Raw genomic sequence first — 280,948 nt, 5'->3', positions numbered from 1 at the left:
TAATCCATAGACTTTAGAAGAAAAGAGATGTGTCCAAAAATTAGTGTATACCTATTTGTGTATAATTACACTAGTCTACAAATTTTTCTTTTTTTTTATAACCAAGGTGAAACGTATAAATTTTTGCAGATTATCTATAACATAATCGAAATCTAGAACACAGGACTGCTCTAGCACGTCTAGTTTTGGAGAAAAACCAATCTGAAGATGCTTAAAAACGCTTTTTTAACGATATTTAAAGCCATTTTTCTACAGACACTATTTTTTTTCGTATTTTCTAACTAAAGAATCATTTAGTACCTACTGCTCTTCTCAATTCAAATCTAGTTTACTTTACATCAGTACGAGTCGTGATATATTTTTTCAGCTACGACGTACGATTTTCCTTACATTACTAATTTACATTTTAGTATGGACAAAACACACCGTAAATGTAAAATGGTATATCTTGAGAAAGAAAACTCGTAGTGATGTAAAGTAAGCTGGATTTGAATTGAGAAGAGCAGTACTAAATGATTCTTTAGTTAGAAAATAGGAAAAAAAATAGTGTCTGTAGAAAAATGGCTTTAAATATCGTTAAAAAAACGTTTTTAGGCATCTTCAGATTGGTTTTTCTCCAAAACTAGACGTGCTAGAGCAGTTCTGTGTTCTAGATTTCGATTCTGTGATAGATAATCTGCAAGAATTTATATGTTTCACCTTTGTTGCGAAAATGCTGTTGACAAGTGTTATTTATGTATGAATGAAATCAGTGCATGCAACTTCGAAGAAATTCAGGTTTCCGCTACGCGAACGTTTGGTCATTAACTAGTTTTCATATAAAGCGCTTACATAGAGGGCTGTAGATTTTTACATACGTTGTTTTGAATTTGTTTATAGGTATTTGTTTAAAAAACAGATTTAGAAAAAGTCGAGGGGTTTGAAAGATAAAAATATAAACGTAAAGTACACTTATTAGGTCTTAGTTCTTAAAGTATGCAGTTTGGGGTCTAGATTTTCACGTTTGCACAAACCTTGTATGTGTCTGCAACATGTTGCCAAGTATCAATGATGTTCCGTTAGTAATTAAAAAGTTATAGGATAATTTACCATGAATAGATCACTGTTTACAAAGCAGTCGAATATCACGACGTTCTAAATGAATTGCATGGTAAAATGTACGCCAATAATTTGTTTAATCATTCAACTATTCACTTGCAAAATTTCATGTCATTAAATTCAGAAATTAAAGAAAGATAATTATAATACTGACGAAGCATCGAAAACCTACATAATCCGACCAAGTTCGGATAGCTATAAAATAGCGGGAACTTGAATTTCTCCGAAGTTTATGCATGCACTGATTTCATTCATACATAAATAATTATACACAAATATACACTAATTTTTGGACACATCTCTTTTCTTCTAAAGTCTATGGATTAAAAAAAGTTCCGCCAGGACAACGTTCGCCCAGCGGAATCAGTTTTTGGTGAATTTCTCCACAATGGCTGCATACACAAATTTTTATTTACCATACTTACACAATTATAGAACGTCTTACACTAATTATCTGCATAATTAAAATCTTTAAATTCAATAACATTCCGCTGCGCGGACGCACACTGGGGCCCGATTCTCCTAATTTTACTTAAGCGACATACGATTCACGTTCGACTCGATTCGACTGAGATCCAATCCCGACTCGATTACGATTGAAGCGTATGTGGCATTCCGCTATTTTTTCTTTGAAATAAACGTTTTTATCCTTTTCTGTCAGTCAATAATGAATCATTTTGTCTGCAAATGATTTAGGTACGATTGCAAAATGATTGTACAGCAAACTACCTTATAGACCAAAATAGCAGACCAGGGGCCCGATTCTCCTAAGTTAATAATGTCAAAATTGAATAGAAATCGAATCGCAATATGATCGCAATAGCAGTTTTAACCATATCGGGCATTCTGCTACTAATATAAGACCAATCGCATTCCAACGATATTCGATTGGTTTGCGATTGGTCTGCTGTTTTGGTGATTTTGGTCTAAACGTTAGTTTGTTCTACAATCATATTGCAATCGTAAATCATTTGCAGACAAAATGATTCATTATTGAATGACAGAAAAGGATAAGAACGTTTATTTCAAAGAAAAAATAGCGGAATGCCACATGCGCTTCAATCGTAATCGAGTCGTGATTGGATCGCAGTCGAATGTGAATCGAATGCCGCTTAAGTAAAATTAGGAGAATCGGGCCCCAGTCGCACACCAATCAAATGTCAATCGAATACGATTAGTCTTTTATTAGTAGCAGAATGCCCGATATGGTTAAAACTGCTATTGCGATCATATTGCGATTCGATTTCTATTCAATTTTGACATTCTTAACTTAGGAGAATCGGGCCCCAGGGCGTAGGTAACCTAGAAAATATTTTTACATATGACGCGGCAGCTCACCCTGTGATATTGTGTAGTAAATACTACCTTAATCACAATCGCTCGGCCATTTCATCGCTGGTAGACTATTGTCTAGGTTATGGGTTGAGGCCTTAAGCTAGACAAAAAAAAATCGTTTCAATTCATCACGTAAGATGGATTAGAATACATTTTTTGTACTGCTGTAGATTATAAGTGTAAGTAATTTTAAATAAAAGAATTTTAAAAACATTGATGTTTAAATCGTATACTATACTATCGTATGTACTAGGTTCAATGTTGAAGTCGTGCTGGCATAGTGGGTAAAGCACCAACCTCACAGTTGTGTCAGGCAAGTTATAATGCAACTTTTCTAAGGCTGTATGTGACTGTGTTTCGGAGGGCACGTTAAACTGTAGGTCCCGGCTGTCTTAGCAAGGGGTATCGGGTTGCCCGGGTAAGTGGGTTAAGGTGGTCAGAAAGGCAGTCGCTTTTTGTAAAGCACTGCTGCACTCAGCTGCACCCGGTAAGACTGAGCCGAGCATAACATACTTGGGAAAGGGCTCGAGATCGAGAGATGATGATGATGTACTAGGAAATGATAAGATTTTAGTTGAGTATTTTAATTAATTTTATTGATGCATCCACAATAAGCTTAGAATTAATTTAAAAAACATGCATGAATCAACACTGGGAAAGTTACAAGTCTGAAAAAGCTCTCCAATAACCATTAAACAACAACATTTCAAATGAACTTAACTTTAAACTTAAAAATAGCTGTAAAAAGTGGTCTTTGTTCAAACCCTGCTATAAGTAAATTTTCAAAGTCATTTTAGGTATTTATATATATTTTTTTTACTTTTTCTTATTTAGGTATAAACTTAACAAATACAATTTTCAAAAGAATAACTTCATGCATTCTGTAAATATTTCTAAACTTAACACTAAACGTATTTATACAGGGTGGCCCATCCATAGGCGTCCAAAAGAAAAATTTAGAAGCTCTAGGCTATGGGGTATCCGAATCACCCCCATGTATGTTCAGCGATTTTTTGTACTTTAGGAGCTAGAATTATTTTTTTTTCCGTAATTTTCATTTCAACATTGTTTTTTCTATTATATCTTTTTTTTTATAACGTTTACAGATGTTTTTTTTTTTGTGTAATTAATCATCATGATAGTAGGCCCCCCCTTCTAAACATTCTAGAACTTACATAAAATTTTATCTGAAGTTCAAAATAAGAAACCTGCTTAGAAACCTCTGGCACCCCTTATTAATTTTTTTTAAGCATTTTTGGCTACTGAACTCCAACAGTAATTTTGAACTTCAGATAAAATTTTATGCAAGTTCTAGAATGTTTAGCCAAACTGCTTTTTTTCAGCAGCAGTTATCATGATGATTAATTACACAAAAAAACAATCTGTAAACGTTAGGAAAAAAAGGTAAAATAGAAAAAACAATGTTGAAATGAATATTAGGGAAAAAAAAATAATTCTAGCTCCTAAAGTACAAAAAATCGCTGAACATACATGGGGGTGATTCGGATACCCCATAGCATAGAACTAAATTTTTCTTTTGGACGCCTATGGATGGGCCACCCTGTATATGGCATCAAAACTATATTGCTCTAAACAAGACATTAGGAACAGTGTTCTATAACATTCAAACATATACTTTGACTTTGACTTCAATTCTGATTAAAAATATGTTACAGCAAGAGATATTATTCTAGATATAAATTCTGGTTCCTCGCCTGGTACAATGTTTTGCCTAGCTTGTTCTTGCTTGCATGCATCTAAACGTTATATGTCACGAAATTAAAAACGATTTAAAACTCGACGCAAACATTACTATTAGCGCTGAATAAAAAGTTGTAGGTATATTGTTTGATGTATCTTAATAACATGCAACAACGTAAACGCATTGGTTAAGACTAGAAAGTAACTTAATACTATTGTTACACACAAACTATATACTTGTTTGATATTTTTCTATTTTTATTTCGTGTTTACAATAACATACAACTTTTAAATACATTAGCCAGCCTAATAAGGTATTTTTATTTGTAAGCAAATATGTTCACAGTTTATTTATGTATAACGATTTATAATTGTATGACCATAAACTTTGTTTTAAACAAAAATCATTATAAAAAAATATAATAAGTGCTTATTGATGTTACTACCTAAAACAATATATGAAAAAAATATATAATCTTACAGCATTCATCACAATAATTTGCCGTCCGTAAATATTTAACTCGAAAATATATATTAATATTTTATTTACCATGCATTTCCTTTTCATTGTTGTTAATTAACGGGATTTGAATACTTCATGATTCCTGTTCATAGGTTACTTACCGTCAGTTGCACAAAGCTCCATTAAAGTTAGAGCTTCATTAACCTCCCCACTCAGAGACATTTAATGATTACTTAAGTCACTCCTTAGTGACGGAATGTCATACAAATGCTTCACTAAGGAATGGCTTAAGTAACCATTAAATGTCTCTAAAGTGGCAGTAACCTCCCCATTACTGCCACTTTTATGTAGTTGACAAAGAAAAAAGCCGCAATAGATTTAAAGAAGCTTTAACTTTATTGGAGCTTTGTACAATTGACGGTTAGCATTAAATAGCAACAATGATTTACAAATAATCCGTGATTCCTAATTAATAAATACAAAAATTTAAAAAAACAAAAAACAAAATTGAATGTAATGAAATTGCATGCAAATGATATTTAAATCTAACAAAAATAGATACAAATATGATATTTAATTTTCTTTAGGTAAACCCCTGTGATTGTGACTGCACTTGACACACACTTGTGGGACTAAGTTTAAATGAGGACACTTATCTACTGAATCCGGTCCATATAGTGCTACAGGCGATGTAACTTACATCGTTACATCGTTGCGGGATTCTGCGAAAGGCCTTGCGCAGGCGCCGGCCGGCCGGCAGCTGGCTCTGCAGGGGCGCCGGCTGCATCTGCTGCTGCTGAAGCGGAGCCTGCAAGTTTACGCCATACTATAAGCATACCGTAGACATCATACTTTTCAAATTAATCTGGTTGAAATTGTATTTGGCACTCTAATGCAGTCAGACGTGTTTATAGTTAATTATTGAACGGTTTCAGACTAAATTATAATAATTATTTACCTGCTGTCTAAATCCAAAAATGCTAGTCGACTGGGGTGTATCAAAGTTGAATTCAGGCGCCGCCGGTTGCGTCAAGGAGGGCGCCTCACAAGAAGGTATGGATGGGTTCGACACGGTAGTGGCGGCAGGCGGCTTAAACAGGGGTAACGTTGGGGCACTGGTAGTCGTCTCAGTAGTGGATTGTGTTTGCTGCGTTAACAAGTTCAGCTTGGGAGCATTTACAACAAATGAGAAGGTTGGTTTTGGCTTCTCTGCATCGGGCACAACCCGTGAAGGCACCGAATTGACCGCATCAGCTGCTAGCGGGTTGAGTGAGTTTACAGCAGGTGGTAAGGTCCTGTTTTCATTGTCTGTGACTAGAGAATTTAAGTCAACTGATGGAACTTTTTGCGCATTTTCTCCAAAATAGAAAACAATTCCGACAGGTACAGACATCAAGAAAGATGCGGGGTCCTTGGAGTCTGTATCTGTAGGAATTGCTTTCGGTATAACGAATGTTAAATTAATTTTAGCCTCAGTTAACTGGCCTTTGGAATCATCAGCTTTTGTATCCACCTGTTTAGTGGGTAAAGTAAATGTGAATGTTGGGGTCTCAGCTAATACATTGTTTGTTCCAGATTGTTGTTTGGCGTTAGATTCTATCGTTGTATTAACTTCTTCTTCTTTTTGTGCGATGGTAGCCTCTGGATCCTCTACTTTTGGCGTTTCATTTTTGCTTTCTTTTGCTGCTCCACAGCATGCGCATTTATCTTTATCACTCTCATCGTTGACTAAACAGCTGGAACATTCCCATTTATTTGACTTTGGAGATTGAATAAACGTTTTGGATTTATCGTCACTAGATCCGAAGAACGACGACGTCTTACTGTACGTCACATTAGCGGGATTGTTTTGTTTGACGCCGAGCCGGGCCGCGCCACAGAGCGCACATTTGTCTACAGTACTCTTATTAGAGATCCAGCAATCTTCGCATTTCCAATCAGCATCCGTTTCTGAGATGTCTGTCAAAGACACAGTGCAATTGTTGGCTTCAGGTTGAATTTTAACCCAGCCGTCAGAACATTGCACGTCTTTTGACACAGTAGTATTTTCGGGAGTTTTAAAGGTGTATTTCGAAGGTGTCTCCTCCAGACACTCTTGAAGTGGGTCACTCGACACTATTTCAGGATTGGAATATTTGAATAGATCGACTGTAGTTTTAGGCGTAGACGTGTCCCGTAGTTTTAAGGCCGGGGTACTGAAAGACGACATAGGTAAGTTGTCCTCATCTAATTGAAGGCTGCCCGTGGGCAGTTCCACTGGAGTCGGTGCATCAACCTCTTCTATGGTAGTCATTTCGTTGGGTTGCTCTTTCTCTGGCTCTTTCCTAAAAATAAACATGACAATTAAAATATCTCTAAAAGTTGAGTGATGAATTAACTAAAACTTTTCACCAGAGTTCCACCAACTTTTCCACGCTTACAATCTGACTCGATTCGGATATAGAAAATATAGAAATAGTGCTGTCACCAAACTGGATCAGAAGCAGATATTTTGATTCAACAAAACCAACAAAAAATTAATCCTAAAATAGACATTTACAGAAACCTTTTTTTTGGGAGAAATCATTTAATGTCTCCATCCCACTATGGGTGAGTAGCGTGAGAGAGTGTCTCAGACTCTCGCTGACTAAAACCCATCATGTTCTTTCATAAGCCTTTTGTACAATCCCGCAGCCCCGATAACTACAGAAACCTAACAATCACTTCAGTGGTTTTGGTCAGTCCAAAATAAAAGAATATGTAAGTCCAGTAAGAAGAACCCAGCAAGAAGTGGACCAATAAATATGTTCAAATTACAATAAAAGAAACTTTATTAACATGCTTATAAATATTATTATGTAAATATTATTATTATGCTTCACTTGTAACTATGTATGTAAGAAAATCTTGGAATCTTAATTTGACTCACTTCCTGGTCTTCGATTAAGATGAAATTTGCCACACGCTCTGACTTTTAGTTTTTTAAACTATTATTTAATGTTATAATAACTCAAATCAGTCTGAAAACTTCCAAATTAGTTCTACTGCCACCCAAATCTCAGCAAACCAGGCAAACAATGTACATGAGAACACATCACCCTTCAGCTTCATCCGGATACAGAGGATAGCCCCGTAATCTGGGCCGCGACCCAGGGGCGAGTTTCTTGCGGAGTCGGCGCAGGAACGGCAACTCAGCCGCGCATGGCTTGGGTTTCTTCGACGGCCCATTCTCGGTATCTCCTGCAGGACGCTTTTGTCTGGTGCGGGAGGACCCTGCAACGTAACCTGAAAATAAAAGTAATTCCGAGTTAAACAGTTATTCCATTTACACTATTTGGTGAACAGAACGTTTCCTGGCCTCATGTTGTTTATAATGATACTGCCAGTGCTGCTTCATTGTGAAACCCGCGATGCTAGAGGTTAACTAATGTAGATCAGCGATACGTTAAATTCGTACGCGTGTCCTTTTGTTCTGGATATGCTGTTATCTGATCTGTTTGCTTACACAACACTGAGTCAATGACTACAATAAAATGAACAGGATTCATTACTCAGTTTCTTTTTACAGACCATAAAGCCAGGAAATAAGTACTACGCCATATGTAAGTTTAGTTTGCTACTTATGTGTATGTAGAATATTATTCTTATTATAGTTCTCATTGTGCAGTGGGCGAAAATAATTATGTGTGGGGATTAATGTAAAGGAAGCTTACCACTGCTGCTTGGGCGAGGTAACGCATTATAATTGGCGTACGCACTGAAACAAAGTTAAATTTTAATTTACAGAACTAAAACTATTTATCACATTAGTTATTATGTACAACCTACATCAATCATATATTTTGCTTTTCAGTGTTTTTGGGAGTCTGTTTTATTTCTTTGTAAAAAAAAATCTGAAATCGATTAAAAACCTGCAAAATTGACACATCACAAGACAAACATCTAACTAGGTACCAGCTTGTAAAAATAGTTATTTGTTATACAAGAGTGCAAAGTAGCTTTTTAACCGCGGGCTCAATTTTGATGACCGAGCAAGCCAAGGATTCTAAAATTGAAACACGAGCGTAGCGAGTGTTCAATAATTAGAATCCTGAGCGACAGCGAGGGAATCAAAAGAGCACAAGGTGAAAAATCTTTGCACTCGAGTGCAACACGTAACTTTTCATCCCACCTCATCGAGGAAATATCTATTCTAAACTCAAAAAAAGAAAATGGCACGCACGTCACACATGGCAAATTAAAAATATGTACCTGTTATTGATGCAAAAACTCAGTTTAAAAATGTAATGGGGTTTAAAATCGACCTCAAAACAATAAAAAATAGTAATTTAATCCCACTTCATCGAGGAAGTTACTAAATGCAAAAAAAAAACAAAATGGCGCGTACATATGAGTATCAAATTAAAAAGAAGTACCTATTAAAGTTCATTTATTTGAAAACTCAGTTTAAAAATGAAACGAGGTTAAAAATCTATGTAAAAACAATAATAAAAGTTACTTTATTAATTGAATAATTATTTTAAGCAGTATTTTATTTGTTTAATATGTATTTGTTTGAAAAGTCTTATCAAGATTGTCACCGATGTTCTAAATTCAAATAACTTTGCCGCTCTAGAGGATAAAAACGGCTTTTGCGCTTAGATATCAAAGGGTAAAACTACTCTTTCCGAGATGGTGGGATGAAAAAAATATGAAAGTTCTAGAACAAGAAAATTAAAACTCCCCATTATTAGCTTTGACGGCTACTTACTTGATGACCTTCTTGCCTTTCTTGTTTCCTGTCATGTTCGTCATCTGTTGTCCAGTCCAGCACCAGCCCTGCTGAGACGCCGCGCCGATAATAAAAAATACATAAAATTTGTAGACATTCTTGACTCTTGAATGGTAATTTTTTTTTTTAAGTTTGACTTAAGCAGAATAATGTCTAATTATAGGGTCACAACAAAACCACAGAAATGAGAAATAATCACTAATAAGATGCATCTCTTCGTAAAGTAACTATAATTTTTATTTGCTACCTAAACTAATAGATAGGTAATTTAATAACGGTAACCGTAGTCCGTCCGTCCGTCACCAGGCTGTATCTCATGAACCGTGATACTTAGAGATTTGAAATTTTTACAGATGATGTATTTCTGTTGCCGCTATAACAACAAACGTGATTTTTTTGCTCATTTTTGCTCGATATCCATAAATATATATAGAATATTAGTTTGGATGGTACGGAACCCTACGTGCGCGAGTCCGACTCGCACTTGGCCGGTTTTTTAGCCCAGAGTAAGTACTTTGGCATGCAATTATCTTTTTTTGAAGAGAGGGTAGCGCGAAATATGGTAAGTGCAATACTGTGACCTAATAGTTAAATTTGCCATGAAGACTACAATATAATTAATGGGTCACATTTGTTACTTAATAAATATGCTCATTAACCAACTATTAAAACTATAATTATAAGGGGCAGGCCAATATTCAGGATTTTTTTTTTTTTCTTATTAGGTATAAGAATATTACGATGTTGATAAATTGCAACCCCAAAACAAAACGAGTACAATCAGACGACATAACTCGACACCAAACAAAAAGCTCGAATTATAAAAATTGTTAAGATTAATAAAATGTATAAAATCCAAAACACTACGTGGAATCAGGGGAAAACATGTGCATTTAAGCACGAGGTGAGTGCAACGTGCCTTGCATGAAGAAGACTTTCAAACAAATCAGGGTGTCTCACCGTTTTCTTTACAATTATATTAGGGAGATTAGGCACCATACAAGTTTGCAATTGGATTACAAAGCTAACATAAAACTAGGTGCAAAAACCGTGAAAAAATAAGCTGCTAAGTTTTTATCGGAGTACCTACCTACTTAATAAAAATTTGTAACGGCCGAGTAATATAATTCATTTGCCTTGAATGCCGTATCTTAATCATGTTGGAATTAATTCTATTAGTAGATTTGTTAATGTTAAAACTTTTAAAAAACTTTTAACCCAGTACTCACGAATATCGGTTGAGGTTGAGGCACTGGAGTTACTTTACTCCGGAATCCTCCAAGCAGCAGCACAGCTAAACTAATAGTGTATCATCTTATGGATGCACCGATGCGATCTACGGCTGAATGGCGAGGTGTCTATGGTCGCTCGTTTCTGCTGCCCTCTATGTAGGTAACCACTGCACTGGCAGCTCCCAATATATTTTTAACCATCGATATATTTATATAATTATGTACTACATACTAGATAGAACGTTCCCTCGAACGAACCTTCTAATAGTATTATATTGTATCAGTATTTATATATTTCATATAAATATGATATGTAAAGTGTACATAAAATACTTGTGTAGTAAGTTGGTTCTAGTAAATTCATTAATACTATGTATTTAGTTGCAGGCTCAATATCTACCACCAGAAAAGCTGAATTTATTCTTTACTTTAATTTATATATTTTTTTTGTTTTATTTCATATATTTTCGTATTGTGTCACTCTCTCACGCGAGTCTTTGGCTCTTTGGTCTTTGGCCGGCAGATTGCCATATTAAAAAAAAATATTTTTGTGGAAAAATATGTCTACGGTTAGAATGAAACTGTTTTAAACTATTTTCTTATGAATACACACATCGCGCATTTATTCCTTGTTTTTAGACAAATGTCTTAGGTACCTGCGGGTATATTTTTACTTTCCGGAAATCAAAACATCTATGCCGTTAACATGTTTTTAATGTAAAATAAAAATATATAATTACATAAGTTGTTTACCTGCGTTCTTTAATTATCTATCCATATAAAAACACCGAAATGTGGCTGTTTATGGTATGTTATTTCCATAGATATAATATTACTAAACAAGATTGCGCACGCTCAAAATATATATTTACGAAAATGAACTCTATTCTAACGCAATAAGGTACTAAATTGGTTGCATAATACACAGAGGCAAATCCGAGCCGAGAGGGATAGTTCGAACGGAGGCTGTTTGTCTCTTTCTAACACCTTGCCAGCATAAAAAAATGTTGTGATCAAAAGTTTTGTCTTCCCAAAAACAATTGAATCACATATATTTTTATCTTATTTTAACAATTGTAAGTCAACAAATTAATAACAATCGCATTAATTTATTCGTATTTATTATTAAAACATAAACAACATAAATTTTTATTTTGCTTTTTTTTATTTTCTAGCGGTAACCCTGAACATTCTTGGCGCGTAATCAGCATTTAAAATTTTGTTTATATTTTTTTGTATTAAATCAATTTAAACTTTTAAAATGGTGAAAAAGTGTTGCGTTTCTACTTGCAAAAGTGAATCCTATGGTGGTTGCAATATATCGTTCCACAGGTTAGCTAATAATAACATTTTCGTAAACCCAACAACTAGGGTGCCCATGAATTCTTGTAACGAGTCAAAATATGGGTGATGGATTTTAAAACTGTTGTACTATTGTTATAGCTCCCAAAAAATGAAGAAAGGCGACATAAATGGCTCAGCAGTCTATATATGAAGTAGAAATACAAAAAAAAAACAGTCTTCACTTCGAATCTTCCTGCTTTTATACTGCTAATTTCCGCTAATTATTAAAAGCCTTTATTAGTATCTTAAGGTCACAAACTGCGTAAGTTAAAACTTCAATACTAATCTGTGTTTAATAATCTTAGCAAATTCGGATTTGTCTCAAATAGCTTAATCTCATAGTCACCCTATTAGAAAGGGACAGACAGCCTCCGTACTAACTGTTTCACTCGGCTCGTTTTTTGGGTTTATATGCGCAGTCCTGTTTACTAATATTATGTCTATGGTTATTTCACGGTAAATGATAAAACGATAAAACTGACAAATGTTGGGATTTTTTTTCTATGGTCGTCAGCACTCGCAATAGTGCTATCTCATTTGTCTATAGTTTTCTCTGTCTACGAGTCGACGGACGGTTACTTTCCGACTCTTCAGCAGTTTTCTGCTAATTTTGGCGCGTTTATAAGTTTTTGTCAATAGCTTAATTCAGTCCAAAACAAAGATAACATGTGTCTCCTGGAATTGTGTGAAAAATACTTCCAAACCACTAATCTATACGAAGTTTTACAAATTCCCGAAACTGCCTCCGACAAAGAAGGTAGGTAGCACTTCAAAATTTGAACAAATATTTTATTTAGCTACTTATTTATTTTTACAAAGAAAGTAAGTCTTTGGTCAGTGGGTCGTCTTTTTTCATTATTATTAAAATTTAAGCCGAAACAACCACAAGATAAATCTTTTTAGCAAGTACCCTCCAGTAAAATAATAATAATTTTACTTATATTACTGCCTTTTAAATCCAAAACTGCTTTTGCCCCTGACCCCGTTGTCAATTTCACAAATGTGAAAATACTCAACATCTGTAAACAATTTTTTTTTTTAATTTCAGTGAAGAAAGCATACCATAAGTTATCACTAAAAATACATCCCGATAAAGTTGAAGAAGGTGAAAGACTGGAAGCAACTGAGAAATTTAAAGTGTTGAGAAGTATTTATGAGATCCTCATGGATCAAAAGAGGAGATCCATTTATGATGCAACCAAATCTGTAAATAATGATAACTTTCATGTCATCATTGATGATGGTTGGGATTGGGACGTGTACTGGCCATGGCTATTTATTATGTCTTTTTTACAAATTTAACTGATGATGAGATGGAGTATCTTGGTAAGAAAGAGTTCACCATAATCTGAAAATATAGGGTGGCTAGTAATTAATGACCAGTACTTGAACATGTGATTCTATCTAAATATATTTATATTGATAAAACTAATGAGAATTAAAATAATTTTCTTTTGGGAAAGTTGCTTGTAATCATGGGTAGAATGACATGTTCAAGTGTCAGTCACCCAACATTAATCAATTATAGTTACCGGCACGGATATTGAGCTCTCAGAGGAAGAGTGGGGAGCGCTTTGCGCACCGTACTCATAAGGCAATAAACCAATAAATCGCTTATGGTGGTGGTGGTGTTGGTGGTGCGCAGGTGAAGGTCAGGGCTCAATATCCATGCCGATATCTGTAACATGTTTCACATGATGAAACAAAGGTTTTGATATTTAATAATATGTGTAATTTTATTTACAGGATCAGATATAGAAAAACAAGATATCAATAAAGCTTATTTAGCCGGCCTGGGTGACATGAACTACATAGTTATTATAGTTATTATATTATATATATTAAGTTTGTAAGAACTGACCAAGAACCAAGAATAAGAGAGATAGTAAACGTAAGTGCAATTAATAATGTGCATGTTTTGTGCTTAGTTTTAACTAAAATACTAAATCAATTCAAATTTTGTTTTTAGTAACTGATTAAGACTGATGAAGTGCCAGATGACATATTTGTTCACGAGCCAGCCAGTTGACGTATAACAAGGGAGAATAAGGAGGCTTTACTATCTGAAGAACTGTAAATAGAACTAGGACTTGGCTCACATTTTTATTCTATTTACTTTGTTTGAAAAATTCACATCAACAAAAGTAAAAGGAGGAAATTAAAGAAATAAAAATTGTTACTTGATCTCATTGTTGTTTAATATGTGTATGTTGATTATCATATAGATTATAGTATCCTCCTTGTACTTCTGTGACTTGCTTCCTCTATTGTGTAACACAATTATTGTGTGTTTCATAGGTACGTGTTTGTTGATTAAAAAATTATGTAATTTTTTTCTACCTCTCTTGTTATGAGTTTTTGTATAAAGATAGGTTGTTGTTGCCACACTTTTTATATTAAAAAGTTAATACCTAGTTTATGTTTAGGTAAAATAACAGATTCTTCTGTTTTCGTTTTTTTTTTGTAATTTATATCCAGGTTGTGCTCAGTTAATCTTCTAAGAGTCTAAATAAATACATTATATTGTACATAAAGAATTTTTATTCATGGACAGGGTTCATTCCAACCTTACCTCTCACAATCTTTCTGAAGCTTCGACTCGAAGTTACCTAGGTATAGCAGTCGCTCACTCTTTTTATCTCATACACAAGGTACTGAAGCTACTTTCATATCACATCATAAATATAATATCTATTTCAGCCGGTTTTTGCCATTTAAGTACCTGGTGCTAGTTATTGGCGGCTTCACGCATGCGCAGTAGTTTTGGAATATCGTGCGAAAACAGCAGCCAACTTCAGACAAGCCAAGTTGCTTGACAGCACTGTAAAGATTTGTTTATTTTTGGCTACTATTTACAATGAGGGATTTTCTTTTTCATTATTTTCCTAGCCGATGACTATATGGAGCCGACCTAGGTAGGTACGTGCATGCAAGGAACGGAACGTCAAAACTTATCAACGCTTGGTCTTGCTTGCTTGGGTATGTTAGTAGAGCTTTTTTTTTTATTTGTGTAAAGTGCGTTTTTTGCTTGTCCCCCGGATTTGACCTAATTTCATTGTTAAACCCATTAACTATTTGAGTTTTTAAAGATACTGGACCAAAGAATATACATTTAATTTTAATTTATTATATTAGTTTCTGTTCCAATTATTCATTATTTTGTTTTAACAGCATTTAAATAAACAGGAGTAGGCTTTTTTTGCTTGTCCCCAGCTGAATTCGTATGATTGGATCAAGAATATTTCGCGATTTTTCTACGGACGATATACTTTTTTTAAGGGGTTTAGTTTCTAAATGTCATCATTTAATAATATTCATCAATTCATTTGTAATATTTTGGCTTATTTACATAAAAAAACGTATAAAACTACGATGATGAAATTTTGATCCATCCTGAACATTCAGTATTGTGACCGCATTTTATAGTACTTTAAGCCACAATTTTTGGGTCCTAATACTTTGAAACAGGCACTACTTAGACATACTACTGGTTTTTACTTTACTTTACTATTAAAGTCAAGAGGATTTTGAGGAACGTAGACGTTTCGTTGCTGGCTCCATACAAGAACGGAATTTATGTTCAGATTTGTGTTTGAATTTTACTACAGCGTAACCAAATATTAGGATTGCTGTTTATTTCTAGAAACCGCCATTTCTTTAAGTTACTGTTTAAAATGACATCAAATGGAAAAGAACTACAAATAATTATTTATAATTTTTTTTTAATCGGCAAGTATGAAAATGTGACTTCCGTTTTGTGACCAAATCTATGGTCACATACGGGCTGAGCTCAAAGTCACAACATGACTGATCCTATAAAATTAAGTTTACATGGAAACAGTGATGTTGTTTCAGAAATTCAGAATAATAGTTTTCTGTGGGGATCAATTTTATTTTATTCATGTTTACAATCTTTAGGTATGTAAACGAGGTACAATATTTTTTTGTTATTATTTGTTCCATTATTGAAAAGATATAGTATTTCTTGATTATTATTAAATGTTGATCTGGAATATTACATAATTATAATAATAGCGTCCATGTAGATGAAGCTTTATACTTTTCAGACGTTCAGTTGCGTGACTGTCCCTGTTTTCTATTTGAAACAAAAAAATATTTAAAATTCTTTATAAAATACTGTTTTGTTCTGTTTTCGCTCGATGGACAGGAATTTAATTTTGATTCATAACTAGGGATCACTGCAGAAATATATTTTTATTATAGCTTAATATTTTAAAAAATAATATCCGATGTGCATCAAAAGTCACATAATTGAAATTGAAGTTTGATTTTTGTTATAAAACGTTCAAAGAATTGTCGTGTATTGTGTTTTTTCCTTTTGACAAGATTGTTTTCTTTAATTAGTAATAAAAATATTAATAATATTTTGTGTAGTTTTTTGTCAATATCATACTCAATAGAGTCACATTCTGGAAGTGATCACGTAGCTTTTTCCATTATGTATTCGGATATTTATTATTCTAGCTATATTTTTGGCGTTCCGACTTAATTTTCGTTAATTTCAATCTATACACTATTTAAAAATAAAAAAAAGTTGCCATAAATTAGACTTTTTAAAAAAAACTAAGTTTTATACATGTTGACACAAATAAAAAAAAAGCTCAGTAGCAGAATCGGGCCCCTGTACCTACACAACTACCTACAAGTTTCAATGTAACATCATTACAAAATAAGTTAAGCTTTTAAAAAACACAGGTAAGATTCACAAATTCATTTAATTATCATAAAAATAAATTAAAAAATGTCTTCAATGTAACAAATTATTCAATAAACGATCACACTGAGCACACAATATTGAGTTGAGAGATCCCACGATATCGAAATATGTAATTGTGTACGTTTTGGCTCACATTGATGGAAAATGAGTCGAGTGTTGAGAAAAAGACAGAAGGATGGTAATTTAAATTCAAATATGTTCCCATGAAATATTTCCATATAACAAAAAGTGCATAGTTTACACATTTGTGTTAGGAAACTCGCAAAAACTTGATCGAATATTTGTTTTTCATCGACTGCACTAAAAATAGATAGGTATAACCTATTCAAAAGTTTATTTTTTCTTGAGTTTCTTGGGAGCGGCTGCAGGGGCCCCACCAGTCTTGAAGTATAAGCTGTAGAACACTCCAGAAGCTACCACGAGGATTGTAGAAAGCACGGTGATGTATTCAGCGCGGTTTCTGAAAAGTAAAAATGCATTTAAAAGGAAACCGTTAACGGGTCATGTCAAACGAAGAGGACTACTCTTACACGAACTAATGCATTCTTCGCTCGGTTTTTGTCGTTCGGAATACGAGCATAAAAATCCTTTAGGTCACTGCATTTACATTTAAATGTAGTTATACCTAACTCACTGCATAGGAGTTACACAAGGTCAATTTCAAGTCTCCGGGTTGCTCCTGAATAGTACTGAAAAATCTCTATATGTACACCTATCTTGTCTACTGAGAAATTAGACTGGCATAAAAAATATTATTGGCAAGTAAGTACTTACTCAAATGGTGTTCCGCACACGACGTACCAGGTGGCTCCATTTTTGGGCAATTCCTTGACGCAATGGAAATCGAAATAGTCCTCATTGTAGTCCGTTGGGCAGAAATATTTACGTTTCTCCAGCACCTGGTAGGGGAACACATTTTCATGTTAATTGTACCTACCTATTAAAGTAAGTCAATTATTTTAACTTTATAAAGAACATTTTTTTTGTAATTCGAAAAATTCTGTCACAATTTGAAACTAACTATCCCATAGCATTAGCTATATTTTATCCGAGTGAAACCGCAGGGAAACAACTAGTGATAATAAGTAAGTAGGTACACCACAGATGACTGTAACATCTTGTCTTTCTGCAAAAGCTTATCAGATTAGTAACAGGTGTCCGTTATACTTATTATCTAATAATCTACTCTAATTAAATCTTAGGTAATTCTTATCGCGTTACACGATAACTATACATATTTGAACGATAGTATAATTCTTATTACTTAGGTACCTAAGTATTTTAAAACTATGAAGAAAGGTAAGCTGCACTAACCCATTGTATGTCGAAACGCGGATATACAAAAGACAATTGATTGTCTATTGCTTTGTATTACAGGGACTTGCAAGCAGTTAAGAGTAATGTAGTAGTAGCAATGGTGCCTTGCGTAAATTTTAACTTGCAGCAAATTAGACTCACCTGTCCGAACGGTGTGGTGAGCGTAGCTACTTCATTGCACGGCCCCACTGGCTCATGCAGTCCTAGCGACCACTCCTGCTCAGGGTTGAAGAATATCGTGAAGCTCAAGTACAGCAGGTAATGTACCGCCAGCTGCAGGATCAGCACGTAGTCGATTGCTGTTAACCTTGAAACGAAGAAATTGCAAGTGAAAACACAGTGAATAAGTAAGAATGAACTGAAATTATTACACAAACAATACAACCTATCAGCTCGAGTAAGAGACTTTCGAAAATAGTCACTGCTAGATTGAAACAAAGACTAGTGTTTTTTTCAACCAAACTAATAAATAAATAGGCCGTTTATCGAACGAGAGGTGGTTTAAAATCCATCCATAAGCAAGAAAAAGTGTTTTGCTTACTTTTTGGAAGTCTTCTCCCTGTCAGTCAAGAGTCCAGCAAGCACAATGACGGCGAAGATAGCGAACAGCAGGAAGAAGGTGACTTCGGAGTGGATCTTGAACACGTCATGTAGGGGGTGGTAGATAGGGATGAACAGGAGCACTCCGCCCGGCATGCCCAGCAGCGACGAGATCAGCAGCGCCTTCCATTCGGACTTCTTGCTGTGAGACAACGTAAACATTATTAGCATTTGTATTAGCACTACCTTCTCTGTTCCTCCTCCCCTCCTGTCCACTTACATATAGGTAAGCACAGGTGAAAGAAACACCTCTGAAATTTTTTACCTGTTCAAAGTCAAAGGGGGACAGGCTATATTTTTGACTGCAAGTCTTATTTGGGTCAGGCCAGAGTGTGCGCGGCAGCACGTTCACAGGCCTCCAAAAGTCCAACAAACTATAACTTACTCAGCAGAATCCCACTGCGCAACCTTCGGAGCGAACCAAGATCTGCTCGCGATGAAGAAGTAGTAGAAACTCGCAGCAAATGCAGCGTGGAAGTAGTAGGAGTTCCATGGCACCCAGTAGTGGCGGTCATATATGTTGGGGTCTGTGTCATGCCACGTCCAGTGGACGAACTTCACGGCTGTAATGTCGTAGGGGATGTCCACTAGGACCGTCACTAGACCCACCGCGAACGGCTCCGCGTATTTAGGGAGATTCAATCTGGAGACTGCGTAGACGGCATGGTATATGAAAGCGGGGTCTGGAAGATAGGAAGGTAAAAATTAGGTACTCATTCTTCACCATGATGTTTTTAATGTCTGCAATTGTTGTAATATCTTATGGTTTAGTTTATAAAACTGGAAAAAAATATATAAATGGATAAAATGGCTGGGCCACGGTAATTATACTCACATAAAAGGATAATATGAAGAGGCAATCTTCCTCCCAGGAAGATGATAGGTGTCTGGGAGTGCCAGAAGTTGTCGTATTCCGGTAGAGCAAAGTGCCAGAAATTGTCTGTGAAGACTCCGTGGAGGATCGTGCCCAACCAGAGGTACGGCCATCTGCCACCCTTGCTGAAAGCTAGTATTTTTATTTTATTAATAACTACGACACCAAACAATGGTAACAAAGATTTCATGTCTAGTAGAAACAACCTTTAAAAAAGGGGTACACTTCTGGTTATACCTAGTTACCTACTACACAAATAGCCACGTACATTACTACTAGGTACTATGTGCTAATAAAGGAGCGTTTGCAGCGTAAAAGTTTATTACGCCCTTCCATATAGATCTTTGAAATGGAGTGTCCACAGTTTGAAGTTTAGACCCACTCTGCGCAGTTTATAGCGTAACTGCTAGCCATACCGTCTTACGGCCGTTCTCAATATTCTATCTATCTGTAGACACAGTTAAAATATCTGTTGATTTGTTAGGATATTGGGAACAGCGTATAGGGACAACGTGTGCTAGCTTTAAAAATAATAATAAAAAATATGTAATGAGTGCCGCAGTCACTAGCAAGCCAACGACGTGTTGCGGTAGGTATATATTAACATTTAAAACAAATAAAGATACCATAAAAAGGCAGTGATTATACTTCGTCACGTTAACATGTCTAAATGCCTACATGTTAAAATACCTACTTGTAGTACAAAAACTTCAACTTTTATAATCATCGGCAAGGATATTGAGCCCTGACCTTCACCTGCGCAGAAGTGATTTATTGGTTTATTGCCTTAAGTGTACCTACAGGGCGCAAAGCGATCCCCACTCTTCCGCCGAGAGCTCATTATCCGTGCCGATAACTATACTAAAGATTGAAATTATATAAAAATCGCATAGGCAAATTAAACTTCACGGATGTTTGTATAAAAATTAATAATAAAATGTAGACATACCGTGCCACAGTGTGACTAGTCCAGCTATAGTGTAAACCGCCTGCGAAAGGATGTATGTGGGTTGCGCTGCCCACAGTTGCTTCAAATCATTCGTTTGCACCAACCATTGCAACCACTGTCAATAGAGGTTCACAGTTAGTTATTTTTGGAGCGTTTAAGAGGCTGAATGCACCCAAAACACTCTTTCTCAGAAAGAGAGAGAAGCCTGTTGACGCGACGTTCGTAACATAGGTGGTACATAATATTTATAAATTAATAGCTTTAAAAGAGTTGAGTAATCTAAAATAAAAATTAAACATATGGGCTCGTTAATGTTACAAATTTTATCAATGTAGGTACGTTGATAAGTAATACAGATATTTTTGTTGGAAGATCATTTTAAGAGGTAAGTTTAAAAAATGTTTGTATCGAGAAAACATTTCGAGTTCTGTCTTGAAATTAACAGGGTTCTCAGAAATATGTTCAAGATTAATATAATATCGAACCCATAACCCTCATACTCGAGAGGTTGGTTCTTTACCCACTAGGCCGCCACGACTTATCACTACTTCTATCGTGACATATAAAAAGCCCTTTTATGATTTGTTTACCTTTTGGCTCATGGCTCCGTGAATAATGTATAGATACTTAGTTATGTATAAATTTAAAAAAATATCTGATAATTACTGGCCAGCTGTTAAAATCAGAGACTAAAAACTCAACAATGTTAGTATAACCTTGTAAGTATTAAATCTCTGATCTCATTTAAAGAATTCGCATAGCAAATAATAATCGCTTAACAATTACAAAAGTCGATATTACTCTAAAATGTTTGCAAATAAAATTAAAAAAAAATTACCGTATCGTATCCGCCGGCTGTCGCCATGTCGATAGGAGCGCGTGCGCTGCTCGCGAATTTGGTCGACTCAATGATTAAACCCTACGGCTTAACTTTTGAGGCACGATCCAATGCGTTTGGATAGTTCGATATCATTTATCGCCTAGCAGTGTTATCGAGTTATCAGATTTAATACATATAAGTGATTAAGCTGTTTTATAATACACAATTTTGTTAGTAAAAAACTCCTAACTACAGTGTGTTCAGACACAAAATAAATTTATTTTGTGTTTCAGGTTTAGTTTGTTATGTAAGGAATTTCAATAGTAAGTATGTTATGCCACATAAAATGCTACGTAAATTTTAAAATATTTAATTTTAACACCTATATTAGAACTTTGTTTATGGCCACACATATACCTACATTTCTGTTTGGATCAAAAGGTAGAAAAAATATCACGCGTCATAGCAGCTATGAATAATTTACACAATTAAACTGATTAATTAAAACAAATGAAAAAACTTATACAATATATCTTGGTTATCGATTTGTTCTATCGACACTCGCCATCTCTCGCATGTTATCTATATCGGGTAGCACGCTACGTGTCTACAAATGTGCCAACACGGGTGCCACATGGATTTGTGTACATTTCGTGGAGCCGGCTTGTAACACCTGTGCATAGAAACATTATAGTTCCACTCACGGTGTTCCACTATAAAATCTGTATAATCTATTGATAAAAAGCATGAAGAGCGATATATATTACCATGATTTTACCTATGTATGTTATATTTATATATTTTTTTTTTTTCATTTCTTAGCTTCCACGACAAAATGGCAAATTAAGGCAAGATATAATTGATGATTCATAGATTGGTAGGGAGGTAAATATAGTCAGAACATAATAGGTGTCGGGTCTACCTGAACCTAGCCTTTGGTATTCTCGGCCCTAAGTCAACCCGCATGCATGTAGGTATACCTACCAGGGGCCGATCCTGCTAATGTAATAATGTGAAAATTGGATAGCGGATAATATTATCGGGCGGAATGCCACATACGATTCAATCGTGATTGAATCTTAGTCAGATAGCAATCGTATGTCGCTTAAATAAAATTAGCAGAATTGTGCCCCAGGTACATATCAAGTACCTACATAAAGATAATACAGAAAATAATGGGAGTAAAGACAAAATAGAGGGATATATTTATCAAGAAAAGATGATTTAGGTATCCTATATCTTCTCCTTGTAAAATTACAAAAGCGGAAGAAGTAATTGGCTGAAATCGTGCATTGCTCTTACTAAAGCAAGTTGTGTTGATTTTACTAAAGTACAAAAATTTTAATCGGTGCGATTGACCTATTGGTGCGATTGACCTATTGCTACGAACACCGGCTCCGTTGACCGTGAACTTGTGACAACAATATGCAGTCCCATTTCTATAAACAACTCATATTTTTACTAGACTATAATTAACGTAGCGTAGAAAATAATACATAATATACTTCTGTTAAATACTAAAACAAAAAATTTGTATTGAAATGAATTATGGATCATTTTTCATCAAAATATTTAAACCACATCTAAACGCATATTTTAGCATAACCTGTGTTACTTTTGACAGTGTCGATTTAACTGTCACCGTCTGTCAATTTCAAATGACATAAAATTCTATTCAAAATCTATGGAGACTGGATTTTATTGGATATTTAATATTTAGATTTCATGTAATTTTCCTACTATTTATTGTTTACTTAATAAACTGTAAATATAATAAGATGTCCATGATGATTAGGAACTTGTGCAGAGGGTCACGTTTTATTATGTCTAATTCTCACACCAAATGTCCTAATATTTCAATAAAAACCACGATACGATTGAATACATCTGTTGCAAATGCTCTGAAAACGTACAGAGTTAAACCTAAAAAGGAGCCTGGAGAGGTTTTCAAGTGGATATTATTGGTTCGTACTCAGTTTTTTAAATTACATATTAACCATTTTTCATCATAAGGTTCCTTTTTGCTTGTGTAGCTCTATTAATATACTCTACAGTAGCATGTACTCGTTAAAAATCATTGAGCAACTTGTAGTTTGTTTATTTAATTTTATTATTTAAAATATAGTTTTCAGATGGCAAAAACGTGATGCTAATTGCAGTTGTCTAATTTCAGATGATTCCGGTGAGCTCCTTTGGTTTGGGATGCTGGCAGGTCTACAGGTTGAATTGGAAACTGGAGCTGATCGACATCATGCAATCTAAAACAAGCGCAACACCTAGGCCCATGCCTAGCGAGTTAGTATTTCATGTATTATGTAATTATTTTGTATGGTGTTGTTTGTATGGTATGGGCATGTGATGCAGAGGAAAGAGTCATATTGTGAGAATGAGGGGAAGAGGACAACCGAAGAAACGATGGATGGATTGTGTGAAAGTGGATATGATCAGAAAGAATGTTACTCGCAAGATGACTACAGATAAAAGAGTGTGGAAGGATAAAGCACGCTGCGCTAACCCCAAATTAAATTGGGATAAGGGCTGATGATGCTGATGTATCTCTCTTGACTAAATATAAAAATAAAACAGGTTTTCAAATTAGTGTTGGCCATTTTTCAGGGCCATGGAAATAATTTATTTGTTTGATTTCAATCTAATAAAACAGTTCAGCAATTTACACATTCAAGAGTAGTTCACAAAAAAGTCTGTAAATATACTTATTACTGGGTGTTCTGAGCACTCATTGTCTAAGATGTTTAACTGAAGGAACTTAAAGTGTGTTTTGAATGCTTGCTGCCAACTACAACTACCGACCGCATATAATAACCGCACATAATCTTCTGATTTGTACGTATTTACATGAATAGTTTTGGGTCAAAGCAGCAGTCACCCTTAGATATCAGTGGTTTTATGCAGTCACAGCATGTACGGTAGTTACAGTTGGTAGCTAGCATTCATAATGTACCTTGATTTTGAGAAAGATTGTTGAAGCTTATGGTAGATTAATCTGTGTAGATGTGTCTTAGCCATAATCTCCTTGATAGAAATAAGGTTAATCTTCTTATGCCTGGTCTGACTGTTAACATTCTTTATAACAGCTTTTCAGATCTTGAAAAGATGGAGTACACGCCAGTAAAGGTAAAAGGAAAGTTTCTTCATGACAGAGAAATACTCATTGGGCCAAGAGCATTGATAGAGCAAGACTCACCAATACCCAGGACTGGGTCCCTAGTGTCTGATCCAAAAAGAAATCAAGGATGGCTTGTGATAACTCCATTTATGTTGTCCGATACTAAGTAAGTTTCTTATTGTTTTGTACCTAATGTAAGCCTAAGATGTAATGTAAATTGGTAACTGCCCAACAGCTAAGATGCTGGCCTGGCAATGAAGAGGTCTGATTATTAGTCATTGCACTATTAAATCCCTACAACCACAAACAAACTTAGTTGGAGGTTTTAACAATATAGTAATGTAGTCTTAATATTGCTGGTCTATTATAAGACTAACCCAATCTGCATTCTCAAATTTGTCATGTTCTGTATTATCTGCCTAGCTCCAGCTCCCAGCCTAATTGCGAGCGATTGCCTATCTAACCCTTTCAACCCGGCAAGTCCCTAAGTAAGACTGGTTGTCAGACTTACTAGCTTCTGACTACCCATAACAACTGCCAAAGATGTTTAAATGACAGCCGGACCTACAGTTTTACAATGTATGTTCTGTATTAAAAGATGCTATAATTTTATAACAGGGAAATAATCCTGATCAACCGTGGCTGGATTCATCAAAGTCTGCGACCCAAAGAGAAACGCAAGCCCTCAATGATAGATGGGGAAGTGGAGCTCGTTGGTGTGGTCAGATTGACCGAAAAACGGGCACCGTTCATGCCTAAGAACACACCAGAAAAGGGCTCATGGTTCTCCAGGTAAATTGTACAAATAAATACCTTTATTATGGCAATCTACAAACATACATAGTTACGTATTAACATAGAAATCTTGAAATCCTTTTAATCAATGCAGATACATAGGAAACTCATGGAAGTTAATTGACACAAATATTAGGAAACAAATTCTTTTATTAAATGAGTCCAGAGGGAACTACTTGTCTTAACTTGATACAAAACTGATTCCCATTTTGTGTATTGTGTATTTATCTGCTTACTTTTATCTTAATAGGTTTATTAATTGCCAAGTTTCCTGCTGAGCAATGCCTTTTTAAAGCATTTAATAGATTTGTCATACTTATTAATATAATAGTATATGATTAAATAAGGTTAATTTTGTTTTGTTTTCCAGAGATCTAGAGCAGATGAGCAGCTATCTCGGCTGTGCTCCCGTCTGGCTGGACGCTCGAGGCATTCCCGACCCCCCCGAAGGATGGCCAATCCCCAACCAAACTAGAGTGACTCTCAGAAATGAACATCTTTCTTACATTGTAACTTGGTATTCCCTATCAATACTAACAGCAATCATGTGGCACCGTTATTTTGTTAAGAAGTTGCCTTTAATGTAAATAAGATGTTTATGTCATAGGTGCCATCTATACGATCAATTAAATTGAACAATATAACGATAAAAAAAATTGTGCAAAAAAAATGTTAGTCGCTCAAATTCTTTACGGAATTTTCAATATTATCCCTCCAATAAGTTGGCACAGTTCATAATATTGTGCAATTCAATTGATCGTCTAGCTACCGTGCAGTAAATTGCATTTTTTAAGAATAATTAAAACTGTATTTAAATCTGTGTACATATAAAGTAATCATAAGGATTTTACGGTAGATTGTTTTTAAATAAATATTGTAGTAAGAAGTTTGAGTTTTATTATTATATATCTATGTGTTTATTTTTATATCTCAAAGGGTATTTCTGAAAAAGGGGAATGTATTTTGTTTGTAAGTTTTTTTTTTAAAATTGTGTACTATTTTTGTTTCCCAAACAAAGTAAAATATTATTTTCAGTCGAACATCGACATTCAGTTTGAGAATTCGTATACCAACTACGTACGAAACATTTGAGATGGTTTTACAATTTTATTGTGCATAGTGAAAGTCATCATCTGCGTAGCCTTTTCCCAGCTATTTTAGGTTCGGCTTAGTAAGTCCCCGAAATAAATGTCAACTGATGTTAGTGACTATACAATTAAGATCACTAATTGCAGGCAAGATCCTCTGACATACTCTCAGCATGACTCACTGATTACCCACCTAAAGTACCAAGCGCCAGGAGTGTGTCACGGAGGGTTTATGTCAAAGGAGTTTGGGAGTCTATGTCCATTCTTGTCCATTCGAACGTTGAGGTTGTAGTTTTATTCTCAAATGTTTTTCCATAGATATAGAATGTACCTATGTAAGCGCAGGGCGCGAACCTATTTTAAATCTATGGTTTTATAACATTACATTTTATAATATTATACTAGCTGTTTTTAGCCCCCGACGCAAAAACGACACGGGGTGTTATCTTCACCTTACTCAGGAACAGTGTGCTTAGGCACCAGTGAAATAATTTTTCAAATCGGTTCAGTAGTTGCGGAGTCGTTTAACTTACAAACAAACAATTTCTCGACATTTTATACCAAAACCTATTACAGAGTGCTTAGTGCGAGTTTTCGTGAATTTTTTTACGGACTCACATGAGAGCGCGTATACTAAGATTTGTATGCAGTGTTGCCAACTTAGTGGATTTTCCACTAATACTGGTGGTTTAAGTCCCCTATTTAGTGGCGAAATGTTGAAAGTACTGCGGGTCAAGTAGCGAAATGTAAGTTTTGTGGTACAACTTTAAGGAGTTACTATGGAGATTTGAAGTCTCACGGAATGTCAAAAAAGCATCTACAAAACAAAAAGGTGAACGACTACTATATAATTATATTAAGTACTCATTCATTGGTCAAATGCGTAACTAAACAATTTGTGAAACTACTACGCCGATTATAATTTGTGAAGGATTCGGATCGGGTCGGATGAATTGCTAAACAGATGTAATGCTTTGTCTGTTTTAATTTTCTATCGTTGCCGAGTTACATCTTTGGATGATTAAATTGTTTTAGGTTACAATAAAATATAAACAATATTTTTTTAGTGGTGAATTTGGTGATTTTAAGTGTGGGATAAATTTTTGTTAGTGGTTTTCTGGTGGTTTTAAAAGTTGACTCTGGTGGTAAGCTTCTACAACTGTTGGCAACACTGTTTGTATGGAACAAAAACAGGTTCCAATTTTTGACACTAGGTGGAGCTGTTTTTGTTCCATACAAATCTTAGTATACGCGCTCTCATGTGAGTCCGTAAAAAAATTCACGAAAACTCGCACTAAGCACTCAGTTCGTAATAAAGATTTTGAAAAAACGCGGCTTACGGCTATCAGACGAACTAATGCCAACCGCCATCTTAAAATATCACAATAACGTTATAATCGAAAATGTTACCAGTTAACAGATATCTACCGGAAATCTGGTGCCTTTGCATAATTTAGTGATAAATTTTATTTCGGATATTTTATTACTATTCGCATAAACATTATCAATGTGAAAGTATTTTTTGTGGCACTACCTGGATAATTGAGCATCAAGCCGGGTCACTACAAAAAAGTCCATAAGCAAAGTGTTAGAAACCACATGAAATAGACAGTGCCTTGATAAAACAAAAATCTGTGAGGTGGTAAGATGTAATGAAAGAGACTTTTTTCAATAAACCGCTTAATTCTTTATATTAGATGAAACGATAGTTACTTGTAGGTTACAGCATATTATCAATACTTGGTTAGACTTAAGCCTCCTTTATTATGGTTCCTAAAATTACATTTGTTTACTTATAATAATATTACATTTAATTATTTAGTACATTTTTCGAACTGCATTGGATCGAAATCTCTAAATTGGCAACATTGACGGCGTAACTAACTACAAAATACAAAATAGCGCGGGCCCAACCCAACCCTGCCCAGCCCTAGCGCCCGCCGCGACCCGCGCAGCCCGCAATACCGCCGCCCGGCCCCGCGCAGTCAGCGACACAAGTTAAGCAGTGGGGAACGCGCGTTTCGCTAACTTGCATTGCAGTGAATTATAATTAAAAATCTTTAGCGTTGCTCTTTTGTGTTAATTAAAGTGCGCGCGATAACTTATTAGAGACGGGTTCAAAGCATTTTGCCTGCAAAATGGCCACAGAAGTAATAAATAACGTTCCTGAGAATACCGAGAAAGAAAAGGAAGCGAAGGAGGACGCGCCGGTAGACAATGGACAAACTAAAGAAGATCCACCGGCAGAAAAAGTTGAAGAAAAAGCTGAGGAGAAGAAAGTAGAACCGGCTCCACCTAAGATCACGGTGCACAAAGCTAACTTCGAGAAAGACATCGTTTATTTGTATCAGTTCTCGCGGACTCCTTTGTTGCCGTCGACGTCGCCCTACTGCTTGAAAGTTGAAACATGGCTTCGTTTGGCCGGCATCAAATACGAGGTAAGAGCATTTACTGCATTTATTTTAAGTTGCTAGCGTGTTTTTAATTCATAATTTTTAGATTCATTTATATTTTCTGTCATAAATCTTCCATTCGCTCCGCTGTTGTCATTATTTTGAAAGTTCATGGTGTTCATATTCATTTGTGCTAAATTAAACAACTGAATGTGAAACCACCAACAATTTTTGATGAAAATAATTACGGCGAATTGGCTTTGCGATTCTTAATTTAAAATCGTTCAATCGTAGGGAATAATTGGTCAAAATTAAGGATAAGTTATTATTCATAAAAAATACCACGCTTTGGTACGGATGGAGTTACGCTATGTTACAATAGTAATTAATTATTTTTTGATATATCCTGGTTCGGTATAGACCTCCATGATTGCATTACCAGACGTCCGTCCCTAGCCCCCGCATCACGCCTGCGCAGTGCATTCATGACGCCGACTTGTCGAACCCACGGACGACGCCTCGGCGCGTGCGTCGACCATATTTCGCGCAAAACAACTAATTAACCAAATAACTTTTATTTTCACACTTACACCAATTAGACAATTTATAATTATGTATTTTATTGTTTGCAAGATAATTACTTAATTATTATTGTTTCTTATGGCGACGATTTTATTTATGTTAATGTAGTATGCTTTTCAGTTAGCTGTTATTTTCTATTTCTACTGGTTTTTCAATCTCCTATGATTTACTATGTCATTAAGTATGTCAGAATTTCAACGATTGCTAAAGATGTTCTAATGACAGCCGGGACCCACCAATTTATCGCGCCTTCCGAAACACGGAAGGACTCTTCATGAAAAGATGGTCACCCATCCATGGACCGATCGCGCCAAATGTTAAGTAGGTATCATCTTTCTTACTATTTCCAATTTAATTTCAAAAACTTTCCATAAACGGATTTAAATACACCAATGATAAGTATGAGGTTTTTCTTTGCGTCAAATGAACATGATCTTGAGTTTCGAATAACCGTCGCTTACGTACTTCAGCCGGGAACAGTAATTGGATATTTTTATTTGCGTTATTGAAATTTGTATCAAGGGGCGGTATCTCGACATAGTGTTTAGGAACGGAGTCGTATACCTACTTCAGGACCACCAGAATCTGCCAGGGCTGCGGGATAGTCCTATAGAGTTACCGCGGCCCTGGATTTTAGTTAGTAAGAGCCTGACACTCAACAGATAATCGTCAGAATACCTGAGTCTTCCGATCTTACTGTACTCGGTGGATATGTTGAGTCCGCAGTTGGCTTCAACAGAATAGTCGTATAGTTTACTGCTATGGCAACAAATCTAACTGATTCTGGCGGACCTGAAACTTACCGATTAGTCGTCAGCTCACATTGGTACTGAACTTCGTTTCTTGAGATAGGAGTTTTGTTCAATATTGCCGGACTATACTTGGCTAGCTTCTAGCAGAATATACGGTTAGCTCATTATTTCTCCTCACTAAACCATTCGCACTTTCGAAAACGCACATCGGCATAGATAATCCAAAAAAGGTCAATCGTCGGGTGTTTACGTACGGAAATCATATCATAGACAATTCGTATCCTCCTTTCTTGATTTCGCTGTTCAATAAAACTGGCCCTAATTCTTACGGCTATTGCTAACGGTGATTACCAAGCCTGGATAGGAACGGAAACGTTGGGTGTTCCGGTACGATATTCCATACGAATGATTGTTCACTATCAAATATTACCACTAAGCTTTAGACATAGAGTTTGAGTTTCCTAAATCCAACTCATAAACGCCTTAGAGTGAAAACTTCGTAAGTACAAAAGACGTATCTTCCTAGAGAGTAATGAGGTAAAGAGCAAAAATTTATTTCCGAGGTTTTCACTCGACGTTAGACAGAATAACAGTTCACTATCAATTTGATCTCGTTTCGCAAGCCTTCTTATAATATGCTATGTTAATTAATACCGACTTGGTTTTCGCAAAAGACAATAAACTGTTACGAACTGAGAAGGAAAACAAACAAATATTGACAACAATATATTCTTAGGTAACTAAGCATAGAACATCTCTTTTAGGGAAAAATAGAATAATAATTGTAACACAATATAAATTAATACGTTGGTTTATAACTAGCAACTGTGGTTTCACTTGTGTCCCGAGCTACTAGGGGATAGTGTAGTTTCCCAACAGTGAAAGAATTGTATAAATGGTCCAGTAATTTTGGGCATTAAAAAACAAACAAACAGAACATGTTTCCTCTTTATTATATTAGTACAGATTAAATAAATATGTACAGTATTTTAGTAAAATTTTCTGAGTACACCGATCAAATACGTTGGATGTAATAATAATAGACACGTTATAATCATCCATGTGTGGTGTAGTCTCGTTAGCCAGAGGGAGGGTGTAGGACGTGCTGTATCCGCCCGCGGCCATTGCCCTATAGTATTAACCTTGTTCATACATACTTACATTAACATACCATATACACTACTGAACAATAAAACTCGATAATATGTCACAGCCACGCCACAAAACATTCGCATAATTAACTAAATCGACTTTCATTTTAGGCTCGTCACTTATAGGCTCTTATAGGCACTTTTAATAATTCGCGTCACTAATTTGGTTGTAAATGTTATTAATACGGTAAAAATATACTGTTATCAGGACACGGCCTTGATATCAAAAACTTAATGTATTAGAAAGCAGTTGCTTGTTAACGAACTGTTTAAATACAATATTATTAGAATGATATATCTAATAAATAAGTTAATTGAATATAATAAGTATTCAAATATGTTAAATACAGCACAGGACTAACCTGCTTCGTAAAACTATTACAAAATTGTAAAATTAATTAGTGTGACAAATCGGTATGAGGACAGGACGTGAATAAGGTAACCATAGCGTTATTGGTGTCCAAGTGACACGGGAGCTTACGTTTTATGACAATACAGAGATATTTTAGTACGCATTATTGCTTTTCAAGATGGAGGAGGGAGAGCATTTAACGAGTCACCAGACTTCTGGAGCGTTCAAATACGCCAAGATACCCAGGCAGACATAATTAATTGTGTTCCAAGATGTCTTTTAATATGTTGAGGTCAAGATAAAAAGAGAAGCTCGTTTAATGTATGTATTTAATTGGCTAAGGCGAGTCGACTCACGAACCAATGGTTCCGTACTTTTTGCTTTAACTTTTAATAGAAACCGTAGACTTCGATGATTAATGCTTAATCAAATAATAATTGGTGCTGCTTGAATGCATCCTTTGTTAAGGTACATGGTATTCTCTGCGATTAGTCACTCAGACTCTCATATTGAAACTGAGAAAACAGATTTATCAATATTCTAACTTTACAAAAAAAAAAAAACGGCCGACTATCAGAGACTCTTGTGCATTGAAAAACCGGGACACAAATAAATAAACCTACAAAGATTCAGTCGAAATCAAAACAAAGACAGACAATAACTTCTCTGAAATGCGGGACCCTAACAAAAAAAAAAAACAACAGGCCCGCTGAACATGTGTTCTCACTACGAAGATCTGTAAGTACTTTGACAACATGATGCGCACTGAATGTACCACGGGCTCGCCACTCGCCCAAGTAGGCACAAGATAGAGTAGATAACACAACTTGTAGGTAAGTAACGCATGATCACTGCGGACTAGGGTCATTCAACTCCAAAGCTCCGATGGGCGGCGATTCAACAAATAGAGACCCACAGTTACACATTAATTTTCAAGATAGACGATAGTGAAATATTTGTTTAATATCACAACGTGTTCTTTAAGTTACAAAGAAATAATAAGTATACCTATTTTCTCACGTATCATGTTTTATTTGTAACCGACGATTTCATTTTACATGGTGCGTAATTGTAAACTTTGCTTGCGATTGTTTAAGCTTACACCCGATTTGTAATACTCAGGAAAATTGAAATTATACAATACCTAAATAATAAAATCTCGAATCGCATTTAATCTTTAATCAGCTCTATAGAACATGGTCTTAACAGAATCACTTAACGTCATAAAAAAAATATTTAAATAATCTTTAACTATCCTTCAAACTGCAAGTTCAAAATAAAGTTTTGCGTTTATACCAGTTTTCGCGATGTTGCCAAAATTGGGGGTATACTAGTTTGATAAATCGGATCATTTATGTATTCAAACTGTTCTCCCTTCGCTGTAAAACATTGCGTGTTGTTCTCTTAGCATGTACATAGTGCACCTATATTAAATAAATGCATAATAATTCAAAATAAACAGCTTGTTTGTATGTCAGTCTCGACTCTTGATGGGTGACTTATGTTCGAAGAATTCAAGTCTGCTGCGTCGTTAACGTAAGGTCACAATTACTAAGTATATACAATACTATGTATTGGCATCGGGGCAACTTCCATATTAATTGTTTGATAAACAGATTTTACAAAATGGTTATACATGAAGACCGTAAACATCCTTATTTAACGAACGCTTTGTTTAACTTTAAACTAGTTTACATCAGTTCTGTCCTTTTCATGTTTATCTTTTCCAGCTTATCTAGGTTTGAGTAGATATCGATGAGCTTTTGTTTCCGAATTCCAAATACGCACATCATTGCGGAGCTTTTCAAACTTTCTTTCGGCTATTTATATAATAGTCCGTGTGCTCTGGCACTGTTTTAAAACAATTACAAATAATAAGAAGGTCCTTGTGACCAGTTCTTTTCTTTTTGTGACCAGTCATAGCACGACTATGTCGTTCATTCATATTCTTATCATTCTTCGTTTTGGTACACAGCTTCGTCATGTTGGTTTTAGAAAATTTTTAATTTCATAAGAGACATTTGACTTGTGTCAATTATGAACTACTATTTTTCCAATGTCCAGAGAGGTTAATTTAAGGACGTGAGTAGGTAATTGCATTTAGGAAAACGCTTTGAAAACGCCGAGTCTGCCAGTGCCAACAAGCACTTAAAACAAACATGTGTTAATTAATGCGACATACTTTCATTCGAGCGCTATAGTTCTACGCGAAGAAAGTTCCTATTCCTAGCGAGAGCGAAGAGTTGGCTATAGGTTTATTCTTAGTATATATTTTGAGGGAAACATTCGCTATAAGGCTCTCTGAAAAAGTTTGACGACGAAGTTTGCGGAACTCGTTCGTCTATGTAAACTTTTTTTTGTGTTTGCGAACGAAAAAAAATTATATACTTTCTAGTAACTAATAATGGTGGAGGGGTGGAAGTTCTTTTTTTAAACAAAGTAGTACCTACAACTTGTCAGTACTTACTTAAAGCTGGTATATGCACATAGATAATTAAACGTGGAATAGTGCGTTGTATTGTGTGTAATCGATTTCGCTTGTGAGGCATCGGCAACAATGCGTTTATTATTCCCGCTGAGCGTCGTGTTTCATGTTACGTATTTGGTGGAGGAATGCGGCCCGAGGCTCGAGCCCTAGCCGCGACGCACGACGGAAGTGCGCCTTGCTTAATACTACTTTGCAAAGCTGTCTGATTCGTATTCGAAACAGATAGGCTCTATATTAGTAGTACTAACTAGCACCTGCACCGTTATAGTCCGACCTTCATTAAGCGTTATCGCAACGCTCCCCACAAGGAACACAGCAGTACCATATTTTTCACTGTGACCTAATTAATGAAAGTAGACACGTAACTCATAATAATTAGTTTGACTATTGTAATCTTTATTATTTGAAACGCGTTCCTAATGCAACATTAATTTTACGGGTTTGGGATACTGTTACCCGTTTTATGCGTCCAGTTAATTGTAGATTTTTGGAGCTCTTTTCCAGGCTGAAATAAGGCTTCTTTAAAGTTATTAACGATTTAATTCGTTCCATATGTTTTTCTCTAGTTATTTTGTCCTCCGTGGTTTTTCTACATCGGACACAAATTCAAAACAATTGACACGTATTATTTAATTGCAGATGTTGTAAAACCGAAAACTTTGTCTAGAACACTATGATTCAAATTCGATTTGAGTAAGTCAAATCGGTAACACATGTATGTTGCAATGTGATCGAGAAACCGCAGCAGCGAGTTAGCCAGTGAGCTATGAAATCGTGCTGCCACGGTATGTCGGCTGCACTTTCTCAAGTTCCGGCCAACACTACTTGAGACTATTATCATGAGAAGCTAGTCACTTACTGCCGACATCATAATGCCCAGGTCTTCACGTTCGTTTCTTAATAAGTCGGTCGTTTGCTAATATAACATATGAACTGGTTAACTGAATCATGTACAAAGCGATTGTCTTACTATTGTATCTGCAACGCGGACGGAATTGGTTAATTTTTAACAACCAAATATAACAAGGAAGTTGAAGAACAATTTGACACATTTCAAAACTTTCTTTACTGTATCCATGCCATGTTGTTGACTCCTAGCTAGTGATACAGTAGAAATAAGCCAATTTTCCACTGTCATGACCGTGCTTACACCATGAATAAAGGATGGTGGCTAACGGACCATGACTTGTAAACATTTCACTGCTGCACAGGAACTGACCTAATATAAAAATGACGAGCGGTAATTATCAGGTGTGTGTCACGTTCATGGCTCAAAACTACCTCTACTGTGGAATCTTGTTTTCATTTTAAAGTCTAGGTGTATATGCAATCAATGGAAGCAGGTGAGCCGGTTATAAAGTTGTTTATATCTTACGTACAACTAGTGTGACGTTTCATAGGAGCCTGCAAAGGCCCATTTTGAAATTAACTTTGGACTTTGAGATTAGCTTGCCACAGGCTTGTCATCTTGCCACTCTGTATTTGAGAATTACAAGAAAAGTTTTGCAATTTTATTCATATACAATTTACAATTCTGAATCGATAAAATAATGGTTATCTTTTGTGTGGCGTACAGGATAAGGTCTTAGTGGTTTTGGTTAGTTAAGATTAAGATAAACTGATTTTTATTCTTTTAATATCGGGGTGTTCAGGGGACGATGTTATTCCGAGACGTTCGTTTGATAAAGTAATTCTACCACGAATTCAACAACTGCTAGAAACCGTGATACAATGCATCAACGTTCACCCCAATTCAATATGGGACCCTACGATGATAATTACATTCATTAAAAAGTCGTGGTGGCCTAGTGGGCAAAGAACCAACCTCTCGAGTATGAGGGCGCGGGTTCGATTCCAGGTCAGGCAAGTACCAATGCAACTTTTCTAGGTTTGTATGTACTTTCTAAGTATATCTTAGACACCAATGACTGTGTTTCGGATGGCACGTTAAACTGTAGGTCCCGGCTGTCATTGAACATCCTTGGCAGTCGTTACGGGTAGTCAGAAGCCAGTAAGTCTGACACCAGTCTAACCAAGGGGTATTGGGTTGCCCGGTAAACTGGGTTGAGGAGGTCAGGCAGGGCAGTCGCTCCTTGTACTCAGCTACATCCGGTTAGACTGGAAGCCGACCCCAACATAGTTTGGGAAAAAAGGCTCGGAGGATGATGATGATAATTACATTCTGAAGTGTGAGTCAGTCATGAAGCTGAAAGTTCATCTATGTAGAAACATCTGTCATAGCAATCGGAGAGCCGCAAATAACAGCGACGCACACATACCTATTGACGCGCGCTTAGATAACAGGAAAAATATATATGAATGAAATATACGATGAACTGTTCATGCTGATGACTACGGAACAGTACCTGCGTGCACCCACGCGGACACCAGTCCTTGTACAGGAAAACGCCTCTTAGTCACCCCTTAGTGCATACCTAAGTAAACAATTGATGAGTAACGGTAGACGGTTTTATGTTAACCTTTTTTTGATGCGTAGGTTGGCATCTAAAAATTGTTTGCCAATGTCAGAGCATAAAGTGGAAGTCTGCTGGACTTTTGTTATTTACATAATCTACCTCTGGCCTGAAGAATTCTATATAACTATTCATCTAGTTCTTTAGATGGCAACACGAAATGAGAGGGGCAATAAATGTTCGTCATAATTCAAATCTTATTTGAATAAGGGTCGTATTGCTTGTACAGGGTGGCGCAAAATTAATCACCCCATTGAATTTGGAAGTAACTATATATTTTTTGTAAATGATTGTAAAACTCAGCTTTCTCATTTATAAAGCAGATACAAAATAAGGCATTAATTGATATTAAAAGCTTTTATTGTTTTGCTCAAGAACGCGATATTATAATATAGTTTTGGTAATTGTTACTGGTGGCGGTGCGAAACCACTCAGCTTAGCCTTTTTAGAATTTCTGGATTTTTCTTGTAGTCATAAACCAAGCCAATAAGCTTGAGACTCTTGAAGTTTACAAAGAAAGATTACCATGAGAAATACAGGAACCGTGCACTGGAATCTCTGGAAAGACTGTTCCAATTCATTCCAATTAATGGAAATAAAATTAGACATCTTTACATAATCCAAAAACTTTTAATTAATTACAAAAATAAAGCTAAATAACATTAGGTGAGCAATTTTGCGCCGCCTTGGTATTTACTGTACAAACGACTCGACGTAGATCACCATAAATAAGTTACGGGAGTGTCAGATTAGCCCGACGGACATTGTTACCATACGCATACACCGATACATGACCACTACCCCCATTTCCACTATCACATTTCATTCCTCGATGAGAACTCATTCATAAGCAGCATGCACTCGCAAACAGCATTTCTTAAACTTGTTGGTATTCGCAAAGTCATTTATAATGTCGGGACACCTTTTTCACACACGGTCGGTTAGTCCCATGGTAAGTTATTTATTAACTTGTGTTATGGGTGCTAACACAACTGATAAACTACATATAGCTACATATATACATATTTATAAATACATATCATAACACCACGGCCAACAAGCATGCTCATCACACAAATGTCGACCGAACCGGGAATCGAACCCGGGACCTCAGGTTCGGCGGTCCGGCATGATGACCATTGCGCCATCGAGGTCGTCAAATTTATATTTATGGCTATGTTATGCTACTACCACTTACATGTTATAAAAATGTTTTATTAAGCTTTACGAGTACAGCCGGTGTACCAGTATAATGAGTCAAGAACAGTATTTCTGAAGGTGAGCTAGTTAAAATATATTCCAGTCGGACTATAGGCCTTCGCAAGGTTGTTAAACCCTTATCACGTCCGCAGTAAAATATCTCCGTCTCTTTAGTACATGCTTGCTGCATTTGAGTCGCAAATGACTACACATGCAATATATGTCACTAGTAAGATACGAAGCTCTTTGAATTGCAACGTCATAAAACATAATTATTGAATTCCTCAAATAACTGTTTTCATAGTTATTTGAGCATGATATGTAGATGATACATGTAGTAACAACATCGCGTCTCAAGCTAGTACTTGCTTACGTCAATCAATAAACTGAACACTGAAATTGTAGTACAATGGCTGGATCGTTCCCCGAACGATACTGTTTAAGTAACGGTAGCATTGGTAGCACATTGTGCGGTGCGCCGATGTTTACACTTAACACACGATACTTAACAGTAGCGTACATTGTTAAAATTAGCCGTAATTCAATGAACGTTATTTGTTCTATCTAGCTGCTAGTTCACATATTTAGACAATCTGTGTTAAATAGCAGAATCATCGCTTTGAATACCTTTGTTGAGGGCCAACCCTCTCTCGCCGACCCAAGTTGAGAACAATCAAGACTTTTTTAACTTGATAATCGAAACATCCAAGATAGTTAAGTACCGGAGGCACTGCCGAAGGATTTTTAAAAGAAACCAAGGAGTCTTGACGACAGTTTTATTCAGACTAAAATAAATCTAATACAATGTTCCTAAGTCCTTTTCTCTACGGATGGCCGTCGCCGGGCGCTAGCTACCGCGAATGCTGTATCAGCGTAGGAAGCCCATGGCGGCTACGGCTAACAAGATGTTATAATGTTTGGGACAGATACTGCATGCATAACTAGATAGGTCTTGTGATTATTACATATTTAGGACAATACGCGTAACTTATTTCAAAAGATTGTTTAAAAAATGTTATTTTCAACTCCTGAGATGTTTTGTAAGCGTCATCGCGCCATTGTCATCTATAACTAAGAAATGTATCTGAAGCTTATCTTATAACAGTACGTATTAATTTCTTCACCCATATCTTATTTAGAGATTAACAGTGCCCAAATAGGAGTGAGTCTTGGTCTGTTGAAATTGTCATGATTAGGTGAGGGAACGCCTAGACGCGGGGGTCGGCAACCGCGAGGGCTTCGACCTGAATCTGATGGCGAGAGCGCCTGCGCGACCCCGCCCGGCAACACGCGGCCCGGCTGGCCATCGACCAACCCCGGGCCCCGCGCCCCGGCCCCCGCGGGGTGCGCCTGCCGCCCGGCCCGGAGCCACGAGCCCTCTACTCCAACTATACTTTAATACTCACTATTTATCTGTGTATGCCAACACACAAAAAATGCCCTGCCTCTAAGTATACACTGATAACGACCCCCGACAGACAGCTTATTTGTTACTTTAATAAACTAAGCTCATTATCCTCTACATTGTAGCCATTCGAACAATGTCTTTCTCTGTACGAATTTTGTAAGAATTATTTTCAGCTTATCATATTTTTATCGCCTGGAGTAGATAAACTTTTACTGTTTGCAATATGAACACTCTGTGTCAACATTTTATTTAACAATACACATAATTTTTCACATTATACATTTTTGTACATTTATACAACACTTTCTCTTTTGTATTATAAGTAAACAAAGCTCACGCAAACATGTAACAAAATTGCAGTTTTGTCCAATAATTTTCTTGTTGCTTGGCGAATGATAATGGCGAATACTGGCAATGCATATTTTATTTTATTGTTGATGACAAGTGACAACTATGTAAAACCTAAATGACACATGTAAGAATACAGCCAGGACTCACGTGTACAAAAATATATAAAAAAATAATTATTATATCGATGAGTCTATAATGTTGTCTCCATTTACTGATGGCCGCTCTTTGTTAAAAGAAGGATATCTAAATATGGCCTGGCCTCAATAAAATCAATAATTTACATTTTGCTCGTAACGTACAGAGGCATGTCATAAATTATTACACATGTCATTATTATCGAGGACAATTTCATCCATACGAGACCCTTATATGCATATACATATTATGAATAATAGTTGGCTCTTGATGTAGAAGATTTAATTCATCTATAATGATATATGGTATGATAGGACGTGATTGATAATAATAACTGATAATGATGGCCGGGGCTCAAAGTGATGAGAGGCGCGACGGGCGGGGCCGCTGCCGGCCGGTGAACCTCGCCAGTCGAAATCAATACAGCTGCTCTCCCCGCTGTCGGCGGCCCGCGCGAAGTCTGGAGCCCGTTGTCATGGATACCGTGCCAGATAAACCAAACGGTTACACCCCGCCGCTCTCACCCCCGCCCTCGCCCCGCCACACCCGCGCCGCCCGGCCCTGTCCCACCGAGCCCTATACATATTTAACTCTCTGTGGTTACAACTAACAATCCCAAACTTTTTTTGACTTTATACCACGTGGGATGAAGTACAAAAGACATCATGAGAAATCTTACAAATTATAAACTTTAACAATTTGAACAACATTGTTCGAATAGCAACGTGACCGCTCTTTGTGTGAAGAAACTTTACTCCCCTGATTAAAATATTATTAGAACCCGGCAAAGTAAGGGTCAAGTTGGAAACCTCATGAATTAAGAGTTTATGGTAAATAACAGCCGCACGGGTCGATCGAACACAAAGTTAAGCAACGCTTGGCGCGGTCGATCCGTGGATGGGTGACCTATCATGGTGAGTTCCTCCATGATTCGAAAGGCACGAAAATTGATGGGTCCCGGCTATCATTTGCACATCTTTGACAATCGTTACTGCTAGCCAGAAGCCAGAAAGTACTAAGAAAGAGTAACTGGGTTGAGGGGGGTCAGAAGGGCACTCAATTGCATCCAGTTAAATGGACTGAAAGTCGACCACATCATTGTTGGAATAGGAGGGATTGTGATGAATCTAGAGTAGTTATTTCATTGCTCTAAAATTGTTTTGATGGTGACAAAGATGTGATAAGAAGGGTCTTTACGTAGAAGCGCGGTAGAAGGCTTAACATAGGATTTAACGCAACGCCATAATTTACTGTTTGCCCGAATGAAGATGTTATCATAATTTATTGCCGTTTCTGCATAATTTTGGTAGATCGGATCTATATATGCTGGATCGTTTGATTACCATACCATTGGGTGGAAGTAAATATCTTTATATATATAAATGTATTATGTACATATTTATTTATTTATTTAACAATTTATGTACACAGTGAACATATAAAAGAAATAGACATAGCATAGAAATAGTACAAAGGTACTGCTTATTTCTAAATCGAAATCTCTTTCAGCAGACCCGTAGTAGGAGAGTTAGAATAAAGAGAAGTAGATAGACTGTGTAAAAGGACATAGTAAAGATATATAAATTACACACATATATATATAAAGCAAAAGATAATACATACATACAAAAATACATATTTTATAAAATGACTCTATGAAGAAGAGGAGGACAAATAGTAGCTTTTGAGTTTCTGTTATAATACATAATTAAGATTTGTCCAGATTCACACCACGAGTTTCGTCCCACACAGAACTATTGTTTAGACCCACATTTTATTACTTTTCGAAATAATAAAAGCGAATTATAAATTAATTTTACTCTTGTTTAGCCCCATATTTTGTTTATGACTCCTCTGTTGTTATGAAACATTCCATAGTATCAAAGAAAGTTATCTTCTTGTGTGCTTAAATCTTTAAAACTACGCAACGGACTTTGATGCGGGTTCTTAATACATTGATTAAAGAGGAAGGTTTCAGGGATATATTTTTTAAAATTTTAGCATTTCATCCGTGCGAAGCAATATATAAAATGTTATTTATAGAAAAGTAGCGACCGGGCGGGTCATGTTACAGTGTATAGACGAGCATAAAAATCATTACAAATGTTTTGACTTATGTTGCTTTTCGCAAGGTTTTATTCATGTTACTTTATAACATAGGCTTTACAATTTACATTCAAAAGTCGTAGGGTTTAATAATTTTTTTGGTGTCTACCGATGCAAATTTAGTTCTGCTGGTACTTAGGAACTGCTGCGCAGCTAAACAGCTAGTTGTAAAATCTGAAACAATATAGGTATATGAAGAAAGCATTTCATAAGAATAATATAATGCTGGCTTGCCTTCCAAAAATCCGGGACTCTCCGGGTCATTTTGACTGGTGGAGACAAAATAATAAATTAATAGTAAAAAAAAAAACACTAGAAAAGACGCCTGTATAGTAAAAATAATTACAAGACTTTAGCAAGTCCGAATACAGCTGTGATACGGTATTATCATGAAGTTCCAGTTCACATCTTCCGGCTCCATCATCAGATCAGTTCGACGTTGCCATATTATTGTATTGTAGTATCAGAACTACATACAGCTGCCAAATTTCATAGTTAGTTGAACATCAGGAAAATAAGTTAATAAAAGCTTACATAGGAAATTAATTTATCAGCATGAGTCTTTGAACATGTGTGCTGAATATTTTTTATTACTACGTATTAAAGACTTGGAATGAACAGTCATATCAGAAAATCATTGAAAAACTTAAATAAAACAAACTCCACAAAGCTACTGACGGTGGGCAGATGGTAGGAGAGCCTGAATTAGTGAAGACCTCGCTCCTTTATGCCTCTTTGAGCTGCCGTTTTCTTTCTGATGCTACCAAAATAAAATTAAAAAGAGACCTGAAACCGTATAAAATAAACTTTTTTTAAAGACCGTTAGGGTCCGTTCAGACAGACCGACTCGGAGAGGAGAGCAAATTCTTAACACGTTGAAAATCGAGTACTTAGTATTTGAAGTAAGGTTTATTTTTGCATGTGCACTGGTTTTGTCATTAGGAATGCTCGTAGGCGCTCGGTAATAAGAGGAGCCGACCGGAGCCGACCGGCTCCGATGGCGTACTTTTTCTCGGTCTTGCAGACATATGGCTCCGATTGCATCTCACGCAGCCGATCGGAGCCGATTCCGGTCTGTGTGAAAAGAAAAATGCGCGCCGATGCTCTCCGAGCCGGTCTGTCTGAACGTACCCTTACGGCCCTTTCACACGGCAGTCCAGTTTTTTGCAGGATACCGTTTTTTGCAGGATCCCGTTTGATCGCAAAAGATATTATATGCTAGTGTTCACACGAGCAAACCGCATGCAGGATCCTGCAAATTGCTGTTCCCGTCGTAATATCTTTTGCGATCAAACGGGATCCTGCAAAAAACGGTATCCTGCAAAAAACTGGACTGCCGTGTGAAAGGGCCGTTAGGCCGCGTTTCCATTGACGCGGAGCGGGGCGGAGAGGAGCTTAGCAGTGCACAAATTGACCAATGACTATGCTTGAAATCTCCGCTCCGCTTCAATGGAAACAGTACGAGCGGGGTGGAGCAGAGCTGAGCGAATATTCATACATCGAGGTGGTGCAGTGCGGAGGACAGCGAGCATTGGGGTGCAGAGCGGAGGACAGCGGGGCGGTACGGAGCGGTGCGGAGCGGGGCGGTGCGTGACTCGCGTGCAGTGTGTCAGTTGTCTTCGTTACGTCACTAGGTGCATTCAAAATCTTCATCGCTCTTCTCCGCCCAGCTGCGCTCCTCTCCGCCCCTCTCCGCCCAGCTCCGCTTCAGTGGAAACACTGACCACTTTTCACCGCTCTTCTCCGCCCCTCTCCGCCCAGCTCCGCGTCAATGGAAACGCGGCCTCAGAATACCCGCTGCACTCAAACAGTCGGCCGACAGTTGGCATACAGACGTTGATATGATAGGTAGACAGCGCCTACGTCAAAAGTACTACTTTGTATTTCACTGACAACTTGCAAATTTATTTTTGCAAGGCGCAAAAACTCATTTTTTTAAATTTTATTAATTAACTAACATCTGCCAGCGACTTCGTCCGTGTTAGATTTGGACGTGCAAAAAGAGGACGAAATAATAACCAGCCTATCCAATTATCTAAATCTATGCGTACATACTACCTAAATAGCAATAAAATGTAAACAATTAATAATTTGAAACTTAAACAAATATTTTTAAACATTGTCAAAATAACTAATACTTGCCTATTTTATAAAATAACAACAAAAGATGGTAATTTTAAGTTTGATGAAGATATGTCTCTATAGTCGTCAGTAAAATTATTGTCGGTCAATAAGGTTGAACACTCTGAACGTCTTAGTTCAAGTTCGTTGCTCAAAAATGATCCTTATAGCATGACTCCATATCCACGCGTGATGGCTTATTACTGTATTTCGTGTATAATTTTGGTGTTCCTTTACCGATTTATATGATTCTTTCTTTATTGAATAAGTACGAAATAATGTTAACTTTTTTTAATTAGTGTCAGTGAGAGTATTATATACGTAATAATAGACAAATATAAATAGAAAGCTTCGAACTGATAAGCTATCGAGAGTTACAAGTGTTATTGTGAGCCAACCATAAAAGTTAGACATATGCTGCCATGGTATATGTATGTTTTACATAATTTTAAGGAGAACATTTCCGTCATACATGTTTTCGGTGTAGCTTTAACCATAACGGCTGCACACGCGACGAAAGCTTAAAAAATGGAGTAACTTCTCCCGTTTTCCCAACATTTCCCTTCACTGCTCTGCTCCTATTGATCGTAGCGTGATGAAAAGTATCCTATAACCTGCCCAGGAGTATGAAGAAAAATTAATTGTACCAAGCTTCGTCAAAATCCGTCAAGTATTTTTTGTTTCCATAACGAACATACAGCCAGGCAGACAAAAATTTTACTGATTACATTTTTGGCATCAGTATCGATCACCCCCTAATAATTATTTTGGAAATATATTCAACGTACAGAATTGACCCATCTACAGATTTATTATAAGTATAGATTAATAAGGTAGCAACTCTGGGTGAAAAAAAAAAACTCAATACTTTTGCGCCTTTTCTTCGCACTGAATATCTTCAAGTAGCAATTCGTAGCAACTAATGGTAGCTGGTAGCAATTAGGTTGCAACTCTCTATATGTATTTCGAGAGGATCGGTGAAGAGTGACAGCTAACTACACTTTCATACATATATCTTGACATCTTAAAATAAATACCTGATCTTTGTACACTTAAATTTTTATGAATCCTAACAGTGGTCGCTCATGTGTTTTTATTCAGATGACGGCTACTTACGTACTTTTACATTCCTCCCAAAACAACGAATAAAATAATATAAGATGTGGCGTTCTCGGATCTTTTTTCGAGAGTTTATCAGAACCAGATATAATTTGTTGAATAGACGAAAATAGTTAAGGAAAACGGCATGAACAAATCGAAGTCCCCCTCCCCTCCGCGTGCTTAGTTCGCACTTGACCGATTTTCTCATATAACAGGAATATTGGTTATTAAAAATAGATAGCAATATCCGGTTTCAACAAGTTTTCTATTAAATGCTTTCCTACCTTAACTGTTTATTGACTAGCTTGGTCTTATAATAAAATATTTGCGAATAAAAGTACCGTTTTCTTTCATAGTGACTTGTGGCAAGATTAATTCATTTTTCTCTGCCTTATTCATTATGTAAGTTTCAGTTAGTTATTGTATTGTACACGTATGAGTTATGGTTGTGGCACGGGAATCTTTTGTCATGTGATAAGTAAAGTAAAACTGATGATTTTGATGAATTTTGCAAGCGTATAGAATCACACGCATCATATCGCAACGTATCTTAACAGGTGCAATATGAGCGCGTATATTTTCAAACAATGCCGCGAGTACCGTGGTTGTAAAATATTTAAATCATCAGAAATTGACACTGAACATAAATATGTGTGTTCAGATTTAAAGATCTTCAGCTCTTGGGCTTACGTGGTTATCGTTTACGTTTTCTGTTATATCAATTTCCCTTGAGTCGTAACTTAATATATAAAATATTGATTTTTTTTTTTAATTTTGAATAATGAATATATGTTGCCGTCGGGTTACCAGCCGTATTAGAACCAAACGGCTTGGCGCGCGACGACGGTAAGAGACCAGACGGCATGTCGTTATTCCCTTGGAAGATGGGTAGGCCTTTAGTATGGGACGCAACCTGTGTCGATACTCCTGCGCCATCACACCTTCCAAGTTCTGCGTGCTGTGCTGCTGCTGTCGCTGCGGCTGCGGAGAACCTCAAGCGGCGGAAATATAGTGGCCTTGTCGGAAACTATATTTTCGAACCGTTTGGGGTTGAAACCCTCGGGTCATGGGGTCCGAATGCCCACATTCTATTTAAAGATCTCTCTAGGCGGCTGGTTGACGCTTCTCGTGACCAGAAGGCTAGCTGTTACCTCGGACAAAGAAACAGCATGGCGATCCAGCGAGGTAATGCTGCCAGCCTCTTGGGCACGCTCCCAGTTGACAGCGATGGGGACGAATCTTTTCACGCTTTTTAGTTTTTTGTTTTACTAGGATAGTTTTTGATATTTATTGTAAATATGTATTGTAAATATCTATATATAATAATTAGGTATTTTTGTTGAATTTTGTTACTGTCATTATTTTTATAAGCGAACACTATAGCTGAGTTGTTAATGAGCATTGCATCTAGTGCGAATTTTTAATATTTTCAAATCATAAAATGCGACTGCATTTCTCTTTACACAATCTAAAATTACCACACTCGCTAAGACACAATTTGATAATGCTTATAAACGACTATATATTTTCTTTACAGAATGTGGATCACAAAGCCAAATTTCGATCCAAGAAGGGCCAATTGCCTTTTGTGGAGCTGAATGGAGAAGAGATCGCAGACAGTACCTTCATTATCAAGCAGCTGTCAGAAAAGTTCAATAAAGACCTCGATGCCGGTGAGTAAACTATGAATAAATATCATCTTAAATACAGAATCCATCTACGAACGATAGATCATCATAATCAAGTATAAGTTCACCATCATTGATATAAGGTGTTGTAGTATAAAGCATTTGTTCTTTGTTTGGTCCCCAATATACATATGTTTTCAACAAACTTTAAAGTTTTCTCTATGTAGTATATATAGGTAATTAGGTTGTTACGTGCGTCATCGATGGAGGCTGGCCGGGGCTCGCAGCTCAGTATTGATGTTTATTATATTCAGCGGAGGCTAACAGGAATTCCGGCCGGGCTGAGTCCTAGTTCCCTAGATATTCTGTGCCGTCGCGCATGTGCATAGAGGCTAGCTGTCCTGCTTGATATGACCTGATTGTTATTCTAGCTCTGACGCCGGAGCAACGTGTCGTGGCTCATGCTATGATCTCTATGGTGGAGAACCATCTGTCTTGGGTCGTTCTATGGTGGCGCGCTAAGTATCCTGAGAGTGTCATCAAGGGGTATCAAGTGAATCTTCAGAACGCGCTCAACACTCGGCTTCCCAACCCGATACTGAACTTCTGCTACAAGCTGACGGCTGCCCGAAAGGTATCTACGCTTACTTATCACTTTATTGTGTTTGTCTGTAAACAAAGAATGTTACGCATCGTGTCTTGATAATTCGCTAATAGATAAGTTTGAATTTTAAAAAATTGATTTACAATTTTTGAGGAGATTTTACGTGTAAATAGGTCACATCATTATTAGAACATTGAGATGTAACGTTTGATTGATTAATTAAATCAAATGATTAGCAGAGTCTTTGTTACCACTAACTAAACCTGGTTGACCTCAACATACAAAGGTTGACCCAATTAGCAAAGGATGCTCAAGGACGATCCTTGAAAGTGCAGCAACATATCCCATTCTTTGTTTTTCCTTCAAGTAGAAGAAAGCAACAGTTTTCTCATTTTTCGGTCATTGTGCGAAATAGGTCAAAGGTCACTTACTGCAGCCAATGTTTCAAGCCTTTAACGCAAACCAGTTGCTTCGTTATTACCAAAATAGTATCTTGGTATGTTTGACGTTGTGCGGATCTTTGTCTTGAGAGAGAGGGCCGCCTTTTACCTGTCTTGGCAATTTACAATAAAAGGGGTCGTCTTATTAGTGGATTTGTAGGTGCAGGAGGTAATTCAGGTTCTAGAACTATACGTAGTCTCTATCGATCGCTGGCCCCTGGGCAAGTAGACAAAGCCCCAATAGACAAAGGGACCTAAGTGAAGGGTTAGGGCATACCTTTATATGTGGTGAGAGTACTAATAAGCCTTATTGGTTTTTTGCTAGTTACATATTGTCAGAAGCCACATCTCTTAGAACAAAGAGATGTGACCTCATTTCTGTTCAGGATCTCACAACATATCAATCGTAGGTTTAAGCTTAAGTTTTAGGCGGCTAATAGGTTTGCTTAATTTATCAGGGTCTAACGTTACGCCATTCATTTTTTTCAATACTGGCCTTTGTTTAAAAGTTTATGACCTATTTCGGCCATACTAACGATCATTACTGATACACTTGAATTCATATTTCTATAACTATTAATATTCGAAAATTATGCGATGGAAGAGATAAATTAGTTTACATATTATACATATATTTACAATACATTGTACCCAGTAGTAAATTAAAGCTTCTTCTTCCTTTACTGGACAGTAAAGACGACAAGTGCAAGTATTGTCAATTTAATGCTACGAGCAGTTTAGTTTCTGATCTAAATAAATCCCGTACTATATGACTATATACTATATACTATATCAAATCTTCCTTTGTTACCCTGGAGACTGATGAAAAAGGTCTTTGTACGTTGATGAATGAAATCTTGATAATCTGCCGGCGGTGAAACTCTATAAGGGCTAAAACAAACGATTGTACTTGAACATAACTTGAACCATAATTAAATTTTTCTTTAAAAAGATCTGACGTCAGCGCTTTTTAATAACGCAGTGCATTTTATTAAAAGAAGCTCTTTGATAGTAAAAAGTCCTTTGACTAGTTTTCTGCACTTTTTATAGCTTCGTTTTGCCTTGTACTTTGTTACTTTCTTTTTCGATCTAACTTTTAATATTACATATTTCTTTATTTTCGGGCTGATTCTCGTAGTTTCACCCGTGCCTCGTGGAAAGTACTTCCTGTCCCTGGATAGAATATAGATACATAGAAGAATATACATAGATAAACCAAATAACCTGGGATAATAGTATACTGCTTCTCAGCCTGGAAATAAAATAAATCGATTCAGTAGTTTAAGAGCTTTTAGAGTACAAACGAATAAATATTTATAATGAATATTTTGTATATTACTTTCAGGGCATGAAAAAAGCCAAGGCTCATGGCATTGGAGTGCACTCCCAGGAAGAGATTCTTGAGTTTGGTAAAAATGATCTGCGGGTTCTTTCGGATCTTCTGTCAGATAGACCTTTCTTTTTCGGAGATGAGCCGACTCTTGTAAGTATACTCTACCTACATACATACATACATAGATTTATGTCCATAATGAAAAAAAAAAGTCTAAGTAACTGAAACAATTATGACAATTATGACCAGTGCCATCTGTTGGGCCTGCAAACCAACACAAATTCATCAAACTACAGATGGCATTTTGCAACGTCACAGTAGTTAACATCATCTCTTCCCAACTATGTTGGGGTTGGCTTCCACTCTAACCGGGTGCAGCTAAGTACCAGTGTTTTACAAGATGCGACAGCCTATCTGAACTCCTAAACCTAGTTACCCGGGCAACCCAATACCCCTCGGTAAGACTGGTGACAGACTTACCTGCTTCTGACTACCCGTAACGACTGCCGAGAATTTAATGGCAGCCGGGTCCTACATTAACTAGTAAACATATATTAATAAATATTTTTAAATGTGAATAGTGAAGGGTGGGCATTTTAGGGGCTGTCTTATGTAAATCCTTGACGTTCAAAAATGCCGTTTAGCAGCCAAGTTTGTATAAACGATTTTTGATTTTGATTCATCTAGCTGGACGTGGTTACGTTCGCCAACCTCGCACAAGTCCACTTCATCGACAAAGAAGTGCAGCACCCATTGCGAGATGCCATGAGCGAGATGTTCCCCAACCTGGTGGGACTGGTGTCCCGCATCAAGGAGCGCGCCTACAACGACTGGGATGATATCTGCTCCACCCTGGATCTGAACGCGCATCTCCCGAAGCCGGTCAAGGAGGTGAAGGAGACGAAGGAGGGCACCGGCCCGGCTGAGAAGCAGCCCCTGCCCGATGAGCCGGAGAAGGGAAAGGTACGTTTCAATACTTTTTTTTCTAACCTACGACTTAACTATCTGTTTCTACATTTCACCAGGCCTCTGTCACTCTCGGTACTTGCGCGCGATAAATGCCTACCGCTCGCTGGGTTACCGGTAGCCCCACGCGGCACAGGGCGCACAACAGTCACACGCGCCGCGCGCGCTCCAATATTATTATTTTTATTTCGTGGCATGTTATGCTGTTGGTTTTTATTAGGTTTTTTAAGCTACCTCACAAACTGATGGATTATTTTGAGTTGTGTTGGTTTATATGCGACTATTGTAATATTTAGAAACATTTTATATGTATGAACTTATCTAGTAATTCTATTTTTTTTAAAATAAATTATTACTTATCTACTTTATGATTTTAACAACAGAGATCATTAGGTACTTATTTTACTTTAGATACCTACTTAGTTATATGAACTGTATTGTGAGTTTTGTAGCTCAAAACACATCTCGAGTGTAAGTAGGTATAGTTCTGGTCTAACTTAATGACGACTCGGAACATTACGCGTGTCGCTACGCAGAAACCAATTTTAGGTATGTATCAACACTCGACGGAGTTGTACCATATGGGGTATGGCATTTGTGCTCGAAAAATAGTTGAAAACCGCCTTTGATTTTGACGAAAGCTTTACTTAAGTACTTACCTATGCTTACGTATTAGGTAATATTTAGTAATATGTACCCATCCTCCATTTTAGTAGGCAATACAATAGTTAACTAAAGAAAAATATTCTTGATATTACTTTTTATTTAAAAACTCAGTTTTAAAAAAGGCTATTTTAAAATAAGCGTAACTTTGTTTTCCTACTTAAATATTAAAAAATTGTAAGAAGCAACCCTAAGCACGGCCACGGCACGGTTGCGGTCACTGAATAACAATCAAGCGCTCGAGCTTTTAAGGTTCATTTTATAACGCAGCTAGGAATTTGTAGGTAGTTGTGGAACTTGTAGGTGCTTATAACAGTAGGTATGGACTTTTTTGTATGGAGTGATTTATCTGTTACGTAGTAACTACATATTATATAATCTGTGATTTCACATCAGAGGAAGTGGATTAGCTGAGATGTGTCCCCAGAGGTACCATTCTCAACTCTTGTCGGCTTTCTTGGATAAGGATAAAAAGTTATGACTTGGAACATAGTCCAATTTCGTTGACAACATGACCATCATTTTTTTTGTAAAGTAATTTTTAAGTTGAAAATTGGACGTGATTATAGTTAACAATTGTCTTGAGAGAAATTAATGTTTATTTTGGCCGCGAATTTGGGCCTAAATACTACAAAAATGATGTTTTTTGAGGTGAAACTTGTTTCCTAATCAAATAATAGTCTATTGGTCATGTTTTCCGTTCTGATTGAGTTCTTATCATTACAGGGAGATGAAAAAGAGAAGGAATTAGAAAAGGAGGCCGACGAGAAGGGCAAGGAGAAGGACAACGAGAAGGAGAAGTAAACGAACACCCAGTGTACGGCGCTGCAACTCATATACCGTAATAATTAACAAGTTGAATTATACTCTTAAGAGTCAGACTCGTAGATTCTGTATATTGTAAGTGTGTAAATCCATTTGTCTTTCCCGTTACTTTCAGTTTAGGCGCGCAGATGCGTCCCCATCGTAATATTATTGTGGTCTCCATTCTTATATATTATAAAGAATTCACTTATTGTGTCGAATATGTAATCGTTCCGTTTCTACCTATATTTACGAATGTAGTTTGTGTAGTCAATGCTCTAAGTGTTTAAAATAATTCATTAAATGTTTGGATTCAAATCAATATTGGAATAAGTACTGCAGTTAGGAACTTACAGAATTAAGCAAACATGTAATCAAACGGTTTATAAAATATTGTCATTACTTGGAGCTAGTCCAAGGTCATCGCCTCGTCGTCTCAGGTACGGTATGATTGGAGCCGGCGTCAGCAGTCTGTTCAACAAAAGTACTGTGTCCGAAGTTCTCGTAAAAGATTAGGGGGAGAAGTATAGTGCCAAGTTGTTTCAACATTCATTACGTTATTTTAATAATGATGAACTATTATGTTGTTACCATGAATTCGCAGCAAAAGTAAAACAGGGTCTTCGCACCCACAAAATTTGAAATCTGGGCTTCAGGCCAAAGCTCTCTTTCGTGAAGCGTCGTATATTCGAGATGTAATCACAAATCTCATTCCTCATTAATATTTTGGCGTCTGTCCTGTACAACCTTATATCATTTACTCTACTTTGTAAGTCTAGAATATTTGATACCAAAAATTGGCTGATTTATATAAATTGGTATGAATACATTTCTTGAAAACATAGCTCTTCAATTCTATAGAATGAGCTTATGTGTATGATTAGACTGTTTTGAGATTCTTGTACTTTATTGGTTTATACAAATAAAAATTTACAATTTACAAATTTTTGATAATCGAAAAACCTGGAAGACTGTTTTTCATGTAATTAATAATTCATAGTCCATAAAGTTTTGATATTGTATTAATTGTTAAGATTTAGAAAGAAATGTACTCAAAATTTATAGGATTTATGATGAATTGCATTATGATTATTCAGTCGATGTCTATGGCAGTCTTCGTCAAGATACGATAAAGGCGCACAATGTACTAATAGTACTCAACTAGGCACAAGTCATCGTTCACCATCTCTCACGACTGACGAGAAAGGACCACTCGTGGTCTATATTATATTAACCTCGTGGTATCTTGGCGTTTGTTACACACTTATGACACTTCTTTCTCGTTAGTAAGCACATTTTTGACATTATATTATATTTTTTTTATTATAAACATTATGTTTTGTTATCAAATACTCAGTTAAGACTGTTATTCATTTTTTTTCGTTGGTTTGGTTCAAGCCACTACGACTGAATAATTAAATGATTGAAAAATTCTTTATTTTCAGAAATGTTTGTAATCTAGGGTGGACTTGAGGCGTTAGGCACTGAAACAGGCTTAAAGCTAATTACTAGATTTAAATAATTAAAGTACATTCCAGTTTCAGACTACATTGACACGACTTGTATTGATCAACATCTCAGTACGCGATGAGTCGAATGGTTAATTTTAACTTGTAATATTAATAAATGGTTTTCGCATCGTGGCTTGATAGTAGAACGTCGATTTTAGTCGGTTTGTAGACAAGCACAGGGTTACCTGTACTTCTAGTTCCATCTTTACATCTCGATTTGATGTTAGGGTTAATTCGTAAGATAGGTTTTGAAATTGCTACATGTTAATGTCATATAAATGGTAATTAAATAGATTAATAGTTATTACACGTAATCAATATTACGTTAGCGTAAGAGGAGTCGCTGTTGCCGAAAAGGCCCGCTCCGCTAATAATAATAGAGAGAAAAAAAAAAACACAAAAAAGACAAAAAAAAACTTTTTGTTTCCGAATTTGTTTGTATTATGAATACTTAATTTGAATTACCGGGGTAAGGTTGACGTTTTTTGGTCCCTCCCGCAACTGCTGACCACCACTGCCATTAGGAAACGAAGTAAGGAATTAGGGAGTAAGAGTAGAGTAGAGAGTGATGTACTACACCAGCCGTCGCGTGCATTCGACGTAGTTCGCGGCAAACCAGCCAGCGAGGTGCTGTGTGGCCGCGTTCCATCAACTCATTGTGTAGATATAATGTTATAATGTTTTTTAATAATAAGGCTGAAGTTTTATCCGACCATCTCGAAAGCCTGTTTCAGTGCGATGCGATGTGAGACGGAGCTGGCTTGCGCTGTTGAACTCGAACCTCGGTATCGAGGCTCGTCCTGTCTGCGTAGTTACGGAACTTCTGAGGGTAAATTCAAAATGACAATGTTTGCAAACATAGCGATAGGAATAATAGTTTAAGTATCACCGTAATATTATTATCATAATCTCATTGTAATGTGTTTAATGGGCGAGACAATAAAGAATGCAAGGATTTGGTTTACAACGGTTACGTTAGCAAAGTTAAGTAGCTCACAGAGATGGATCCGCAGACTAATATACGTTGAAGTATTCATAAGGATGCTCACTTTATTGTCTCTTCATAGAATATAATATGTATTCGATATTATAATCGTCATTACATTATTATTCATACTCATATTAAAATATTGTTGTAAGTTAGTAACAAATTAATCGTAATTACTCTGATATATAATTTTAAGTATTTCAGGTATATATGTTTATACTATTAAGAAGTTTAGGAGACCTTAAGTAAAAGATTGATTTGTATTATCTATAGTTACGTTTTTCTGTAATGAAAATTCATTCACTTATTATAGTATTTGTGGTTTTCAATTATTGTGTCAATATTTAAACTTAAGTATAAAGTAGATAGAATGGTTCGCCATAAGAGAAACAACTGAGCTTCGACGCGACAGTCGACACAATACTTTAAGGATTTCAAATGTAATACCTATTTGATCGCCATTAAATGTATATCTACAACTCAGATACTGCAAAGTGACCCGGTGTGACATTATCTATTTCATATCGAGTTATGGAGCAGGTGAATTTTATTATTTCTCTCCTAAAAATATCCTTTATCCAAAGTTACCTATTCTAGATTCCTGCGCAATTTATTTATTATTGATGACTGACTGAAAATTATTTTCACATGGTCCTGATTCTGAGTTTATGGAGTTAGGTACAGTAGGTGTAGTGTGGCTACTAGGCCGATAGATATTTTGCTTACCTTAGGTACCTACCATCATTATACCTAAAGGTCTTACCATTATTTGCTGTCCCTTCAGATAATATTATAGGTAGTAGGTAATTATACTTGTGCCAGCTGTTATACCCGCTTCCTGAATCAGGGAAAAACCTTATGGAGTTTCTTGCCGGTTCTTCTCCATGAGACCAACTCTTTGGGACCGTGCATCTAACTTTGATGTTTCGAAAGAGCTTTTATAGGCCTATTTGAAATAAAAAAATTTGAGTTTTTAGTGAGTTTGACCTGGAGCACTATTTTTCTCACACGAGGATTAAAAATAGCCCGGTACCCCATTAAGCTAAGTTAAAAATGTCAAAATTGGAATAGAAATTGAATCGCAATAGCAGTTTTAACCTTAGCGGCATTCTGTAAAATATAAGACCAATCGTTTTCCAATGACATTCGGTTGGTTTGCCATTTGGTCTAAATGATAGTTTGCTCTACAATTATGTTGCAATCGTAAATCATTTGCAGGCTGTATGATTCTTTATTATATCAAAGAAATGGATATAAACGCTTATTTAAAAGAAAAAATCCGGGATTCAAGTGGAACGATAAGGTAGGTTTACGTTTCCCTAGTAGTAATGTTTTTACTTTTCGGTTCTACGCCCGCAACCCGAATATCGAGATGCTTGTTAGGTCTTGAACACAGCCCAGGGGCGGCGGGAGTATGTACTGCATGGACCCTGGATCCGCCCTTGAAGAGAAGTTCACAATTCTATGAAACGAGATTTCTTTTTAGTTAAATGTAGTAGTTGCAAAATATTATTGCCTAAAGGCGTGAATCACGAACACACAATCAAACCCTTTCAACTTTCACATGTATATATGAATCAGTATGCTATAGAAAATGAAAGCTTTTTCTTAAATCTTTCAATATCTATTGAAAAACTATATTTTCGGCGGTCAGTGGCGCCCTCTAGTGAATGTAGCAGCAATTAATTCTATCGGAGCTTTTCCCTAGTTGAGTAGACTGGCTGAGGAGGTGGAGGAGGTGGTGGCTTACTGAAATGGTCTCTGAAATCTGCAGCTCACACTAGATGGCGCCACATGCCCGTTAAACTGAGCGTACAAAAGTTGAAGCAAAGCAAAATAAAATAGGTAAGTCAGTACAAAATAAAATAGATTCAGTAATTAAAATTGTTGCTATTAATGAAATCCCACTACACTGTGTGTCCATATGAGCCGGTGGCCTAATGGGTAAAGCACCAACCTCTCATATATGAGTGTGTGGGTTTGATTGATTCCGTCAGGCAAGTATCAATGCAACTTTTCTAAGTTTGTAGGTATGTACTTTCTAAGTATACCTTAGACACCAATGGCTGATAAAAAGGTGAAGGAAAACATCTCGAGGAAACCTGGACTATACATATAGTCTGAAATCACCAACCCGCATTGAGCAAGCGTGGTGATTAACGTTCAATCCTTCCTCCGTGTGAGAGGAGGCCTGTGCCCAGCAGTGGGACAATAAAAAGACTAACAAAAATACAGTAAAATCGGTGTCCGTTACCCAGGCCAGATGTTGTCGACAATGGTCATTTGAATCTTATAGATAATTCGTTTTGTGGCTTCTGTAATTGTTGCGCACATATATAAATTTGTTGCGCTTATACTTAGTTTTTTAATTATTTCACAAAAACATTTCCTGCTGGCGTAACGTTACGCCAGCCAGACCTTTTTCTTTCTAATGGGAATATTTAAAAAAATTATTACCTATAAAATTAGTTGTCTAGATAAAGTAAATGTTGTGTGCGTTCGCGCAGCGGAATGTTGTTGAATTTAAAGATTTTAATTATGCAGATAATTAGTGTAAGACGTCCTATAATTGTGTATGGTAAATAAAAATTTGTGTATGCAGCCATTGTGAAGAAATTCACCAAAACCAGATTCCGCTGGGCGAACGTTGGCGAACGCTGTCCTGGTGGAACTTTTTTTAATCCATAGACTTTAGAAGAAAAGAGATGTGTCCGAAAATTAGTGTGTATAATTGATTATGTATGAATGAAATCAGTGCATGCATAAACTTCGGAGAAATTCAAGTTTCCGCTACGCGAACGTTTGGCCATTAGCTAGTTTTCATATAAAGCGCTTACATAGAGAGCTGTAGATTTTTACATACGTTGTTTTGAATTTGTTTATATTTGTTTAAAAAACAGATTTAGAAAAAGTCGTAGGGTTTAAAAGATAAAAATATAAACGTAAAATACACTTATTAGGTCTTAGTTCTTAAAGTATGCAGTTTGGGGTCTAGATTTTCACGTTTACACAAACCTTGTAAGTGTCTCCAACATGTTGCCAAGTATCAATGATGTTCCGTTAGTAATTAAAAAGTTATACGATATTTTACCATGAATAGATCACTGTTTACAAAGCAGTCGAATATCACGACGTTCTAAAGGAATTGCATGGTAAAATGTATGCCAATAATTAGTTTAATTATTCAACTATTCACTTGCAAAATTTCATGTCATTAAATTCAGTAATTAAAGAAAGACAATTATAATACTGACGGAGCATCGAAAACCTACATAATCCGACCAAGTTCGGATAGCTACAAAAAAGCGGCCGTGCCATATGTCTAAGAAACGTTCTTAACTTGGAAGGTTAGTATATTTATTAATATGGTACAGTTGCGTACACAAGCGTTAGGAAAAAAATAAAACAATTGCATTTCTTGAATGAAAAATATTTTTTTAATAATAACGCCACTATGGCAGTGGACAGAGGACTCACCCCGCTGTCGTTGGCAAATGATAACTGGCGCAAACCTGTCGTACTAACTACCCACGATCGCAGGGAGGTATGGCAGAGCAAACAGCTACACGGACGCTTCTTCGGGGCTCTTCATGGCCCCGATGTAGACTTCAAAGCGTCCGTATCTTGGCTACGCTTCGGTTACTTGTTTGGAGAAACCGAAGGGTTTGTATGTGCAATTATGGACGAAGTTATCCTTACGAATAACTACCGGAGATATATCGTGAAAGACGGGACGGTTGACATATGTCGGGCATGTCACCATCCGGGTGAGTCTATCAGACATATTATATCTGGTTGTTCTCGTTTGGCTAATGGTGAATATGTGCACAGACATAACCAAGTGGCCAAGATCATCCACCAGCAGCTTATATATATATATTATACGACTTTTTCTAAATCTGTTTTTTAAACAAATATAAACAAATTCAAAACAACGTATGTAAAAATCTACAGCTCTCTATGTAAGCGCTTTATATGAAAACTAGCTGATGGCCAAACGTTCGCGTAGCGGAAACTTGAATTTCTCCGAAGTTTATGCATGCACTGATTTCATTCATACATAATCAATTATACACACTAATTTTCGGACACATCTCTTTTCTTCTAAAGTCTATGGATTAAAAAAAGTTCCGCCAGGACAACGTTCGCCAACGTTCGCCCAGCGGAATCTGGTTTTGGTGAATTTCTTCACAATGGCTGCATACACAAATTTTTATTTACCATACACAATTATAGGACGTCTTACACTAATTATCTGCATAATTAAAATCTTTAAATTCAACAACATTCCGCTGCGCGAACGCACACGTAAATGTTGTGCCATATTTTGTATTTGTTCTTTCTTCGGTTGCGAAGTTATTCGAGATTTTGATGGGGTAACGTTTTTGGTTTTGCTAGATCTTTGAAATGGTTTAGCGGATTCTTATCACTTACTCACACACTATTATTATTAAACCAGTCGCCAGTCGGCTTTTTGTTTTCGTAGTGAGAAAATATGTATCATTTGTTTGTTTTGTTAATGTAAATATATAGTTGTACATTTCAAAGTTTATTCCTCCTACATACAAATAAGAGGACGGAGCAGTGGCGAGGCGTCCTTATAAGCCGATTCCCATCGGCTTCCCTTTCGAATTTCAAGAAAGAAGCATAGGTATAAGTTATAATATAGGTATAGGTATAATTAATATAATCATTTAAACCACACAATATAAATATGTAGGTATAACAAAACGCCTACCACCGTAAAAAAAATTGTCTATAAATTACTTGAAACATTTTGCTCCTACTAAATAAGCCGCGGCTTCCTCCTCCATACAAAACTACGCTTGCGTGACGTCATCCACGCCGCGCCGCGCGATGTTCGCAAAATAAGGGCGAGCGGTAAGCCGGCTCACGGAGCGGCTTCCGCCAATCAAAACTCGCGAGTGAACGAGAAAGAACGCGTCAAGAGTAGAGTAGCTATATCTGTCTACGCGCGAGTGACAGCGCTTTCTCAAATATGTAAACAAACAAATCAGACAAATTCACTCTCATTGTTCTTATTTTGTTTTAGATAATAACATTAACAATTTGTTCTTTGTATTACTTAATTGAATTTATTAGTGTGTGTATCATTTGGAAATAACATAGTTCGTGTGTGTGTTTTAGTTACATTATGTCAACATAGATGGCGTTGTGCATTTTTATGCAAATCCTGAATCGCGGTGTTAAGATTCTCCGCGATTTAATGACCCTAGTTGGGAATTTATTTATTTTTATGAATTCACCAAGTATATAATTTTGATTAAATAGTTGGCAGTATCATTACTCCCTACTAATTCCCGCGATCGCACTGTGTGACCTGGTACTCAGTACAAGTACAGTACTACAGTGTGTGTACCTAGTGAAAATAGAGATATCTACGTTAAAATGATGTATTTTGATACGTAGACAGTTGGCATCAGGTTTCTTTTTAATGTACCTATAGCATTTATCGCATTAGACTGTTTTCCGATCCGACAGATTGTTTACTTTAGGAAGGAACTTATTTTTCAAGGTTAAGTTTTGAGAATAAAAACGTGTTATAAAACTCGGGTACGCCGCTCGGGTGAATTACCTACCAATATTACGTCTATATTAAAATTACTAACGTCCTGACGGATAAATACCTACGATAAATATCAATGGCTAACAGGCCGTTGTAAATTAAATACTTAAAATGTATTGTTTCTAGTGCCAAGTTTTCTCAGATTCTAGTACCTAGTTAATATACCTAACTAAAGATAATAAAGTTTTATAGATATTAATAATCTGCCGAATTCCTCGAGAAAACATGTTCAAACTATCAGTCTCTCAGTCAGTGCTAAAAGGTGGACTGAGAAATTACCTCCATTACCTCTCCCCCCCCCCATCCCTGAGTACTCCCCCCCCAGTTTTTTTTTTTGCTGCGGCTTCCCTATTTCATTAAACCACCCTTCGCCACTGGGACGGAGTATGTTATATGATTCCACTCCATCGCTTCCTAATTAATATTAGGTTGGTTAGGAGCACCACTTCTTCCGATCTTGGATTCTAATTAGTCACATATATAGGAATTCTGAGTTTAGTCAAGTGGGAGTAGGTAGTAAAAACAAACTACATATTTAAGGAAACGATTAAGGAAGGTTTAGCCTAAACTAGAGCAACTCGATACCCATGGTACTAGTGGTTGTCAGACTCTCTGGCTTTCCTACTACCCGTAATGATCGACTAAAGATGTTTACAATTAAGGGACAACCGTGAACCACCAATTTAATATGGCTTTCAAAATGGTTTAATTATATATATATCACTAACTAGCCGTTTCTCCGCGGTTTTACCCACGCCCGTGAGAACAACTGCCCGTTCCAAGAGAGAAAATATAGCTTAAGTTACATTTTTCAAATCGGCTCAGTAGTTTCAGAGCCTTTACAAGGAGTACCAACAAACAAGAAATTGTTTTGTCTCTATTATATTAGTATATAATATATAAAGAATAACTGTTGTTTACATAACCTGATTGCACTCCACATGTGTAAAGCAAAAGCAAAATACGGTCGCTATTACCAACTGACTGGATGCAATTTAGTCTCAGAGCATTTAACCAAATGGAGAATCAATAACTGTGCCTTCCCCTTTGGCGAAGTTACGAGGCAGCCTGGCCTGCATATTGTGTTTCAAGCTTAAGTTTGTGTTTGTACATTTTCGTACGCGTAACGATCATTATTTGCCTGTCCCTTTCCAATCTAAGCTTTCAGTCTAACGAGATGCAGCTACCAGTGTTTTAACTGGACTGCCTTTCTGACCTGACCTCTCAGCCCAGGTACAAAGGCAACCCTGGTTATCAGATTTCTAGCTTCTGAATACCAGTAACGACGAGATCGGAAGTTCATGAGTGAGCTAAGCTCTCACTATTTGTTGCCTCGCCCCCGCATTTACATCGGCAGTGTTTTTTGCACGTCGGTTCTTGTTGTTTCGATGCTCTGAGAGTTTAGCCGTTGCGTTGCGGTCGAGGCCGCCGGCGTGCACCTGCGTCACCGTCATTACGTCATCGTGTCATCAACAAGCCGACAGAGCACATTGCGTTTCATTTGTATCGCGGTTATTGCTATGCGTCTCACTAGTGACTGGACGAGGTTAGGTTTGTTTATACATTGTTTTTGGACTTCCGACTTCCAAAAAAGCATCCTCGATTCGAATGTTTGACAAATTACGTGAAGAAAATAAAGATTTAAAGTTTTCAGTTTCATTTTACTTGATTGTTTTAAATAAAACTTATTATGAAGGTGACGAAAATAAGGATTTAATGTGTCCTTCACTGCGTATTTCATTGATCTGAATAGGACTTCTCAATTTTAGTCGGTTGATCGTCTTTTGTTCAAATAAGAATATGAGCAGTTTTGTAAAACATTTTGTTTTAAATTAGAAAATGCTTTACAGTGCCAATGTTTGTGAGGTTTTAGGCAATACACCTTCCTTGCAAAAATTAGGTAACTGGTTTACTGTGGAACTGACATTGGACATTACGTTTATTAAAAAAAAAACGACTTAGTTCAAAAAAATAACTTTGTTTGATACCAAATCCAAACATTATTTTTTTAAAAACCTGAGTTTAATTAAGACGACAACCATCACTTACAAAAGCTACCTTAAATCAAATTCCAAAACGTTCAAAAAGACAAGGCGTAGGTACACAGTTAAAACAAAATTAATGTAACTTTACGCAAATGCAGAAACGGCTCAATCGTTTTAAGTTGGGACAAATTAGTACCTAGCCGCGTTCGTCTTTAGCAACAACACTTAAGGATGATATTAAAATCCAAACAGTTTGGTGTTGGGGACGTTTGAGGGTGAAGGAGGGGGGGGGGATAGGGGGTAAGAGGTGAGCATCGTCTTATCGCAAGTGTTTCTCTGCGGAAACACCGCGACCACTCGGTCGCATTCGCGAAACCGTGGAGTTGTTATTTTAACATTGATATTATAATCAATGAATCATTAATTTTACACAATAGTAGGTATTAGGTATGCTTAGTGAGTAAATTGATTTGATACATAAGTAGGTACATTGATTATCTATACTAATATTATAAAGAGGAAAACTTTGTTTGTTTGTTTGTTTGTTTGGTTGTAATGGATAAACTCAAAAACTACTGGACCGATTTTAAATATTCTTTCACCATTAGAAAGCTATATTATCTGCGAGTAACATAGGCTATATTTTATCCCGGTGCGGGCAGTAGCTCCCACGGGACGCGGGTGAAACCGCGGGAAAACGGCTAGTGTTAAATATAAATACAGTCATTTTACTCTACTTTGGTCAATAAAAAAAACACGCCTTTGCAATGTCATTGCAAAAATATTTAATTGTTAGTAGCTAGGTAATTATACATACTTATTACTTCCCTGAAATAATTTCGGATTACCATCAAGCATTACTCATTTTGAAAACTACAAAAAAGACTAGTAAAACATCTCTTTTAACAGTCGTTTCAACATATTTCTCTGTCCAGGCTACTCACTTTTTAACAGCGTTAATAACGGTGGAATTAAGGCGCGAGAGGCCGCCGAGGACGATTTAATTAAACCTTAACGAAGATCCCTCACTAGCCTCCCAGGCTCCCAAGCTCCCAGGCTGGCAGGCTCCCAAGCCCCCACGATACCTGGCCGCTGTTTTATTTAATTTTTGAATCTGTTCTCTCTTATTTTTAAGTTGTAATGTCAACTGAACGAGGTTTGTTGTTTTTTGTTGTCGTTACGTGTCCTTTTTTTACTTTTTATTTTATATTTAGTTCTCAATGACGTAGATGGAATAATATGACGTTGTTGGTGCCCTCTTTTTTACATATCGCACGCCAAGATTTAAACTCAATAATTTAGTTTTTTTGACTTATGCATACCATCAAATTCCTTACACGAATACTCATCGACCAACTGATTTACTCTATGCGACTTGGACCACGCACAGGGATGGAGAAAACAGTTTACCATCTTTTCTGAAAAAAAAAGTACTTTTTGAGTTAACCCTCTCATTAGATATATGTGTGCGATATGTTTACACGTAAGTTTTCGTGCTAGACCCCAAATCCGAGTCATGTCGTCGGAATAGTAAAGTCAATTAGGCAAGGTACGCACGACCACTGTCGCTTGTCGCAGATAGCCATGATCCCGCGTGATTTACTGCCGGTCGCTAATGTGCATGAGGCCTTACCGCAGCCAAGATGTTACACCCTTTTCATAAGGACTTTAGATACCGCGGCCACGAATTAATATACAACAGTGGCTTTGTAAGGGATCCAAAGTTGGTTATTTGGTATTGTTTTAAAGGACATTGTTCCGGCTCCATACATGTTCTGCCTAAGAACCGTTCGAATGGAAAGTGACTTCTATAAACTCTTAAAATTATATGGAATCCTATGAAATAAGTTTTCACGAACGGACACTTCAGGAAACTAAAATAATTACGAAAAAAGTTAATATTTTGAGGTTATAAATAAAAAATAACCAAGCTTGCGTGAAATATCAGAGTAGTATTATCAAACTACACTATACAAAAAATCAACAATACTATGTACAGCTCTATATGTTCTCTTCTAGATCTAGGAAAAGACTACTCTACTAGATACTAGGAAAAGAGATAGTAAATAGTCAAGTTTAAGATAATTCTTTGACAATGATCATTTTATAAAGTTGCATTTTCTGTCTGTCCCTTTGAATGCTTTAGATCTTTAAAACTACGCAATGGATTTGGGTGCGATTTTTTTTAATAGATAGAGTAGGTCAAGAGGAAGGTTTACACCAAGGTTTTACATTGCCACCGTGCGAAGACGGGGCGTGTGACTAATTTTCATAAATGCTTAGAATTTTTATGAAAAACAACTACCTAAACGCTTTTGCTTTCAACGTTACGTTTCTTAATATATAGTGAATCCACTTTGGATTTGTGATAAAACGCATAAGTTTCCAAAATGGAAGAGTTCCATTCACCACAATTCATAAAATATCGATATTATTACGATGGAGAATTATTTATTTAAATGATTGTTACTACTTTTATATTAGACAGTTACCTAGCTATCTACATGCCATAAGGCGGGAATCGAACCCGCGGTCTATTACCAAGAAGGCACAGACCATACTAAAAATGTCATTACCACACAAAATAATTTAACAGTTAAAGTAAGGTTTACCAATAACAATGAAAGAGGTTTTCGAGGATGTGCAATAAAAACAATATTTATATTCAATTAAAGGTTTTTAATCATCAATATTTCTCAATAATATATCTAAGAACTGAGCTTTGGTATCTCGCCCAGCTTAAATACCAGATAATAGTCATTATGTGGGCACAACAGCCCACTGTTCTACGCCCAACGATACAATTGCAACAGTATGCCTGATGGTAGGAGCTTCTTACAAAGTACACAATTGCGTCCAACAGTGCATTGCATCTTATTATGCTCGACTGCTTCAGACCAACACGTCGATATAAGGTCATGAGCTTCAACCTGTAATAATAAATACAAAAAATCATTAGTAAATATCAAGTAACTTGCAATTGTGGCAATTGATTTGAAAACCGAGAAATTGTGTGCTTATGAAAACATAAGTAGGTAGTAACATTCTTATCAAAATTAGAAAAACACTTTCGTAGACCACTTACCATACGGGGAACAGTCCATTGTTGTATGCAACGAAGTATATCTTCGTTTTCTAATACCAAAGAACCTCCAGCAGATCCACAATTTATACAATATACTATATTCTGCATCCATTGTTGTAATTATAATATAACTAAATTCGATCACAGACAGAGCAATATCCGAAAATGCTAGTAAAATCCAGTTCTTTACACAAAGCCGAGTCTACCAAGTACGCAATCTAATCGGAGTCCGTAATCAAGCCAAAGTTGTTAGAATAAAACCATGAAACGCATAGAAAATCACAAAAGAAACGATAGTCGCAAAGCAATCAAACCAATCAAACTGACTTCTAGCAAACTGACTGAAGTACACCAGTGTTGCCAATTACGAAAACTATAATCCTACTCGAATGCCAAGCTAGAAATTCGCGATTCGCTCAAAACCATCTTAAAACATTATACAGAATACTAGCTTTTTTCTAGCTAGTCAGTTTAGGTATTTAAATGAATAAAGTGTTACCAACTAATTTTAATAACCGACTTCGGAAAGTAGGTTCTCAATTCGATCCGTATTTACCGAAATCCCGAAAACTTCCGAAACTGGCAGCACTGGCTGACGGAAACATTTTATAAGGCATCAATAATTGTGACCCTACTTTTTATTTGGAATTTATTTATTTGAAGTGTCCGTGGAATACTAAAATATGTTTCAAACAATATAAAAATAAATAAAAATTATAGTATAATTTATATTCACATCGGTTCTTAGGCCAAAATTGAACAATGTCCTTTCTTTGTTGAGTACTTGGATTTTATTGCTATTGATTTTGTTTGACCATTGTGCACTTGGAATGTTGTGTTGTGTATTGTCGGATAGTATGAAAAAAAGTGCCCAATTTGTTATTGGAACATATATCCCATCGACATAGCTCTTATCTGCGTCGGTAAAAAAATTGTAGCAAGCGGCTATAGTTGGACAGACAAAATTCTGTATTATGATGAAAACAAACAGAGCGTCTAAAAAATATTAACGTTTTCATTAAGGTGAGACTGTTCATTTGCAAAATGATAAATATGGCATAAATTATTTCATTTAATATTCAATTCGGTTCTTTCGCCGTGGCTTCAAATATTACGGGTAACGAGAAGCTACTTAGTCGTCGACACCCTTTTTTTCTGTTACGATACTGTTTGCTCACTGGCTCTTAATTTTGTGTTTAAATATGGGGGAGATACGTTCAAAAGAACACTCGACAAATCCTAGTCTAAGCGCTTGGCTTCACCTGAGCTCTCTGTTGATAGCAACCTTTTTAGTCATCATGTAGTGTGTACTTATAAAAACAGAATACGTACCTATGAACAACGTAGTGTAGCGTGCCGGCATTTTCACGATATTAAAGCTTGTCTCGAAATCCTTAAGTCTGCCGCGTCAAACAAGGATAGTTTCAGAAATTTATGAGCTGTTATATTATAATTTAGTGTCGCGAACCAGCAGTAAAATCGGGCTTAAAAGATCAGGGAGGTGGTGGCGAGCGGCGCCGCGGGGCGTCTCACACTCGACACGCACTTACAACGTTATAGTCGCCGAACAATATCTATTGTTTTTATTAGTCATTGAGAAAATTCGAAAACGTTTGGTCAATTTGATTTTTTGGAAATTAGCTTGTGGTTAAGACGTAAAGGTAAGAGATAAGAAACTTATAATGAAAATAAAAGAAAGGTTTAACCTAACCGCGAGCACCCTCGTTGGCGTTCGGCTTTGCCATTTTCCGCCGTCGGCCGGAGCGTCGCGACGCTGCGAATTTATGAAATTTAAAAAGTTTTCTCCGCCGCCGGGGAAAAAATGTGATTAAATATGTTTTGTTCAAGAGCAAGACATTAAAGCGATGTTAAGGGTGTGATAATGAGGGCGTTGATAAGCGTTTATTAGCCTGGCGGGCCGCGCCGGCGATCTCAATAATAGCGCGCCTGTAACGCTATCAGGGGGGAATTAAATCATTTTAACGTAGTTTGCGAGGAGAATCCTTAAGAAAAACTCGGTGATACGACGATTATTTGGCCTTTAAATTGCACTGTTTGTTGATACCCGCGGCGAGTCGCGGGAGTCGCCTTGTTTTTAAAAGTAATTACCACAGTTAGTAGGGTCGCGGGGGAAGGTGACAATTGTTTTGTCATTTTAGCAAAGTAATAAAGTTAGTGTAACAGAACAACATTTGTAGTATTATGTACGGTGTGCATATGGTTTAAACTGATTTACAACCAATTGATCTTTTGCGTATCGTTTCACACAAGATATCAAAACAACAAGCAAACATAGAAGAAGAAAAAATCGAATAAATAACATAACATACAAAACCCTTCAAACTTTTTGCCACAACAACTTGAATAGTAAGCTATCAGTAAAAGTAATGTTCATATTATAATGAGCAGTATTAGCAGAGATTACTGCGGCGTTTGCGCCGGGCGGTAACTTCGGCTAGGCGCAGGTGCGAGAAGGATTACCGTCGCGGTATTGATAGCCTTTCCACACCGAACGAGACATGATTTACACGACAACTGCACACAAGTACACATGTTCTTTACACACATATACATACAGGCATCATATGCTTCAAATGATGTCGGTTTTTTCCTGTAATCGATGTGGTTATGGTGATGCCGATTGTACTTATAATTTTAATTTGGTTGCTGTTCTTTAAAATGAACTTATTCTATATTAATATTACCAGCTTTATGGAAAACGAAAGGGCCCACTTATAATACATATTTAGAGTTAGCGCGCACTAGTTATTTTTTCAGCGTGACTTGATAAGAGTGACAAAATTGACACGCTGACAAAAGTCAACAGTTCGCGTGAACGCAAATGTTCACTTAATCAGCTAGAAAATAAACATCTTTCAGCATTTATTTTGGACACTATTGAAACTGAATAAGCCAGCCAGGTACTTAAACACAGACTTCCAGGTAGGTATAATACCCAAAAAGGGTTACACTACAGTTGAGACATTAGCATAAAACAAATATAAAAAAATATGCAACCACATCATAATCCAAAACATCAGCTTCAAAATGTCTGTAATTAAGCGAAGCTAAAGGATCTAAAATAACATAAATTATCTAAATATCAAAGGGTTATGCGTCGCCGTTTAATCACGCAAGCGTCATTGGTTGAACCGTAAAACATGTAGCAATTAGTTGAGTAAAATTGCAATTTGATTGGAGTAATTGCATCTCTTTGGAGGCAGCCTGCCACAGTTGTTATTAAGCGCTCCTAATTTAATATAATTTGCATAGGACGCGTTACCTTGCCTATATCGTGCGGTTTTTAATGATTTTTGGCGTTCTAAATATTCGTATTTTTTGGGTCATTTTTAGATCAAATTAATTGTATGTTAATGCACGTGTATGCATATTCGATTTCTATAAATATCAGAAGACTAACGAGTACGGTTACTTTTATGAAGGTGCTTGTAAAAGGGGTTGTTAGTTGGGCAAATTTATTAAGTAAAATGAGCGATGATCATCTAAAACCATTACAGCACATTACAAAAAATATTAGCATATTAATTGTGCGAAGTGTGGGGGCCCGGGACGCGGGACGCGGGGGGCCCGCACGCCCCTGTCACAGATACAAATCGCGCGGATTTACGCGCTCTCTAGCCCCACTGGAATTTATCTGACGCTCCTATTTACGTATCCTTTTATTTGTTTCGCTCCTATTAGTCCCGATAGAGAATTTTTATGTTTGCATGCTCCCGCCGCTCGCCCTCGTAAAGCGGCGACTTGTGAACGCTTTACAGCGACGATAATACAATTTTCGAGCTTGCGATCTACGTTTATCGGATTATATGGCAATAACTTAGCGCTGTTGACTCCAGTAAATATTTTCGTTTGCACCGCGCTTGAGCCTGACTAATTACGCCCGTTTGTTGTCCGTATACAGGTGCGCTGACACGCGTAATCCCACGACGCCGACCGACTCACTTCGACTGAACCTCTGAACCTTAGGACATAAGGATAAACTTTCCATAGGCCAAACTTTCTAGCCCTAAATCGAGTCTAAAACGAATTGGTAGCCATCCCATATATCAATACATTTTGGTGAATTCATTAAATAGCTCGTTGATCAGTATCGTATATTTACGTGGTGGGGAGGACGGCAATCCGGCGCGCAAACATTTAAATTAATGTTATAAAGAGCTGTGAAATACACGGATTCCGCGGATCCGGGGATTAGCGTAGCGCATAGCGGCTACAGCGTAGCACTCGCTACGAAGTTTTGTAGAAAGCGAATACAATTTGGAAAGCATGGTTGTACTCGTAGCAACTATATCAGTTTATAAATTTTCAACGGCACACAAAAGGTAAAGCTTATTCTCAGAATTTATTTTTTAGGTTCTATCATTTTCTATACTGAAATGAAACTTGCCGTTTTACATGTAATATCGCATTCACGTTAACATATCGAGGTATCACAATTAGTCAGGCAGAGCCTTTGGCCAATAAACGATCAGAATCGGCAAATTGCGTCCGTGCGATCATAAATCGAGCTGTGTCGGGTCGGCTTAGCGACGGTTAAGCCCCACCAGATAATGGGGTTAGCACGTCGACACGACTTAAAAGTGTTATTCCGAGTTACAAGCTCACACCTATTCCAAACGATTATCATAATAATGGATTCTGTGTTATATTGTTTATATAGTAATACGTGTTTTACTCAACAAACAAGGCATTCTAGTTGTCGTTATCTCTATTCTATGCAAATAAATGTTTCTTTCTTTCTAACAGGTTGAAGTCTTAGATTTCCTTCATACCGTTTTTTATTGAAATGCTCTTCTAGTCCACCGGAATGCAGCACGGTGCTATAGTAGTAGTGCACAGTTTTACCATTCTGCCTGCAGCAATCTACAAAATTAAAAACGTATTTTTAGCAGGATAGGAACTTAACAGTACCTTTTTCCCTTTACAGTAGAACTCATTTGTCTTCCTAGTCATTCTATATATCAAGGAGCTAATCGAGTGAACACAAAATGTGTTCGTCATATTCGTTTATTAATAGTCGCAAAGTTTTTGAGTGAGGAGTGATCGGACGAAGTGAACAGGTGGCGAGGCGTGTCACGTCCCTAGCGCGATATTGCACAACTTCGTCGGCAAATACGTGACCGCGGAAAAACCGCTGACACCCCTACAAATGTACATAAGTATGTACTTTAATTACTGTAGATGGAAAGTTTGATTTCTTTAGATTTACAGCCTTACTTATAAACGTGAATTAAATATAAGTAATACTTAAGGGCTGTTTAAGAAAATTCTTACTTATAAACGTTGCTTAAGCATGTCTTAACTAACATTTAATCACTACTTAAGACTTTAAGTAGTGATTAGTTAAAATGTTGCTTAGAAGGTGATTAGCGATTTTATAAGTAAGGGGGTTAATGTTAAAGAATCCGTCTTGAGTTAACATGGTGATTAACGCAATTTCTTTTTGTGTGAAAGAACTTGTGCGATGTTACAGAAGAATATATTATGGTGATGCAAAAAGTGCAAAAAAATGAAGATCAAAATAAGTAAGCATAAATATTTTAATTACATCAACACCTAAATTATACGGCGATAAATTCCACATCAAAAGGAAAAACATACATCATAACGGTCTCATATGTTCAGAGGGTCGAATAAAACATTCCAATCACGTTGGCTCGCTTGTTTTACAAACCGATACGACGCGGCTTCCGGTGACTTCGGATTATCGTCACGGGATTACAAACCCTAATGCTGAAGTTATAAAGTCGAAAGTGTTCTCGCTAAGTCGTGGCCAGTAGACATGACAATGCAATCAGCGGTGACCGGGCGGGATTTGTTTCATACATGATCGGATTTGCGGGACGAATAAGTTTCGACCCCACAAAATAACAAAGCGTTATTGCACGACGCGCCTTTTATAAGGCACTTTGCAAAATTCTTCCCTTTCATCTGAGATCGCTTTATGTAAAACTATAAACAAGACGTAAAGGTGTTTGTGTACTGTTGAAAAATAACGGCAAGATTTAACGTCTGTATAGGTACGTATGTGGGTATTGTGTGAGTGAAGTGTGTTCTCATCAAAAGCCGGACACGGATGAAAACGATGGGAAACCGCGATTTTAGAACAGGGTTTTTGATTGCTTGCGTTGTGGAGGCGTCGGCCGGCGGGGTGCGGGCTGCGGTGGGGGACGGGGGGAGGGGGAGTCGCTCTGCGGCGACAGATTAATGTCGTCGATCTAATATTCTGACAGGTGTGGTCGCGCCGCTCGCAAGCACTCGCCAGTTGTGCTGTAACCGCTGGTGGATGTGGCGTCTGGCTGCCGATCACCACACCGGAGACACAGATATCGACATGACAAATTACAAAAATATATATTCCCCTAGCTTGATTTATATATACTTGCCATGTGTCTACTTAATTAATTTATCGATATCGGTTTAGCAACTCTGAAGTTTAAGGTTGCAAAGCTCACCAGTATATTTTTCCAAGAATATATTCGCCCTGATGGCACATTGTAGGTCACACCAATCTTCCTCGTTTCACGTCTGCAATAAATAACATATATTCGTGAGCTATGACAGCTGCTACTAATCGTACCCCACGCTCTCCCTGCATTAGTGGGAACGCGGCGAACTAAAATTTTCTCTTGGCGAAACTTTCCAAACACCATTAAGTCAATCCGGTCGTTTTACAGATGTTCTGGTGATATTAAGCTCGGTGGAGGGAACCTCGCGACTTTTTGGGTCTGTATGATATTCTCTATGAACCGTACAGCCTACCTACAGAAGGATTGCAAACTCATTACGGTCTCATAAGATGACAGGATGATTAAAAAAAATCGTGAGGTAAAATATTTGTAATTGAAGGACATATAGAGAAAAAAGAATACCCAATTTGTTGCAACAATAATAGTATAGTGTGAGAGATAGTTCGAAAAGAAAGATCTATAATTATTTCATTGATATCAGATATCTAACGCAAAACCCATCAAACAAAGTATCAATTTAACCTGAAATGTTCAATACTTTATTGCTTTTAATGATAATTGTAGGTTCACGAGTTATTAATAGCTCGGCGTCGACTGATTTGCGGCGCACGATGAATAATTAACGATTTTGTTTTAATTAATAATTTGTGACCACCCCGCGTCCGATGTGGGACAAAAACTAATTTGCAAATGCTTGATTAATCCGACAGTCATCAGTCAACCATTTGTAATTATGACTGCAATACCTTAGTTTTGCTATGGGCTGTTATAATTTTTAGATCAAAAATCACGGATGTGTCATCAGATTTTTCAATAATTGTCATTATTATGTCTAACTAAAAGTGTGTAGACTAGTTGTAAATTGTAGAACGTTTTCTTTTTGTTACAACAACAACCTTAGCAATCGAAAAAAGCAACTTATTGACAGACTTTTCAAAAAGGAATAGATTCGCAATCAATAGTAATAGTTATTTGTTATACAAGAGTGCAAAGTTGCTTTTTAACCGCGGGCTCAATTTTGATGACCGAGCAAGCCAAGGATTTTAAAATTGAAACACGAGCGTAGCGAGTGTTTCAATAATTAGAATCCTGAGCGATAGCGAGGGAATCAAAAGAGCACAAGGTGAAAAATCTTTGCACTCGAGTGCAACACGTAACTTTTCATCCCACCTCATCGAGGAAATTACTAAATGCAAAAAAACAAAATGGCGCGCACATACGAGTATCAAATTAAAAAGACGTACCTATTAAAGTTAACATATTTGAAAACTCACTTTAAAAATGAAACGACGTTAAAAATCTGTGTAAAAACAATAATAAAAAATACTTAATTAATTGAATAATTATTTTAAGCAGTATTTTATTTATTTAATATGTATTTGTTTGAAAAGTCTTATCAAGATTGTCACAAATGGAGTATTGCACACGATGTTCTAAATTCAAATCACTTTGCCGCTCTAGAGGATAAAAACGACTTTTGCGCTCAGATATCAAAGGGTAAAACTACTCTTTCCGAGATGGTGGGATGAAAAAATAGTTTTTTTAATATCTGGAAAAAGAATTATGCAAATCGGTCGAGGCGTCGATGAAAATACGTAAAAAAAATTATAACAAAAAAACAAAGATCCCGATGAATTGTAATTTTGAATTTTAAATACATATGGTATATAATTCTTTGTTAAGTTTAGCACAGTATATTTTCACTTACGTTGGTAGATATGGTAGGTTCCCGCACGGGGAGGCATTTCAATTCTTCTCGCGGCGTGCTCGTCAACAACTCACTTATTTACGAGATCCGACCCTAACGACTTCAGCTGACGGTAAGAATACTCGCTTTTTACACCCAAAATATCAAAATGAATTTTCTTTTTTTTTCTCACAATTTTTTTTTGTTGTATTTTTTAATTTTTAACATTTCTCAAAAACTTTATATAGTTTTTAAAAACTAAAGACGCTTTCTAGTGTTAGTTTTGTTTACTAGGATAGTTTTTAATTTTTATTGTCAATATTTGTGTTTGTTGTGTAAATATATGCATGTAAATAAAAGTTAAAATTTAAATATATTTTGTGATTTTTGCGTGAAAGGGAAACACATTATTTACAACTATTACGTACTTATAGTAGGCTGACATAACATTAATTGGAAAATAACCTAAATAATTCTATGAAACTAAAAATCCAGTCACCAGTCACAAACAAAAAAATATTTGCCATGTCAGAAATAAGTTTTTAATTCTGTACCGTAGTACGTAGCTCGTAGCGGCTACGGCGTAACCGCGGCGGTCGCTCGTAGCACCAGCTGCGTTGAAATTGCTTACGCTCGATAATGGGCATTTCAATTTGCAGGGATTTGCAACTTGAGCTCCGAATAGACGTCACTATGATTTATTTATTTACAAATGCATTTATTTTTTTATCATAAATTTTTGTTTTTTATACTAGTAAAGTATCTTTCGTCATCCAGCCCAATGTTTACGTAAGAAGGGGACAAAAAACAGAATATGCAAACATCATATTAACTTGTACGATCCACACACAGGTTTTGTGTGAAACACTCTGATACGGATAATCCGTGCGCGACATAACAGAGATTGTATTACGGCAATAAGTCCGCCTTGGAGCCGGTTATACGGGCCCTTAATCCCGCTAAGATTTTTTTCACACGTCCCCCGCGAACCCGGCAGAATGGCTGCCGCGGGGAAAACTAATAAAGAAACCATTTCGTAGTCAGCTGAAGCTTGAAATGTATTTTTTATATAATTTACCGCGAACTGATTGTGCCACCGACACATCTGAAACCCTCTCTATTTTGTGTTTGAATAAATCTATACGTTTTCGTAAGTTCAGTTCGGTACAGTTAAATTTTACTGAGTTTGTAAGATTTATTTCTAATGAAGAAGTCTTTTAACTGAAATAATGGTCGAATTTCTGTTTCAGAAATTCTAATATAGTAGTAACTATAAGCATATTAATTTTTGACGCCACGTTACGATTAAATAAATTAATAGTAGTAAAAAAATAACAAAAATACAAACCCAGTCAAACCTCATTTGCGCAGACAATTTTAATACTGGCAACACAGTAATGAGCATAAACAATCCGTATCTATGACGTTGCGGGCACGCTGCGCGCGACAGTCGCCGACCGGCGGTCATGCACTAATTACCATCACGTGTCACGGCAAAACACGTCGTCACGCGCCGGACGGTGCCGGACGGCCGCCGGATGCCGTACGCTAGGTACGGACCCACCGAACCATCGATCAAACATTTTCGGGTTAGCTTTGCGATGCTCATTTATCAAACGTGACCCAAACCGACAAATATGACTTCTGCGAACTAATTTGAGTTGAATCTGTAAGAAGTTTAACTAGCTTGGATGTTTTGTAACGTATGTATTGCAGAACTGCTAATTTACAAATTAGGTTCAAATAGGTATAAAAAATTACCCTCGTATTTAAAAGAGAAACATTCCTACACGACGAAAAAATTACGTGAATTTTCAAAAATCCTTTCCTCTTCCAATTATCGTTTGAGATCGTCACAAATGGTTAGCTTGACAAAACTATTTAAAACTACCTAAATACTTAAATTGCTTGGTTAATTTATTGCGGTTAACATTACACCTCAAAAGATTGAAACTGTTATTATTTATTCATTATCTTCTGAGCCCTTTCCCAACTATGTTGGGGTCGGCTTCCAGTCTAACAGAATGCTGCTGAGTACCAGTGTTCACAAGGAGCGACTGCCTATCTGAACTCCTTAACCCAGCTATCCGGGCAGCCCAATACCCCTTGGTAAGGTAGTTATAACCTTACTGGTTTCTGACTACCGGGAACGACTGACAAGGATTTTCAATGACTGCCGCGACCTACAGTTTACCGTTAGTAACTATTAGTTAGTACTATAGTAGACAAAAATAAAAGAAAATAGTTTAAACTATCACACACGAACACAACACTAGTCAGTATCGGACATAGGGCGCGGTTTGGGGTGTCCACAACGCGCGCAGCAAAAACGTCGACAAAACGCAACCGACTGCCCGCTGCACTACTCGACCGCAAACTGTCGCACTTGTACAACACTATTTACATGCGGAATATTTGCGTGTGTTCCTTGTTTATTCGTAACTAGCCGAACGCCCTGGCTTTGCGTCACAAAAAATATTATTATTATTCTTTGTTGGGTAAATATGTGTATTTAACAAATCATCATCATCTCTCGAGCGTTTTCCCAACTATGTTATGGTCGGCTACCAGTCACAACAAATAGTATTTAACTATTTGTAATATGTATAATGTAATTATTTGCTAAGTAAATCTTGGAGACCAAGGACCGTGTTTCAAAGGGCAGGATAAACTGTAGGTCCCGGCTGTCATTGAACATCTTTGGCAGTCGTTACGAGTAGTCAGAAGCCGGTAAGTCTGACAACCAGTATTATCTAGGTAGGGGTTGCGCGGGTAACTGGGTTGAGGAGGACAGATAGGCAGACGAAATAGATAGGTAAAACACTGGTACTCAGCTGCAGCCAGTTAGAGTGGAAGGCGATCATAACATAGTTGGGAAAAGGCTAGGCCGATGATGATGAACAAGCAGGTAATGCATCCGTTTGGATGTTGTATGATCTCACCAGATATTTAAGAGCCATATCAAATTTTCAATTATGGCCCAGCAGATCCGGAGATTACAATCTACATAAACACGTACAAATTAATTGAGTCTCATTTTTGATAATTCATTTGAATTTGTATGTGACATATCCTAACTGACCCTACAATGGGTTTTATGTCATTAATTTCTCGACATCTAAATGATCTTACGCTCCGTATTGAATTTTGAGATTCAGGGCTTTTGAACAGTACTCGCTGGAAGTTACTGAAATTTCCGTTGAAATCTCCTCCTCTGAATGAGTGGAAAAGACAAACTTACCTAGAAAGAGGGAAGTGGATGGGAAAGAATCTGCCAACAATGGAGCACTCGATGTCGACCGGCCAGCGGGAAACTTCCTCCACACTTTCTGCAATAATGTCTTCCCTCGGGTCTAGGTCACACAGGCACTAGCGGACAACACTTCTTTCTAGGGGTTTATTCTAGTTTTTTTTTATCCACGCGACGGACCGCGGCCGACACGAATATTTTGACAGACAGAAGAAAAAAAAAACAAAAGCGAATCCCGTCATGGCAGGAAAAAAAATAAAGAAATGAGGAATGACCATGAAGTTTGTACAGCTTTTTCTTACAACTTTATTCGGAGTATGAATTGACCTCTTGTTAGTCGCTAATTATAAAAAAATAAACAAAAACAATTGTGTCTCGCGTATATTACATGCAAGGGCGGATCCAGCTTCGGTGCCAGGGGGGGGGTCACACAGTTGTGGTCAAGTCACAAAAAATATTATATTGTAGCGTATACTTCAATACTTCAATACTTCAATACTTTATTGCACTCCATAAGTTTCGTGATGGTGTTACATAATTATGTTGTTTTGTTACATTATGGACCCCGTCGGGCACGGCAACGTAGAAGAGAGGAGGAAGCTAGTTTTATAAATGTTATTATTGTACTATTTTATTTTTATATTAGACGGAATGTATGAGTTAAAATTTTTATTGCTTATTTCATTCTGGTTGTACTTATTTAAGTAATTTAGTTAGAGTGATGCTTATTTTATATATTATTTATTGTTTTTATTATACCTAAAGAGAATAGATGTGTTTATTATATTATAGTACTTGTATAGTTTTATATTAGGGGTTTTGAAATTATTATTATTTTATATATACATATATATCCAAATATATTGTTTATTTATTTATTTTAAGTTTTTATCATTCATGTACTCGTTAATATTATAGTATGCTTTATTTATGAGTATTTGTTTTAACTTTTTAATAAATAATATATTACTAGTTACTTTTTTTAGGGTTTCTGGAATCTTATTATATATTTTTATTGACATGACATATGGACTATTCGAATGTAGGGTCATGTTTGAAGTAGGTAACATTAATCTGTTTCTATGTCTTAGAGATCTGTTTGTATGCTTGTCTCCACGTTTGGTAAAGAAAGTAAGGTTGTTTCTCACAAATTTACATATTTCTAAAATGTATATACATGGTAAGGTAAGTATTTGGTGTTTTTTGAAATAGGGTTGGCAACTGTCCATTTGGTCTATGTTAGTTAGGATACGGATTAGTTTCTTTTGAAGAGTGAAAAGGGAAGGTGTGTCTGTGCTATTACCCCACAATATTATTCCGTAGCTAAGCCATGCGTATGCGTAGGCATAATAAGTGGTTAAAGCTGTATGAAAGTCGGTGGTCTTTTTGATTTCCCGGAGAGCGTAGGCGAATCTAGATAATTTTGATCGAATGTTTTTTACGTGCGTCTTCCAGTTTAAGTTTGTATCTATAGTTACTCCTAATAATGTGAATTCTTTGACATTTTCTATTTTTGTACCATTAGTTGTGAAGTTTATTTCTAAGGGAGATTTTTGATATGGATAGAACGTGATTAATTTAGTTTTCTCATAGTTGATTTCGAGATAATGATCTTTCATCCATTCTGCAATTTTATCGAAGATGTTTTGAAGCCGCTCATTTAAACCGACCGTGTTGTCGCATGCAGTTAGCAGTGATATATCATCCGCGAATAGTACACATGGTTCTTTTGTAATCTTCGGGAGGTCGTTGATATAGATTAAAAAAAGTAGGCATCCAATGACACTGCCTTGAGGTATTGATGCGTTTATGATTTTTTTATCAGATCTAATATTTATTATTTGTTTAAGGTCAGGATTGCAACTTTCTATTTCAACATATTGTTCCCTATTTTTTAAATATGATGTGAACCATTTGTGTGCTTTTCCACGAATCCCTATTTTATATAATTTATCCAGTAGAATGCTGAATTGGACTTTATCGTATGCTTTAGTCATGTCCAGGAGTATTCCGACCGCATATTGTTTTTTGTTTACTATATTAATGGCTTCCTGCATATATTTATAAACAGCAAGGGTTGTTGAGCGATGTTTACGGAAACCATTTTGGCTTTCATCTAAGATTTTGTATTTTTCGCAAAAATTGTATACGCGGTTGCACATGGTCTTTTCGAAAATTTTAGAAGCTGTGGGTAATAACGCTATAGGGCGGTAGTTATGCGGGTCTGTTTTAGAGTTTTTTTTATGTATCGGTTTAATTATGGCTTTTTTAAGTAGATCTGGGAATTTGCCTTCTTCGAAGGATTGATTGATTAATATACAGAAGGGTAATGTAAGTTCATCAGCACATTGTCTAATAAGGGAAGGTGGAAGTTCATCAGTACCGAAGCTTTGTTTATTTTTAAGGTTTCTTATGATATTATAGATTTCGCGGTAGTTTACTGGTTCCAGAAAGAAAGTATTTAGAGTTGATTGTAGTGTAGGCAAGTCTTGAGGTGTATTAATTGGATTATGAGCATTTTTTTCCCCAACCGACGCAAAAAAAATTGTTAAATTCATTTACTATTTGATTAGGGTCTGAAATTAGGGTGTTATTTATTTGAAGTTGAATGTTATGGTGTTCTTTACTAGATTTTTTATTAGTACGTTCGTGTATTATGCCCCACATAGTTTTTGTTTTGTTTTGCGACATTTTGAGTTTATGTATGTAGTGTAATTTTTTGGCTTTGTTTACGGTAAGTTTTAAAATTTTTTCATAGTTTCTATAATATTTATTTATAATTGGATTATTTATTTTTATAGTTAAGATTTTAAGTAGTCTCTTATTTTTGCATGAAAGCTTTATTCCTTTGGTTAGCCAGTATTTTTTACATATTTTTTTAAATTTTACTTTTTGCTTTGGTATGGTTTTATTAAGTATAGTTTGTAATATATTATTAAAGGCTTCGTAGTTTTGGTTTATATTGTTATTTTTAGTAATTATATCATTCCAATTTACTGTTGTTAGTTCTAGTTTAAATTTATTTATATTATTTGTATTATATATCCTCTTTTCGGTATACCAGTTCATTATTTTTTGTTGTTGTGGTATGTTAAATGTTAGTATAGTGCCGCAATGGTCTGAGAAACCCATTTCCTGTACATGTGTGTGTACATCTTTTGTGTTGAAATTAGTGAATATCAAATCTAGGCAAGTGGCTGTGGTTTGTGTTATGTGAGTAGGATCTTTTATGTGTTGTGTTAGTTTGTATTCAGACATAAGGTCCAGAAAGGTATTAGTTTTTAAGTTATTTTTAAGTATGTCTATATTTAGATCTCCTCCGATTATTAATTTTGATTTAGAGTGTTTTTTATTTAAATATGTTAGTATTTTGTTGAGTTGACAGAAAAATGTTTCTTCCTCTCTCCTATTCCAATATATTGTTACTATCAATAAATTTTCTTTTGGTAATTCAGTCGCACAAACTTCTACTATGTATTCTATTGACATGTCCGATATTTCTTTTCTTTCTATATGGTATAAGTTTTCTTCAAGGAGGATGCAGACGCCGCCTCCTCCTCGGCTCTGTCGGCAATAAGACGCTGCTACTTTATACCCGTTGAAGTGAATCATATTCAATTTTTCTTGAGACAACCATGTTTCGGTTAGGCATATTACTTGGTGCTTCGGATTTTCGTTTAAAAATGCTTCAATTATGTGTTGTTTGTTATGTAAACTGTATACTTCTTTTAACATTAAAAGTAGTAGTATAAATACAATAAGCGCGATCGTAGCGAGCTCGAAATTTTTACGAATGTTAAGAAAAGTGTTTTCATGTAGAAAATGGCCCGAGCAGAGTGAGCGCAATTTCTCGTATATATACTACATACACGTGTCAAACAAAAAAGCGCGAGCGAAGCGAGCGCGAAAATTTTTGTTCAGGTCGAGGACTAAGGTTAACAAAGTGTTTTTATGTAGAAAATGGTCCGAGCTGAGCGAACGCGATTTCTTGGACATAAACAGAGACCCGAAATTGAAAAAAGCGCGAGCAAAGCGAGCGCGAAAATTTTTTTTCAGTTCGAGAACTAAAAGTAGATGAAAACGCTTTCTTGCTGTATAACAAATATACAGCACAAATACAAGAAAGTGCGATCATAGCAAGCGCGAGAATTTTTTCAGGTTGAAGACTAAACGTTTGAAAAGTATTGTGTACAACAGTAAAACATTTTCTGTGAAAACTTCAATTGTCTTACTATTGGTAAGGGTTCATGAGATCAGGGCTGTCTCTCGCTCATGTAGCGCCTGGGTGCAATCATCACCCAAACGCCACCTATGTATCTATTGAAAGATTTTGAGTAGTACATATTGATCGACTACTTTACAAGGAATATAAATAAGAACGTTCGAACGAAAGTCACTTTTTTGGTAGGTAAAGGACTTTGTTGGCCTTAAGTTTTTTGAGCCTATGACACAAAAGCTCCTGATTAAGTAAACTGTAAAGCAACAAGTAGTCGCGAGCGCAGCGAGCGCGAACTTTTTTAAATTATTTGTTTGAAGACTCACAAATCAGACTGGGAATTACGTACAAATAAAAAGGAACCGTGATTAGAGCGAGCGCCATTTGTGTTCGTTGATTCGGTGCGTCAATAAAAATAATAAACAATCAGATATACAGTACAGACATATTCATTTACTCGCGAGCGTAGCGAGCTAGAATTTTTTCACTTAGTTGGAGGATGTTAAAAGTTAAAAATAATCAAAATGATCAATCCAACAAAGCGAAGGCGACTTTTTTGTCAGTATCATGATACAGTGTGGAACTGGTGTAATTTCATCGAAATTTCCTGGTGGTGGGGCGTCCCGCGGCCCCTGATATCGAGGCGCCCGGGTTATTCACACACCCTGCACCATAGGTTAAGACGGCAACCCGGACAGCGGATTCTTAGTAACACGGTCCCGTTTCCTCCTTTTGGGTACGGATAAAAAGTAAATAAAGAATAGAGAGCGAGCGTTGCGAGCACGAATTCTTCAGCAAAACTACTCTACCTGTAACTATGTAGGTATCTATACCTATTCACTCGGAATAAAAATTATCTTATACTTATAACAAAAACATAAAACATCGTGTTTAACCATTTCAATTATTGGTCCTCTTAGGTCCTGAAACTGGCCCAGGGGGAGGTCATGACCTTGTGACCTACCCCCTGGATCCGCCGTTGATTACATGCAACGGGTTAATAGTCTCCTAAACAAAATCGTCAAAACTTTGTTGTTCCTCAGTGATACTTAGCTTATTTTATTACAAAAAAACAAGCTACATTTTTAAAGGGTTGTATGCCTGATACAAGGTTTACGGAGAGACAGGGGTGGCGGCGCCGTCGCTTTGAAAACTCTCTCAATCGCATTACACTTGCACATACAAAGGTTCCCGGCGAAACTGTCTTTTTATGTCCCGATAACACTTGTGCGCTGGTAATTACAGTTGTAGCTTGTTTCAAAAACATTTCTATTTTATATTTTGTAGTTTTGATTCAGTTTTTAGCCTTTCGAAAACGTACTGTCGTTTTATTCGATGGTGCAAATGAACGTTGTTAAGAACATCATGTTTGTCACAGTTTTCGTTAGTAAAGTTTATGGTTATTTTTAGTAATTAAAAGTATGTATCATTTTCTACAATTATTCCTACACATTATGGAGCACATTATTTAAAACTCGCTTCTGCCAGCGGTTTCACCCGCAGCTCGTGGGAACCTCTGCACGAACCCGGATAAAAAGTATGCGTTGTGCCTTGATGCCTTCCTCGATAAATGGGCTATCTAACACCGAAAGAATTGTTCAAATCGGACCAGTAGTTCCTGAGACTAGCGCGTTCAAACAAACAAACAAACTCTTCAGCTTTATAATATTAGTATAGATTTCATGTCATTGCTTAAAATCATCTGAAATACATTTCAGTGCTCCGTTTAATTTTGCTCATAAACCCTGTGGAAATATAACAAAATCTCAGTATCAATTCGGTACCATTCCAAAATTCGTGTACAATCCAGTATGTTTACTTAACGTCTGTTCGTATTAATTCGGTACAATCTCCTGTCGGGCAGTCGGAACTGATTCAATTATGTCATTTTTGGAGTACAGCCGTTCACGCGAAAGATGGGGAAAAACGGAAAAATGTCGGCATTAGATCGTGTTGTTAAGTGAATGACTTTTCGCATGAGTAGCTGTCAAAGAGTACCCAGTGAGGCGCGACCGGGGCGAGTGACAAGCGAGGCGACGCTCGGTCACCAGTCGGGCCGACCGATAAAATGCTCAACATGTTATTCGTTTAATTCATTTGCGTTTTATACCCAACAACAATTTGTAGCGGAGAAATGTCGGATTGGGAAAACTGGTATGGAATATATAACTGTGCAAATGTTTTAGCGCTTAATGCTTGCAACAAATGATGAAAAGCGGCTTAAAATCTATGATCTGAACTTCCAAAAATAATACAGAGTCCAAAAGTTCAAGGAACAAGCTATATGCAAAACATACATGTTCTTTCCTCATTACATTGAATAGCTTTCAAATTATATCATAATGGGAATAGATCGCGAGTTGCGATGAGCCCGTTAGCCGAGCGCTCGTAACGCAAATCCTTCCTAAATTGCGTGGCGCGCACATGTCGCCGCCACGCCAGATATGTCGATATTTTAAAAGAACACGACCGTCGCACGTAAAAAAAAGATACGCGAGTTAGGACTTAGTATCCATTTGCTGAAATTGGCCTCGTTCAAGATAACAACAAGTTTCGCACCCTCCCAACTAAATGTGCAATTCATACGTGTGTAAATTTATGGCTGTACGTGGTATTATGCACCTTTTTGTGAAGGCAGTAAGATTTGAATTGCTGTGACTTGGTGTAGTTTTAAGCATATGTCATTGCGGATGCTAAGGTGGCTTTATCAGATCTCGTTGGACAACATGCGGTGAACATCAGTCGTAAGTTAAATGGTGTTTGAAAAGTTATTTAAACTCGCGAAAATTATAACTTACGTAGTATGTATTGAAAAATCCTTTTTTAAATAATAAATATGAAACTATCTCTTTCTTTCTGTATGTCCAGCATTGAGAACTTTTCTTCGGGTCGCGGGTGGAACCGTGGTTACAGCTTGTAAAATACAATATTAAACAGGTAAGCCCGTAAGTCAGGCAACTTCAGAAGGTAACACAGACGGATAGTTTAGCATACGTGATACGATTAGCAACGGTCCGTTGCACAAAGAAAACTGCCCGACTCTGTTCGAGCTATTGCATTCTTTACTTGCATATTAGACATAGAGTGCACACTGCAAACTTTTAGCCGGCTGATAGTTAGTTTGGGCTCGGAAATCATTATAAAGGTGGTAGTACGCTCATTACTAATATCAGGTATTACGCCGGTATCAGACCGAGACTTTGATTGGAATCAAGATTCTCTTATAAAAAATTTAACCACCGAGTCAAGTGTCGGTCAAGTTTTAATATATTTTGCCTAATGTAATATTCGGTTTTGAAGCAATTGTGAAATTAATGAGTAAAGACTCCGGAAGTGTGAGACATTTAAAAGTCCGATAAACTTTATAATGCAGAATATTACAATGTTTCGGTTGAATAGTACGAACAAACAAGGTTTTGGATTAAAGAAAATGTAGTAGCAATAGAAATGTAGTGAAACGCATATGTAGTGTAGACCTTTATAATTCAATAGAATGTGATGATATCTGAAAGGGAGGACAACATAACATAAAGAATGGAATATCGCAATAAACGAGTTAACAGGATATCTCGGGCGGGGTACGTTCATAACCCTCCTTCGAATACCGGGCCTTTTTGTATAACTGTCAGCTTGTCAAACTGTAACGCGCCCGAAATCCCCACATTTCCATACAGCCGTATTTTACGGCTCACCAGAGAAAATAAATAACAACGATAATATAAATATGAGAATTTTCCGAACCTTTAAGTTTGGAGGTATTTACATATCAGTTGCTGACGGAAAAATCCTTTAAGGAGTTAATAGTGCTCGGGGAGTGTTATGCATGCTGGCACTACTGACATGCTTTAACTTCATTTTTAATCAATATTTGTTCATTTATTGATCCTTATAAACCCGTTGAAAAAAAAAAGCTCAGAATACATTCTCACGCATGCTTGGCTAACCCTTTTGATGCTAGTAACATACTTCATTCATTAAAACCCTTTGAAATATACGTAAAGTCCTTAAAACCAAGATATCGCGTAGCTGCCCGGTTTTTTGCAAAAGAGTGTATAATATGTGAAATAAACTCTGTGTATCTGTATACATATGTGTGTGTATGTGTCTGGATTTCACGCTAAAACTACCGAATCTTTTAAATGGTTAAAGATACACAGGTCAGATAGAGCGTTAGAAAAGGCATGAGCTACTTTTTATCCCAGTGCAAAAAGTAGTTCTTTACTTGTATTGTTTACTCTGCAACTCGCCGTATTGCCGGCAACATATTGCCAGCAATATGTGTGATGCAACTTTATTTATAAACAAACTAGCATCCGCCCGCGGCTTCGCCCGCTTAGAGTTCGGTTATATAGCGTTTCCAAGAGAATTCTTCAAAAACCCGGGATAAAAGCTATCCTATGTTCTTTTTCAAGGTCAACTCTATCCCTGTACCAAATTTTATTAAAATCAGTTCAGTGGTTTAGACGTGAAAGCATAACAGACAGACAGACGGACAGAGTTACTTTCGTATTTATAATATTAGTAGGGATGTTTACTATGAATACGGGGCTTTAGGTAACCGCAAAGTCTAGTCTAGTCTTAGGTCTGTGGGGTGGCAACGGCTTTCGATCACGTGATGGATGCCGGCGTCGGGGCAATTACCGACCTCCACCGTTGACCCGTCAATGGCGTGTCACTATCATATATATCATACATGACAGTTACCAAGGAATTTACGGATGTTCCAACAAGGAGGGTCAAAAATATTTACCCACAGGTTTCTTAGACTTTTTACTAAGATTGTTTTTAATTTTTATTGTTAACTAGCAACCCACCCCGGATTTGAAATTTGGTACAGAGGTAGAGTTGACCTTGAGAAAGAACATAGGATAGTTTTGATCCCAGAATTTTTAAGAATTGTCTGGGAAACGCGATATACCCGAACTCTACGCGGGCGAAGCCGCGGGCGGAAGCTAGTACATGTATATAAACCTTTCTCTCCAATCACTCTACCCGCATGAAAATCGGTTGCGTAATTTTCAAGATTTAAGAATACAAAGGGACAGAAAAAAAACCGGCCAAGTGCGAGTCGGAATCGCACACTAAGGGTTCCGTTCCATTATTTAGAAAATGAGCAAAAAAATTACGTTTGTTGTATGGGGGCCCCCCAAAATATTTAGGGAAATTATAAGTCTAGCCACAAAATTATTTATTGAACACATGATTAAACTTCTAACTTTTAACCGACTTCCCAAAAAGGAGGAGGTTCTCAATTGGGCCGGTATGTTTTTTTTTTTTTCTATGTATGTACATCGATTGCTCCGAGGTTTATAGACCGATTTACGTGATTCTTTTTTTGTTCGACTCGGAATAGCTGCCAGTTGGTCCCATAGTCATCAGGTCAGGATCTGATGATGGAAACCCTGAGAAATCGAGGGCAACCTTCGAAAGTTGTAGGCATACATAGGGTAAAAACTTGACACTAAGGTGTACGCCTAAAAGCACTATTTAACAGTGAAGATTTGGAGCTGACCTGATGATGGAGACCAGAGAGGGTCGAGGGAACTCGACAACTGAATATGTAAACTACCTCGTGTTTGGGCTTAAATTATTTGTATTGACAAGACCTTTGCAACAGTGAAGGTTTGGAGCTGACCTGATGATGGAGACCAGAGAAAGTCGAGGGAACTCGACAACTGAATATGTAGAATATCTCGTATTTGGACTTATATTCTTTGTATTGATGAGAACTTTCCACTTATATGGATAGTGACAACTATTCGTATCGCTGAAAAGCTGTAAATAAAAAACTTTTTTACAAAAAAATTAAACCGACTTCCCAGACACTAAAAAGCAAAAAAAAAATCTTATTTTAGGTGCATCGGCCTAGAAGTCGGTGGCAAAATTAACTTAGTAACATCCATAGACACCGACTTCTAGGCCGATGCACCTAAAATTAGTTTTTTTTTTGCTTTTTAGTGTTTTGGGAAGTCGGTTTAATTTTTTTGTAAAAAAAAATTTTTATAACTAAGCAACGGGGAAATTACATAGCGTCTTTTTTACAACGCCAACTAAATATTCTATAGAAAGCTTCAAGTAAAGGTCATCAATTATTGTGACTTGTCCTTCTTATTTATAAGATTTAGAAGGCAACATACATTTTTGAGGACGCATAATGATATTAAAAAGAAGCCTGTTTAATTAGCACCCAAATATATTGATAATATATTATAATATATTGTATTCTAGTTTTCAGTATTTGTTGTTATAGCGGCAACAGAAATACATCCTCTGTAAAAATTTCAACTCTCTTACCTACTATCACGGTTCATGAGATACAGCCTGGTGACAGACGGACGGACGGACGGACGGACAGAGGAGCGAAAACTGTTAGATTTTTGAAATGGCTTGTTTTGTAAATGCTTTGATGATGAAGGGCCGTTCTCAATATTTAATTAATACGTTGATAGAATTCTGACATACCCCCTTATGCGCAGTAACATACCCCCAATGTCAAATTCTCATCTCTAGTATGGAAAAGAACAGATAGATACAATATTGAGAATAGTTTTTTGTTCGACTTTCCTATCCTGTATGTCTGTCTGTCTGCATGTCTGTCTGTTACGCTTTTACGTCTAAACCACTGAACTGATTTTCGTACAATTTGGTATAGAGATAGAGTTGATCTTGAGAAAGAACATAATTAGGATAGTTTTTGAAGAATTCTCTTGGAAACGCGATATAAGTAACCGAACTCTACGCGGGTGAACCCGCGGGCAGAAGCTAGTTTGGAATAATTTTGCGGAACACTGAATTTTAGGGAAACCTTGCTTAATTGGAAATCAGCTTGATGGTCAGTCTCACCGGTTACTGATATATAGGATTGGCCATTCTTGAGTTATAAGTGGTATAGCTAACACGACTTTCTTTAATATCAATAGTTTTTTTACGATATAAGACACACTATGGTAAGGCTTTTTTATAAAAGCTGTACTTTGTTATATAACGCGTTATAATTTGAGTTGTAGTTACATCTTTGGTTAATACGCTACGCTCGATAGCTTTATATGGTTTTAACGTTAACCCAGTCAAATGAGAAGGCGCGATCAATATAAGGGAATAGGAGTAGCAATATTTGAATGCAGATATCTCGGTTTTACGTTCATCGCGCGAGGGCGGGTCTTTCCACTGGGCGGAGTTTGGGAGAAAAATAATACCGCCTTTCTGACGCCACGCCCACCTCCATGCGACCATTTTACTTATTTTCCTTTTATTGTGTCTTTCGTATGAGCTTAGCCGGACACACACACACACATGCAGACGTTAACTACCAAGTGGCGGACTTCACAGCAACTTGAAATTTAACTCAACAGCATTTACATTTCAGCTAGCTGAATCAAACAGGACTAATGTACAATATGATGTTGGAGATTGCTCATCTAAGCTTCTGTGTATGTAAAAAATAATGTCACTATTCGTTGTAGTTTTATAACTCACTAGCCGTTTTCCCGCGGTTTCACCCGCGTCCCGTGGGAGCTACTGCCCGCACCGGGATAAAATATAGCCTATGTTACTCGCAGATACCTAATATAGCTTTCTAATGGTGAAAGAATATTTAAAATCGGTCCAGTAGTTTTTGAGTTTATCCATTATAACCAAACAAACAAACAAACAAAGTTTTCCTCTTTATAATACTCACTTTGCATCAAATGTTTAGGCTGTATTCGGTCTATTTAGTAGATGGTTTGTGTGAAGTTTTCACAAAATCGGTCGAGCGGTTCTTCATCCCATATAACCATTTTTGCGAACATAACGTAACCGTTTCGACACTTAGCGTCGACACTGATCTATCTCGAAACATAATCTCGTCGACGTTCCGTGTTAGCGCCGTCGCTGCAACTAAAAATGGGGAAGATCTCGACACAATAAACAAGTAACATTTGGTTTCTAATTTACGTCGCCGTGTCGTAACATTGTTACCATATTTTAACCAGAGTTAGCACTAATCATTCAATCATTCATTCGTTCGATCAATTTCGTTGGCTCGTGCGTGAGTGACACGACGAATACAAAATACAAGAAATCCCATAATGATGGTTTACTTACCTTGAGTTGATGAACTCAAGGTAAGTTAACAAAGTTTTAGTTTTCATTAATTAATATGGTTTATAATGCTCAAATCTTATTGGGAAAAAAAGTTTACTGTGTAATTTCTTTGAATATGTTGATATTTCCAACGCGCCACCGTAATATCATGTTTTCATAATTCTGGCGAAAGAAAAACTTTTGTTAAATAAAATAAAAATATAAAATTATGCACATCGAGTGCTTAAAAGCTTCCATTTAAATAGAATATCAAATATTTTAATCCTAATACAAATTATTTTAGCAAGATTTACTCATAAAATTGATAAATAATGAACTATGAAAAAACATTTTTGATGTTTGTTATGAAAAATATGCTCGTCGCAACTAGTCACAAAGTTACGATAATGTGTCGACACGTGTCGACATGTTACGGTAAATTGTTACAAAATTACTAGATTTTTAAGATGGTTTCTCTTAATATTTGGTTACAGTGTTTCCCAAAGTTTTTATCAAGTCAAAATGCCTTTTTTCATTGTTCTAACCAAAGGAGGCTCATCAGAATTAATATCGCTTGTGCCGAGTACTTGAGTTAAAGACGAAGACGTCTTGTTTTGGCCGAGAAAACGAAAAAACAGCGATTTGGAGCTCGAAAGTTGAAACTTTGGCACTAGGGACTATACCACTAAGCTCCTCCACTAAATTCCGTACTGTTTTCCTGTAAATGGCCTAGAAAATAATAAGTTTTAAGTTCAATAAAATGGGTATCCGTCAATGTGCCCTACCAACAATGCACATCATGAAAAAAATATTAGGTATTATAATAAAAAAAAACTTGTGTACGAGTACAATTAGGCACTTGAGATATTTTGGGACGTACTTATTTCTTTTACTCTTCTATAAAAAGTTGAAGTCCATCAGAATTTACGTAAGGTTTTTGGTTGTTTACTCATTTTAAATTTCATTAAATGGTTGATAATGGCAGAAAACATAGACAGTTTGAGAATAACTGGCTCTCGTCATGTTTTTATATATGCAAGTTATTGTTAAAGTGTTCTGGAACATCGACTACACATGTTACTACCCAGTTACCACACAATTGTGTCAACATTGCACACTGGTTACAAACCAAACGCAAAGTTTCTAAAATGTGTGGTTACAAATTAAGCTGTAAAGTATCGACACAGCGACCACACAAAGTTACTGAATCTAGTTTCCGTCACATTTTTACTGAACCGTTACAACTCATAAAAGCTAATCCCTACACAGTCACGTTGTGTCGTATCAGTTACGAAACTGTTGCGACTTGTTACATCTTTATCATATCTGCGACCAAAAATGGCTGTATGTATTACATTTAATACTTAGCAAAGCATACACCGTGCCGCTAGTGCAGTATAATATGGATCAACTGCTTATAATTTGACACTGCTAAACATGGCCGTTTCGTATATCGGAACTAATGTGCCTTTCGGATAAAACTTAAAACTGCTCTGAACTTACTGGTCACTCTCCCATTTATAGTCGGTGTTAGAATTTTTTTATTTTAAGTCAAGACTTAAAAAATATGCCTAACTCCGTAGACTTAAGAGAATGCGCACACTACAAACTGTTGGTCGGCCGATAGTTGCTTTGGGCTCATAAATCAGTAGATATTGAGCTGAATGGAAGAACACAAGTAACAACGATAAAATTTGTCCTGTATCAGACCGACTACTTACAATTTTGATAGGATTCAAGATTTTACAAAAAAAAAAAGTTATGTTCACTCCCATAACCACAAGTTAATTAATAACTTACTATGGGACTAACCGACCGTGTGCAAGAAGGTGTCCCGATATTCATAAAATATATTTACTAGCTTCCGTCCGCGGCTTCGCCCGCGTCGAGTTCGGTTATATCGCATTTCCAAGAGAACTCTTCAAAAATCCGGGATAAAAACTATCGTATGTTCTTTCTCAAGGTCAAGGCTATGTCTGTACCAAATTTTATTAAAATCAGTTCAGTGGTTTAGACGTGAAAGCGAACCAGGCAGTCAGAGTTACTTTCGCATTTATAATATTAGTAGGGATGTCACCATGAAACCAGGAAACACTTGTGTAGAATTAAGCCGTAAGAATGAGCCTGATGGTGGAGGAGGCAGTAGACGAACTCTTGGATCTGGAAGTCTTGGATGAAAAAAAGCAGCTTATCAAATCAAGCCAATTGAAATTAATCCCGATTTCAAGTTTCTTATAGCTGAAAGTGACTTTAAAAAGTTTTGTTCAGTGTCAATAAATAAATGTTTCTCATTCATTGTTCTTGAGAGGAACAAGAAGAACTTCACGGTACATGAGACGAAGTCTGAGTCACAAACTCAACTACGATCGCGCTATTCTCACCGACAGAACAAAATCTGACTGACTACAAAGTTGATACTTGTTTTCTTGTTCTTGTTGTTGTGTTGTTGAAGTGGCATTGTATATGCCTGATTGATATTTGAGAGGCCGGTACTTTAGCCGCGGGTGGAAGCTAATTTCCTTATTAGTTAGTGTGGTAAGCACTAACTAATAACTAGCTTCCGCCCGCGGCTTAACCCGCGTGGTGTATTGATAAAAAGTAGCTTATGTGTTAAGCCAAGGTATCACCTATCTACATACCAAATTTCAACCAAATCGGTAATACCGTTTTTGTGTGAAAGAATAACAAACATACATCCATATATTCTCTTGTGAGAATGTATGGATGTATGTTATCCGACTATCCTACTAATATAATATTATAAACTAATATAATATTGTAAATGTGAAAGTTTGTACTTTTATTTTTAATAAAGAATACTTTCCTCTTGATTGTACTAGTACCTATATAGAGTAAAGGTTCATTAAAATCATCATGGGTAATATATTATTTATTTTCAGCGTCCAACAAGTATTTGCATGACATACAGTTCTGCGCGGGCGTGGTGGTAGCTATCGAGTACATGGAGTACCTACCTGATGGATCCGCGCTCGATGGTCGGGCTGGCTTTACTCCTTCGCGCCAACCCATTCTTCATCAAGACTATCGCACAGCGTATGTTGCGGGTGCAGGAGTTTGGCTTAATTTAAATTCAAATTCATTTATTCAGTAAGATATCAAAGATCCACTGTGTTAGTTACAAAACAAATAGACTTAGCATTTTTAGCTTTAGTTAAAATTAATACTTTATAACTAACTAGCCGTTTTCCCGCGGTTTCACCCGCGTCCAATAGGAGTTACTGTCCACACCGGGATAAAATATAGCCTATGAGTAACATAGGCTATATTTCGCAGATAATATAGCTTTCTAATGGTGAAAGAATATTTAAAATCGGTCCAGTAGTTTTTGTATCCATTACAAACAAACAAACAATGTTTTCCTCTTTATAACATTAGTATAGATAAAGCCTGGTTCGCACCAGCGCACGTATGATCGGGCTGTCAACGCGGGCCGCAATTGAGTGCAGAATACTGTTTCGACGCCACGCAACCTCTGCACCATTGACGCCGATTTTTTTCGCCAAATTGCGTCAAAGTTGTCTGTGCGGGCATCGGCAAACATGCCCGATGCGCTGCAGAAGCGTGGCAATCTCAACAGTAGTCTGAACACATTATTATATTGGATACGCAGAGCCTACAAGGCTTTGAAGAAGGCCCTTTGAATACAATAAAACTTAGTAGGTAAGTAAAATCTCAGTTCGTCAAGGTATGTGTACTTACACGAGGTTATTGGAAGATCACCAAACAAACATTAATTGTCAAAAATTGGTTTATTTGAATCAAGATAAATATAGTCAATCTGATTACTAGATATTTTTCATCAACTCAGTTATATTTTCAGACGAAAATATTATCTAATATTTGATTTTATTAATATTAATATTACTGTGTTTTTGGAAGATTTTTTCTTTGTAAAGTAAAAATATTTTTATACACGGCAGATTTTTTAGTCCTAGTTTTTATTGACGAAAGAACTAAATACTTTGATTAGTATGGGAGAACTACTTTCTTCACCCGGCTCTACACTATCTGTCTACCAGATTTGATTTTAACCGGTTTAGTAGTTTTGCCGTGAAACTGCTACAGATAGAATTACTTTTACAATTATAATAATGGGTGAAATGTCTACTTCGGTAATTTAGAATTTGTATTTTTTTCATGTATCACAGCGATCCAGACTGAACGGGTTAGGGGGAAACTCGCCCCTGGGCTGCGGCCCAGATAACACGGACTAAAAACAGTTGGGAAAACTGGCCCTTATGTGCGGGCCAGATTACTATGATAAATAAGTGACGTAGGTAAATCGACCCAATGGAATCTGGTAATTGCGAATTTTTTCACAGATCAAAATAGCCAGGAGGCAAAAAGACTCAGTTTTTCATGATTTCCATCAAAAATATTATAGAAAAAAGGTTTAATAAAAGGAGAAAAGTAGTCAGTAAAGTCCAGAAATCAGAATTTTGGGTCTCGGCTCAAAGGGCTCGGTGCAATAACTGTTACTAATATAATTATAAAGATGAAGTTGTTTGAGGTAATCTGAGGTAATACTGGACTATTTTGGAAAATTCTTAACATGATCTGATAATGGAAATTGTCCTACTATTATATTGCGCGCTTTAAGATGCATATTTTCCCCTTCTATTATTATTTCTGTATAATGTGCCTAATTTTAAGTGTGTGTATGCGTCTATTGTTGCGCAATTAAATTTATTTTCTTTTTTTCTTATTTTCTTTCTTTCTTTCTACTATAGCTGCCCGGCAGCCACACACATTCACAATATTTCACCTTTCTTGTCTACATTGTAACATGTAGAATAAAACGCATGTATTTGAATTAACATTAAAGTCTTAGCAATGCATACTTACAATATTTTATAGTTGTTTGCACTTGCAATACGTGCAGGGGTTCTGATATTAAAGTGTGCGTTTGTTGTGGTGGATCCGCTTTGATCAGTCAGCCGAGCGATATGGATGCGTCGTAACCGCTCGCCGAGCACCCCGCGTTTAATATCAACGCCAATATAACTGATCAACTTTTGACAGTTATTACACGATGTTCATTGATTTCTACGATTAATTTAATATGAATCTGGGGTATGCTATGAGATATTTTAATTATAAGACTTTTTAATCGACTTCAAAAGGAGGAGGTTCATAAGTCGACTGTTGTTTTTCAGTTTTGTAAAATCGGTTTCGATTTTTATTAAACGACTTCCCAAAAATCTTTTTTTTTTATTATATTCACCGATTACTCGAAGACGCCTGGACTGATTTGTAAAATTATTGTTTGATAAGGTGTACCTTCCAGGTGATCCCATAATCCTCAGGTCAGGATATGATGATGGAAACTCGGAGAAATCGAGGGCAACTCACAATTCGAAAATAATAGGCATGCGTATTTTAACAACTTGACAATGAGGTGTACATTTGATTACACTATAAAACAGTAAAGGTCTGGAGCTGACCTGATGATGGAGACAAGAGAAGGTTGAAGGAACTCGACAACCGAATATGTAAACTACCCCGTGTTTGGGCTTATATTATTTGTATTGGCAAGACCTTTGCAACATTGAAGGTTTGGAGCTGAACTAATGATGGAGACCAGAAAAGATCGGGGGAACTCGAAAACTGAATATTTAAACTACCGCGTGTTCGGGCTTATACTATTCGTATTGACGAGAACTTTCCACTAATGCGGATAGTGACAACTATGCTAGTTATGTCACTGCCTCATAGTTAACTCATGAACCATAATGTTTGAACGTTTCATAATAACTTTAGAATAACAAATTAAACAAACAAACATTACTTTTTATAGGTAATCAATTTAAACAGCAGAGCTTTATCAAAACCCGCGACATTTCCAGTAGCTGCTATAAAGCAAGGTGGATCAAATTTAATTAAACAGTAATCGCGGTTTGCGGCGCCCTTGTAATCCGCAAAATGTTAACAAGTTATAAAAATTATGAATTAACATCGGGCCGTGAAGGGTCCGGCGCGGGGCGGAGGGTTCGCCACAATAGACGGTGCTCAAGGGTGCCCAATAAAAACTTGACAAATGGCGTTTCATAATCGTGTTGCATTCCAAGCTTCGTCACCGCAGCCCGGATTGTCCTCCCTCACGAAAATATGTCTCTTGTTCAGAGATTACCTCGTGTGGTGACAACGCTACTATATCATATCACATATCATGGCTTGTTATGACGTGCCCTTTGTGCTGGCCCCAAATCACGCAGGTAACGTATCCAGCCGAATGCTAATATTGTTTATTCAGTTGTGAAATCAATGGTGGTCGAAGGTAACCGCCGTGAGTGTTGTGGTGAGTGCCGTCGTGATCGCTGCGGCGATTAGACCGCCGACGTATCGTCGCATCGAGGGGCTGTAAGACCACTACGTGCCATAACGACCTCCTTACACGATCTTGATCTCAATTAACATTACCGCATGCTCTGTGCGGCTTATAGCCATCAGCCGAACTGTGATTATACATATATCCTAGTTACAGTGATGTGTGTACATGTATTTTATCGGAATATCTGGACAAAACTGTAATGCTATGCGATTTGCAAAAAAATCAAATTAATAGCATAAAAGCTCTGACGTGGATAAATCATACTTAAATATGACATATTTTAAAAAATAATGAATACCTACTGTAATGAAATAATTAAATGAATTGTAATAGACAGCGGTGTTGCTGAAAGATTTGTTTTATCACCGCTTCTTCTTTCCAGCTATAACACTAGGAAGCGGTATAGGGTGGGTAATTTGGGGGAGCTGTCGCAATATAAAAATATAAAGACGTTATTGTAATGGTGAAAACATAGAAATTAGTGGATACCTACTAGCAAATCGTAAGTACCGAAAAAAGTACCGAAAAAAGAACAATTATTTTCTTACTGACAAAGACTTCTTTCACGCAAGTGCAATCAAGTATAAAATAGTGTTTTTTTTAGGGTTCCGTACCTCGAAAGGAAAAAACGGAACCCTTATAGGATCACTTTGTTGTCCGTCTGTCTGTCTGTCTGTCTGTCAAGACCCTTTATCTTAAGAACGCGTGGACGTATCAAGCTGAAATTCACATGAAATACTCGGGTCTATTGCCCCTTTAGGCTGTGAAAATATCAAGCTTCTAAGCCAAGCCAATTAAAAGATACAACCGATTATGTCGATATTTTCAACAAATTCTCGACACTCGCAAAGGAATCAAAACCTACAAGGTACTTCCCGTAAACTCAGAATCTTGAAATTTGGCATGAAGCATTGTTATATAATGCAAATATAGGAAAAATTGCGAAAATATCATTTTTTTTTGTTATATAATATAATAAAAATATTTTAATAAAATGAAACTTACTACCTTATTTCTCACGAACGAATAAAGGTACCAAATTGAAATTTATACCAAATACCTAGGTCTATTGTCCCTTTAAGCAATGAAAAAATCAAACTTCTAAGTTAACGCGATCAAAAGATACAGCAGTTTTACCGACACCTTAGACGAATTTCCGTCACACGCTAGGGAATCAAAACCTACAAGGTACTTCCCGTGAACTCAGAATCTTAAAATTCGGCACGAAGCAACGTTATATAGTACAGATAAAGGAAAAATTGCGAAAATGATAAATTTGAAGTTACATAAAATATTAAATATTAAATATTAAAAATATTTTTCTAATAATTATAAACTTACTACCAACCCTTTTTCACATGAACGCGTAGAGATATTAAAGTTTTGAATAAAAAGTGAAATTCATATCAAACACTTCTTAAATATAATGGCCTCTAAACTGTGAAAAATTTTAAATCATTCAAAGGTCATTGGGCACCTTAGTATGAAAACCATACCCACGGCGGATACGAACGAAATATAGCACAGTATAATGATAAAGGCTCTGATTTACTATGGCATTAGTCGCATCAATGTGAACCATGGGAATCTAGAGAAAATCAGGTGTAAACATCAAATATTTTCCTCATTTTAATGGGGAATTTAAACGACCAAGTTTGACGGATTTGAGAAATCATTTCTTTGTAGTGAAAGAGTATACTCGCCGTTTATTTCCATTGTCACCAGGTCAGGATCTGATGATGGAAATCCTGAGAAATCGAGGGCAACTATCAGAAATTGTAGGCATGCATAGGATTAAAACTTGATTCTCAGATGTATGTCTGGTGATACTATCAAACAGTGAAGGTTTGGAGCTTATCTGATGATGGAGACGTGAGAAAGTCGAGAGAACTCGGTATGTTTTAGTTACGTCGTGTTTGGGCTTATATTATTCGTATTGACGAGAACTTTTCACAAAAGTTAAAAATAAAAACTTTTTACAAAAAAAAAAAACAACTTCTAAAACAACAAGAAAACTGTTTATATGCATCGGTCTAGATCTCGGTGGTTAAATAAATATAGATGCATCCTCTAGACACCGACTTCTAGACCGATGCACCTAACATCTTTTTAATTTCTTTCTTGCTTTTGTTTTCTTGTTGCTTTTTTATATGTTTGAAGTTGGATTTGTTTGTAAAATGCTACAAAATAAAATAATGCCGACTTTATAAAACAAAGAAAGGGACAGAATTACACTTTTGTCAAGGCTCTAGAAACGTAAAGCCAGCAGCCCCGAATCCTACTCTCTAGAAGTCGTTGTTACAATTCGACAGCTACAAGTCGTCAGGCGGTTTCGAAAAAAACCTGAAACTGGGGCTCTTTAGGTGATTAATCCCTCAAAAATAAAAGATCCCATTCCTGCAATGGCTGCTTTAACCCAAGTTAGTAGTGAATTCTCATCACCTAAAATAAAATAAGCTCCAACACAAGGTTACGTTATAAATTGTAAAGGAGTTCCCATAACTATATCTGATCTTAGCTGTCGATCCCACAATGGCAGTCAAACCTATCTTTGTGGAAAGTCTTCGCCAATACGAATAAAATAAGCCCAAACACGTGGTAGTTGCAACATACCGTTCGGGAGTTCCCTTGACTCTCTGTAGTCTCCATAATCAAATTAGCTCCAAACCTTCACTGTTTACCAGTACCCTCAAAAATACACTCACATGTCTGGTTATGACTCGATGTGTGCCTACAATATTCAAGAGTTGCCCTCGATTTCTCAGGGTTTCCAGATCCTCATCAGATCCTGGTCATCCGGATTGGCACCTTCCTTCTTTATGAAATGTCTTTAACAATAAAAACTAGCATTGCAACCTGTACAATCCTCTGAAACTGCTTGTCTTTTATATTTTTCAAACGATCCTGGACATTCGTCTCCATGGAATTTTAATAAAATATTTATATTCAAAGAAACGTCATACCATTCTCCACAATTTAAAACTACTTTGATTCATGTCCGCCACTTTTTACAAAGCGGGTCAGATATGCCCCGTGACCTTTAAGACAAAATTAGTTATTTTCAATCAGATTTCTGAATGATGACTATAAAATGTTGTATATGACTATAAAAGTTATTTTATTGAAGTTATTTTTCAATAAAATAACTTTTACAAGGTACTGGCCTACTATTTTAGTTATATTATAAAATAAACGATATTAACTATTTTGACTCTCACGAAATTACCATAACTATGATTGTTCTAAACTGAACGGTTGGCGCGAAACTCACTTTTGATCTATACAGCATTTGTACGGAACCCTCGGTGCGCGAGTCCGACTCGCACTTGGCCGGTTTATTTCAACTATGGTCAGTGACATGACGTTTTTATTTCAATTAAAACATTAGACACAACTCACTTACCTAATTTTCTGCCAAACTAAAAAGAAATGAAACTATTTTATTCAAGGAACATGCTTATTTTATTGATACTTCTAGTTAAGTATTATTTCATAATTAACAAAAAAAAAAAAAACAACGTTACCTTCATATCAAACTTTTTAACTAAATGAAATTAACTGTTTATTCATAATTAAAACTTACCTCCTTACATTCTTGGAAGTTTAATCTGGCATAAAGTAGCGAAAACTCGTAAAGTAAGTCTGGCCAACTATTATTGGGCTGTAGCTACTGAAGAATGCCGTAATAAGGGACGGTATTAGCTTCGGAAAATATTGTGCCGCGTCACAAGGAAGGGTGCACCGACAATATTATTAAAATAATTTCTCATTTTTATTGCCTCTCTTAAGCTACTGCAGTAATAAATGACAACGTTTTTATAACAATTATTATCGTTGTTCAAGTATGTTACGATATTTTGATTAGATTACCTGCTTACTTAGAGGTTTTATTGATTTTTGACATGGAGAGAAGTAGTTTTGGGGTTATGTCAACATAACAGAACAATATAATAGAATCCCAGTTAATTTGTTAGAACTAACAGACAGTTCTTTTAAAATCAAAATTAAGGATACTCTTATTAAAAAGGCTTATTATAATATTAATGATTATTTCACAGATGGAAGCTCTGACGTGGACAAAAAGTGTTTTTTTTTGTGAATATAATTTGAAACTACATTGAATTGTATAAGTTGAAATTTAATTATAATGAAATTGTAATAGACAGCTGTGTTGCTGGGAAGTTTGTTCTTCACCGCTTCTTCTTTCCAGCCATAACACTAGGAAGTGGTGAAAGGGGGCGTTTTGGGGGTGCTGTCCTTTTGCAAATTTGACGTGAAAAAGTCCTAAAAACTAGCCTACTTTCAATAAACGTTTTTGACTTTGACTTTATCATTAAAGTATCTATTTCTGAACTATTCATAACGAACTGTTGGTGGGTGAGACCGACTCAAACTAAACCATTATTTAGCCCTCAATAAACTAGATTCAATAGTATTTCCTTGAGTGATGTTTATTCATGAAATTCATCATCAACAATAGCTAAACTTCGCTGATTAAGAGTACTTATTAAACAATCGGCCGACCGTTGATCTCATGATTGGCAAACATTATTTTTTAGAAACTCTTGATTCCAGTCAAAGTTTTCAGTCGGTCTGACACCGGCTAAATACCTGTACTTGGTAATTTTATCTGCGTACTGCAATTCATCTTCATACTGATTATTGAGCCCAAAAAAGCTATCGGGCGACTAAAAGTTTGTAGTGTGCGCACGTAGTAAGTAACACCGAATGCTACGCAGTATGTCGTAGCACGTTTGCTACGAACACAGTTTTCGTAGCGGATATACGTAGCTTGCTAACCTGTATCAAATTTTGTGGATTTCTGTAGCAATAGAAAGATCTGAAGCTCAATAATGAAAAATTATCCCAGATTTTTCTCAATACGGATTACTGTTAATTTAGATTTAGCCTTACAGTTTTTTTAATTACATACTAGTCATTGAACATCCTTGGCAGTCGTTACGGGTAGTCAGAAGCCAATAAGTCTCACACTAGTCTAACCAAGGGGTATTAGGTTGCCCGGGTAACTGGGTTGAGGAGGTCAGATAGGGCAGTCGCTCCTTGTAAAGCACTGGTACTCAGCTACATCCTGTTAGACTGGAAGCCGACCCCAACAACGTTGGGAAAAAAAGCTCGGAAGATGATGATGATGACTAGCCAAGTATATATGATAACGACTTAGATATTTTTTGGCTAAAATAGAGATTTTTCTTTAGTAAGTACTTCTTATGTATGCTCCAATTTCAAAAATTGATTCTGACTCACTGACAACTTACTAATTTTATACAAGCAAGTACGAGGCACTATTTCATTAATCGCTTAGCGTACGTAGCGTACTAACGTACCTAGCCTTTTCCCAATTATGTTGGGGTTGGCTTCCAGTCTACCAGTGTTTTCTGTACCATTAAAAATAAAAATGGATACTGTAATACACTAAGCACATTGTTCCACGGTTTATCTCGTTTCAGTTAAAGTATAGATATGACTTGTGCGCAGTCGGATGGAAAAAGTAAAAAAGTCCAAATCCTCTTTTGGATCAATTTGTTTTCGCGTGTAATCCTGATTTTCAGCGGCTGGGTGTGGTCGCGGGTCCCGCCCACTACTTCTGTCTCAATTTTCCGTCACTCTCTTTTTCATTTGCCGTTTTTTTTTTAAATATAAATCTCTTTTACGTATTTAACATGGAGTTATATTCTGTATTTGTTCTGTAGTTGTAACTTATCTTCTGATGAGTATTAATTACGGCTAATTATATGACGTTAAGTACATTTTAATCTCGAAAGCAATACAAGCAAGCCTTAAGTTAGACTGGCGTATATGTTATATTATCTCACAGTTTGATATGAAATCGAGATTCTTTTTCCCTAATTAAGAGATACTTAAAACACATATCAATCAATGTGTTTTACAGTCATTACGATATAAAACTGAGTATTTACGACACAATTCAATTTGAAGATAAAGTTTTCATATAATATGGGATTCTTAGAATTTTCTAGATTGGAGGAAAATGTTGTTTTTTCGCGATTCTGGGTGTGGGGCGTGTCGCGAGTGACGCCCGCCCAGTGTCGTTGCTGGCAGCAGTCAGGCCGTCGCCGTCGCGCGCTTTGCACGTCTCGAAAGGACCGTTGCACCCGTTTAAGCTTTTTACGTACGTCCCGTGTAACCGCCGCGAATTCGGTAAGTCGATCTCATACATATTATTTTAAAAAACTAGGTGTTAGTTCTTTAAAAAGGATATTTTTAATTTCTGTTTTTTTTTTGTGTAATGTGATTTTTTCCCGGATTTTCATGAAAAGTGGTAGTTTTTGCAAGCTGACGGTTAGTAAATTTTATTTCAAGAATTCAATTTAAAAGTTATTTAAATTATTTTAAATTTTAGTGAGATTAATTTATTAGAAATTGCAGTTTTAATTTATTTTTCATTTATTTACTTATCCTTCCAATAATTAATTAGCCAAGTATTTTTTCGATGAAATTGATTTATTTATTGCTCATCTCAAATATTGAGATGTCGACAGTTTTTTTAAAATGGTTGCTGCACTTGGAATTTAGTAAAATATTTTTTTTACATTTTTTTATCATTTTTTTGTAATCCAAATTTGAAATAATACTTACCTCGGAACCAAGAACTAGAACTTTATCCACATAAATAGTATCTAGCTAGAGAGATAAGAATTGTAAAAAAAGTGTTCTAATACAATAACAGTAGAGTTTTCCATGTTCAATATAATAAAGAAAAAACAACAATTTATTTTATTATATAAGTAGAATATATTTTTTTATGTTCTTTAACCGGCTTTCAAGAAAAGATGACGTTTTTAGATTTATTTTAAAATAACTTATCAACAAAAGTTTTAGATATTTATTTAAGTAATTTAAAAAAAATCATATAGAATACACCTTTTTAAAATTATCCACTCATTGTGTCATTTACTATGGATTACTTTATTGTAGGATAATTTAATCATTTTAACAATGATATTTATTGATTGATATTTATTAACAATGATATTTATTCGACTAAGTTAATTCTACCAACGCCGTGTGCTAAATAACAACGACTTTATTAGAAAAAAAAATGTGTTATATTATGTCAATATTATTGGAATTTTAAATAAAAAACTTATAAATCTAAAGAGGGTTGTTAAGTCAAAAAACACTCCAAGATTCGAAAAACTTATTCCTTCGTCCCCGTTCGTGGTAGAAATGTTCTGTATGGAAAATGCTTTTTATACGTAGCTGCGCAGCTAGAACATATTTTTTTAAACTGTTTTGTTACTCGATGGGTATTCATTTAAGGAATTTGATGGTATACATAACTCAAAATACTAGATTTTTGTTTTAACCCTCTCTAAGTGAGCGATATATTAATATTCTTTAGAAATCTACACATATACTGATTCTAGGTGTTTGTCATTGCTATCTATATAAACTTATACTTTAACTTATTTTGCACACGGCAATGGTAGAAAAGATCAGAAGTGTAAATCAAAACATGAATTCTAATTTTACCATCTACAGGTTAATAATTATCAAAAAATTACAGGCTATGGGAAAAATCATATATGACGGAAAATGCGTCGAGCGTATCTTAAATGTATGATCGACGCACTAACGCATCATCGGTTAGGAGTGAATGGTTGAATTTTGTCTGTTTTGGCAATACGCGATAATACGCGACGCTTGTTCCGTCAGATATGAACGTACCCTAATAAAATAAAATAAATTGTACCAATCTTTAGAACACAGGTACTTAGGTACAGGCAAATAGGCCTTAAATAAAAATATAGTCGAATACTAACGAAATTGGTGTACTAATAATTATGGTTCTTAAAAAAATACCATGTTTCATGTTCAATTTAAAGAAACAGAAGAAATTCTATTTAATTATTATATTCATAATTAGTTATTATTTTATATTACAATTATTATAATAATTCATCATCTGCTTAGCCTTTTTCCCAACTATGTTGGGGTCGGCTTACGTCTAATTGGATGCAGCTGAATACCAGTGTTTTACAAGGAGCGACTGCCTATCTGACCTCCTCAACTCAGTTACCCGGACAAACCAGTACCCCTAGCCAAGAATTGATTTATTTATTGATATTAATTATTAACATGATTTCAGTTTAATATCTGCGGATGGACGCGAGTTATAAAAACTATGGGGAGTTACCTTTATATCTTTGATTAAATGGTAAATACTTTCAAATATTTTACCTGCATTGGCGATTGTCTATTTGTAAAATTGTCTGAAAAATTACACGTTTTATGCCATAGAATAATTCTTACGGTAAAAGTGAGTGATAGTGGGGAAAATAAGTAATTTCGAGTATAGGTACTTACTTATCTACAACGTCCGCCATTTTCTTTGTGAACATTGATTACTTTGACATTCATTTTTTTATGCTCTCTGTGGGCAATAGGTAGTGATTATTATCAGCGTGCAATGTTTCGGTTACATTTATTATTTATTTATTAATACTTTCAGAATTAATCATGCTCAGAAATACAAGTGTTAATACAATATACAGGACATTTTTAAAATATAGTGTTTTTTATATTCGAATTTTGGAAGATATTTTTTTTCTATTATCTTCAATTTTGGAGATATCTTACATTCAGTTGAATTGATTAAATCAATCAATTCAGTTCAGGAGTACGTAATGTTTGGTGCAGTTTCCAGGAAAAAATCCGTTTGTTTTTACTGACTAACAGCAACTGTCAACTGTTCCAAAAATATATTCATTCAGTCGGGTTATATTTCCAGAATAAAAAGTAGTAATTTCAAATAGTTTGGTCAATCAAGATCGTAATGAAGGAGAATGATACGTGTGCCATGTGCGTTGATTATTGATTATGTATTATGTTTTCTGTAAGGGTTATTTAAATAGATGGTACGATCAGCGTCAAAAGTAGCCTAACAAACCTTGATTTTCAAGAGCTCCTGACAACAAACGTTAAGGGTCATATTTTTTTAACAACACAAGCGCTATTTTCTTAAAACTTGAGGAAGAGTAGATGAATACTCAGGTACTTCATCGACGACAGGGTGTTAAGTAATTTTGAAGATTTAGGTTTGTTCAGCTACTTTTGAAGCTGACTTAAGCCATCAACAAAGTATAACAACACATCTTGCGGTAAAACGTTTTTTTCGCGACGCCGCCGCAACGCTGCGACCTAAACTGCCGAGTTTAGCTATGCGGCGCCTCATCGTGGTTATGCGTTGTGACCCTTCAACTTACAACTCTGTGCACAGATTAACCATCAGTTGCACAAAGCTCCGAAGCTTTAACTTTAATGGAGCTTTGTGCAACTGATGGTAAGACAAGTGACAATAGGTGTGATGACAGCGTTAAAAAATAGTGGTTCTAATTAGCCCGTCTTTTAGGTAACCAAAAAATATTGGACACGTATTTTTTATTTTAACAAAACCTAAAAAAAACTCTTAGATATAAGCTCATTAAAGGTTGGGAGCGGATTTTCGTGACGTGTCGTTTTTTTTTATAAAATTTGTACTTAAACTTAACGTAGCACAAAATTCAATAGTGTTGTAACTTCGTTGTCTGCAATGTGGTACTAAGATATAAATCCCACCCAAAACAAAAATGTGAAAGACTGCCAAGTTCGATAATATGGGAATGCTTCGCCTATAAAAGAAGTGAGATCTGAATAAGTACCAAGTTCCATACACATACCTCAGTTAAAAATAGTTACTTTTTTAATGATGTTACTTGGCAAGTTTTCATACACCTTGTTATAAACCTACTAAACGCAATGAATCAAGTATTTAATTTTCTATTAAAACTTGCCAAGTAATCATCATTAAAAAGTAACTATTTTTAACTGAGGTATGTGTATGGAACTTGGTACTTATTCAGATCTCACTTCTTTTATAGGCGAAGCATTCCCATATTATCGAACTTGGCAGTCTTTCACATTTTTGTTTTGGGTGGGATTTCATTTATTTTTGTAAGGTTGTTTATTTTATTTTTTTCTTATGATGAAGTTAGTTAAAGAAATGTCTCATTTATACTATTTTTTAGATTTTTTAATATGCACTATGTTTCTTACAAAGAAATGAACTAGATTAACTAAATGGACTAGATTTACCAACTGACTGACATGACATGTTATCATATATTATGTTCGTGGATCAAAGTTACACATTCGTTATTTTCGAAAGTAATTCACACTTGGCCGTTTTCAGATTTTTACTTTACTTTGACTAAATACAAACCTTTGTACCATTCGAAGATATATTATATAAATATAGATAAATTTAGTTCGTTTTAGTTCCTTAGGGGAATAAATTTACACCGGGTATAAAACACCTTCATTATTTTGAAACCGACTCACACTTGGCCATTTTCAGATTTTTCCCTTTAACTTGACATAAAGACCTACCTCCATGCCAAATTTCAAGTCAATACGACCATTGGAAGTGGTCTAGGTTTTTGATGAGTGAGTCAGTGAATAAGTGAATAAGTGTATAGTAAAAATAGCTATTTTCTGACGTCAATATCTCAAGACCTACAATAGGTATATTAATGAAATTTTGTATTTTAGATAAGTGAGGGGGTCTCAACAGATACTAGAAATTTGATATGCGTAAATAAAATAGATTTTGAGTTACAGGGGGGTCGAATTTGGCCCGAAATGGTTCGTGTAATATAACCCACGGCCGGTGTGTCGCTTTTTTGCTCGAACTTGGCGGACACACTGCCGTGTGTCTAGATACTGCCAATGTTAAGAATTAGTAACCAAAATGGATTTCTCTTCACCTAAAAGCTTGTTCCATTTACACGTCCATGTTCTAACTTCGGTTTTCTTACACGTGCGTCATCTTCGGCAGAAACATAGAGATATTCATACAAAGGCTTTGCCGTAGATAACATTTTGTCAGCCGTTTCCCAGAAGGCCATATTCTGAGAAAGCTACCTGAATGTGCCTTTGGCAACTGTAGGAACGCTGTCATTCGCCGGAACGGCAAGTCAATGCGTTTCTACTCAATATAGACTACGGAGCTCTGTTCAAAGATACGAGTAAATAGCAATTCTAAGATATGCGTGTAATAACGGCCGGTTTCAATATTCTATCTATCTTTTGTTTCGGTTACTAGAGATAGGAAGTTGAGATGGGATTTTGGGAAAGGTCGTAAGAATATACATTATGTTTGAAAATTAACTACCAAAGATGAGGGCCGACATATGAAACAACAATTTATTCAAGTACTTAAATATAATTTGCGTGGGCATGTTTGTCTCCATAGGAAACTACTTTTGGAATGGGCAACTAGAATCAAACTTCTAATCTTATTTTTGACGTTTATAGGTGCTTGTAAATTTAATAAATTAATTCCACTTTGACTTTCATGGATATATGATTAGGTACGGTCATAAATAAAGATACCTCGTACACACCAAAAAGCGATAAGTTTGTTTGCCGCGCGGAATATATAGTGCGACAAAATCGGAAAGCGCTCTCAGGATAGGAGTTGAATAGAAGTCACTAACTTTAACATCAGGCTCATACTCATTATGCATTTTCTTTGAAGCAATAAATCTTTTATAACCATATCATACAACTTTAATGATAAAAAGACAAAGTTTTTCTATCAGGACATTATTTTGCCTAAACTTTCTTCCAAAAAACAGGCCAAAAACACATGAACCTTGCTTGTAAAAAGCTATTTAATTGCATGCCTCGACGCACATCACGCGGCTGTAGGCAATGATTCTTATCAAGACCTTATTGAAAAGGGGGCGGCCGCGTTCCTATTCACGCATAAATCAGTGGTCCGCGTATTTCTTTCAGCTTTCGCCTCTTTTATTGCCCACTTATTGGTAACTACGAAGCTGATATATTGCACAGAATTAACGGCCTAATATAACTATTATTGATTTAGAACGCCTTTTATTGGTTGTGTGGGCGTTTACTTATTTTTGTTTAGCAGAAAAAAATTACACTTTTTTTTAATTTTTGTTATATTATTCGGTACTTATTAAGGTGACAAAGAAAGTTAACGTAATTAAAATTTAAAAAATTCTGCCTAACGTTTTTCGAATTGTGTTGAAGTCACCGTCACCTCAAGGACAACATGTCCTGTTAATCTAAGTACATGCCAGGTAATTCTTTTGTTTAATTCCAACTGCAACTTTAGAGAATAACTATTAAATTTTTCCTTATTTTATTACCATTAACAATAATTGAAAAAAAAAAAACAGCGTCACAAAAAAACATTGCGCAACACTAAAAACGAAACGTAGTTGCTTCCTATTTCAAATTTTGAATTCAATATTCTAGAACACCCAAAGCGTTCCACGTTCCATAAACAAAAGTAGGTATACAATTAGGCGGAATGCACCGCATGTATCATTTCATAACGTTTACACTTCATGTTTATCTCCTACTGGCTGGCGTACTATTCTTTTCCGAGTGTTTACACTTAGTGGCAATAGAATAGATCGCTGCTTGTAACATGGGCCAACTGTTTTGCTAAGTAGGTGGCGTTAGGGCGCGGGCATACTGTCTCTTACTAAAAAGTATTTGAAGACTGTTCACGTGAACTTTGTATTGAACTTTTTGTGACTTTATATGATGAAAAAAAAAAGTTTTTGCTATCGGAGTATCTATGGATTAAGAATTAGGTGCATAATAATAATGGTGAATGAAAAAAAGTAATAAGTCCGTTTTTTAGATAACCGTTACATAATGGACAGGTAGTAGGTAGTTTTCTTTACTCTTTCAGGCAAAAATGAAGATGCAACACGATTGAATTTTGTTTCATGTTAATTTTGAGTACTCATTTTAGATACCTAAACGTGATGTCACGTGCCCTCAAGCTTTGTTGTGTATTTATCTTAGCAGGTAAATGAGTAATATTTTCAACCGACTTCAAAGAAAAGGAGGTTCTCAATTCGGCTTATTTTTTTTTTTTTATGTTTGTTACTCGATTTTTCAAAGACGCCTGGACCGATTTAAAAAATTCTTTTTTTATTTGAAAGGGTATGCTTGTCACTTGGTCCCATAATCACCAGGTCAGGATCTGATGATGGGAACCCTGAGAAATCTAGGGCAACTTTCGAAAATTGTAGGCGTGCATAGGTTAAAAACTTAACAATGAGATGTACGTCTGATAACACTATGCAACAGTGAAGTTTTGGAGCTGACATGATGATGGAGACGAGAGAAGGTCGAGGGAACTCGACAACTGAATATGTAAACTACCTCGTGTTTGGGCTTATATTATTTGTATTGACGAGACCTTTGCAACTGTGAAGGTTTGGAGCTGATCTGATGATGGAGACCTGAGAAGGTCGAGGGAACTCGACAACTGAATATGTACGAGGTAGTTCCTCGTGTTTGGGCTTATATTATTCGTATTGATGAGGACTTTCCACAAATGCGGACAGTGACAACTATGCTTGTCACTGAAAAGCCAAAAATAAAAAACTTTTTACAAAAAAAAAAACCGACTCCCAAAAACACTGAAAAGCAAAAAAAATATATTCTTAGTTGCATCGGCCTAGAAGTCGGTGGTGTTAAACTCCTTTTTTTTTACTTTTATCTTCTGAAATCTGCCGTTGTGACGCTGCCGCTCCTAGGCTTCGGCCTATACGGCCTATTCATTATTCCAGGACTGTTATGTACACACAGACACACTACAGAAGGTAGCAGGGCCTCAGATAATTCAGCAATACGTGTCAAGTCTTCTCTCTAACACAGACAAACAATATTTAAGTAACAAATTACACGAACTCCGTGTTTGGGCCAGCGGTAACCAAATCCGTGCCGTCAAAATCCGGAAGCTCAAAGCAACCGCCGCTTGGCCCGATTGATTACAGTGTCAACACTTAAGCCATTACCTAGTGGACTAATTGGAGACTCAAACGGTTACATATTGAGATCTTGTCGTCTATTATGTGTGCTATCTGTTAATCACGCCATATGCTGATTGGAGCGGATTGTCACAGTTAATTGGACGCGACAAAAGGACTATTATTTGGATGTCAATTACATAATATTGTTGATCTGAACGTTTAAAAAGTCATCATCATCCTCCGAGCCTTTTCCCAACTATGTTAGGGTCAGCTTCGAACGTTTAAAAAGTGTGTTGGCGAAAAAGGGTTTCTAAAGTTTCACGTTCGTATTCCTGTCTAGCTTCCGCCCGCGGCTTCGCCCGCGTAGAGTTCGGTTATATTGCGTTTCCAAGAGAATTCTTCAAAAGTCCGGGATAAAGAGTATCCTATATTCTTTCTCAAGGACAACTCTATCTCTGTACCATTTATTAAAATCAGTTCAGTGTCGTAACAGACAGACAGCCAGTTACTTTCGCATTTATAATAATAGTAGGGTTAAATACAATGTTGAGAGAGATCACCCGATGGTTAACAACTTACATAAAATGTTCGAATTCAAAGTCGAAGCTCTTTATTATGTCACCATAGGTTACAAAGGAGTATTCAATCACTATCTTGATTCCAGTTATAGTTCCAGTCAGTCTGATACCGGCTAAGTACCTGATCTTTGTAATGTGCGTAGGTGCGCACTGTCATTCATATTCACACTGATTTATGAGCCCAAAAAACTATGTGACTCCTCCCGCTGTGAGTTAGCAGTGGTGAGGGAGTGTCAGGCTCTTATTGACTAAAACCCATCATGTTCCTTCGTCGGCGAAAGTTGTAGACGTGCATGGTGTTTCTCGACGTGATCGAATCCGAAACGAAGAGATCCGTAGACGAACTAAAGTCACCGATATAGCCCATCGGATTAGCAAGTTGAAGTAGCAATGGGCAGGCCATATTGCTCGCAGAGCAGATGGCCGATGGGGCCGAAAAGTGCTGATGCGGAGACCACGGACTAGCAAGCGCGGCGTAGGACGTCCACGAACAAGGTGGACTGACGACCTTATAAAGGTCGCCGGAAGACGCTGGATGCAGGTCGCTTCCAACAGGTATCTGTAAGATCTAAGGGGGAGGTCTATGTTCAGCAGTGGACGTCCTATGGCTGAGATGATGATGATGATAATGAGGCGTGCATAGATAAAAAAATTGATACTGAGAGTAAGGGTCAATTCCCACTGAAAGAGCAGCGGCCGGCAGCGGCCGGCAGCGGCCGTAATTGCAAGGGATTGAGCGCGAGCGCGGCGGGCCGCGCGGCGCCGCGCGGCGCCGCACCGCGCCGCGCTCTTACATTTTCCGTGCTCTTACGGCCGCTGCCGGCCGCTGCTCTTTCAGTGGGAATTGACCCTAAAGGTTTAGAGCTGACTTGATGATGGAGACGAGTACGATAAGGTCGGTGTATAATTGTACCTGAAGTGGTTCATGCCAATAGTGCAAAGAGTAGGGGTCAAACTCAAGAGATGTTAATCACCAGGCCAACTCTGTAACTATTGGCTTGTATAATGTGTACCTTGGTTTTTTTATTGTGCCTTGATGTAACTAATCTTTAAAATCAACATAAATTCAACATTTCCTGTTTTTATGTGGATTTCAGGCCGATCTTTTTGGCACCATCAAATGTCTCATTATGAACCCATTGGCAAGCATTTCATTGCTGCCGATTCTGGGTTCTTCATGTCATGACAAAGATCTATCGCCTATCTTGTTGTTATTTGTTTGTGAGAGAAATGACAAAATAGGTACGTGTCCATTATTTTAATGTCATCTAAAGGTAAGGTAAGGGTAAAGAATACATATCCGGGCCCTAGTCATAACATTTAAAATATTTTTCAACTAAACTAGATAGATTCCTTTAATATAATTTAAATCTTTTTATGCGTTGAGTATAACAAAATAGCTTTTTCGAATTGTAGGAGAATGAAGCAATTATTTTACATTTTCCAGCGCATGGGTTATTTCTTTTGAAGCTTGCAAATACACACTCGTAATTCTCGATAAGATAAACATAGCTTTTTGTGAAAAACTAGATACATAACAAATTTTGAATACTTTTTCAGAGCAGTTTACGCAAAAAAAATTTATGCTTCACAGCATTATTTTTTTTCAGTTTTATAAGGCCATTACAGTCAAGACCTTTTCAAAAATTTACAAATACTGACAACGGACCTATTCTTATTCTTCGTCCTTTACACTCTACGTTCGGAGACTAGTGAGCTCTTGTAACGTAACCATAGCGCGATGCAGGAAACGCTAGTGTTGGTGCAGCGCCATCTAGAGGACACGGGCGAACTAAATACGTCGTAGAGATGTTATTACGTGAATAATATTAAATTGCCAAATCAGCTATTGTTTGAGTGAGTTGAGTGTAATATATATGTTACGGGTAATGCTAGAAGGTGGAGTAAACCTAGGTTTACCCGGGTTGACTTAGTATTACCCAAGCTTCTTGGGTAAAGTCCGAATAATAAGTAAAATACCTTTTTAATTCGGTGTTTACCCATGCTCACCTAGGCCTACCCAACTCTGACTGGGTAATGTTAGGTGTTGCGTAATTTTCGAGCCCGTGGCGTAATTCTAAGGAGCCCGCATTCCCTAATTTAAAATTTCCTTCATGTTCTGTTGGAGATACGGTAAGAGTCCAAATACCAGATGTCGATAGAGGAAGAGGCGAGTTACGGAATGTGCTTATGCCAGTTAAAGAAAAGGTAATGATCTGTATAGGCTAGGAAACGAACGTGGTACTATTGAGGAAATGTTCTCAAGGAATCAGTTTTCTGTGTGTCATGATAAACTGATTGATATTGAAAATATATCACCAGAAAAAAAAGCTTAAGAGAGCTTGCAATTGAGCAGTCGCTTTCAGGAAGCCAGGGTCATAATAGGTGTAATTGCAAAACAAAATGTGCCACAAAGAAGTGTTCATGCAAAGCTGCAGGAAAATTGTGCAATTCTAAATGTCACAGCAGTTTATCATGCTCAAATAAATAATTTCAATTTGAACAACAACGACCGTTATTAGTTTTTTTTCTATTAAAGTTATTAAGTTCATGCTCTTCAAGCAATTACGATTGCCTTGGTATGTTTTTTTAATAATAAATGTTTAAAATGACCTTGGATTTTCATTTCACTAATTAATTAGACAAATTTTTAACATTACCCAGTCAGAGTTGGGTAGACCTAGGTGAGCATGGGTAAAGTCACAAACACACGACTCAATACTTTTTTAATTTTCGCAATTTTTCCTTATTTGCTCACCGTTTAGACCTACCCAGGACTACGACAAACATTTTAAAACCGAAATCGAGCTGATTTCGGTTTTAAAATCGGCCCAGCCGTTCTCGAGTTTTAATCAGACTAACGAACAACAATTCATTTTTATTTATATACTAGCTGATCCCGCGAACTTCGTATCGTTCAAACCTTCCCTGGATCTCTACAAATATTTTAAAACCAAAATCAGCTCAATCGGCCCAGCCGTTCTCGAGTTTTAATCAGACTAACGAACAACAATTCATTTTTATTTATATAGATATAGATAGATTATAGTAAGATGGCTGATGACATTATTCAGATATTTTCTTTCTTATATGAAACTCTTTTGCAAAAAAAAGCGGGCACCTATGCGAAATCTTAGTTCTAAGGACTTTACGTGTATTTCAAAGGATTTTAATGACTATAGTATGTTACTAGCATCAATAGGGTTAGCCAAGCATGCGTGAGAGTGTATTCTAATTTTGAATTTTGTACAATTGCTAAGAAATTGGTTAAACCTTGTTTCGGACTAATTGCTGGCAGAAAGTTCGTCGGTGTTTTGAAAAGTTTTTGAAGTGATTTTCGGAAAAATTATAATGCATTTTTAATTAATGATTAATGTACCTTTTTGTTAGATCAAAACATTTTTTGAAAAACTATGTTTTTAAATATCGCTTTTTCATAATTAAACACTATTTAGAGGAGTATCAGTACTTCGGGCTACGACAAAACCAATTTAAAGTTAGCAGTGCCGATCACAACTCGTCTCCTATCGTACTTTGACATTTAAAAATACAAAATTTTGTGATATATGGTCAAATTAACCACATGAAAAACGATGAGGAGGGTTAAAGCTATCTAAAGTCAAGTAGTTTTTGTGATAAGTTTTTTTCTTTATCTGTTTGGCAAAGGAAAAGGCTAAAAAACACCCAGAGACGACAGAAACTTTGTATGTATTTCATATCATCTAAAAAAAATGAGGTTCTTTTTTCATCAAAATTTTAGTTCGTTTTAGTACTGTTCATTAGAAGTTTGAACTTGGTGAGGCATCAAATATTTTTTTATTTTTTACCGAGTTCCCACTGAGAGGAGGTTCTCAATTCGTTGGGATCTTTTCTTTCGTATGTTCACCGATTACTCAAAGCGCCTGGACCGAATAGCAAATTATTTTTTTTGTTTGATAGAGTAGGTATACTTCCCAAATGATCCCATGATAGACATAAGGCAGTCCTGGATTTATTAATACGCCGCGGCCTAGGGGCGGCAGATTTCAGAAGATAAAAGTCATACACGTCCACGTTCAGTCATTTCTATTCTGGGTAAAGAAAACATACCCTTGAAGTCCTTAAGCTATTCATTTTATTAGGAAAACTTTTAACTCACTGTCGATTAGCCCCATAGTTAGTTAAGTGTATTATAACTTGTGTTATGGGTGCTAACACAAGTAATAAACTACATATAGATAGCTACTCTTATACATAGTTATAAGTACATATAAGGGCCAACAAGCATGCTCATCACACATATGTCGAGAAACCGGGAATCCAACCCAGGTTCGGCAGTCCGGCATGGTAACGCGCCATCGAGGTCGTCTTTGCATGTACGAAAACACATTGCAAGTGAAGTTCTGAGAAATATAGATCGCTAGAAAGCTATAAACGTAAGACGAGCTTGAAGAGCGATCAGAGGTTTCAGCCTTATATTTAATCGCTTGGTGCATCAAATAGCTAGGCTCTTTGCACCTACACTGTTCCTGGTAGTCGCTACACAGTGATCCCTATATTGCATCTGTCGAATCTAATCTCTTTGTTGGAGGATCTAACTAATCTAATGTGGGAAATGGAATAGTGAATAGCTATGTATGGTTAGTGGAATTAATTACGGCTGACCTGTTTTTGTAGAGAAAGTGTTAGTGTTAATCGATTTGGATTTCAAAGGTTACGGTTCAGAGGTTTTTTGCGCAACGGAAAATTTTTAAGGGATATAATACAGTAATGTATAAATCTAGGAATAAAATTGGTTCAAATTCTTTTTTTAATTTCGGTTCCCTTACGAAGTTTTCCCACGTTATTTAACTTTGAAAAGTTACATCAGTGCTGTCCAGGATTTAAAACTGAATTCGTTTCTACAATCAGTACGTACGTTAAAATACGGACTACCTAACTAATAAATTACAACTTACGGCGGTAAAACTCAGCTTTAAAACAAATAGGAAAAACTGCTTTGTGAAAACGTTGTCATTACATTAAGTATCGCTTCCAATATTCGATCAATCTGCTGTTTGGGTTAGGTACTAGAGATAGGAATATGACATAACGTGTATGTGTAGGTGTATTACGTGTATGTGTTACGTATACATGCACCGTGTAGACAGACCCTTAATTTGCTTACTTGAAGCAAATTAACAGAGAGATATAATAGTTTGATAAACCGTAATAGGTCTAAGGTATACGGGACTTCAAATGTCGTACCTAATACAATATTCAAGTGTCGTACCTAAGTAATAATCCTATCACATACATAGTACATACCTATACTTTATGATATTCTATGGCGAATTGTAAAATAATTAACCTAATCCATTGATTGGTTTAGCCACGGGAGTCATTTTTCGTTTTCATAATTTACAACATCATGTATAAAGCAGAGATAAAGATAGGAGTATTGAATGTTTTGACCACTTGACAGCTGTCAATTTTCAAGGGAGAATTTCAGTTGTTTGTAATGCCTGACTCTTATATGGTGTTCTAATTCTCGCACATTTATATTCTATTTACTTTGTTAGATTTTTTCCGTATTTTTTTTTTGTGACATATAATAACCAGTCTATTAATTTATTTAATTTAATGTGGTTAGGTACGACACACCCGATATATCGCAATTGCACCAAACTTTTCTTTATTAATGACTGCTTAAACAATGTAAGCACCAACTGTTTCATTTGATTTGTGATGACGAAACCGAGCTTGTTTGTTTGTTCGCCTTGTCCTCCCGATAGATATCCGGCGGCATCACGCGTTATGAACGTTATGAAAACAAACAGCCCGTCTATTCGTGTGTGGTTAAGTGGCTGTTTTACCGTTTTTTCTGTTCGTTTCTCCGAAACCGTATGCTGACCACTTTTGTGGAATTGTTTTATAGTTAGCTTTGGAAGTTTTGGCTTCAATGATTTGTACCTATGCTTCCGCCCGCGGCTTCGACCGCGTAGAGTTCGATTATATCGGGTTCCAAGAGAATTCTTCAAAAGTCCGGGATAAAAACTATCCTATGTCCTTTATCAAGGTCAACGCTGTCTCTGTACCAAATTTACGTAAAGACAGACAGACATATAGAGTTACTTTCGCATTTATAATATCATTAGTATCCCTACTTCTTGTCAAAGGATAAACAGTGGGACAATGGTAAACTTTGGGTGGAATGCACTACGTAGTAATTTAGGTATCATTTCCCAAGAATTTTCCCAATTATGTTGGGGTCGGCTTCCAGTCTAACTGGATGCAGCTGAGTAGGTACCATTATGTTACAAGGAGCAATCAGACCTCCTCAACCCAGTACCCGGGCAACCCGATACGCCTTGGTAAGACTGGCTGTCAGACTTACTGATGTAATAATTATTAGGTATAACTAGCCGTCAGATCGCCGATTAACCAATTAACAATTTGACCGCTGGTTATGGTATGATTATTACATTATATTAGTAGTTACAGCCTACGCCCCTACTGATTGTTATGCCTGGGCTAGATATCAATCAGAGAGACAGGGAACTGAAAGCAGTCATGTTGCAGTAATGAGTATTTAGATCATCCAGCCTATGTACAAAACCTTACATGCTGAGCGTTTTAACCTTAACTTTATCGAATTAGGAATTTTTCACGGCCTACAGAGGATGAAAAGACTGAACTTGATAAAAAAAGTCAAACCAAGTGTGCACTACAATTTTCAATCGCACGATATGCGCGACATTTTATCCGTAGAAATTATTGCTAAGCAATTAAGGCTTAATTATACCGACAACTAAAATATCAATTCCTTAAAATAACTGTTTACTATGAATTTTCACTTATAATACCACAAGAGCTTCAAAATTATCGGGTATTTTCCGATAGGTTCGTTGCAAACAAATGAAGGAGTCAAGTTTTTCAGGTTAAAAAATAACGAGCGCGAAGCGCGAGTGATTTTTCCTGAAAAACTTGACGACTTTATTTGTTTGCAGGGAACCTTGAGGGAAATGCCAGATAATTATGAAGCTCGTGTGGTATTCGGGAGATTATTTTTCCGTCCCAAATGTCGGCCACAACCTGTCAGTTTGACGTAGCAACGACCAGAGAAAATATTCAAAAAAATTTCAGTATAATACCATGTAGGTTGTACCACGTGACGTCGAATGGTGCAATTCTATTGGTCGATATTTGGGTCGGAAAAATAATCACGTTCAATTTTTCATATTAAACATTTGATTTAAGATTAACGGACGTTTATATTTTTCATTGAACTAGGGCTTTACATATCGTTTCGGGCGACAAAAAATCGTAGTGCACACCTAGCCTTACCTTGCTCGCGATTTTCTTACCCTAGAATACCTATTAACGTATGTTTCTAATGTCTAGATATTGTCGTCCATCATGGAAGGGTTTCTTCATCATATGGCGCCGCAGTTCCTGCACCCAGCGCTGCAGAGCTTCGGATGCGGAGCTTTTCGGCCTATAGGGGGCGCCTTCCATCCTCTGTACCCTGGGAAGGCGTTCGCTAGGCATCTTGGTGAGCAGTATGCGCTTGGACAAAGCGTGGGACAGGCTTTGAGGGTAAGTGCCCTGACGAACTTGATGTTTTTTAATATTATAACTTGTTTATTATTGTTATCATGTAAGTGTCTTTTTTGCCAATAAATATCTTTGAATCTAAGTGCAAAACATGGAGAACAAATCTTTCCTTACTCCTTGGCACGTAAGGATGAGTGACATAATAATGTTTAAGTACCTTTTGATTATATTTTGGTTGTGATGGTTTCGTTTTTAAGTGACTGATGAAGGCAATTCGTAAATTCTGAAGAGTTTTTCATACAAACGGTCTCTACTGAATGCACACAAAACACAGAGAGAAGCCTGTTGACGTGACGTTCGTAACGTTTGTAACATCATATAAATTAATAGCTTTGAAATGAGTTGAATAATCAAAAATAAAAATTTACCAAGTTCTGTATTTACATATGGACTCGTTAATGTTACAAACTTTATCAACGTAGGTACGATAAGTAGTACAGATATTTTTGTTCGAAAATCATTTATGAGGTAAGTTTTATTTTTTTTTGTATCGAGAAAACTTTTCGAGAGCGTGTTTTGAAATTAACAGGGTTCTCAGAAATATGTTCAAGATTAAATATATAATTTTTTTCGCCGTCAAAAACTCAAAAAAAAAAAAAACTGTAAAGATTTGGTCAAAAAATTATTTGAAAAAAGCGAATTTGGGTGAATTCAGCGCGTTAATAGCGTGTAGTGACATGCAAAAGCGCATCGCACGTCCACACGCCGTCAAAGCGCGCGGCGCACTGGCATTGAGCGGCGCCCGGCGCGGGAGCCCTACGTTAGGAATGCAGGCGACAGCTCCAGCGGCCGGGGACTGCGCTGGCGGTCTTATCGAGGAGCGACGACATCCCTGCGCCGAAGACCATCGTATACTGACTGCGGTCGAGTAGGAGGAGGTAGAGATTTACGTGCCGCGCCGTGCGCTTGAGTCGTACAGCACCTCAGCTGACTCTGTTCGTATACGCCCAGTGTTCTCCGCAACACCAACTTGCAGTTCACCCTACGCTAATATTAAACTATGTTTTTATTAAACTATGTTTTTGGAAAATAAAGTGGCTGGAGGCCTTAAATTTTAGGCATCCACAGGGAAGAGTCCGGTTAAGCAGTACACGGCCTCCTAGGCTGAACTGCGAGATGACATACCAAAAAAATAAAAATAAACTAAAGTTAGTTCTTTCTGATTAGTACTCAGTCGCGTTTCATTTACAAGAACCTGAAAAAGCGTTCCAAATCTCTAGTGACGGTATTGTTGTTGATAAAAACTTACAAAATTCGTAAAGATAGCATTCAAAACATCCACTTATCTACTAGGAAGGAGTGTATACTCGAACCGTTGAATAAAGTAAAATAAATACTAAGTTATTTATTATGGATACACTTATCGGAATAGTAACCTAATCGTAACCGTATCGTACTCTCGACGTAGTCGAACCGGAGCCGCGTCGACATTCCCACTGATCCACTTAGGGCTCTTAATTTAAGTTGACAGCCCTGTTAAAGGTTCTGCGAAAAGGCTTTAGTACTAGCTCTCCGTATTGTTAACGTGAGATGGGATTTAGAAGACTTCATTAGTACTTAAACTGGCCAAGTGCGAGTTGAAAGCACGAGGGGTTCCGCTCCATTATCTCTAAAAGGATAAAAAATGTCACGTTTGTTGTATGAAAGCACCTCCAAAATTGATGTGTCCTAGTTTATTGGTTAAAACGGCAACAGATATACCTACGTATCTACATAATCTGACACAGTATGTACCAATTCATGAGATATGGCCGGAAGAAATACAAAGGCACGGCTAATTCTTAGTAACAGCGCCCCATTACTTTTTGGTTTAACCCAACCACATAAAAGCCCTGTTACAAAAGGGGGCATACGCCGCGTATACGCAGAGAATTCATTGCGTACACCCATAAAGCAATTGCTAGGTACCCACTCCGGCCCGCAGCCACTCGCAATATTGACCCGCAGCCGTTCCGCTTAATTCGCTTGTGTACTAGGGCTCTAACCCGTAACTTTTCCAGAATGTCCGCGATGACAGCAGCACCCCGCCGCTGTACCGGCACGGGTATGCAGCGAGAGACGACACCAGCTCACCAGGGTCTGCAGCGTCAGCCTCGCCAAGACCCTGCAAGGATGATGACGCACCGCCCACGGCTACCTGCACTGACTCCCATGATTTCTTCTCTCGTGAGTATACTTAAGTTAAACGGAATATTTAAGTTAAGGGTGCATGTAGCTGGAGCAAGTTGACTTGCACAAGAGACAAGAGCACACGGGTGGGTATTTGGCTTTGGTACATGCGCGAATCGCGCGACTCGCATGTTTTTAACATGCATGTAACCTGTGGATGTGCCTGAACATACGCGAGATACTTGCACCGTGTAGATGCACCCTAAAAGTTGAATGACAGATTACAAAATTACATTAAGGAATATTTCTGAACGAGTTGGACTGAAATCGCTTTGTGGGTTTAAAGAAACTTTCACACATTAATCTGGAGTTTGGAAGTTGTTGATTGATACACTCTTACTTCAGAGAACAATAAAGTCGATCCTGTGCCTGATCTCTCTCCGGTTGTGCAGTCTTGCTGTCCCATCGGGCTATGAGAATGAGATCTGTTAGAGATAACAGGTTCAATGTCCGACTATTGGCCTGGACGTCATTATGGTACATTTCTGAATGGCAAGTCCATATATCACAATGTACGGGAAGTACCTAGGTCCACTTGGGCACCTGATTCGATTGAAGATGACGGCTCACATCACTCCACCTGTTACCAAAATTCACACCAGTTTAACGAAGTGGTTAACCTAACTGTGTTACGTGAAATTTGTAATTGGTAAATGCATGTAATTATTGGTAAATGTGTTCATGTGATAAGCAAACCATTACTGCCTCAATTAAATGCTCTAATAGTAATTACTGGTGGCCTATTGTTATTGTATTGGTCTTGTTAAATGCCCGAATACGCACAATTGCCTATACAAACCTGTTTATGTTTGACTAGCCGTTTTCCCGAGGATTCTAGTCCCGTTGAAGCTATACCTACTGCCCGGACCGGGATAAGATATAGCCATATATATTGCCAACAGTGATAAAAAAATTTCAAATCGTTTCTGTAGTTTCGGAGCCTTTAAGGTAAAAAAAAAACCTCTTTATTGTATTAGTATAGCAGTATATCTTGTACTGTAAATACTAAACTCCTTAGGGATCTCCGATTTTTTTTATTCATGGTCGTATTGTTACACTTCGGGTTGGAGTTGTGTTGCATCAGGAGTGCCTCAAAGCTCGATTTTGGGGCCTCTATTGTTTATATTGTTTATTGCCGATATTAAACATTGCTTTAAACACTCGTATATTCTTTTGTATGCTGATGATATGAAAGTACACAAAGTCGTGCGAAGTTTGTGTGATACATACCAATTACAAGCTGATCTTAACAGATTTGAGACATATTGTATTCACAACAAACTTCAACTGAACGTATCCAAATGCTTTCATTTAACTTTTGCTCGTCTGAAATCTGCAATAAGCTCGAGCTACACTATCAGTAATCAGTGCATTACTAAAGTCGCTATAGTTCGGCCATTCAGAGAATGCGTTCCTGACACGTCGCGATTGAACTGACTGAATTATAACATTCATTGATTATTGATATAATAATGTTGTTTTAATGCTCCTCAATTGTTAAAACGGTAAACAACCAGCAAAAATATTTTTATCGTAACTGCAACGCCATTGCAAAGTTACGTCGTCAGTTCAATCGCGACGTGTCAGGAACGCATTCTCTGAATGGCCGAACTATAGTATTAACGATTTAGGAGTTACACAAGACAGCAAACTCTTATATGATCAGCATGTTGATGAGATAGTTAAAAAGGCATCAAAGGCACTTGGATTTATTATAAGAACCACAACCTGCTTCAGGTCACTTAAGCCAATTAAAATTCTCTATTGTTCATTCGTACGCAGCCACTTAGAATATGCATCTCAAGTGTGGAATCCTCAATATGAGATATATAAGTCCCGTATTGAGGGTGTTCAGAGAAAATTTCTTCGGTACCTGGATTTAAAAGCACAGCAATGGTCAGATGATTACATCCACTGCTGCATGAGGTACCATTTCCTACCACTTGAGCACAGACGTCGGATTAGCGCTGTCAGCTTTTTGATAAATATCGCTAATAGCTCCATCGACTGCCCTGAACTTCTCGCGAAGTTAGAATTAGGTACAAACAAAATTGCTTTTCGACAGCAGCCATTGTTGCACATACCTTTCGCAACAACGAATTACAGACGAAACGCATTTACTCTCAGAAGTGCACTCACTTTTAACCATCTTCCACGGGACCTAAACATTGACCTATTCTGCACCAAGGCGAACACAGTTAGACGGCTTTTAGCTAAATCATTCTTTATCAATAGCGGCTCTCAAACTTATTATATTAGATTATTGATTTTTCTTTTTTTCTTCTTTATAACTCCTATATGTATATAACAATAGTTATATAGGCAATCGATAGTTTGTATAATTTATCTGTGAAGGCTTGTAATTAGCAATCTGACTATGTAGTTTAAGTTAAAATACGATAATGTTATTAGTCTGTAAGCCTTCTCTAAGAAAAAAAAAAAATTGTGAATGGCTTAGAGGAGGCATCTTACTTCATTTCACTCCCTGATTCGCTTGACCATTAACTTTTTTACTGGAAATCCTTAAATCAATATAGTAAAAGGCAAGCGGTGTTGAATGAAGTTTCAATGCAATTTCGTGATTGCAGCTAAGGTTATATATAATTTGTGATTCAAACGTAGTCCACATAAATTATGTAGGTTGGTTATATTTTGTATTTGAAGGCCCCTTTCAGTCTAACCGGATGCAGATCTATGAGTACCAGTATTTTTAGGGAACAACTGCCTATCTGACCTCCTCAACACAGTTACCCGGGAAAGCCAATACCCCTTAGTAAGACTGGTTGACTTTCTGACTAAGAAAATAAATTCCATTGTTAACAACATTAGGAAAAATATTGGAACCTTGGATGCAAGATGTTGTAATACTGTCATGCGTATGTACAAAGTTGACTATGTTGTCCTCAAGCATATGCAGAAAAGAGCACAGCACAACCGAACCTATATTCCGTTAATGTTTTGTCCAGCGGATGGTGAGCGCAAGTCGGCGTGTGGAGTATGTGGTGCCCGTCTGGGTCCTGGCGTGGCGCAGGCTCACTTTCTCCAAGAGCTGCAGCACCTGTACAGCTTGAGCGCCCTGCCGAGGGACACCGCTGCTCCGCCCCAGCACTCGCTGCATCATCAGGACGAAGATGCACGCTGGGAGGTAAATACCAGCTGTTATCTATATGTCTACATTATAGGGATAGGACGATGCTGGCCAACACGCATGCCCAGCACGGTTACGGTCTGCTTAGGGAGGCCTATTTCCAGCAGTGGACGTTTTTCGGTTGCAACGACCATATCCAACATTATTATTTTTGAACTCTTACTCCCAATGTGGAGTTTATTGAAAATGTTGACGTGCATTGTGTTTGAAGAGAGGAGTTACGAACATGTATACCAAATTTTGAATACATTTATATACCTACGTACCTGCGTATCTTAATTACTATAACAAGCCTTTATCAAGTATCGGCACTTGCTGCGAGTGGAAGTTCCAAACGACTTTATTTTTAAATAGACTTCAAAATCTCGTTTCTCCACCAGACATACCAGCGGATCCGCGCAAACCGGCAGCGTCGGCTGAAGCTGCGAACTCGCAAACGCCACCACACTGTGGAGAGCATGCTCGGGTATGACCTGGACGAGGAGCGCCGAGAGGAGCGGCCCCGGGAGCCCCGGCCTTATGACGCGGAGGACGAGCCTGTTGATGTGGAGGGAGACTCGCTTGGATGGCCGGAGGCGGCTATCAATGTTGATGGTGAGTCGAATGTTCTGGATGCTTTTAGTAGAATAGTCAATGATTTGGTACTCCTTTCTGACGGGGATAATGTTGATATGAGGCTTTTGGACCTTGACGGCTCTGAAACTTAAAAAGATGGCTGGTATTTATAGGGTGTTCTAGAGTAGATACGAAAGAGCTGCAAGTCACAATAACTATATAGTGTAATTACTCTATTCACGAAATAGTGTTTTTTCTCATTTATTTTTAATGGAAGTGTACGAGTAATAAGATCAACTTTGAGTAAAAAGTACTTAGCCTGGATAACTAAGCAACAGACTAATTAATAAAAGAAGCATATTTTGTGTAATAAAAACATGTCGTGGAATACGAAACCTACCTATATCTGCGACTTCCGTACATATTTTAATGTTGAATGATTGAAGAGCCAATTTCTCATGATTTTCATTAGAAAAAGAGCCTCGCAGTGAGGGCGAGAAGCTGCACATCAGCTATGCTGAAGACCTGGAGATCTCCAGCACCAACGATGCCATGCAGTCACCAGAACGCGTGAGGTATTTTTTCTCTAAAACCCACACCACACCTCGTCCTTTAAGTACCCTTTCAGATTAATCGAAGAGTGTTTTGCAATAAAAAAAAGTACTTTGCCGGGGGATTGAGAAGCTCCTTCTTGTTTTGAAGTCGGTTAAAAGAATGCACATTTAACCATTTTGCAAGTTCGTGTAACAAAGAATAACCGTATGTTCGTCTAAGATAATTCTGTCTGCTTCTCCCCTATTACTGGTCCTATGTTAAGCAATACTTACAACATGGGTAGTTCTGTCACCGTCCAGTCCAATCAAATTCATATAACGGAGAACGGTTTAGATTGTTGAGCAATAAAGGCTTACAACAGCTATACTAACAAGAAAAAAAAATGCAAAACACTCACTGTACCTCCATTCCGACTAACACTCCCTTTTCTATAGGATTGAGACTCCAAAGTCCATTTCTTTGGAGTGTCCGCCCAAAGTGGCGGAGAGCGTGGACAGGCCGGCGGAGGTGTCCACTTCGGAGCCCTGGGGCGGTGCCGGAGCACCCACTGCAGCTGCCGACGCCTGGCCGGCCCTGGCTGCGGAGGCCTATATCCAGGCAGCTCGCCACAAGCTTGATGGCGAAAACCTGCCATCTTCAACTGATACTCGCAATTAAGCGTACCTATTTACGGTGTGTAGGGGTTTCAGACTAGTGTGATGCGTATAACCTCGTGAAAGATCGACGAAAGCACATCAGCCTACTTCAATCTGTCAAATGTCTTCAAATGATTTTCAACCATTTCACAATAGTAGAAGGTTAATGTTCGATTGGTAAAATTTAACAGTTTCAGGTAGGTTGACCTGCTGGTCCGTAATCTATCGACGCGCTTATAAGTTCGTATTAGCACAGATTACCTTAATAGTTACTGGTATAAGTGCGAGATTCTTTTATGCAGAAATAAGCTCATATCCGCCCATGTCGTTTAGATATGAGTGTTACGTGCGTTTACGGATATTTGCGGATAAAACACTATATATATATAAAACACTATAGTCTGAAATCTACCATTACGTCCCTATTGTCGTTTTCCATTCGATGTGAAGTCAGTGTTTAGCATTCATCTTCAGAGTAGTGTTGTGACGCAATTAGAAAATTGGTTATCGACAGTTTTTAGAGTCAGGGTCAGATCTTTGGATACTACTATCGTAGGTTCCACGTATCGATAAAGATTACGTATGGATATTCCAAAAACATTTCATAATCAATCTTCTAACTTTGCAAACTGTTTAGTGAAATATTTTATTACTAGTTAAATAGAAAATATTCATATCCGAAAGTCTTATTTGTAGGTACAACACATATTGATTGTCAGGTGGAATTCTGAATCGCTTTTCCATGTTGGAACCATTTGTAAGCTAGTGTTTTGCTTTATCGATAATCTGTTTACTACTCGATTTATTTATTGAAATAAATTGATTTTGAATTTCCCGCAACTTTGATTTGTTTCTAATGGGTAATTTATTATGTAACGCATACCAAAGATTTTTGGTCATCATTGCTATGTAGTAATTGTTTTATTAAGTCAACCGAATAATTTTCGATAGAAAATCGAGAAAGTAGGTTTTTTCACCATATGAATAAGGATGTGTAGCATTAGTATTTATTTCATGTAGTTCAACAACACTATTATATCGATAATTTGTAAATTATGTCGGAAGCCACTCAATCCATTAACGGCATACCAGGTCTATTAGTTGTATAGATCGTAAATAGGTACTTAATTAGCAAGTATTACACGAACATCTAGGTATATTTAAGATTAACTTTTAACATAAGATATTGTTATTTATTTCCGTGTAAATAGAATTAAAAGTTACGTCTATTTTAACGAGCAACTTAAATGTTATGTTCGCCAACAATTAAATTATCGATCTGAAGTTAATGTACTTATTTAACTAATTTAATATGTGTATCTAAAATAAGTATAGTAATTATTGTAAATTAACTTCATTGTTGTTAACTATGTGTACATAATAAATGTGTCAAATTGTTTCATGTTATAAAAATATCATATCGATAAAGTGCATAGAGATGCATCACTAGAGTTAGGCATTGTGTATATTATTCGTAAATTAACTATTATGGATATCTAGTAATTACTATTTACAATTGCATGCCTAGACGTATGTTCACGTTGCTTTGTAGAACTCATTTATCTTCAAACGTTACTATTTTTTTTAAACGAATTAATAAAAACAAATAGAAAAGTCAACAAATCGTATTCAAACTTCTTTATATTTATGATATAATTCACAAACTTTTACTATTCTCAGCCAACAAAGATTACATTACATTTACAATTTATATTCGACGTAACAATCAAAATGCTTTCAATTCCAGCTAACATCAGTTTGGACAACAATATGGGACCGGTCTACAAGCTTCTTAGCGGTTCCAAACATTCAAATATAGCAAATACAATACACAATAACCTAGAGAAGTCTAGATCTAGACAACTCAGCGTCCTTATCAAGCTAAGCCTAGACGAGTATCGATAAAAGAGAAGTCGAAGCTAGTGCTGCCCCCGCCCCGTTAGTCCGCGGCCCGGGCGGACCATACCCGAGATTTATTCCGTCAAAACCACGCTTTACGCACAGTTTACAACGAAGTGCACCCCAAAACGTCCATCGAAACCTACGAACAACTAAACGCGAGTTATCGAACATTCGTAACATGTCTGAACGCTACTTTATTGCTGTAAGACTGCAATGGAACTTCATACATAGCATAAGTGCACATCCACAATTTGATTAAACCTACGCAATTTGCGAGTCGGTTTAAAGCAATAGAAAAGGAGGTATCGACATCGATTACAAGGTACTTGTCTACAACACTAGACAAAGGAACAAAGGACCTTCAGATGTAAAAAAATAAGCTCAATAAATTAAATAAATACAGCAAAAATATTGGTGACGACTCTAAACGCCCACAGACTTACAAAAATACAATTTTTAGAAACCGAACTCGCATTTAAAAGTACCGATGTAATCATTACTTGCAATTCATGAATTATTGATTTTATTTATTACATTTTTTAAAGGCCTAAACCTTTATCAAGTGGGGTTAATAGCTGAGAAGAGAGAAGAAGAAGTTTGTAATTTTTGAACATTTTTAAGTAGTATCAGCTCGATAGAAACTGACGTAAATTCTAGAGCACGTTAAAGGTGTTCGTGGACGTTTTCGCAGCGCATACGTCATCGGGCTAGTGCTTGGCAGGTTCCGTAGACTGATTACTGTTGTGGATCCCCTATTTTGTAGGCAGAGTGCCTGTAGCCCTCCTCAGCTGTGGATGCGGTCGCCCTGAGGGGTTGTTCCGCCTCGCCTGACGCTCTGAACTCTTGTACCACCTGAGGAGACAAGAAACTTGTAAGGGAAGCAAGGAATTATTATAGACACTTGGTCAATTCTTACATTCTTACACCTTTGTAATTTGAACAGTGTACCATATAAACGCTGTATTTACTTAATTAGAAATCGATGAACAGTGACACTCGAAATATTCGACTGTTAAAAAAAAATGAAAAATAATCAACGGAAAATTGATAAATAACGAGCTAGCGCTCGTATATTGTGTCTGTCTGCCAATTATATCAGACTTCATGGCAAGATTAAAATAAATGCTTTAAACGATAAGTACAGAGCAGCCTTTTTTAATAAATGAATAAAACGAAATCTAGCGGTATGTCTACAGATTACTAACCCTGCGTATATGTTCCTCTCGTGCCGCCAACTCCTTGGTGAGCTCATCCCTACGCTGTTCCAGCTCCGGTTCATAATTCCCTTCTTTAATACATTTGTCGATATGTTCGTACTCCCTATAAAGGTTGGCGTACTCCGCAAGACTTTGTTTGGCCTCGTGACTCCCGCCGCGCCCCTTGGACGTGGCGCCGTCGAAGTCATCGCGATTTGTCGCGAGACTGCTTGAAACATTAATACGCAATTGAAAACTTATGTGGGTAACAAGGTAATGGGGAGATTTTGGTTTGTGAAAGGGAAATTAAGAAGTCAGATTTGAAGGTGTCACGTGGCAGAAAAGTCTAACTTCAGAGTAAGCATCATAAGCATGGAAGGTGCTTGTTCAACTTAAGCAATATTGCTGGAGTTGAATCAACTGATTTAGATGTTTTTTAGAGATTTTAAATCCAGGTAAGAGTTGTTAGACGCTTGGGCTCAGGCTTTCAGGTAACCGATTTATAAAACGCAATTATTTCTGATCCTTTGAGAGCAATATAATAGGCATCTATGAACATAAACGTCACTTTTCTTAAATCAACTGTTCACTATGAATTTTCACTTTCAATAACATCGGACGTTTTATCGGTGAAAATGGGCCAGGATCTAATAAACACGTTGGATACTCACTTGTACATAGAAGTATAGAAGTAGTGTGGACGGGAGATAGCCCTCAGGAACCGTGGGACCATGCCGTCTCCCTCACGGTACAACGTGAGAAGACGGTTGTACGACATGTACTTGTAGGAGGGCAGTCGCAGCAACCGCCGGCCGAGGCGGATCGCGTTTATCTCGCGGTGGTCGAGCGAGGGTTGCTGTGAATCCAGTATACGGAGGCTTCAATAATTTATCTGTCCGTGAATTTGTTCACTGGAGATAGGAATTTGATCGTATGGGGCTGGTAAGCTAAATCCAAAGACGAGATTGTTTATTGAAATCCGTGGTAAGTGTTGAATGGCCTTCCTATTTTTCTGATGTTTTGCACAAACTCAACTTATGTTGCTCTGTGTACAAAGCGGCTAATACTGCTTGCTTGATAATAGGATCCTATCCGTATGAAACTGAGAAAACGCGTTTGATATTAATGATGCATCGACACGGTACAAGTAGATAGAACATGCACAAGTGACAAGAGCACGCGGGTGGGTATTTTGCTTTGGTACATGAGCGAGTCGCTGGACACACACGTTATTAAAATGCATGTAACCTGTGCATGTGCCTCAACATGAGCAAGCAACATGCACCGTAAAGACTCACCCTAAGCTTATATCAAGAAAATTTCGGAAAAAGGAATTTTGAGACTCACGACTGATGCACTCTTCATCCCGTACGAGGGTACGTGGCCCAAACCTGAAAACAAAGTTATATATCACTTAAACTCAAATTAAAATTGAACATAGCAAAATTTACTAAAAGATACGTACCCATATGATGCGCGATTGTAAGGGGTATGCCAGACAACGGCTGTTGTATTTTGAGCCCGTTTAAAACCTGCAAAGACCAAATGATAAAATAGATTAAGTCATCATCATCTTCGCAAACATTTTCAGATTATTATGTCTCTTTTTGAGCACAAAAGTGGAGATAAGCGTATTCCGAAATGTAATTCAGTATACTGGCCAGTACACTGACGCCATATTGAAAATAGTGTTAGTGCTCGTATTACGTCATCATTACAGTCAATAAAAAAGTCAAAGTACATACAATGGGCATTTGTAAGTTTACAAATCTTAACAGTATAGTCGAGTATTAATATGTCCTGCATAATAGACATACACTCATTACATTGGTAGGGTATTGGCAGTGGAATTAATAATATTGGTCAAAAGTTTTATCTTGTATTTCAATTGATATCTTGGATCTTGTAGTACCTATGCTTTATCAATTAAAAATGTTCGTAATTTATTTTTAAATACTGGTTCGTCTAGAATGTCAATAGGTATTTTGCCAAAGAACCTTTTGTAAAGTAGAGCCGTTTTATAAATAAACTGTCGGAGGATATATTATATGATTTTATCTGTAACACTTGCTAAAAACCAACCGACCTGCTGTATATTGACTCCAATGTTATGTGAGGGCGCGGTGCTCTTGCTCACTACGAAGGGTATGTTGGTATGGTTCGAGGTACCGTAGTAGTACCTCATGCCGGCTTGCTTCATCTGGGACGCGACAGTCGGCAGCTCGTAGCGTCGGCTCCGGTACTTCACGCGCCGTGGGTGGTGGTCCTGGTATGAAGTGAACAGGATTGAAGAATAGTGATTCGAATTGAACCGTCTTTTGGATGAGGAAAAAATATTGGATAGGTATTTTTTTGTTTTCTTGTTCTTGGCGAGTCGATGGCATCAGTATTATATTTTACTTCTAAGCCTTGTTTTGCCGTGCCCTAACAGGGTCCATAATATGTACCTAGCTTTAAGCCCCTTGTGACATCATTGTAACATTATGGTATGCAAATAAATATGAATACTTAAGCTAACTAACTTAAGCAAGTTAACTTAAAATTTTTAAAGTAAGCTGTTTCGGGTTCGGTGGTGGTAAACGCTTAACGCGTTTTATAAGAGTAGCCTCAAGCAGTTTCGAAGGGGGTTTCGGGGATATAAGTAAATTCGCGAAACAAAGGAACTGAATTCGGAAAGAAAACAAAAAATGAACTGAAAACACAGTGCTGCTAACCTTTTTGATCTCCATTTGGTCCAAATTCTGCTCTAGAGGCCCCATGGACTCGTCAGTTTCACGTTTGGGTGGCAGGCGAACTGGAAAGACTAAAACAGTATAAAATATTTCATGTCTCCAACAACCTGCCTATCCTATCGCTTATTTTTTTAATTTAGCTTTGTTTTGTAAATCCCGTTTAGAAGAATTTGATTATATAACATTTCGTACTCTTCTTAATCAGGTAAAAATTGATAGTTTATCAATTAAAAACACGCTTTTAGCACGCGCGACTTTTTTGGATTAATTGGATTTGTAATGACGTTCCTTAGCTAGTCATGTAATGTCATCAGAACTCAGAGCGTGTGCAAAATTTCATCCTAATCGAAGACCGGGAAGTGGGTCAAATTAAAACTCCAAGATTTTCTTCTTACATACATAGTTACAAGTGAAGCTAATATAAGCGTGTTAAAAAGTGATAATGGCAGTGTGCTGGTTGGAAACTTGCGAAAACAAATGAAGTCTTATCACTCACTGGCTGCGCTGCGGGTTGTTCGAAAGAGATACCGCGGCCCTGCTACCTAAAAGGCCTACGACGGAACACGACGGTTTTTAGTCAGTAAGAGTCTGACACTCCCTCACCGCTGCTAACCCACAGCGGGAGGGGTCATTTGATGATTTTTGACGTCGTTAAAAAAAGTTTTATCGCTCACCTTTCTTTTTCCTCTCGACGGGCGGTGCAGGAGGCGGGGGCGCTGTGGTCTGCCTCCTCACGTCCGTGGGGCTGTTCCGACTCTTGTTGAAGAGTTCCACCACGGGACGCTCCTCCACTTGATGGGCTCCTGACGCAAAAGCTTCCTTCCCTTTAGGGGGAAAATTAACGTTAGACACTTCATTATCGTGGTAGTCTGAAATCACCAACCCGCATTGAGCAAGCGTGGTGATTAACGCTCAATCCTTCTCCTTGTGAGAGGAGGCCTATGCCCAGCTGTGGAACGATAACAAGGCTGTAACTTGACACTGTCTGTGTTGACTTGGTTGATGAATCAAACTTACCTGAGGAATGATGGCTTTTGTTGGAAGGCACACGGTGACGAACCGGCGGTGACGGTGGGGCTCCCCGCCATTGAACCGGCATTTGGTCTGCTAAACGATATAAAATGAGAAATGAATGTAGCTTTCTAATAGTCAAAGATTTTTTAAAATCGGTTCAGCAGTTTTTGAGAACAAACAAAATTTTCTTCTTTATAATCTATACCTACTAATATTATAAAGCTGAAGAGTTTGTTTGTTTGAACGCGTTAATCTCAGGAACTACTGGTCCGATTTGAAAAATTCTTTCAGTGTTAGATAGCCCATTTATCGAGGAAGGCTATAGGCTACTTTTTATTCGGGTTCGTGCAGAGGTTCCTGCGGGATGCGGGTGAAACCGCTGGCAGAAGCTAGTATTACTATAAATGCACAGATTAAAAATGAATACGTTACCTTCTTTAGGGATGACTTCCTTGGGCACGTGCCTCCGCCGACTGCCCGACTGTTTCCCTGGACGCGCATCTACGGGCTTCTTCGTACTTATCACTGGGCTGCAACTTAATCATTATACTATAGATTCTAATTCCGTAATTACAAATATGGCACGACTATCACGAGAGGCACGACAATATTTTTCTGACCTTCAACTTTCGAGGGAGCATTAGGGGTAAAAAGTGAAAAATGTAAGTAAATGTAAAGTAAAAAACTAAGTGAATATTTTTCTCCCAGGCTGCCTGCTCACAATTTTTGTAGGAGAAAAACAGAACACAATGATAGCAACAATGTCACGCAGAAATCCTACAAAAAGTCTGTCAGAAATTTCCAAAAAAAGCCGGCCTCGTCATCAGCCCTACAGAGTCTGACATGGGCGGACATCCAGAAGAACTTATGAAACTCACTTCTCCGAGGGTCGTTGGTAGACATCGAAGGCATCGTACTCCGCGCCGATCTCGTCCTGTCCGCAAGCCACCTCCAGCACTCCATCACTGGCGTCCTGTCCGCGCTGACCACAGATACCTTACAACAGTACACTTCCACTTAGAACATAGACAGGCATATAGATAAAACGTTTACTCAGCACTAACAGTTTTCCAGCGGTATCACCCGCGTCCCGTGGGAACTACTACCCTTACCGGAATAAAATATAGCTCATGGTACTCAGGAGCATTGTAGCTATCTAACAGTGAAAAAATTTTGAAAATCTGACAAGCGGTTTCAAAGATTACCCCCTACATAGCTCTTTATAATATAAGTATATACAAACAAAAGACAGCAACTAACGGCCGTTCCCAAAATTCTACTTATCTGATGTGCTTACTGGAGATAGAATTATGGCATTAGCTCCATATAACTAATATCAAATTACTATAACTAGTAATGTAAGCAAAATAACAGAGATAGAAACAGCCGTAAGCTCATCTCCCGAGCCTTTTCCCAGTAATGTTGGGGTCGGCTTCCAGTCTAATAAAAGTTAGGATGCGGCTGTGCACCTATGTTTTACAAGGAGCGACTGCTTATCTAACCTCAAGCCAGTTACTCGGGCAACTCTAAGAGCCCTAAGGCCGTAAGATACACAATAAATAAAGAAATATAATTACTATCTCCATCCGCCTGAGACCGCTGCCGCCGAAGCTTCGGATACGCTCGATGTTCTGAGCTCGCTGGATAATCCTATAGTAATAAAAAAAATGCTGTTAGTTCTTGAAGACCTGATGTATCATATCGGTCCATTGTCGTCCACTGCTGAACTGAACGCAGGCCTCCCCCTATGAATGCTTACCATCCCGGTCTTGGGCAGTACCTTGTGGTATTACAATAAGACCCAAGTTCACCGACAACAGTTGTGTAATTTGTCTTAAGACGTCAGTTTACTATATATTTTCAACAGTTTAACAATGGGCCTAAAAGTTCCCCCTAGGACAGCTCTCAGCTTCAAGGTAAGGAGATAGGAATCAACATCCTATACTGAATTCACAAAAGGAGATCAAACTAGCTTCGCTAAATAATGAAAGCTTACCGCAACGTGCTCCTGTCCTGGATGCCTGAAGGCCTGGTTGTACCCTCGAACTTGGCCCAACATCCGATGCTGTTCAACGGTGGCGGGGTCCAGGTATCCTCGCGTGGGGTTGGGAGGCACCTCCAACCGACGCAGTCTTGAGGCTTGCTGCGACACCTCTGTAATCAGCAAGGCTGGCACAATTTTCCTATGCTAAACTAAGTATATGAGGGCAGGGATACGAATCTGTTTGCATAATGTTCGACAATTTTTGGTGACCTATCTATCCAACCTGTGATGAGAAGAACGTTTTGCGAAAGTTGGATGGTTAGACTGTTTTGAAAAACTGTCGTGACAGTTATGAAGGGGTAGGTAAGAGCTTGCGCCCGTATTTTCTGCCTAGGCAAAATTATTGTCATTTGAACCAGGCAAGTACTCCTTGACAATCTGGTATCGGGCCAATGTCATTTTCTCTTCTATTCACCTCGTTACAATTAGGTTCAAAAAGGTCAAAATATTTGTACTGCTCAGCTATTGAGCAGAAGTTTAGTTTTACTAAAGTTAGGTGTAATTCTCTCTTGTCAAACTGTATGGCAGTTCGGAACTTCGCGCGTATGACTGCGCAGTAGGTATAGCCACGTGTGCTCGGAAGTTAGTTGTAAACGCCGTAGAGTTTGGCGCCAGATTTATGTAAAGGTAGGTACTAGTAACTGAACTCAGTAGTACTTACTTTTCTTAGGTTGCGTTCGCACAGTAATGAAGGGTACCTTGTCTGGTGTCTTTGGCGGATCAGATACTCGAGTCATGCTGAAAGACCCCAAATAAACATTATTATGAAAATACACGTGCCTATTGCAACACGAAAACTTAGAATATGTCAAATCAAATACCTAAGAGATTTTTGTTGAATTTTGTACGGGTCAAATTATATGACCAAAGTCGAAAACAGATAAAGGTCTGCTCTTCTACAGCGTCCTGAAGAAAAACTGCGTAAAATAAAATGTACCTTCGTTTTTTGAGTTTTCGTTTTCTTTTTAAAGATTTGATTAATTCAATTTTCTCCTGAAGGTCGTCGCATCTTGCTTCAGCTGTGGTGAACTGGTCATCCATCTCCGGTATTGAAGCTAATAAAATTATTTATACCTATGTAATCTGAGCTCTAAGTATAGGTGCCATATTCTTAACTTATGCTATGAGGCCAGGTTTAGATCTGACATCCTTTGTGGTCAAAGCACTGGGTCACAAAGGGATGAATGATAGAGATCTGTGCATGCAGCTGAGATCAGAATGTACGTACATAAATATGTTAGAAGAAATTAGTAGGTATACCTCTATAAGAGGAAGTTTCGAAGTGGCACGGGAAAACGTTTTAGTATGTGATGATGGGCAGTCACAGACATGTGATGCAGAGGTACGAGGATGGGCCCGAAGTACCAGATGTACCTCGAAATAAAATGGGCTAAATGCTGGAGCATGACTTAGTAATGTACTGTAGAGTTTATTGCCGGTTCTTGTCCATAAGATCCACTTCTAGGAAACGTGTAGGTAGTGTAGGAACCTAACTTTCTAACCTTTCGTGAAAACCTGCGATAGTCCAATAGTGAATTTAAAAAACTTTGACTTTAGTCTTGGCTCATTAAAAAACTGTTGTGGATTGACAGAGTTTACAGATAAAACTGCAGGTGCTTTCGCCCAATGTGAGGACTATTTCGGGCTGTAAAGGTAAGGGATTGAGGGCACAATAATTTTCTTGATATTCTAAATCAGAATTAATATAGACAATAACAGCCAGCTTAGCCAGCTGCGCAGGACATATTATAGTGCACGAGCATTTGCGCAGACACAAGTGCACTCCCTATTCCTTTACTCTCATAACCCGATGGGACGGCAATCCCACGACACGACCGGAAAGAGATCAGGAGAATAACATTATAACATTGTACGAACCATTCATGTCCAGCTTGCGCTCGGATCGAGTCCCCTCTAACACGACTCCAGCCAGGCTGCTGGAGCTCCTGTGACGCTTATCTACAATCATTCAGCATTATTTATATTTATAAACTACGCCCATATTCATGCAGAGAAAACATTCCTAGGTAAATGTTCCTAGATGTTATGACGCGTCAACAAGATTACGTCGTGTAGTCCTTTCCAAAAATGTATCTAAGCTGGAACTATACGAAATTTTCTCTGTATGACAAGAATGATCACCATCCACGTCCTAAGATTCCATTGTCGATGTTACGATTCTACGCCATTTTGACATAAATTCACTTATCCAACACAGTACCCACCCATAATTTCAATCGAAATAGAGAAGCAAATTAAAATTCTTAAATATAAATCAGAACTAAAAACACCATATTCATCGTTGGACGTCCAAATTCCTGTCAGCACTTAGAAGCGAACTATCCGGACCAACCTTTAGATAACTTTAAACCGTCGCCCATATTAACTTGAAATTTTCATAGCACCTACTTGAAAGCTTTGTGCTAATTTTAAATAAACAGAACGACTGATTAATAAATATAAAAAGGGAGTTATAATAGTAAAAGCACTAAAAAATCATTACGTCAAAGTTGTCAAAATAATATCAATCCTAGAACAACGAAACATCATATTTACTTCAAAATCTATGTGCTTGTGTTGGCGACAATAACACTGGCAGGCTATGGTGTCCTGTGAAAGCTAAAATTTATTGCAACAAGCTGTTTCCCGTGGTTTCACTCGTGTCTTTATAAATATTCAAAAACCTTTGTGCTACGTTTGTAGAGACCAGCCATTTCAGCTGCGTTTGGAAAGTTAATCAGTTATAGGTGTATTCTTTTTATATTCATAAAGCCTTGTACAGACAAGTCGTTCCAATGTACGTATAGTCGGTTACATATACAAAGTGTATTGAGTACGCGTAAAGACTGTAGCTTGGACTAAATCCAACGTGGTCCAGGTCTTGTCAGGAGGGGCCGTTGCGTACTGTAGGTACTGACTTATTGCTGCTGTGTCGCGTACATTGGAACGCCTAGTCTGTACTAGACTTAATGATTTGTGTGTTTATGCAAGCAATGCAAGGTACTGTATTACGGGTTCTGTTAATATTTGTGTTTACTTTCTTGATTTGCAGCAATTTCTAAAACATGTAGATAAATGCGGTACATTTGAAAATGAGTTTAATGAAAAGCAGTAAAACATTTGTTGATCGTTAAATAAGTAGAACAATATTTATGTAAGATTTTACATTGCTGCAGAGTGTCGTGAGTTAGGAAGTTATCTTGTTACATAAAATAAAATAAAACTTTTAGTTTAATCTCATTATATATTTATTCCATATACACCTATAACTACTTCTTGACACAAAGAACATATAACTGCACTGATAATGCATAAACATACAAAATAATCATTGTCCATGTAAATTACATGGAACACTAAATAAATATTAATTCAGAAAACTTGTTACCTTTTCCATGCGTAAAAAAGTATACAGTAGCTTATATATACATAAAAATGTAGTCATAATTTCGAGTACATGTATATTTGCTATAGTTGACATAATTAGCCCCCAGTCAGTAATTGTATTATATTTAATTATAATAATCATTAATTGCACCCTTTATATAATGAATCATTAGTATCAAGCGAGCTTCACAATGTACTGAGTTTGTACAGTGACAGAGAGAAGTGAATTGTTTGCTATTTTCAGTAATATGACGTATTTCTATTGTGTACCAAGCGATCTCTTAGGAAGCGGCGATCGCACGATACGCAAGTACTGGCTAACTGAAGCTACGTTATAAACAATACGCACCGTCTTATGCCACAAGATATATTTAATATATTAGGCGCAAACTCATTGATTCCTCGTTATTTACGTACAGGTAACCCAAATTTAGTGTCCGGTAAATGCAACTTTTATTTCATGGAATGATGAATTTATGTAATTATCAGTCCAAACTCATATTGCATGATAGACATTATTGTTCAATAATAATAAATTTACTCTGTATAGCGTCACAAAATTTAATTTATAGTTTGAATCACTTAGCGATTAATATTTGCCTGTTTTTAGAATATAATGCTAATTACAGTAGTTTGGTGTTTAGTAAATCTTAAGTGTTTTATATCAAACTTATTTTTAAAACTATGTAGAACACATCGAAATAATATAAAACACAAACGTGGACGGCCGTCTATACAGACAGGCGTTGTATTCATTAAAATATAATGTTTTTTAATAAAAGTTAGTATGTTACCAAGTAATACTTATAAAAATACATAGACGCACTGTGCATAGCAAATATTGTGCATGAAGTCGCTTCATTATGCTAGCTCACACTAGCGCAAACAATTTCGTTATCCGATCAACATCATTGTTTATTCTATAAATACAAAGTGATTGTCAGCATACAATTTGTTTATATCAGTCAAACTATATAATGGTAATTTAGATAAAAAAAATACTTTCTAATCCGCGTAATCAAACGCTAGAATTGGAAAAATTTATTAACCTACGTGATTATCGACGGATGATTACACCCCTTACAAATAGGGAATCTACAGAGCCATAACAGCCGTTAGTTACACATAATCCATTATATTCCATAAAATATCTAAGGACAAATAATTTATTGTGATAATAATTTTATTGGATTTGACAAAAAGCATTCGCAAGGCTTGCTTTGGCTCGTAAACTATGTGCAACCTCCAAAATTGTTTCACCATGCATAGTACAGGTTTAGTAGTAGCAGTTTATTCATTAAAACTGTATTTAGTGGTAAATAGGTACCAAATGAATGTCTGACGTTTTACTTAAGTAAAACGCCTACGAATATATTAATGTCACGTAATTATTTCGCGAACAACGAGTCCTGGTAGTTGTAAACCGATTCAGACTTATCTTTTATTTCTTTCTTTATTATTTAAAACGCAAATAGTACACACTGTGTATGTACTACGCCTAAACAAATGTACCTGTCACTTTTTATCTTAAAACAAAATTTTGTAAAATACAGACATTCCATTGAAAATTCAGCCCAACTTATGTTGAAAAGTATATAAATTTTTTTAAAATACATTTTATTGAATGTTTATAAATCGATATTTTATTAAAAGTAGCGTACACGTAATTTATGATTCTATTATATTTGAATACATTCCGGAAATATTTAATAGTCATTGTAAATAAAAGTTAATTGTTCGAAAACGTTTCGTATGAATAATATTATATGGTAAAATACTAAAATGTACGAGTGATGAGGGCAGTCGCGTGTTACGCATGCACGTGGTGGGGCGGTTCGACTCGGAGCCCCGACTCTTTACAGCAGAACACATTTCTTTTTCCTGGCGGGCTCTGGCGGCTCCAGCGCTGCTAGTATGGCCTCGTCGAATACGTTCTTAAGTCCTTTCTGTAAAGTAATCAACAAAAACTTCATATACTTCCTGTCTTATCTACAAATATGAGCATAATAATGTTGATTGTTGCCCGGGTAACTGGGTTGAAAAGGTCGGATAGGCAGTCGCTCTATGTCAAACACTGGTATTCAGCTGCATCCGCTTAGACAGGAGGGCAACTCCTACATAACTGAGAATAGGCTAGACAAATGATGATTGATTGATACAATCGAGTATTCCATTAATATAGGTCACAGTTTGTGTCAAATCTGATGTACCTACTTCTTTTAACAAAATGTTACTTTATGCAGAGTTCATGACATTCAACCCGTAATGAAAATATTTGCAACTTAGGTCATTCAAGCACCATTTTGTTTTTTCAACACTCTGGCAAAGACATTCATGTTTTACTAATACTCTGCAGACGTTTAAAATCACCCGATCTTTATTATGACGGCAACGACATTACTCTTAAACATATGGAAGTCATGTTTCTGCAAATATTATGGAGTTATTTGATGTCTCTTTTATATCGCAATTGGTTTGTATGAATCTGGTTCTTAAAACAAACATGTGTTGCTGGGGAGTTTGTTGCGCCATCTTTTCCCAGCAAACATATATAAGAAGTGGTGAAGGCAGGGCATTTTGGGAGCTATCTTTTCATCAGACGCTCAAAAAGTGCAGATTTATCAGCCTAATTTGAATAAATATTTTTAGTTTTATCAGAATTAAGGAAAACTTACAACGTTTTCTTTTGCAATATCTCTTACTGTTACTAATTTCTAGAATATTTTACAGATTGTTTTTGATACAAGCCTATCAAAGATATTTAAAAAATCACTCCATTTCAATGGTGGTTTCATACTTGAGAACAATGCAATGTTTTAGATGAGTGCCATTACTGAGCAGGGAATGAGCAGCTGGTTATTAAAAATATTACACATTCCATACAATGGCAAATGTTTTAAATTAGAATTTATTCTTGTTAGGTCTTTCAGGCTGGGGTTGTTCGCGCGAATCACCGTGGCCCTGGTACACAAAACACTTTGGAATGAGAGAGAGACTGTAATCAGGAAAGCCCACGTACAGAGCAATCCAAAAAAGGCACCCTATACAATATGACAAAGTGGTAGCGGATGATTGCGATATCCAAGATTAACCAAGATTAAGATAGTTATAAATTGCCTTCTAAAACAATAATATTATCGTCCATTTAGAAACGTTGGCTCAACATACAAATAAAGTATGGAAGACGAGGGATGTGTATAAACGATAACTACTGTCTGAGGCAGGGTTCCTTCCTTATCATAAATTTTATAGTCTCAGAAACGGATGGACAACTAGTATTAACATTCAAATAAGTAAGGAGACTAAGGTGATCAGATAACCTAACAAATGTCACAAATAGGCTTTGGATGCAGATTCCAACCTGATGCTTTCTTTATGCTATCTGATGAGGGAAGACTATCATAGGACGATCCTAAGGCTAAGATGATGAGGAAGGAAGAAAGCTACTGAGAAACTCTCCAACGTCTAGCTGTGCCCTATATTGTTTCTATATTATAAAATGTTTAATGTAAGTTTTGAGAATTATAATTTACCTGCGTAAGCGCTGAGCACTCGACGTATTTGACAGCCTTGAGTTCCTTAGCTAGTTTCTCCCCCTGTTCCAGAGAAACTGGCTTCTGTTTAATCTTGGCCAACTTTTCCATGGTGGCTGCGTCGTCTCGTAGATCTATCTGAGTGCCCACGAGGAGGAACGGCGTCTTCTGTTGATGATGAGTTATTTCTGGCACCCACTGTAAGGTAAATAAAATACACAAGTTAATATTGGGCTATTCCGTACTAGTTAAGGTGAAATGTATATGGTTGGTGTGTTATTTCTGGTACACACTGTAACGTAAAATAGATAGGTTTAGTTAGCTGGTAGCTTAGTTTAAAAAGTCGTGGTGGTCTAGTGGGCAAAGAACCAACCTCTCGAGTATGAGGGCGCGGGTTCGATTCCAAGTCAGGCAAGTACCAATGCAACTTTTCTAAGTTTGTATGTACTTTCTAAGTATAGCTTAGACACCAAATGACTGTGTTTCGGATGGCACGTTAAACTGTAGGTCCCGGCTGTCATTGAACATCCTTGGCAGTCGTTACGGGTAGTCAGACGCCAGTAAGTCTGACACCAGTCTAATCAAGGGGTATCGGGTTGCCTGGGTAACTGGGTTGAGGAGGTCAGATAGGGCAGTCGCTTCTTGTAAAGCACTGGTACTCAGCTGAATCCGGTTAGACTGGAAGCCGACCCCAACATAGTTGGGAAAAGGCTCGGATGATGATGATGATGAGTTAGCTGGTAGCTTGTTAGTGTGAATGTGAAAATAGTTGTCTGTTTTGTACAAAATTAGTTAGTGAGTTATTTCTGACCCTCTCTGCAAGGTTCAAATACAAAGGTTAAGATGGTGGTTCACTAATGTGAATGTGAAAGTAATAAGTCTGTTTGTTTTGTACACAACTAATTAAAATTGCTCGGGCCCTCCCCGTGAGTAGCGACATACTCGTATGCCGTGAAACCGATTGCTACACCACGATGACAAGTCAGAGAATTCACTTTGGCAGTCCACTCTCAAAGTCCGCTCTGCGCGGCATCTCGATCAACATTAAAAGAAATTTGGTATGGAGTTTTAGTGAAATGTGAGCAAGGACACATAATGAAGACATGATGGTGTATGAGAAAGATCTAAAGCTACTTTTTATCTGTGCCTCTGTCTACTCTGTATTAATGTTATCTATGAGGTAGTTCCTCTGTGACATAGGTGGAAGGGAATTAATAAGTTTGCTTTGAAGATAGCATAAAAAATCTACTTCTTATCTTCAACATCATCCATTTACAGCATTAATATGCAGATCACTATTACCCAACACCGATACAAACTAAAACATTTCACAACAAATTATAACACAATTTAGGTATTTGCAACATGTTTAGCAATTAACCAACGCTATTAATTATGGACTTACTTTTTCCTTGACATTTTCAAACGAACTGGGGCTCACTACACTGAAGCAGACGAGGAAAACATCCGTCTGTGGATAACTTAGCGGTCGCAACCTGTCGTAGTCCTCCTGACCTGAAAACAACATATATTACACATTAATTAAATAAACACTATATTTTTTTGCCATGTTTAAATACATAACTGCGCCATTTTTCCAATTAATACAAGAGTTCCGTTATTTTTGTACACAGATCTGTACATTTAAGGAAGACTTTAGTAAGAATGACGTTGTTTAAAATTATTCCTATGTTTACCATTCCCTTCACATTTGACAAAATAGCAAAAACCTTACAGTAAACAGTAATTGCTAATAGGGTGACAAATTACACTTATGTGCCAAACTAATCAAGATAATGCCAAAAATACAAATAACCCCTGCACTCGAGAGACATTTAATGATCACTTAAGTCACTACTTAGAGACGGATTGTTAAAGAAATCCTTAATAAAGGAATGGCTTAAACGAGAGACTTCTCTGAGTGCGGTGGGAAGACCACAATATTTACCTGCAGTATCAAAGAGACCCAATGTGTAAGGCTCTCCTCCAATCATGACAGTAACTGCATAGTTATCGAAGACAGTGGGCACATATTCCGATGGGAACTTGTTGGTCGTATAGCTGATGAGCAGGCAGGTTTTACCCACGGCTCCATCGCCCACCACCACGCACTTGATCGTCTGCATATCGGTGAATGTTTGGTAACTTCTCAACAGATGTCTGCGGTGACAACTTTACACAAGCTCGAGTTATGCTCAGACCATAGCAACCCGCACAAGTCTGGAACAAAAGAGGTTGTGTGTTATGAGCTGTCTGAATGTGTAATTACTTTTTACTTGTTGCTGTATGGAGATTGAGGAAAACTACAACACAAAGCATATTAAATAATTTTTAGACTTACATACAAGTTTCAATTTGAGCAAAAAATATGTCACCAAATCGCATAGCAAATAAAAACAATAAACTTATACGCTTTTTTAAGTTTTTCTTTATGACAAACTTAGTAAACGTCAATATCGACGATTCTATCACCGACAAGTGAAATCAGAAGCAAGAAGTTTACACCTATCCATGACAGATCTCATTGTTTGTTTTTAAAGCATTATTCCTAATCAAGGATTGCTAACACATTATTTTGATAATATTAATATTACATGCCCAAATATGAAAACAAAATTCTTTATATACACTTTTAATTACCTATATGCACATAAAAAACTATTGTTGAAAAATAGTCCAGGTTGATACCACTGCAGCATGAATAATAAATAAATTGAGGAAAATATTGCGTCAATAGGATCAACTGTTGGTAACATTGTAGCCTATACTAGCCTGATAAGCACCCATTTACATGTAAGAGAAGCTTGTATGATATCATAAACAAACAGTTTACGGAACTTTGTCTATGGTACTACTGTGAAGAGGTAGTTTATGTTGTAGTGAGTTTTTCGGGGTTATCTCTGGGTCTTCCTGGAAAGACACTTTTTTATGAGTGTCTGACTCTAATTTATCCAGACATGGGAGAAACACATGGGTAGCAGACTAAATCACAGAATAAAAATCTGCACATTTTGTTCAGAGATTAAAGAGAAACAAGCAATTAGGATTCAATCAATGATACAAAAATGGTTTGTGGTAGCTTATCCCTACTTGTGTTAATATAAATAGCAAATGTTCATCACACGTTCTCCCTTGAATACACTTTCCTCTTATGCATTTAATTATCTGTCCGTCTGTTTGTCTAGCTTTCAGGTCAAAACTACTGCACTGATTTAAATTAAATGTATTACACAAATAGTCTAGAGCCTAGAAAAAGGACGTGGGCATTTTTTATCCCGATGCGGGAATTAGTACCCTCGGGACACTGGGGGAACCTCTGACGTTCGAATTCGAGTATTTGTATGTGGGGTAAATATAGCCATATAGCATAGTTAATATATAATATTCTGAGCCCAATAACAAGATTGTAATACAAAATGGTTCAACAGTCAAGTTTAGTACACAAACATGATTCATTATTGTAATATTAGTCATTAGGATGGCATTTGCAATGCAGCATTCAGAGATAAATGATAGCTATTAGCCTTGTATCTAAATATGGACCTTTGGTTACTACTCTGAGAGTTAAATACCAGTAAATAGGAGCTCAGCAATATATAAATAATAATAAATAGGTACTAAGATTTTTTATTTTGAGTTTGCTAAAACAAGATAAAATTGGCCTATTAAATTTTAAGCTTTAAATAATAATCAAAAAAACATCTAATCTACTAACTAATAAAAGGAAATAACTTGGAAGAATAATAAATAGGCCATTGTTTTTTATTGGGGGCATAACAGCAAAAAAACAATACATAGAAAAATGTTTAAAAATGAAAAAATATATAGCATTTTTCTAATGAGTGATGGAAACTATGAGATCACAAATATAAAAATATATAAATGTATTCATATATCCTTTCACTAAGAGCATGATTCTATGACATTTAGATGCATCAACTTGTTAAATTCAGAATTCTAAACACATGATTTGCATAAGCTTAAAATCTCCATTCATACTAGGTCAAAACATCTATAAATATATGTTTTTGTCTAAAATATTGAACTGATCAAGGAAAAAGGTTCTAAAATGACAAAAAAGTAAAAAAAAAAACTAAATAATTCTAAAAGAGAGTAGGATTTATCATCAGAGATTATATGTGATCATTGGAACAAAATAATAATATTTGGCTTTAATGAATTCATGACAAATTCCATGGAAATAAGTCATAACTGGGAGTTTCCTGATGCAGGTAATACACAAGGGGAAAACTGTATATGTACAGGATGCCACATAATTATGTTGATCTATCTACAAAGTCTACATTTTACATTGCTAAAGTAACAAAAAAAATATTTAGTAAAAAAGCCACTGTGGCCTAGTGGATAAAGTACCAAACTCTAATTAAAAGTGTAGGTTCGGTTCCAGATCAGGCAAGTAAACAAGACTTTCTACGTTTTTCTTGGTGACCAATAACTATTTAATTAAAAGTGAAGAAAAATATCTTGAGGAAACTTGGACCATAATAGTCTGTAATCACCAACCCGCATTGAGCAAGCATGGTGATTAATGCTCAATCTTTCTCTGTGTGGGAGGAGGCCTGTGCCCTAGTGGGTGATAAACAAAGGCTGATGATGATGATGAAGTTAACAAATACCTATTTAAAATCAAAACATAAAATTGATGTGACCAAATATTGATAAGATAAGCACAGCTGATAACAGTAATCCTAATTTATAAACAAGTTTAACTTTATTGTGGTATTACAAAGTAGTCACATATTAGAAATACCATTTTGATGAATATTGGTCTGTGTCCTATTTTGTGTAAAAGGAAAAATTATCTTTTAACTATTTAGAATTCCCAAACTCCAAGTCCTTTTGAATAAAAGGGAAAAGATTTAGATGAAATTATCTATGGTCATTTCTTATCATTGTTGCCTATTTAGTTTTTCTAAGATATTGTAAGTTAAAATAATATTTTACACAAGAATCTTCGCAGACATGATGGCTATGCAGAACAATACAGATTCGCATGTGCAGCTACATTACTGAAGCAGGTCCTTATGGTAACACAATGATTACACTATATCATAACAATATGTTACAAACTGCATACATTGTTAATTTTCATTGTTCATGGTGTAACCATTGATTCACATTCACTCCTAATTATATTTAAACTATATACATAGGAACTCCTTGATGAATGTTATTAGAAACTTGATAATAGAAAACATTTGCCTAATCACCAACACAATTAATTGAATTAACAGACAATAGTTGTTCTGTATCTCATGAAAACAACAATAATCACAATAGAATTGTATATATGGCACAAACAAATAGATACTTGACAATTTCGAATCTGACTAATCAATGTAGGCGTGTGAAATGTACGTGAATAACTCGCATAGCAAATAAAATAAGCAATTTAGATACTACATTCCCCACTCACGATATAGGGCAATGACCCCAAAAGGGGTCATGTAAATAAAAGTCTGTGCTGATTTTCAGTACGCTAAAAAACAAAGACATGTCTCTAGATGCATCGACGGCGCAGCGGGCTTGCCTGTGCGCCGACACTCATTGGCATGCCTTCCTGTGCGCTTCCGTCACGACTGTTGATCTCAATAAATGAACACACATACAGGCACATACCGACATGTCCGGCGCACCCCAACTCAACAGTATTCACTTAACACTAATTAATCTACATACCGGTGCAGTTATATCCATTAATGATAAGTTTTTTTACATAATCACGTCACAATACCTTTGACGTCCATTTTGTGTAGAGTCCGAACACAAGTAACTCGCTATCATGTCTATAAAGTTAAACTAATACTTTTTGGTATATGTTTTACTTACCGTATGAAGATGTAACAATATCAAATCAAAAAATTTAGTTGTCTCTCGATATAAATATGTTGAAAACTACAAAACTGTACGTTGCGGGTTGGGTCATTGACGGTGACGCCATTGATTGGGCAAATAGTGATGTGCTTCGTTGGCGCGTGTTAATCGATTCAGTTATATGTTACTAACACGCATATTTGTAGTCGATTATTTATTAAACTCTTACGTAACTGTAACTAATAATGTAATAAAATAGCAAAATTCTAACAAAATAATTAAATAAAAATTACCCTCGAGACATTCGCGATTTCCTGCTGGACCAATTTGAAAATTCACGCAAAACTACTGGATGATTTTTAATGAAACTTGGAAGTAATATAGAAGTTAGAAGTAAATCCTTCGAGAGGGATATGAAACCACGGGCGAAAGCTAGTTGTGTAGTAAGTTATTTCTCTATTTCATAATATTGGTAGTTCTCTATTAACTGAAGGCTAAAAGACTTAAAAAATATACATACGTTCCATCAAAATGAAATAAATAGGTAATTTCGTTATTAATAAAATCGACGAACGACGGCAGCACTATTTTATTTATTTGTTTAATTTTCCAGAGACAATTAGTACGTTGTCGACGATTCAATCATTTTCATTCAGTCAACGTAGAACATTACTGGCCGTTAGTCGTTGACAACTGGCGGGAAAGAAATAATATTTTAAATTCGGAATTTGTCATTCGTAAAAAAATTGTTGTGAAATTCTTTTCTTGCCTGAATATTTGGTCAGAAAAATCAAGAGAATTTTAAATAAGTGAATAGATTGTTTCCTTACGGTTTCATTCATACTAGTAGAACGCATAATATTTATCTAACCTCAAAATGTTGCTACTGGGAGATGTTTTTCCTAATTTCACTGCAAATACGACCGTCGGACAGATAGATTTTCACGAATATCTCGGGGATTCGTAAGTATTTCAGGCAATCTAAAAACCGGCGCTATGACACCAATAAACAAGGTTCAATTCAGTAGTAATATTGTGTAAATTAATAAATTGATGTTTTGTTCAGTGCCCTATTGTCTTTTGTGGGAATACCATAATAGGCACGGTTGTACATATTTTCAACAATGCACATTTCTTTTACATCTACACAATAAACAGTGCAATAAAGTTGACATTATCAAAGGTCAGGAAAATCAACAAGTGTCCATCAAACAATGAGCATTATGCAGAATGTAAGATGACCCTCTATCGCCATAAATATTTACTTATGAGAAAGGAAATATCTTTCAATTCTTATGCCGAACTCCACACAATGTTCCGTTCTATTGTGAAATACTTCTATGTAGTCAGTTCTTATGCACACAACCCTCTGCTACATAAAAGTTTTCCCAAAATAAATTACCACAGTCAACCTAATCATGGCTAATATGTTGTTTACATAATATTATGTATTGTGTAAAGTATCCACGGCGTTTCTTGCTGGTTCTTCTCCATGAGACCAACTCCTTGGAACCAAGCAAATAGCTTGAATTTTCATAAGGTCCATTTGAAATATGTTTTTTTGACTACGACTTTGACTTTGTTTTACAGATGGGGCATCCTATTCTCCCACCCGTCAGATTTCACTCCGGTATGCACCACAGAACTGGCAAGGGTTCTGACATTGATGCCAGAATTTCAGAAGCGCAACACCAAAGTTATTGGCCTGTCCTGTGACAGTATTGAAGCTCACACGGAGTGGGCTAAAGACATTCAGTGTTATGCAGGTAATATGCTTTTAGAATAACCATGTTATTATGATGAATAGTATGTAATTTTAGCCATCGGAGAACTTTGTACAGGTGGTTGCTGGTATTCTCTAATATCAGTAATTCAATGAAAGTAAGAAGAGAAGCAGAAAAAATCATAGTACAGTTCTTTTATTGAGTCAAAAATGATCAGTTTCTATCTAGAATTTGCATTCTGCTTTATGTATAGACATTTTAAGAAGTGGTCATCTTGAAATGACTTAATTGAAAGACACAGGCCTTTTCTCATATAGAAACAAGTGCTACAACTTTGCCTCGAGGCATTGGTGAAAGTGCAGGTTTCGTTAAGATGTTTTCCTTCTCCTATACTCAGCTATTGGTGACTAAGAAATACATACAGACATGCAAATAACTTAGACTGCCCAGACTGCTCAACTTGCGGTTGTCAAAAGTTCTCATATGGTTTGCTTGACCAACAAAAACACAATTGGTTTCCAGGTGTCAATGAAGATGAGAAATTCCCCTACCCAATCATCGAGGACAAGAACCGCGAGATTGCTTTGAAGCTGAACATGGTGGATAAAGATGAACTGGATACTGCTGGCATGCCGCTCACCGCCCGAGCCCTGTTCATCATTGATCCTCTGAAGAAGTTTAGATTGTCTTTCCTCTACCCAGCTACTACAGGCAGAAACTTTGAGTGAGTTTAAAATGTTTACTATAGATTATAAGCATTTTATTTTTATGATGGGTTGTTACTGCCTTATTGGCCTAGTAGTCACTTAGCATGACTGCAGTGCACGGAATATCTGGGGCTCCATTACAGAGTCCAAATTATTTCATAATGCAAAGTAAATGTTGGTCCTGTCTGATCTCTCCGGTTGTGTCAAATTGGAGACACATCTGGCTATGAGAGTGAAGGAATAAAAAGTACACCTGTGTCACCATAATTATGGAACTTAGAAAATTATTTCGTCATTCTTACATCATTTAGTCTGCAATATAGAAGTAATGAATCATCTCACCATGTGAAGTTTCGAATACTAGCTCCAAATGTGACTTGAGTAAAATCAGTTAACATTTTCAAGATGACTTGAACATTATTATTTTTTTACCTTATAAAGTTATAAACCAGAGCCAGCAGAGCAGAGAATTTATACTTTCAATAAATTGAAGCATTTTCCTTGGAGCATACCTACATAATCACATGTTGGTGCTTTTTTATTCGCATAAGCACACTGTCGATCTACATATTTCTTCAAAAAAATATACAGTTCTCATTCAATACATAAGCAATTGGCAATTGCATTAATTCATAATAAAGCATCCTGCATCTTGTACCTATTTAAAGAACTGCATCTCAGAGCCTGAGTTAACTCATCCATTGTTACATCTCTGTCATCCGAGCGTCGTGTTATCATGCAGTTCTGATAATATTTATCCTTGAGAGCGACTGTCGTTTATCGCATTGTCCGCCAATAAGAATGGAATTAGTTTACAAAAGTAGTCGCTTGACGACGCGACGAGTCGACTTTGGAAGATATGATACGCGAATTGAATAATATAAACATCTGAGCTAATATTGATACACAGTAGTTTTTGTTAATGCTCTTTCGTCATGTTAACGGTTTGTTATCGGTATAATGAATTAATTTAAGGAAAAACAGATCATGCTTGAGGAATTTGTAGCTAAAAGTCGCACGTGTTGATCGATCTTAAGGTCAAGCGACGCCTGGTCGGTCCGCGGATGGGTGGGTGACCATCTTGTCATGATGAATACCTTCGTGGTTTGAAAGGCTCGATAAAACGGATCCTGGTTGCCATTTGTATTTTTATTTATATCGTATCTTTAGAAGCCAGAGAGTTGGACTCCCAATTCAGTCCAGGGTTATTGTGTTGCCCATGTTACTGGAGGTGAGATAGGCAGTCGCTGCATGCAAAACACTCATAATTCAGCTGCATCTGGAAGCCAACCCTAACGTAGTAAAAGGCAGATCATATATTTAAAAAATGCAATATTGAATAACAATGTCTTCTTTATTTTTAAAAAGCAGTGAAAATCGGAGCTAATGTTTTCTGTTTTCGCATTTCAGTGAGATTCTGCGCGTGTTAGATTCCTTGCAGCTGACTGATACAGCCAAAGTGGCCACCCCTGTGGACTGGAAGGTGCGTTATCTTATTTTATCTATGCATATGTTAAGCTGCATAAATATTGTACAAATAAACACTGTTTAAATATTTTATCTGTAAGTATGATAAGAATAGAAAAAAACTATTTTCGTGACATTTGGCAACTCGGGCGAATCATAGGTATACAATATCTATAAAATTATATCGAATGTTGCTTATAACGCAAAATAATATTCTACCTTTTGTCCTCTGCTTCATGGTACTCAAATGTAAATTCGAACAAAACGTGCATGTGCAGAACGTAAATGGTTTCAGGGGACAAAGTTTGTTGACGAAAACCGTACAAAAAATCCTGTCGATTAAGTCACAAATAACTAAATGGATTGTAATACGGTTTTCATATATTAAAGTTTCTTTATATAATTTATCCCTTTAAAATCATTAAGATCTAGACATACTTATTTAGCTCCAATCAGTTTATGCCCACTACACTGAGGGTAATATTTTTCAATAATTAAATTAAATATAATTTAGGCTTTGAAAGACCCGTGGCTAAGCAACAACTGCACAGTGGCACGGTCGGTCGGTCTTTTGGTTGGTGACTATCTGGTCATGACGAGTTCGTGTTTCGGAAGGCACGAAGGCAAATTGGTGGTCCCGGCTGTCAATTGGCCTTTTGGCAGTCATTACGGGAAATCAGAATCCAGAAAGTTTGACAACCAGTTTTACCAAGGCGTACCCGGTTACCCTCTTAACCAAGTTGAGGTGGTCAGATAAGCAGTCGCTCCATGTAAAACACTGGTACTCTGCTACATTCGGTTAGACTGGAAGCCGTCCCCAACATAGCTGGGAAAAGGGTAGGCAGATGATAATTCACACACTTGTTCTGCTCCACTCAGTTTAAGCCCACTACTATGAGTATAATATCTCACTTTTAATAATTTCATGAAATAATGTATAATTTAATCTTCAACAATTACAGATGGGAGACGACTGCATGGTACTGCCAACTGTGCCCGAAGACCAGATCCCCAAAGTGTTCCCCAACGGAGTAGTCGCGGTCCCCGTGCCTTCTGGCAAGAACTATCTCAGGAAGACCAAGTGCCCAAAAGTCTAGCAAACTACTTAGCACTAAGGGCTATATACACAGTGATATTATATCTATCTCGCATTGTTATTCCTACTTAGAAATTATCTTATGTGCACATATTATGTAAAGTCTGTTGAAAGTTTAATAAAGGTTTGTTTCAATATGATTGAACATTGTTTTTGATTTTTGTAACTTTATTTATACAGCTGTTTTCGATCTGCTTCATCCGCATTCCGGGTCAATTTCTTCCCGTACCCGGATAAAATATAGCTTATATTACTTGGGAATAGTGCAGCTTTCCAATAGTGACAAAATTCAAATCGGTTCAGGAGTTTCGGAGCCTTCAGGATACAAACAAACAAAATATGTTTCCTCATTATATTTCAGTACAGAAATTAGGTTTTTTTCGAGTTTGAGACAGTTGTTAATTGAATGGTTTGTCTTTCTTAACTCACTCGTCTTGTTACACCTTCACGAAAAACGGCTGAACCGATTTAGATGAGTCTCAAGTACTTGAATAGGTACATAAACTATAAGGACATAAACTATAAGGAACAGCATAAGTCCTGTCCGACTATACTCGATGGTGGTAAAATTGTTACATAGGCTACGTTCAGATGACAAGCGCACAGCACACGTTTACAACTACATACATTTTATTCAGGCTGTACATGCTAATGCAAGTTAGGCGTTATAAAATGTATGTAGTTGTAAACGCGCGTTATCAAAATGCGCGTTGTGCGCTTGACATCTGAACGTGGCCTTAAAGCTCGTGGCTATGTAGGTAAGAGCCAATCGGGTCGATAGAACAGATCGATCATAAGGGTGATAAGTTCCCCCGTGGTTCGTTTATTTGAGAATATTTGGCAACTTATAACTGATAGCGCCTGGAAATAAATGCGTAGCAATACGTAGAACAGTAAGTGTATGTGAACACTCATGGTATTTTACAATAATGTGGGTGCACCATGATCCAGTGTCAGACGTTTATTACTAACTAAACCTACGTTTATTCCTTCTCGAGCCCTTTATTTTCCAAGATCTGAACTGCATTTGGATGAGCTTGTAGAACTAGACACTTCGCCGACATGGACCTGTGGTAGCTAGACGGACTGATAACGAACCAACCATAATTCACTGCCCTCCGACTCGCGTCTATGGTGGCCGACAGACATCTCCAGAGACCCGGCGACCGTGGTGTCTGCCGCTTCTAGGCGGCTGGGATGAGAGGATCGCTGCCACAAATGCTCCGGTGCGTTCTTCGCTGAAATGACTGCTTAGTGCTTCGCAGAACCATGGCTCGCGTCCTGGTGTGCAAGCCATAAGGAGACGACGATACTCATTATTGCTCATCTCAGGAGTAACCTTCCTACAGCTGTTACCTACCTAGGTGCATCATCTTATTTACTGACCTATATAAAGCCTCTTCCCACAAGAAACCCACATGAAACAGTAACTAATTAACGTATGTAACATTATCACATATCGCTAGCTAGAACTTACTATTTACTTCGATAGCAGGTGTCCTTACTAAGTCGCCTTTCTCATAATCGCTTGTCTATCACCTCGCTTCATCCGGCCGGACCACAAAGTAAGTGACCTTCATGTGTACACAACCACGTGTTTAGAAAATTAAAACATTAATCAAACATTCGTGTGTAAACCACTTTTGTTTACGGTCGAATATCCGCTAGATATTGAGGTGTAAACAGGGAAGAAATTGTTTTTAAACGAATTAAAAATAGCAAGTTGTAGTTTTAAATAGTTGATTAGCATAATGCATAATCATGATATTAATTGTGGATCACCTTAGTGTCGGATATCGGCCTCTCTCGAGCTTGAGGCCATAATGCATAACAATGTTTATTTGTGTTTCTAATTTGGCATTACAGTCAACAACACTAATCAAGGTAGGTATGTTTTTTACTGTACTCATACAAATTAAGGAGAGAGAAAATCGTATCAAAGGAGCTTAGAGTTTTTCTTTCTAAGATGATTGTTAACAGACTTCTCAAAAAGGAGGTTCTCAATTCAGATGTGTGTATTATTTCTCAGGCCAGATGTGTTTAACATTTTTAATTAGGTACGGTACAGTTCCACTTTTAAAGCCCGTCATTCCAGCAAGTGCTGTAAAGTTGCATTATGAAAACTACATGCATAGCCTGTGAGTGAAAAACCTTTAGCCTCCGGTACCTATAGTTCGGCCATTCAGAGAATGCGTTCCTGACACGTCGCGATTGAACTGACGACGTAACTACATTCATTGATTATTGATATAATAATGTTGTTTTAATGCTCCTCAATTGTTAAAACGGTAAACAACCAGCAAAAATATTTTTATCGTAACTGCAACGCCATTGCAAAGTTACGTCGTCAGTTCAATCGCGACGTGTCAGGAACGCATTCTCTGAATGGCCGAACTATAATAGACAGGTCCTTTTATGGAACAACCTCCTGAATCAGATCTTTAAACCCAGCATATACCTACCCTACACACAAGTAACATTACAAATCCGACAGTATCATCAGCTATTGATGAAAATCGAGTATTGTCTTGTTAGGTACTAAGTTGTCCGAGAGATGTCGCTAGTCGGCCGTTCATAAGCCGATATTTCGTAGACCGGTCGAAGAAACTCTGATTTTGCGCGGTTTTTTTTTAATTTTGAAAATAGTGCAAGGTAATTTACTTCCAGGAATAATTGATCTAATCTCTTCTTACATATATGGAACAGTTAAGAATTGATATAAAAAAATATAAGTAGCAAAAAAGGTAACTAATACCCATCTCTGTTCCAGTATGCGGCCTGTAAAATAAATTCATATTGGGGGGTACCTTGAGATGTTGGGCTTCTTTGCCTACCCCCTTTAGATCGTTAGCCGTAAGTCCAGCAGCTAATTTAATACTCAATTTTATGATATCCTCTACCTAAAGATGACTTAAATAAAAATACCTATAACTATCTATGATTTTATTAGTGTAACATCGATTTATCCCATTTTATAGGTTCACTAAATGTTACCAAAACTAAACTCGAATTTTATTTTTATAATTTCAATATTTTCCTCCTTATATCGTCATAACTATTATTTTGAATTTGTTCCTAATTTTGAAGTAGGAGGTAGTCGGTTTTATTTTAGTTTCTTTTCCAAATCTAAGATTGTTGCTGACCTATTTAATTAACCATCCCTGAATGAGTTATCGAACCAGCAGGAAAACCCGAGGAGCATACAACTGTAACAGTCGAGGGCTGTGGGACGCTCAGCGCACTGTGGCAAACTCCCGCGGCAGCAGTGAAAGCCCACTTTCATCGGAGTGGGGTCCCACCACGAGCACAACAAAAGTGAACGTCGTTGCGTGCGCGTGAGTGGCAGTACGTCTCGAAGCGTGAGCCGCGCGTGTCGTGCGTATCGTAGTATCGTGATGCTTAGATGGTGCTTGGTGGTGTTGCTCGCGGGCTCGGTAGCGGCGGGTGGCCGCCTGCCCCGAACCTCCCCGCCCTCCCCCCCAACTCCTGCGCCCTCAGCCCCCCCAAGGCTGCCCCAGCGGAATCTCACCCTCGCCTCCAGATCTTCAGTACGAAACAGGTCAGTGACAACCCTAATTTACGTCCCCGAAAACATATTGTAACTGAAGTTAACAAAGTTCACCAAATATTCCGACTATGTATTCCAACAAAACCGTATCAAGTTACAGTAATTTGCGAAACCAACACTGCCCTTTATGCGTACAACACCTACTTTTCGTTGCATAATAGTGATTAAACTTAACTTAGGTTCAATGTTTTTCTTATGCTGATGCTCGGAGTGTCATGGCACCTAATATTATTTAGATTCGCTTAACATTGAGTGTGTATTATGTGATAGCGGTGGGTGCGTAGTGAGGCAAGAGTTAAGAGTAGCCGTGCAAGCTTTTGTGCATAAAGTTGTCAAGTACAACGACTATAGCTAACCGCGCGGTGTCGGGGCGCTATCAATGAAATACTACGGCCATCGGCCTAGTTTTGAAATTATTGGTGATATAATATCAGAGCAGGCTCGATGGAGCGGGTGTCGCTAGCGGATTTGCACGAAAAACGCGTTGGACTACCTTTACTTATGCCATAGATAAATGTTCGCACAGAAACGACAGTTCCTTCTGGAGCGAGTGATATAATACACAAGCAAGTTGCCCCATGATGTAACCCATGCGACAGTTAAACTAAAAAAACCGTAAAGCCTATCATTAATAACGATGTTGAAAAACAAAATGTTCACTTTCGTTATTTTGCGCAATGAACAAACTCCGCTCGGCATTTCCATAATTATAGAATTTTATATAAAAAATAAACGATTAATATACTGTTCTGGCTGTCAGCTTACAAAATTAACTCCATAAATATCTGTTAACCAATCATTTCATAACTAATAGATTTGATATATCTAATTAGAGGCCCTATATACGAAACTTTAAGCAAACTCATTGAACGTGTATTAAAAGCAATTTTCTTACTTTTCTTTTTGTTAATGTGGAGAAATGAAACAGTTTAGTACAATTTCAGATTGCTCCAATTTCTATTCAGAACCTCAGGTCTGAATCGGGTTTCAGTTTTAAACACCGGCGCAAAGAACCAACCTCTCGAGTATGAGGGCGCGGGTTCGATTCCAGGTCAGGCAAGTACCAATGCAACTTTTCTAAGTTTGTATGTACTTTCTAAGTATATCTTAGACACCAATGACTGTGTTTCGGATGGCACGTTAAACTGTAGGTCCCGGCTGTCATTGAACATCCTTGGCAGTCGTTACGGGTAGTCAGAAGCCAGTAAGTCTGACACCAGTCTAACCAAGGGGTATCGGGTTGCCCGGGTAACTGGGTTGAGGAGGTCAGATAGGCAGTCGCTTCTTGTAAAGCACTGGTACTCAGCTGAATCCGGTTAGATTGGAAGCCGACCCCAACATAGTTTGGGAAAAAGGCTCGGAGGATGATGATGGTCTCCCGTGGGAACTAATTCACGCACCCGGTAAAAAGCTTAAAACCTTCCGCAATAAATGAGGTAACGGACCAGTAGTTCCCAAGATTAGCACGGACACAAATAAATTCTTCAGACGTAGGTACGTTGATCTACTTAAGTATGTGCAATTTTTCCCAGTTGTACTCTTTGAGATTGCATGTTTTTATTTCATCATAAAGATTATATATTCTGAAACTGTATTTGTTGACGATAAAACTTTGGCTTCACGATCGTTTGTTTTTTACTTGTTTGAAGATTGAACATTTAATATTTGTTCTTATTAAAAAAATCTCCCGGCGGTTTCAGCCGCGTCCCTGGCAATATGTGTTCCCGTATATAAAATTCGTAAAAGTTGTCTCTAGCCTGCTAGAATTGATGCAATTTTTCAATCCTGTAATTCCTGAAATAAGCGTGTGAAAACCAAACCATATAATAATCTCCAGCTTTATATCCTATTGATTAGGCGCATTTTGTATACAAGAAAACATACATCTTCACATATCTTCCTTTAGCAAAATTAACATAATAACAACATTTTCATACGCCTATGTCTTTAAAAAAGTTCAACGATAAAAAGTTTCGTTGCAAAAAAAAGCACCTATCCAAATATTTCCACGATTCTAAATTAAAAAGTTGACAGTTACAAACGTTGGCTTTGTGACTCAATATATTATTTATTTTAATTAATTCTACGCATTATTCAGACGCAAGTACCGCTATATTTACCGGAGTTTTGTAATAATAAACCTGTTCTATTGATTTTATAAATATTGTTTAAAAAATAAATTGAAGTCAACGTTCTCCGAAACGAAATGGCAAATAGTCTTTTAGCTTTTTAGAAAAAGCATGCGGAATTCAAAAATAGAAATTGCTTTTGAAGAGATTTTTATTTTTCCATTATGCATATTAGGTAAGTAAAGAGCGAAATAAATGGTTTGTTGATGAGTAATACGTTAAATCCCACGGTTTCTAAAGAAATTTAAAGGAACTACTCGTCCCTCCTCGAATTTTCAATCATTCATACCAAAAAAAAGATAAACAAAAAGGTAATCCTGAAAAGAATTTGTATACATTGGTGGTTAGACACTGATTAATTTACAATCATTTTTATAAATAAACGATTAATCACAAGAAATATAAAAGAGGGGATTTTTTGAAGGCATCCATTGTTTTTGAAATCTCTTGTGTTTTGTGAAGAAGTTCTTTCGCAATTATAAAACTTTAATTGCCACGTTTTAATGCGAGAATATTTCATTGAAAGAAACTGTGTTAACTACGTATTGTTTATGAATGTGTAAGTAAAGCAGATGCCTAGACGTTCATGTCTGCAGATGCGTGCGGTAAATGGTCCCGCTTTCCACATTCCCTCGCGACAATTCGCTTGCCGCGTTGATTCTTACATTTTTCTATAACTAGACTTACCGACTTTTATTTAGTTATCGTGCAGTAACAATTTGAACATGTAAGTACCTATATCATGGCCACGTTCACTTCCTCTACCGTATTATAAACCAATTTGTGAACATTCATTGTTCAAGATACCTGGCTGGCTATTTGTAACTGCCAGCTCCGGGCTAGGATTTTCCATCTATCAGGTTATTCACTGCTTAACTTGTTACGCATAAATAAATGTTAGACAGATGTATCCAATTAATCACGGGTCATTGATATCAAAACGGCTCGATTAGGTATATTTTTATTTGTTGACATTCTATCGCTCTTGCAATAGAATTATATAAAATTAACGCAATAGCGGGCGTCAAAGAAGACCAATGATGCCTAATACGAATCTGACTTTATAATTATGTATGTAAAATATAGCGAGGTTTAGCGTACAAAGGCGATGCAGCGGGCTCGAGAGTCGGGCCTGATGGCGCGCCGTCGCCGCCTCGGGACACGGTGATGAAACATTCATTTCGATCGCAAATATTCAGCTAAATTGCTCTCATTACACTACCTATGCAATAAATGCGAAATTTAAGACTAATAATACTCCTTACCAGCTAGTAACATCTACTTCGGTGACACTAATTACACCTTCAGAATCTGAGTCTAATGCGTTCTACAATTATCAGAAAATAAGTCGTAGTCACCTTTCTAGAACGAGTATGTTGTTGGGCGGTTCCTTCTAAGCTCCAAGTACAAACAGGTGGACGATAGAGGCGCAGCTTGCGAGAAACGAGATCAAGGTCACGAGCCCGTATTGTTACTATTCCGACGCTAATTACGGCTTCTAATATCTGCTAATACGAGCTGCGTTCACTGCGCTTTACTGTGGAAAGCTACTGCAACTTACAAACAACTTAACTAGTTAGGTACGTGTGCCATACTTGTGCCAATTAATCGATGAGACATCTTCCATTCAAGTAGTAATGAAGATTCGTTATGCGGGCATGTCGCGATCGCGTCTCCGTTCTCGAAGGGACAGTCGACCGGCCAAGGACGCTAATCGAGCGAATGTATGGCATGCAACGTATGAACTTTGCAACTGGTCTAAAAATATAATATACAAAGATTATTTTTCAGTGCAATCGGCCTTTCGTATGTTGGCGTATGCTTCGGGCTGCTGTGCTTATAAATGTCAATGCCGCGTGACGTGTGCCCAGGAAGAGGTCTGGGCGTTACGATGTCGCTGATCACTGCCTGTATCTATAACAAGGACAAAATGTATGTGATTGATCTTATCACCTTTCGGAACCGGCCCGTTACCTACCTAAACAACTTACAATAAAGTGCAGTATCTTTTATTATGTATGTTTATGTCTGTCACGGCAACTGCACACACGTTTGTTTATTTAATAATTAAGAGATCCATGCTAACCTAGATTCATGATAAACACACAAACACGCCAAGCGTTCTCCATTAGACTTCAAACATATAAATGTTATATCATTATATTATGTTGTAATGTTATTTATAATTTTATTTTATAATCGAATGATTTATTTTCCTCTTCGAGTCCTTGTGCCTATGTATCGAAAAGTGAAAGTTTTTTATTTCGGATTGCAGACTTGTATCTAGAAAATGATTGCTGTTATTGCTTGTTCTATGGCCAGTAATTACCTATAACAAACATTAAACAAAGAAACTATTGCTAAATATTGCAATCAAATCAATTATAACAACTGAAAGGTAATTTCATCCACTACATTGAAGCTTTTAGCTTGCTGGCTGCGGTAATCTGAAATCCCTAAAGCTTCCTTTAATTTTGCATCCTTTCAAAAACAGTAAAGCAAGTTGAAGAAAATAACGTATAAAAACCTTCATAAGTGCACTGAACCACAATTTAACGAAACATGTAACAACACAAATAATCTTAATTTGACTGTGCGCTAAATAATATAGAATGCGGCCTTCTGACCGAAGATATGCATAAATGAGTACCCGTCTAACATAATTTAGACTTAAAGTTCAATCAAATTACAAAATATTCCTAATTATAAAGTGATATTCGTAGTTAGGCTCGCTTGTTATTTAGTTCTAAATGTTTTTTAATCATATGTGAGGCTGATAATGAATTTGCGGTTTCAATGTCGACCATCTGTTCAGTACTTTCGCATCTTTTTTTCTTACTGCATTCTTTCCTATTTATACTTAACTCAGTCTGTCAATTTATCAACATTCGTACTCCTAGGACAAATTACAGCATGGGGTCATAAGAACCTTATTTGGTGAGAAATCATCAAACGACCCCGTCCACTTGAGCCCTTCTTGTACCCAGGGCAGGGTGACCCTAGACAATTACTGACTAAAACCCACCATGTTCCTTCTGGAACCCTTCATTTATTAGGGCCTCAGTAACTTTTTTGAACACACCCCCAATCCTGACAGGATTGGGTCATAAGGCCATAGCTAGCTATCGTATAGGTATGGGTACTGAGTTACGCGAGATTATTAAGAATTACTTACAGAGGAAAGAAATAACACATATATTAATCACTTTTATCTCTAGTTTAGCCATTTCAATTTTTCCGTCACACTCATAGTTCCGGGACTGGTTACGGCATGAGGTCATGGGGTTCGCATCAGTAAAGGGTACCCATCATTACACCGCGGCATGTAATGTGAGCAACCTCTTACCGTGACTTGCATAATCTGAATAACTTGACTTGTGGCTAAATGCACATCATCCCAAATACTTGGTTAATTGTAGGGTAAAAATGAGGTAAATGTCTGAAAGGGTAAAATAAGGTATCACGAAATATATTTGTGTAGTTTTATGTTAAGCCAGTTAAATTATTATAAGTCAAAGTTAACATGGGGGAGAAAAATGATATTGAAAAAACAGTTCATCAGTTATATTTTGTCTATCGTGAAGACATTAGTAGCCAACTTTGTAGTTACATGACTCTTTGGGCTCCACACCTAAGTTATTTGAGCTAAATAAATTGTTCGTTACAAATAACAATTTCTAAATTCTCTTTATCCGCAACTTCTCGATCGTATTACGTAAAACAAGGAACAGAGAATAAGTAGAGTGATCATATTTAGTTACAATTATCTATTATAGTGGTTAAACCACTTACGCTTAATACTTAACTTAATAGTTGTTGCAGAAAACGTTATCTAACTGATAGAATAGCTGTCAACAACAGTATTGTCGCTTTTATTTACTCATAATGTGCCAAAGATGTTATGCGTTCTCACAGCATTGCAATGTAGCTCAATGGAGCGTATCAAAGGGATAAATAGCGCAACGTACAAATAACAGACATATTTTCATAATAACTTCATGACATGTTATCATTTTAATCAGTGTTTTTAACGTACATTCCAAGGTTTGTATTACGGAATATAATTTTAAAGCAAGTAGCAAGCATCTGCCACTTAAAGTTTGATTTCACCGGTCACATTAATCTTAATGTAACATACTTTAAGACCATATCTTTCAGTATCAGACAGTGGTAAATATACTTACTGGATTGCTTTCAAACTATTTGTTATGCGAATCACAATTCAAGTCAAAAGTGCAGTAACTACTGACTGTATTGCACAGCTAATCGCAGCGACTGTACGCTTTGCCTATGTTTACGTAATCGCTCGATTGTAGGGCGGAAGCCTACTTATGGTAATATTCAACTAAAACCGTGTGTCTGTCCATTGACATGTTTCGACGTGGAACGACATTAAAACCTAGCAAGTGGGCGGCAATAGTCGTTGAACACTGATATAGGATCGTTTGTTACATAAATGGAGCAAAGCAAACGTATTATTTCAATGTTGGTCGTTATTCTTTGATCCGACTTTAGTGTGTGATCAGATCTGGAATACTATAATTGAAATCACCTCGTTACAAGTGTCTGTTTGAATATAAATTAGTATTGGCAACCATCAGATTTAATTTTAGTGTTGTAACTTCGTTGCCCTATCGGCAATAACTGTATTTCAGACCTTCAATTAATTTTAGTTAATCTGTGTCTAAAATGTCATAGTACGGATACATAAGTAGCTACCTAGTATAAGCTGAGATGATGATTTTGCTTATTATACTTAACTTATGACTGACATGATTTTAAGCAGAAGTCAATGTCAAATTCATTTATCGAAATTAGGCTAATTAAGTTAACACTTCACGTCAAATTAAGTAAGGGCCAGGCCACAACAGTGCGTTACGGCGTCGCATCGCAAAAATCAACGACGCATATCATATTAATCGCATAGCTGTGCAATGTTGTTTTTGCGATGCGACGCCGCAACGCACTGTTGTGGCCTGGCCCTAAGTACAATGAACAGACTTACTATGGCTGGGAAGAAAAAATTATGAACAAACTTCCCAGCAATACAGAAGCAATTAAATGATGAAGATTCTTTAGAAATGAAGAATTTTGAAAACTTTCACGGCCAGGATATACTTACTCTATGATAATAAGTTGACTTACCAAAATACCATATTATAACTCTCTCCACAAATAAATTATCATGCCAATGTAGCATTTACATGATTCTATGCACTTGATATTTATATAAATGCAAATTATTTTGAATTTAATTCAGAGCGAATATGCATGACCGTATAACTGTTTGATGGTCTTTCGTTTGAATTTGTTCGTGAAAACAAAATATTTGACTTTCGACTTTTATACCAATGTGCCTACTTTCGTTTGTTATTTTATATCAAGTGTATAGTTTTATTTACGAATTTATTTTTATACCACTCGACACCACAGAAGTGTGAAGAGTAATTACTTAGGGAGTTTTAATCAACGCGTGTAAATGTCTCTTCACATAAAACTATCTCCGAAACTTGAGCAGATTTAGGAAAAATAGATTTAAAGTATCTACTACTTATTCATATTTTCTCATATAAAAATCTGAAAAATGATGTAACTCGATTTATACTTCTTTTCACTAGAGGTACAATTTTTTGTGTTTTATATTAGGTACCTAGAAATTTGCACCTATACCTTTACCTAACAAGAAAACGTGCTGAAAAAAGATAAATAACAATTAGCTTACCTGAGTTATAGATGCGTAGTTTTATTATTACCATCACATTGCTTTTTTTTTTGCTAGGGATTATAACATTACCTATTTGTTTGCTAACAATCTGTTAAGCCTTGAAACGCCGTAACTGGTGAACTATATTCTAAGAGACCACTGCACCAATTTGTTTTTCCTTAATAACATGGTAAAACAATGCGGCTTAAAGATATCTAGCCCAAATACAGCCTGGTGTAAACAAGTTTGGTCCCACAAGAACACACGTAATAGACTTAAAATAACCTTACCTATATTGATATTTGCTGCGAAGTTTGTGTACCTTGCAGAGGCGCTCTGCCCACGCAAATTGAGTCTAGACCGAAGTATCGAATATATTTGTTTGTACCGACTACAAAAAGAGGGATTTACCTGCATGTATATTATTTTGAAGGATCTGTTAGAGGTACCAGTGTCATACACCACTTTACCTAACTGTTACAGCCTTTTTATCGTCCCACTGCTGGGCACAGGCCTCCTCTCACACGGAGAAGGATTGAGCATTAATCACCACGCTTGCTCAATGCGGGTTGGTGATTTCAGACTATATAGTCCAGGTTTCCTCAAGATGTTTTCCTTCACCTTTTTATCAGCCATTGGTATCTAAGATATATTTAGAAAGTACATACAAACTTAGAAAAGTTGCATTGGTACTTGCCTGACCTGGAATCGAACCCACACCCTCATACTCGAGAGGCTGGTTCTTTAACCACTAGGCCACCACGACTTTACCTAACTACTAATAAAAATATATTGAAAGGAAAACTATTGCTATTACGCATGTTTTACCTCACTCTGGACTTCTTGCTTCTTTGGACGTATGTTCTTAATATATAAGGTCTACAGTTCTCGTTAAAATAGTAGACCCAAGAGTCCAAAATGCACGGACAAAACACTACAGCGTATGCAAAAGACGTCAAATGGCTCAATTCAGGGATGCAAAGATATTTGACGAGAATACTATGTAGCTGGAAGCTCAGTTCATTTCTAACTACCGTTCCCAATATTCTATCTACAGTTGATTTGCTTACTAGAGATAGAAATTTGACATTAGCTCCATACAAATGATGCCAAACTTCAATCTCTAATCGCAAGAGAACGCATAGATCGGTTACAGAAAATCACCGTACATCTATGTAGTCAACACACTTTTTGTGGCATGTGTTAAAAAAACAGGCCGTAACTCGGACGCATCTAATTGGCATCTAAAGTTATAAGGCAATACGGCAGATGCTATCTGTATCGAAACCTAAACAATATGTAGATGATTGATGCTGCTTCCATTAACCTTGTTGGAGAATGCTTTAATGCCAGTTTGAGTAAAGACGCGTCGGTTTTGGAGAACACCAGTTTTTCAGATAGAATCGCAAATGACTAGGTTGGCGTTGAACAAATAGTTGACACGAATCATGGGATTTGGGTAATGTAGTCTTCATTTTAAAGTGAACTGCAATTTGGGTTTTAAAAATCGACGTTTTTTTCACGACTTCTCAAAAACTAGTAGGCTCTCAATGGAAATGTTAATAAGCCATACCTACATATTTAAAATTACATCTCGCGGTTTCAGCCGCGTCCTGGGGAAATTCTTCCCGTACACGAATAAAATATAGGTAACCCACGTCAATCAGGGATACTTTGATATTCTAATACTGAAATCGGCCCATTAGTTTTTTAGCCTATTCGATTAAACACATTTTGATAATCATAATCTAGATAAGTAGATCTACTTACTCACAGCAGAATAAAAAAAAATGCGCACCAAAACAAGTGCCAAACACTTTAATGGCTTTTTTAACCTCAAAATTAAAAGTCATAGTGAACGGAAACATTGATATCGTACGTTTTTGTAACAGCCCATATTTAATTACACAATACTTAATCTCAATTTAACATCATTAGTGCGAGAGTACGATTGGCGAGGCCATTGCTTAGTAAAAAGCTATGTGTATTTGCCGCGGTAACTTTAGTGTGACAATATTAATAACGCTGATTGTACTTAAAACTTAAAGTAGATTGAATAGGTTCTGATCCGGGTGGTACCTATATTTGGGTTCCGCTTTCCAAAAATAAGGTGCAATACAATAATCATCAATTTTTTGCTGGAAAATGGTGTCTTACCTATATATTGGGTTGCCCCGGAAACTGGGTTGAGGAGGTCAGATAGGCAGCCTCTCCTTGTAAAACACTAGCACTCAGCTGTATCCAGTTAGACTGGAAGCCGACCCCTACATAGTTGGGAAAAGGCTAGGCAGATGATGAGTGTCATTCACTTGTCACATAATACAGTTTTAATATTTACGTCTTTCTTGCACAAAAACATTTTTTGTTTATTTTTGCCGTCCCTTCTTTTCAATGTTAAGTTTTAACTGCTTTTCCAAGGCTCAGTTAAATATCAACCAGATTACAATATGTAGATTGTAGATATATCATGTCGTAACAGTGAGAACAAGCTGTAAGTAATTACATATTTCTTTGAATTTTCCTCGTAAAAGAAAACACACCTGCACTCAATTATTTTTGTAATTAATTTTTTATTTAGTTTTTGTTGACCTACTTTTTATTTTAAATTACAATATAATTTTCTATTTATTTATCAAAATATAGTTATCAAAATATTTTTTTTATATTTTTACATAACACCTAAGATAAATTTTATCCCCTGATGAAATTAAACTACGTCTTATATTAGCGATACAACTGTACTTACCCACTTTATGCTTGTTAGCAATTCAAACTTAATTTTCATCATCAAAAGACATTAACATATAATATGAACGATAACTAGAAGCGACTTAACTCGGTTCTCGAAACGATGTCGAACATAATTTTATAAATTGCGTTCGACGAAAGGGGATTGCCACATCCAGTGCTCAGTCCGACACGACAATTCGTGCCAACAATTGTTTAAACACTTATTTGTTAACAGCAATCCATAACTGTAAAACTAATTGTTGCAAGACCTAAGCATACAGAAAGTGCTTTCGAAATATACTATTCATCACTTGTAACATATCATATACAGTACAATATGTATTAATATTGTCTAACTATATCTTAGCTCGTAAAGAAGTAATTTCAGTTTTGTTGAAGCAGTTGTCGGTTGCATTCGCATCCTGTGGGAACTCTTTGATAAGTAACATACTTCTTTGATAAGTAGCCAAAGTCTTCCTCGTTAAATGGGCTATCTGCCACTGAAAGAATTTTCAAAATCGGTCCGGTAGTTCCTGAGATTTGCGCGTTAAAGCGAACTGTTTTAAAATATTATTATAGTTATGTACATCACAATTATGTGATCGTTTCGGCCGGTAGCTCCAGTCAGGTTTTACAAAGCTCGAGGGTATTTCAAAAGCGACCTTCGACCATCAGATTATCTAAACTTTTACATTCGAGAGACCGACATCTGACTGAATGGAGGCTGCTACACCAAATTAAGTTGACATTGTGTGACTGTCCGCTTGACTTACTCGCGAGTTATGCATTTTTTCTTCAATACTCGTTCATAATTTCGCGACAAAGGCTCAATTCATCCTCTTAGGAAATAGCAAACATGTTTTGGCGTACTAATTCGCGTGATTTATTATCAAGTTTGCTGAGAATATCCGAATCCGGAGAAGGCTTGGCCAATTTATTTTTATAATAGGATATAATGAACTGTGTATCGTGGTTAGACAGTTCAAAGATAGGCTTGTTAAAACCGCAGCCTTGTGGACGACAAACATTTAATAAAACGACATAATGATTTTATTCGAATCGAAAAGTCATCGGTACCTGACATGCGAATATTGGGTAGGTAGGTACATAATGTTTTATTTCGCGAAAGCGATTGAGTTTGGTATACTTGTTTGTATGTATCGACGACCGAACTAACGCATACTAAGACAATGTGCATATACATTAACACACACAACTAAAGCTCTCATGCTTTCGCGAAAAAAACATTTGTATCGAATAGGTAGCTTGCTAAATAATGTCGTTAACAACCACCGTTAGAGCTAAGTCAATGCACTATCTTCTATGACCTTTTCTCAGCGGTCAACTGTCAAATATTTACGAATTTATTTTACACAATATTCATAAGTATCGACAGTTCGGGTATTTGGGTTAATATCTTGTGACCGAGGCTCGTTTTAGTTACGCTGGGGTCAGTAGAGGCCTCAACACGCACTCTTTCGAGATCGAGTCATAGAGTTCACACTACGCACTGCCTAGTCGCGACTCACCCTTGACCTCATCTGTACAACATCGATTTCTTTCATCTCCACTCCGATAACACAAGCGAATACATTTTTACGCAATTTGTTTGATATAACCTATTGACATTTTATTGATTTTTAATTTTGTTATCGATATCTTTTTAAATCGCGTTTGGAACTTATTGCTTGGCAACTTTCTTGCTAAAATTATTGTATTGTGTAAGCACACTGCAGACTAAACAGTCGGCCGACAGTTGACCCGATGTTGGTCATTTTTTTTTATAGATAATCTTTATCCCAACCAAAGTTTTCAGTCGGCCTTCCGGCTTTATATCTGATCTTTGTAATGTCCGTACTACATTCATCTTCATACTGATTTATGAGCCCAAACGAACTATCGGCCGACTAAAACTTGCAGTGTGGTACTCTCAATCGCGTTTCAAACTTATTGCTTAGCAATTATCATACTAAAATTGTTGTATTACTGTTGTGTGCGTGTAGAACAAGTGACTGTTGTGTTGTTAGCACCTATTACTGAAGTATTGGACCAATGTCCTTCATAAGGTTGTATTTGTTTGAACGGCGAACATTCACGGTGCTTACAGCGATTAAATTAATAATACGAACTGACAGACATTGACTGTATCCGCCTTATGGATAATAGTGTCGCCATATTTATTGGCTATGGTACGCAAAAAATGGTTATGATATATTTTTGTTGAGTGTAGATGTGACACAATAAGTGTTTTTGTACCTAATGAATTCTTGTTGTGACTTATTGTCTAAGTAAAACAGTGCCAATAAAAACTTATTATATCTTTTTTAAGACTTAAAGTTTGGGATATCCTAAATTCATATATATGTTATGGACCATGTGATTAATTCGGGCATTATTTATAATGCCCGAGCATTATGAATAATGTCTAGCTTTATCGGGCCAAGTGATTAATAACTATCTTAACTTCATTATTTATCACATTGCACGGGCATTATTATATTGCTACATGACAGTTGGGCAATTTGATAATAAAGCTATATTTTATGCGGTGCGAGGGTGGCAGTTGTTCTAATAAATAAATCCGGTTACTTGCTACATATTTTATGATTATTGTTTTAAATTATATGTTCCATTTTAATGGGAAATTATAAGTCTAGGCACAAAACTATTAATTGGACAATTGTCATCTAATTTACTAACTCGGCCTCGTTTTTCTTGATCGCATTTTTCTTGGCTCGTTTTTTTATGGTAGAATTTAATTTGGATTCAAAACATTGTATTAAAAACTGAACTTAGTGACGAAAACGAATCGCTGCAAAACCGACTCCACGTAGTCTTGTCTGCCCTACCCCTAGAGTGCAATTCAAAACCGCGTAGGCACGGAGGGGCGAGGCGGCCTGCGAGCTGAGGCGCAGGTAGTTGAAGCGCTCGCCGCCGCGGCTGAGGCTGGCCGGGAGCCGGCCAGCAAGCCGAAGCTGCGGTGGTGAGCGTGAAAACCATCTGCGACGATAAGCTCGCATGGGACCGCCGGAGCCCCGCAGCGCCGGAGCCGTGACAGAAGCCATGCTTGCTGCATGTTGCATGCCTACTTTTATACTCTGTCAATTGATATGGGATGTGTTATATTTAGTTTATTTTAAGTGAAATGTCTATAACAATAAAAAAATGAAATTAAATATGTTTGTATTACTTTGCCCAAAAGGTCACGGGCAATATGTATAGTGCCCGGTCAATTTGATTGTTTGAATAATTATTATCAAATTGCACTCTCATATTGGGCATTATTCATAATGACCGGGCATTATGTATACTGCCCAATTTATCACTTGGTCCATAACATATACATTTTTTTTTCGTTTTTCTATTTAATATCCTAGTGAAGGTTAAAAAAAGCTAGTGTTTTTCCGCTCTTAATGCAACTAGAAGTCTTATTCTGTTATATATTTTTTTTTCTACATCAGATATTTAATGTAAGATTTATTTCAAAAAGCTTACAATGGTCCAATTTAAACTAAGTGCATTCATATACAGCAGTCAAATGTAACACGAGAGGCCACCAATTTAATTCGTACTTGCTTTTAGGAGTTAAATAAGTTAACAGCTATAGGTAATTGTGGGACTAAACTCAACAGCAGGAACAATGAAATAGTAACTAATTAAATATACATTAATAGTTTGAAATGAACACTTCAAAAACCCACAATTTAATGTCATAAATGTCAAAACTTACTTGATGCACGACTCAACTTTGTCGCGTCGTGCGATGAGCAGTATTTAATAGAAGCATTGGTAGGGTATGTATTAGTACAATATTTCTTATAATTGTACAATAACTAAACCCATTGTTTTATGGTTTGCGGTCTTTACCGTCAGTCAGGCACTCAAGCAGTCGGGCACCTGACTGACCTCGAGTCGAGATAGATTCGATAACAATACGATTGTTGAAAACTTGAATTATGTTCTTAAGTTACGCCAAGGAAGGTTATTTCGATCGTATCGCACTACGAAAATTGTTGGTATTATTTGTACTGCTTATCAGAACTTTTAGAAATAATGCACAGTTCATTTTTATGTTCTCATACTGTTATGCAACTAATGACCCTATTATCAAATATTTTCTTTTGTTGAGTTCGTTATCTGAGGCATTTTTCTTTTCATTGTGGCTAAGATAAAAGTTTAAGGTTATCATTTTGACAATAGACTTCTAGATACCTAAATTAAAGTTGATTGTATATGTAACTTTATATAATGCAACCTTAATTATTAGAGAAAATGACTCTAGTTGCTAGGTTTTCAGGTGATTTAGCTTTACATTTCATGCATGATCAGGGCATCAAAAACTAATTAAATGCTATACTCTTCATTAAGCAGCTTTGGCAATATCACGATGTTTAATAACTAGATCATATATGTATATCTCTCTCTCTTTCCTGCTATGTATCCCACATGGTGGTGGGGTAAACTTTCATAATTTTTCTTCTCCACTTCGCTCTTTCCGTGACATCGTGACACCTGGCACTCCTTCATGTCATCATCATCCAAGCTATGCTCTTCATTTAGCAACTTTAGCAATATAACAATGATTAATAACCTGATCTTATACGTAATTAAGTAGAGTAATTAAACAGTAGAGTCAAGTATCGAGTCATCTCGATTAGTCCGAGACGATCTCAGTCGAAATGATAACGACCTCAAGTTGATAGTCTCTGGCCAAAATACAAGTTTCCCGATATGGCGGGAAGCGACTATATAGTGTTTATGCGTTCATCTTGTCTATGGTTGACTGACCTTGCTTGCCACTAAGATGGCGTACACGGGTTTGTTAATAGAAATTACAAATTAATGAAAAAAGGACGGTGTTTGGTTTCTAGATGATGCTGTAGCTGTTTCCCGCGGTTTTATCTGCACGTAGAGAGTGGTTAAATCGTTTCAAAATGTCAGGTTTCTAGACTAAGTTTTCGAGCGTCTTTATCATATGACGAGAAAAAACCAAAGTATTTTACTTTGGTTTTGAAAAATATTTCATGATAGTACCCTGATTAAGGGTATTGCTGGCACAAGATCTTAGATTTCCATTGGATCTTATTTTCGCATTTTTTTTTGCCTGTCTATCCAACCTCCTCAACCCAGTTACCCTGGCAAGGCAACCCGAAACTCCTTGGTTTCTTGCTTCCAACCACTCGTAACAGCTACCACAGATGTGCATGACGCAAAAGCCTAGTGAAAAAAAAAACATTTTTTAGTCGACAAACGCAACATCGTGAAAGGCAATAGGTCACATTTCATTCTTGAGATGTCATTGACACCAAGTGACGCTGATAAATCAAACTATCTACTAAGTTATGCCGTCCTAGTACAATGTTGCATCGCTCGACCCTTTTGCCTACTTAAACATACATTTTAAAGTGAAATCGGTTAATTCTAAGCCTAGTCTGATTTAATTAGTTGGGCGCCATTCGTGTAAAAGAATCGTAATTAATGATTGCGTCAAAGCAAAGTTTTTTATTTTGCCATTCATTTGAGTTCTGTGAGATTCGCTCCGCTTATAAAGGTGGTCTGATTTACTGCATTTTTTCGATAAAATGATATTACTTTTATGAGGTTAATGTTATAATCCTATCAAAATATACGCATGGTTAACCATCAAGCGCCAACAGCCTTCTTTTTCTAACAAAATCGTCCATGAAGGGATGGACTCATAATGTACCAGAAAGCAGGCAAATCTATAGATAGAAAGATTATTGAAATTCCATATCTGCCGTCTTCTCACAAGTAACATTAGTAAATTCTTCCTAACTGACGCAGGTAAAACGTATGTTATAAACAATTCAAATTTTTGCGTGAACTCAACAACAAATACAAAAGAACGTTGGGCAGTAACTATTAGTTAATACGTGACGTAATGTTCGTGTGACTGACTTTTGGATTGAAATATGTGCGAATTATACAAACTTTTTGGTGTGAATATTTCTGGGGTAAACTAAATGTTACATTTTCTTTGTATTAGTACCTATATAGTAAATTCCATTTCACGAAAAATTACCCGCAGATTCTGATGCAGCGTTAGTGTCTATGCGGTAGCTCAGTAAATACGTACAAAAATATATAGTTCCACAATTTTCCGCGGGACTTCTTTCGTGAAATGGATTATACTCCAAGTTCACTGTCAATTTAAACGGCAGCTTTTGAAAACCACTTTTTGCTATAAAATTTCTCGTTCGATTTTCAAAGTAGGTACTTAAACAGTTTTTTATGAAACAGACATTTATTTTCGATGAACATTTCCCTAGGTAGTTACAAATACAGAGACAGCGTAGACGCAACTCAAGCGCACCTACTCTAGCGCCTTACGATAGTTGCGCGGGCGCCGGTTTTTTGTGCCCTAAAAATAGGCATTCAGGCTGCGTAACTCCGTCACCGCGAAGAAAACTATTCAACTGTTAATTGGAGCTGACACCAGTAACCAAAAAAAGTCTTCATAACTAGACTATAAAGTATAGGAAATCAAATTAATGTGGGTACTATAGAGTTTGTATGGACTGGAAGTCGACCCCAACATAGTTGGGAAAAAGGCTCGGCGGATGATGATGACTATAGAGTTTGTATATGGGTTTAAATTAATGCTGGTGCAAAGGGCGGACAAACGTTTCAATTATAGTATTTTAAGGGGCGAGATTTTCAATCGCCAGATGACTTTCATCTGAACAATATGTTTGACGTTCTGACGTTGACGTTTTTTACAAAAGAAAAAACACAGTCACACGTACAGATAGAAATTAACTGATGATTGAAAATTCGAACTTAAAATAAGATAAAATAGGTTTTTATGAAGATACAATATTTTATAAGAGAGCCACTGTCACAGTTAAACAGAAGTTGAAAGATGGTGGAGGTATTTATTTGAGAGGATTTCATGAAGGTTTTTATTAAAGAGTATCCCTAATGATCCTTGTACCCGAGCTACGTTTTACAGTAGGTACTTAAGTAAGCCATTCTGACTTTACAATTCAGTCTATTCCGTTTCTAGATCAATAAAATGGTTATTGAATAAACAGCAGCGCCCGTTTCTCACGGTAGTGCACTTATTCTGTATTGAATACTGTTTTAATGAACTGTGATACTAGAAAAAACTGCACACTTTATTAATGTTCGACCTGTTTCAATTTTGCCGTAATAACTGTTAGTACAAGCACACACTGCAAACTTTTAGTCGGCCGATAATTTGGGCTCATAAATCGGTACGAAGATGAATGGAAGTAAGTACGCTCATTAGAAACATCAGGTATTTAACCGGTATCAGGCTGACTGAAAACTGATTGGATTAAGATGTATGTCAAACTACAGACAGACTTAATACACATTTATATGTATTTTTTTCAAGAAATTGCAATGCCTTAATAGGCAACTAAGTTCTAAGAACGTACCTAGACTACCTAGTTATAAGATCTTTTGTACCTACTCAGTTCGCAATAAAGATTCTGAATTTGAATTTCAAAAAAGGTTTTCGTTAAAAACATATTTTAGACAAGCATCGGGGCAACTGTCGACCGACTATTTAGTCTACACTCTACAGTATGCGCACTCTTAGTTGAGATAAACAGACAGTTGCCAGTTTAATTGTGCAATTCGTGATTAGCTAATTACTCGTAGGTTCTGAGATAGTTAGGCAGCGGCCGGTTCCGATGCAGGTCGGTAGCTCGGTGCTCGAAAGTCGAACGACATTACAATCAGGCGGTCTTGCGACACGACCGTCGCATGAAAAAGTAATGCACAATGCACATGGTTTAGGCTTTTGTAGGTTGGTAGTTTTGTTAATGGTAGACAAGAATATCTATTTTATTTATTTTTATTGTGGATTTATTTTTTAGGTATTATTTACTAAAATAAGGTTATATGATTACCTATGTTGGAACGTACGACGCCATTAGGTTAACCTTCCCGAATCTGTCAAATTTTACTAATCAAACATTGATCTTCCTCTCTATTGAGATAAAGTTGAAAACCTATTGAAGAAATTTACGTAGATTGATGTGCTGTTCATATGTACTTTTGAGTATATGTTAAGTACTCTACAAATATGTAACGTACCTGTATGTCGCGTGCCGACCAAAAACTTTAAATAGGTACTTTTTCTTAAATTCAGTTTAAATAATTCTTTGGAAAGCAGTAAGTTTTCACTCAACAACTAGAGTTACGACATCGGCCAGTGCTCCAATTAAACTGTCGATACGTTTTGTAGTACGGTTGTTTACGTAAATATTTCCAAGGAGTTCCTTATACGTAGGAAATAGAGATTATGTAAACGTTTTAAGCCTTTTTTCCACGGAGAATGTGAGCACAAATACACTACATTCATCCACTTTTTATGTGTTTCGTATGACACAAGAACATAGTCGTAATATGTTATGCTAGCTCGCTTCTGGAGAATAACTTGGTTGTACTGAAGTTAGTAATGTTTATTCTATGGTTTTATGGGTCGGTTTTATTATAGTAGTTGTCATGCTCAGTGGCTTGAGAAAATAATGCGAGTATTTGTAAGTAGAAGTATTAAAGCTCAGGTTGTAAATAACCAGTCTAAAACTATACCTGCCTATTGGCTTGTTTAAAATGTTCTACTTATATCAATCCAGAAAAAAAACATATAGGAAGTGGTGAACGGTGTGTGTTTTGGGAGCTGTTTTGCTGCCAAGTTTGAATAAGGGATTCTGAGTTTCTCCGCTCTGTTCAGCTTTTTCCTAATGAAATTTGGACCTATAAGTATTTTTATAAAGCAGTAACATGATTTAAGTAGACTCCAGTTGCGGCAAGAGTGGGCGCGTCTATGAAAAATGTATTAAGTAGATCCAGTGCAATACCGTAACAAGAATGCTTTTTTATCACAGAAAATTAGGATATTCTCTGACTGACTGTGTTTAAATCCTTTATGGAATGTATTGCTTATCCCATAAATAGATCGATTGAGATAACTCGGGTGCGTGCCTAAATTTTATTTCGAAATGAGGCTTACCCACTTAAAGTTTAGAAGTTTTGGTTGCAGTACATAAGTACCTAAGTAGATTTTGTTAAAAATATACTCATGTAGGTAATAGAAAAAACAGATGAGTGAAAATTTTTTTTAAACTAAAGTAGACTTATGAAATAGGTAAAACTTCGAGCAAACCTATGTACTCATGTGTAAATGGTGAAATTAAAACACTTGCTAGGCATTTCTTCCGGTAGTATTAAAAATCCATATTTCCCAGTTACTTATACCACGACTTTCATCAAGCCTTTGTGTTTTCAAATCACACATTTATTAAGCGCTTTCAGGTCAAAGAAAGCTAAACGATTAAATGTATTATTTCTCTTTCGAAAATTATGACAGTTCAGTAAGTTATCCAAAGCTTAGAAAACATTCATACCAAACATTTTCAGCCTAACTACAAAAACTTAATCATCTGTTGCACAATTGTCTAAAAAAAGCGTGGCTTCATAATGGACCTTATTTCAACGTCTGAAATTTTTCAACAGACATTTAGATTTTTTTTTGTACGACGGTTACAGTTAAAAAAAGGTTCCCCGAAGCTATACCAACGTCGTCATAAAAAACAATGGTTATTTTGATCTAAAAGACGTTTAAATCTGTATAAATGCCGGATGGAGCCGCGAAATGTGAAGAAACATGTTCGATTCGTGTGAAGGCCTGTGCCTGCGCTCGCGCACACACGTGCGCCGCAAGGCTAAGGTGATGTACTGTGCGACAATATTTTGGTAATTAACTACTTTCTTTAGCTAGTTTAGGCCTCATTTACGGCCAGTTTCTTCATCAAAAGTTAAAGTTAAAGTTATGGCTAAAGTAATGTCTTAAGTAAAAGTAACAGTTAAATTAAATTTTTCTATTAGTTTTGCTGTCACTTTAGCCTTGAAAAAACGAATTTGACCGTTACTTTTACTTTAGACATTACTTTAACTTTAACTTTTGATGAAGAAACTGGCCGTTAGGAGAAAAAAATAGAGTTAAAAAGCTAATTTCGAAAAAAAAAATGTCTATATTTTGACCATAATTTATGCAGAGGTTAGAGCGTCATAATATAACTTAATTAGAATTAAATTCCGTCTCTATTTAATGTTCCGGACCTCTGAAGGAGAAAAGGAACTTACTGAAAAACTAGATCTTCTTGATAATAGAGAGCAAAATTAAATAAAACTGATAAGATTAAGTCCAATGACAGAGAACATTAGGATAGGATTGCAAAACGATATGGTAAAAACCGGCCAAGTGCGAGTCGGACTCGTGCACGAAGGGTTCCGTAAATTACAGTTAAATCAACCTATCTCAAAAACTATAAGAGATACTTTGATCAAACCAAAAATCGTTGAAAGAGTTAATTAGCATGCATCACCTCTATTTTTTTTAGAATTTTATACCCCGTAGTTATAAAAATAGAGGGGGGGGGGACATACTTTTTACGACTTTGAGAGCTGATATCTCAAAAACCGTTCACTTTAAGAAAAATGTTTTTTAGAAAACTTTATATCATTTTAAAAGACCTTTCCATTGATACCCCACACGGGTATGTACATCGAAAAAAAAAATTTCATCCCTCAGTTACATGTATGGGGGGCCCCACCCCCAATTCTTTTTTTTACTATTTAGTGTCATATTTTTGTAGCGGTTCATACAACACATATTCCCATCAAATTTCATCACTGTAGTACTTATAGTTTCCGAGTAAATCGGCTGTGACAGACGGACAGACGGACAGACGGACAGACGGACATGACGAAACTATAAGGGTTCCGTTTTTGCCATTTTGGCTACGGAACCCTAAAAACAGGAGGTATAAAGATCCGTTTCCTCTTTTTTACAACCAAGTGCTTTAAGTAAAGGATGCTTAATTATAGTTTTAAGACTATTCGCATTGACTCATCCCGTTTATGCTTCACTATAGGGCATCGGATAACACGTTATAAACCACACGTAAGTAGTCATTCAAGAAGTAAGTATCTAAGTAGATATATACCACAGATTATCTTAAAAGTTTTCATATACTGCTAACTTTTAGTCTTATCCTAGTTTGCCTGCGATATCTATCAGTATGGAGATGAATGGTACTGTCTCCGACTGAAAAAATATTTGATTGGAGTCACGATTATCTCCAAAATAATCAGTCAGTCAACTATCGGGCCATCGAAATCTATTAACATCTAAGGGGAGCCTTATATACCGACTCTTATATACTCAATCAGATTTCTAGAACAGTTAGAAAGAGGATTTGGAGCGCCCTTAAATGCCTGCTTATTTGACCTAGAATCAAGAACCTTTGACCTACCTGCCTTATGACACCTCTGCTCATCTTTCCTTCCTCAGTATACCGTCCTTTCTTTGAATGAAGCCAAGCTGACTATACCATGAAACGGCCTCCGTACTATTTACTCTCAACATAACGACTTTGTAATAAATGCGCCTGACCTTTTCGTGAACTCGACTATAGACACGTATAAGAACAATCTTCACATGGTCACCGGTAATCGTAATCGTGATACGTTTTCTTTCGTGTGTGCTTCCAATTAAATGTAATGACACGTTTGGTCAAATGTTTGGGCCAAATGTTTGTGATACATTGTGTAGGGAGACTAGATTATGAAATGTGGGTGCTTGATTGTCAATTACGCTTTAACGGCTGAAGATATTTTGACAAAACTCTGTAACAATATAGCTTACAAATCAGAACAAAATATAGGCTACATTTTATCTTGGTGTAGGTAGCAGTTCTCTCAGTAATTGCCTGAAACCGTGAGTACTTTATGAAATATTTGGCACCAAACTCAGCGAATTTATCCTTTGCGGTCGCAACAATTCGTGACGTAATATTACAGTTTTATTGCTGGTTAGATAATTGCGATCTTTGAAGGAGATATCGCCTGTCATTGTACGTTTACACTAATTGATACTGGCTTAGCACGCGACAAGCATGGCCGTTCAAACCTCAAACATTTGTTCTACCGTACTTACTACCAAACAGTCCTACGCATTCAGCTTTCGTAATCAGTCGGTTGAACTGACTGACTGACGCAACGCGTGACGTTTCTGTCATCAAGACGTACGTTACAATGTTGCCACCCTAAGGAAATAATACCGCGATGATGAAAAATTGACTAATTTAACTCTTACGTACACGCAGTGCATTTCCTATTGTCGGTACCTGACTGGTTTTATTGCAAAAGCCTGCCTCAGACGTAGCCTCACGTTTTCTCCACTTTTGATCTATAAAGTTAAGTAACGCACCTGTATTGCTATCAAAACAATCTTGTTTTAATTAAATCTAGAAGGTTCAGTTGCTATATTGGTAGTTACCTGTCTATTGTGATTATGTCTATGTAATGTAAGAGAATGGTTTAGTTTAGTCTTGCAAATATGCATTCCATAACATTTCATCAAAAAATTTCATAAATATTGATATATTTAATTCCTGAACGGATATGTTATTGCGTTGCTAATGTTTCCCATGCATTACTCTATATATAACACATTGATTGTCTTTGGATAGCTTTGTTTTTTTAAGCACACGTGAGATTGCATAAGGCCGATAAGTTTTCATTCTTCGTAACTAAAACAACAGTTATATCTACGAAAGAGATGCACAGATGACTCAGCCACCAGCTTATTTTATTATTTTTAAAATATTTCAATTGGATCTAAAACGTTTCATTCAAGCACAACCGCTTTGCAAAAAGAAGATGGCGTCTAAATCTGTCTGGTGTTTTGTTTACTTTTTAACACGTAATAGTAGTCTCGTTCAAAAATAGAAGAAGAATTGCTTTGTTTTTGTTTTTGTTGTTCAAATATCTGAACGATATTGTCCGAAAAACGCCACGTGCTTTCGGTAGGTTTACAAACAAGATTTGAGTTTTTAGCCTTTAAACCTTGTGACTTACCTAAGTGTTCCATATATTTGATTGATTTACATGTCATCATCATCATCATCTCAGCCATAGGACGTCCACTGCTGAACATAGGCGTCCCCCTTAGATCTCCACAGATACCTGTTGGAGGCGACCTGCAACCAGCGTCTTCCAGCGACCTTTATAAGGTCGTTTGTCCACCTTGTTGGTGGACGTCCTACGCTTGCTAGTCCGTGGTCTCCACTCCAGCAGTTTTCGGCCCCATCGGCCATATATATATGGCCTAATTCACACATGAATACTTAAAAGTTTTATAAAGTTTTAAAAATACTGTTTCTTGAGCATTCGTAAACGAATTAATCACTACAGACGGAATTATTGATTTGGGTTAATTTATTCTCAAAGTCGTTAATTAATAATTTCAATTATGATTGGAAATCAGAAACTTTAACGTTAAGTTAAACGCAGAAGATGAATGTTTAATATGTATTTTGCAATTGAATATGTATTTATTTATTTCAAACATAGCTAATTTTATCATTATAGGTCACCAGCCTATGTAACGTAGTACCTAAGTTCAATATGTAGGTATATTCAACAGTCAGTGTATATTTACTCATATAGTTTCTAGATTGTTTTGAAGACACTTAAAACTTATACCGATAAGGTACTTAGACAACATACTTACTTATCTCTAAATTATCTGGATATTTTTCACTCTACATATATCAATAAATATCTTTACATCAATAATAATGATCACGATTCATCCTTAATATAATAATTTGTTAATTAATGGATAGTTCACTACCCTATAATTATAAAAGAAATATTTTCCGTCATTAAGAACACGACAACACAAGTATACTTGTACTTCCGACTGCAGAAAACTGTTTAATTTCATTTTTCATAGCGGATGTGACGCTTCAACTTTTCACTTCCAACTTAATTATTAGCCAAGTTTTTAATATTAATTAACATAATGTTAGATCGGTTAAACATGAATCGTTTAACGTTTTAATCACTGTTACTTAATACTACCTGCGTGTTTCGGAAAGCACGTTAAGTCGGCCCGGCTGTAGTTTGAACATCTTTGGAAGTGCTGAAAGAATTTAAAAAGTTGCCCGGGTAACTGGGTTGAGGAGGTCAGATAGGCAGTCGCAACAATACATCGGTAGTTTTGTTAGTAGGTTGGCGTGGCAGATGACTTAAAGTTCAAAATGCATAAATAAATCTCTGTGTCGGACCATTTGTTACTGTATTAACTAAACTACTAAACTTTCAGGTTACTAGAATCAATTGATCGACCTAAAGATTGGCAAAGTACAATAAACTGTTTCTGTTCTTGCATTAAATAGAAAAAATCGCTGGAAAAGCCTAGATTTTCCTTTCAATTGCGCAAAAGTAGATCAAATCTTACCTACGCAGTATTTTTTTCCATGTGCTAATACAGATCATAAAAGTTTTATTTGAGTTATTAGTAATTCTAATTAATTGGAATAAATTGAGCCGACATCTTGCAAATGATTTTGTTTGAGTCATTAGTCATAGAGATTTCAAAAGCTGCTTAGATTGCTTTCACACCGGCGAATTTTAACGCAGAACACAGTTCGTGCTACAAAAATCGGTTCTCGGTTTTAAAAGTCATCTTTAGTAGCGGTAGTTGTCAATGTTTGGTTGGAAGAAAGGGCTAAGCAGATAGTAGTCAATTGTTTACTGAATTGACTGCTCCGTTCACACCAAGTGGTGTCGCTCAGAAAATCCGTCATTGTAAAAGCGCTGTTAAGATAAACAAATTAGTCTCAGCCTCTTGCAAATGAATTCGTTTTGACGAAATCTGTAATTGGTGCAGAAACGTAAATTGTCTAATGATATGCTACGACCTTCGACTATCAGAGACCAGAGACAATAATTGTTGCATTAAAGACGCTTTGGTTGGAACCTCGTTCGGAGGCAGTCACGTTTCCCGCCATTCCCATAGTCTGTGGTAAGCACGATCGGCGCGAGCGCAGCATCCTCACGATTATGTAGAATTGCTCAGATGTAATTTTCTTATCTTATTTATGAATTGAATTGATATATTTTGTATAATGTGGTACATGTACTGTTGTCTACTGGAGCAGTTGATACAAATATTTGGACGCTAAACCTCGTAAGATTTAAGTCTTAGATACTTAAAAGTTTTTCAGTCGCGAGACAATATGGATGCGTAAGTTTGACAATGTCAAAAAAGATGATTGTGCAATACGCAATCGTTTTAGTATTTACTCCTGTGGGAAATGCCTGGGATTAATAACAAAAACAATGAAGTGATCAAGTTTTCTCCCTCTATATTTTGGTACCTACCATTTTTTCTGTTATAATTTTATACAAGAATATACAAACAGTCTCATAAACAGGATATTTCCTCAGCAGTCCGTCAAACTGCAGTCTGTATAAAAATAAAGCTACTCAAATAACCTTGCACTATTTTTTTGCAACGTCAATACTTTTTTGTGTATCGAGGAGAGCGGTCATGTCGGTAAGACGTGATCTGATCGCGCCAAGCGCCGGTGCAGGTAATGCTGCAAATATCTAGTTCAATGACGTTATTTTTCTAATTACCTTCGTAGACACACACATACAGACAGTAGGTACGTGTATGTATATGTATATGCTACACGCACACAGACACAGTTTACAAGGAAATCAACACGTTTAAGGGCACTTGTTCTGAACGTCGTTTTCGGCAAGTCTGGTTGCTGGGGAGTATTTAAATGTGACGTCCAAAAAAAATTATGTTGTATCGTTGTTTTATTAGTATTTTTATTTGGTAGAAAGAAGGAAAGAAAGATAAATTATTTCAAATTCTTACAAGAAGCGTATATATATAAACAAGAACCAGGAAATTAAATTGTAGGTACTTATATGTACATACAAAATTTATGAAGGGAAATACCTACATATGTATGTTAAAAAGTAAAAGCCCTGGCTTTCCATAAATATTCATTTCATTTCTAATGGGCCTATTTAAGGCTGACCCCACATTTGGCGTGCGCTCGCGGCGCGCAAGCGGCGCGCACGTCCTCCATGTGACTGACCGAAACAGTAGCGGGCGGCGGGGACAGCGGGCGAAGGGGTAAGAACGCGACTCGAGCGCCGAGTGCGCGCCGCAAGCGCGCCGCACATGCCGCAGGTCAGCAAAACGCGACGCTCACGCAGCGCGCTCGCGACGCGCGCGCGGCGCGATCGCGCACGCCAAATGTGGGGGAGGCCTAAAAAGTATGTATTTAACTTTATCACCATTATATAAAACTAAGATTTCTATTGATAAAATACTTTGTATCCATTCAACAATTCCAGTAATGCTTGCACATGCACAATGTCTACATTGCTGCATTTTCTATTAATGCTTTATAAAGTCGTTATAAACTTTATAAGCAATAACCCGGTATATAATTTGTAGTGCTTAACTTATAATTAATTGCTCACAGTTACCACAATAAGTAAAGTACGGCTGTATGCTAATTTATCTCGGATTTACTTTCAAATTTACTCAGGCAATAACTGTTTAGACGTTTGCAACATGAAATTACAAAAATTCTGAACTGCATTCGAGTGAATCACTCACTGTGTTCTGTAAATGCGTTACTTAAGTAAATTAAGTGCTTTTAGAATTTAATACTTTGTACAGTGGGCAATAGAAGCGGTCTATCTTTTTGGCACTAGTTTGAACAAAGGAACAAGCTGTGACATCTAATAACTCTATGGTTCTCCTCTTTCCTTACGAAGCGTTTATAAATATGAAGCTTACTCTAACAGCATTTTCAGACTTACAGCTTTTCCGAGTGGGAAAACCGAGCGACATTGCACGATTCGTGTGGGAGGAGCCAACTGACAGCTGAAATTGACAACTGCCGATACAAAAATAACGTTAAAACGGCGCAAAACCGCACGAACCAAAAGATGTCGCTCGGAATATTTGCTATTATAAAAGGCAGACCTCATTTTTTTGTTCGACTGTACTATACATTTGAGTAAAAAACCATGTTCTGGTAGAATCGAATACTATGTACTATAAAGCCATATAAAGACGAAATTAGGAGCTAATGTTAATACATTAGTATGTAGGATGTTTATATGACATTTTCTCATGATCTTCTAAATAAAAGTTGCGTACGTGGAATTTGGGCTAATTGAAGTATAAAAACTTTTTGCTGGTCATGGGAAATATTGTAATTAAGTATATTCCCATTATTGAAGCTGCTTGAACAAGGAACTGACAAATATTAGAATAGCTTCCGCCCGCACATGGGTAAAAAGTAGCCTTTATTTTATTCAGATGTATGATCTACATAACTGTCAAGATTCATTAAAATTCTTACAGCAGTTTGCGCGTGAAGAAGTAATATACACAAACATTCATTAAAATAGGTTTCTATACAACATCTATTTTTTTTCTTTGCTCTTTTTCCACGTCCTTAATTGTTAAACAAATAAAATGGGGACGCCATACGTCTTTAGCTAACATTTAAAATCCAGTTTCACCGAAATAGGTAGAGGCAACGTGAACACAGGCTTGCAAATCAAAGTTCACTTTATTTTACATATAAGGCAATGAAAAGCATTTTAAATGTTTCCAGTGAAGACCTAAAAATGTATTTAATTGGACAGTGCAACCAGTTTAATTGATGTAGTCTGTGTAAGATTGCAGAGGATTTAACGAAGCGTGGAATATAGTTATATGCTGTCTGTCTTGTAATCTTGTTTCAATAACTTTTACATTTGTTTATTGTGCAACCGGTAACAATAGATTTGGTGTACCTAACCTTTTTGTTAGCTCTTTCAGTAGTATGAGAGTATTTTAGCTTTGTTTTGTACCTAATCAAAAACATTTTGGCTTTAAATTATCTCTTACCTTTTTGGGGACTATCTGAGAAGCATCTAGGTGGAAACCAGAGGTCAGTGGAGGGGTACTTCGTGCCGGATTTTTTGGATTGTTTTAAAGGCCACTTGGTGTTGCCTTCATTAACCTTTTGTCTAGGGTGAGAGTATCGCCAAAGCATTCTTCTGCACTCCCGAGAGTTGTACCAAATATAACGAATTTTCTGATTTTTCACGGAAGGTTCACCAAGTTGTTATTAAAATTGAATGTTGTTTATTTCTGAAAGAAGCTAGGTATATTTAGGTAGGTACGTAATAAATTCAGAGTTGTTTCTAGAAACGGTGACCAAAACAAACATACACCTTAAATTGAACTCATAGATCTATCAATCAGCATTAGTCTGTTACTAAATATTTCAGCTTTACTACAAGCCCTTCACCAATTGCAGAATTCATTATGAGAACAGGTTTAAAGAAATTATTTCGTCTAATACCAACATTCAAATGTTGGACACCTTGTATAAGCAAGTCATTAAATGTAGCACGTAAATTATAGTCCCAGTAAACCAATACTTACTTGCAAATTTGCAATTCGAGTGATTAAATAAATACCCGGAAAGTACGTATCTTGGAAATTTAACCTGTCCTAAGATATTGCATATATAATTATCTATGTAGCGAGACGAAGTTGAAATTGGTATCACAACACGAAAGGTTCACGAGGTTGGTATTAAAAGCATTTTGTGTTGCCATGGATATGCGAAGTAGTTTTGTTTTATTGGTGGCAGAATGATTGTTATTTGTTTTTATGATGTGTTCTCTTCTGCCTGTGGTTTCTTCTGTGTCCCGTGGGAAATATCCAACCTACTTATAGGTAGCCTTCCTTGAAAAATGGGACCTCTACCTCTAAAAAAGTTTAAACCGGACTTGAAGAGGAGCGCATTCAAAAAAACCAACTCTGCAGCTTTATTACTATAGATTTTCAGTTACCATGATATAATATCAGTTGCCTTTTATATTTATAAACTGATTGTAATTTTATTTTTATAATTTATTTTATTCAGTTGCAACAATTCCGTGCGTACAATGACATTTTTAAGAACTAGGTTCACTTCAACAAGCGACTGTCGCCTCGCTTTTATTGGCAAAAAATCGCCTTGTTCTGTTAATATGTCTCGGTTTTTTATTGAACTTTAATCAAATTGGTGCTTAACTTCCTGCTTGAGCACATACTTTGGAAAATTAAATCCTACGTGTCTTTGGACGCGATGTTTAAATATCATGAAGCGATAGGTACAAGATTTAAAATAATACCTGTGTATATTATGTTCACTGCAATGCCACCCTTGCCATATAGAACTAGGTATCTTCTGCAGTTGGACAAACAGCCTACGTCCTTTTGCAGGCTCAAGGCCTATCTGTATACCAAATTTCGTGGAAATTGGTTCAGTAGCTTTGGCGTGAAAGCTGTCAGATAGGGTAACTTTAGCATTTAAGAATACCTATAATATAAGTAAGGATTCAAAATGTACACGGCATAACTGAAATGTTACTCAACATTAGTAATGAAATCTTAAGCGTATCTAAAATGAACTATTAATTTCGCACGTACTAAAATAAATCCCGATACCTCAGGTAACTGCAAAGCCGTTTACTTAGCCATAAATCTCTCGTAAATTCGCGATCATATACCTAACTCAGAATGATATGCTACAATAAAACAAACGTTAAATTAACAAACTAGTTAATTTTAAGGGCTTGTCTTAAATCCTTCTACGTATTTCTGAAGTAAAATAATTGCCTCTTTTAACACTTTATTGGTAACTAAAATAAAGCTCTAGAGGCCGGTCAATCAATTAAGTTGATCTAACCAAACGTCCGTTGCTAAAATGGTCGAATCCGCCATTATGGTTAGATATAATAAATTCAGCATCCTTCATTCATATTTTTTGCCTGTTATAGATTTCGTAAAAGTAGATTATGTTAACTTGTAAGGCCGCGGAGGCTGTGAGTCATAGTACACCTGTCAAGCGGGTACGTGAAGGACTGCTTTGCGAATCATGTAATAAGTTTATTTTATTTATTAGCTGTTACTCGTGGTTTCACTCACATCCCTTGGGAACTACTACTACCGGGGGTACTACGATAAAATATAGCCTATGTTACTCGGGGATAGTCTCAGTTGTTAACAGTGGAAGCGTTTTTTAAATTGGTTTAGTACTTTCGGAGCTTTTACGATACTTGATGATGATGATGTCCTCCTAGCCGATTATCGGCTACGGCGGCTGTTCTCATGTAAGGAGATTAGCCAACTGCGCAGGACATATTATAGTGCACAAGCATTTGCGCAGACACAGGTGCACTCCCTATTCCTTCACTCTCATAGCCCGATGGGACGGCAATCCGACACGACCGGAAAGAGATCAGGCGCAGGACCGACATTTACGTGCTCTCCGATGCACGGGTGAATCAATCACCAACTTCCAGGCTTCGGGCTGCTTTGTGAAAGTCTTCTAAAACCCACAAAGTGATTTCGGCCCGACTCGGGAATCGAACCCGAGACCTCGTGCTCAGCAGCCACACTTGCGACAGCTAGACCAACGAGGCAGTTACGTAGTTTACGATACTTATTACACTAGTAAAGATAACGAATAGCGAAACGAAAAATACAAATTACAATATTTATTTATTAAGATACTTATGCCTATGAGTTAAAATTATTTGAACAAAGAATGACTGGTTCAAGCCTAAATTCACCGAAATCACGAACGTCCGCTTTTCTCAAAACAACTGTTCACTTTGAAAACTGTACCCGAATTCATAGTGAATAGTTGTTATAATAAAACTGCCGCTTATATAGTCAGTGTACTTAAGCTATATTTTGTTAAGTACGCTTGCAGTTGAGGCTGGATAGTTATGATTAAACTAACATTAGCGCGTCCTTGGCCGGCTAAGATTTAAGAGGATGCATTGTTTAAGTTTTGTTTTTGTAAAACAATAATATTGAAATCCCTCCGCTTGATTATCTAGCACCTTTTGTTGCGGGAATTGCAGTTTATAAAAATGTATATTTGTATCTCTTTGACTATCCATTGTGCAGTTAAGTACCTTTGATTGGACTTTAAAAGAGACTTATTCCCTTAGTTTATTTCGGTGTTTCTTTTCAAGGTAGCCACATAGGAACAACGGACTTCATCTCGCTTTCGAAGAAAGTGTTGATTTCAACCTATTTGCAAAATAAATAAAATTTGTCACTTAAGCATGGTTTATGACATTCTTATAAGAAAAGACACTTAACAAAATTAACAGCTGTAATGTGTCGCAGAAAAATAAAACATCTTCGTTAAATCGAATTTATAATCAATTTGTTTTCTGTTTAGGGCTCACAAGACGCCTGGTACATAATGTACACCACAAAATTATGCATAAGACATAGAAACCTACCTTGAAATATCTATTAATGTGACAAACACATAATAAACCCGTAAGTTAATTAAAACTTAGCACAATTACACACAATCTGTTCGTACATTTTTGATTCGAATGCAAATTGTCGTTTATCGTCAATCACTTGAATACATTATAACTGAACGAAGTATAAATAAATATTCAACGCACATCAAGAATGACAATATATAAATCATATACTTTATGTGATGTTCCGATCAACTTCGTCATTTAGTAGCACACTGCAAACTTTTAGTCGGCCGATAGTTTGTTTGGGCTCATAAATCAGTAGGTAGATGAATTAGTAAGCACATTACAAAGATCAGGTTTTTAGCCGGTATCAGACCGAATGAAAACATTGATTGGAGTCAAGATTTGCTTTAAAAAAATATTGTAAATCATAGAGTTCTAAAACTAGTTTGACGTTTCGAAAGAGCTTTCATAGGCCTATTTGAAATAAAAGAAATTGACTTTGAGTTAACTGTCGGCCGACTGTTTAGTTTTCAGTGTGCGGGTACTCTTAATCTGCGAAGTTGAGCAAGATTGTTGATGATGAATTTCATTAATAAAGATCACTCAAGGAAATCTAATCTAGTTTTTATAGTGGATTTCGAGGTTTTTTACATAGAATGGATAATAAAATCGATATTTAAATTGTCGTTTATTGTATTTAAATGTATAACATTTATTAATAGGTAAGTATATGTGTCGGTCGTTCTTATAAATATATGAATTAGATTATAATAATATACCTAGACATATTGATCTATGGATGTATGTCTATATTTATGTTAAAAACATAACATAAAAAGAACAAGTCTGTTAATGTAACTACTTACTCTACAGTCTACACATACGGCGATTTATGTGAAGGACAATCTTTCCTATTCTTATGGGAGATACCGCATCAAGATAAGCCCAGCACAATAGATAGACGCCGCTGCGTTAACAATAATTGTAAATAAATTAATCTGATCTCATCACAATTTGCAGAAAATAACATTAGATAAGTACCCAACAAAAATGCACATTAAGCTATTGAATTGTTAATCTTGATTTTGTGAACAAAGCGTTTTCATACAAACTCCTTGGTTTGGGAACTCATTATTATATAGCTAGAGGCCAAGTACCGGTAGTTGAGCCTCCCCGGATATAAGTAATAGGCATTGTCGTACCTATTAACATCCTACTAATCACAAAATACAATCACACTAATAAAATACTATAAATAAAGCGAAAGTTTGTTAGATACTTCTGCATGTCCATGCGACTCAAAATTTTTTGGTGGAAATTGGCAGTACTTAATATAGAGCTTGTCAGAAAACCACATAGGCAGAGCGATAAAGCAATATTTCTGTAACTTTATTATATTCTGTTACGGCGTGTAACATAAAAATGTAGGTATATGCTTACCTACCAATATGAATTTCGACATATTTGAATGTTATCTTTCTAGTAAGCTATGTTAAAGTCTACAATATGATAAATAAAAGTGACCTGTATGAGGCCACCAAATTAAATCTATTATGGTAACAATAGTCATAAGCTTTAGCTTTCAGTCCACAGTCATGCTCGTATATGACAACCTAAAGGTCGTTATTACAATGTCTATAACAAACAAACGATTAAAACACCGGTGTAACATGCCAACCGCGCAACTACGAGTAACGACAGTTGATTAATGCATTACTACTATTACATACAAACTAAAGTTACGCACTAATGTTATAATAGTGCACTGTTTCCCTCTTATCAAGGAAATGTAGTTATTAACACTCTAATATTTGTTAATCCAAATATGTATAATTGGCGGTTTCACACATTGTTACTTGAACCGCAGCTCCGGAGTTTCTAAGTCCCCGATCTAATGATAGCCGGTTGAAAGCCTAAATTACTATTTTAATTACACTTTACAATACTTAATTTAGAGGTATATTTAAAGGGAGTTTAGTTCTCGCACATTGCAAAAGTCGTGGTGGCCTAGTGGGCAAAGAACCAACATCTCAAGTGTGAGGGCGCGGGTTCGATTCCAGGTCAGGCAAGTACCGATGCAACTTTTCTAAGTTTGTATGTACTTTCTAAGTATATCTTAGACACCATAATGACTGTGTTTCGGATGGCACGCTAAACTGTAGATCCCGGCTGTCATCGAACATCCTTGACAGTCGTTACGGGTAGTCAGAAGCCAGTAAGTCAGACACCAGTCTAACCAAGGGGTATCGGATTTCCCCGGTAACTGGGTTGAGGAGGTCAGATAGGCAGTCGCTTCTTGTAAAGCACTGGTACTCAGCTGAATCCGGTTAGACTGGAAGCTGACCCCAACATAGTTGGGAAAAAAGGCTCGGAGGATGATGATGGATTTACAGTTAAAGGGAGTTCAGTTCTCGCACATTGCAAACCTTTTTGTCGGATTATATTTCGTTTATAAATAGTGCGTACATTACAACAATCACAGAGCCTAGTGTGAGTTTTGCCACTTAACTTTCTCGATGCGTAAATTATTATATGCGTAAACTTAACTTAATTAAGTACTTAGCATTAATTTTACGATATTTTAAACGTGTAATGTGTATAATCCGGCTAAATGAATGAATTTGTAATATTCAAATCATTTGATGTACCTAGCTTAACACTCTTTATTCCAGCCGAGTTATAATTACGTATAGAGCGCGTTAACTTACAAAACTCGGAATCGGCGCTCAAGTATCCGACCGGTATCAGACCGATTTAATAGGTTGAATGGATTCACCTTCAAAATAAACTATTAGCCAACAATTGGGCCAACTATTGGCCAACAGTTTAGTCTACAATGTGCGAGAACTCATAAAAACTTTAGAGTAAGTTTTTATGAGTTCTCGCACATTGTCGTCTGATAGTCTGTTTTTTAATCTCGTAGACCAAACTGACATTACAGGTGTTGTCAGTTGATTGCAAATTCTTAGTGATGTGGCACGACCGAAACTTAGCGTTAATAAAATCAAGTATCGTTTTTTTACAATAAGTTATCCTGAAATAATGGGCTTATCCTTGATGATTATACGCATGGCGTTGCGTGGTCAGATATCCCTGGCAGTTTGTAGCACGTCGTGCTGCCTTGTGTACGTACGTGAATTGTAAATATACAACTTTAATGAATGATATAAAGATGAATCTTAAATTCGTCTATTATAGATAAAAAGTTACGATTCAACAAACAGGTAACGTAAGTACAACTCTGTACAAAAAAGCTAGCAACATTATTTGTAAGTTTGACATTTTGCGAGTGTCAATTTAGTCTACGAGATTAAAAAACAGACTATAACTACGAATTACTTATTGTAAATTGCAATTAAAATAGTAATTTAGGCTCTCAACTCCCACCGGTGTCTCTCACTTTTAATATCGTATACTCACTTTCCATAGCGACCTCAGTGGAAAGATTAAAAGTACATATCTATGGTAGATACATAAAGCTATGTTTATGCAAAGTTTAGAAAGATTTCTCCAGATGCGGCGGTAATGAATTCCCAAGCTATTGTTTGTTGTAAATGAAACTTTCGCTGGTCATTGTCGTTGTTAATAATGCCTCTATAAATGTTGCAAGATTTATTACTGAATTAATTATTGTAAGCTTTTATTTACGTAGATACTTTTACCGATGTTTGAGAGGAGCAGGTCAGGTAGGCAGTCGCTCCTTGTAAAACACTGGTACTCAGCTGTATCCGATTAGACTGGAAGCTTACCCCAACAAAGTTGGGAAAGAAGTCAATTTATAGCCCTTCCCGCAGCCTGATTAGGCTGAAATTTCGCATCAGTCAGATAGTTTCGGAGCCTTTGCTATAGCCACAAATAAACATGCAAAAACATGCAAAAAATGATTCGTCTTTATTATATTATTATGTAGTATGTATATAGATATACTTAAACCAATGTCAGATCGTGAATGCTTGCGCGTGATTGGTGATCTTTGCTCTGATTGTTTCTATTCAAAACAAATGAATGATGTTCTAACTTTTGTTTACAAATGTTTTAGCGCGTAGAACTGACGTTTCATTGCTAAGTTATAAACGCTTTATTTATAAACATCTGGCCAGGGAGACGGGTGAAATCTACACTAATATTATAAAGCTGAAGAGTTTGTTTGTTTGCTTAAACGTACTAATCTTAGAAACTACTAGTCTGTTTTTTTTTTCATTTCAATTATCAAGCTTTCTTGTAGATTTTGTCCGGGTTGGTCCAGAAGTTCCCATGGAACGCGGGTGACACCGCTGGTAGATGCTATGATATAGATCTATGTCTACAAATAATATGTAAGTTATGCTTATTTGGTGTGTTTATGTTAACCAACATTAGAGGTAGAGCACAACGTACTCGTTACTCGAATAAGGTAATTTTCACAATTTGACGCATTGAAAACATAAGATTTGAAGGATAAAATATGTAGGTATTCACGTTCGATATGACAAATGTGTCGATATAATTTATGTAAATCACAAACATTCGATATATGAATGGGTAATTTTGAGCCAATCGAGTAACCTTTAAAAGCTCATTTAAAGGTACCTACGACAATTTTGTTCTCGTTTTCTCAATATTATTCTTTCGTATTGCTTATTACAGTTACATTAGCCATTTTCCCGCGGTTTCACCCGCGTCCCGTGTGAACTACTGCAATAAAATAAAAAATATAGCATATGTTACTGAGGAAGAGTGTAGCTTTTCAACCGTAAATCAATTTTTAAAATAAGTCCTGTTGTTTTTGAGTTTATCCATTACAAACAAAAATACATTTTTTTCCTCTAATTAGTACATATAGATAACAATTTTGCTCTCGTTATCTCAATATTATTCTTTCATAAAGCCTTAAATATATAAGAAACTAAATGCGGTATGTACGAACACATGCTTCCTTCAGTCGCACATTCTACGCCAGTACAGTGCAGGATAGACAGTGACGGTGTTTGCCAACCGAACCAATACCACAACATTGCGCAAACAGGCTTCCACTCGCCTTGTGGCCACTAAGATGTAGTGAACTGACGCGGAAGCGGGACCCAGTATCTTAGCACGTTAGGTAATATAGGGCACGAAATAACTAGTCCAAGTAAATGCCACGGAATGCTTTTATATAAACCCGGTCTGTTTTACAATAGTGAGCGTAATCGGGCCACGTGACATAAGAAGATAAATGTATTCCTGTTGTTTTTAACATATTTTGAACTGGCTAGTTTCTCGCGGTTTTACCCCCTTCGAAATTACTGCTCGTGGACGGATAAAATTTAGGCTTTATCATCCTGGTATGTAGCTTCAAAAAACCGCAAAAAATATAATCGGTTCTGTAGTTTCGGCGAAAAATATACAAAAACAATGTTTCCAATTTATTATTATACTAGCCGTTTTCCCGCGGTTTCACCCGCGTCCCGTGGTAACTACTGCCCGTACCGGGATAAAATATAGCCTATGTTACTCGTGGATAATGTAGCTTACGAATGGTGAAAGAATTTTTAAAAACGTTTCAGTAGTTTTTGAGCTTATTCATTACAACCAAACAAACAAAGTTTTCCTCTTTATAATATTAGTATAGATTAGTTTTAAACAAGTCTCCTTTGATTCTAGAGTGTATGCATTATAAATTGTTTCAATACATTAACGTCAAGATACAATAAAAATGTTCGCCTTGAGGTCCGCAGAGCACTGGCCCCACGAGAGTCGATTAAATTTTGACTGGTTCCAACGAGGCATCGGGTCGGCCAATCGCCAATGAAACAACGTGTTATGATATTATATGTACTTTTATAGGTATTAAGTAGGCGTTATGTATTATGTGTCATAACAATTTAAATACTTTTGAGAGAATGTTTATGGTCTAGATAGATTGAAAAATTATCTGACCTGTTACTGAGACTCTATTTTAAATGGTCTTGTGTTTACCATAATATGACGCTTGACTTTTTTGTCACTGTTTTCTCGAAAGCTGCGTGACATTCGAATTTCAAAAGTCTCACTTACGAACGATGTCATACTCGTTCTGAGAAAAGATTTTTGTTTTAGTTTATTATGATTGAAAAACAAAGTGTATTGTTTACTCTCATTTACATAGTATTGTATCGGTATTTTAATAAACCTTACAAAAACGACCGAAATAATTGTAAGTGTCCTGACCTAGGCATTTGTTTTATTAGTATGATAGGCACGCTTTTGACCGCTATTCTCAATATAATTTAAGTTACGTCCATAGACACTCCTCAACATCATTTCTCTCATACATCACCTTGGTAACTCAAATAACCTCTAAATTTACCACCTACAAATATTTCAAAAACAAACCAAAAAAGCGGCAGATCTTACATTTAGAAGTCTCAAGAAAAAGAAAAGAAGATTCTTAGTTTTGAAGTATGCGCAGTATTGCGCACACAACAGACTTTCAGTCGGCCGATAGTTTATTTAGGCTCATAAATCAGTATGAAGATGAATAGAAGTACGCACAACGATATGATATTTAGCCGGTATTACACCGACTGTAAACTTTGGTGGAAAAAAACCTACTATCGCGCTGACTGACAGCCGACGGTTTAGTCTGCAGTGTGATTAGTTTAAGTTGTATTCACAGATTACTATAATAGTTACTTCGGTATTATAAAATGCTGTATCAAAATGAATGGTATTTCACATTGTATGCCATCTGACTTTAATTTAAATGATGTAACGTATAGCAATGCAAATGGCTCCTCAGTAAAGGTTACAATTTGTAACTGCAGTACGGAGGAACTTAATTGCTCATCGCGCTACGTTGCATCGGTTTAAACATTATTTTAGTGAGTGCACGTATACCGGTCAAGAGCTTGAATTATTATCAAGTTGAATTTGTACCTATAATTCTGCGCTTATATAACGTAAAATAGAACTTTTCTAAGTTTGTATGTACTTTCTAAGTATGTCTTGGACACCAATGACTGTGTTTTGAATGGCACGTTAAACTGTAGGTCCCGGCTGTAATTGAACATCCTTGGTAGTCGTTACGGGTAGTCAGAAGCCAGTAAGCCTGACACCAGCCTGGGTAACTAGGTTGAGGAGGTCAGATGAGATCTTAGACACAAAATACATATTTTTGCAACTTCCAAACTCAGTGTAAATTTCGCCTCCATTTAAGTCTGAATGTATACTTAGAACAATAATTGTAATACATTGGACATTAGAAAGTAAGAATTAAGATACGCTCACATTTTCTATTGTAATTTAATTATATTCATTCATATTCCCTCGAGACGAAAGTCACTCTCTATGCGACGTTTCTGAGTTCCGTTTCCGACCCTTATTGTAGAAGGAAATGAATTTCTATACTTACACGATAATTCAGTTTAATTAGTCATGTTTCTTAAATCTATACAAATATTATAAAGTGAGAGTCTTCCTTTGTTTGCTTGAATGAGACAATCTCAGGAATTAATGGTCCGATTTGAAAAACTCTTTAAAATATCCGGGTGTGCGGAGTATTTCAGTATTTCCCATGAAACATGGGTGAATCTACTGACGGAAGCTAGTATGAAATATACGATTTTAATCCAAAAATAATAGAAAAAAAGTTATGAAAAAATGATAACAATTAGTATTAAACGCTTCTATTTCAAGCGTTAATTTCCACTATCATTGTTGATAATAACACTTAGGTAAGCAAACTGATTAAATATTGCGTTAGTTTTATTTCGATAAGTTAACTAACTTCGTCCACTCAAAGACACACCTGTTTCACCCGCGGCGTTAACATCTTTGCCAACTAACCGTCGTTTATAACAAACCGACAATGTAATCAAGCCACTTACTTTTCATAAGCTAATATAATATCTTCTCATAAAATATTATTGCTATTCTAATTAATTTTTCATACACAACTTTATATTACGTACTTCGCAATGTTATGTCGCCATAACCAGACTTTAATTCCGACAGTTATAATTCCGATCTTTATCAGTGTTACATGCCGCTTTATTGAGAAAATACGAGAATTTTGAGGCAAATGGCCGATCTTGTTAGTGTGCTTATAAATTGTAGCAAGGCAGTCAGGCATTCGTTCTAATCTTTCTATTTTTGGACTTGTAAGTAACATATGGACTATTAAATCGGGACGTTAGAATAAGAGTGCGCACACACTTCAAACTTTTAGTCGGCTGACTGTAGGTAGATATGGTGATTGCTTTTTTTGAGAATCGTGAATTCAATCAGTTATTAGTCGGTCTGATTTCGGACAAATACCTGATTGTTGTTACGTGTGTCCATTCATCTTCATACTAATTTATGAGCCCAAACAAACTATCGGCCGACTAAGTTTTTAGTGTGCGCGCTCTATGTATTCATGAATATGTAGCTTGTGTATATAAGCTCTTATTTTATGTCAATCATTCTTAAAGAGACTGTCGACGATTGTACGGGTATGAAGTTTGTACACAAGTGTACTTGTTCGTTACACATTGATTCTAATCGCTGTGGTACTCCTTGTAAATAGTCGTTTCAGGGTGACACGAGTTTTTTTAACTTGCACTAACTTTTTAGTAGTGTACCTTCATTTTTAGGTCAATCTGTATGTATGTATCTATCTATGTAATGTGATATAAGGTAACTAAATCAATCATCTTCCAAGGATCGTAGTGTCATGAACACTGGCAGCTGTATGTAGTTCTGATGACAATAAAATATGATACAGTCGAACTGATCTGATGATGGAGCCGGAAGATATGAACAGGAACTTCATGATGGAACATCGTATCATAGCTCTGTGTTTGAAGTTGTTAGAAAAGCCTCGTGATGATTTTTAGGTGCATTTAAATGATTATTTTTCTAGATTTTTATAACTATTAATTTAGTATTGGCGTTGCTCGCTATCTTTTTGCTAACCCTTTCATTAGTCAACCTTGACAAATACAAATATGGACATTAATCTGTCTTTGGTTACGTTAAATGTAGCTAGTAAATAAACATGCCTGTGCTTGGCCATAAATAGGAATAAATACATATAATGTGTATTTCATATATGTTAATATAGGTATATTTGAGTTTTCATAGCTCATGCCTACAAATGTTATAGGCCTGCCCGTACCTAATCATTTTCGAAAATAGGTACTGTTTTATTAGTTTCAACTGTTTAATTGTAAGCAGATAAAAAAAGACTTTTTTCACGAAAAAATGTTTTAAGTTTTCGCAGTGTCATAATGCAGGTGAAAATACCTACTGTCATTGACAAAAACGATGCGATTATAATTTTACTCTATTCTATTTGTGTTTTCATTTAAAACAAAAACAATAAATAAAAACAAATCTTCACTTAGTCATACAGAATAATAAATAACAGAACAAACAATACAATCAGTAACATTATTGAGAACCTTGCTTTACACAGAACACAACACAATGCTACTCGCATTTAAAAACCAGCCAAGTGCGAGTTGGACTCACGAACGATTGGTTCCGTAACATCATCTATAAAAATCAATATTGTTGTAAGGGAGCCCTCTAAAATATTAATTTTATTCTAGTTTTTAATATTTGTTGATTTAGCGGCAACAATACATCCTTATCTTTCGACCCTTTTTCCAAATACGTCGGGGTTGGCTTCCGGCTTCCGTCTAACTGGATGCATTACAAGGAGCGACTGCCTATCTGACCTCCTCAACCCAGTTACCCGGGCAGCCCAATACCCTTAGGTAAGACTGGCTGACTTAACAATAATACATTACGAAATAAAATATAAATTATAAATATAAATTCCCAAATACAAATAAAACATTCATTGAAGACATAGAAGGTTGCCACACCCTGATTTAAAGTTAAGAACACACCTCAACAGTAGGTAACACGAAAATTCCTAGGTAATTCAATTACCTTGGTATACCGGTGCTTGAAATAAAGCCTGGTGACAGATGGACAGCGAAGTCTCAATAAGGGTTCCGTTTTAGCGTTTGGGTACTGAACTCTAATAAAAACAATGCAGTTAACTGTTCAACACCTTTTAATTAGAGAAGTGAGATTTACTGGCTTCCTCCATTACGAGAATATAGTTCTCAACAATAGAGTTAGTTGTTTTAAGAGTAATGTATAGTGCAGGGTCACTGAGGTATACTCGGTCAAGGTAGGCGAAAACACCTTACAGTTGTGTATTATAGAGGCGGAAAAAATTGTATAAATGTCAATAAAAAATGCTAGACTGCAGTACTTTTAAAACGTAAGGTAGCATAAGAGTTGTTTGATTAAATAAATATTTGCGTGTAAATGGTATACATTTAAAAGTTATAAGATATTTTAGTAATAACACTGAAGTATGAGATAAAAGAAGATAAACAGAGCCTCTATAGTAGTAAGGTGATTTGATCCTATATATAAACGGCTCTCATACTTTACATTCTGGATATATTTTTAAGTTTGCTTTGCAGAGTGATAATAAAAAGACTGACAAACTTACAATCAGGAGGATGACATATTACACCTATTCCACAGGTTCCTTCTGACTCGGTAGTCAGAACCTGACGAACTGCCGGTCAAACAGAAAAACAACCTGATCTGGCAACCACCTGACAAGCCTCGTTACGGCATTTGTGCCTTTCCCGGTATTTATATTACGAAACACTTGGAGAGCACATTGTGAAATCGGGCGATTCGCTAAATGTCCACTTTAAAACTTTCACCGCTGCGAAAGGGCTTTTATCGTACCTATAAATGTAGGTACGTGCCTACAGGTACAACGATTTTATATCGCAGGTACGTTGACTTCTAATCGAGCTGGCCTGCAGCTTATCGAAAAGATCAAGCGTCAATCAAAATTCTGATGAACTCTCTCTATATCAATAGTTTAATGTTGCTATCGTTTATACTTTTATTGTTCTTTTATTGCTAATTTGCAGAACGTTCAATTGTCCGCTATTCAGTGAACATTAAAGGCTGTATTAACTAAAAAATAATATTAGTGTTTTTTAGGTTTCCTTTTATCTCATTTATAAATAAAATCACTGAAGACCATATAAGGACATAATGCTTAAACTTATAAATGTTAAAACTATTACATAAATAAAATAAAGCGCGAACATATCTAATTAAATTGCCGCCATTTCTGTAAAGTATGAATTTGATATTACATCTCGCAATGTCGGTAGGCACTGCATGTAATATTAATTTGGGTCACTAAATACAGATTTATAGAATTATAGAAGTTAATATTGTGGAATTTTTCATTTAACACCTTTTTTTGGTTGAGGAGGTCAAACAGGCATTCGCTCCTTGAAAAACACTAGTACTCAGCTATGACCGGTTAAACTGGAATCCGACCCCAACATAGTTGGAAAAAAGCTCGGGAAATGATGATGAATATTGAGGAGCTTGGTAAATAAGAGATCTTAAAGGTAACTTTTGGTAATGAGCTGCCGACTGCAACTGCCGCCCGTGCGTGCCGCAGCCGCACTATTTCTTTGTATGTTGTTTTGGATCGAAGTGGCAGCAGCGAGTGCAGTCACCCTCAGATATGGACGGATTTCATGCAGTCGGCAGCTCGCTTCTAAAACACACTCACTAATGTGACAATGATGGTGTATCTACTATTTGTAGAGAGCGTAACGTAAGCAATACCAGTCAGTGTAGATATAGGTTTGGAGTGTTATCGTAAGCTGCTTATTGTTGAATACATAATGGCGAGATTCTACCAAAATTGTTCGCGCTCGTTTGTTCGCGAGCAAATGTGTAGAGTCGGCGCGAGTTCGCTGGCTTGTCTGCGCGCACAAAGGTTGCAATATCACGGACAATTTAGAAATGTTTGCACCTCTATTAGTATGAACGCTCTAGCAAACAGTGTACGTTACTCCTTAGCTACAGCGAATTGACCAGAAGAAACATTTGTGTATATCACATTGGCACGCACTAGCGTAATCAAGCCCTTAACAGTGTATTATTTAAACTTCACAAGCAATACCTTCACGCGGAAAAACTCGTTATTTTTATTTATATTTATTGACAAGGTATTTTCATTAAAAACAGGTGTAACATGAATATGGCAGGCCTATAGCCATTCAAGTCCCACGCGAATAATTTGACAGTAAATTACGTCACTCCTACAATAAAGTGCATCACTATCTATGGATTTCAATAACGTATTTGTCTATTGTTATGCTTACAAGAGATAGGAGAAGATATGTCAACTTTTTTCAATTTATCAAATGAAATCAACAGGCAAATAGGTTAGGGTATATTAAAACCTAATCGACACATTTGCATTTTTCTGAGTCGTAACCGAATGGTCTAAATAATTTAAATATTTTGCCCCCGACCCCTCATTACATAACCTTTAAATAAAGCCTAATTACCAATGTAATCTCGTCCAAGTGTAGGTGTAATGTGTACACAAACGTACACGACAAAGTATTCTGGGGCCCGATTCTCCTAATTTTACTTAAGCAACATTCGATTGACGTTCGACTCGATTCGACTGAGATCCGATCCCGACTCGATTACGATTGAAGCGTATGTGGCATTCCGCTATTTTTTCTTTGAAATAAACGTTTTTATCCTTTTCTGTCATTCAATAATGAATCATTTTGTCTGCAAATGATTTACGATTGCAAAATGATTGTACAGCAAACTACCGTATAGACCAAAATTACCAAAATAGCAGACCAATCGCACACCAATCAAATGTCAATCGAATACGATTGGTCTTTTATTAGTAGCAGAATGCCCGATATGGTTAAAACTGCTATTGCGATCATATTGCGATTCGATTTCTATTCGATTTTGACATTATTAACTTAGGAGAATCCGGCCCCTGCTTAACCGAAGTAACTGGTTTTCATACAAAATAGGACAATGAACTTTTTGCTCCAATCGCATTATGTAATCGACAACGCGATATTAATTTGTTTTCTCTCTTTTACTAGGTCATAATCATAACAAAACAAATAGCTTGAGAAGTGTTAATTAATATTAATTATTAATATCAGCTAAACTTTTTTTAATCAAACCTGTATTTGTGTCTATGGTTCGCACAGTTATTTATGTATTAAGTTATAGCTCATATGAGCATTATGCAAACTTGAAACTGCGTTGATTTTCCCAAAATGGCGTACCTAATACATATTTATTACAAAGTTAAAAATTATCTTGTAAAATAATTCATCCATTTTTAGAGCAGAGCAATTAGGAAAAAGTATGTCATGTAGTTTGAAATAAATAAAATATTAAACGCCAAATGCCTGCGTGCATTCAAAGTAAGGAAATGGCCGCATAACTGAAATGTTTTGTAGATAGTATAAGTTGTTTTAATCTTGTATAATGAGCGCTGTGGGCTATATAAGGCCTCTGCCTCGAATTTTGCGGGCAGCGGGGCGGCGGCGGCGGCGGCGCGGGAGCGGCAGGATCTTACGCGTATAATCAAATGGAACGGCCCTCGAATACAGCGGCGCGGGAGCGGCGCGGCGGCGGGCAACGAGCGGTGCGCTCCAGTCAAGCGGTGACCGCCCGCGTTGGGCGTCTGCATTGTAGGCATAATGTTATACATTTTTTTTGTGATGTATCAAAATGTCTTCGGACGTGCAAGAGCTAATTATTTCGGCCATCTTTGAAAGGACACCCATATGGAACAGCAAACACAACAGAACACAACACTACACTGCTATAGCGCCGCGCGATCTGCCCGCTAGTTTCGAGAACAGGTATGCGTTGCCCGCCCCGCTCCCGCGCCGCCGCCGCTGCCGCCCCGCTGCCCGCAAAATTCGAGGCAGAGGCCTAATAATGAGTGTAGTACATATCTTTGTACTGTCGAAAGGCTCATACATTACCGTACAATTTACAAAGATATAAGCCTGCGCGCACACTGCAGATTAATTGCCCTTGGTAGGAAAAACATATTTTTTTGAAAATCGTGAATTTCATGGAAGTTTTAAGTCTTATTGATACGGGAAAAGACCTAATCGTTGTTAAGTGTGTACTTCCATTCATCTTCATACAGATTCATGAGCAAAAATCAACTATCGGCTAAATCCTTGTAATTTACTGCTATAAACATGTGTAAGCACTTTTACGCCTGAAGCATTTGTTCTACCTTGTTCAGGTTAATTATTTATCAGCACTAATTTAGAATTAAGCAAATCATTGTAAAAACTTTTGTACAATTGAATTTAACGATTTATTTAAACGATTTAGTGTGCGCGCTCTCTTAACGGAGCAGTAACTCGTATTTCCTAGTAACTAGTACAAACAGTAGTTTACAATCAGGTAACGAATAGCCGGTGATCGAGTTAACCATGTATGCGGAGTTGCGAAAAGATCTTTGTACGGTTGCGTAGACTTGTCTCACGGCGGGCCCGAGGCTATGATACCCGGTGCTTTTTGCTGTGTTGTCCACGCGTAATGGTCGTGTATCCGGGAGTTTATTGATACATATTCTACTAATATTACTTTATATATGTGAAAGATTGTAACGTGATGGTAAATGTAGGTATAGTGTGTGGGTATGCACTTATGTGTCTACCACTCTTTCACGCAAAAGCTACTAAGCTGAATGGATTTTGATCAAGCTTTTGGCAGCAAGTAATGCAATTTATGTATCAGAATAACATATTATTTAATTAGGCTACTTTTTATCCGAAACAGGGAAGTTTAAAACAAAGAGGCTTGTTGTTAAATAAGTCCTTTGTCACGTCTGTCTGTTTGATAGCGTCAAAATTCGAAGATTAATATCTCAACTTTTTATTATTACAGATTTACAGAAGTCTTGAGTCAGTTAGTTAGAAGAGTGTTGTCAATTGTCAGAGTTTATTGTCGAAATTGCTGACTCATTAATTATGCCGCTCACCGATAATTATGTCAAATAGAAAAGAATTTAAGAAAGTCGTCCCTGAACGCCTACGAGCCTATTGTTCTAACGAGCTTTCATTAAAGGCTGCTGTCAACATCGCGGACCAAAATGTTATCTACAATTAGTTCATTAGTAAAGAACTTACAGACCTACTGAGCAAATGCAAGTTTGAAATAAACTTCGTTTTGTATCAGATGATGATGAAATAAACTTCATTTGAGTATGGAGGTCCTAAAGTGGTCTCCATAAGTTTACGATATTTTTTCTTGTAGTCCCAAAATATAGAACCAAAAATTTACTGATATTAAAATGCAAAAGTACCTCTGTCTGTTTGTCTCTCTATCGTGCTTTCACGCCAAGACTTTTGAACAGATTCGAACGGTGGTTTTAGCGCGGGAATGTGAATTGCTTTTTCCTTGTCTGAAGGGAAGACCTCTTCGGTACACATTCAGACGCGTGGGCAACAGCCAGCAGTCTCTCAAAATGGTACTTTATCTATGTCACATTCAAAATCCTCATGACTTACCTTTACCTTTTCAAGGTAATTCATAAACCTTCCATAAACTAAGTCTTAAAATAATAATCACTTATAAACCGTCAACACTTAAAAATAAATTATCTTAATTAATGCGAATATAACATCGAATGCATCGGTTCGATTCGATGCAGGCTAATCGATTCGATGCATCCATAGATCAGAATTAAACGAGCGTTGAATATTTGACAGAGAGCGTCTGATCTAAATAAAGGTCAGACTAAGATTCTTGCCAATCTACAATTTAGTAAATTGCTGTTATAAGTATACAGTGTATTTAATAGTAGGTGCTAAATCTTCGTAGGTAAATAATAACTTTAAAATATGCTGTTCGCACATCTCAAAGCAAATCAAAACTCCTTATGTATCCAAAGTAATATTAAGGAAATGCTTTATTCGTAATGGTTAATTCAAAAGTTCAGGCTGCGAGATGTTTCAGCGTTAGAATGATATTAAAGTATGGACACGAAGTAGTTACCTCCGAATACGAACGAAACCGCGGGAAACCAGCCAGTAGGTATCATCATCATCATCATCATCATCTCAGCCATAGGACGTCCACTGCTGAACATAGGCCTCCCCCTTAGATCTCCACAGATACCTGTTGGAGGCTACCTGCATCCAGCGTCTTCCGGCGACCTTTATAAGGTCGTCTGTCCACCTTATAGGTGGACGTAGGTATACTAGAGGTATAAAGAAATCATCATCTCCCGAGCCTTTACCCAACTACATATGTTGGCGGCGGCTTCCAGTCTAACCAGATGTAGCTGAGTACCTACCAGTGTTTTTTACTATAAATAAATACTATCTGATAAAGAGTGCGTATTGTAAAAAGTCATGCCCTTTAAATCCATTAAAATTGATCGCATCCCTATCTCCAACTTATGCATATTTTAACAAAAATACCCCTTTATCAGGGTAGTGACAGTGAATCTTCATTTTATATCTATAGCTGTTCAATTAAAACAATTTATTTTAAGTTTCAGCTTGCAATGACCTTTATTATTTTTCAAAGATATCCAATTTGAGATAGGGGTAGAGTGTTTATAGTAAATTGGTTGATAATTTCATTTGCATAAAAAGTGCGATAAGAATTGTGCATCCATGTAAGCTATCCTGCTATCTCTTAAAAGGTTTTTATAATTAACTTTATAAAATAAACTTTGCATGTACCTACATACGTCGAAGTAGTCGCTAGAAGATAATTGTAGATAAAATGTAGAAAAAATATTATATGTTCTTTTATTTACGACAAAAACATACTCATTTACAAAAATATAAAAGGAGTATTTTCATTAAAACTAAAAAGCTTCAAATAACGTAGGTAGAGTCAGATAACGTATCAGAAGTTTTTTTTTTGCTTTCCTAATATTTATGTCAAAGTTTATTTACGATTAAGCTTTTTAACCAACTGCCAAAAAAGAAGGTTCTCCATTCGGACGTCATCTTTTACTCCTACTTTTACCACGTTATATACTAACCAAACATATTTGTAATAGTTAGTATATAAATATTTAAGACCAGGTTAATAAATGCCAAACCAAGCACTGTATATTTACCATGTTCCTATGACAATAATAATACCTCATCCTCCGAGCCTTTTTCCCAATCATGTTGGGGTCGGCTTCCAGTCTAACCGGATTCAGCTGAGTACCAGTGCTTTACAAGAAGCGACTGCCTATCTGACCTCCTCAACCCAGTTACCCGGGCAACCCGATACCCCTTGGTTAGACTGGTGTCAGACTTACTGGCTTCTGACTACCCGTAACGACTGCCAAGGATGTTCAATGACAGCCGGGACCTACAGTTTAAGGTGCCATCCGAAACACAGTCAGTGGTGTCTAAGATATACTTAGAAAGTACATACAAACTTAGAAAAGTTGCATTGGTACTTGCCTGACCTGGGATCGAATCCACGCCCTCGTACTTGAGAGGTTGGTCCTTTACCCACTAGGCCACCACGACTTTCCAATAATAATACCTATTACCTTGATAATTCTATTCAATTTATTCTAAGTGCCACTAGTATCGAGTTCCTAGCGTGTCAAGTTATTCGATTTCAATTCCGTATAGCAACAGTGTGATCATAAGTGTCTGTTGTTATGATATTTCCTTTAATTTGTTTTGATTTTGTTTTCCTCAAATATTTCTAAGTAGTTGGGACAATACCTTAAGTTGACAATTTGAAGAACAAATTAGTTAAAGAAAGAAAGCCAAGGTAAATAGCTAATCTTTAACATTACGAACGCAATAGTAACTCTATCTCTCTGTTCGGCTCTCACGCGGCCAGAACTGCCGAGCCGGTTGAAATTAATTTTGGTGCACAGATAGTCTAGAGTCTGAGAAATTGAATAGACTATTTTATATCTATCCACGTGAAGCAGTTCCCTCGGGACGCGAGTGGAAATGTGGGGACCAAATAATACTGAACATAAAGCCTTCATGTATGTAATTATATCATAGCCCAATATAAAACCATTTTTGGCGCTAATATACCCTAATTATAAGTCATGTAGTCTAACAAAAACATTACTAACAAAACCATAAACATAATTAAAGTAATATTACTCACATTATGACATGTTACTCTACTATTACTTCATATCTGTCTCCTAAACCTTCGAAGGGAATAGAACATTCTAGAAACGGTCACTACCCAACGACCGTGTGAAGAAAGACGTGGCCCAGAACCGTATCACAGCCCAGTTACGTACATTAAGCCATCTCTCTTATGAAATATAATTATAAATCTGTCATTGACACATATTATTACACAGTAGATAAACCTGTTGCCGCCATTTCCAGTTTCCCGCGTCTTTTAACGTCATGAACGTCAAAGTTCGATGACATCAATACGGTGTTTGAGCTGTCAAATTCAATACTTTTGTTGAACTGTCAAAAAAGGTTGCTTTCTATGCAGTTTGTGTAAAAATGCAAGCAACGATACCACAGATTTTTCACATCAAGCTTTTTACTTATTTTCCTTATACTTGTCAGCAATAAAAAAATTAAAACAGTTTACCAATCAAAACGATAAATGTGAGTGACATTATATTAAGATGCTTTACCAAATGAATAAGATAATGGATTTTATTTTTGACCTACCTGAAGCTCCAATATTGCTTACATTTCGTAGGTAAGTTGGGGAATTAACTGTTCCGATTCGCACGTCTCTTGAATCAGTATTCGATACGCCAACGAAACGAATAAATATCGATTTGTTTTTTCGTTCCAACAGCAAGATTATGACATCAACCCTTTTCATTCACTTTTCTTCTTTAGTCAAAGGCCCGTACAAACAAATACATTGCAAAGGAATTTAGTGTACAGTCCGGTACAGTGCCTATTGTACCACCTAATGATAAAGACCGAAGTAAGACCTTGTCGCTTTGATAGACTGCGTGTACCACTCGCCGACCTTAGCTCAATATCCGCTCAACTCCACCCAACACTTAGGATAGCTGATATTATACAGGGTTACTGGTAAGTAGACCGCATCCTTTCAGGAGGTGATAGTATAGGTCAATACGGACAAATTTGACCCTGGGATACACTGGGCAAAAGTTAACCCGTTTCAAGATAATCGAATTTTAAGATCTTTTCTTTACAAGTCGTCTAGGTACACGTATACATTTTTATTACTAGTTAAAAGTCTCGTTTTTGCGGATTTTTGTGTGTTTTGTGGCTTTTTGGATAGCTAGATAAATGTAGATGTTTTTTAAGTATTCTGCACAAAAAAATGAAGAGTAATATTTTTGAGAAAATATCTACTAAAAAAGTAATTGCTGTTCGCTATAATTTCCTCTGTGATTTGTACAGTTTTATGGTTTGTTATTATGAAATGATTCATCTTCTATCCAAAAACACACAAAAATCCACAAAAACAAGACTTTTGACTAATAATGAAAATTTATACGTGTACCTAGACGACTGATCTTGAAATTCGATTATCTTGAAACGGGTTAACTTTTGCCCAGTGTATCCCAGGGTCAAATTTGTCCGTATTGACCTATACTATCACCTCCTGAAAGGATGCGGTCTACTTACCAGTAACCCTGTATACGTAGGAATGTCTGACTGTTTGTTACTTCGACGTAACGATACATACTGATTTTGAATGAGTGTGGAGACGGATTAATGGACGGAAAAGGTGAAGGAAAACATCTTGAGGAAACCTGGACTATACAGTCCGAAATCACCAACCCGCATTGAGCAAGCGTGGTGATTAATGCTCAATCCTCCTCCATGTGAGAGGAGGCCTGTGCCCAGCAGTGGGACGATAAAAAGGCTGTGTGTTTTCCCGAGTGTGTAGAGAAAGAAGGGAAATTAGTAGTTTTATAGTCAGTTTATCATACTCTAGGATAAAATAAATACCTATATGCAATATAATTTTGAACTCATACAGCCAGAACCGGGCTTAGGTTCCAAGATAGGCCAAATTATCAATCCGCTAAAAATCGAGACAGTGGGTTTCGGTAAAGTCGCAATTTCCGTTATTTGCACATTTGTATTTTTTTTCTCGCTTTACCTGTAAACTGTGGTAGGGCTCTACATATACAAAATTGCTATTAAGTAAGTATTACATCATCATCATCATCATCTCATCATCTCAGCCATAGGACGTCCACTGCTGAACATAGGCCTCCCCCTTTGATCTCCACAGATAAGTATTACATACAGATCGGTAATTGTCACCGTTAAGAATAAGCTCCGCCATAACGCATCATGGTGCAACTTACTCTACTAACTCATAGATACAGTTAATTATCACATGGCGCTAGCTAACGGGATGTGACTATGTCGTGTGAGTTTTCTCACTTTTCAATAACCGTCTAACTGGAAACATCCAACAGAAACTTTTTGATGAAAAATAAATGATGACACATGGCTTTTATGGTGATGGTTTTGATGGCGTACTAAGCTAAGTAGGCAAACTATATGCTTCCTAATAGTTAAGCTCTAAAATTACAAATAGGTATATTATAGGTATTGAAACGGTGTATAGGTGTCTCAATAAATAAAATCTGATTTTTTTTTCAAATCAGTAGGTTAGATAGCGCTCTTCAGCTTTACATTATAAGTATGTACATAGAATTTAATTGCTTATATTGACAAATAAGTTGATGGATCTGTCCTGCTTTCTACGACCAGATTCCTCGCAGATGGTCCATCAATTTACTAAGATTGAACTGAACTCATTCAGTACAGTATTTGTGCTAATCTTCGTAAGCATAACTTGAGTAAAACCGCATGGTTTGCTGGAACTTAATACTGCATCGCTTAGCTTAATTACTTACCCAATCATATTGAGAGCACCAGATCATGTTGCATTGTACGTTGCGTATAACGTTGTTTTCAATAAAAAAATACGTTGATTACTTTCTTTAAGCACAATATTAATTAAGTCAAATTAAGTAACTTATGGTCAATTTATAGACAGTGGTCGGTCAACTATTTTACTGCGAAGTTTAAATGTTTTCTCCAGGCATGATTTGGGATTCAATCGATTTAGAAATGTATTTATAATATTCCAGTTTTGTTATGGCTTTAGTTGCTGTAGTCCCATAAAATATGTTTAATAATATTACAGACCGAATAAAAGATGGAAGGATTGCCTGAAAGATGACATGAATAGGAATGGAGTGAGTGTCAGTATGACGAGTGATAGGGAAAAATGGAAGAAGATGACATACTGCGCCGACCCCAAATAAAATTGGAAACAGGGCAGAAGAAGCAATTTTATTACAGCATGGCTTTAATTCCTGGTTCGTGCGTTTTTTTATGCAAATATCTCAACGTTCCTATCTACGCACATATCCACTAAAAGCATTTGAACTTTAATTATAAATACGATACACAAGATATTCTAAGAAAAGTTTATCTACATAGGGCTAATTGAGAAAGACTAACTTCGTTCCGTTGCAAGCATACTTTACAATTAAAGTAAATGTCATCAGATTCCACGATCCGTCTTGTGGGAGAATATTTTACTAATGTACTACCTAAGTGGGCTGGTTCTTGCAAAATTTACTTAGAAAGAAGTATGCTAAATAGCTGATAATGTAGTCAAATATAAATGTAATCAAATAGTAAGCTAAGTCAGTTGTATTTACGTACCAACTTGGATATAATCCTAACCGTGCTTAATACTATAACAACTTGTACTTAATCGTCCAAAATGGCCCCTATAGTTGACTTAAAACCAGTCACCATGTAAGGCCCGTAATCCAGTTTGGAGTCATGACAGGTTTAAGTGAATATAAGATCATAAATTACATATCTATATCCTATATACTTTTCCTCGTCGTAACACTAACATGATTCTCAATGGATTAAACTCTGTTCTTGTTGTGGTTACAAAATGTTACAAAGTTAAGCCTACCATCACGGCGGAGTAACCGTAGGCCAGTGGGGCAGGATCCGGTAATCACCGGTAAAGTATTATATAATATTTGTATTATTAAATTAAAGTAAAACATACATACGAGGAAAATCCGTAAGAAAACCGTAATTTTTTGTCGTCAATATTGATTAATTAAGTTAATTATATTAAGTTTAAAACCATGTTTTATGCGACCCAGTTTTAAAATTACATTTATATCATGGTAGATTTTTTCTTGGTATATTTTTTTTTCAGTATTGTGTAATGGATGCTTGATAACTGTATGCGTATGCAATGCTTAATGGTGGACCAGAGGTTAGATGCGGACTATTTAAGGAGTTGCGACAGGGTTGCCAGCTCAAATGTGGTTTGGTAAAAGCGGTCTAATTAATTGACGTGACAGTGCATTGCGGTGCACTCTAGAGATGCGAATCTGGCTTTAGTAGCCTCTAGTCCGTTATAAGAGTAACCCCGGCCTCACGAACCTCTCTTTTACTTTTTGTTTACAATTCGTGATCAAATCGTCAACTGCAATCCCACTGTTACGTGATACAATACACAGCACGACCTTTTTACTCGAGCCTAGTTCACACGGACAATTTGATGTTATTACTTTGTGAATTAACATACTTAATACTCATTATACCAACAAAATATTGGCGTAATTTCATATTTTTTGTAATATTTCGGAAATTTTCCTTGTTGTTCAAATGGGACATTTTTAAATTGTTATCTTTATCAGATTCTTAAACGGTCAAAATTACGTAAATATAACGTTTTTTTCAAAATATTTCTTTAGGCATATAGAATGCTGCTTGCTCTAAAAGCAAGTTGTTACGAACGAAGATTGTTTACGTAACTACGGGAGTGCTTTACCGATAGTAATTGTCAAATAGACAATGATTATAAGTCATTTCGAATGTTGGCTATCTATCAAACGTCGGTAAATGTTGCTGCTTTTTACTCGCACATTGAAAACTTTTAGTAGCTTTATCGGCGCATAAATCAGTATGAGGCTGCGTTAAAACCAAACTGACTGTCAGCCGCCGAATGTCAGTGTCTATAAATATCACGCATAACTTATCGTTGGTTAGATGTGAACGAAAAAGAGAATATGTGTGGAAATACAATAAACTACGTAACGTTCGCTCACAATCGGCGGCTGACTGTCAGTTTGGTTTGAACGCAGCTTGAAGACGATGGGTGTTTAGCCGGTATCAGACCGACTGAATCATTTAATTGAATTTATTTACTTTACTTATGTATTAAGTTAAGATTTTTCACGTACTAGCATCGCTTTAAAATTATCGTATTGCTAATTGTATTAAGAGTTGACTTTTTACATAATCTTAATTCATATACACATATTATCTAACTTTATTACCTACTATGTATACTTACTATGAATATTTTCTTTTCCAACTTTTTGCCGACCATCGGGGCAACTGTTGGCCAACGTTCAGTCGCCAGTGTGCTAATCCAGTTTGACAAGATGTAGCGTACATAAAGACATACACGTTGGTTATACAAGAGCATGCACTAATGCGTCGATAGTTATCATATCACATGAATCGAATCGCGGCTAGTTGCACTAATACACTCGTGGTGGGTTATTTCACCAGCACTATGGCTGTAGTTAATCTATTAGTTAAGTATGTCAACTCTGAATCGAGTTTTCAATAATTACCAAGTACAGTTTCAGATAATTTTCAAGAGAACTCTAAAAACCGGCCTCGTGCAAGTCGGGCCATAGAAGAGAGCCATTGTTTATAAAAAAGTCACGTATGTTGTAATTTGTAACGTATGTAATTTTATTATAGTATTCAATATTTGATGCTTTAACGGCAACAAGACATCATCTGTGAAAATATCAGCTGCCTAGCTATCACGGACCTTGAGATGCAGCCAACGGACAGACAAGTCTCACTAATAGGATCCCGTTTTATCCCTGGAGTGATCAAGAGGCGGTTATAATACTTTCAATCTAATTCATCATCTGCCTAGCCTTTTCCCTTATTCAATCTTGTAATGCGAATTATAAGTTGGACAAGAATTATATACGCCAGCTCTGCAAGTGAAACAATATAACGAAAGAAATAGAACGTTGATGTTGTCTATGCGGTATGAAATGATTATGCTTGAAAGTATTATTCAGATAACAGACAATCACAAAGACTTATCTAGTATCTAAGTAAGAACTAACGGTATTACATTGCGATTACGTCTGAATGTAGAAAACAGCAGTAATTAATATGTAATAGTTAAGTATTAGCAACGGTTGCTTAAACCACGGTCGTAGGTACAATACACACGGTGACATGTTAATAAATTGCCTAGTTACCCCGCATGTTGTCATATAGCCTTAGACGGTACTTATGTCCCAATGCACCAACTGTATCGTGCATACAGAGTGCACATTCGTCACTTAACACCAACAGTTAAGTCAGCACCCATATCTATAAATCAGTTTCACTTTTAATCTGTAGTTTAATTAAAAAGTTTCCGATGTTTCTGATTAACATACTTGATTATAAGTGTCAACTTTACCTTATATGTGAAAGAAAATTAGCTCGTCATAGAAATAAAAGTATACGCAACTAGTCGTCTTTTCACGGTTTCACTCGCGTCCCGTGGGAACTACTGCCCGTACCCGGATAAAATATAGCGAACTCGGGAACAGGGTAGCTTTCCAATAGTGGGATTTCTCGAACCGGTTCAATATTTTTGGATCCATTAGCGTACAAACAAACAAATATATTTTCTCTTTATAATATTTATAAATAAAAAATTAATAGCCGTATTATGGTGAAATAATCAAGAATGTGGAAAACCTAATATTTACGTAACATAATGTTATGTGTGTTAAGATAGAAGGTGTACAATTAAGTAAGTTTTTTCCGTACTAGTCTAATAGGCCACTCTAATGCCTAACCAATGCGATAGTATCGCACTTTCATAACTAGACCTGTACCACTCTTGTATCTCTAAATCTTAAAATTCCGACGGCTAATGGCTTTAGGAGAACTGACATCTAAATTATGAGTGTTTGTCTGTTTGTCTTGACATATGTTAAACGTAAAACTATCTATTTCATCTGCATAGACACTATCTTAGGGCTGACATAAATAGGACTAGCCTAGAACAATAGTTTTAGTATTATTATACCTAAAAAAACAATTTAAAAAAATACCTTATTGGTTCACCTTCTAAAAAAGTATATATTGTTAGACATACGCAGCTAAGACTTAGCCACAAAAATAAGACTGGCCTAGGTTAACAGTCGTCATTAGATTACCTAAAAAACGAATTGAAAAAAAAAAGAACCTTATCGGTTCACGGGCCAAAAAAGTCTTTATTGTTAGACTTACATAACTATGACCCAGCCTCTTCAAACAATAAAGTCTATGGTCTAAATGGAATTGAAACCCATACTTCACATAACAAGCAATAAAGAAATAAAAAATAAGTGATTTCTAGAATTCTTTATGATCGTTAAACATGTTTGATTAATTCAATTAATTGCCAAGTAATCGAGAGATCGTTAAACCTTTGAAGGAAACAATATAACCTCTGTGACTAGCTGTCACGTAATGAACTCACGCGCATAGTGACGACATCTTATGTCACAATAGTTCAGTTTTAAAGTAGCTACAATTTTTATGGTAGCATGAAATATTTCATGAAACAGTTTTTAAAAGAAAAAGAGTAGTTTTTCATCTTGCGTGATTTTAATGTTATACATTTTTCTCAAAAAGTATAAAATTAAAATTAAATTAAATTATCTAGTGCGACAAAATACATTACTAAACTTCCTCGGAAAACACCGTGTTTTTATATCTAATGTAAATTAGTTTCAGACTGAAAAATAAAATCAAAAGAAGTAGAGTACTTTTTTATCTCTCAATTAATTTATTTGCAACTAAAAATTCTAATTGTATCTGTCAAAAAAATAGTGTATGTATTATCATATTGTTAGAATTTAGTAATTTTATAGACCTTGATGTCAGTTCTAACTACCTAATAATGTGCAGGTAAAGATACGATCGTAAAATCGTTTGTAAGGTTACTAAACGAAATAACTGTTACGAAGTTTTTATTGTAGTAATAAAATAAATCAGTTTATTTAGACATTATTAATTTAGTAGATTGGCAAACAAAATAAGTGATATTGTCGTTTAGCGCTTACTTACTTCGGTACTGAATATAGATTGGTGGAGTCGATAATTTTATTGTTTTGAAATACATGTTTTTTATCAAGAACTTGAGCAAAGCATTGGAGGTATTATGCTCTGCACTATCAATATTTAGATCTATAGGTTCAGTGTAAGAATATGTTTTGTGCTGTGCTAAGCACTCATATTTAAAAAAAAAACAGGGCTGTCTAATTGAAGAGTTATTTATCGTTAATACGTGAATAAATCAATTTACGTGCATAACAGTAATACACTATAGTTGTAATAACTTCTGTCAACTTTGATAATAGTTCATTATGCTGTCAACTTAGAACGTGTTAATAAAAACGTGTTACACCTGAAATATTGTTTTCAGAGGTATTTGTCTGTCACTGAAATTGACTGTTAACTCGATACATAACATATGAACACGCGAATTATATAACTCTTTCGTTGGCAGAATTATATTAGTGTACCTATATACCTAAGTTTTGTGGTTAGAGCCATTAAAACCAATTTTCTATGTTTTGTAAATTGGTCCATCCAAGTCGTTTTTTTTCCGAAATCTCGAAGTAGGGCTACTTCATAATTATTAAACGTTTTTGTGATCCTAGCCAATTTGTGTTTACGGTCAATAACTCAATCAGACCATTTTCTTATATTTGTTATTGTGTTTGTTTCGACACTCAACTTATGATTATGTTTATTTTGTTTCAGGTAAATACAGTAATGAAATCCAGAGTGGCTAAGGGACCCTGATGACATTCGCTACACTTAATTTTACAAGGTATCGTAGAGAGGAATGAGCTATTTTCTCGCTTTTACACAAATAAATAAAAATCACACAAATAATAAATTAAGAAGATAACACAAACAAAAATATATGCCCTAAACGGTTATCTACTAGATTAACAAGTATATAGTTTTTAATTACAATCAAGTTGTTTATAATTGAAGGCGCAACTCCCAACAATAAATTAATAAAATAAAAATGCCAACCCACACCAAAATGTAGATGCTCAATATAGATTCAGTGCGTTTTTAATAACAAACAATTAAGCAAATCAGTTCTTACAAATTGTCAATTAGAAGAACCGATTAAGTAAAATGATTTATTCTTTCATCACTAAACGATTTTAGGGATACCTCTAGGCCGATAGTTAATCGTCTACCGTTTAAGAAACAAGCATAATAAAATTAAATTCGCTTAAATTACAGTCTTAGAACATAAATCGATATAGCTATATAGCCAGCTATATATACCTATACAATAGCTTGATTAATCGCCTCACAAACGTTAGACTGTTTCTCAAAATATTTTGCAGTTTTCATAATTTGAGCATCTGTATCTTTTTCTATTTGTAGTCTATAGAAGCTATGTTATCTATACTTATCATTATAAAGAGAAAACATTTTTTGTTTGTACCCTGAAGGCTCCGAAGCTACTGAAACGATTTGAAAAAATCTTTCACTGTTGGAGCAACACTCTTCCCGTGTAACATCTATATATATAAAAATGAAACCAGCTTACCGTTGTCACGACATAACATGAAAACGGCTTGACCGATTTGGCTGAAAATTAGAGGGGAGGTAACTTAACCCGGGAGAAGGTTTTAGGATAGCTTTTGTCACCATCCGGCTACGTGACGCGGGTGAAATCGCGGGCGAAAGCTAGTAGGCTATATTTTATCTCGGTACGGGCAGTAGTTACCACGGGACGCGGGTGAAACTGCAAAAAGTCTAGTCAAATAAGTAACTTAACTAAGTCATGTTTCACACATTAATAAGACACGCAAAACGACAATGCTTCTCAATTCTTACACACTTTTGGGCTAGAAGTGTAAAAATATGTAGTAAGTGGTTTCAAAAATGTCTCACCAAGGCTCCGCTGTCATTATGAAACTGTCAGTTTTGATGTAAAAATAATAGAGCACGTAGTTAACGTAGCTCACGGACGTGGCTTTTGTTATTACACAATATCTATTAAATGCCGTTCAGTTTTTTAAGGTGGCAATATTAATAAATAATAAGTAATGTTAATAGGTACATCGTTGATTGTGTTAAGATAAGGCAATTTCAGCAGTATTTGTATCATATTGTTGGTAGTTATTTTTCACTATATCAAACTCAAATTTATTTATTCAAACTTTACTGTAAAACAGCACTTTTTTAAACATCAAAATTTGCAAAAGATAGCTCCCAAAACACCCACCCTTCACCACACACTTAGACAAGATATGGATCTCGAATATTTTATCAGTTGTAGAAAGATATGATCAAGTTTCAAAAAAATAATAGAAAAAGCAACAATAACAAAGTATTCAGACCAAGTTCCACTTTTACAGGCGGCTATACCCCACTTTCAGGTGCAGTTATTTTGCGCTTTTTTATAACAATACGTAACTAACGTGCTCATGTACAGCTATTAAGATTATTTCACTTTCCGTCGGTGCCGACGTGTCTGCATCGAAGAGAGTGAACTATACGCGTGTCGATGTTCGTACATTACATATACTGTATTTACCTCACGTAGTAATAATGTGACATTACATATATTACATAAGCCCCTTTCTTTTGGACGCGAGCGGTCAAACCCATACAATCCAAAGTATCGGTACACTTTTTCACACACGGTCGGTTAGCCCAATTGTAAGTTATTAATTAACTTGTGCTATGGGTGGTAACACAACTGATAAACTGCATACAGCCACATACATATATGTATGTGTACATATTATAACACCCAGACCACGGACAATAAGCATGGTCATCACACAAATTTCGACCGAACCGGGAATCGAACCCGGGACCTAAGGCTCGTCAGCCATGTTACAATCTTCATCCTATTTCAAAATGAGCGCAGTTTTATTTGCCAACTTCTGTGGCAACTTCGTGCTAATACAATTGTTACGCTTCGTAAAGCTAGCTTCTATCTGAAACGTATCATAATAATTATCTCCCCCTTTGTTCGACGTAGTTCAAGCTCAAACAATCACTCGACTATGACTGAAAGAGTAGGTACGATCGCGTATCGATTGGGAGTTAGATCGTGTATGATATGTTGTGAGATAAAATCAGGCCGAGTTGGACATACTCGTAAATTACTACCCAGGCATTAATTGTACCAAGTGTTTATAGATCGAGAGCCAGCGACTGCAAGACCTACGTTATTTTATAAAGGCTGAAACTTTGTGTGTGCACCTACCTTATAGTAGGTATGAACTACAGACTATTACGAAGTTTAATTGACGGTTGCTTTGGAAGATATAAAAAAAAATCTTTACCTACCTAACTTTACTTGACAGTCGTATTCCCGCTTATATGTATTAAAGATTATATCAATAAGGACCACTTTCTTTATGACAGCAATCGTTGATTCCGTACAAGGAAAAAGTCATAGGAGAAGTACCTAATATTCTATTGTTTATACCTACTATAAGGTAGATGCACCCACAAAGTTTCAGCCTTTGTAAAATAACGTAGGTCTGGCAGTCACTGGCTCTTGGGCTATTACTGCACCGCGGGCGGCGCGCGCATACATCTGTGCCGTGTGACCGTATTAGTCAACTCACGGGCCGAATTCTTAAACAGAATCAGATATAATTATTCAGTCGTTATGCGATAGAATTATGGCGCGGTACGAATACTTATGCGACATACGTCAGTCATGTCAGACCGTTTACTTGTCCACCAATAGTTATCGAACTAGTACCACATGTTACTAACCACTGGCCAATTTATCACTTTGTACCTACTCCGAAGTCGTGGTGGCCTAGTAGATAAAGAATTAACCTCTCGAGTATGAGGGTGTGGGTTCGATTCCAGATCAGGCAAGTAGGTCATGCAACTTTTCTAAGTTTGATTGTACTTTCGGAGTATATCTTAGTTAGACACACTTCTTGAAAAGGTGAAGGAAAACCTCTTGAAGAAACCTGGACTGTAAAGTCTGAAATCACCAATCCTTCTCCGTGTGAAAGGAGGCCTGTGCCCAGCAGTGGGACGATAAAAAGGGTACAAGTATTCTACAAGTACAGTGAAAGGGTTAACAATCACTCACTATTATCTACTAAACGGCGCCCAATTAATATGTTGTGATTACGTCATGTTTACATGCTTTCTATTAATTCAAAACGTTATCAAATTACAGGAAAGTTGTCCCTTTCTCAAGTTAATATTCTGAATAGATAAATAGGTGTGATATAATAGAGACATATGAGAATAATTATGATCAGCTTGAATACCAAATGGACCGCCTGTGGTGTGAACAACGCGGTTCATGTACTTATTGATTGGTCGTCGTAACAGGCTGTCTAATGCCGTGTTATCACGCACGTTACCGTTTCATACAACCGGGTTTTGAAAACAGAACTGAAAACTATAGCGGATGTATCTGTTCCTAGAAATAATTGAGCTTAATGTTCTGATGAATGTTCTAATGATTGTAAAAGTGAATAAAATTAAAATAATCGCATTGAAATTAAGACACTTAAACTACATTACAGTTAATATATTGTTCACCTAAAGTTACTTTTTAAAGTCCAAATACACTCTCGCAGTTGCCACAATTCTTTGCAAAATAAAAGAGGCGTAGCACCAAGCTCCCGATCGGCGCGTTCGTAGCAGATATAGGCCGCTACGACGTTGCTACGAAAGCGTAGGCTTGTAGCTTTCAAATTATATCCTTTACGCCTACAGATATTTTAATCCTTCTAGAATTCTAGAATTAATCTTAACTACTGGATTAACGATGTCCTTGTGAAAAGGGAATGTTTACCTATTAATAAAATAAGTTTCCTTTGAAATATGAACCGTTCTATTAAAATGTAAATCGCTCCTTCAGTCACAAACCGAATTAAGCCCAAATTCCATAATCTGAATTTTAATCAACGTGATCGGATTGCAGTAATTTTCCTCCGCCTTTCATGTAATATATCAAAACATTGGCTAATCGCCGACATATTTTACCAAGCGCCTTTAATACAAGTTCCATAGACTATATAGTTGTCATTTCATAAAGTTATATACCAACTAGTTTGTAGCCGATCCATCATGGCTGCCTTATCTACAAATATAGAGTAATAATCATATATCGATAAAATCGTGAAATTACTTGTAAGCCTTGCTCAGGCACTGCGCTTTAAACAAATAACGATCATTTATCATTACGATTATACATTTACAAGTGACAGTTTCTATCTTATGTCAAATTAATGCGACGGATTGTTTTGACGTATGTACATATGTGTGACTCGCGTGTCTATGGTTCGAATTGTGTACAAACTTATTTGTTTGACCTTCGAGTAAGAACTACACCTGCAGGTACTGTAGTAATGATCTAATATCGAAATAAAATATTAGAATCGATTGAGATTTGTTGGTTGCAGGCCACTATTTTCGAAGTAAGTCAAAACATGTACAAAAGATTTTTAGGATTTCCTCCCGAAAGGGTAAATCAGGACTCTATAACTAAGACTTCGCTGTCCGTCCGTCACTTGGCTGTATTTCAAGAACCATGATAGCTAGGCATTTACATGTTTTATTTCTAACGACTAGCTTTTTCCCGTGACGTCGTCTCCGTGTGCTTCAAAGAAGCAAAAATGCTAAACTTGAATTTCTAAAGGTTGGACCCGCAATGTGTTAGCTAGACTTTCCTCCCGTCGTTCCTCGCCCTACACTTATCTTCATCATCGATCAAATTGAACTTCGGTCACATAAAATTATCTCTTTCCTCTCGTTTCCAATGTCAACTGATAGAAAGTTGAAGTATCATGTTCCACGCCAATAACATTATTTATAAAGTTATGAAGCTTAATATTTATGTAAGAAATTGTTTTGTTTTCCGGTCGAAGAAACCCAAATAGTTAGCGGATTTTTCCACACTTCGATCACTCAGAATCGTCGAACACAGATTAAAATAACTAACTATACGAATACAAAGAAGATGTTTTTTTTTTGTTAGGAAGGTACTTTACGTGTGGCTTATAGGCTCCGAAACTTCTGAACGGTTTAGAAAAATTATTTCACTATTGGGAAGCTACACCTTTCGCGAGGCCATATTTTATCCAGTTATGGGCAGTAGTTCCTACAGGACGGCAGTGAATATACGGGAAATCGACCAGTGTAATATTTCTTATGTAATATTTATATAAAAATAATTATAAGGTAACATTTCAAGGATAAAAGCTAAATACAAAAATATCTACATACCTATCGACTCTTGAACTTTTTATTACGTCAGATTAAACAATCAATGTAAACCGGTAATTATCAAGCTTTGCATGTATTATGGCATATTAATTTCGCAAATAAAGATGCGTGTGTAATTGTTAATCTGCGCGTGAGCATGCGAACAAGATTTGCCACTGCAATTGGTTCCATAGCTCGTAGGGTCGGTTTGAAATGAACATACGTTTTGTAAGAACTGATTGTTGAATTTTGAAAATACCGGTTTCTTATTGAATAAACCTAACTGCTTCGAGAGGTTAACGAAACTCTTGTTTGTAAATTTTTACAATAAAGACTTTGACTTTGGTAAGGTTTTGTTGTTGCTAAAACATTACAATTAATTTGTACTGAAAACATAAAATAAATATATCTACCAAAAATTAAACGTAACGTTTTTGCCGTTTTAAATCTTATGTAGATCACGATACGGAGGTATACGGAAGGATACAGAGTACTTTATTATATTGCGGGAGTCCGAATCATATTTAGCCAGTTTTTATTTGTTAAATGTTTTAACAAACAGAACATACATAGAACAGTATGTATGTTCTGTTTGTTAAAACATTTATTATACACAAAACTGTTTGCGCTAGTTTATAGGAATCTTCAGCTAATCTGAAATCTCTGAATAGGTAATATAAATAGGTACTCCAAGACAGCTGAACAATGCACTCTTACTCTAGAGATAAATTACTGAGAATATTAAAATTTATTTTATAATATATAATATTTGATTGGTATTTTGTATGCAAATAAAAAGTGCGCGAATATTTGTTATGTATTACATGTACATAATATTATGTAGGTGTTATTTACAGAAATGAAGCAAGCGCTGAGCGAAGCTCTTTCTCTTTTAAAGGTTGCGGTTATTTTGAGAACGAAACCACACTATATTATATTTTAATCGATTAACAATATTTATGTTTACTTCCTCCAATCTATTTAACTTCGGATTTCAATAACTTATCCATCCGTTGTTTTCCGATTGCAGATTGTTTGATATAAGTTATATGAAGCTTATGTTAAAATTATAATAAATAATTAAAATAATCAGCCAAGATGTTACCAAATTCTGAAAGAATAAAAACAATTTTTGTTTTTTTTTTTTGCCAAAAACAATCCCATCCCGGTTAATAAAAACAAATATAAAATCAGTAAAAATAAGTGACGTAACAAATTAGATCTTAAAGAAAAAACACTAATTTCTAAAAATGTATGTTATATCATCGTTAAAATACAAAATTCTTTATAACTATGTGAACTCGCTTTCTACTTTGTCAAACCGTTTGTTCATTTGACTTGAATTTTAGCACCATTGTACTTACCTACTATTCGCACTATATTTTAATCGAATTAAGATGTGAATTAGGCATCTGCGGGTTGTTCGAAAGAGATACCGCGGCCCTGGTACATAAAAGGCCTATGACGGAACACGACGGTTTTTAGTCAGTAAGAGTCTGACACTCCCTCACCGCTGCTAACCCACAGCGGGAGGGATCATTTGATGATTTTTGACGTCGGAAAAAAAAAGTGAATTAGGCATTTGTTTTATTGCATTGTACATTGTTAGTGCCGGATTGTAGAATGAGAATGCCATATTTTGTTTAAAAAGTACCTACGCTCTACTTTTTTTTGCATTTTTCAAAGTAAGTTTGTTTAATTTTTACACCATAATGGCTAAACCAGTTGAACAAAATGTTATTTGGAGATACGCAGGAGACGATTTTTACGGTTTGGTCAATTTTTACCTAGACGCGAGAAATGGTTCCCCAACCCCCATTATTTCGCGTGCCTAATCTAGTTCTACACAAAAAGTTAACATGACTTTGCTATCAATATTACTATTATAAAAACAGCAGTTGAAGTACTAAAACTGACGATTTAATTACTGAACAATCACTGCGACTGACAATTACATGTTGTATGAAATACCTCGACGTTAGCGTTGCTTGACAAAAGTCGTAAAAACAATATAAAAGTATATTTTACCTGTTACAATGCATGCTGTCTACTTTTTAGCAGTCTTCGAAAAAAGATAAGTAAACGAGTTTTAAATCCACTACTCGAGATTGGAGTAAATTACTTCAATACTGCAAAGAAACGATAGAAGCATGAAACGTAAAAGCAATCAAAATAATTTAAATTCATCTGCCTAGCCTAACTCTAAGCTAAATATTGATATTACGAAAGTTTGTTAAGATTTTTGTAGGTTAACCCAATAACCGCTGGGTGGACTTTGATGAAAATTTGCTGTTAGCTTACATATTAAAATACTCAGAATAAAAAAGTATTAATAAACAGAATACCTAAAAAGAAGCCTAGGTATATGGCTACTTTGGGCGCTGAGGCACCTTGACCGGGAGCTTCTCCTGGAAGCCTCAGTCGTGCAGGCCTGGGTGTCATCACCGGACAGGCCCGCCGACATCAACGACGAGGCGGAGTGGTTCCGGGAGACCATGTCCGAGATTTGTGACGTGGCCATGCCCCGAGTCCCGCCAGGACGCGCCCGACGCCAGGTGTACTGGTGGTCTTGCGAGATCGCGGCCCTTCGAGAGGCGTGCGTCGCTGCGAGGCACCTGTACACCAGACACCGCAGGCTGCGCATCCGCCCTCCGGATGCAGAAGCCAAGGAAGCAGAGCTGTACGAGGGTTACAGAGCTGCGAAGACCGCCCTCCAATTGGCCATCGTCCAGGCCAAGGAGGTGGCCAATGCGGAGCTGCTGGGGTCTCTGGACAGGGACCCGTGGGGGCGCCCGTACAAAATGGTGCGGGGCAAGCTCCGCCCATGGGCCCCCCCGCTGACCCAGAGTCTTCGGCCTCAGCTGGTGGAGGAGGTGGTGAGCGCTCTGTTCCCTTCGCGCGGGGAACACTCTCCCCCGCCCATGTCTCTGCAACCCGCGGTGTCAAGTACGGACCACACTTCCGACGACGACGATGTCCCCGAGGTGACTGGGGTGGACCTGAGAGTGGCGGTGGCTAGGCTGAAAGCCAAAAACACCGCCCCAGGGCCTGATGGCCTGCCTGGCAAGGCCTGGGTCCTGGCCCTTGAGGCTCTCGGGCCTCGACTTAGGGGGCTTCTCAGCGCATGTTTGGAGAGGGGCCAGTTCCCACTTCGTTGGAAGACAGGGAAACTGGTCCTCATACGGAAGCCGGGGCACCCTGCGGACTCTCCGTCCGCATACCGGCCTATCGTGTTGCTCGACGAGGTGGGCAAGCTCTTTGAGCGAGTTGTCGCACACCGCCTCGTCGCGCACCTTGGGGGGATAGGGCCGGACCTTGCGGACCACCAGTTCGGTTTCCGCAAGGGGCGCTCAACGGTGGACGCCATCATGCGCGTGAGAGCTCTCACGACGGGGGATGCTGTGTCCCGGGGGGGGGTCGTCTTGGCGGTGTCTCTTGACATCGCCAACGCCTTCAACACCCTTCCCTGGAGTTGCATCAGGGAGGCACTCCGGTATCACCGGGTGCCGACCTACCTTCGTCGCGTGGTCGAGGCCTATCTGTCGGATAGGTCCATCATTTACCCTAGTCACAACGGGGAATGGAACCGGCGAGAGATGTCGTGCGGTGTTCCGCAGGGGTCGGTACTGGGGCCGCTCTTGTGGAACATCGGCTACGACTGGGTGCTGCGCGCCGACCTCCCTAGCGGCGTCAGCGTGGTCTGCTACGCTGACGACACGCTGGTTCTGGCACAAGGGAGGTCGCACCAGGAGGCGGCCGACATAATGACGCGCGGGGTTGCGATAGTCATCGAGAGGATCCAGCTGCTGGGACTGGAGGTGGCCTTGCACAAATCCGAGGCCATGTGCTTTCATGGGCTTCGGAACGCGCAACCTTCAGGCTCCCAAGTCACGGTGGGGGGGGCTACCATCGGCGTCGAGAGGGCGATGAAGTACCTGGGACTCGTCCTCGACGGCCGGTGGAGCTTCGTCGAGCACTTCCGACGTTTGGGCCCCAAACTGGAGAAGGCAGGTGCTGCATTCAAGCGGCTCCTGCCCAACCTGGGAGGCCCAAACGCCCCCTGCCGTAAACTCTACGCGGGGGTCATGCGGTCCATGGCCCTTTACGGGGCCCCGGTATGGGCACGTTCGGCACGGCCGCGGGCTGTGCACTACCTGAACGTGCCCCAAAGGGTGATAGCCATTAGGCTAATCCGGGGGTACCGCACGATCTCCCGCGAAGCAGCTGGCCTACTCGCTGGACTGCCACCGTGGGATCTGGAGGCGAGGGTCTTCTTGCGCCTGTACGACTGGCGCGAGGAGGCTCAGCGCCGGGGAGAAACCCCGTTGCCGCGGCAAGTTGTCGCGCAGCGGGCGGAACTCCGGCGCGATCTCATGGTGGCCTGGAGGGAACGACTATCGCAACCCAGTGCAGGGCACGCCACCATCGTGGCGGTAAGTCCCCTCTTTGAGGAGTGGCTCGGGAGGAGTCACGGCGCCCTCACGTACCGCATGACGCAGGTCCTCAACGGACACGGTTGTTTCGGGAGGTACCTGCACCGCATCGGTCGTGAGGAGGCGCCCGGGTGTCACCATTGTGCGGACAGCCCCGAGGACACGGTGGGCCACACAGTCCAGGTGTGCCCCGCATGGGAAGGGCACCGCCGGGTCCTCGTCGAGGCTTTGGGCGGCGGCGACCTCTCGCGTCCGGCCCTGGTTCAGGCCATGGTCCGGGGCGAGAGGGAATGGGATGCCGTCGCCTCCTTCTGCGAAGCGGTCATGCTCGAGAAGGAGGAGGCGGAACGCCAGAGAGTTCGCACCTCTCATCCCGGCCGCCGCGCTGGACCTGGTAGACACCATGGGCGCCGGGTGTCGCGAGATGACTCCCGGCCACCGTAGGCGTGGGTCTGTGGGCGGTGAGTTCGGGTGGCTCATCGTCCCTCTGTCTTCCTAGACGACAGACCCGTGTCGACGGCGCGCGTTGTTCCACGCGCTCCTCAAAGAGACGTCAGCAACCCCAGCGGGGCCCAGCAGGGCCAAGGCCTGCCAGGGCTGCGGGTTGTTCGAAAGAGATACCGCGGCCCTGGTACATAAAAGGCCTATGACGGAACACGACGATTTTAGTCAGTAAGAGTCTGACACTCCCTCACCGCTGCTAACCCACAGCGGGAGGGGTCATTTGATGATTTTACGTCGATAAAAAAAAAAAAAAGGTATATGGCTACTTTTTATCCACATCCGGGAAAAAAATTTCTCGGGACGGGAAAGAAAGTAATGGCAGAAGAAGTTAAATTCAAAACAATGGATTATTTGCAATAAGACATTCATTACTGTATTATTATTGGTACCTGAATATTACGTATGTAACCAGCCATCTTCGCGAAACAACTCTTGCCGATACTCTGTTGCAATAATAATTAACTCAAGCAATCGTTTTAAATATCAAATTTTACACCGAAAAGTAATGCAAAACTCTACATGCAGTTACGTAAACATATTTCGTAATTATGATCTAATTTCAGTTAACTTTTAAACGTATGTTCACATGCTCTTGAATAAAAATGTAGGTAAAGGTGGATGCAGTTTAACAGTAGGTACCACACTACAAACTTTTAGTCGGCCGATAGTTTGTTTGGGCTCATAAACCAGTATGAAGATGAATGATAGAACGCAAATTACAAAGATAAAGTACAAATCTATCTATATACGGATATATACGGATCTATCAGACAGAGAGCGGTCAAGCGGTCAAACTTTCAAGCGGTCAGTTTTGCGTTCTCTGCGGCATATAACGTTACATAGATACACTCATACAGGAGGCATTCTGACCGCCTCGGTCAAGTAGAAGTAGTATAGTAGTAGAGCTCGAACGCAGAGAGCGAAAGCAGAACGCTCGACCGCGTGACAACTCTCTGTCTGATAGATCCCTAAGCCGGGAATATCAGACCGACTGAAAACTTTGATTAGAATCAAGATTTTCTTTAAAAAAATTGCCCGTAATCAAGTCAACTATCGGCTGACTTTAAAGTATGCAGTGTGTGGGTTTTAAAGAAACAGGTGCGGCCTTTCGACGCGTGCGCATAAAACCTATGCACCCGTTATTACAGCTACATAAAACTTGAATGTAACATAAAAACATTATCGTGGACATATTGAGTGCTCATGTGACTTTTAATGCCTCGAAAATTACGTTGTCAATATTTTTTATGGCAACACTGACGCAGTTAATGTATCACTATTGTTTTATATGCTAGCTTGCTTTGCCAGCAATTTATCTTGCTTTACGAGAGATTATTATATATTGTATTGTGATATTTAGCTCTATCACAGCGAAATTTTAGTAAGTCTGACACCAGTCTAACTAGGGGGTATTGGGTTGCCCGGGTAACTGGGATGAGGAGGTCAGATAGGCAGTCGCTTCTTGTAAAGCACTGGTACTCAGCTGAATCCGGTTAGACTGGAAGCCGACCCCAACATAGTGGGGAAAAAGGCTCGGAGGATGATGACTGCAAAATTTTATCAAAATCCATATTATAGTTATGGCGTGAAAGAGAAACAAAACATTTATACACACAAAGCTTCGCATTTATAATATTAATATGATTATGTTTTCCATGCTGAAAACAGAAATCTAGTAATAAAGTTTATTATGTAGGTAACGTAATAAAGTATAAACCATCGGTAAAGTACCTAATCATAGCTATTTCATATGAGTGTGTACATACGACTGTTGTCACAAACTACCGACCTACATGGTCAAGTGAGGGTCACTCGGCTTGATATCAAAATACACCAAGTGTACTTAGTTCTAGTCAAACAAACGACAAGGTTCTACCACTCGTTCCCATGAAAATATTTGCTGTTTTTACTATAACTAACATACTTGCCGACATATATGTGGTCTATTGTCGATTATATCTAAGTCCCAACTAATTATATTTACCTAGATTCTTTTTAAGTCCTTGTGTCGGCCGTAACATAGTTCAGTGGTATGTCAGGCGATTACTATCGACTTTGCTATCAGATACTGATCATACAGAACAATGAATTATTACAAACAAATGCTTAATTCTTATTTTATTTCAAAATCTGGGTTATAATTTTTGAGGTGTAACACACTCTTGATACCTATCAAATTATATGGAACTGGCTAAAAAGGGACATATAGCTTTTATCGATAAACGGGCTATCTAACACCGAGTGAATTTTTCATAAGATAAGCGTGTTTAAACAAACAAAATTTTCATTGAAAGCCTTACAATATTAGTGTGGATTCAAATGATGATGATGATGTCCTCCTAGCCGATTATCGGCTACGGCGGCTATTCTCATGTAAGAAGATCAGCCAACTGCGCAGGACATATTATACATGAGCATTTGCGCAGATACAGGTGCACTCACTATTCCTTCACTCTCATAGCTCGATGGGACGGCAATCCGACACGACCGGAGAGAGATCACAAGCAGGACCGACATTTACGTGCTCTCCGATTTAAATACTAACATGATAATTAGTACCCACTACACCAGTTTGGTACAACCTGTTTTTTTCTGATAACCATATCAAGGAGAACAGTTACGTTCAAAAAATAGTTCAGACGTGATGCATTTACTAAATACGTCTAGGATAGATAAGTCAAATCGTGGTCACAATCGTGGTCATGAGCCTCCTAGTGGAAGATTTTACTAGTCACGATTCCACTGATACTATGAGGAACGTGAACATTTGTGATATTTTTTAAGTAAGAATATTTGACCAGTTTTAGCTGTGCAGGTATGATTCAAGATTTTGTATGCTAAGTACTAGTTTCCACCAGCGGCTTCAGCCGCATCCCGTGTGCACTATTCATGAATGGGCAATTTTCCAGTGAAATTAGTTTTCAAATTATCCTAGAATTCAGATGAAAGCAAAATGAGAAACATTACTGAAACTTACCATCATCTTATCACACACGATATCTGCTGCGGGATTGTTCGAAAGAGTTACCGCGGCACCTGGTACTAAAAGTCTGACATACCCTGGCCGCTGCTAACCCACAGCGGGAGGAATCATTTGATGATTTTTACCATCAATTAAAAAAAAAGACATCCAAAGATTTCGAACTTACTTTTTATTAAAAAAGAACTTTTGAAATACAAACTCTGCACGCTCGAGCCTCTTCGTGCACAGACAAAGCACGTTCCGTTACACGATCGGAACAAATGCAACAAAATATCTTTCTGACAATAGCCAGTCCGTATAAAGAATTGCACACAATACTAGACCCTGAACTACTTCGGGTCTAAAAATGTTCTGCCCTCGGATTAGTCCTGCGTGTTAGGGACTGAAGAAAATGGTCAAGCATTTTGTACGTGCCTGCGAATTGTTGGCTGACAAAAAGAATTTGAGCAAACAATAAGGGTGTCACGCAGAATACATAAACGCAAATCTTATTTATTTTTTATTTTTTTGGCAGATCTTGCTATATTATGATTTGATCAGCACAAGGCACAACTTTGGCTTGACCCATCATTATGGTCTCTTTTTTCTAGCTTCTAACAACGATTCGCGATTACTTTCGTATTTATATAAGTCAAGACTAGCTTATAGGATAAATGCGATGGTCTCTCTTACTTCCTAAGCACTTATAAATAGGATGTCCAAGCCCATGTTAATTGGCGTCTATAGTAATCAAGGCAATTAACAAAGGTTTGCACAATTTATAAAACATTTAAGCATTACCACTTAACATTAATTGTGTAGTCAAACTCAAATTAACAAAGGATATTTTACCTGCACCTTTTAGGTATTTGGATGAAAATTATAAAATCTGTCTCTACATTTTTATTTATCTATAAAAAATTATCTCGATTGATGGAGTCTTTACCATAACATACAAACAAAGTCAGGTTTCCTTATGAAACAGGTAATCACCCACAATAAAGTGTTTAATCAATTAGCATAAACACACACACTATAACTAGCAACCATACTACGAATCATTAACGAATTGGTTAACCAACAGTTATCCCGGGAGCTGTGTTAAAACATCACGCGAGCCCAAACTAACAACGGTTAATAGTCAACAATCTAAATACGTGTACTCTTACAAAATATCCTCAAGACTAAAATTCCCGCTCACAAAACAGTTGCATTGAATGCTTCATTAATCAACAGCTCGATTAAATTTCTAGAACCGTACCCTGGAATAGCGACCATAATATGTTCGAAAGGAGCGAAACATTTCGAAATCCTCAATGCCGTTACTGCAGTTTATATCGCCACGATTTCAGGAAGTCTCGCATATCGGATAGGACAGGTTGTAAGATTTACCAAAGCAAACATTTAAGTGGGCCGGTTGACCAAAATGCGATTTTACTGTACATTTGCATAATACCGGGCAGTCTCGCGTCTTTAGGCCGATCTGGTGCGGCCGACACTCTATATAATAACAGGTTCGTTTGTGATTACGAAATGGAACTTATGTTGGCGAACACCTTGCTTGCAAGCAGAGCTTACTTATCTTCGCCAGTCATAATATCGGTGATATTGTTGCTCAAATATACTTAATTGGTTCAGAAATCGTTGGGTGTAACGTTAACTGAATCGTGTCGTCATTGCTTCTATTACGATATTAGTTTACAGAATTTTACAGAATAGGAACACACTATTATTGTTGAAGGCACTCACAATAATTAAAAGTTTAAAAATATCTAATATACAACAGAATTAAGTATGTACTCTCAGCAAATAGATACCTACACAGATGATTTTTTCAATAAAACTAAATATCAAGAAGAAAGTCTGCGTATCCATGAAACTCGTTTACCATTCATTGACAACGTTATGATAAATAATTCCCATATTTAATTTAATATATTACATAAATTGTATCGGTTGGTCCAACACCTATCGCTACACTAGTCGAGCTAATTAACATACTAATGACACACATTAAAGTGCAATATTAAATAACCGTATTAAAGAAGATCTCACTAAACGTTTTCTATACCAGTTTGGCTAGTATTTTATTGGCTTTATGATTATAATCGTAAGGTAATAATGTCATGTTTATACTTTCAAGTATAACGGAGCGTATGACGTAACATTTGACATTACGTTGTCAGTAAACGCGCGTATTGTTTTTATTGCACGTCACTGTCATTCGGTTACTGTCAATGATGCTAAGAGTCTATCAGACAGGACAGATATAATAATAAAATATTGAATAGGAAATGAGAACACCACAGTCCATTTGAATTAAAATACAACAAAAATATTTGCTCAGTATTTACCACTGACTCGTAAAATGGTTTGACATGACATTTAATTTAGTAAATTGCTGTAACAAATTGCTAGATATTTTGTAGGCTTTATAGCTTCATACATTTTCAGAGGCTGCGCAATTTAATTTAAAGTTTTCATAACAAGATTAAACGTATACTTTTGGAGTGGCTTGTCTATACGAGTGGCAAGTCTATGGCACCATTACACATTTTATGGCACGCTTGTATGTATCACGTATTATGGTTTCTATTTCTTTCCTTGCATAATAACCGATGACAGGTATGTCAATTTCACTAGGCGTAGTTAATACCGAATTAACTTTAGCCTCCAAAACTACAGACTCACAAACATTTGTAACCAGTACTAATTGCAATTTTTTTTCCTTGTTTCAGAGAGCAGTACATATTCAACGTGTTTGAAGTAATAGTGAGTACGCTAGAAACGAAACTACAAAGGATAGAGAACTTGGACAAGGCCGTGGAACACTTAATGAGGAGAGTTGAAGCGCTCGACTCGAGAGTAAACGACAACATACACAAAACTGATGCTATCATATCAAAACTGGGGAACCTCGACCTAAAACTGTTCAGTCACATCGGACAGAACGACGAGCAAACTGTTACCGAAGCAAGCGCTAAGAGACAAGAAAATAAAAATAAAATCAGTGACGCACAGTTGCTTGACCGAAAACTCGAGTCACTAGATCAAAAAGTGTCAAACATCGACACCAAACTGGTAGGCCTTAAGAATCAGATCGATAGTAATTTTTTGCCCGTCGATGACATCAATGCCGAGGCCAGTGAAAAGAAACCTATCAATTTGAACGTTATAGAAATTGCAAAAGGTTTGAACACCGAGGTTGTCAATGAAATCACTAAAGAAGTGGATCAACTGAGGAGTTCCGTGTCTACAGTCGATCGTAAACTACAATTCCATATAAATCTTGTTTCGGAGAATTTAGGCAAAGTGCTTTACATGATGGCCGACGTCCATGCCGCTATTGTTGAGCCTGAAGATGCTTCCATTAACGTTAACAGTTTGTTCAAGAACCGCACGGCAACCAGCACAGCGGCTCCTGTCACGAAAAATAGTAAAATCGATACCCTCGTCAACAAAATCATACCTATGATGAGTGTATCTGAAAAGATGGACGAAGTATGGGATGTAGTGGTCGGTACTAAGAGTTCAGTAGATGATTTGGTTCCTAAGTCTGACGAGCTGCTCACGCAAACTCAAAGGCAAGAACGCGCTATCGGTCAGATCCACAATGACTTGCGTCTCAAGACCAATCTGATCATTGAGAATTTAGATATGGTGGAGAAGCGGTTGAAGAAGCAGGAAGACGACGTGGCGACGCTGGCGCAGCGGCCCGTGCCCGCCGAGCTGCTGCTAGACCCCACCATCGACCGGCTGGTGGAGTACGCGCCCAACCGGTACCGCGTGGATGAGCCCGACGCCGACCCGACCACCAGCACCGTGGCCGCCACCACGCCGCCCACCTCCACGCTAAACAACAGGTGACATCATTCTATTTCCAATTGTGCCCTTGCGATTGTTGCGATGTTGTTTTCCATGCGATGTAGCTTGCGCGCCCTGGCGACTGTAGTTGACCCGTACAAGCTACATGCGTGCGGCCGGCGCGGGAGTAGGTGTACGGGACTAACGTTGTTGTCGGTCGCAGCCCGAGCACGAGCACGAGCGCGACGCTGAGCGCGAGCGGCGCCACGGTGACCGTGACCCCAGCGGCCGGCAGCACGTCGCCGCGCCCCGCCAGCCGCAAGGGCGGCATCATCTTCCCCAGCGTCAAGAACAAGCCCATCATCGGCAATAACACTTTCGCTTCGGAAATCGTCGCCAACTATAAAGACGTGAAAGTGAGTCAAAGTTACATAAAGAATATTATTACTCATTATAACACAACACACCTATCGTTGTCGCTGAACAAATCTTAAAGGCGCAATTAATAAAATGTGCTAACGGAGCGAATGATATAACTTTATTGAGGTATGTATGTGGAGTCAGGTTTCATCGTCCCATGGTTATTCATCATAATTGAAATGTTGGTGGTAAAAATACTGTTTAAGACGTTTTTCTTTGGCCCGTGATTGATGATGGGAGATAAGCTATAAGCTACTATCTTATAAAACTTTGCGTAGTATTACACAGTCGATGGAAAAAATAAGTATTACCACGGTGGCCCACGTAGTCTCCGCTGTCTCTGATGCAAAACAAAAAAGGCGTTCACTAATAGCTGCAGCAATATTTTATTATGTTAGTTAAATTGATTCTTGTCTAGATGTAAGTAGGTTAGGTGAAGTAAGGCGATTGCATCGGCCGCGGATAGGGGATTGGTACAAATCAGTCAGTCTAGGCGGTGGCTCGGGTATGTTCGCTAGTATTTAAGCTCTGTTGTCGGAATGTTAATCAGCGCCTGTCGGTCTGGTTCTCGCTGCAGACACGGTCTCCGCCATACACTGCCATTTACGTCTCCCGGTTAAGCAATAAGGAATACAAAATACTGCGCAATACATGCTCTGGTATGCAGTCGCCGGAATACATTCGACTACACTGCCAGTTCCAGTCTCGACTCATGTCATAAAATTGATCAAACATTTAATGACATCCGTCGTCCACCTGTTATAAAAATGCTATTAGTTTTATCTTATGATTCATTAACTGTTGCATAAGTTAAACTTTTAACAGAACTTTGACCTCAATGTTTCAATCGACTCCGCAATTGGTACGAAGACGTCTAGGTTGTAATATGTTCTGAAATGCATGTTTTTTACCATCCAGTGCAGGTGCTTACTTAATGTTATCCAAAAGAGCAAATCTACTGAAATGCAAGCATTGCGCAAAACCTATGAAGACGCTTAACATTGTTAGTCCACATGTACGTAAACGTAAAGTTCGCAACACGAAGCCGCGGCTCTGCGCTTAAAAAGCTGCGAGTTCGCGACATTTCCGTGCAAGGAAAATTGCGTGAGTGTCATTACGTAAATCTGGTTCGGCGTCGCAGCGGTACACACGGGCCGCGCTTTCCGCGCCATTGTGAGTGCGCGCGCAAAAACCGCCCGTTCCCACCGCGCGCCACGCGACAATTACCAATGATTACCAGTGTTTATTGTTCTTCGCGTACGAGAACCCGCGGTTATGTGGAGCTCCGTGATGCAACGTTTTATAACATGTTTACCCACCACGACTCGCACCTGTGTAAAAAATGTCGCTCCAAATACTTACGTTATGTTACGAACGCAATCCAATACATACGTTGTAATGTTGGGTCGCAACAATTCAGAAATATTTCACATTTCTTACTGTTGCTATTCTGTTATGCTATGTTATATTGTTATTTTTAGGCTTGGTCACATTAAGCGAACGTATTTGAAGGATATATTAAATTGACCGGAACAGGCGTGTATAACAATGTTTATAAAAAACTTCTGTAACGAATACGTATAACGTAACGCAATTCCCAGTAATTAATAAGTATCCGATAGCTAAATAATAATCTACATGAAACGGCACTTATTATAAATGTAGCAGGCTGTCGTTTCGCAACTTACCTAACTTAGGGTAAGTAATTAATTTTGCGAATTAACTTCCGCAGGTTATTGAACACCCACGTACGAGTGTGTTGCAATTTCAATAAAACTAATGGGTACCTACGTACTTCAGAACTGGTCTAAAGGTGACAGAATAAACACTATTTTACAACCTCTCAGACAATTTATTTCTTGCTGAGGTCCTTTTAATGTGCAAGTTTATATTGAACTATTTCCGCCTGCCAACGACTATAACACGCTTTGATATGTGTCTATTCTAAATTGATATTGGCTACAGCAAGTTAGCAAATCGAAATCTAATTTAACAACGCTTAAATTTAGGCACCAATCGATAAACACAAAACTCATGTAGCGCCCGCTTTAACCACGTTCACTACCGATACAACTATTGTACCAATACAAACATTAAATCAAGATAAGACATAGTTATGAGTATGTTAACACATTCACTGCGTTACGGCAAGTATTTGGCCGTATTTGACTCTCAGCCAGTGCGGTAGCTCGTTATCCTTGTTTTGCGTACTGTGCGGGGGCGATTTATCTAAGTTCCCTTGCGCGTAGGAATGAGATAGTGATATTTTCAATATTGTTGCTTTTAATATAATAATATTGTACACTAACAATATACGGCAAAATAGTTGCCGTAACGCACAGTAAAATAATTATTTTCATTCAGTGCGGTACGGCGAATATCTTGCCGTACCCCCCCAACCCCGCACCACACTGCATGCGTCCGCGCGGCGGTTCAGTGTGCGCTAGTGCTGGCCGTAAGCAAGACGTAACAATATTTTTTGTGAAAAATATTACGCGGTTCTGCTACAATGAGACGTTCACATAAAAAACTGGATTTGAGTAGAGAGAGAGAGGGGAAATCATCATCTTGATGCCAAAGATGTCAAGTGTGAAAATAATTCAGTGGAATAACTACCTACTTACTAAGTTTCATACACGTCCTTTAATAGTTTTTAGTTTTTTTAAAATTTGTCTGTTGGCGTAGTGGTTGTGGGTTAGATTCCCACACAAATCAAACATTCTTTGTCTAGTTGTCTTGGTCTGGGTGTATTTTCTAACTATACTATGCATTATATGTATTTGGGACTAGGTGGCGCTATAGTGTGATTGTGGTAGAATATAAATACATATTTATACATATTATATAATTAGGTTACATAATTATGTTGATTTATATAATAATATAACACTGATAAATATGAATATTTTATCTACAATAAAAAATATTTTTAAACCATCGACTATCATTCCAGAAGTAAACCCCATCCCTAGCATTTTTTCACTTCTACGCTGTACGGCATATATATTGCCGCGAATGAAAGATTTTGAAAAATCTCTGTATCTTTCAAAGTATAACAGAGAACCCGGGGCGACTGCAGCTAGGTGTATACAAGGATATAGTCTATCGATTTGTTGATAAAAACCATTGATATAGGTGGTTTCCACGTCTGTATAGGCTTTGAAAGTCAGGTTCTGGTACGGCAAAATAGAAGCCGTAACGCATATCAGGAAATATAGATACGGGCAGCATTTGTCTCGTATCGCACTAGTAGAAAGTTTAGATTTAACGCTGCCGCAGTGAATGTGTTAAACTCTCTAATGAGCATAATTAATATTTTGGACAAGTCTATTTAGTATACAGAACTGTTACATAAAAGACAAATTACGTGGTCCTGCTGTAACAATCGTATAGAACAATGACATCTGAGAATGTAGTCACAAGACTGACAGGTCGTGACCGTCCTGTCAGTTCAAATGATGAAAACTAAGCTCCCACTTTCGTTTTCCCCGAGGGCCGCAGCTGTCGGCCGACGCTTTGTATTAGGTACGCTTATGCAAATCAAAATAATATCTATAAATCACTACACTGTCTATAGTGCATTAACTCTGTGAAAATATCAACTGTTAACGTTTTGTAACCACAAATTTCACCGTGAAGGAAGTAGTTTCCTTATAGAAAACGGTTTCCCGATAGTATGCCAGTAAGACTGATGGAAACCAATCAAAGGTGACGTAACTTTGTCGAGATATGATAGACACAATGTGTTACGACTTGAGATAGGCGTATCTGTGTATAGACAAACGGTACTTGAAAATACTAATCTACTTTCGTAATGGTATGGATCTCGCTGAAGATCGGCGCTGGGACTCTGTGAAAGTAAGCAAGCTTTTGCCAAAAGCGACACCTTGCAACCTCTTGAAGATTTAGTATTGACGAAATGTATGCAACAATATTTTCAGGAAGTCATGAATTCACCTTTAATCTTTAACCTCTATCACTGTAGATCTCACTTCACAGATAGTCAGATACAAAGTTGACTTCCAATGGGGAAGTTGCTTATTAATATTGAATGCTATCTTTGATCTTTAAAATCTAATTTAATATTAGAGCCGTTTAATTTTAATATCATTATGATCAAGATTACTTTTGTCAGGTCATTCTCCGAACTTTAATGCTTTTTGTTAACACTTTCGGCAAAGTACTACTTACAAGATATTCTATTGCGGTCATGGGTTAACAAAGATGTAAATGTTAGGAACTTCTTAGATAACATAGGGAGACGTACCTAATTGACTAGGTAGTGAGTATAGAACTCGAGCAGTTATAGATCTTCAATGCAGTCATTTTTGAGTGAGGTAATTTATTATAATAATGTGCTGCTGTTGTATCTTTTGTCGTCATGATCAAAGTGCGTCCTTTACAGGGTCATAACAACCTATGTACCTATGCAACTACAACGTTTGTTTGCGAAATCTGTCCTCTGTACTTAAAAAGCAACTGACAACTTTTGCAAAATAATGTACAGCTACGTAACGTTACGCCTAGTTTTGCCCAAAAGATTAATGATTTAGATCCGCTACTAAGATAAACGACTCTTATTTAGGAAAATGCGTAAGTACCAATAGCAGGTAGGCACCACATCCCACTTGTGGTTGGTTGTTCTTGTTAGCCCAACGCGACACCTCTTTTGGCAGTGATTGTACATAATAACTTCCAAAAAAGGCATCAGCAGGTTGACCCCTCTCACTATAATTTATTTATGTAGGTGTTCTTCTACTTTCTCGAGCGTAAGCAAACTTAGGCCTGCCGCACCTACAGCATACACTTTTGTCTAGACAGTTTAATTTATTATTTTGTTACGAAAATATCATGTATATTGCGCAGTGTATAGTTTAAGTGTCTCGCTGTCATCTCGTTATGTACTCGTGTACTCATTACCGCAGTTAGCAAATGCTGTTCTGTTTGGTAACACAATACCATTTGACTACCATGAAGATATTAATGAACCGACGCTTGAGTGGCGCTTCAATGGCGATGTAATTACCATACTGAATGACTTACTCATTCAAGAATGGACGTTTTGTTTTCTTCTAAAAGATTACGTTTACTTGCAATTTTCTTTTTAATCTTGCATAATTGTAGACTTGTTTACTAATGATCGAAGGCATAGTTTATCATTCGCTTTTTCTGTAACCAGAGACGTTTTTCTTCATCTTTGCGACAGAAATATAAGGCGATTTTTTCAATTGTCTCGTAAGCTGTGTAAATAGCCGTATTCTGTTGAAACGTTGTTTACGGAATGTAAATAAAAAGGCTTGGTTACACAGAAATACGTGACGTACGTATACTCCACTGTTGGATATGCCGTGAAAGCTGACTCTTTTGGAACAGAACTCGAAATTCTATTTACCTACTATTGTTAGATATAAGTAGACATAGGGGAAAACCGGGAGACTTGCCCAGGTGGGAGAGTTGAACCACCTTTCAAAATTGTATCTGAATTTAGCGCGAACGAAACGTCAAAGCGTTCATTGGTCACACTCAAGAGGCCAATCATAAGTATGCAGCCATTTTGCATCTTAGTGGTGTAGTTCGTCAGTGACAATGTAAAACGTGTTTTTGTTGCTGCGGAGTGTATTTTCTTGTTTTAAGTAGTTTTGTAATTGCTGTCGTATTTATTGAGGTACGTATTGTGTGTTGCTATTATTATATTGCCAAACAAATGTAGTTTGACGTATGCTTAGTGTTTTTTCTCTACGATCTAAGGTTTTTCTTTGTCATAACCTAAATGGGGAATTTGTGTGAGCGGGAGAGTTGCACCAGGGTGGTTGCGGGAGACTTGCTCAGTGGTTCATGTCTCCCTGTGCAGGGAACTTATACCTACTTAATTTTATTTATTTTTTTCTTTCTTTATATAATTTATTGTATTTGCAGTGCCAACTTGTACGATGCCTTTTCAATAAAAGCCTCCTGAAAATGCTCGCAAACGAAAAAAACTCACAAAAATGGAATTGCAAAATGCCATAGATGAAATTAAGGGAGGCGCTTCTATTCGACAAACTTCAAATAAATATGGCATAGATAGAACTACTTTGAGGCGATATGAATTAGATGACGACTTCAACATTTTTGTTTGTTCTTGTTGATTTTTAATTGGTGTGCATAATAAAGAATATATCTATCTATCTATCTATGAAGATGAAATTAATAAATTTGAAGAAGAAAACAGTCAATATAAAGCATCACAGGTGTTTACAACGGCCGAGGAAAAGCTTCTTGTCAATTATTGTCATTGACATGCAGTAAAATGCATTATGGTTTGACAAGAAAACAAGCAATGCTATAGGCTTTTGACAGTGAATTCAAAGAAGTTTCCTGAGAACTGGACGAAGAACAACTCCGCTAGGAAAGATTGGTTTATTAATAAAAAGTTACTATTGTGATTATGTTTATTTTGAAACAATTTTACATAAATTTGTTACGTTAATTACATTTTCTTTGATGTCAGTATTAAAAACAAGTTAATTATTGTATAAGGTAAGATATTAAAACTCTGATTGAAGCTGAAAATGATTTTTATTTTCCACAAAAATCATATGGTCAACTCTCCCCATACCTCGGTTCAAGTGTCCCTGTTGGTAGGGAGACTTGACTCATCTTTCATTTTTTAGTAAAATGCCAATAAAATTGTATTAGCGCATTTATTAGCAATATAATTAAGCACAAATATACCTACTAAAGGCGGCACGCGCCCATTCAAATGCTTATTCTCTTTATTATGCATATCAAACTGTGTGAATTATCATTCTGGACGCATCGCGAATATAATATGAGCCTATGCGAAGTGTTGTAAGATGTTGCGCATTCATTCACGGTGGGCTGTACCGAAGATTATTTCCGTAATTCGAAAGATAGCTGAATGAATGCCTGTATAGATTTAATTTTATAATAACAGCTCGTTAGAATTGTGACGTAATTCTACAATGTTTTGTGGTATCTTTGCAGGGGTATTCGTGTGTGGACCTGATGAATGGAGGTATGCGCGAGTCTGGAGTATACTACCTGCAGATCAGAGGGACCACGTATTGGTTCTTGAAGGTGTTCTGCGAGCAAAATGTCGCCGATGGTGGCTGGACAGTGAGTTAAACTTTATATTTGAAAATATGCACTATAATATGTACTGTACAGTTGGCTGATCTCCCTATATGTGAGAACACCGTAGCCAATAATATGACTGTTTTGCATTAAGACAAAACAGGTATTATATGTAGAAGAAAACACAGCAATGATGTGAAGAAGCAGTCCTATGATTCTGTGAAAATATCGAGAATATCAGTCATATCTGTATACAAATCGAGAATATCCTCCCAATTTCTGTCACCACAGGGCTATCTGTCATACTTTACCGCCAAATTTTCAACCAGCGCCATTGCAGTCTTCATCATCAGCAAGAACCTTGGCTCATTGCTGTGTTTTCTTCTACATATAATACCTGTTTTGTCTTAATGCAAAACAGTCATATTATATGTCTTCGAAAACACAGCAATGATGTGAAGACCTGTTTGATATCTGCTGGTGATCAGAAATTATAAAACACAAGAATGCAATGTGAGAGTAATATAATTTACTAGGTATTTCCTTATAACAAACCTTCTTATCACTCACTTTGAACCATCTTTAACTTTCAATATTTGCTGGGAAAATGTTAAGAACAAAATCCAACCACACTATTAGTTTAAAATATTTATATTTTTCTTACCAAGAAACTCAAATTAAACAATTCAATATGAAAACAAAAAACATAACTTCCTTCTTAGGATTGATAAATAAAAATGCAGTTTAACTGCCACAAATTAACAAATAATTTTCAAACATAAACACTTCAGCTGTTCAGCCTTAATAATTGAGATCAAAATCAAATTATCATAAATAATCAAATATAATCACTATTAATCACATTGTTTTAAAATTATTATAAAGTAGACCAGGGACATCCTCACTGACAGGCTTATTTATATTTCTACAATAATATTTAGAAAAGGTTTCCACACACTTCCAGTTTCCTCTTTCTAATATCTCCTGTATAGGTCTATTGTCTAGCCATCCCCTGGAGGCCACTGCTGACCTTATGCTGCCTGGAGAGTAGCCATCTATCTGTGCCAATTTGAAGGCTGACCTCACCCATCCTGAGATCATGGTCTTAGAGGCAGGCTTTGTATCACCGGTGATTGATATAAAAAGGGAATTAACATTTGTAGTTTGATTGCGTCTAGTCTCTGAAATCTTGACTAACTTCTTAACGTTAGTGACTGGGCAAAGCTTAGAATCTTGGTGCTTCATGAGAAGCCAGCCTGATTGTCTATGAGAACTTGTGTCTGTTTTTGAGCCAAATTTTGGCCAGAATGTTACTGTGTCCTCAGTTTCAGCATATCCTTGATCACCAAGCTCCAAAAGTGTAAGATCATGCAACCTTCGGCCAGATGCAAGTAAAAGAATCAATGCAGTGTGTCTGCTTTGATAAAAAAGAGTGTCTGGAAATTCTGAAGACTTTAACCACTCATACAATATTTTAACATCCCATACTGGTAGCTTTGCTGGGCGTGGTTTAGCTAGACTCACTGCCTTTAAAACCTGCTGAACGAAAAAATTTTTGGCCAAGTTCTCAACCCTAGGTGCATAGTAAGTTGAGACAGCAGACTTGTGCAACATTACCGTGCTGTATGCAAAACCTTTCTCTAAGTATAAATTAGCTAAAAATCTGGCTAGATCCTTGCCCTCTGGGCACTTATTATCCACTCCATGGGATTCACACCAAAGTATCCATCTTTTTAAAGGTGCACTATACGTATTAATAGTGGAGGGGCGCCAGCTACTTCTCAACAATCTTTGTTCGTCCGTGCTCCAGTCCTTTACTTGATCTCCCCACCCCCAATTTTCCAAGCCTGAAGTACCAGCTTGTCCACTGACGGTGGAGGTAGTCCCGTCGTCCTGTCCAGCAGCACCTCCCTCAGGTTCTCTATGGGAAGTGGGGGTACTTGCGCGCGTGTCTTCAGGTCGGGAAACCAAAAGCACTGGGTCCACTGTGGCGCTATCACAAAGTATGTCCCTCTTGCCTTGTTCAGATGTGCCAGAACCCTGGGCATCATGCTTGGAGGTGGAAATACCCAAGCTGTCTGAAAGTCCCAAGTTTGGCTGAAGGCGTCGCAGAACTCTGCGGAGCCATCCCTTGAGTCTAGACTGACATACCTTGAAACTACTGCCGTGTCTCTTGTAGCGAAGAGATCTATTTCTGGAACCCCCCATTGTCTGAACACTGCCTCCGTGGCTGGTGGCAGCAGGTGCCACTCGGGTACTGACTTTCCCCTTGACAGGCAATCTGCAATGCCGTTTAGGTTTCCTGGCAGGTGGTACGCTGTCAGCGTTATGTTCAGCCGACAAGTCAACTCTAACAACTGGGTTGTTAGGCCTAACAGCCTCAAGGACCGAGTCCCGCCCTGATTCCTTATGTACGCTACTAGAGTCCGATTGTCGGTCTGAACCAAAATGTGGGCATTCTGTAACAATGACCCCTGTGACCTTATTACCGCATAAACGGCATACATCTCTTTTAGGTTCGAGTGCCAGGCTTTTTGGTTCGTGGCCCATTTGCCTGAGAGATACTTGCTGTTTAGACTTGCTCCCCAGCCCGCATCCGCTGCGTCTGTGGTCAAGAAATGCGTTACCTCTTTCTTGAGTAACGGGTTTGGACAGCCCTCTACTGCTTCCAACCACCACCGGAAGTCCTCTCGCACTCCGGAACTCAAGTTTCTCTTCTGGTTTCTCCGGGAGAACTTTCTCAGGAAGAGTTGGGCCTTTCGACAGTGAAGACGGCCCTGGGGAATCGCATAGTTGGCGAAGTTTAGTTTTCCCAACACGCTCTGCAACTCTCTTAACGAGCAGTTGTCCCGCTTTAATAGCTTTGTCAGGGAGGCTTTTATTCCTTCTACTTTTCTGATGGGCAAGGCGATTGTTAGGTACTGAGTATCCCAGACCAGGCCCAAGTATTCCAACCTGTGTGTTGGTTCCGTCACCGACTTCTGGTAATTCACGTGCCATCCCAAAGACTCCAAGACGGCCAACGTTTCCGCAACTTGTGCCATTAACTTGGATCTGTCCTGACAAGCTAGGAGGAAGTCGTCCAAATAGACCAAAAGACGAATGCCTCGATTCCTGAGGATCTCTGCCACCCAGTTTGAGACTGCCGCAAATACACGGGGCGCCGATGATAGGCCAAATGGCAGAGCAGTTAACTGGAGAATTTCTCCATTGTAAACAACCCTCAAAAACCGTCTGTGAGTCTCCGCGACACACAAATGGAAATAGGCTTGGTGAAGATCTATCTTCACTAGCCAGTCGTTTGCTTGAAGAAAGGTAACTATGTCTAATTGTGAAATTAGGTAAAAATGCTTTGTGGCTATGTACCTGTTCAAAGCCTTGAGGTCGAAGATGGGTCTCAATCCCCCATCCGCCTTCTTTATTAAAAACATTTTGGAGAAGAAACCGGGATCCACCACTGCTGGCTTCTCCAGGATGCCCTGCATCTTTAAATCCTGAATCACTCTTGTCATTTCCAGGGAAACTTTGGTGGCTATACACTTTAAAAAGTTCTGACCGGGGTATGTCAGGGGAGGTTTGCTTCTGAATGGCAAGCGGTAATTGGCTATAGTGTTTAAAATGAACTGGTTTGCTCCCAACTGAGCCCATCTCTCCGTGGAGAATTTTAGGCAACCTCCTCTGAACACCCGGTGAGAGTCATTCTTCTTTAGATCTGGTGGACTTATCGTTATTGGCTGTGTTAGTGGAACGTTGACGAAAGGGCTGGTTTTTATTAGAAGTATGCTTAAATTTCTTATCAAACTTTCTAGACTTATTTTTAAAATTATTTTTTCTATTTTGAAAGGGCTCACCCCGCTCTGTAACTTTCCTTTCCTTGAGGTAGGTTGGAGTATTCAGCCAGACCTGAGACCCTCCGAGGGACTGTATAATAGGCTGTAGTGCCTCTCTGCTAAATAAATGTTCAGCACTAGGTGGAACATTCCTCAATGTGTTCCTAAGGTTCGTATTTGAAATTTCTTTCAAAATCCTGTCCCGCCTAACCTCAATAGATTCAGATCGTTTTCCACAAATAATTTGCATTGTGGTCTCTGAATTTTTGTAACTCGAAGACCCAGGTCCAAAAATCTCTGACATTTTGTCCACCAATGACTTAGGGTTCAAATTAGTTGGATCCGCGCTAGCCCAATCTACAATATTCTGTAAACCCGATTTCAACAATTGTCTTTGCTCTAAGACTTTGTTAGATATACCAGCTAAAAACATTTCAGTAGCAGCTAAATAATCCTTATTCTTATTAAAGTGACACAACTCATCATTGACCATAAGGCCTGTAAATCCTGGGGTTGCAAGGCAACCTTGCAAAGCTTGCTTGTATCTAATGCCCTTCCAAGCCTGCGAGTCAAATTGTTGCAGCTTATTTAACTCATTAAACCTATCCTTATCACTAGGTGGAATATTTTTCTTACTGTCTATCTCGGTGCTTAAGGCACCCAAATTTAGAGAGAGCGACTCGGGCTGTGCAGGCAAAGTAATAAATTGTTCCGCACAACTGTCCTTAGCAGCAGAAGGCTGCGAGCTCGTTATTGTACTATTTGGCGCTGCCCTACCATTATAGCAGTAACCTGACTGATATAAACTTAAGTAATTAGACAAATACGCCATTTGCAACATCAAAGTGTCAACACGAGGATCGGTACGGACATGTTTAGACTTGTACTTACGGTTCCTCGCCGACGCACGAGAACGCTTATTAGGCAAGGGCGAAGCCGTGCCCTCCTCAAACTCCGAGGATGAGGAGGAACTACTTTCCAACGCCTTCGAGCTTGTCGACGACGATTGCCCTCCATCCGGAGCGGCCGCGTCTCGCTCGCGGTTCTCGCACGTATTACTCACCGAGTCCATTTTATTATATAAACTGCCGTGTTTTCTAAAGTAAAAGCACTGAAAAACTCACTTTTACACTCACTTTTTAAACTTTTTGCAGTTGACAAAAAATTTTTCATGCGTTTTGAACGAATCACAAGAATGCAAATGGCGCTGGTTGAAAATTTGGCGGTAAAGTATGACAGATAGCCCTGTGGTGACAGAAATTGGGAGGATATTCTCGATTTGTATACAGATATGACTGATATTCTCGATATTTTCACAGAATCATAGGACTGCTTCTTCACATCATTGCTGTGTTTTCGAAGACATATAATAGGAGGACATCATGATAATATTTAATTGTCTCGTGGCAACTACTTCGTGCGCCTGGATAAAAAGTAGCTTTTAAAAAGGGGCTGTGTATTTTTAAAAAGGGGCTGTGTATTTTTAAAAAGGGGCTGTGTATTTTTCAAATCTAGAATTAGGTAATAATTTCTGAGTAGCACTTTCAAACAGGCTTTTCAAATATTAATTATATAGATCAACAATAGTGGGGTCCTTGAACTTTATCTAGTTGCTAGTTTTCCCAACAAAAGTATTGTCTATAAATATGAAAAACGTTTTCTATGGATTTTTCAAACAGGTTATTTTAAATGAAATCGATTACCTATGGGTATAAATAAAAGCCTATTCTTGGGTCCAAAACTATTTTATTTTGAAAGCTGTAACATTATCCGAAAATGAGAGCAAAAATTGAGTTTTAAAAATCAAAACGAGTGTTGAAGCATCAACTATAACGTACTTATGCTAAGATTAAACAATTATTGCTAAGGTATATTTAATGCCATACATAATGCAAAAAAACGAAGCCAGTATTTATAATAGTTAGGTTCAAAATAACTGGATTTGTCAGATGTACCTAATTAAGGTTTTTTTTCCGAAAAACAGTTGGATACTTTAGTTATCAAGATATATTTAATGATCACACACAAGTCCAGTTATTTTGAAAGTACTTCTTTAACAACCTGACTTATAGAAAACTTATGTCTATACCAAACTGTCGAGAAAAAGTTAAAACAATCACCATTATGTTACATATTGATAAATACGTACAGTGATGATATAAATAATGTATTAAACATTAATCCCTGGCCATAGTTTTTTAATATAATAATTAGGCCCGGTTTCACTGGTTACCGATAAAGTGTCACTTAGTTACCGGTGGTGATTAACGCTCAATCCTTCTCCGTGTGAGAGGAGGCCTGTGCCCAGCAGTGAGACGATAAAAAGGCTGTAACAGTAACAGTTACCGGCCAAATAAAAGGCGCTTCTAATATCTGCCAGATATTACTATCACACAGCAACACAACAAATTTGCAGTTTATCTATCAGTCAGGCTATCGGAGACTTTATCCTTTATAGTAACCTGTGAAACTGGCCAGAAGGGTAAGTTGCACAGTTTAGCTATAATGATAGCTAAACCTTAACCGAAAATTGCCGATTTGACAACTGATGACCATCGGTTATCGTTATAGTTAAATGGTACAACACACCGTTAGACAATACATAAGACGCATTTGTCCGCAAATGATGAGCTACTGATTGAAATTAGGTACATTATATCTAGTGACATAATTAATACTAACAACACTTAATCAATAGGTATGTAGCAAAAATAACTCCACGAATATCTACTTATATCCTGAGAGCGAACTTTAATTGTGTGTAATATAAAATTCTTATCTCTATTAATCGAATGAAAATATAGATAGGTTATTGAAGTATGAAAAAGCTACTAGAAAGCCAGACCAACCAATACTAAAAAACCTTTCGAAAACAATTGAAAGTCACCAACGCCTCCCAAGATTTTAAGGGTTTCCTCGAAGCACCAGTTTTGAGGCGCACTTTTATTATTCCTCGGAGTTCAGAGCGCATCTTTAACCCCCGCACTAAGACACTTTTAATGATTTCTTAAGTCACTCCATGGTGATGGATTTTCAAAGAAATCCTTCACTAAGGAATGGCTTAAGCAACCATTAAATGTCTCTGAGTGCGGGGGTTAGTAGTAATTGTTAACGGGAGCGCTACTAGTACCCAAGATCACTGACACCCACCTAAACGTCAGTTTTCTAAAACAACTGTTTAACAGTTGTTTTAAGAAAAACGGACGTTTACCAGCGAACTTGAGCCTAAAGGGTGCACCTCAAAACTGATAGGCGCTTCGAGAAATACCTCTCCCTAACATTTTAAAAAAATAACCACCACTTTTTCCAAAAACACAGGTGATTCACCGTCGAGACGACTACGGTATCCCCGCTGAAAACTTCAACCGTGACTGGAACGATTACAAGAACGGTTTCGGTGACCCCAGCAAGGAATTCTGGTTGGGCAACGAAAATATATACATGCTGACCAATAATGACGACTATATGCTCCGGGTTGAACTTGAAGATTTCGACGGGAACAAGAGGTAAGGAAAACTTATCACCTGCCTAGCCTTTTCCTTACCAAGTCGGGTTCGCTTTCCTGTATAATGAATGCAGCTGAGTCTTCTTCCTCCTGCCATGCTCCTAGGGTATGAATGCAGCTGACTACTAGTTCTATAGGAAGCGACTGCCCATCTGACCTATTCCTATTAAGACTGGATCTCCGTCTTTCGGTCTTCTGACTACCAAAACTTCTGACTGACAAAGTCATTGAAATGACAACAAAAACTCGTCATGACAAGATGATTATTTCTCCTTATATTTAACATCCAAAATACCATATTTCTGGTCATAACAATAGCGAAAACTGAACTTGGTGAGAACAGTAATATGGCTGTATACCGGCTAAGTCTTATTCATTTACTGCAAATAATAGGGAATACTGCTAAGATCTGAAAGGGCCTTACTGCCACTGAGCAACCTGGTTTTTATCAGTTTTGGTTGATCCGACTAAAGTCCTAAACTATTCTATGTATGTAACTGTGAAAGTTTATAGAGTAAAAGAGAGCAAGAACAAAAACTATGATCTAATTACACTATAGTGGTCTAGTAATACAAGGGTTTTCCTATGTTCTAAGTAAAACTGTAGCAAAGAGCAAGCAAATTTGATTTAATTAATGAAGTTAGTTCACATACATCTTAGGGTGCGTCCACATCCGCGTTTGCTCACTGCGCGTGCTTGCACACAGCAATGGTTTGGTGCCTCTTTAGCGCAAACTCATGCGAAGCGGGCATCTCACACGCAGTGAGCGAACCAAATGTGGACGCACCCTTACTCAAGTTGTATTCACAAGTACAATGAAAATTTTCACTACCCACCGACTACAAAGGGCGTAGGCAGATTGCATTGTATTGGAACTTACCAGATTATCACATGCTTTGTTACACGATTAATTGACAGATTTATCGCAAGTATTTTATTTAACATCTCCCGTAGGCGTACAGCCATTTTATTAACGAGTAAGACTCAACCATTGTTGCCCCATGCGATTACAGCGCCACCTAACGGGGCCATATAGCAATACTCTACAGTATTTTACAACGTACATTTTGAGTTAATTTACAAAATACCTGAAACACCAATTAAATTATCTTTTCCAATTTTGTGTTTGTAAGCCTAGACAATACATTAAAATTCTGTAAGTAAAATATATCATACATTTTTTTTCTGTCCCATAGACAAATCGTAACCTAATCGAAAGTATATTGTCAATTTTAATACCAGGTTAGTTACCCTACCTACGGTTCTAACAACATTAATTAAATACACTATAGTTCGGCCATTCAGAGAATGCGTTCCTGACACGTCGCGATTGAACTGACGACGTAACTTTGCAATGGCGTTGCAGTTACGATAAAAATATTTTTGCTGGTTGTTTACCGTTTTAACAATTGAGGAGCATTAAAACAACATTATTATATCAATAATCAATGAATGTTATAATTTTGTGCCAAACTGAGTGTCAAATAACTTGGTAAACAATATTTTTCTAAATCTATACTGCGCTATTACAAGGTTATGTCAGCGGTTTATATTTTGTAGTGCTGTGCTAAAAATAACAGGCAAGTATCGTAATCTGTTCTTATACAGTTATAATATAAAATAATACGTTTTGATTTTCTTTTTAAGAATTGGAAAATAATGGACTATAAGACTTAATTATAACTTTTATGAAAAATAAAAATAAAACTATGACCAAACCGCATTTTTATACTTAGATTAAAAATGGTAACCCCAAATGGCGTTATGGGCCGCCATTTTGTGACGCTAAAACAGTCGTCCGTTGTCGTTTCGTGCGCATAGACCACGTTTTTCAAGTGTTTTCGATCTGTTTTTATTTGATTACCCGGCTTTTGTTAGACCGAGATATCAGGATTGATTCTGTTATTGATAATAATATAATTATACATGTAGGCGAAGATGATGATGAAGACACCACCTCCTCAAGCAAATCGGAGTCTGATTAATATTCTGTTCGCACATTCAATTCAATGTACTTGTAACAAAGAATAAATAAAACAATTTTATTATATGAATATTACCTTTTTTTGGTTTCCACTTAAATAACTAAAATATAAAACAAATGATTCCGCCAATTTAAAACGAAAATAATCTTAAAATAATGCGGCGGTTCATTTTGAAGGAACGGTAACGAACTCAGTGTTATGTTGTGCCCATCACTAGTCGTGACTAACTGATAGGTGTCAGGAACGCATTCTCTGAACGGCCGAAGTATAGCATATCTAATAATTCAAGGGATTTATTACCATCATTATTTTACTAAAAGTTTGACATAAATTAACTTAGTTTACAAATAAGTTACATTACTCCACAAAAACGGGGAAATCCCGCGTTGACAGGTCATAAAAAATTCCAATATCAAACCAGTGTTGCCAACAGCAAAATATATTATTTAAATTTTATTTTTCCAAAAACCAGGTACGCCCAGTATTCGCACTTCAAGATATATTCTGAAGCGGAATACTACAAGTTGGAGATAGATGGTTACGAGGGTAATGCTGGAGACTCCCTCAACGACCCCTGGTACGGTTCAAACAACAGCCCCTTCTCTACTTACAACAGGTATGTGAAACTTGAATATCTTATGTATTTATTTCATGCTAGCCGTTTTCCTACGGTTTCCCGTAGGAACTACTGCCTGTACTGGCATAAAATATAATAGTGAAAGAACTTTTTAAATCGGTCCAGCAGTTTAGTAACCATTAACCGCCAAACGAATCAACAAAAACTCATTTTTTTTTTCTCTTCTTAATATTAATGTACGTAAGCTTAAGCCAACTTCACTGACTACATAAAATGTTGTTTTAAGCAAACTTTCATGTATGTTGTTGAGTATTTTGGTTACAAATAGTTCTCTTTTACATTATTAAAAGCGATAAAAGCCACACTTTGTAAAAACGCTTATTATAAATTAGAAGATTATATTCAAGATAAAAATGCTTGGAAACATGCTGGTCCTGCTCCATAGGACGCACTGACAGTATCAAATTATTGCGAATTTAAAATTACACCCGCTAGTAAGATTGTGTTATTCTTTTGATTGTTTGTTTGTAACTTTGTACAAAAATATAAACTGATTTGTAAATGTGAACACCATGTAGCATTTTAACCTTTGCATTTTTTTATTATTATTTATTCTCATATTCTTTGTCTATTGTGATTCTACATGATCTTCGCATGTTATTATAGTATGTATCAATACATACAAACTGTAATACCTATTATTTTTAAAAAGAGTAACCATGGAGTTTCTTGCCCGTTCTTCTCCATAGGAAGCTACTTTTGGAATGGGCAACTAGAATCAACTTTATTTATATTTTTTGACGTTCATAAGTGCTTGTGAAAGCCTAAGTGAAATAAATGATTTGACTTTGACTTTGACTATTAACTGCCTCGTTGGTCTAGTAGGCACAAGGCGACTGGCGACTGCCGAGTACGGGATCTCGGTTCGACTCCCGGGTTCAAAAATATAACTCTAGCTAGCTAGACTATCAACAATCAAACTATAAGTTCGAGAACTAGGTTAGGATACATACATACCTAATACATAGGTTTCTATCTACTTAGATACATAGGTAATTCTAATTTATAATATATTTTATATAATTAATAATGCATTGCTGATAAAGCAATTTATTAATGTATTCATTAATTAGGAAAGTCTGATCCGTCTGCGTTTAGATCTATTTACACACTTATATGTACTACTTATGATGAATGTAAATACAATAAACTAGATATAGCCCTACGTAAGAGGCATGAATATTCGTACATACACCGGTATCGTTCTAATTACAAACTTCGCCTAACCCGTGGATACCTAAAGGCACGCTTTGGCACTGAACTGCCAACTGCAGTCGCCCTCAGATATCGACCGATTTCATGCAGTCGCTGCCCGTGCGGTCGGCAATTGCAGTCGGCAGCTGTCTTCCAAAACGCACCTTAAAATGGTTTCTGCGCAGCGATTCACATAGTGTTTCGACCTGCCATTATATGTAGCTGCATGTATGCCCGTCATTTACAGATTTCTGTTGTAGATGTCACGATATTGGAAAAATAAATCAATGGTCAACGGTAGTGCGTGACGAAATATATTTGCTATTAAATAACAACAGGGTCTGGCCTTTCCACAACTGTATTAAAATCGGCTTGAAGAGTAACCAGATGCAGCTGATTACTGATACCAATGTTTGCAGAACGACTGCCTATATGACCTCAATTTAACTGGTTATCAGACTTCCTAACTTTTGAGTGCACGGCAGAAGCTGATTACGTCAAAGATGGTCATTCATATACTGTAGCGTTGCTTAACGTTTGATCGATCAGCCCTTGCGGCTGCTACTTAGCCACATAGCCACGAGCTCTGAGGAGCTTGGAGCAGGTTCAGGGTGTATGCCCCTTGCAGCTGTTACTTAGCTACGAGCTTCTAGGTTTCAGGATGTTTTGTTCTTCTAACCTAATAGACAGACATGTGTTGCTGGGGAGTTTGTTGCGCCACTTCTTCTCAGCAAAAACACAGTGGTGAAGGGTGGGCGTTTTGGGAGCTCTCTTTTGTTTTTGACGTGTGAATAGATTTGCTGATTTTTCAGCCTAGTTTTAATAAACTTATTGAGTTTGAGTTGAGCTTGGCCCTTACAGCTGCTCCTTCGCTCTGAGCGCCTAAATTTCAGGGTGTTTACTAAGACTTGAATTGTTATTTACAGGGACAACGACAGATCTTCGCTGAACTGCGCGTCCATGCTGAAGGGTGGCTGGTGGTGGAAGTCCTGCGGTCGCGGCCTCAATGGACTCTACCTGCATGATCCTCAAGACCTCACTGCCAGACAAGGTGATTATCATGAATTACTTAGTACCTTTTCAGTGCATCACCACAATCTATAGTCAAAATTATACCTACTTGCTAGATCTGGTTACTTCGGATACATTACCATTAATTACTCAAAAAATGCGCAAAACCGTTAATAAAAACGACTGTTCTTCATCGATTTCATTCAATCATTTGACTTGAGAACTTCGCGCAAATGTATATCATCAAAAATACCGCACTCCAGAGTGTTCTTTGCCACAGACAAAAACAAATAGAGGTCAAATGAAAACTGAATATAGGTAACTAATGATTTTGTACGTGTTCTAGGCATCGTGTGGTTCCGCTGGCGAGGCTGGGACTACACGCTGAAGCGAGCGTCCATGATGATAAAGCCCAAAGGCCTGCTGCCCAACACGTGAAGGGGCGGCTTCCTCGCGACAACACTACTTAACCAGCCTCTGTTCACTCATTATCCGGATTCGACCTAAACTATAGCGGCGTTCTCACCCTAGGGCCCAAAGGCTCCGACAACATATACGTTTTTACTTTAAAAATGGAACGAAAAAAATTAAGAGAACTAACGTTTGTGTTGTCGGTGAACTTGGGTATGGGATATGCAAATCTTCGATACTAGACTATGGCCTCAAAGACTACAGCACTACTATTCATAGAGTATAGAATCCAGACTTATTGTGGAATAGATTTGCTTATCCAAAGTCGGCTACTACTGACTGTAAAACAGACAAAATGTATGTATAAAAGAGACTTTACAGTAGTAATTTGAAGAGAACAGTAGTGTAGTGACTAACTTCAGAGAAGCACAGGCATTTCACAAAAAAAAAATAACAGGGACACTGTCATTTTCTTACAGTGAAAGACCAACATCGTAGCATATCGAAGATTTGCGTAACTAAGTACGAACGGCCTAGTACCAAGAAAGCGTTATAAATTAAACTGAAGCAACTAATCTGTGATACTCTTCAACCGTACTCTTGCAGTCGTACAAAAATGATCAGGTCGGAAACTGCTCAGCGAATCCATGTAATGACATCGAACATAGCAGGCAGCTAAGCTCAATATATGTACCTATCTCTGTAAATAATTACTCGTAATTCATCATCATAACACGTTCACCGCATCTTCGCCATTCAAGTCAATGTGCCCGATGTAAATACCAGATGCTACTACGATTGTGCCACATCACACCCCAAATTCATTAATTTATTACTCATGTAAACTTGATACATAAAAAATCTTTCGTTAATTAGGTTTATAATTTAGATGTAAGTAAATTTTTGTAATAAGATGTAAATAATTACTATTATACAGCGATCGATGAGACGCAACAAAATGACAATACTTATTATGTAACGTAACATGACAGCCGAATGTCTGGGAAACAATTTAATTTTACATTATTATATAAATGCACTAACTTTCGAAATATTTCATATTATTATTATATTATACTGCTTGAATGTATGAATTGAATTATAACTATGTATAGTTGCACATTGTTCTATATACATTAACCGCTATGTTACCACTATATTCACATCAATGTACCTGATATATACCTGTGTAGCAGCCAGTTCGTAACACATTATTTATAACTATGTATAATACAGACACATTATATACGAATATATGATTAAACTACAAACAATTTGCACAACTATAACAAATTTATTTAGTCACTCGAAACTCCGTGACGCCTTTACTAACAACCTAAGTACGTAAAGATGGTGTCAAGCAATTTTCTACAACAATCCAAACTGTACTAAATTCTTACCGTCTTACCACAAAAACTTTTAAACGTCAGTTTAAGCCTTGTCTAAAAAAATGACAAATTATGACGTTGACGTATGGTTCATTTTGCAGCCACAATTTTTTTAGACAAGTGTAAAACAGGCGTTTAAGTTTTTGTAGTAAGCCCATTATATTTTTTAGATTGTCTATGAACCATTGCTTGACATGTAACTGTGCTCGGTTATAAGTTACATACACGAATATTGTTAGTAAATAAATGTACGTATTTTTATACTGTAGTTTTATTGAAAAACTTTTAATACTTATTTAGATACACAAATCAATGGTGGAAAGTAATTTTTCATATTTTTACATGTTATGTAAAAAACCACACTTTACACTTTTACATATAGATAGCATAATACAAGCTATACCCCAACACTAAAACTTTTATACAATGTAATTTGAAATGAATGAAATAAATTGAGTTCTTATTTGCTAACCACATTATGTCCTTTTAATTTACACTGATCTAATTAGTCTGAGCGTTTAGTCTGTATCAAAATCAGGTTCAGGAGGTTTCACATCTAACAGCGGGTCAATTTGTTGCATAATGTCTGTGTCAAGCTCCATGTCTTGAGGATCTATGTTATCTGATATTAAGCCAGCCTGAGGCGGAGGTTCACCTAAAAAGTCTTTACTATCGTCAGAGTCTAATATATTATTATTTCTAGAAAGTCTATGCGCGGAATCGAAAATGGAACGATCTAACACTTCATGGGACTCCACCATGGCTTGTTCTAGAATCTGCTGGGGTTCTATATTTAAATAAAAATCTTGGGGATCTCTATATATGGCGTCTAGGTCGGCTAGGGAGTAATGTTCGGCGGCGGGCAACACGCGCGAGGGGCTGGACTGGGAGTCGCGCCGCGAACTTCGCGCGCGTTCTACCCGCTGTCCAGCCCCACACAAATGTTATACTTTTTGTTTCTTCGGGCCCTTTTTACTAGCACGCTCCTTGGCCTTCTCGAGAAGGGGCATCAACTTTTTCTCCTCTGCTAATATTCTTAGCAGCGTTATTATGAACGGCAGATAATTGTGCCGTCTACGCGCCATCTCCTGTTTATATTTCATCATCTTGACATCTTCGTAATCGATCAGCATACTGAGCCGGGGCATTTCGTTGTCTATCTCATCTGTTTCCATGCCAAGCACTTCTGATTCCACCAAGAGATCCTTCAGTTGCCTTTCGTAGATCATCCTCCTGTCAGACACCAAGGCCATGAGATTGAAGTGGATTTCTCCTTCGGTATATCTGAAAATTCAAAAAATATACTAAAACAGCGGAAACTGAAACCTTACAAACTTCGTGTATGACATTATAGAAGGGAAAAATGTATTTGTTTGTTCACTCCCTAAAGGCTAGAAAAGTACTGAACCAATTTGAAAAAATAATGTATTTACAAAGTTATATACCGTAGAGGCGGGTTACTTTGGCTATTTTTTTTCGAATAATTTATGAATTTTATCTGTAGTTTGTATCGGTATTGTCTTTTTAGTATTCTTAAAAGTTATAAAGAAGCTCAAGGATATAATCAACAAGATGCGAAGTGTATTTTAGAAATATGATAAGCGTAACTTGTTTTTTTTTTATGAAAAGTTTTGGGCCAAAGTTATTCTTAGGAAAGGGTAACTTTAACCCTATGAACTTTATTGGTAAAAAATCGCACTTGCAGCTATCAGGGGCCAAAGAAACCATCAAGGGCGGTAAGATTGAATAGCCAGGAGAGGTTTAATGTAAGAAACAAATTCAAAAAAAATTAAAACACGAGGTTAAATCATTATATATTAAAAAAAAAAAAATTATACTACAAAATGTCTCAAAAAATTTAACAAACTTTCAAAACTTAAAATAATATTAACTTAAACGGTTTTAACGTAACAATCTTAGATTAATTAGGTAACCTTCGGAGACATATTTTACTTTTCAGTCATATAAAATTATAATTTCAGTCTTATGTAGGTATGAGAATCAACGTTTACGAGTAGCATCTAATCTAATATTACAAACATTACTGAAAAACCTTTTCTTATCACTCGTTCATTTCAGGAACAGAGAAAGAACCCTTTTTTTCAAATTTAGGAGGATTAATCTTACGTACTATATGGTCCCAACTATAAAGCTGTTCATCTTTAATCGCGGGCCACCGCCAGTACGTCTTATCTCTTTTCATGCATGTTATAAAGGCTCCTTCCTCGGATACTGATAACACTTGCCCTGGGTATTTGCGTGAGTTCCATGTTACTAGAACATGGTCGTTAACAACAAGATCTAGATCAAGTTGAGGACGTGAAGCTCCACGAGAAGCTAGTGGTTCTAATGTATCCTGCGGTAACTTTTTGATTTGACATACGGTTGAGACCTGCAAGTCTTTGTCTGGACAACCTTCTACGACCTGCATTTTTTCTCCTAAATGAAGAGCAGAATGGTCTCTATTATTCTTTACAACGGCATCCTCAACTTGCCGTTTCGAACCAGATTCAAAGACCGGTGCATCTAAATTTTTCCCAGTCTTATTACACTTTTCTTCAACGATCTGTATATCCTCTATGGATTGAAGGGAAGTGAATTGAAGAACAGGAGAGACACACTCCACTTCTACTTCACTCTCATGCTCGATGAACGTTATGAAATCTTGCTGAAGATCAGGTGAATGCAGAAAAAAATCGCCTCGAAATGCATGTGCATCAGCATCATTAATCTGACTCACATAGTTGCTCAAGAGAACATCATCCTCAGAGTCATAAGGCATTATGTGGTCTTCAGTGGAAGAAGCCAGACTGATGGTCCTGTCAGTGCAGCTTGAAGATGAAGAGACATTGCGTCGTCTGCGTTTTGTTGCCCTTTTCATTTCTTTTATAGTATTAGCCTGCTGTAAACCCGATGGACCTGCTTCTGCAAGGTCAGTGGCACAGATTGATTTTCCAGGTGGTACATTAAGTTTCTTTTTCCTAATTGTTTTCTGTTCAGGGCACGCTTCAGCTCGGCTTTGTACCAATTTTTGCATAAAAGAGTTTCCGATAAGATCTGCGTTTATGATTCGATCTTGTTGAGGTAATCTAGCCAATGGTTCCTGTTTGTCGACGGGGTATATGCCTGTCTTTCTGAAACCAGCAACCAAATTCGCTTTGGTCTCGGTCAAAAAATCCAAAGCGGTTTTCAATAGTCGTGGAAATTGATCCTTAGGTGTAGTTGACAGTTTCCTACCCAATTGACTATTCTTCCATTGAAGCATTACTTGTCGCCACTTGCACTTCAAAGGTCGAAAATATGCCACGTCTAGGGGCTGAAGTATATGTGTTGCATTGGGTGGCAAGCAAATAAAACTAACGTTGTGCTTCTCACACTCCTTCAAAACTGTTTTATTAATGTGTGAAGCAAGGTTATCTCCAATCACCACTTTTCTTCCAGTTTTCTTCTTGAGGACTGGCATAAGATGATTAAGAAACCAGTCTTCAAAAGTTGCGCTGTCCATCCATCCGCTCTTTGTTCTATTGTATCGAGCACCTTTGGGGCCATTTTCAGTCCAAGTCGACCAGAGATGATCCGACTTATAAACGATGAACGGTGGAACTGCTTCCCCAGCGGCGTTGCCACAGAACATGACAGTAAAATTAACTTTTGTAGAGTTTACTATAGTTTCAGGATATTTTGTTCCTCTTCTGCATAGTATAGTCTTCTTTCCAGGGTCATCACAAAGGTTGCTTTCATCGTAGTTGAATATGTTTTCGGGTGGAACGCTTTTTAGTTCTTTGTCGATGTTTTCTATGAAATTGGAAATTACATCTTCCGACACTTGAATTCGGGCTCTTTTAATATTGTTAGCAAGTCGCCGTGAAAGAGACTGATGTCGTGAAAGAAAAGAAGCCAACCAGTCTTTACCAGGAATGTTGTCCTTAAAAATTTTCACAACTCTTCCCTGGGATGCAAGGTAATTTTTAATTATCATTTTCAGGTCTAATGCTGTCAGCGGAAACCCATATTCCGAAAGTGCAGTTATGTGTGCTTCAAAAGCGTTTTCTTCCTCTTCAGTAAAAATTTTAGGTTTACCTGGTTTGTTAGGGTGCTTCCGGATCAATTTGTTCTTCAAAGTACTGCGAGGAATGTTAAACAACTCTGCAGCTGCTCTCTGTGTGAGCACTTTTGATTGGATTGCATCCAGACATTTTTTTAAATCTGCCTGGGTGTAGTCGACATACCGACGACTGCCAGGCTGTCGTCTGTACCTGGATGGCATCAGGAATAACGCTTTGTGTTTTAATTCTGTAACAAACGGATCAAAAATGTAAAGTTCTCTACTAATAAACTTCGCAGGGTTACTTTGGCCCGCTGGTCCAAAGTTACCCGAAAAGGCGGTCAATGTATACCGATTTTCTAGATCTGTAATTTAAGTCCCAACACACAAGTAAATCGTCTTTAAAAAACAATTGCCATACTCCTATATACATGCCTAAGAAAATAAATAACAATCCAATTGCAAAACTTACCAAAATACAGCAATACACATCAAAGTTTGCAGCAGAAAAATACGCCGGTGATAGGGTCAAAATTTCAAATGGCGCGAATATGTAGCGACGTGCAGTTGAGTCGGTAAAACAGTTCCACAAGTACACGTCTATATCGCCATCTATTATATAGTTACCGAAGGAACTACGACGTTCGGTTGTACGGTCGCGACACGGCGGACAGTTCTAACATTTTCTCGATTTGGGCCAAAGTTATGCCCTAGGGTCAAAGTAACCCGCCTCTACGGTACATATTTACAACACAAAAAAAAACTTTCCTAGTAGAAAAAAAAATATCTATATATATACACTATATCTAAAAGGCGTCAAAAAATTCATCCCCATCGCTGTCAACTGGGAGTGTACCCAAGAGGCTGGCAGCATTACCTCGTTGGATGGCCATGCTGATCCTTTTTCCGAGGTAATAGCCAGCCTTTTGGTAACTTTGTAAATACATTATTTTATTTACGGAAAAAAATGTATACTCTAATTCAGTGGTTCTTAACCTTTTTGACATGAGGGACCACTTTAACTAAATTTTGTCTTGCCGGGGACCACCTCATCGGTTTACCTAAATTAGCACTCATTTCTTTATTATTTATTTAAAAAAAAAACTGAATTTTTGGGTCAGTTCTACTCAAAGCTAAACGCATGTCGGCAGTTGTGTAGGTAAGCAAATGCAAATAAAGAAAATTTTGCCTATGTAGTTTCCAAATGCGCGAGCGAAGCGAGCGCAAAATTTTTATCGGACTTAAACCAAATATTACGTAAAATATATACAAGGTAAGGAGTTGTAAATATACGTAAAATGTAGCCCAAACGTACTTAACTTTTTGTTTGTTGACAAATGCAAAAAAAAATAAGGGCATATGGTTTCTGAATACGCGAGCGAAGCGAGCGCGAAATTTTGATCGGACTTAAAACAAAAATTACGTAAAATTTAGCCCAAACGTACTTAACGTTTTGTTTGTTGACAAATGCAAAAATAAGGGCCATAATATAGTTTCTGAATACGCGAGCGAAGCGAGCGCGAAATTTTTATCGGACTTAAACCAAATATTACGTAAAATGTAGCCCAAACGTACTTAACTTTTTGTTTGTTGACAAATGCAAAAATAAGGGCATATAGTTTCTGAATACGCTAGCGAAGCGAGCGCGAAATTTTAATTATTTTTTAAGACTCAAAACCAAAATTACGTAAAATGTAGCCCAAACATACATTTTCACGAATGGGGGGACTAGGTACGACACACCCGATATGCGTCCATGCGAAAACCCCCGCTCGCAATTATAAGTCGATAAAAATTAAGTTAGATAACGTATAGCAACGTCGCGAAGCTAAGCTTCGCGGACCACTTGGAAAGCCTCCAGGGACCACCAGTGGTCCGCGGACCACCGGTTAAGAACCACTGCTCTAATTAAATAAATATCAGTCTTTATTCAAATTTGAAAAAATATTTCATTGCTAGGAAGCTACACTATTCCCGGGTGACATACACCGATAAGCATTACTTTATCCGGGTACGGGAAGAAGTTCCCTCAAGATGCGGATGAGAGGGCGAAAAACAGCAGGTATTTAAGAAAGACAGCCTCTTACACATTGATCCTCTTCATGATGATCGGACGGACCACATCCAGCCAGTCCTGTTCTGGAGCAATGGGTCCGTGGTCGATGGGACCTTCTTGGAGGCCGTCCAACTCGTAAAGGCGCCCGTCTATAGGCATGTATCCAACGAAGTGATATGCTTCGTCATCCTGAAACAAACAAATCAAATCATTATTTGTGATACACAGGTCTTAAATAAAATATGTTCATGCATCCGCCATACAGGGCCTACAAATAGAAAAATCTGGTATTGCATAATAACAAAAACAAAAGAAATGAGGATCGAGCTTAATATTACAAATTATTGCCTAGTTTGACAGAAAATTATATTCTCAATGTTGAAAAACAATGTTATTTATGATATGCAATGCAAACTGCAAGTCATTATCTGTGGATTCCTTTAACTTCACAAAATTTATATGGAGCTAATATCAAAATTCTAACCAATACCAAATCGACGGATAGAGGATGGATAGTGGATCCACCATTAGTTGAGAACACCATCATATAAAATTTCGATCCTACCCAAATAACAAACCCATGACTCCGTGCAGCAGTCGCTTACGACCAATGGGATGGCAAGTTATGATCAATCTATTATTTAGCATTTACTGCTAAAAATTATCATGAGTGCATGTAGCAGAAATGAGAATGCTAAGATGGATGTGAGGTGTTACAAGAATGGATAAAGTGAGTAATGATTACATTAAACTTATTAAAGGAAGTCTGAAAGTAGCGCCAGTTACAGTAAAGATGAGAAATAGAAGGTCATGGTATGGGCATGTAATGAGGAGGGATGATACCCATGCAACAAAGTGTGTGCTAAGTATGAATGTAGATGGATGGAGAGGGAGAGGAAGACCTAAGAAAAGATGGATGGATAGCCTGAAAGATAACATGAATAGGTAGAGAGTGAGTGTCAGTATGACGAGTGACAGGGAAAAATGGAAGAGGATGACATGTGGCGCCGACCACAAATAAAATTGGGAACAGAGCAGGATGAAGAAGTTAACAATTAACATACCTTCGAAGCAGCCTTAGGATCAAACTCAAACAAAGGTTGCTGAGCCATCGAGTTGTGGGCAGTACGTATGGTCTGCGAGTTGCTGAGTGTAAGTCCACGCATCTTGGCATCGAAAGACATGCTGAATTCCTTCAGGCTCCTCAACTCAGGACCGAGATCCACATCTGGGTGGTCACAGTTTAGGAGCAGGCTGATAACAGCTTGTGTCGCACAGGCATTGTTAATAACCTTAAACATAAACAAATATATAATTATTACAAAGAAAATTCACATCTAGGAATACATAGGTGTTACAAAGTAAGTCAATTAAAGATATTTTTATTGTTGCTTTACTTAAAAAAAAATATAATTTCATTTTCATCTAATCATAGAGTAGATATATATATACTGTGTTACAATTTATTTATCTAACATTTTGCAAGGATAGATAGATTTATGTTTAATACTTTGGTAACACCATCTATGATTGTAACATTATAAGCACCTGTTTAGCAAAGTAGATTTTATCGAGACGACTATCCGTGACGATCGGGCCTGAGGGCTCTTCATGTTGCAGGAATTTGAACAAGAATATAAGTCCATGTACTGGCCTGAAATCATACATTCAAAAGATCATTTATAGTAGTTTTGAAAAATCATTAGATCCGGAAGAAAGTAGACACTGACCACATAAATAAGTATAATATAAAATGAAATGTATACAATCACCATCAGAGTGGCTTCTTAATACATATAGAGATAGTTTATAACAACATTCAATACATTTACTAAAAAAGCAGTAACGGTGAAGAAGATGGCAAGAACCAACCTCTCAAGTATGGGTGTGGATTTGATTCCAGATCAGGGAAGTACCAATGCTACTTTTCAGTTTGTATGTTCTTTTTAAGTATATCTTGGACACCAATGACTGATTAAAGGTAAAGGATAACATACACTGCAGGGGCAGCCTGGTTTACGTATATATAGATAATTTAACATACCTCAATGTTTCAAAGATGCCATCATCAATTGTCCACAATTCTTCAACTTGAACACCGCTAGCTCCTAAATGACACAACAAAAATATTGGGTTTAGGAAAATAAAATACATGTATTATTTATTATGAACTACTAGCTTCCACAAACAGCTTCATCTGCAAGGTGTGTTGATAAAAAGCAGCCTATGTGTTAATCCATGGCACCTACTGAATTTCAAACAAATCGGTCCAGCCGTTTTTGGGTGAAAGAATAACAAACATACATCTATGCATGCTTACAAACTTTCACATTTATAATATTAGTAGGATATTTTGCAAGTTGAGTAGCAAGAACACAACTATTTGAGACAGTTAAGAAATTCTGCTAGAAACATTAATTATATGTGTTTGCACAACAGCTACCTGCAACTCATTTCAGTAAGTCATTTATTAAACTAAGTCGATCGCTCAGTACACTTGCATTACAATGCTCTGGCTTTTATTTTAAATCCCTCATAAAGCATATTGAACCTTATACCAATCAGCAAACTGTAGGCCCCGGTTGTCATTGAACATCCTTCGTCGTTACGGGTAGTCAGAAGACAGTAAGTCTGACACCAGTCTAACCAAGGGGTATTGGGTTGCCCGGGTAACTGGGTTAAGGAGTTCAGATGGGGCAGTCGCTCCTTGTAAAGCACCGGTACTCAGTTAAATCCGGCTATGGGAGGAAAGCAGTTATCTTGGGACGAGGGTGACATCGCGAGCGCTATATAGTCACCAATATGAATGCAGATCTTATGACTGTACAGCATAAATAATAAACAAATAAGGCATGACTACATAAGGTAAGATACATAATCACATTGATATACTCAATCATCTTCAGATATTTCTCATATAACTCTCAAAACTGACTATACTTACCAAACTTTTTTATGAGCTGTGTGAACACCCCTGGATCACTTTCTATCAAGCACCAATCACCAGCAGACTCCATATTAGTATGTCACCTGTAGATAGATATACTTTATTAGGTACACCAATTTTATATTTTTGATCTTAATCTAGTTGAAGTTGGTGACATAATGGGTGGTCTTATTGCTAAGGGCGATCTCTTCCAGACAACCTGTAGGAGTACTATGTCATTGAATTAGCACAGCATAAGCAATGCAGGGTTGTTAATCTATACTATTGTAAAGAGGAAGAAAAATATTTTTTTTGTGTGTTCAACTGAAAGATTTTAAATGATTAAATTGTGAAATGCAAATGATAAAATTTGAAAGAATTATTTCACCGGTAGAAAGCTACATTATCTGCGAGTAACATAGGCTATATTTTATGCAGATTCAAGCATTCGTTCTTATGGGGCACGGGTGAAACCACAGGAATATGGCTAGTGTAGTAGAAAGTGTAAACATATAGACCCAAAATGTGAAGCATATATATAACACCATTTTCACATTAAGCCAACGTATATCTTCAGTAAGTGATTTATTTGTATCCAGGTGTAAGAAATAACTGTATTTTTTCTCGATAAAAGGTCAGTGGGTCGTCTTAGGGGCGGAAGAGCTTTTTAGTTTGCATTCAGAGATTTTCCTATTATTGTTTCCTAAAATTCGATTTCTACTAAACAAACATATTCCTTAGCTTTATAATATTAATATATTATATAAAAAGGCCCCGACAACGAGTTACTTCGGCTCATTAGGCTATCGCGTTATGCTATGGCACGATACGGTAAACCTATATAACAAGGCGATGACTTGTACATTCTCGAAGCACATTTAAGGTTATTTATTTACAAAGCCATAAACATTAGGATCTCTGAATATCTCTTATATCTATATCTTATACAATACAAGTAAACAAAACCGCGCTTAAGCCTTTTTAGAAAGAAAATCTAATTACCTTTGTTGCATAGGCCGGCAAAAAATATGGGTCTTGTGCTTGATGCAAAACAGGTGCAACACTATGCTTTAACGTCAAATATGCAGTCTCAATGCTGTATTGGATGTATTTTTACCAGTTTTATCAATATTTAATCACCACTTTTTTTTCTTGGGGCGAATAAATATGAAAACTGATAAAATAGTTATGACTTGACACTAGCGAAATAAAATAAATCAATATGAGGTTGGGGGGGTGGGGAGTATAGCCATAGATTATGTATGGTGTGTGCATAGATGTCGCTACCCCTTCTTCCAGTGGGTGTCGTAGAAGTCGACTAATGGAGTCAAAAATGCACCGAACACCAGTGCGAGAGAAGGAAAACCCGAAAAAAAACCCTCTATCAACCCGTCTGGCCAGCGTGATAGCAGTAGGCTAAATACCTCTATGAGCAGCACAAAAAAGCCACGGCCCCTAGTTCCCGGCAGTCCCGCTATTCCCGGTCACGGTGGCGACCGTGGTTACGGCGGGATAGGGGGTGCGAAGAATCTCCGGGTTACGGGAGGCCACCAAACACAACTGACTCTTGCGACGTACAACGGCCGCACGCTACGGCTTGACTCGCATCTGGCGCAACTCGAGGTGGAACTTGGGAAGATTAGGTGGCATATATTAGGGCTATGTGAAGTTCGAAGAGAGGGGGAGGATACCATAACCCTCGAATCAGGTCACCTAATGTACTTCCGAGAGGGAGACCAACAATCCCGAGGTGGCGTTGGGTTTCTGGTTAATAAGTCCCTAGCTGGACCTAGTGGAGGTGTCTAGTGTGTCGAAGAGGGTAGCGTACCTTATCATAAAGCTCACCGACAGGTATAGCCTCAAGGTAGTGCAAGTGTACGCACCGACCTCGACACATTCAGATGATGAAGTGGAGGATATGTTTGATGATATATCAAGGGCCCTCCACTTCACTACAAAGACCCATTACACCGTTGTCATGGGGGACTTTAACTCTAAAGTGGGAGTACAGATTTGCGGCGAATCGGCAGTAGGATCCCATGGATTTGGAAGCAGGAATCATAGGGGGCAAATGCTCGTCAACTTCCTCGAACGCGAGGGGCTCTTTTTGATGAACTCCTTTTTCAAAAAGCAGCCCCAAAGGAAGTGGACGTGGCAAAGCCCCGACACTATGACTAAAAATGACATTGACTTCATCATGACGAACAAGAAGCACATATTCAGAGACGTCTCCGTGATCAATAGGTTTAATACCGGGAGCGATCACCGACTTGTCCGAGGCTCTCTGAATATCAACTTCATTCGTCTGATGAAGGCCAGGCTCCGACCAACACTGCTCCAAACCATGACAAGATCTGAAACGTTCCAGTCAAATCTGGAGAACCGATTTGCCGCCCTGGAAACCCAAACAGACGTTAACCAGAACCATGAATATGTGGTTCGGATCCTCAGGGAGGAAGGTTCGAGATTCTGTAACATGCAGCGTAAGGGCAAGAAATCAAAGCTTTCGGAAGAGACATTAGGGCTTATGAAGAAACGACGTGAAAACCCGCCTGTCACTTCGTCAGCTAAGCGGGCTCTAAACCAAGAGATCAACAAGCATGTACGACGCGACCTCCGGTGCTCCAATACTCTTGCCATTGAAAGAGCAATTGAGCTGAATCGGGGGTCAAAGGTGTTCGTACAATCTCTTGGAAGAAGCCACTTGACGAAGCTGACCACAACAAGTGGAGAAGTCGTTTCTTCGGTGCCGGCAGTCTTTTCGGAAGTGGAAAATTTCTATGGCCGGTTATACGCATCGCATGCATCTCGACCTGATCCCGGAAATGAGGATTCTAGAGCCACATTAACACGCCATTTCACCGAAGACCTGCCAGAAGTCAGCAGTAGCGAAATCGAGATCGCTCTGAGACAACTCAAAAATGGAAAAGCTCCTGGCGAGGATGGCATTACAACAGAGCTATTAAAAGCAGGAGGAAACCCCTTACTTTGGGAGCTCCAGAAGCTTTTTAATGCCGTCCTGTTTGAAGGGAGAACTCCAGAGGCGTGGAGTAGGAGTGTTGTCATCCTGTTCTTCAAAAAGGGAGACAAAACCCAGCTGAAGAACTATCGACCCATTTCCCTCCTAAGCCACGTCTATAAGGTGTTCTCAAGAGTGATCACGAACCGACTTGCGTGAAGACTCGACGAATTCCAACCACCGGAGCAGGCTGGGTTTCGGAGCGGATACGACACCATAGACCACATCCACACAGTGCGGCAGATTATACAGAAGACCGAAGAGTATAATCAGCCCCTGTGTCTAGCATTTGTGGACTATGAGAAGGCCTTTGACTCGGTTGAAATCTGGTCTGTTCTGGAGTCCCTGCAGCGTTGTCAAGTAGATTGGCGATATATCATCAACATCAATGGCGAACACATCTCTCACTTGCGATTTGCTGACGATATCGTCATCATGGCGGAAACGCTGCAGGACCTACAACAGATGCTGAACGACCTGGCTGAATCTTCTCTACGCATCGGCCTACGGATGAACTTGGACAAAACCAAGGTCATGTTCAATGAACATGTTCTACCGGAACCGATTGCGATACACGGCGCCGTTCTCGAAGTTGTTTGGAAATATGTATACCTCGGGCAGACATTGCAGTTAGGTAGAAACAACTTTGAGGACGAGGTGAATAGGAGAAATCAGTTGGGTTGGGCTGCATTTGGGAAGCTACGTCGAGTCCTAACATCGTCGATCCCAGAGTGCCTAAAGACAAAAGTCTTCAATCAGTGCGTCCTACCTGTCATGACTTACGGAGCCGAAACGTGGACACTGTCGGTACGGCTGGTTCACAAGTTTAAAGTCGCTCAGCGGGCTATGGAAAGGGCTATGCTCGGCATTTCTCTGAGGGATCGCATCAGAAATGAGGTAATCCGTCAGAGAACCAAGGTCATCGACATAGCCCACCGAATTAGCAAGCTGAAGTGGCAGTGGGCTGGCCATATTAGCCGAAGAACCGATAACCGTTGGGGTAAACGAGTTCTAGAGTGGAGACCACGCCTCGGCAAACGTAGTGTAGGACGTCCTCAGGCACGGTGGAGTGATGACTTGCGCAAGACGGATGGCAGGAGCTGGATGCGAGAAGCCGAAAATCGATCTCAGTGGCGTGCACTTGGAGAGGCCTATATATGTCCAGCAGTGGACTGCGATAGGCTGATGATGTGTGCATAGACATAATATATTACATCTATGGGTGTGTGCTTGCTACATATCTATAATCTGTGTACATTTAATATTTTCATAGAACAGGCAATAAAAAAAAATTGCAGAACAACCTTTTGGAGGGGTTAAATTCAATGGCAGAGGGTTCTATTCATACGATTTGCGGATGATATAGCAGCGGTAGCCGAAGATCACATACAGCTAGAGACTTTACTGAACCATATGGACAGAGTTTTCACCGAATTTCAATTAAAAATTAACGTCAACAAAACAAAAACTTTAATAACAGCAAAAGTGACACCAATTTATAAGACCATCAAAATTAATAACACACAAATAGACCAGGTTCAAAGCTTTAAATACTCTGACTCTCGGTGTTCCGCTGATATCAGATGCCGTATAGCAATGGCCAAACAAGCCTTTTAAAACAAAAAAAAAAACAAATTTAGATCTAATATACACAGAAACATTCGCAAGAATTTCATGAGGACATACGTCTGGATCATTGCGTTGTACGGTTGTGAAACTTGGACACTGACTAAGCAGGATATAAGCAGACTGGAGGCTTTTGAGATGTGGTGCTGGAGGAGGATGGAGAGAATTAGTTGGACGGAAAGAATTAGCAATGAAGAAGTACTAAATAGAATAGGGAGTAGAAGACAACTATTACATAGCATAGAGAACAGGAGAGGAAAAATGATAGGACACCTTATACGTCACGACGATTTTATAAAAAACATCGTGGAAGGGAAAGTCGAAAGAAAGAGGGGAAGGGGTCGTCCAAGGTACAGCTACATGAAACAAATTAAAGAGAAGGTAAATGTTGTGACGTATAAGGAAGTTCAGGAGTTGGCGCTAGATAGGCGTAAATGGAAGGAGCTGCACCGACAAGAGCTGGGCTCTTATATTGAAGAAGAAGGTGTGTTGTACGGGTTGTACCGATGTGTTGTACCTATGCGTTTCCGAAAAACCATAATTCACCGATTTTTCTGGATTTATCCACAAATTGAATTCAAAATTTCTCGGGACATTCATATATTCATATAATCTTTTCACTTCTAATCTCCTTATAACCCACTTTTGTTAGGTACCTATTTTGAATTGGGTATAATTTAGGCGGTCACCAAAAATATTTTTAAGACTCTAAGCTGAGGCACCAAATAAAATAAACAACTCCAAAAAAAAAATTGACTTTATTAAAAGGGCTCTAAAGTATATAATATTATGATCCAAAAAAAATAAAATAACATCAGAAAAATCGCAAATCTCGCACAAATATTATTTTTGGTTCCCAAAATGGATTAATGGTCACCAAATTCTATCCAACTCAAAGATTAATATCAATACCAAAAATCAAAGTTAGTGACGAAAACGAATCGCTGCAAAACCGACTCCACGTAATCTTGTCTGCCCTACCCCTAGAGTGCAATTCAAAACCGCGTAGGCGCGGAGGGCTGAGGCGGCCTGCGAGCCGAGGCGCAGGTAGTTTTAACGGAGGCTGAGGCTGGCCGGCTGAGCCGGCCAGCAAGCCGAAGCTGCGGTGGTGAGCGTGAAAACCATCTGCGACGATAAGCTTACATGGGACCACCGGAGCCCCGCAGCGCCGGAGCCGTGACAGAAGCCATGTTGCTGCATGTTGCGTGCTTACATTTTAAGGCTCGAGCAGACCGGATGCGTATGCGTAACCACGTCGTAGTCACGCGCGTAGTTACGGCGTAACCATGAGTTGTAATGTATGGAAAGGTATGAGACAGGCCACACCGCTTGCGTAACGTAGACGTGGGCGTCGTTACGCAAGCGGTGTGGCCTGTCTCATACATTTCCATACATTACAACTCATGGTACGTGCACGTCTACGTGCACGTCTACGCTTACGTCTACGCATACGCATCCGGTCTGCTGGAGCCTTTAAACGTACTGAGTTACACCCAAATTCATATAACAATAAATAAGCGATGTACGTTTGGGCACCCCAGTATATTAATTGGTATTTGGGAAATATTCTAGCGATCGTTAGCTTTTTTAGTCTAACAAAAATGACCAAATTAGAAGTCATGGTATTACATATAGTCTGTTTTTTAATCTCGTAGACTAAATTGACACTTGCAAAATGTCAAACTTTCTAATAATTTTGCTAGCTCTGTGGTGCAGTGTTGTACTTACGATACCGGTTCGTTGAATCGTAACTTTTTATCTATAATAGACGAATTTAATATTCATTCAAAGTTTTATATTTAAAATTCACGTACGTACACATGGCTGTACGACGTGCTACAAACTGCCAGGGATATCTGACCACGCAAAGCCATGCGTAATCATCAAGGATAAGCCCATTATTTCAGGATGACTTATTGTAAAAAGTTACGATTCAACGAACCGGTATCGTAAGTACAACACTGCACCACAGAGCTAGCAAAATTATTAGAAAGTTTGACATTTTGCAAGTGTCAATTTAGTCTACGAGATTAAAAAACAGACTATAATTGGTAACATCTAAGTAGTGACAATATATAATATTTGGTCTAAAGTGTATTTTAAAGGCGTCCATATATTTTTTTAGTAGTCAATAATACGAAAAAATGGTTTTATTTAATAATATTTTAGGAAACGTTATTTGGTGACCATTTATCCATTTTGGTAACCGTTTAGATTTTTTTTGGTAGTAAAATAGGTACTTTTTTGGGTGGTGTTTGAACACAAGCCTTTTGAATTTTTTATGTAGTTGATGACTTGAAGGTTTCGTTATAGAAGACCTCAAAATGATAAGACATTCTAGGCTAAGATATGACGCTCCGTTTGTTGCAGTAAAGGACCAAGACATTATACCTAAAATCAAGTCCTCAACCGGGTGAGAGGAAAAAAACGTAAGGTTACTTTTCCCGAGAAAATGTAACTTTTTGAGCTGTGCAAATGTTAAATTTGACTAACTGCCACTGGCAACACCTGACCAGCCCCTGCTTGTCATTTCGCTGAAGAGAGTGCTCGGTGCCGTGTCCAAGTGGAAATAGATAATATCAGAAAAAAGTAAGTATTCCTTTGAAGTTATTTTTTAGTTTTTCTGAAAGATTAGCGTTTTATAAATCATGGCTTTCATATTAATTGGATATATTTCGAGAATGTGAAAACACAAAGAGGGAGTTGCGTGACCGCGATTTGTTACATTGTTTCGTATTTTTCGTATGGCCTTAGATTGCGATCGTGTCAAACTTAGAAAATTTTATATAATGCTCGTTATTAGTTCTTAAAATACACATAATTAATGACCTTTGATCAGAAACGAATTGAAATCTTGCGTGGTCATGTTTCATTTTTTCTCGATACTACCCATAATTAAAAAAAAAAAATCTTATTGTTCCCAATTTAAAAACCTGAGCGTTACTATTATGGCAAGTGTAAGTAATAACATAATCAGATGAATGACTAGGCACTGTGTATAATGAATTTAAAATCTCAGTAAGATTCGGTACCTAGGCATTCACATCTTGTGTTTTTTGTTTGCTGTGCATTGCTGTGCCTATGTAGAAAATATTATGCCTGTGTGCCCTTCTTAGACTCCTGAATTTGTAGTATACTCATTAGTTTCTTGCAAGACAAAGAAAACTTTGTATAACTTTACATACTTGCAGAGTAAAATAACTACCCTCCACTTTTTTTCTAACACCACATTTTTACTTAAGCTCCTTTTCCTGAATAATCTATTTGTATTGTTATTATTTCATCATCATTAGTAGGTGAAAGTGGAGCAGCAAAAATGTAGACTTTGTACTTTCTACGTATAAAGTTATCATGTTTGTTTTTTACTTAAGCAAAGAAATATTACATGGTTAAAACTTGCATGTACTATTATCCAAAATTGCAAACAATCTGTAGTGTGAGGGCTTCTGCCTCTTTAACCGACTTCACAATAATGAGATAGTAATGCTATGCGGATGCTAGTTTTTTTTTTGTTGTTTGGCCTAATCTCAGTTGATTAATAACTGATCGGAACAATACTTTTTTGTTTGAAAGGGTATACTTTCCAAATGGTTCCATTGTCGTGAAGTCTAGGATCTGATGATGGGAACCCTGAGAGATCAAAGACATCTAACAAAGATTGTAGGTATAGGCACAGATTATATAATAGTTACTACGTAACAGATAAATCACTCCATACAAAAAAGTGCATACCTACTGTTATAAGCACCTACAAGTTCCCCGACTACCTACAAATTCATAGCTGTGTTAGAAAATGAACCTTAAAAGCTCCAGCGCTCGATTGTTATTTCAATGCGATAGCGCACAGTTCAGTGACCGCGACCGTGCCGACAGCGAGCGTAGGGTTGCCTCTTACAATTAAATAGGGAAGCAAAGTTACGCTTATTTGTAACTGACTCCCCAAATCAATGGAGGTGCCCAACTACTTTTCGAGCACAGAACACGCAAGTATCCTATACTTACCTATTACCCCTGGCACAACACCGCTGACCGCTGATACATACCTACTTAGGTACCCAAAATTGGTTTCTGCGCAGCGATATATGCAATGTTCCAAGCCACCATTTAGTTGGACGAGAACTACACCTACTTATACTCAAAATGTTTTTAGCTACAAAACTCGGTAATCATTGCATGTATAAGTGTAAGGTATAAGTATCTATAATTTAAGTATCTAAAGTAAGTTGCTTATTTTTAAAATGACAAAGAAGTATTTTTACTTTAAAAAATAGAAACCTATGTATATTCATACATAGGTATAAAATATTTCTAAATGCCTATACATATATAATAGGAAACCTTTATATTTTCCTACAATAATCACATATACACCTACACAAATCAAAATAGTTCTTCAGTTTATTAGATAATTTTAAAAACCAAATAAAAAATTAACAATAACTGACCTGTCTACATCTATAGGTAAATGGAAAAACGTAAGCTTTATATTTTTTCTTTTACTTGATCTGCAACCAAGCACAGCACATAACTGGCCAGAGGTCGTCATGTTCACAAATAAAAATAATAAACATAAAACGCGCGCGTCGCGAGCGGCTGTTGTGCGCCCTGTGCCGCGTGGGGCTACCGGTAACCCAGCGAGCGGTAGGCATTTATCGCGCGCAAGTACGTCGAGTGACAGAGGCCTGGTATAGGGTACAAGCTTGTAACTCGGATGTGTCTCATAACCGTAACACTATAAAACAGTGAAGGTTTAGATCTGACCTGATGATGGAGAAGAGAGAAAGTAGAGGGAATTCTGTAAAAGTTTCACAAAAATGTTGTTCCACTACAGATAAATGTAGATGCATCTTCTAGACACAAAACATATTTTTCTATAGGATGAAAAGCTTTACACAAAGTGTTGTTTCGTAAAGTAAAATTGTAAACGTTAACAGATACAGATATTCTCGTCTTGTGTTAACTACTGCACATACTTTGATAAAATATAACCTATGTCCCTTGTGAAGAGTGTTGCTTTCCAAAGATGAAGTAACTTTTAAAAATTGGTCTAGTAGTTTTTGAGTTTATCCATTACAAACAAAATAATCTATACTAATATTATAAAACTGAAGAGTTTGATTGTTTGTTTGAACGCACTAATCTCAGGAACTACTGGTCCGATTTGAACATTTCTCTCAGTGTTAGATAGCCCATTTATCGAGGAAGGCTATAGGCTACTTTTTATCCCGGTACGGGAAGTAGTTCCCACGGGATGCGGGTGAAACCGCTGGCAGAAGCTAGTATTAGTATAGATTCATACTATGCATTTTGTTGCTTCGTTGCATCTGTAGAAAATAAATAGGATGATAGTTTGCTCATGCAATTTGACCCTGTGGATGCACCGCTATTAAATTAGACGTGTTACAAGGTGGCTTGCCGTAGGATATCGTCCATTTCAATGCACCATTAACCTGAATCATTTTCCTTATTGTCCAGTGTGATGAACAACTTCTACATTACGAGATCGGTTTTGATAAGAAAGCTGTTAATGTTACTGGACATTGTTCATCTTATTTTCATCCTTAGTTTTAAGATGCTGAAAGGAACTTTGTTTACTCTTAACCATTGAAACAATATAAATGAAATTTGTAGTAGTATTTAGACTGTGGAAAGGGCTATTTTTTATCCGGATATGGGAAGTATAACTTTAGATGGTTGGACTTGGTTTTAGTGGGTAGGACTGTGGGTACAACAGTAACTGGGAAGTGGGAAAAAATTAAGGGTGTTTTAAATTAATAAAAACTTATCTTAGAATATACTAGACAATATTGTTTTAAAAGTGGTTATTCTATCCCGTTTTATCTTATCTCCTTTTAAACTTGAATGAATCAGGCTGCTAATGAGGCTGCCTATAATAACATTGAACTTCTACCTTGTATATTATTTATTATTCTTTAAAATTACAGGCATAATAGGATGAAAAAAAGCCATAATAATAATTAAGTTTTTTATAACACTTTTTAAGTTTCACCAACATTAGTTGTAAGTTTTAACCCGTTCGCGTATGTCGGTGCGCAGATATACGCGAGACACAATTGATTTTCTAGATTAGCGAAATACAACCAGTTAATGGAATGGTATAGATCTTTTTAATCAGTTAATCTGATTGTTACACTAAGCTAGCATGATTGAGACACTTATTCTTCCATACTGAGGACATAATACAACTGATAGTGTCAAAATTCAACTTTTTGATAACGAAATGTAATAATCAATCGGCAAACATAGTTATCTACTTTCCAAACATGATAGTGAAGAATATTCTTGATTCTTAAATATGTAGTATAGTAGGTAAACTAGTCTTAACTTGTAGGAGGCTTGTTCCTAATTCCTAATTTTTTTGGCCAACCTTCGGTGCCTTCTGATGTACTGTTTCTGAGATGCCGTAAGTGCCAACTAAACTTAAAACACACAAGTCGCTCCCCAGACGTAAGGTTCGTTATGAAATCATGCAGCCGACTGCAACTGCCGAAAGCACATGCCAATGATTTTTAGCGAACAACATTTTAATAACACTATATTTTTATTGCAATATTGCCCGGGTAACTGGGTTAAGGAGGTCAGATAGGCTGTCGCTCCTTGTTAAACACTGATACTCAACTGCATACGGTTACATTGGGAGCCGACCCCTTCATAGTTGGGAAAAGACTAGGCAGATGATTGTATGATGTTGTTTTAGGTGTAGGAGGCGGCCCCTCACATGCTATGCAATGCTTGCGTTCGAATTTTTTTTACCGTATTTTTTTTTACCAATTGTTAATTTAATTTAGATCAGCCGTTTCCACACTTTCTTATTTTGCCAAAGCTGATGATTATACACCCGCTATTTTATTGAATGCGGTTTCTGATTGTTAAAAGTTTCAGCAGTTCTTGAGACATGACACAAGCTCATGCCATTTCTGACTAATTATGAAGTAAGAAACTTTTTTGTATGCATTAGCAATTCTCAAATTGAAATCTTTTCAGGTTAACCTCGAGTGCAAGGATACCTGAGCGAGGCAGATCTTCGAAGCTCTTATGCGGAAGGTGTTTTTCATCAACTCACCGGTAAGTTTCCGAGTTTGTCGTAAGCGTACAGGTGCTGGTAACTTTGTTATCTTAATAATATTATAAATGTCTCCCGCCTCTTGGCTTGCCTTCATCGGCCGGTCAGAGTGGAGTCGCTAGAGCAGGGTTAACAGCCCACTCGGAGGGTAGGTGCCTCGTGGTAAGTGGCGAGTGGGCCGGTGATGCTGGACCCACAGGGAGCGCGTGATCTGCGTTTAAAGTCCGCCGAGGTATCCTCACCCTTCAGCCGCTCATGTACCTGTTGCCCCCTTGTTGCGATTTAGCGACTGATTCCCGGGGGCCCAGTAAGTGAGTTGGCGAGTCTCCACCTGCCATTTTTACGTGTATTTATTACATTGTTATCGGCAGGTGCCATAGTTCCCGTAGTTTCCCCATTCCTAGTCCACTAGCATCCCATCACAATAGCCCAAGTAGTTTTCATCCATAGTTAGCAATAGTTTAGCACAGAACCGGGGATTGTCCTTGGGTACATTTCTATAGTGTATACAGGGATAATCGTCGGTTTTGTGTCACCATTTCATTAAAGTTGTCTCAAAAGGGCTTCAGCGTGTTGGCTTCGGCCCCACGTTCGCCTCCCAAAAATCCGGGACTCTATAGTCCCGAGGTCTGGTAGAGACATACAAGATTATAAATGTTAAAGTTTGTGAGAATGTATTGATCTTTGTTTGTGATTCTTTCACGCAAAAACCTCTGGACCGATTTGTTTGAAATTTGGTATGTAGGATATGTAGGATTAAAACATAGGCTACTTTTTATCAACACAGCACGTGGGCGAAGCTGCGATAGCGTGTATAGTGAAAGGGAATTAATTGTTAAATTATGTGAGTATACATATTATACATAAGCACTACAAAATTGTACTACATGCTTTCCTACCGTATCGATGACGAGAGTTCATTTGTAATTCGAAAGCTAGCACTAATGTTAGTGAATCTAATATATTATGTAGGTATTTAGAATTATTACGAATAATGAACAGCAACGAACTTTGTACCGCGCTTGGACTTCGTACTCGAGACATGGATTTGTAATTATCGCAAGAGTAGAACAACGAATGGCAAAAGATATTGTTTGTAATGGAAAAAAATATTATTTTAAACCGACTATAAAAATGGAGGTTCTCAGTCTGGTAGGGCTGCCTGTGCATCTTTGAGTCAAATTCGATTTAGTAATTTTGGCGCGAAAGCCTGACGGACAGATTTACTTTCGCATTTATAATATTAGTAGTGATTAAACATTGAGTAATCGCAGTCGTTGTCGAGAGATAACATTTATTAATATCATCAACAGTTTTAATATTTTTGTTTACAGACAAAATGTTTGGGGTCGCGCTCTGCCTCCTGGACGTAATCGGCCTCAATCCGATACCGTATATAGCAGGTATAATAGGCGCTACGGTACCGGCAGTGAACCTCCTGATATCCATACTCCTAGGATACCCGCTGGCCATCATATATCACAAATATGTCAGGAAAACCGTCGAACTCAGGAACTTGTACTTCATCGTAACAGGAATGGACTTGGCGTACTTTAACTTTGGCACGTCGATGTACCACAATGCCATCCCGGCCATCGTCATCTACTTGTCTACTGCATGTCTGGGTCCCGGCAAGATGAACGTGATCTTCACGTTCGCATTCAATATGATTTACTTGCTGGCGGGCTACGTGATGACCGAATCTGAGGATTACGACATTACCTGGACCATGCCTCACTGCGTTCTCACCCTCAAGCTGATCGCCCTCTCCTTCGACATCTGGGACGGCGACAAGTTCCTTAAAGGCGAGGAGCTGTCCAAAAACAACCTGCAAACCGCGCTCCCAACACAACCTACGTTTTTAGAACTGATTGGGTTCGTTTACTTCCCTGCGTGCTTCCTCGTCGGACCCATCTTCTCATTCAGGAGATACAAGGACTACATCACTGATGTATTCCCCCTGGACACTGCGCCGGAAGTCTATGAGGAGCTCGCCTTGAAGCGGCTTTTCCAGGGAGTCTGCTACCTAGCCGCCTACCAGATTGGAGGTAATTATTATTATTTAAATGAAACAGCTTCATACTTCGACATATTTTAACGTGACATTCAAAATAACAGCACTACAGAATGTCACTGAAATCGATACTTATTTATTATTTCATTCGGCCTTCTAGGCCAGAAATAGGTATTCCAGTTAGTAAATTAGTCAATAAAATACTAATGCGTTTTCATTTATTTCAGTTTCTGTGTTCAGCATGAAAAGTATGCTATCGGACGAATTCCGGGACACTTCAATATTCTACCGTCACTTTTATTGTGGTCTTTGGGCACATTTCGCTCTATATAAATACATTTCCTGTTGGCTGCTCACAGAAGGTAAACAAACTATAATTATTCTTATCTCTGAACATTATCTTATTTATATGGTTCTACTATTTACAAAATATTTCAACATACAACCTAGATAGAATCGGTAAACATTAATGATGTAATGATACGTCATTATTATATTGTTATCAGTGGCCTGATGTGTCTGATAACGATTATTCAGTGACTGGAAATGCATGTGTATACCTAAATACATATTAATATACAAATCGTTTCAATTGGGTAATAAATGCAGTCGTGTCAAGTGACATTTAAAGACAATTGTTCGATTGTGCGGACAATGGTTAATGATACAATCGGCAAGAGGTCATTTCACTCTGTTTAAATTGGCCAAGTTATACAAATTGTTGAATACATACCCTTGCGTTAGAATATGTAGAACGGATTACGCAGTTCTTTGCTTATCATTGGAATTAGGTTATTGACAAATGGTTATTTGTTACATTTGTTACCTAGCTAAAACAATCGTTTTTTTTTATGTACCCTAAAGGCTTTGAAACTACTGAACTGATCTAAAAATCTTCCACTATTGAGAAGCTATACTAGCTATTAATTTATTATCACTAGCATGAAACTATGCAAGTACTAACATCATCATCATCTTCCAAGCCTTTTTCCTACATTGTGGGGGTCGGCTTCGGTTATACAAGGAGCGACTGCCTATCTGACCTCCTCAACCCAGTTACCCAGGCAATCCAATACCCCTTGGTTGGACTAGTGTCAGACTTACTGGCTTCTGACTACTCGTAACGACCGCCAAGGATGTTCAGTGACAACCGGGACCTACAGTTTAACATGCCATCCGAAACACAGTCATTGGTGTCCAAGATATACTTAGATAGTACATACAAAAGAAAAGTTGCATTAGTACTTGCCTGACCTGGAATCGAACCCATGCACTGATACATGAGAGGTTGTTTTTTTACCCACTAGGCCACCGTGACTCTCTTATGCAGGTACTAACAATGTCCGTGTATTGTTACAGCCGCATGCATCAGATTCGGACTGTCGTTCAACGGGTTCGTGGGCCCGGTGCAGACCCTGACGAAGTGGGACGGCTGCAACAACATCAAGCTGATGAGGTTCGAGAGCGCCACTCGCTTCCAGCACTACATCGACAGCTTCAACTGCAATACGAACCACTTCGCCTCAGAGTACGTGTACAAGCGTCTCCGCTTCCTCGGCAACAGGAACCTCAGCCAGCTCATCACCCTCGCGTTCCTCGCGCTGTGGCACGGCACCCAGTCCGGCTACTACATGACCTTCCTGAACGAATTCCTCATCATGGTCATGGAGAAGGACATTGAAGCGTTACTCACCAAGACGGCGTTCTATGACAAGATGTGGAGCACCCCCTACGTTAAGTACCCGCTGTATGTGATACTCAAGACCTACACTATAGTGTTCATGGGCTGGAGCTTAGCGCCGTTTGACGTTAAGAGCTTTGGCAAATGGTGGTCCATCTACTCGAGTTTATACTTTTCAGGATTCATATTGTTCTTGCCATGGTCATTTGTTTACAAGCCAATGATTCTAAAACTGTTAGAACGGAATGCCGCCAGCCATAGCAAAGCCTCGTAGGTAAATGATTAATTATACGTTTGATTATAGCATTGGCGCATTCTATAGATTACTTAGCATAATGTAGATAATAATGTTTAGTAGTTGCATGTTGTACAAATGTCGCATTCATATGGTTGATGAGATGACTGCGACATTTATTCATGAATAATAATTTAATTTACAAAGAAACGCCTAAGTACAAGTTGAGCTGTAGCACTCTCTCGCAGGTAAGTTAAGGCGACTAAATAATTCCTAATATTTATGTTTGAAGCGTGGCAAGGTGGCGAGCTGGCCAGCCGGTGCCCGTATGTCCGTTCTCTTAGACTGGCTGGACCTGTCACCGCTCCAAAGCATGCATGTTTTTGTTTTCGTCATTTTTGTGTTCTGAACTTTAAATCATGGATGTACCTATTTATACTATTAGTTTTGAACGATTTAATTAAAATAGAACGGCATAATTCGGATCCTATTACTATTCCAAGGAAAGTCCAGTCTTTTACTGCGTTTTCACAATTGAGGCTTTAGTCGTGGGTGTACGTAACTTGAGACATATTCCGCGCCAAAATCGTTAGCACCGATGGTTTCCGTCCCGCGTCAACCGCAGGCGGTAGTGCGGTCCGGAATTCATCCTTCAGACTAAAACGTGATTGATAATTGATAGGTGCCTCAACATTAAGAGCTCGATATGTTCCCAACGGCTGAGGTAACTGCAGGCGTCGACATTTTAACTTCGAAGATCAGCGGCGGCCGTTGTCTGCTCTCTTAGTATAGGAGTCAGTTGTAATATGATTTTATTATAATATAATTTAGATACAACTTCTTTTTTACTATAATCTTTCAATTTAAATTTCAAATACAATTTTTTTTTCTTTACTGCTATTCACTATCAATTTCGTCAACGAACTCATTTTACAAATTTTTGCGAACTCTTGAACTATCTGCAGTCAATTGACAAGATGGTGGACGAGACACTGCAGCCGCAAGTGTCGCTATAGGCCGACGGTAGTTACCTCTGCCGTTGAGAACATGCCGCTCGTGTGTAAGAGCCCTAACTTTTAATGGTTTTAGTCTTAGAGCTACAGTTGGTGTGCACCGGACTTTATTGATTAGATTAATTAACAGCGACTACTTACCCAATACCTTCTCGACACAGACCGGCCTAAAGCCTGGAAACCTAAAGCACACTCCCAGCAAAGATAGCAATAAGTGATCTACATATTATGAATAAGTACCTTCTACAATTACATTATATGGCTTTCTGCTTACTTAGACTTTGAGCTAAGTTTCCAGGCAGACTTCCCACTTTCATTTTCATGTTTAAGGCTAGGCCTTATACTTTCGCTCGTTAGGTTAAGTTTATTAATATGGACCATGGGTATTCAACGATCCGTGTATTGGGAAGCGCGCAAATATCGACCATTTGTTAAAATTAACCATTAACTGCTGACTGATGCAAGATAATAATTTGTGTATTGTGCATAAGTGAACTTTGCTATAAGCTTTTAAATAATATGAACTTTAAGGTTTTGCACTAATACCCATACACAGTTGACTAAACATGTTTGACTATCACTAATAATCTTTCTGCGCATCTAAACCTTTTTCACCATTTCTTCTATACATTTCAATACTGATAGGCTCCATATTCATGGTAGACTTTTTTTATAAACTACTTACTACTAAGTACTTTGACAAGTATTGCAGACTTATTTAAAAGACTTTCATCTTTAACTCCTCTTTAAAATCACTATATATTTCTGACATCCCGTTAAGCTAGCTAGCAAGTAAGTTTCGTGAGTTTAACAAAAATTGCTGGTTGCACCAGATTGGCATAAAAAAAGTAAGTTTCATCTAATATTGGCCAGACTTCTATTCAAATAACTCGTGCTCTTAACTGTTGGTGTAGATTAGGTTAGATACTAGTCTGATAATGTTATAACTTGCATATAAGGTCCAGACTGATTAGACTCCACAAAAGCGTAAACAAGCTATTTATTGAAAAAAAAAAAAAAAAAACATTACAATGTCATAAAGCTGAACGTTCTTACATCGTACCGAAAAAACATCTATTCTTGTCTCCGATTTCGTGGAATCTGGCCTTAATTCTCTTGTATTTTATGAAATCAAACGAACTTCCACGTAAGTGACGTTCGATTGACTGTTGAACTTCAGTGGTTTGCCCCAAGAGATGCGCGGTGTACACTCCCTCTCTGTCCCTGATCAAAATACTTCTACATCCTACCCAAATGTTCACGAAATAGTGGATAACGATGACCAAAGGGGCAAACTTGTAAGAGATACCCACAGAGCGGATAAATCAATTTTTAAATTTTTGCTCTAAAGATGTAATCTCGAAGGGTGAATCACTGAAGTTTTATAGCGGAAAAGGGCTGTAATAGTTGTAGCCTTATTTTTACGATTGTTGCTTAGTTAGTAGTTATTTATATATATTATAACCAAACACAACACCAATTTCGCCTCAGAACTTATAATTATCAATAGGAGTCCACAGCTAGTCTATATACAGGGTGATTTGTAATCATTGCATAATCTGGTGGAGGGGTAATAATAAAAATTATTTGCAATACTTTTGAATATTGTAATTATGGATCACTCGATATAATATGTATATATTTACTCTATGTTCAATTAATATGGTCCAGTCTTTGTAATGTTACTGTACTAGTTTGACTGATGCCAGCAATGACCTAAGTACATATAAAAATACGCAGTTAATAATGAAAGCAAATATGGTAATATTGTTTAAGTACGTGAATTTGAAAACTTATTTTGTTAAAAATTCTAAAAGAGCTGCAATGTCTTAGCTATTTAATATGAAATAATAATTTATCACTTATATTGTTTTTTTCTTTGTTGTCATTTATATATTTTTATTTTTGTTGAATTTAAGAAATAAATGTTATTTAATTAATTATTTGCAAATTTTCTAAAATAAATAAAGAAATGTATTTTTCAAAAACACTGTAAAGCTGTAAAAAAGTTAGAAATTTTTGTCACCAGAATATTTTCTTATTATAATTTAAAAGATTTGATGTTCAGCGTTTTTGTAGGTGATTGATGTCAGGCTTGGTTTCAGTCCAACTTGTTAAGGACGAAAAGATGAAAATATAGTTATGAAAAACTTGAAACTCAATTATCCATTAGTTTATTGATATAAGCAAATGTTAATTTTCTAATTTAATCTCATTGTTAATTCATTATTTCGAATGCTGAATCAATAAACCTTTATAAGTATGTAATAATAAAAACCTTTGTAAAATATGAACAATAAACTGATTATTTAACTGCAAGCAATTCTTTTTATTTAATTAAATCCTCCCTGTGTGTGTTCCTGACACAGTTAAGATATTTTGTCTTTTTTACACGCATTAATTGGAATTTTGCAATGGAATTTAAGTTTATTCATTTTACCATCTTCCAAGGATCGTAGCGTCATGAAACTTGGCAACTGTATGTAGGTTCTGTTCACGGTTCTGATGATAATACAATAATTTGGGATTGTCGAACTCTGATTATTTGTTTTATAAAAGACCAATGGATCCTGCCCGCGTCCCAAATCAACTAATTCTCTTACCGGGCGGGCTCTTCAAAATTAAACATTTTCTGAATCGGATCAGCAATTTCTGAGATTAGCGCGCCCAATCCATCAAGAAAGTCGTAGCCGCATAGTATGTGTATAGCTATATACATTGAAGAATGTGTTCCGAACACTTGGCTAGCCATTTAGCACTTTCTGTAATCGAAAACGCTATTGCATGAACGTTTGTCAAGTAACTAAGAGATGGCAATCAAGTAAGTATGCCTACACTGAAAATCACTTTTTTAATTAAGATGCATAGAACGTACCAACTCACATAGGTACTATACGCTTCTAGCCGTATTCCCGCGGTACCACCCGCGTCTCGTGGGCACCACTGTCCGTACCTAGATAAAATATGGCCTATGTTACTCCCGGAGATGTACCTTTCCAATGGTTAAATATATTTTTTTAGTCGGTCCAGAAGTTTTCGAGTTTGATATCTATTACAAACAAAAATACACACTTTTCCTCTTTATAATATTAGTAAGGTTGTCAACTTTGTACGTTAATTGGCTTGATATAGAATACAAACTCTAGACTCTGGAGAGATAGGTATCTTGTGATTGTATGTACCTACTTAGGTTCAGGCTAGGGAATGCAATCCCGACTCGAGATTGCAAATTCGGGATCCCGCGGGATTAGAAATATCAATCCCGCGGGATCCCGGAATTTTCGGGATCCCGTCTAATTAAAAAGAAAATTGAATTCAGATGACTGAAAAAGCTAATAACTGCTTGTTTTTGATAGTGAGGTTAACTAAAATAACATATTACTCGAAAAAAAATAAAAACCTTTAATCTTACCAACTAAATAATAATCAGGTTGTAAGGAAATTAACGTAGGTAAATTAGGTAATCAAAACAATAAGCTTATTTCAAGGGAATTAGGAAAAAGAGTGATTTTGAAAATGACTCTTTAAAAAACAAAGGGTATTAATAGTTTCATCTGTTAAACGGCATCTAATGTCCGTTGCAATATACCCCGCTGCTGAGAATGCCCTCTCCGACTCAACGCTGGTTGGCAACAGCGTGGCGAAGCAATTATATGCAAACTGCAAAAATCGCGACCTTGTTCCTCTACACTCAAACAAATCCATTTCTTTTTTAATGGTAGATTCTAATTTGTCTAAGCTCGTGGACGTATATACGTGCAAAAGGACTTGATTGTGTGTGTGTTGCGTCGCTGACCACGGCCGCCCAATCCCGTCAATCTCGAACGGGATCTCGTCATATGATGCGTCGGGATTGATCCCGAAAAATTACACGAGATCTCGCGAGATCGGGATCCCGCGGGATCGGGATTGCATTCCCTAGTTCAGGCACAGAGTAAAGAAAGATGATCGGAGATGCCATAATGCAGGTATGTCAGGCGCCTTCTTCCAGGTCAAATTCGTACGGTGGCCTGTCTTTTTTAGCAATGTAAAAAATAGTCGGTTCCAAAGAAGGCGAAGGCTGAAAACAGTAATGTTCCTCGGCCCCGCACATCCGCATTTTGGCTACTTTCCTAGGCGATTTTCCATTGTGGCACCTCCGCTAGTCATTGTGTTCTACATGGGTAAAGGCTAGAAATTACCTAATTAAAGGCACAGACGCATTTCCAAAAACGAGTGTTTCGTTTAGAACCTGCAATACCTACCTATCATAACTTACCTAAGTACCTGTAGGTCCCTATAGTCTTGGTGGTTTCATGTATTTTACCTACCAAAGACACGTCTTCTCCCGAGCCTTTTCCCAACTTCCAGCTGGCTGTTGGCGTCAGCTTCCAGTCTAACCGGATGCAGCTGAGTACAAGTGTTGTACAAGGAGTGACTGCATAGGTAATATCTGAACTCAACCCAGTAACACCGGAAACCCCTTGGTTTAACTGGTGTCAGACTTACTGGCTTCTGACAACCC

The 280,948-nt window shown here is 37.3% G+C and overlaps 11 protein-coding genes, 2 long non-coding RNA genes and 1 pseudogene across 18 annotated transcripts; 9 read left to right on the top strand and 5 right to left on the bottom strand.

Moving 5' to 3' along the window:
• Nucleotides 1–3,878: 3,878 nt before the first annotated feature.
• Nucleotides 3,879–10,753, bottom strand: LOC124645203 (nuclear pore complex protein Nup153-like). Of its 4 annotated transcripts, none has more exons than XM_047184978.1 (6): nt 10,577–10,753; nt 9,327–9,397; nt 8,290–8,333; nt 7,675–7,861; nt 5,556–6,921; nt 3,879–5,405 (listed from the first exon to the last, which is right to left on the bottom strand). In XM_047184978.1, exons 2-6 carry the CDS (start codon nt 9,368–9,370, stop codon nt 5,250–5,252), a joined length of 1,797 nt encoding a protein of 598 aa, XP_047040934.1. In that variant the 5' UTR covers nt 9,371–9,397; nt 10,577–10,753; the 3' UTR covers nt 3,879–5,249. The 4 variants fall into 4 exon arrangements, with proteins under 4 accessions (XP_047040934.1, XP_047040933.1, XP_047040936.1 ...); XM_047184977.1 differs by having other exon boundaries at nt 9,327–9,394; XM_047184980.1 differs by lacking the exons at nt 9,327–9,397; nt 10,577–10,753 and adding an exon at nt 8,405–8,470.
• A 1,617-nt stretch (nt 10,754–12,370) lies between these two features.
• Nucleotides 12,371–14,451, top strand: LOC124644948 (annotated as a pseudogene).
• A 2,189-nt stretch (nt 14,452–16,640) lies between these two features.
• LOC124644946 lies at nt 16,641–21,392 on the bottom strand. The gene is made up of 8 exons (XM_047184641.1): nt 21,240–21,392; nt 20,402–20,516; nt 19,414–19,584; nt 18,964–19,261; nt 18,520–18,720; nt 18,120–18,285; nt 17,436–17,560; nt 16,641–17,121 (listed from the first exon to the last, which is right to left on the bottom strand). Exons 1-8 carry the CDS (start codon nt 21,264–21,266, stop codon nt 16,995–16,997), a joined length of 1,230 nt encoding a protein of 409 aa, XP_047040597.1. The 5' UTR covers nt 21,267–21,392; the 3' UTR covers nt 16,641–16,994.
• Nucleotides 21,393–22,868: 1,476 nt separating this feature from the next.
• LOC124644947 (surfeit locus protein 1) lies at nt 22,869–26,029 on the top strand. The gene is made up of 5 exons (XM_047184643.1): nt 22,869–23,185; nt 23,395–23,516; nt 24,317–24,514; nt 24,967–25,140; nt 25,514–26,029. Exons 1-5 carry the CDS (start codon nt 23,000–23,002, stop codon nt 25,728–25,730), a joined length of 897 nt encoding a protein of 298 aa, XP_047040599.1. The 5' UTR covers nt 22,869–22,999; the 3' UTR covers nt 25,731–26,029.
• Nucleotides 26,030–28,175: 2,146 nt separating this feature from the next.
• On the top strand, nt 28,176–54,261 carry LOC124644935 (failed axon connections). Its single transcript, XM_047184627.1, has 6 exons — nt 28,176–28,669; nt 46,383–46,518; nt 46,905–47,107; nt 48,863–49,000; nt 49,538–49,813; nt 51,206–54,261. Exons 1-6 carry the CDS (start codon nt 28,370–28,372, stop codon nt 51,281–51,283), a joined length of 1,131 nt encoding a protein of 376 aa, XP_047040583.1. The 5' UTR covers nt 28,176–28,369; the 3' UTR covers nt 51,284–54,261.
• A 28,176-nt stretch (nt 54,262–82,437) lies between these two features.
• Nucleotides 82,438–91,388, top strand: LOC124645040. Its single transcript, XR_006986142.1, has 4 exons — nt 82,438–82,827; nt 82,952–83,020; nt 90,251–90,391; nt 91,048–91,388. It is a non-coding gene; the product is annotated as an uncharacterized LOC124645040 (long non-coding RNA).
• Nucleotides 91,389–100,545: 9,157 nt separating this feature from the next.
• LOC124644938 (protein Teyrha-meyrha) lies at nt 100,546–125,168 on the top strand. 3 transcript variants are annotated; one of them, XM_047184631.1, is made up of 8 exons: nt 100,570–100,679; nt 102,631–102,699; nt 116,266–116,460; nt 118,479–118,644; nt 121,614–121,792; nt 122,176–122,389; nt 122,823–122,925; nt 123,340–125,168. In XM_047184631.1, exons 2-8 carry the CDS (start codon nt 102,697–102,699, stop codon nt 123,560–123,562), a joined length of 1,083 nt encoding a protein of 360 aa, XP_047040587.1. In that variant the 5' UTR covers nt 100,570–100,679; nt 102,631–102,696; the 3' UTR covers nt 123,563–125,168. The 3 variants fall into 3 exon arrangements, with proteins under 3 accessions (XP_047040588.1, XP_047040587.1, XP_047040586.1); XM_047184632.1 differs by lacking the exon at nt 102,631–102,699 and having other exon boundaries at nt 100,546–100,679; XM_047184630.1 differs by lacking the exons at nt 100,570–100,679; nt 102,631–102,699 and adding an exon at nt 100,758–100,820.
• Nucleotides 125,164–134,809, bottom strand: LOC124645147. Its single transcript, XM_047184905.1, has 17 exons — nt 134,782–134,809; nt 134,296–134,387; nt 133,366–133,469; nt 133,127–133,166; nt 132,381–132,572; nt 131,962–132,034; nt 131,263–131,380; nt 130,817–130,920; nt 130,388–130,477; nt 130,045–130,194; nt 129,353–129,441; nt 128,725–128,904; nt 128,104–128,170; nt 127,986–128,029; nt 127,310–127,503; nt 126,648–126,867; nt 125,164–126,294 (listed from the first exon to the last, which is right to left on the bottom strand). Exons 1-17 carry the CDS (start codon nt 134,807–134,809, stop codon nt 126,178–126,180), a joined length of 1,902 nt encoding a protein of 633 aa, XP_047040861.1. The 3' UTR covers nt 125,164–126,177.
• An 843-nt stretch (nt 134,810–135,652) lies between these two features.
• LOC124644966 (cdc42 homolog) lies at nt 135,653–145,336 on the bottom strand. The gene is made up of 5 exons (XM_047184660.1): nt 145,199–145,336; nt 141,297–141,568; nt 140,754–140,863; nt 139,349–139,546; nt 135,653–137,761 (listed from the first exon to the last, which is right to left on the bottom strand). The coding sequence occupies exons 2-5, from the start codon at nt 141,472–141,474 to the stop codon at nt 137,672–137,674; spliced, it is 576 nt and encodes a 191-aa protein (XP_047040616.1). The 5' UTR covers nt 141,475–141,568; nt 145,199–145,336; the 3' UTR covers nt 135,653–137,671.
• Nucleotides 145,337–145,828: 492 nt separating this feature from the next.
• On the top strand, nt 145,829–150,322 carry LOC124645332 (peroxiredoxin-6). The gene is made up of 5 exons (XM_047185134.1): nt 145,829–146,146; nt 146,774–146,949; nt 147,430–147,631; nt 149,025–149,097; nt 150,044–150,322. Exons 1-5 carry the CDS (start codon nt 146,061–146,063, stop codon nt 150,176–150,178), a joined length of 672 nt encoding a protein of 223 aa, XP_047041090.1. The 5' UTR covers nt 145,829–146,060; the 3' UTR covers nt 150,179–150,322.
• Nucleotides 150,323–153,640: 3,318 nt separating this feature from the next.
• Nucleotides 153,641–251,006, top strand: LOC124645250 (angiopoietin-related protein 2). The gene is made up of 8 exons (XM_047185042.1): nt 153,641–153,736; nt 228,222–229,346; nt 229,511–229,703; nt 236,695–236,826; nt 243,933–244,120; nt 246,577–246,720; nt 248,862–248,986; nt 249,293–251,006. Exons 2-8 carry the CDS (start codon nt 228,319–228,321, stop codon nt 249,382–249,384), a joined length of 1,902 nt encoding a protein of 633 aa, XP_047040998.1. The 5' UTR covers nt 153,641–153,736; nt 228,222–228,318; the 3' UTR covers nt 249,385–251,006.
• Nucleotides 234,772–236,259, top strand: LOC124645253. The gene is made up of 2 exons (XR_006986194.1): nt 234,772–235,372; nt 235,624–236,259. It is a non-coding gene; the product is annotated as an uncharacterized LOC124645253 (long non-coding RNA).
• Nucleotides 251,001–261,024, bottom strand: LOC124645252 (ubiquitin carboxyl-terminal hydrolase isozyme L5). Its single transcript, XM_047185043.1, has 7 exons — nt 260,775–261,024; nt 259,791–259,876; nt 258,891–258,954; nt 258,395–258,500; nt 257,911–258,138; nt 256,878–257,035; nt 251,001–252,029 (listed from the first exon to the last, which is right to left on the bottom strand). Exons 2-7 carry the CDS (start codon nt 259,861–259,863, stop codon nt 251,690–251,692), a joined length of 969 nt encoding a protein of 322 aa, XP_047040999.1. The 5' UTR covers nt 259,864–259,876; nt 260,775–261,024; the 3' UTR covers nt 251,001–251,689.
• Nucleotides 261,025–266,908: 5,884 nt separating this feature from the next.
• Nucleotides 266,909–278,763, top strand: LOC124644902 (lysophospholipid acyltransferase 5). Its single transcript, XM_047184570.1, has 5 exons — nt 266,909–267,006; nt 271,423–271,503; nt 272,836–273,549; nt 273,743–273,877; nt 274,875–278,763. The coding sequence occupies exons 3-5, from the start codon at nt 272,841–272,843 to the stop codon at nt 275,468–275,470; spliced, it is 1,440 nt and encodes a 479-aa protein (XP_047040526.1). The 5' UTR covers nt 266,909–267,006; nt 271,423–271,503; nt 272,836–272,840; the 3' UTR covers nt 275,471–278,763.
• The last annotated feature ends 2,185 nt before the right edge of the window (nt 278,764–280,948 follow it).

This window comes from Helicoverpa zea, chromosome 31 (assembly GCF_022581195.2).
Source record: "Helicoverpa zea isolate HzStark_Cry1AcR chromosome 31, ilHelZeax1.1, whole genome shotgun sequence".
Lineage (NCBI taxonomy): Eukaryota > Metazoa > Arthropoda > Insecta > Lepidoptera > Noctuidae > Helicoverpa > Helicoverpa zea.
The sequence above is the reverse complement of the archived record's forward strand: the minus strand, read 5'-3'. Positions and strand labels throughout refer to the sequence as shown.

What these genes read in the sequence shown, in the direction of transcription:
- LOC124644935 (XM_047184627.1), top strand. Translation starts at nt 28,370, where the DNA reads ATGGCCACAGAAGTAATAAATAACGTTCCTGAGAATACCGAGAAAGAA. An exon ending in CAATAAAGACCTCGATGCCG is followed by an intron (nt 46,519 to 46,904) that starts GTGAGTAAACTA and finishes TTGTTATTCTAG; the next exon opens with CTCTGACGCCGGAGCAACGT. An exon ending in ATGAGCCGGAGAAGGGAAAG is followed by an intron (nt 49,814 to 51,205) that starts GTACGTTTCAAT and finishes TTATCATTACAG; the next exon opens with GGAGATGAAAAAGAGAAGGA.
- LOC124644947 (XM_047184643.1), top strand. Translation starts at nt 23,000, where the DNA reads ATGTCCATGATGATTAGGAACTTGTGCAGAGGGTCACGTTTTATTATG. An exon ending in TTTATGTTGTCCGATACTAA is followed by an intron (nt 24,515 to 24,966) that starts GTAAGTTTCTTA and finishes ATTTTATAACAG; the next exon opens with GGAAATAATCCTGATCAACC. An exon ending in AAGGGCTCATGGTTCTCCAG is followed by an intron (nt 25,141 to 25,513) that starts GTAAATTGTACA and finishes TTTGTTTTCCAG; the next exon opens with AGATCTAGAGCAGATGAGCA.
- LOC124645203 (XM_047184978.1), bottom strand. Translation starts at nt 9,370, where the DNA reads ATGACGAACATGACAGGAAACAAGAAAGGCAAGAAGGTCATCAA. An exon ending in AAAGGCAAGAAGGTCATCAA is followed by an intron (nt 8,334 to 9,326) that starts GTAAGTAGCCGT and finishes ACTTTGTTTCAG; the next exon opens with TGCGTACGCCAATTATAATG. An exon ending in TATCCGGATGAAGCTGAAGG is followed by an intron (nt 6,922 to 7,674) that starts GTGATGTGTTCT and finishes GTTTATTTTTAG; the next exon opens with GAAAGAGCCAGAGAAAGAGC.
- LOC124644938 (XM_047184630.1), top strand. Translation starts at nt 100,791, where the DNA reads ATGAAAAGTGGTAGTTTTTGCAAGCTGACG. An exon ending in ACGAAGATGCACGCTGGGAG is followed by an intron (nt 121,793 to 122,175) that starts GTAAATACCAGC and finishes TTTCTCCACCAG; the next exon opens with ACATACCAGCGGATCCGCGC. An exon ending in GGCGGCTATCAATGTTGATG is followed by an intron (nt 122,390 to 122,822) that starts GTGAGTCGAATG and finishes GATTTTCATTAG; the next exon opens with AAAAAGAGCCTCGCAGTGAG.
- LOC124644966 (XM_047184660.1), bottom strand. Translation starts at nt 141,474, where the DNA reads ATGCAGACGATCAAGTGCGTGGTGGTGGGCGATGGAGCCGTGGGTAAA. An exon ending in TTGAAAATGTCAAGGAAAAA is followed by an intron (nt 139,547 to 140,753) that starts GTAAGTCCATAA and finishes TTTACCTTACAG; the next exon opens with TGGGTGCCAGAAATAACTCA. An exon ending in AGTGCTCAGCGCTTACGCAG is followed by an intron (nt 137,762 to 139,348) that starts GTAAATTATAAT and finishes ATTACTTTACAG; the next exon opens with AAAGGACTTAAGAACGTATT.
- LOC124645332 (XM_047185134.1), top strand. Translation starts at nt 146,061, where the DNA reads ATGTTGCTACTGGGAGATGTTTTTCCTAATTTCACTGCAAATACGACC. An exon ending in AGACATTCAGTGTTATGCAG is followed by an intron (nt 146,950 to 147,429) that starts GTAATATGCTTT and finishes ATTGGTTTCCAG; the next exon opens with GTGTCAATGAAGATGAGAAA. An exon ending in CCACCCCTGTGGACTGGAAG is followed by an intron (nt 149,098 to 150,043) that starts GTGCGTTATCTT and finishes CAACAATTACAG; the next exon opens with ATGGGAGACGACTGCATGGT.
- LOC124645250 (XM_047185042.1), top strand. Translation starts at nt 228,319, where the DNA reads ATGAGGAGAGTTGAAGCGCTCGACTCGAGAGTAAACGACAACATACAC. An exon ending in ACCTCCACGCTAAACAACAG is followed by an intron (nt 229,347 to 229,510) that starts GTGACATCATTC and finishes TGTCGGTCGCAG; the next exon opens with CCCGAGCACGAGCACGAGCG. An exon ending in CCCTTCTCTACTTACAACAG is followed by an intron (nt 246,721 to 248,861) that starts GTATGTGAAACT and finishes TGTTATTTACAG; the next exon opens with GGACAACGACAGATCTTCGC.
- LOC124645147 (XM_047184905.1), bottom strand. Translation starts at nt 134,809, where the DNA reads ATGGGCGACGGTTTAAAGTTATCTAAAG. An exon ending in GGAAGTCATCCCTAAAGAAG is followed by an intron (nt 130,478 to 130,816) that starts GTAACGTATTCA and finishes TATATCGTTTAG; the next exon opens with CAGACCAAATGCCGGTTCAA. An exon ending in CAAAAGCCATCATTCCTCAG is followed by an intron (nt 130,195 to 130,387) that starts GTAAGTTTGATT and finishes TTCCCCCTAAAG; the next exon opens with GGAAGGAAGCTTTTGCGTCA.
- LOC124644946 (XM_047184641.1), bottom strand. Translation starts at nt 21,266, where the DNA reads ATGGCGACAGCCGGCGGATACGATACG. An exon ending in GCGCAGTGGGATTCTGCTGA is followed by an intron (nt 18,721 to 18,963) that starts GTAAGTTATAGT and finishes GTTGTCTCACAG; the next exon opens with CAAGAAGTCCGAATGGAAGG. An exon ending in TCACCACACCGTTCGGACAG is followed by an intron (nt 17,561 to 18,119) that starts GTGAGTCTAATT and finishes TTCCCCTACCAG; the next exon opens with GTGCTGGAGAAACGTAAATA.
- LOC124644902 (XM_047184570.1), top strand. Translation starts at nt 272,841, where the DNA reads ATGTTTGGGGTCGCGCTCTGCCTCCTGGACGTAATCGGCCTCAATCCG. An exon ending in AGCCGCCTACCAGATTGGAG is followed by an intron (nt 273,550 to 273,742) that starts GTAATTATTATT and finishes CATTTATTTCAG; the next exon opens with TTTCTGTGTTCAGCATGAAA. An exon ending in CTGTTGGCTGCTCACAGAAG is followed by an intron (nt 273,878 to 274,874) that starts GTAAACAAACTA and finishes GTATTGTTACAG; the next exon opens with CCGCATGCATCAGATTCGGA.
- LOC124645252 (XM_047185043.1), bottom strand. Translation starts at nt 259,863, where the DNA reads ATGGAGTCTGCTGGTGATTGGTGCTTGATAGAAAGTGATCCAGGGGTG. An exon ending in ATCCTAAGGCTGCTTCGAAG is followed by an intron (nt 257,036 to 257,910) that starts GTATGTTAATTG and finishes TGTTTGTTTCAG; the next exon opens with GATGACGAAGCATATCACTT. An exon ending in ATCATGAAGAGGATCAATGT is followed by an intron (nt 252,030 to 256,877) that starts GTAAGAGGCTGT and finishes TTGAATTTTCAG; the next exon opens with ATATACCGAAGGAGAAATCC.